General features: G+C 43.5%; 2 protein-coding genes and 1 pseudogene across 2 annotated transcripts; 2 read left to right on the top strand and 1 right to left on the bottom strand.

The window, feature by feature from the left end:
- The first annotated feature begins 31,222 nt into the window (after positions 1 to 31,222).
- On the top strand, positions 31,223 to 41,652 carry DYNLRB2 (dynein light chain roadblock-type 2). The gene is made up of 4 exons (XM_061134074.1): positions 31,223 to 31,335; positions 33,632 to 33,707; positions 39,902 to 40,069; positions 41,390 to 41,652. The coding sequence occupies exons 1-4, from the start codon at positions 31,333 to 31,335 to the stop codon at positions 41,431 to 41,433; spliced, it is 291 nt and encodes a 96-aa protein (XP_060990057.1). The 5' UTR covers positions 31,223 to 31,332; the 3' UTR covers positions 41,434 to 41,652.
- Positions 41,653 to 79,732: 38,080 nt separating this feature from the next.
- On the bottom strand, positions 79,733 to 238,183 carry CDYL2 (chromodomain Y like 2). The gene is made up of 7 exons (XM_061138084.1): positions 237,930 to 238,183; positions 135,327 to 135,915; positions 105,804 to 106,021; positions 96,926 to 97,098; positions 90,913 to 91,123; positions 88,991 to 89,134; positions 79,733 to 86,397 (listed from the first exon to the last, which is right to left on the bottom strand). The coding sequence occupies exons 1-7, from the start codon at positions 237,951 to 237,953 to the stop codon at positions 86,239 to 86,241; spliced, it is 1,518 nt and encodes a 505-aa protein (XP_060994067.1). The 5' UTR covers positions 237,954 to 238,183; the 3' UTR covers positions 79,733 to 86,238.
- Positions 208,638 to 209,462, top strand: LOC133049997 (EEF1A lysine methyltransferase 2-like; annotated as a pseudogene).
- Positions 238,184 to 288,358: the final 50,175 nt, after the last annotated feature.

The following is a 288,358-nucleotide window of genomic DNA, read 5'->3' on the forward strand; positions in this document are numbered from 1 at the left end:
TCAGTTGTTCTAGATCCAATAAACGAGCAGTTTTTATCTCTGAAAATGAGGCTCTTGGAATTGTTCAGGTAATTCGCCATGTAGTTAGAATAGGCTTTTGTCCAGCTTCTTGTGCCTTTGCAAACCCATCCCCCAGGAGCCATTATGGACCATGGTCTTCATTCTGCAGCTGAGCTCACAGTTTCTGAGGAGGAGTCTCTGGGAACTGAACGAAAGAACGCTGGGAATCTGGACCTGATCTAACTCGACCTCCGGGTCTATCAAGCTGAGGGGCCCGGGATAGAACCTGTCTCTTTTCAAAGACTCCGTTTCCTCTTGTGTAGCCCTGGGGAGGTTGGAGCAGATTGGTGCTTCCAAAAATTCTACTTTCATGATCTTAGTCATATCTAGGTACTACCCGTCAGTACCTGCAGTTCATATACATGGAGAACAATAAGTTTCTAAGATACCATATGACTCAACCTCATCCTTGACAGTAATGTTTATGAATTCACGTAGTTTAATGTAACAATTACATAAATTTTTCTAATAGATTAAAATAAATACACAACAACTAAAATTACATGAAATGCTTAGCCAACATCACCATGTATACCCATCCAGCGTTATGTATCCCATTTGGAGAATATTAACCTCCCTGACTTCTGAGATCCCTTTCAGCTCCAAGGGTTTGCAAGTCTATGAAAAAGAATGTTGCCATTTGACTCAGGTGAACAAATGCGCGCGTGCGCACACACACACACACACACACACACACAAAGACTACCTACAGGGCTTGTCTGATTCAGAGCAAAGAGGGTTGTGGCTGTTGAGAGAGAAGTGATCAGAAACTAAATTTGGGGAGCTATACATTTTATTTTAGAAGAAAGAAAAGGCATCCAGTAATTTAGCAAATTCATGACAAACTGTTCAATCCAGCCAAATGCAGAGGAGAGAGAGATAAATCTTGTAGGAAGGAAGAACTGAGGCAAGAAGAAAAAATGCACAGACCTGTTAAAGGATGTGCAATCTTTTACCCACACTACAATAGAGAAACCTGGACACAGAAGGAAACTGACCACAGCTGTTTAGGCCTGAATGGAGATGTCACTAGGTACACTCCACATGGGGTCATCCTGGCTCAAGAATGTCTCTTGAGGTGATAAAATTATGAGCAAACTATATGCAAATGAGGTAAGGAATGACTGGAGAAGCATGCGTACATGACCTAGTTGGGTCCACCTCATGGGGAGACCTGGGGAGGAACAAGGAGATTATGCTGTCAAGGATGAGGTCATTAAGGGAAGAATGTGAGATTTATATAAAAGGACTGACATAAGAGTGAGGTTTGTTTTTTTTTTTTCATTTATTAGTTGGAGGCTAATTACTTTACAATATTGTAGTGGTTTTTGCCATACATTGACATATATCAGCCATGGATTTACATGTGTTCCCCATCCCAATTCCCCCTCCCGCCTCCCTCCCCATCCCATCCCTCTGAGTCTTCCCAGTGCACCAGCCCTGAGCACTTGTCTCATGCATCCAACCTGGGCTGGTGATCTGTTTCACCCTTGATAGTATACTTGTTTTTAGGGGAATTCAGAGAATGAGGCCATAGCTGTTCCTGGTAACACTAAGTCAGTGTTGTGATAATCGGGCAACTGGCGATCCACTGTGAGTCTCAGTAAGGAAAACGTTCATGGCCACGGAGGCCCACGTGAGTTGGTACAGAGCAGAGGAGCTGGTTGCTGAGATGCTCTTCCTGTCTTAACAACATCCAAGTGGAGACAGAGCCAGGACAGACGGTCAGCACTAACCTGTGAGAGAGACTGAATATATAAACAACCAATGGCCAGACCAGCTATACCACTTGAACATCCAGCCTGGGAGGCCAAACCACAAACTTGTTAGCAATCAATCCAAACCAGGCAGGACTTGGTCAATGATGCCAGCTTCTCTCATTTTTGCCTTCTCTTCCAACTCAGGACCAACGAGAGAAAGCCAAATATGCTCCCAAACCAAGCCCCTAGGATGTCCAGCTCCTAGCTGGTCTGCCCCCAGCCTCCCCAGGAGGACAGCCTTCAATCAGAACACACTGAAGCCTTCCCTTTTCTCACTATAAAACTTTCCCTCTCCCCTGCCTGCCCCTGAGTCTTTGCCAAACACCAGGGATGGTGGTTGACTTCCCTGCTGTAACAGGCTTTTTAATAAAAGGCCTCTGTTTGTTCTTACTGGGGTAGTCATTGCTTACTTCTGCTCCCATCTCCCCAAAGTCCACTGGCTTAACGAGGAGATAGATTATGCGCCTCTGAGCTGTGCCCACTGATCCATATGAGAGTCTTAACATTGCCCTTTTGCTCATGACACAGAACACAACACGCATGCTTATGTCCACGCACACACTACTGGAACAAGCTTGAATCATTTATGGATTCACTTGAATTATTTATGTCCTCATTTCAAGTGTGCTGAAGGCTTCCACCAAAGTCTTCTCTGGTGTGCATTAAGCCTGTGTGGGGCAATTGCTTCAACTTGTATGATACCCAAGGCAGAAACCAAGTGGCGATAGGTCCCTGCCAGAAAGAGTTAATGAGGACACTGCTGCTGTTGCCTGCTGCTACCCAGGAATTCAGTAACTGTGCTTATGCTGGAGTCAATATATAAACCATTCTCTGATAAGTCTGAGGTTAAGGCTGAGGGTCAGTGAACTATAACTGGAGATTTGGCCCACTGTTTTGTAAATAAAGTTTTAATGACACACAGCTATACCCATTCATCTCCTTATTATCTACGCCAGCTTTGACCCTACAATGGCAGAAAGAGTAGTTGTGACAAAGATGGTATGACTCAACCCAAGACCCATGTTTTTGTGTCATGTTCTGTCCCTGGGAGCCCCAGCAGACTGCTTCCCAGGTTCCCTCACCTGCTAGCAACCAAATGGGTTTGACCCTGGGAAATACCTGCAGGGAACCAGAGCGAGAGACGGGAGAGAGGCCAGAGCCTCTTCCCTGCTTCCCCGCATCTATGATGGTATCTGTTTTTCCAGGATCACAGCTCCTGTGAGCTTTTGGGTTGCCCTAATGCTAGGTACACCTGAGGGGTTCACACAGCTTCTTATGGCTAGTGTCTAGGGACCTCATTCACAACCCCTTGTCCCTACTTTGTAACCCTGCTCATACTTCAGTCCTTTTGTCTATTCATTTGACTTATCTGGGAGCAGCCCTGCTCATACCTTGGTCAATAAAGTCCCTCCATTTGAAACTCCATTTGAACCATCTGTTTCTTGCTGGGACCTCGACCAATACAGCACTTGTCTTTCTTTCAATGACTCAATTAACCAACTGGCCTAACCCACTCACTCAGGACAAAAGGTCGAAACACATTTACCCAATGCATGCATGAACACACGGCACTATATCAGAGGACAGGCATTTCAAAGTTGACGTTTACATTCATAAAAACATCTTTTAATCAGCCTTGCCCATAGCATACTTTAAGGATAAGAAGCTCTTTTCCACGAGCAGTCAGAGTTTATGTAAGGCCATCCATCCACACGAGATCAACATCATTATAAGCTCGCTCATGAGACTGCAATGTTCCCAAACATTATTGCCACAGTCAACAGTTCTAACGAGTCAGGAGCTCACTGCTTACCAATAAGCAGGACTAGCCTTTTTGTTCTCTTCTGAGTCAATCTCTTTATTGTTTCACTCCTTTGGTAGAGACTGTTTTAATATACCCCATTTCTGAGCAAATTCTCTCAGCTCATCTTCAAAATTCTGAAATTCCACTTGAGTTCCCACTGGGCTGTGTTTGTTTATAAGGTCACAAAAGGTTTCTTTAAGCTAAATCAAGCTGGGTAGCATTTCTGTGCCTGAAGTTTTCTATAAGCAGTGTCTGTAGGGAGACAGAGGGGGCTTTAAACCATTTGTAAGAGATTGAGTTCCTTGTCCAGGCCGACCCTAAGGACATTTCTTGCTTGTTTTATTTTAATTTTTTTTATATTGGATGACATAATGGATGTGAACATTCTTTGTGAACCATAAAGACCTTTCTAATGTAGGGGATTAGGACGATGATCTCAGAGTTTGGGAACATCCTGTCTCCTCGGGTTTATTTTATTCCTCATTTTTCAGGGGTCATCAGATTCTAAAGGAGACCAGAACATTTTTCCAAGATCTCCTTTTACATTTGCAGTAGAATAGAACCTAATTTATAATACAGTGATTCATTCATTTATTTACAAAATACTTATTGGATACCTTTTATGTGTCAAGCATGAGGCTGGGGTACTCAGTGTAAGTAACACAATTTCTGTCCCCCAGTAGTTTAAAATTTATTTGGTTCTCCCTCTGTGCCAGGCACAGCACTAAATATACTTCACACACATTATCTCAATTCATCTTTACAACTATACTAAGTTAATTATATTATCCATATTGTACAGATAAGATGTAATAACAAAAACAATGGTGTCAATGATCTGAACATCTAGTTGAGGGCTTACCATTGACTTCAATGCTTTATAAGCATCTCAGTTTATCCTCAAAAACATCCCCAAAAGTATTATACTGTCCCTATTTTTCAACTAATAACTGACATTTATTGGCCACTTAATATCGGTAATATGGCCCTAAGCACTCCATATGCATTATCTCATTTAATTTTTTTCAAGAACACCATGAAAGAGACTATTATCCAAGTGCTTAAGGAACACACCCTAGTTCATATGGCTAGAATTAGTAGAACTGATCTTCTAACTCAGTTCTTTATAAAAGCCCATGATCTTACTAACAATGACACTAGACTACCTCTTGAGGACATATTTTATTCCCAGAATAACTGACTTTCCAAGAAAAATAACAAAAACAAAAAGATGTCAGTGTCCACATTGCAGCCAACATTGAAGAAGGACAGTTGAGAAATACATTTGAAAGCATATACCTTCTCTACTCACCTTACAGGATTTCCAGATGGCTCAGTGGTAAAGAATCTGCTGCCAATGCAGGAGACTCAGGAAACACGAGTTCGATCCCTAGGTTGGAAAGATCATCTGGAGGAGGAAATGGCAACCCACTCTAGTACCTATGCAGGGAAAATCCTATGGACAGAAGAGCCTGATAGGCTACAGTCCTAGGGTTACAGAGAGTTGGACATGACTGAGCACACCCACACACACACTCACTTTATGGTTCTTTTTGTAATTTGGGGTCTTCCACCTTTTAAACTTTTAAATATAGACTGAAATTCATCTTAATTTACCACAGGATTTGCATTGCTAATAAACATGATCACCTACAGATAACTAGAAAAGAAACATACGGGACTTAACACCTTGAATTCTCCTTAACTCACTGCAAGTACCAATGCTCTCTAGGTAAACTTTGTGCATGCATGCTTAGTTGCTCAGTCGTGTCTGACTCTTTGAAAACCCATGGACTATAGCCCATCAGGCTCTTCTGTTCATGGGATTCTTGAAGCAAGAACACTGGACCGGGTCGCCATTGCCTTCTCCAGGGATCTTCCAGACCCAGGAATGGAATCTTCATGTCTCCTGCATTGGCAGGCATATTCTTTACCACTACACCACGTGGGAAGCACAGGTGAATCTTTACTTTGTAATATTTCAAATTCACTTAAGACTGCCTCCTGAAAATTCTTATAGGTGCAAGAAATATGGAATTTTTGTCTACTATAATGATATCCTGAAAACTACCCTTCAAAACACGTGTACATACATACACATACACACACACACACACACACACACAGCCTTAGTAACATCTAATAAAATCCCTTGCATTAGGCAAGAACTCATTCTACACAGCTGTAAAATGGAATGGAATGTGATGGAGTGGGAAGAGATGAGATGGAATAGAATGAACCAGAATAACATAGAATAAAAAGTCCCAAGTTCAAATGGAATGAGACCGCACAGACTAGAATGTCTAGTAATTAAATATAACAGCATAGAATGGAGTGGAAGAGAACAGAAGAGAGGAGAATGGAATAGAACAGAAGCGTGACATCTGACTTGTTTCAATGTTCTTCTTTCTTTATACTTGTGGCCTCCAAGAGGCAGAACTTGTGTGACTAGCTGGTTCCTGAGAGTCATAGAAGCTCATGCTGGGCTTTGTAGATCAAAATAGGGCCACTCAACAGAGGAGAGTCCATTCCATCCTGAAGACCCTCAGTTCAGAGCATCCAACACCAGGAAGCTTCTTTTACTTCCAGGTAGGAGAGAAGCTGGGAAATCCTAAACTGCACATTGTCCCCTTTTAAGCTTTGCCTTCCTTGGAGCTAGAGACCTCCATGCTCAAGGCTGCTGCTGCTGCTGGACATAAAAAAAAAAATATGTCCAGAACAAAGTGCTTTTGATGTAAAATCACAGAGTTCTGGGTTTGGGTAGTCTGCCTACAGCCTTCAGAAACACTACATTGAAGGACCTGGATATTGCTAAGAGGTTACGAAAACCCATCTGACTCTTAGTTGTCTCAGATCTTCAGAGATGGCACAGGAACTTCCAGAGAGCACTGTTCTAACAGCTCCCTTGGGTCAGCTTTGAAGCCAGGACTGTCATCCTCCTGAGAGTGACTTTATCCTGCATCATCACGACATCCTTGGGGACTGTATCCTTAAACAGTAGGCTGTGAGCCTGGAAATCAAGAAGGAAGACTGAGTCCAAGAAAGCTGATCTATTTAAAGGCGCTGGTGGGAATGGGGAAGTCTCTGGTGAATTAAAAAAGTCAAAGAGTCTCCATGACAAGACCACAGTCATCTTACCAGCTTCCCTCAAACATGTAGGTACATATTGGTTCTGTTTCTCTGGAGAAGCCTGGCTAATACACCATTGTTTTGCCCTTTCCCCCGTTAATTATGTAATACATGAATGTTTCCCCTATTAATTTACAAACATGTATAGATTTGGGCTTCCCTGTTGGCTCAGATAGAAAAGAATCTGCCTGCAATGCAGGAAACCTGGGTTCAATCCCTGGGTTGGGAAGATCCCCTGGAAGAGGGCATGGCAACCCACTCCAGTATTCTTGCCTGGAGAATCCCCATGTGATAAAGGAGCCTGGCGGGCTATTCTCCATGGGGTCGCAGAGTCAGACTCAACTGACCAACTAAGCACAGTAGAACACACACAGTATAGACATAGACATATGCTATTGTTGTTGTTCAGTCGCTAAGTTGTGTCTGACTCTTTGCAACCCCATGAACTGCAGCATGCCAAGCTCCTCTGTCCCCCACTATCTCCTGGAGTTAGCTTAAATTCATGCCCATTGAGGTGGTAATGCTATCTAACCATCTCATCTTCTGTCACCCCTTCTCCTCCTGCCTTCAATATTTCCCAGCATCAGGGTCTTTTCCAGTGATTCAGCTCTTCACATCGGGTGGTCAAAGTATTGGAGCTTCAACTTCAGCAACAGTCCTTGCAATGACTATTCAGGTTGATTTCCTTTGGGATTGACTAGTTTGTTCTCCCTGCAATCCAAGAGACTCTAAAGAGTCTCCTCCAGCACCACAATTTGAAAGCATCAATTCTTCAGCATCAATCTTTTTTATGATCCTACTCTCTCATCCATACATGACTAGTGGAAAAACCACTGCTTTGACTATATGGACCTTTGCTGGCAAAGTGATGACTCTGCTATTTTATTATAAGGAATTGGCTCATGCAGTTATGAAGGCTCACAAGTCCCAAGATGCACAGTTAGCAAGTTGGAGACCCAAGAGAGCCGATAGTACAGCTCCAGTCCAAATGCGGGCAGGCTCAAGACTCAGGAAGAGTGTTTTAGTTTGAGTTTAGAGGCAGGAAAAAATACTGATGTCTCATACTGAATGCAATCAGACTGGAGGAAATTCTCCCTTCCCGGGAGAGGATCAACCCTTTGTTCTATTCAGACCTTCAATGGATTAGATGAGGCCCACCCCACATGAGGGAGGGCAATCTGCTTTACTCTAATTATTTAAATGTTAAACTCCTCCAAAAACACCCTCACCCCAAAATAATGTTTGGCAAATATCTAAGCATCCCATGGTCCTGTCAAGGTGACACATAAAATTAGCTTCCCAAATGGGTTCATTCATGCAAAACAATATCATACAGCCATTTTTTAATGCAACAGATGTACATATTTTGACATAGGAGAATGTTCATGATCTGATGTTAAATTGCAGAAGAGTATGTATACTATGGTCCCACAAGCATAAAAGATAAATTAAATATACAAAAATGCATATACATAGGCATTTTTTAAGTTTGTGCAAACACAGAAAAAGTTTTGGAAAGATATACAGCAGACACAATGGTTTCCTCCCTGCCCCCATTCCATTCCTCCCCAGAAAGTAGGGCAAGAATGTACAGTGTGACAGAGGAATTTGCTTTGTCTTGTTTTTTATAATAATCACTAAGATATGTTAGTGAGTTAAAGTCGTTTAGTTGTGTCCAACTCTTTGCAAACCCATGGACTATACAGTCCATGGAATTCCCCAGACCAGAATACTGGAGTGGGTAGCTGTTCCCTTCTCCAAGAAATCTTCCCAATGCAGGGATCAAACCCAAATCTCTCACATTGTAGGTGGATTCTTTATCATCTGAGTCACCAGGGAAGACCAAGACTACTGGAGTGGGTAGTCTATCCGTTCTCCAGTGGATATTCCTGAGCCAGGAATTGAACCAGGGTCTCTTGCATTGCAGGCAGATTCTTTACCAGCTGAGCTACCAGAGAAGATATGCGAAGAGCTTGCTAAGTGCTCGGAACCATGCTAGTGTGTTACACACACATAATGCCAGTTAATATGCATAACAGCCCTATAAATATGCCCACTTCTGTTTATGGGGGTGGGAGCTAAGGCTGAGGAAGAGTAAATAACTACCCCAAGTTCAGAAGACTGGAAGGCTACAAGGGCTGCAATTCAACCCCGGGTGTCTGACCCAAGACAGTTCTGCCTACAATATACTTTACCCACAAAGAGATGCAAAAATTAAAGATACACATACACATTTGTACATATACTTTATATATATATATATATATATATAAGGAGAGAAAGAATATTTTTAATGTATCTATATAACTTCTACATTTTTTTTTAAAGAATAGACTGTATTACTTACTCCAAAACAAAAGAAATGGAGAAGAACAGCAAGATGGTAATACAGAAATGCAATGGGGAAAAAAAATTTTTTCACAGAATGTTTCATTTTGTGTTCCCCAAAAGCAGAGCCTGAGACAAGGATTTGGGTGCACGACCCTGGTTAAGAGGAACGTGCTAAGGAAGAGAAAAAGCCAACATAAGGAAGTATTTGGGGTCATTGATGTGGATAGTATGCTTGAATCTTCCAGGATTTCTGAGAAGCAGATAAAATGCCTCTCAGAACTTCCCTCCCACAGGAGGAGGAGCTCGGTCATTTTTCACTGGCTTCTGACCCCCTAAATGGAAGGCTGTCCTCAGGGGTGTTAACTCCCTCCAGGGAGAGAGTGCTAGAGGTGGTTTGTCTTAAATCAGGCTTAAACAGATAGGTAAGGAGATTTGACATGAGACACCAAAGGAATCTGTTACAAACACCAAGTGGAAATTACCCAAAAAGGGGATCTTCAGATCATTTTTGCTTTTCAAGCAGTCTTTTTCTGAGGAAAAAAAATATGGAAAGTAGCACAGACTATTCATTTTGGCCAACTTTAACTGGTAATCTACAGGCGTACAGTTCTGAATGGAACAGCAAGGAAAGACAGGACATCCCGCCAACAAAGGTGAAGGGGAAAGGCAATCCACAAAAGAGTGTGGCGTCCCTTCGAGAGGCCTTTCAGACACTTGTGATGAACCCCACAAGCTCCACTGCTCTGAAGTGATGCTCAAAGAAAGGAATAAACGGCAGGGAGAGTTTAAAATCAAATTGCATCTGAACTTTCAACTACGTTCCTCCTAACAGCTGCTTTGGGGAAGAATCCTGGCAAGTGCTTTTAGATTTTTATTCATGTGCAGACAGGAGAGGAGGTGAGGAAACAATTCTGAGATGAAGAACTCCAAATTATGAGAAGAATGCCAACTGTCAATAATCAAAATAATTCTTCTCTGCATAATCAACACCACGTCGGCACAGCTGCTGACAAAGAAACAATAAACACCAAGTAAAAATAAAAATCTCTCTCTTTTTTTTCATGCTACCTTACAAGGAAAATCTGTATTGGAGCAAGGCTTTGTGAAATAGTTCCTGAAGCATGCAATCAACATTTTCTTGAAATTACAGCTGGCATCTTGCATCTAGCAAACTTCTTTCTTTCCATGTTGTTATTTATTTATACCTTGTAGAGATGGTTTAATTCTCAATTGCTAGGGCCATCTGCTTAACAATTGACTGCATTCTGCTTGATGGTACACCTCACACTGGAATGTGGAGATTATATATTTACAGGTATGTCTAAGTTGCATGTGATGAGGATCATGTGATATTTGGGCAGTGCTGCAGAGCAGCAGTACTCAGCCTTGCTGTGTTTCATTGTATGGCATCAAATGTTTTGTGGAAGGGGACAGTCTCAGCTTTCTTGAATTAAACATCAGAGTAAACCAAAGTCATTAGGGTGTCAAGTGTTGGCTCTGGAGTCAGACAGCTTGGGTTTAAACTGACTCCATCATTTACTATCATGTGACCTTGAGACTGTCAGTCAAACTCCTTGAGGCCTCGATGTTCTTATCTGCTGAATGCAAATAAGAATACTCCCTCAGATGTTTCTGATGGGAATAAAGTATAATAATTCATGTGACATACTCTGTACAATGCATGGCCCATATTAAGGGTATGGTCAAAGTCTGCTGTTAGAACTGCTCTGCAATTAAGGAATATTTCAGCCCTCAATTCTGTTTCCTCTCAGAAAATGGCAATGGCTTATACTCCCTTTGTCCTAGAAAGATTTCTAATTTCCCCCTAGTTATTATATGATTCAGGTATTCATTTGGTCATCAGTGGCCTAAACAGAGGTTACAGTCTGGTTCCTTTGGGGCTTATGCACAGACACAAGAGGTCAGGAGGACCCAAGAGAAATGTGCTGGCTGGTTGACTAATGCCCCCCTTTCTGAACACATTCCCTCCATCCCCCTGACATTTGATGGAGGTGACTATAGTGCTGTGTGGAGCTGAGCTGACACTTGGAGATGATGGAGAAATATTCCCTGGGAAAGAGGGGTTCTTGAACTCCCTTGGCTTCTGACTTTGATCCCATCTCCCCAAAAGAAGTAAGAAGAATCCTAATAAACTGTAAGGCTGATCTCAGTGTTCCCATTCTCAAAAACGTATTAATGGCATCCCACTGCCCACAGATAAAGTCTGAGGTCCTAAATATGAACCAATCTCTACAACATGCAGGTGAGGGATATACAGTCCTCAAACAGGTGGAATCAAACAAGAGTGGATTCAAGTGTGAACTGCAAAATTAACTGAAAATCTCCTCCCTGTTAAAACAATTCTGCACAATTCCAAGAGAAGCAGGCCACTCAGTCGTGTCCAATTCTTTGTGATGCCCTGGGCACACAGTGGTAAAGAATCTGCCTACCAATTGAGGAGATGCAAGAGACATGGGTTCAATCCCTGAGTCAGCAAGATCCCCTCAAGTAGGAAATGGCTACCCATTCCAGTATTCTTGCCTGGACAATTCCATGGACAGAGGAGACGTGGGCTACAGTCCACGGCATCACCAAGAGTCAGACACGACTGAGAGACTGAGCACACACACACACAACAGTATTACTTACTAGTGATAATTCATATATTTATTAGCATATGCTAGAAAATGATAAAATCATATTACCTAGTAAGAACAAAGCTCAGGCATCAAGCACAGCAAAAGGGACTGAGATGAGGGAGGTAGACGAGGGGTAATGAAGTTCAAGGATTGATGCTTAAATACTTTATTCTTAGGCAAGCACCTCAGCCTCTCAATCACAGCCTATTTGTTCTCATAGTACATGTTATTCTAACAGGCTTAATTATCTGGCTTCCAGTTCCAGAACAAATTAGAGGCAGCTAAATTGATGGGAGCAGAGAACTGTTACAAATAGACCTACCGTCATCCCTGAGACATGTAAGACACTCTATTCCTGCCCACCAGCCCTCTATTTCTCATGGGCTTACACCGCCTTTCCCTCCAATATTCCTCATATAATATGATTTCAATTCTCTTTGTCACCTTAGGTCTCTCCTTTAAACCTACTCCATTTTTTAATATCCCCTTAAAGCAAAATTATACACAATGTTGCATGTGTGGCTTGGCCAAAAATTATTGGAGCCCAAGTTTTATGAAGAGGTCACAAACTCAACCACTTCTAGAGACAATGGAATACAGTAAATGAACGAAGAAATCAAGTACAAGACAATAACAAATGGTGTCTCTTATGGTGAATAAATGAAGAGGGAATGCCCAAAGGCATTCTTGCATCTGATACAAGAATATCTAATAGTCTGACCCAGATGATTTGTGTAAGCCAACTGGGACATGGCATTTGGCCCAATAAGACTGAAAGAAAGAACGAATATTCCAAGTCTGGGGGAGAAGTGTCCTCACCCTCTTTTGGACACAAACAAGGAAGTGTGAGCCACCATCGTGCTCCTGGATGCCATCTTACAATCTTGAGAGGATTGCCCACCAGAGGAAGTCAGGACAGGAAGATGGAAAGAACCCATGTCCTGGATGACATCACAAACTGCCGAACTGACCAATCCCAGGGCACACTCAAACTCTTGACTTAAGAGAATAAATGTTCTCATTGTTTAAGGCAGTTTGCATTGGGGATTTTCAACTTGCCCTCAACAGCATCTTAGAAAATACAGAATTCAAGTTGTAACATTTAAGCTCTGTGATAACCAAGTAAGACTGAGCTGGTAGTGGTACAGAATCTTCAAACACTTGGAATGTGAGACATGCTCTAAGTGTAAAATACTCACAGAATTTGAAATAAGACAGTATTAGAGGTATAAAAAATACCTCAAGATAGTTTTCATATGGATCACACCTTGAAAAAATATTTTGGGATATGCTGGGTTAAATAAAATATATTCATAAAGTTAATTTCATCTGTTTCTTTTTACCTTTTTTTTTAATGTGGCTATTATAAATTTTTCAAAATTTTATTTATTTTTGGCTGCACTGGGTCCTCACAGATGCATGAGGGCTTTCTCTAGTTGCAGCGAGTGGGGGCTACTCTTTGTTATGGAGCACAGGCTTCTCATTGCAGTGGCTTTTCTTGTCGTGGAGCAAAACTTGAGACTATATATGTACTCATATTATATTTCTACCAAACAGCATTGGTCTAGTTATCGTGCTCTCTCAAGCAGCCTAAGGCCATTAGGTCACATGGAACTATTTACTCATCTTTCCACTTACTGTCAACAAACATTTCTGCACTTTTCTTATCCCTTCTTTGGGAAAGTCATTTTTCTCCATTGTGTTTTCCATACAGTAATTTTTCTCAGCCTAACTGAATAACTTACATTGATTTTAATTATTCTAAGTCCACTGGAATAGACCAAAAGGCGTGTTGGAAATCTGGGGGGAGGCAATTTGGGCTGTCACATGAGGAGAGGCTCTACTGTTATTGAGTGGACAGGGCCTTGCATGTCCCACAGAGGATAACAGAAGTCACTTCCCCCATGTCATTCCTAGAGATGAAAAAATATGCTTACACATACCTGGACAAAATAAAATTCTCCTTCAGTTATAAATATGGTTATTTAGGGGTTTTTTGTTGTTGTTGTTTTTCCATGAGTTTAATGTAAGTTACTTTTCTAGGAATGCAGCTACTGTGAAATCAAGGGAGAGATATGCTTTGTTTGGTCAGAACTTTAGAATTTACTCATCATTTTAGAAAAATCACATCATTTGCAACAATGGCAACACTGGTACCTGAGTAACCAGCACAGTTCAACAGCATTTGAGCTGCTATAGTAAGACAATTCTATGCATTATGTGCTAATATATTTATTTCATCCTGATTTCAAAAAGTCCAACAGAAAAAGTGCCAATACTATTCAATTGAAGATTGTCTTACATCTATTAAATCCAAACTAATTCATTGTATCAGAGGCAAGAATCTGGCTGGTTCTGACAAAACACAATGTATGCATTCCTAAAAAGTCACCTCACTACAGCAAACCGCCTGATAAAATCACAGGGCCTCCAGGGAAAGTGGATTGAGGGCCGCAATGCTCAGAAATTTCAACAGCAACACATTAAAAAAAAAAAAAAAAAGAACCTAATAAAAATGGCGGCGCAGTTTTACACGTGTTAAATGGCCAAGGAATACTTAAGTAACTATAGGCATGTCATCTTGGAAGAGGTCTGAGGTTTGCTCGTCCAAGTCTGAGCAGTGGAAGGGCTGCAGCCTGTGTTATTGTGGAGGAGGGTGGGCTGACCAGATGGCAAGGCAAGTTGTAACATCAGATTTGGGTCAATGTGGCTTCCAACTCAGGGCTTCCCCAGTGGCCTGGTGATGCAGAAGACACAGGAGGCCCAGGTTCAATCCTTGGGTGGGGAAGAGCCCCTGGAGGATAGCCCAGCAACCCACTCCAGTATTCTTAGCTGGAGAATCCCATGGACAGAGGAGACTGGCAGGCTACAGTCCATAGTGTCGCAAAGTCAGACACAACTAAAGCAACTAAGCAGGCAGGCACACTTCCAATTCGAGGTGAACCGAGGTGGCTGGTCGATATCTGGCTGATGCACACACTCGTTTTGTGTATTCCATGGGCTGAATTCACTTGGGTGTGGTTTTCTGCGTTCCCTTTGTGTGGATAAAACCGCACATAAGCAAACACAAGTGCTCAAATCATCCCCTCATATTGCAGTCACATCGAAACAAATTCATGTTTTCAAAACAAGTATGATGGCAGAACTGAATGTACTACATATGTCTCCTAGCATCATTTTATTCTAAAATTGCTTCGCCTTTATTTCTCTTGATATTACATTCATGACATTACAGTGATATTTGGAAATTACATATATAATGAATAGATTGTTATCTATGACATTCCTTTCACAATAACAAAAGTGGGATAACAAAATATTTTCTATTTTTGAGGGCACTGGGCCTGAGAGGACTGAGAATATTGGTTCTAACCTACTGGGCGGTTGTTAAAGAACTGTTGTTCTATACAATTGCTATTCCTCTTTAGTTGTGTCAATAGATCTGATAAGTGTGTCTCCCATTGTGCCATTCAAACTGCTGAAACATTTTTTCTAGGAAACAATTTTTCCCAGGACAGAATTAAAGAAAGAGTTCAGGTCATGCCACTAAAAATCACCAACACTTCCATCAACCAGCACCCTAAACCTTCACTTCAGTGCCCAAACCACCTAACTTTTCATATCTGTCCATCGTTTTCAGAGGTTAGCAAAAGAAACCCTGCCTGGGGCTCCCCTGGTGTTGAGCCAGACCACACTGTCCACCACATTCACAGGATCCTGCAGTCTAAAATTCTTACCCACATCTATTCTGGTTTTTGTTTTTATAAATGGAGACCTTTGTAAAAGAAAAGGAAAGTGATTCTTGGGCTGGAGTGATAGTTCACAAATTCAGTCACTCAAGAAGCATTTTAAAATGCATATTCCCAGGTCCTACTCCATACCTGGAGATAGATTCTGGAAATTGGTATTAAGAGTGATTTTTACAGGAGTTTCTGATGTGGAGCAGTTACGCTTAGAAGCAAACATCTCAATCATCATCTATTTCTTCAGGTGAAGAAATGGTGAATAAATGGTGAATGCCAGTAAATATGAGTACTAAGTTAGAGGCTGGGTTTCAGAGCCAGGGTTTTCTAACTCATAAGAGATACACAGTATAATACAAAGTAATGACTGTCACAGAAGAAGTGAGTGTTATAATAAAGCAGTTTCTCAACCTTTTTCCATGATCTCTCCACCCTAAAGTCAAGCTTTCTTTTTTTTTTTTTTTGCTGTGCCTCATAGTACCTTAGTTCCCAGAACAGGGATTGACCTGTGCACACCTCTCCCTACCCTCCTACAAACACACACATACACACACACACACACACACACACGCAAGCAGTGGAAAATCAGAGTCCTAACCACTAAGCCACCAGGGAAGTCCCAAATCAACCATTTTTGGATACTGTTTTCCTAATTTCCTCCCACCATGAAATTTTATATACAGTATATTTTATGTATTATATGTATATCTGTGTTTTAGACATTAAAATAATATATTTTGTCCCCCAAGAATGAATTTTTGCTCCCTTGGGGCAATACTTGCCCAACTGAGAAGACATGTGATTAAGGTATATAAAAAAGATGCTGGGAGAGCAGAGAAAGGGGTGACTCACTGCCTGGGACCATCAGGAGGACAGAGGAGGAAGTGACATTTGAACCAGGTTTTGCAGGATGAGTAAGATTTGCCATCTGGGAAAGGAAGGGAAGTGGTTCTAGAAGGAAAAGCTCCCAGGCATGTGTGTTAAATGTTTGCATAGTACTGTGTGCTCTGAGGTCTACACATCTACAGAAAGACTGGGGACTTTAAAAATACAAATTTTAGTACAACTTTAGATACAAACTGACTCTTAGGAGGTATCAAGGGGAGGTATCACCCCTTTTGGGGGTGAGGGGTACATACGGAGCAGAAGCTGTGAAGAATGTTGAGTTATTAAAGGTAGGTATTTGGTTCCTTTAATTTCAGCCTATGTCTCAGATGGAAAGACTCCTGAGTAATAAATAATAGAGCACACTTTGGGCATATTTCATTCACCACACTCCCAGACACACTTCGAATACCATTCAAAGCGAGTCGTGAAATCTCTGATTAATATACAACACAGAGCTCTCTCTATACACTCTCAAGGGTAAAAATACTGCTGAAAAGCCAGTTCTTTTAAAAGCTGAGCATCTAACACCACCTTGTGAATGATAATAAATGGCAGGCTAAGCCAGAAGGTAGACTGGCCTTCTGCCTGGGTCTGAAAGTATTATATACAGAAACACATGCCAATTCTTCAACCAAGAGTACAGGATGGTCTTCCAGTGAGAGAAGATCTCCTATGAGACTCTTGGTATTTCCCAATTTCAGCTTGGTCAGAAATAGCAACCCTAACTCTCATGGATTGTTTTCCCATTCTGTTTTTTTCCCTCCACACTTCCCATTCAGGCTGCACTAGGAATGTGCATCTATTTGTTAGTAAAATTATATGGCAATTATTTTCCCTAAGGTCAAAGAAGTTTAGGACTTTTCACCAACCCCAGGTCCCTCCCTGGCTTCATGGAGTTAGTCATCCACTGAAAGAGATGAGCATTGCACACAAAACTATAGGGCTAACTTCAAACATGATCATGACAAGGAAAAATTAAACAGCATTAGACAAATGAAACAAACATAACTTAGAACCCACAACTACACATGCACATCAGGATGCGTCACACTGTGCAGGACACCACGACAAAGACAAATTTATATTATGCGTAAGGACCAAGAAGAGAAAGCCAATCTTCCTAAAAGAATTATGACTATGTTTGCCCACTCTAATTATTATAATTAGAACTCCATCCACTTGAATGAGTACTGTCCAGCATCAGATTTATTTCTTAATGGTCACCATGGGCCCAAAGAGAACTATGCAAGGATACTGCATACAGCATTGTTCGCAGAAGGAAAAGTAATGACCCAAGTGCCCACAGAAAGGGGATTAATTACATGCAAAGAGTCCATCTATGCAGTATTCAAAAGAATGTGCTAGGGCTATAGATACTAATATGAAACTACATCCAAAACACTTTGTTGGATTAAAATAAATAAAATGTAGCATTCTATCCATTTACATGTAGAGTGTGCTTCCCTTTGTGTGACATTTAAGTAGAGGAATACAGGTTCAAGTAAACTTGCACATACACAGAACACCTCTGGAAGAATACAGGAAAAGTGATAACAGCGATTGCCTCTGGAGGCAAGAACTGGGTATATGAACTCAGGAGTGGTAAACAGACATCTTGTCCATAATATTTACTTTACTATTATTGGAAGCTTGCCGTATCTGGTTAAAGAAAAATTATCTCAAACATCATATATGGAGAACAGAAGTGTTAACCAGTAACAGAAACCATTCATTTTTCAATCTGCTTCCCATCCCAAGTCTGTCTGCTTAACAGCAGTCTCTAAATGTTTAGAAATGAGGTCGGTGAAACTGGATGGGTGGAGAGCAAGGTTCAGATACTATTGGGAGGAAGCCGGGAAGTAAAGGAAGGGGGGTGGGGGGTGAGGGAGCAGTAAAGGCTTGTGTGCCCAGCAGACAAAGCTTCATGGGCTGTTGATCATAAAGATGGGAGGATGCACCTCTGGTGGGGAACATGATTTTAAGTGGTATACAGACACTTTGCTGGACAAAACTGATTCACATAATGAAAAAATTCATTCCCTTTTCAAATCTTTTTTATTCCTTGGATACAATAAAAGAGGAAGTCTCAGTTTGGTACAAGTATGTCTTTATGGCCTCTGGGTACTCTCCTGGAGTTAAAATTCGATAACAGTGTTTTGACTTAACTATATTTCTTTTCACTCATATCCTTCTTAGCACAAGTAACTTTGGCTTCCATTTGTGGTCGTGACATAAAGTTTCCTTCTAAAATAGATGTAGTTGATTTCAGTTTTTAAAAATGAACCATTTTCAGTGAAAATATTAAGTAACACAAGAGGTACAGGGAGATGGCAAAAACTGTGCATGTGATACACGAATGACTGTTGTTTGGGAAGCCGTGAGTTGAAAGAAAAATTATCCTCAGCCTGAGAAGTTGAGAATTACCCAGAGCTGAGAAGTTGCACAGTTACGTAGTTGTGACTATTGTTGGTTTTTCATTTTCATCCCACTGAACGAGCACTAAATAAAAATGAGGGAGGTTCTTATTACAGAACTGAACTGAAGCTGCAGCTCAGTTTTCTTTGTCGATGGTATTTAACAAGAATATCTTTAGTTTCCTAGAGCCGATTCTTTGGATAGCTAAGAACACTTAGAACCAAGAGTTCAGGCCGAACGCTGAAGGCCTAATTAAAAGTATGATTCTTGCCCTAATGTGTCACACTAGCCCTTTTGTTGGCCTCCCAGGAGAGAAGAAACACTTCCACTGAAATCACATTTTCCAACTTTCTCCTTCTCCAGTGCAACCACTTTTTCATTAGCTAATCCCAATTAGAACATTTTTTTACTAAAGCCATAAATCTCTGCCACTCTCAATAAGCATAAATTATATAGTAACTAACCATATTCTGTGTCTGTCCAAAAAAATAAGAACCTCTTTTTTTTTTTTTTTCCAGTTCATGAGACTCAGAGTTGCTAAGTCAACACTCAGGCCTTTTGATTTGGGTTCCCACCCCCACCCACCTCTCATCTATCAGTCGTCTTAAATGCAACATTTCTCTTAGGTAGAAAATGATCACCAATGAACTTTTCTAAAATTAGCCACAATCAAATTATTCTCTTTCTTCCTCCTTGTGAGCAATTTAACAAAGTGGGAAGAGCTGGATCATTGTGCTAAAACCTACCTCTGCCATTTACTGGCTGAATGACCTGGGACACCCCTCAGCTGGCTCAACTGAGAAGACAGACCTTATAAGATTTTGTTTCAAAATAAAAGGAGAAGATAAATATACAAGGTTTAGCACAGTGCCTGGCATGGAGTATGTGCGCATTCATATTAGCTGTCCATACTGTAGAAATAAAAGTGGTAAATTTTGTTGTTGTTCCTTTTGTGGTCAGCAATTGTTTAACCCAACATTTCATAGGTTAAACTAATTAAAAGAAACATAGCTTATTCTGTGATTGATTTTCAGGCTCATTTATTACCCATTTCTCTATGGTTTAGTTTAATTAAATTGAGCAGCATATCAAATATTGATTTTAATAAAATCTTGATTAATAGTCGAGCAATCATCAAACATGATTTTTCATGCCATTCCTGCATTTCAATGAAACCAACCTAAAAACTAATTTGCTTTTAAATAAAGAAGTGATTTATATATATATATACATGTGTGTGTATATATATATATATATATAAAATATATACACCTCAGGCTATTTTCAGTAATAAAGAAAAAACGGCCCCCCAGTCTTTTTATTAGCATTAGCAAAGATAAGGCGCAATGTCTGACCAGCACTGCAAAAGCTTAATCCAGGCAGTCATGTCATTTCCAATCAGTAGTGAAAGGGGAAAAACAAAATAGAATCAGTTTCTTTGATAAATGTTTATTTAGCACCTACTTTGTACAAGGCACTGTCCTACACCATCCAACACAAGTTAAGGTTGAAAGAGCTAATCCTGCAGCCAGTTTTAACATGTGTGGAAGACTTCAGCCACACAGGAAGTCCATTAAATTATGCAATAACCAGAGAAGTACATGTATTTCAACTCTTGAAATTACTTTGTTGTGGAACTTATGTGTATAGGTTCACTCTTAGGAGAATAAGATGTAAATGTGATGGTATAAATTATCAGTAGGATCATATTAGCAATTACCATGAATATAAGACGTTCAGTAAGTTTTGGTTTGATAAGTGCTTAAAAATTTTCTAGCCAATATGTATTGCAGCAGCGCCACCTAGAGGATTCTTAAAAACATCACAGGGTCATTTCCCCGGACTCAGCCATTCTTCCTATTTAAGCAGAAAGAAAAGTACCTACCGCATTCTGGGTCTTCTGTCATTTACAGCAATTCTATCCATCTATTTGGCACCTTCTTAAATCTTTAGATTTCTATAAAATAGCTAAATAAAATTGAATATGCTGAAAATCACAACACATTTGTGCAGAGGATTCCAATTTCCCCCCTGGAAGAAGGGTAATTGAGTGTGTCCTGGGACATTATGACATGCACCACAGCGGTCCCCCTCCCTGGGGCACAAACCCTCCTTATTCTGTCCTAAATCCCAGACAGGTGAGCACTTAACATAGACTGGCTATTTGGTAACAGGTCAAAGTCTTATTCCAACATTTATTTAGAAGAGTTGAGAAGTTAACTTTCTATTGTTTACACCAGCAGATCCAGTCCTTTTTTTTTTTTTTTTTTTTTTGGTAATTTTTTTCAACAAGGTAACTGCTTTGGAGGCAAATTAAAAGGATTAATGTTTAGATAGTAAGTGAGTTCTTCATAAGAACTAGCATTCTCCTTGTGTTATTTGGTTTCAGAATTTCAGCCAATTCTTCACTCAGCTGACTGCAACCTCAGAAGGGAATGGCAAAAATGCACCTTCAGGAAGGCAGGTAGAGCGCTCATCTTCGCTACCACTTGAGGGTGCTGTCTGCCTCAGAACGAACAGGTTCACACCTTGCCACGCAAGACAAAATGTAGAAATCTGAGTTAGCCATACCTTCTTGCCTGTGTATAGGAAGTCAGTGTTCCTACCTAAACACACTAGTAAACAGTAGGGAGCCGGTGGGGGAACAGTCATGGCGATTCTCTAAATTTCAAGTTAAGCACTTCGACCTAGTTTTTCGAAGTAAGACTAGGTTTTACCTAGAGAACTCTTTTACTCTTTTCCCCGTTCTGTGAGGAAAAGTCACAGCTAAAGTCACACCAAACTGCAATAATCTTAGTTCTGCGAAACATCTTCCATTTTCTTGCCCACTCTTTCCCTTCTATTCAACCTTCACATCTGTTCACCTAATGAGTGTCTGATTCTTTATGACTCACCCTGTGCTATGTGAAAGTCACTCAGTCGTATCTGACTCTTTGTGACCCAATGGACTATAGTGTCCATGGAATTCTCCAGGCCAGAATACTGGAGTGGGTAGCCTTTCCCTTCTCCAGGGGATCTTTCCAACCCAGGGATCAAACCCAGGTCTCCTGCATTGCAGATGGATTCTTTACCAACTGAGCTATCAGAGAAGCCCCAAATGCTATGAAAGCAGGGCTATTCCTATTTTATTCACTGCATTCCCATGTATTCCCATGGTTCGTGTGCAAACACTCCATCAATATTTTTGAAGGAACAATTCCCCTATGTAAGTATGATTCACCTCAAGAAGGACTCTGAGGCTTCATACATTATCTCCATCGCTTTGCCTTCCAAACATGTGCCTCAGTTGTGCTTCCTCGCTTACCTTGTCCTCTTAATCCCTAAAGCGGTCAGAAGAAAAGTCCAAGATTCCACAATATAAGCTGCTTCTTGCTAGTCAAGGCTTACAGCAATTCCACTTGGCAGCCTGGTCACAATCTCCAGACTAGGATCTATTTTAGGATCTGCAGACTACCCATCTCAGTTACTGAGTCACTGCAAGAGAAGTGTTCAATCAAAATATTATATTTGCCAGACGGCTCTTTCTGGAATGTCTGGTGTTCTCTTAGGAAGCAGCAGTCAACTGGGAGGAAGATGAGAACCCTCCCTCTTTACAAGTAGATAACAAAGTCTTCTCTCTTGTATGCAGTTGGCATACAAGGAAGGAAGATATCTTTGTTTCTGACTGGACCACTTATTGTATCCATGGAAGGACTATGACATTTTGGAACTAGGTAAGTGGAAGAGTGTAAAACAGGCACTCAAATACAGACTCAGAGCCACCCTGGGAAATTTCAGAGTGATATGAAATGGGATTTATCACTCTGGACTCTTATTCTGTCATCTGGCTTCTTTGCCTCAGAGACTGTATCTACAAGCTTGACAGGCTCAAGGAGTCGCTGTGAGGGCAACTGAGGCAGGGTATATCAAAGTGCTTGGAAAACTATGCCCAGCTTACAAAAAATGATAGAGAAGAAATTGTTAACAGAAGGACCACAGACTTCCCCAGTATCAATTATATTTAGTTTTTAGGGGTCTGGAGAGAATATTTCACTGCTTACATCCTCACATAGGTTTAATTAAGAAGTAAAACTTACAGAAAAATTAGCCAAGCATATCCTAAATGATAATCAGTAGATTCTGCGAGTAAGAACTGGGTAGAGATCATATAGGGTACAATAAAGGGGAAACACCATGTATAGTTGTGCCATTTTGTTTCCATATTTATAACTGTATGGATGGAAATATACATGCAGAGTATGATGAGTAAACATTTTTCAGTCAGTCACCTTAGACAAAGCTATAGTTTTTATTCATTCATAAAAAATGTTTTTATTGTAATTACTGAAAACTTGAAAAACAGAATAAGAATTTCCTGAAATGAAGAAAAGATATCAAGCCACAGTTTCAAGAGGCACGACAAATGTCTAGCATTTTGTTTGTTTTGCTTTTAGTTTGTTTCTTTTGTTTATGGATGTTCAATTTCTCTAGCACCATTTATTGAAAAAGCCATGTTTCCTTCACCGAATGCTTCTTCACCTTTGACAAAAATCAGTTGGGAATATTTATATAGGATTATTTCGAGGTTCTCTGTTCTGCTGCATTGATCTATGTATTTAACCCTCCACCAACATAACCTAGTCTTGATTATTGTAGTTATATATCTTGAAATTTAGTACAGTGGTTTCTCCAACTTTATTTTTCCTTTTTTCCAGAATTGTTTTTGCTCTTATATTTTGTTTTTCAATACAAATATTAGAATGATCTTCTCTGTATCTTCAAAAAATTTTGCTGGGATTTTGGCAGGAATTAATCCTGTACATCGATTTGGAGAGAACTGGCATCCCCACATTTATTTTGATCTTCATTTTCTTCAGCAGTTCATAGTATTAGGCATACAAATCCTATGAAAGTTTTGTTATATTTACACCTGAAGATTTCATTTCTACAAGTTGTTTTCATAGATTCCATAGCATTTCCTACATATTCAATAATCTCCAAATAGGGATAGTTTTATCTCTTGATTTTCAATCTTTTGAAAACCGTTTGCCTTTTGGGTCCTTTTCTTGCTTTACTGCACTGGCTAACTGGTCCATCACTGTGTTAAAGAGTAGTAACAGAGGACATCCTTTTTCCCAATTTTTGGAGAAAAGCATTTGTCTTTCAACATGAAGTACATTAACTGTAGCTTTTTACAGATGCTCTTTATAAAGCTAAAGTCCATGGGGTTGCAAAGAGTCAGATATGACTAAGTAACTAACACTTTAGAAAGTTATAGAAATTCCCTTTCATTCCAAGTTTGCTGAGTGTTTTTTTTTTAATCATGAATTGGTATTGAATTCTATCAAATTTCTCTTTTTGCATCAATTATTAATCATGTGATTATTTTTTCTTCCTTAGTCTGTTAACATAGTGTATTAACTACTGACTGACTTTTGAATGATGAACCAACCTTGCATTCCCTGGGATAAACTCCAGTTGGTAATGGCTTATAATTCTTTATAATTGCTATTTCTATTAGCTAGTATCTTGTTAAGGGTTTTACATGTACCTTCATGAAAGATACTGGTCTACAGTTTCCTACTCTTCCTTTTTTAATACTGTCTTTTGTTTTTATAATAAGATAATGCTAACTTCATAAAATGAATTGGGATGTCTTCCCCCTTCTACTTTTAGAATGATTGTGTATAAATGATATTAATTAGTCTTTAAACATTTTGCAGATTTCTTTGGTGAATCTCCAGTGGAAATTTCCTTTGGGGAATTCTCAAATTATAAATTCAACGTCTTAAATAGGTACTGAGCTATTTAAATTATCTATTTCAAACTGGATTTTTGTGGCAGGTGATTGTAAGGAATTGGTCCATTTCATCTAAATTGTAAACTGTGTGCATGCAAAGTTGTGCATACTACTCCCTAACTTTTTAAGTCTCTGCAAAGTATGCAGTTGACATTCCATGTTTCATTCTGATACTGCTAATGTGTGCTTTCTCCCATTTTTGTCTCTATCTTTCTGAAGTTTGTTAATTTTATTGATCTTTTACAAGTACCAACTCTGATCTTCTCTATTGTCTTCCTGTTTTAAACGTTTGATTTCTGCTCTTATGTTTATGATTTACACTCTTCTGCTTCCTTTGGTTTTTTTGTAGATTCTCAATATGAGAGCTCACTTTAAAATGTTTTACCTTTTCTAATGTAATAATTTAATGGCTATAAATTTCCCTCTCATCATTGCTTTAGTTATATCCCACAATTTTGATATGTTGTATTTTTATTTCCATTCAGTTCACTGTATTTATTTCTATTCTCTTAAGATCTCTGTGATTCATGCATTATTCAGAAGTATGTTGTTTATTGTCCAAGTGTTTGGAGATTTTAATATTATCTGTTATTGATTTCTAACCTGACTCCACTGCCCCTGGAAACATACTCTGTTTTACTTCATTTAAATTTGTTGAGGTTTGTGTTATTGCCCAGGATAGTATATGCTCTGTGGGTACATGAAAAGAACATATATTCTGCTGATGTTGGTTACAGTGTTCTATAAATGTCAAGTAGATTGTATTGATTGATAATGCCAAGTTCTTTATCGCTGGTAGTTTTTCTGTTATTCTTCTATCAATTGTTGAGAAAGGGGTCTTGAAATCTTCAATTGTCATTGAAGATGTGTCTACTTCTTTTAATTCTGTCACTTTCGATAGTTTGCAGCTCTGTTGTTTGATGCATACCTTTTCAGATTTGCTGTATCTTCTTTATGAATTGATCATTTTATCCTTAAATAATTTTCCTTTTATATGTGGTAATTTTCTTTGCTGTGAAGTCTACTTATCTGATATTAACATTCTTTCTTATTTGGATTAATGTTTACATGATATTTCTGGTTCCTTAGTGGAAGTGACTAGAGAGCTAATAAACACAGCTGGAGCATCTCTCCACAGGGTTTGCCTGTCCACATGAAGGTGGTTGGCTGCTAGTAATTGGCTAGAGTACAGTGGTTAGTTTCAAAGTGTCCCTTCCTGGTCTTTGGATTTAAGAGTAGGCTTTTGGGTTTTTTTTTTTTTTTCATTTCTGTGCCTATCAGCATTTCTGCATTAACCACTTCTTCAGTTCCTAGTCTGGGATATAGGAGGCAAAAAAGAAACCCAGGTAACTTACAATCAGGTCATACCTTGGGTCCCAAGGTCCCTAGGCAATCTGCCTGATTTACTCCACCTGTCAAAGTCTTCTTGGGTTTGTACACATAATTTGCAGGACTTTTAGTTATACTCCATGAGAAGAATAGAGAAACATACATCTACTCCATCTTTCCAAAAAAAAGAAATCACTGGTCATTTTTTAAAGAATTCTGACAATCTCTCCTTCAACTGGTGTGCTTAGTCTGTATCCATTTAATGTAACTGTTGATAAATCAGAATTTAATTCTACAATTATATCATTTTTTTTCTGATTGTTCCATTTGTTTTCCATCCCACTGTTTGTCTTTCTCTTTTAGGTTATTTGAACAATTTTTAGTACTCCAATTTTTCTATTATGCTATCCTATTGTATTTGTATAAATTTTTTATTGGATCCTCTGTGGATTACACACCTCACTTCAGAGTCTAGTTAGAATTAATACTTGAACACGTCAAGTAGAATGTCAGGATACATCCCTTTAGCCTCCCTACTCTGTTATGACTATTTTACACATTGCATTTACATACTTTTAACAATGTTTTGTTTTCAACCACCAAACATATTTAGAAGACTCAAGAGGGGGGAAAAGATGTCTATTACAGAGGTTACCAAGTTTTTCAGTGAAGATCCAGACAGTAAATATTTTAGGCTCTTCAGACCATACAATGTGAAGGTAATGATTGGAAATGACCATGTGGAAGCTTCTGGAATGTGGGCAATGCTCTATTTCCTGACCTGGTTGGGGGTTACATAGGAGTTCACTTTGTGGTAACTCAATGACTGTGTATTTTCTTTTAGGCATGCGGCCTATGTTAGTAACTCACCAATCAACTTTTGTGCACCAAATTGTTTTGTGTGTTATACCTAACAATGAAAGCAATTCTGAACTAAATAGACTAGAGACCTTTTGACTGTATTATCAGGAAAAAAGAAGGGGTATATAAAGTGCATGGTTCTCTTATTGCTCCCTTCAGTCCTTTCTTCTTTGAACAAAATTAATAGATCAGGAAACAGTAACAATTTTCCCTCACCCCTAAGATACTCAGACTATCTACTGAGTGCAGTGCACAAAGATGGAAACCCCTTGCTGGAGAGAGAAATTTAAAAATGGGAATTGTGAAAAAATGAGATGAGAGGTAGATGAATTACATTAGATGAACATTTTAAGTGACTAACTGGAGAAGAGGAGTAAGAGAACAATGGGAAAGATGTTCTTTAGTAAGAAAGTCTGTAATACAAATTCTAGATTTTTTTCATAGGGAGGGCAAGAAGGAAAAGGAGGTTGAAGAGAAAGTAGTCAAGAAGGAAGAGAGGACAGAAATAGGGGAGGGAAGTAAGGAGGGAAAGGCTAGAGAAAGAGAGAAAGAAGGGAGTAAAGGAATGGAGGAAATTAGGAAGGACACTAAAAAAAAGGAAATGACACAGAAAGTAATGCGGTTAAATGATCCATAATGGGCACCTGACACAAGCCAAGTAGTTTACCCACATAATATCTTGGACACCTCACATAAACCCTGTAAGTGAGATACTGTCTTTCCTATTTCATAAATGAGGAAACAGAAGCTCTTATAACTTACTTTACTCACAGAAACACACCTAGAAACATCAACCCTAGTTGCATCTAACTCCAAATTCTGTGCTCTAGGAAACCATTTAATTACAACAGAAAAGATTCCCTTACAGGAAGTAAATGCTTGTGTTACACTTGAGTCCTGAAAAGAATTACCCTAGAGGTCGCCTTTGTCCTAATATAAAGTAGAAAATGGCTGATTTTCTGAAACTCTAAATCTATCATTCCAAAATGGTACTGGGTCAATTATAATACTTACTAATGTCACTGACATCCCCTAATTCTGCTTCAGTATTAAGGGCAATTTTCAAGCAAACTGTTGTTGCTGCTGCCGTTTAGTCGTAAGTTATGCCCAACTCTTTTACAACCCCATGGATTGTAGCAGGCCAGGCTCCTCTGTCCATGGGATTTCCTAGGTAAGAATACCAGAGCGTGTTGCCATTTCCTTCTCCAGGGGATCTTCCCAATCCAGGGAGTGAACCTGGAAAGAAAGCTGAGTGCCAAAGAATTGATGCTTTTGAACTGTGGTGTTGGAGAAGACTCATGAGAGTCCCTTGGACTGCAAGGAGATCCAACCAGTCCATCCTAAAGGAAATCAGTCCTGAATATTCACTGGAAGGACTGATGTTGAACCTGAAACTCCAATACTTTGACTACCTGATGCGAAGAGCTGACTCATTTGAAAAGACCTGATGTTGGGAAAGATTGAGGGCATGAGGAGAAGGGGATGACAGAAGATAAGATGGTTGGATGGCATCACCGACTCAATGGACATGGGTTTGCGTGGACTCCAGGAGTTGGTGATGGACAGGGAGGCCTGGCATGCTGCAGTTCATGAGGTTGCAAAGAGTCGGACACAACTGAGCGACAGAACTGAACTGAGCCATCAGGGAAATCAAAGAACCTAGTGTACACTTTTTTGAGCAAAATCACTAGAGTACTAGGAGAAGTTGTGTTTAAACTGACAAATAATGCCTTATCTTATGAGAAAATAGGCAAAAAGTATACTCCTTGGCTCATTATTTAGTATTTGCCAACTGGTAGGAATGCCAGTTTCTATACAGGATGGTACTGAAAATACCAAGAGAAAACTCGAGCTCATGAAGTTACCTGGATTTCTTCAGATTAAATAGAGAGTAGAAACAAATTATTAGAGAGATCCCAGCATAAAATTATCTCACTTTGACAAGATTACATGTGAAGAACAGTAGACTTTATCTTTGCATGTAGAAGATAAAGTATCTTCTACTGTATCTTCATACAACTTTGGTGGTCACTTCAAGAGTACTTGCAAAAAGTATTATTCATTAATTCTTTCATGTTAGTTAAAAGTTATTGAACTATAGTTAGCATTTACTGTGGGTCAAAAGAAGTGGTGAGGGGATGAACAGAAGAGAAAAAGAGAAAGAGGGGTTCCCATATACTAAGCACGGGTATAGGGAACGTGATAGATGCTGCCAAGATACTTTATACAGCACAGCTCTGGATAGTCACTATACAGTCCCTCAAAAAGCATAAAAATTAAACCATGCTACCTCCAAGGAATAATTAGAAGTGAAAATCGATACGGAGAAAATGGCTCATATTCTCCTCATTGATTTTCTGTGCACACTGAGTCAAACTTGACTGTTGGTTGGAAGTCAGCTTGGCTACTTCTTATTACTTTTTTCAGCAGTTGGATACTCCTGTCAGTGCCTTTCATGGCGCAGTCTCTCTTTGCGCTAATCACAGCTGTCAGCTATTGAATGAGTTTGACACCCTGACTTCAGAAAGGAGGGGATTCACAGACCATGCATATGCAGTCAGTTCCTTCATTAATGCTGACTGACATCAACGATAACATGGTGCACTGCCACTGATTTTTAGAAGCAAAACAAATGGCTGCACAACCAAGTAGGAATCTCCTGGATCCAAAACACCCAGAGAGCCTAAGAATCAGTGTTTATACAATTCATCCAGTATTGCACTATATGCCTACACTTTTATCACTGAAAAGCATACAAGCAATCAGTGCAGAACTAGATCTGCAAACACACACACCAGCTCCTCCCCCAGAATCTCAGTTGCCCATTCCAAACGACCTTGGCTGGAGGGTCAAGTGTGGAGTGACAAGGGGGCATGAGTTAGCCATTGTGACTTGGCTTTTTGAGAAGCAGTAAGTGTCTCAAAGGGGGAAAAAAAAAAACTGAAGCAGAACTAGAGATTCAGCAAGTATTTTTGTACATAACACAGTACTATAAAAGGGTAAGACTCCAAGCTGAAATGGATCATCTAGTCCCAAGCCAAGTTCAAAACTTTTCCAGGGCATCCCTGACCAGGAAGACGACCTATTCAGATTCTAGATGACTTCCCTAGCAATAACCATGCCTTGTTTGGTGTGACGCACTTAATGGAAACAAAAGCACAAACTGAGCCAGTATTACAGGGAGCCGCTATGTCGGGGTCCCTATGGAAATGCAGTCCCAACTTGACCACTTATATTTAGTGCATGCACGCTCACTAAGTCATATCCAACTCTCTTTCGATCCCATAGACCAGGCTCCTCTGTCCATGGGGTTTTCTAAGCAAGAATAATGGAGTAGGTTACCAATTCCTTCTCCAGGGCATCTTCCCCACCCAGGGATGGAACCCATGTCTCCTGCTTGGCAGGCAGATTCTTTACCACTGAGCCACTAGGGAAGACCTGTCTAGAGTTCAGTCATTCAAGTTCTCTTCAAAGCCCAGGAGGAGATGCCAACCCAACCACAAAATTTTCCCACTGTGCCTCACATACACTCTGTGTCTTCCTCCCAGACTACCAAGATATTATCAATGCCCCTCGGAAGACCAAGAGACTTGTAACCATCCCTAGTTGACCTTTAACTTGTTTCGTCCCTCAGTTCCCCAAAGACCCAATGGACTGCTCTTCTACGGAGATTTGCAGAATCTCAGCACTAACCTGCCATTTTTCAGCAACTCAGAAATGTGGGCAAATGACTTTGTAAAAAATAAAATACAGTCCTACTGGGTTAAGTATAAGTACTGGGAAGCAGCAGCTCTACAACTGAGGGAGGAGCAGCTTGGGGGTGCTACAACCACAGAAGAACCTAAGACGTTATGATGACACTTCACCTACGGCGTTGGGGGTGGGGAGATGTAATTTAATAAATATATATTTACTATATACTGCGATATATACACTTATTATACACACACACACACACATATATATGTCTTCAATTAAAAAGAAATGTCCTTGGTTGGGGGGAGGGGTAACAAACCTGTCAGCCCTGCACGCGGTAGCGCCTCAGGAACTACTCCGCGGGTCACAGGGCAGCTGAGTCTATACCAAATATCACCCCAGGGTCAGACGGAACCACCCCGGTTTATTTGCTCCAGGACACATATCACACTTGGGACAGTACTGCTTCGTTTGTCGCGCACTTTGTCTGTCTCCCGTTCTAGAATGTACCACAGGCCCAGAGAACGGGACATGGTAAGTGGTCAATAAATCGTTCTTGAATGGAGAACTGGCGGTTACCGAACGCGTACCTCAAGGAATGACTGACTGAAACTTCGAACGAACGACTCGAAGCCTGGCCTAAGTACCTCAGTTCTCAGCTCAGGTGAGTGCTCGGGGCAACGGTCCCCAGCCCCGGGCTACGGCGGCCGGGAGGGTCAAGTCAGTTCCGGGCGGAAGTGCAAGCCCCGCAGGGCCCGCCCTGCGCGCACGCAGGCGCGGGTGCCCACGCTTCCGGGAGCTCACTTCCTCCACTGTCTCCTAGCAACGGCTGGAAGCGTTGTTGACATCCCGGGCAGCGGTGGCGCAGGTCTGAGCCCAGAGTCTCGCCGCCCATAAGATGGTAAATCCAGGGTCTCTGTCAACAACCCGCCCGCCAAGGGTGCCGACAGGCAGGGTCCCTTCGCTGCCCAGTTCTCGGGGCCGTGAGGAAGGCTGAGAGCTCCAGAAGCTTCTTGGAGGGGCGACACGGAGACGCTGGAGGGACCAGAGGGGGGCGACCGTGGAGGAAGGGAAGATGTGTAGGTGGGGGAAGCTTTCTTGGGGAATAGATATCTAGGGCTGTCTTCTGGGGGTAATACTTGAGGAGGAAGAATATCGAGAAAGAGATATGGAAGGGATGAAAGATCCTGAGGGGAATGACAAATCTCCTCGACAGCGAGGGAAGTTTGAAAGGGGAAGAGGCACCATGGAGGAGAGAAAAATCACCCTGAGAGGAAAGAAAGACATGGGACAGGGAGCTCAAGGGAATGGAGAGGTGGGAGAAGGAGGAGCTATTGAGAGAGAAGAAAGAAAATTAAAGAGAAAAGAGGAAGTAGGGATGGGAGAAGAGAGGCGAAGAAAAGGAAAATGGAGAAGGAGGAAAGGTCGAAAAAGAACAAACCGAAAGCGTTTTTTGGTGTGTGTGTGTGTGTGTGTGTGTGTGTGTGTGTGTGTGTGTGTGTGTGTGTGTGTGTGTGTGTGTGTGTGTGTTTTGTTTTATTTTTAAGGAATGAAAAGGTATTGGCGATGGGAATTAAGAGACTGTATTAGGAGGGCTCAGAAATCACGAAAGGATAAAACACCTGGAAAATAGAGGGACAGGGTGGGACAAGCAGGGAGAGAAGAGTAAAACAGAAAATGATAAAGAGGTCAGCGGATGTAAGGAGTTGTGGACGCTGTCCTATAGATGGCACAAAAAAAGTAGTTATTTAATCCCCTGGTCAGGTATTATGCTTTAGAGTTGCTGCTGCTGCTAAGTCGCTTCAGTCGTGTCCGCCTCTGATGCTTTCGTGCAGTGTTTCCCAAAGAGAGATGCAAACATGAGTTGCTACTTTAAAGTGGCTCAGAAATACCAAAAACCACAGTGTGAATCACATCAGAAAAAGTTATTCCTCTTTCATTTTTTTCAGTCTCCAGGAGAGACTTTCTGGCACTTTTAGGTCCTTTTAATGCCACTATCATCTATCCTCAAGTAGTTTTGATTTTTCACCTGAAGTGCAAACCTCAGGCTCATAATTTTCATTGGAGTAGAATTTAATAATATGTTCTCTCTTTTTTTATGGTTATTTCTGCCTGTGACAAATGATACAGGCTTTGCATTTGTGGTAGTGATGTATAGTTTCCTTTTAAAATGCATTCATTTAAACTTTTAGCAGTGAGATAATTCTAAAAATGTGCTGGGTGAATAATATAGATGGTATTTATAATGGCAGAAATTGAAAACCTGGTACACGAAATGCCTGAAATTTAGAAAACACCTGCTATAGTGGTGGAAAGAGGGAAAAAGTGCTCCTGCCTACATTAGGGTCAAAAGAAAACTGAGTCAAAGTAACATAATGTTCACCCATACAATGTTGGAAAGAAAATTATTTTATAAACCCTCATCAAAAGACTCTGCAGAATACTGTTTGAATTCAGAATATCCAGGGATTACTCTGTTATGAAAAATATGCAGGCTAGAAAATATTATTCTTAATTTTAGTGTTTGTAGAAGGAAAGAAACTTTTACAATATAGTCTATGCATAAGATTCAGAAAGCTAAATTTAAAATCCAATAATGGGATTATAACATTCATGGTTGAACATTCAGCTTGCCCTGAGATCCAGGCTGTAGTTACCAATAGAATCTTGGGATACATTGTTTTCACAGAATATTTTTAATTTAATCATCTGAACTCCCAGTTAGATGACATTTACAACTGAGAATATGATTTCTTATTAAATGATGCTTTTAGAAGGAAGGAGGTAGTAATATAGCTCTATAAATATTTTTTAATCTATAATGTAGAAATGGAATTTTTCATATGAATACAGAAAGATCAATGAATGAAAGATGACCAGGAGCAGATTTCTATTCAACATAATACTTTTCCAGTGAATAGAGACAGATAAAAATGAAGTGAGCTCTTGTGAGGCAAGATTTCTGTCTCAGCAAAAGTCCAGGGCAAGATATTTTTCAGGGTTATATGTAGAGAGTCTTATGTAAGTTTGCCTATGGGTCTTGACAGTTTCAAAGCTCTCTTCCAAAAGCTGAGATTTAGCATCCAATACCTTAGTTTAAGAAGACAAAGGAGTAGGGATCTTTCTAAACATTACTCTCTTTAGGACTGGGGTCACCATGAAGACTCTGGTTAATTTTTTTTCCTGATCTCTTCCAGGCAGAGGTGGAGGAAACCCTAAAGAGGATCCAGAGCCACAAAGGGGTTATAGGAACGATGGTTGTAAATGCAGAAGGTAAATACATCATAGGCTGCCTTCTTGACACGCAGAAGCAGACCAAGAGCATTTTTGTTGTATGAAGTCTTAGGCAAACATCTTGGAATTTTTTTTTTTAAACATCTTGGAATTTTAAATCAAAAGTATATTTTACATATTTTAGCTGTATCATTTACTTATCAAACATATATTGAGTGTCTATTAATTACATGCCAAACACTCTGCTAAGAGGTAGGGAAATAAAATTTTTAATGTATATTTATTCCTAAGAAGTGCTGTACATTGCCTAATTTTTAAAGCTTTGGTAAACTCTCTTCTAACATTTCAGGAGGAGCTATAAAACTATTACAATGAAGATAAGAATACCATTGTTGGCAGTTTGCTTTCATTTTGAAACTGTAAAGCGTACACATTCTTCATTTGAAAAGAAATTGTTCCTTTGCCATAGTTCATGAAATCTTTGAGAATTGATTTTAATGTAATTTATAGTATAGTCTTCATGGTTATAGTTTCAGAAGGGCCAATACGTTTCCACCTATGAAATCTGTAGACTTATACCAGAAGCTTGCCTATTAACAGTCTGCAGAGCCTTCTCTCAGGCACATTGCTCCATGCTCAGCCATGGTGGCAGCCTCCTAAAGGCTTCTGCTGGCTTCATTGCTGATTCAGGCATCTGTAAGGGCGAGAGGTGCCACAGATCCCAGAGCGTTAGTTGAAACAAGAGTAGCTACTTCACATAATTCATGGTATAACCATGGAATTGGCACACTGCCAGCTCAGTGCTTGGCAACGGACTCTCACAGCTAATCATTATTATGGAGCAAATCCATCAATAAATATTTATTGAGCAACTACCCACTGAAAGTCTGTTTAAGCTCTGAACTTCAATCCCTTATTATTAAAAACGGAAAATAACCTACTTTACTGATGATTGTGACAACTAAGTGAAATAATAATTGTCAAGGGCCTGGCACAATATCCAGTACTTAACAGAATCGTAATGAAGTAGTTCTGTGAATGTGGAAATTTTTAATTTATTTGTACAGATAAAATATTTGATGTGTTTTACAAAATAATAAAATTTAAAAATGCCCAGTGTCAAGCGAATGTCAAGTAACAAATTGACCCAGTTTGAGCGATCAGGAGGGAGAGGTTTTCACATCAGCCTACAGGTAAATCAAGATCTTTGCCTAATATTTCCAGGAGGCAGTCCAGTCTGAGTGCATTGTTCTGGTTGAACTGATTTTAGTCCCAGGCATTTGCATATGCTCCGTCACAGGACCTAAGATGGATTATTTGGAGGACTTCACAGAGAGGCTGTATTTGTTTTCTTTGGCTGCCGTAACAAAACACCACATACTTAGTGGCTTTAAAAGATTAGACGTTTATTTTCTCTCAGTTCTGGAAGGCTAGAAGTTGAAATCAAGGTGTCAGTGGTCCAGGCTTTCTTCAAAGAAGCATCCTTCCTTGCCTCTCTCCCAGCTTCTGGTGAGTTCCAGCAATCCTTGCTGTGTTTGCCTGAGGACGCATCACTCCCACCTCTGCCTCCATCATCGTGTGCGTTTTCCTCTTTGTGCTGTTTTCTCTTCTTATAAGGACCCCAGTCATTGGGTTAGGTCCCACACTGATCTAGTATGACCTCACATCTTCAAAGACCCTATTTACATATAAGATCACATTCTAAGGTTTAGGGGAGGCTTGAATTTTGGAGCGGACTCTATTCAACCCACCTGGTGGCTCAGACAGTAAAGAATCTGCCTGTGACGCAGAGGACCTGGGTTCGATCCCTGGTTCAGGAAAATCCCCTGGAGAAGGGAATGGCCACCTACTCCAGTATTCTTGCCTGGAAAATTCCATTGACAGAGGAGCCTAGTGGGCTACAATCCATGGGGTCGCAAAGAGTCAGATACAACTTAGCGACTAACTCCAGTACGTTCATTCACCAATCCTGACACCCAGGACAATGTGTCTAATGGCAGACTTAGTCTAAAGTTCATAATCCTGGCAATATGCTTTAAATGTCTGAAAAATATCCTACCTTTTCATCTGTAATTCCACTCCTGGGACTTTATTTAATGAGTAATGAAGAACAGATTTAGGTGCAAGGGATCTCACAGAGGCATCATGTATAAGAGCCATAAAGTGAAAGTCACTCAGTCGTGTCCAACTCTTTGCAACCCCATGGACTATACAGTCCATGGAATTCTCTAGGCCAGAATACTGGAGTGGGTACCCTTCCCCTTCTCCAGCAGATCTTCCCAGCCCAGGGATCAAACCCAGTTCTCCCGCCATAAATACACAGACAAATAAGTAAATAAATCTCTCCCAACAGTGGGGAAATTTTTGAATTAATTATGTAATATTTACTCAATGAACCATTACTCTATTTAAAATGTTGAAGAATATTTAGAGTCATGAAAAACTACTCACAATATTAGATGGAAAAAAAGCAGGAAATGAAGCAGTAACCAGTATTTTTAAATCCTGAATACAACCAGGCACACATACACACTGAAATATGGAAGAAAAGGCAGGGATGTGTTACAGTGATTATCTCTTGAGCAGTTGAATTAAAAATGACTTTTATTTTCCTGAGGTCTCTCAATTAACACTTTTCTCATCCAGGAGTAACACAATATTATTTTTCATACTCATTAACTTCTAATTAACCTCTACTAGGAAAAGGTTGTGTTAAGGTTCAGGGCACTTTTCTGAAAGCCAAATTAACCTTTTCCAAAAAAATATAAATGAGGGGCTTATTTTTATGGTCAGATTATTAACAACTAGAGTGTATGACAAGGATGTTTATTAATAGCATATAGTATAAGTTGTGTGACTAGAATGAAATGAAATACTCCATCTCAACAGGCTTCTCAGGTTTAAATGAATGTGCCATTTATTACAATGTAGCTTTGCAGCATTCAGAAGTCCCATGAAATTTAACACTGTAAATATTTAACTAAACTGCTGTTTGTGTGTTCTTATTCTCTACCAATGGTTTTAGTTGATTAATTCCAGGCAAATCATTTTAACAGTTTTTTAGGTTTTTAATTGTGGTGAGGTAAGCCTTCTACCATGTTTTTACATTTAAATCTCATCCTCTGCCACGTTCAGTAGAGTCCTTTGGTTTCACTATTTGAAACATAGACTTATCCATGACAATGAAGTGAGCTTATCAGTTTAACCCAGTGCTGAGGGGTGTAGGTTTTTGTTAGATTCTTTGTTAACATTGGTTTCCCATTTATAAAATAATTCATTGTTTACAATATTACAGTCCTGATCACTGAACTAGATACTGGTGAACATGCATATTTGTTTCCCAGACAGTCATATCCGTTGTATATTCTTATGTATATAAGCCTGATTTCTGCAGGCTCTTAATTTTGAATATTCTTGACATTTCTAACAACCCATCATTTGAGTTTCATTAGATTTTATCCAGCCATCCAGCCATTTCCTTTTATTTTTGAAATATAATCTAGCAACCAAAATACAAGTGTACAGTTGAAAAGTACCACCTTAGTGGGATCATAAAGAGTCATATTTTTAAAGCAGTATCATAAATTCAGGAATATTGAATTTATAGTCTTTGTTCTAGAAGTTACATTTTAGGAATTTATCCTACACACATGTGTATACGGATGTGAAATGGCATCCACACAGACATATTCTGTCGCCTTGTTCATAAAAGGCAAAGATTGGGAACAGCCCAAATGCTTGTCAGGAAGATATATTAGTTACGTTCATGACAAAGCATCCATTCAACAGTCGCATTATACAGCCATTAACAGGAATGCCCTAGCCTTATGTGGACTGAATGCAACAACTTCCCAAGTGTATCAAATGGAAGAAGTTAAGGTACAGACTAGAGAATGATACAGTTAAAGAATACAAGCATGAACATACTTGAATAGACTTGGACTATCTCTGCAAGGATACCAAAGAAACTCAGAGTAGTGGTTACCTCTCAGAAGGAGAAGTGGGTGCATTTTATACCATGTGCTAAAATTACTTCCTAATAAATTGTTTTTTAATTACCTCACACAGTCCCAAACAAGAACTCAATAAACATTTGTTGATTGATTTTTTTTCCCCAAGGGTCCACAGCGATATGAAGAACTCCAAGAGTTTCCACGGTGCACACTTATTATTCAGGAACGCTAGGTCTATTATTTATTGACTTGAATCATGAATAGACTGACTAAGTAGGCCCGAGCATCTGATTCATAATCTTGTCATCTGTACTTTAAATAATTTATTCTGCTTGTATTTCTTTTTTGACACTGAGCAATGCAGACTTTGTAGGTAGTCACTCTTCATGATGCAAAATAAAACTGTTTGGTCAAAAAGCGCTCTTCAAAGGTTGAGTGCTTGCTCCACTTCCAGCTTCCTGCTTGGTGAAGACACACACGGTTGTGATGGTTCCCCGGGTGTGAAAGACAGAACTTCTCCAGACTTCCGGAGAGAAAGTGGCCAGCAAACAATAATACAGAAATTAACAAGTTTTCTATGGAGCCTTATTTACTGGAAAAGTTTTCCTTATAAATATCCTCCTCCTCATCTTTTTTGGCAAGACCTACTCTGGAGAGAATGGATTTCTTAAAGGGAAAGGAAATTAGTCTGTTTCAAAGTCAGAGTCGAGGTTCTCAAAGATTTTCTTGAAACATACACAAAGTCCCAAGTTAGAAGCACTCGGACCAGTTTCTGAAGCTACATTCTCTGAGGGAAAAAAGCCAAGAGAGCCACGTTAGCCATTTTTATTGATGGGCCTTCATTCGGGTTCCTGAGGAACTTGACAGCGATCCCAGATTCACCTTCATATGTCCCCCGAAATTCAAGGCACATTTGCAAATCAAATCCCTGGAACTCTCTGGCTTATCTGGTAGTTTTCAAAATAATATGAAGGTTGGCTCTGATTAGATACAATATATGTAAAATACCCAGCACAGCACCTGTTCCATAATAAGCATGGAGTGACCTGAGTAGAGGCTGGATTGATTTGGACGGAATTAAATTACACTCGCATATTCGTCTGGCTAGGTTTTTTTCAGCTAAATTAATAGCTTCTGTTTTACACTCATAATGAAACAATAGAGCACACAAGTAGCCAAATTTAATCACGCTTAAACCAAGAATAAGTGCAAACCAGGGAATCCCCTGCCAAACTACAGCATCTTTGTTGCTGTGTTTTCTAGCATAAAAATTAAGGTTTGCAAAACACTGTATGAAGAAGTTATGAAAACCCCTTTTGATATACTCTCTAGCATGTGCAGATACCCCCCTTCTATCTCTGGTCTCGGGAAACTAGCACCATGTCACAAGTGGACTTTTCACAGCTTTTCACAGTGAACTCACTGTAGACAGGGTGCTTCAGTTCAGTTCAGTTCAGTCACTCAGTTGTGTCCGACTCTTTGCGACCCCATGAATCGCAGCACGCCAGGCCTCCCTGTCCATCACCAACTCCCGGAGTCTACCCAAACCCATGCCCATTGAGTTGGTGATGCCATCCAGCCATCTCATCCTCTGTCATCCCCTTCTCCTCCTGCCCCCAATCCCTCCCAGCATCAGGGTCTTTTCCAATGAGTCAACTTTGCGCATGAGGTGGCCAAAGTATTGGAGTTTCAGCTTCAGCATCAGTCCTTCCAGTGAACACCCAGGACTGATCTCCTTTAGGATGGACTGGTTGGATCTTCTTGCAGTCCAAGGGACACTCAAGAGTCGCTTAGGAGAATGCATTTCATATAGAAACATGTTAAGTTACTACTGAAATAATCAATTAACAACTTCCAAAAGATTTGTGTACAGAAGTGTTCATCACCATTAGGTATGAAAACAAAAACACACAACCTAACAATCCAATAGTAGGAGGTTGATTATATTATGATATATCCAAAGAATAGTAAAGTCTACAGCCACTAAAAATAATGTCGATGGCACCATCAACAAGGGAAACTTGTATGCTGCCCTTTGAGTGAAGAAAAAAGCAACAGTCAAATCTACTATTATCATTTGATCCAACTAAATTTTAAAACCCATGTGGAGGCAGAAAGATTGGAAGGAAATAAAGTAAAATTGTTCCAGTGAGTAATATGAGTCATCATTTTTTTCTTCCTTTTTAAAATTACCAGTATTTTCCAGTAGTTCTATGATGCACATATAACTTTTATAAAATGAAAAAAAAATGTTTAACCCATAATTAAATCTCACACTAGGCATCCCCATCCGAACGACCTTGGACAACTCAACAACAGTTCAGTACGCAGGTCTCCTTCATCAGCTGACCATGAAAGCCAAGAGCACCGTCCGTGACATTGACCCTCAGAACGACCTAACTTTTCTTAGGATCAGATCCAAGAAACATGAAATCATGGTGGCTCCAGGTAATCTGGCACATTTCATTTCACACTTCAGGCATCTTTCTACTTTAATGGATAAAGTCTTTCTGTCTCAAAGGATGGTGATTGTGGGTTTTAGAATGCAATATGACCCATCATGTTCCTCAGTTATAAAATGAAGAAGTTTGAATCTGAAAATTCCTTGAAATTAGGAAGTTGGATTTTGCCCATTTGTACCTGTTAGTCAAATGTTTAGGAGGTGTAGGTTTCCTGTTATGTGAACTTAGCACACGGACTTCCTGAAGAGTGGGAGAAATGTCTCCTGTCCAGGGAATAAAGCAGAGGGTGGTCTTTCGGGTCTCAAACCTTCCCTGGGGTGGAGCCCATTCACGGGGGCCACCAAAAGCCAGCTGTCACAGAAATACTTCTTTCCTCGAAGGAGGTGCATTCACGATGTTAGTGGATGTTAGTGTAAAACAGGACTCAATGTTCCTAAATCTAATCTAGAGTAAACTTCTCTATAATGCAGCTGTAAAATCAGAGTCACCCACAAACTAAAGCTTTACCTGCACCTGTGTTCTCACACAACCGCACATTAGAATCACTTGGAGAACTTTTTAAAAATTTTTACCAATACCTGGAACTCCACCTGAAACCAATAGAATCTCTGGGGCTGGGCCCCAGGTAATGGTATTTTTTCTTTTTTTTTTTTTTTTTTTTTTTAAGCTCAACAGGTGATTTTGTTGTGCAGCCAGGCTGGCAAGCCACTGGTCTACACAAGGTCCAAGCAATGTGCTGAAGAGAAAAGCAGATGAGCTGAAGCATTCATTTATTAAATTTAATTTTTAGGGTAGCCTACTCTTGCCTGGAAAATTCCATGGATGGAGGAGCCTGGTAGGCTACAGTCCATGGGGTCGCAAAGAGCTGGACACAGCTGAGTGACTTCACTTTCTTTCTTTCTATAGTTCCTTTCAGAGAAGGAAATGGAAACCCACTCCAGTACTCTTGCCTGGAGAGTCCCATGGATGGAGGGGCCTGGTGGGCTACAGTCTATGTAGAGTCTATGTAGAGTCGGACACGCCTAAGCAACTAACACACACACAACACAGAAGGTGGGCTCCCCTGGTGGCTCAGTGTAAAGAATACCCCTGCCAGTGCAGGAGACGTAGGTTTGATCCCTGGGCCAGGAGGATGCCTTGGAGGAGGAAATGGCAACCCACTCCAGCATTCTTGCCTGGGAAAACCCATGGACAGAGGAGACTGGTGGGTTACAGCCCATGGGGTTACAGAGAGTCAAACACGACTTAGTGACTAAACAACAACAAGTTTTTAGGGTTGATTAACCTTGTCCATCTCTCTCCACAGATAAGGAATATCTTCTGATCGTCATTCAGAATCCGTGTGAATAGACCTGCAACAGCCAACATCTTCTGTCCTGTGACGCTGGGTGGAAAACACTTCACTCTTTAAAGATTCCTGAGATTATAATCCAATCTAAGTGTTCCTTTGGACAGTCCTTTCTATTTTTACATTTAAACTCTTTACGTGTCTCATTTAGTCCCTTTTGAATGTATTGTAAATATGTGATTTAACTATATAATAAATCAGTTTCTGAAAGAAACAGTAGTAAAGCTTAATAAAACTAACAGCTGGTTCTTTGAGAAGATAAACAAAATTGATAAACCTTTAGCCAGACTCATCAACAAAAAAAGAGAGAAGAATCAAATCAACAAAATTAGAAATGAAAAAGGAGAGGTTACAACAGACAATGTAAAAATACAAAGGATTATAAGAGACTATCATGAACAACTATATGGCAATAAAATGGATAACCTGGAAGAAATGGACATATTCTTAGGAAAGTTCAATATTCCAAGACTGAACCAGGAAGAAATAGAAATTATGAGCAATCCAATTACAAGCACTGAAATTGAAGCTGTGATCAAAAATCTCCCAAAAAACAAAAGCCCAGGACCAGATGGCTTCACAGGAGAATTCTATCAAACGTTTAGAGAAGAGCTAATGCCTATCCTTCTAAAACTCTTCAAAAAATTTTAAAGGAACACTTCCAAGTTGATTCTATGAGGCCACCATCACCCTGATACCAAAACCAGTCAAAGACAACATACAAAAAAAGAAAACTACAGGCCAATATCACTGATGAACATAGATGCAAACCTCCTCAACAAAATTTTAGCAAACAGAATTCAGCAACACATCAAAAATCTCACACCATGATCAAGTTGGGTGTTTATTCCAGGGATGCAAGTATTCTTCAATATATGCAAATCAATCATTATGATACACCATATTAACAAGTTGAAAGATAAAAACCATATGATAATCTCAATAGCTGCCGAAAGAGACTTTGACAAAATTCAGCACCCATTTATGATTAAAACTCTAAAAAATAGGCATAGAAGGAGTCTACCTCAACATAGTAAAGGCCATATATGATAAGCCTATAGCAAACATTATTCTCAATGGTGAAAAACTGAAAGCATTCCCCCTAAGACTGGGAAAAAGACAAGGGTGTCCACTTTCACCACTGTTATTCAACATAGTTTTGGGAGTCATAGCTATGGCAATCAGAGAAGAAAAAGAAAAGTAATCCAGATCAGAAAAGAAGTAAAGCTCTCACTGTTTGCAGATGACATGATACTGTACATAGAAAACCCTAAAGATAGTATCAGAAAATTACTAGAGCACTCCAGTGTTCTTGCCTGGGAAAACCCATGGACAGAGGAGACTGGTGGGTTACAGCCCATGGGGTTACAGAGAGTCAACACGACTTAGTAACTAAACAACAACAAGTTTTTAGGGTGGATTAACCTTGTCCATCTCTCTCCACAGATAAGGAATATCTTCTGATCGTCATTCAGAATCCGTGTGAATAGACCTGCAACAGCCAAATTCTGTCCTGTGACGCTGGGTGGAAAACACTTCACTCTTTAAAGATGCCTGAGATTATAATCCAATCTAAGTGTTCCTTTGGACAGTCCTTTCTATTTTTACATTTAAACTCTTTACATGTCTCATTTAGTCCCTTTTGAATGTATTGTAAATTTGTGATTTAACTATGTAGTAAATCAGTTCTGGTAGTTATGTCACCTTTTTTTTTTCTTTTATTGAATTGGCAAAGATGTTTGTTCAGGGTTTTCCGAAAGATGTCATGGAAAAACCGAATGAACTTTCTGGCCATACCCAAAACTGAAGCATTCTGGTGACAAGCAGACGTCCTTGTGACCGTTCTTTTAGTCTAGAAGCAAATATTCAACCACCTGAATATTCTTCGGAAGGACTGATGTTGAAGCTGAAGCTCCAATACTTTGGCCACCTGATGCAAAGACCTGACTCATTTGAAAAGACCCTGATGCTGGGAAAGATTGAGGGCAGGAGGAGAAGGGGACAACAGAGGATGAGATGGTTGGATGGCATCACCGACTCAATGGACATGAGCTTGAGTAAGCTCCAGGAGTTGGTAATGGACAGGGAGGCCTGGTGTGCTGCAGTCCATGGAGGTCGCAAAGAGTCAGACACGACTGAGCGACTGAACTGAACTGAACGGCCAGCAAGCATCAAAATAGAAGTGTGATTTTGCCCATTTCGCGGACATGCCCAGGAGATTCAGCAGAGTCCCATGGGTTGGGGGGGACGCAGGGTGTCCCAGCTCTGAAGGAGGGTTAAGTGCCTTCCCAGGTTAACAAGGTAAGAGGTCAGGAGCATGGTCCTCAGCTGGATCAGCACCACCACCTGCAACACTCCTCAGGCTTGTCCCTCCATCACACGAGCCTGAGCAGACCAGAAGCTGGTTCTGAGCAAGGACACCCAAGTCTAAGGCTGCCTGGATAGCTCTGGAAGGGTCTTTCGGGGGTTGTTTTGGTTTTTTTTTTTTTTTTTTTGACAATTTTTAAAGTATTGAATTTGTCACAGTGTTGCTTCTGTTTTATGGTTTTGTATTGTGGCCCTGAGGCATGTCAGATCTTAGCTCCTCAACCAGGAATCAAACCTGCACCCCCTGCACTGGGAGGCGAAGTCTTAACCACTGGGCCACCAGGGAAGCCCCAGGAAGCCTTATTTCTACTGAGTACTTCAAACACTCAGAAAACAACAACGATGATAGAAAAAAAAAAAAAAAACAGATTTTCCATGACCCACAGAGCATAGATGTTAACCTTTTTTGTCACATTTGCCGTATATCCTTTTCTTCCGTAATAGTTGTTTTATTTTGAGATCACTAAGGGTTCACATGAAATTGTAAGAAATAACATAGATCCTAACGTAGAATTCTACCCAGTTTCCACCATGGCAACATCTTTCAAAACTATAGTGCAATACCATAACCAGGAAGTGGACCCCAATTCAGCCTAGCCATGGAGCATTTCCATAAACACCAGAGTGCCTCATGGTACCCTTTTGCAGTAAGCCCCCAAACCACTGACACCCACCAATCTGTCCTTTTCTGTAATTCTGTCATGTCCAGAAGCTTGTTCAATAGATGGAATGACACAGGACATAGCCTCTTGAGATTGACTTTTTTTTTTCACTCAGCATAGTTTTGTTGAGATTCATCCAAAAAATAAAGATTTCTGATTATTCACTTGAATTAAAAAGATTAAAACACAATGTATATATAATGTTATGGAGAGAAAGGAGTTGCTTTAAATAGGATTGTATTCCTTGCTGGCATGTTTCTTCCTCTTTTAAATAATATATGTACTGATCTGAATCCCTAAAAAATATTAACTGTTAAAATTTTAAAAACTAAATAGCATCATGGGTACAACTGCAGCCCGTCTCCCCTCAAGGCCTCGGTTCTCTCCTTTCCCCAATGATTGCTTTTTTGTCTGTCTGTCAGCTTTTAAGACGTATCTAATTACTTATTTCGGCCCTCCTGGCCTGGCTGCTGCACACGCGGGCCTTCTCTAGCTGTGGATGAGGGCTTCTCTCCACTGGTGGTGTGTGGATTTCTCACCACAGGACTTCTCTCGAGAGAAGGTTCAGTAGGTGTGGCACATGGGCTTAGTTGCCTCCAGGCGTGTGAAATCTTCCCAGAGCGGGGACTGAATCTGTTTCCCCCGCATTGGCAGGCAAATTCGTAACCACCGAACCACCAAGGAAGCCCACCCAGAGGAGTCTTGTCGGATGCTCAAGTTACCTTGTACAGGGGTCCACAGGCACTTGCCCACAACTCCTCCAAGGCACGCCAAGGGTGAGGGACAGCGCAGGACAAGTCTAGTTCCACCCTGCCACAGCGCCAGCTGGCATCCTGGGGGCTACCATGGCCCCACTCAAGCAGAGTGTTAGTCGCTCAGTCGTGCCCGACTCTTTGCAACCCCATGGACTGCAACCCACCAGGCTCCTACGTCCATGGGATTTTCCAGGCAAGAGTACTGGAGTGGGTTGCCATTTCCTTCTCCAGGGGATCTTCCCAACCCAGGGATCAAACCTGGGTCTCCTGAACTGCAGGCAGATTCTTTACCATCTGAGCTATGAGGGAAGCCCCCACTCAAGCAGACCATAGTGTAATCTGAGCAGAAAGCAAGGGCTAAGGCAAAGCCCTCAGATGAAAGGGGTTTACTCAGCATGTGATGACTGGAGAGGAGGCAGGTCAAGGCTGAGAGAGACCATGGTGGCTGAAGTCAAACAGTTAAGTCTATCCGCACAACAGGAGTCTGCACCCCACTGCAGATCTCAGTGCCCCTGGAAAGCAAGACCAACATGCATATACTCTGAAAATGCTCTCCAGATATTTGCAGTGTGGCTCTAGGCTGAGAGCCGCTGCTGTTACTCAACAGTGGGTCCTACTAGGGTGGTGAGGAGAGGAACCCAAGACAACAGATAAATATTATACCGGTTCCAGCCTGAGAACAGCCCTGCAGTTCCCCCGCATCGTCCAGCCCACTGAGCCCTAGATTTACAAAGGGGTTGCTGACTCTGTCTCTGGAGAGAACAGAACAAATGAAGAAATGAGCTTAAATTACAGCAAAAGTGAGTTCTAACTAAAAGGGGGATGAATAAACACAGAAGAGACAGATTCCAGAATAGAGAACCTGTATACTATAGCAGATATTTGACTTTCAAGCATTTCCCCCAACACTTTTTATTTTAAAAAATTTCAACATTGCAGAAGAAGAATCAACACCCACATAACTTTCACCACATTTACCCACTCAATATTTTACATTTCCTCATATCTCTCTTCATATAGTTCATATATAGACTATATGGGTATATTATATACCCATAGCCTTAATATCACATTTAAGAAATGTATTAATTGATATAACAATATTATCTAGTACATGGTCATATTCAAATTTCCCCAGTGGTCCCCTCATGTCCTTTATAGCTAATTTTTTAATCCTGCATTCTATCAAGGGTAGCATGTTACATTGGGTGGTCATGTCTCTAGCTTTTCAGCTGTTTTCAGAACCCTGTTTTCTATTCTCCACTTCAAGGTGGTATCAAATTTGTACTTGTTCTCCCTTGAGTCCCCATGCCATCTGCTCCCCATCCCCCTTGAGCCCCTCCTGATTGGACCCAGGGGCTGCGTGTAAGAATAGACGAAATTCAGGCCTAGAGCAGGTCTTCATCACAGGTGACTGCTTCCCCTTCCTTCTGTCATGACTCAGAGACCAGACATACTACCATGGACCCAACCTCACCCTCCAACCCAAAGAGGTCTGGGTACCATAATAATAATAATAATACCCAGTGGTCCAGGGGACACCTCTACCTGTGCTGACCATCTCCACCATAAAGAACATCTCGTGAGAAGCCGAGCAGCAAGGAGATGCGCTACTGACGGACAGGATCATTGACATCATCTGTCTGAGTCCTTGGTATTACAGGTGAAGGTTACACCTGAGCCAGCTATGCAATGTCTTTCAGGAATCGAATATCTGAGTTTGTACTGAACTGGTCATGCTATGGGCTTCCCTGGTGGCTCAGACGGTAAAGAATCTGCCTGCAGTGTGAGAGATTGGGGTTCGATCCCTGGGTCGGGAAGATCTGGAGAAGGGAATGGCTACCCACTCCAGTATTCCTGCCTGGAGAATCCCATGAACAGAGGAGCCTAGTGGGCTACAGTCCATGGGGCCACAAGGAGTCAGACACGACTAAGCGACTAACACTTTCACTTCACTTTTCACTTTTTTGGAATTGGGGCTCATGATCTCATCAGAGGGTTCATGCTCTTGTGAGACGCCCTCCATACCCTCCAGAAAAAAATTGTTTTGAGGAGGTAGAGATTATCTCACTGTTATACAATGTACCAGAGGTAACGTTTGATTGCAATTCCCAAATCTGTCCTCTCCCCATCGTTTCCCAGCCCACCCAGAACTCAACAGCAGATGCACAGCTGAGTGGAAAAGCCACTTCCTCCCTCCGGGCCAGGCCAGAAATTTCAAGCCCCATTTGAGATGCAGCAGTGGGAAACCTCTGGCAGGGGCAGGTGCCACCGCTTTCAGGGCCAGGACTCAGTGTGGGCTCTTCTTAGCAAGAACCTCCCTCCATTCCACCAGGCAGGGAACTCTGCTGCGGTCCCACCTGCACTTTTGCATCCAAGGGAAACTGTCACCCTTTGCTGGAGGCAGAGACTGTGGTAGAGAACTTGCCGAACCCAGTGACCGTGGAGAAGGGTGTGATATTAGGAAATCTGTACCATGTCTCTGCCTCAGCAGAGAGAAACTCACATTCCCCTTGGATTCCTAACAACAGAGTAAATTAGCTCATTAAAAAAATATTACAAGACATCTGTATCTATAGACTCAAGGTCCACACCCGTACAAAACCACGGATAGAGTTTTCATTTCCTGTGAGAAGTACAAGCCTGGACTCACTGGGGCCTCCCTTTAGTCCAACTTGCTATAAATTTTATCTGAACAATAGGAGAGCTATTCACAGACTCTCTGGAGGAACATATCCCAGCCATCAATATTAATGAGAATGAACCTGAGCAGACCAGCTTAATAAAATAGCTAAAATGCATTTACACATCATTAGCATGACGAGCTCCCAAATTTTCATCTCTGAACAGCCAGCCCATTTCAGAAGAGGATGGCCAGGAACCTGCCCAAAGATCCAGCGAGTGCCTGCCTCTCAAAGCCACTTTCCTGTGTATACTCTGGCTTTTGAGCTAGGTCACCTCTTCAAAGGGTTAGATCTGGTGGCTCAGATGGTAAAGAATCTGCCTGCAGTGTAGGAGACCCAGGTTCGATGCCTGGGTCAGAAAGATCCCCTAGAGAAGGGCATGGCAACCTGCTTCAGTATTCTTGCCTGGAGAATCCCACGGACAGAGGAGCCTGGTAGGCCACAGTCCATAGGGTCGCAAAGAGTCAAATATGACTGAGCAAAATTTCACATTTTTTTTTACTTCTTCAAAAGCAAAAATTGCCATAGATTAAGACTTGGATTCTTCCCCACTCCTTTCTTGGCCTTCAATAAATCACAATCCCCAATATGTCTTTGACATGGGGGGAAATACCTTTATTCTTCTGCATTTAGAAAGTGTATAATAATATATGCCTTTGAATAATACAGCAATAGGTAGTCAATCAACCAATATTTGGTCTTACAGTTCCTGTTTTAAGAAAAAGTAGATCATGTTTTGGGCCACAGCAGAACTTTCAGAGTGATGGTAACACCTCCAATCAGGAGTCTTACAAAAGACAAACCAGTATTTCAAATCCCTGGGTATCGTGGGTCTGGACTGCCCCCCTAATACGAAACCATCTCTAATAATGGACACTCTGACATCCCCAGGGAAGCCTGGATTATTTTAGGATCTTGAATATTTTAGGTTAGTATTAATAACACTTTGCTCTATATTTCTTCGGCAAGATTTAACCTAGAGGGTTAGATTGGCCATGTGCTCAGGCATGTCTTGGACACAGAAAAAAAGACTTCCTCCTGGGTTCTGACTTTGGAAACCTCCGCTCCTTCTTCCCCTCGCCATACACGACCTCAGGACTGCCTCTCTTGATGCCCTCAACCACGAACATTCCTGCTATAGGCAGAAATGACTTTCAAAGTCTCTTTCTCTGGTCAGCTTAACCCCATGAGATATAAATATGGTGCAGTTGAAAGATCATAAGACCGACCGTCTGACTCTACTACTTACTTATTAGCAGGATCCTCAGCTTCTCTGAACCTGAGCTGGTTGTTGTTGTTTAGATTCTAAGTCGTGCCCGACTCTTTGTGACCCCATGGACTGTAGCCTGTCAGGCTTCTCTGTCCATGGGACTCTCCAGGCAAGAATACTGGAGGTGGTTGCCAGGCCCTCCTCCAGGAGATCTTTCCGTCCAAGGGGTCGAACCTGGGTCTCCTGCACCGGAGTGGTCTCCTGCGTTGCAGGCAGGTGCTTCACTGTGTGAGCCAGCGAGGAAGCCCGAGCCTCAGCATCCTTACCTGAAAATACATAGAGGCCAGAATTCCTACAATGCAGGTTGTCAGGAGAAAAGAAGAAAATACATAACACCCTTGATACTGAGGGGATGTTCAACAAAGGGGAGCTGCTATGATCATCAGTACTCTCTAGAGAAGCAGCAAGTGCCGGGAGATGACCATCACAGCAATTATATCATCATTAGAGATATGATCAGTGTCACAATGTCGACATTTGACAGTATTCTGTGGGGTTCATCACGTAGAACAATTACTGCCAATCCTTTCATCAGACTCCAGCAATCAACCATCTATCTGGGTCTCCAGGATGTCAAACCACCACTCCATTCATGCAATGTCATTGTATCACAGACTGCTCTTAGGACCAATCTCCCCATCGGGGGATGCATTTGAGTCAGTTCTAGTGAGGTGGAGGAACCGAGAGCCTGTTATACAGAGTGAAGTAAGTCGGAAAGAGAAGAACAAATTTTGTATATTAACGCATACATATGGAATCTAGAAAAATGGTACTAATGAACCTATTTTCAGGGCAGGAATAGAGACGCAGACACAGAGAACAGACTTTGGACACAGCGGCGGTGGAGGGGGGGGCAGGTGGGGCTAACTGAGAGAGTAGCAGGGACACGTACCACTACATGTGTAAAACACACCGCTAGTGGGAGGCTGCTACAGGGGCGCAGGGAGCTCAGCCTGGCGCTCTGTGACAGCCTAGAGGGGCGGGGGCAGCTTCAGGAGGCAGGGGACACGCGTGTACTTGTGGCTGATCCACGACGTCGTGTGGCAGAGTCAACACAATATTATAAAGCAATAACCCTCCAATCAAAAATAAAGAAAAAATGTTTAATATGCTGACCAAGCCTACGTTTTACCCCTCCCAGTAAGTCTACAATAAAACCAATCCGTACTATGCTTAATCCCCCTCCCATACCATCCTCACGTGTAACCTGTTTGAACTGTTCTTTCCTTCCCTCTCGCTACCCTGTGGACGCACATCACCAGCTTTCTTATTCAGTCTGGATTGATGGATCAGTTCAATCCATCAGACCGATTTTCTGATCCATATTAACTGGCTGCATTGCCTCAACAATCCAATCAAGAGATATGGTGCATTTGGCAGTCTATGAGGCTTAAGGATGCAGACTCTGCGTTGTCCTTACCCCTACCCCAGCGCCTGGCCAAAACTCTGGCACAGGATGGGTACTCAGTCCTTAGGGTAAATAGTGAAGATCTCTATTCCCACCCAGGCCCTGTTTTAGAAACACTGTTCCCTGGATCATGGGACTGGTTGAAAAAGGGCTCACCAAGTTATTGAACACCTCTGAAGTGCACATCCTTATCCTTCAAGAATACTCAAGACAGGATTCTGACCAATTAGAAGATTTGCGCTTGCATGCTAAGTCACTTCAGTCATGTCTAACTCTTTGTGACCCTATGGACTTGTAGCCCGGGGACTCCTCTGTCTTTGGGGATGCTCCAGGCAAGAATACTGGAGTGGGTTGCCATGTCCTCCTCCAGGGCATCTTCCCAACCCAGGGTTTGAACGAGTGTCTCTTACATCTCCTGCTTTGGCAGGCAGGTTCTTTACCACTAGTGCCGATTAGAAGCTTTAGAACATCTCAATTCAGATTACAGAATGAATTAAAGCAGCTCATCGAGTGCCACAGGCCTCCTTATGCATCTGTTCCTGCACAACTTCCTGCTTCCTGAATGGCTCCCAGGAAATACTGGGGCCTCCCCGCCAATGCCAGGAGAGCAGAAGGCCCAGCTTCTCAGCATAGGTCCAGTATTCGCAGCTGCACCCTCTGTGAAGCGTGGATGGGAGGCCTGTGTCAGCAAGTCCCAGACCTCCCAGGAATGGGCTGGCGCCAGCCTCATCAGATTAAAATGCCCTGAACGGTGCTGTCAGCCAGATCCTTTATCCAACACGAACTTTAAGTTGTTCACAAACCCTGAACCTTTCGGCTGGGTATTTGATCATATCTCAGGGAAAGAGGGGGAACATGAACATCTAGTGTCTCCAGGAAAGGAAAAAAAAAAAAAAAAAGCACAACACAACACTGTCTGTGATGTCAGGAGGACGGGAAAGAGGATGTTATCTAAACGTGTTTACCTGCTCCTGCCCAAGCCAGGTAATTTCCGGGAGATGCAGGCAGAGATGAATAACCGTTTATGAAATTGCAAATGAATAAAAAACACCGGCTCCATCTGAGAACTGAAAGGCAGTGTGCTTCTTAGTCAGGGAACCAGGACCCAGGTGGTGCCCCATTCAGCATGGAAACCGGAACAGGCTGCCCAGCGGGGGACAGGAGTGACGTCATCCCCGCCCTCAAGGAGCTCTGGGTGTAGAAAGGAGAGAGGTGTGCAAAGAATGCACTTTCGACACAGTGAGATGATAGCGACAAAAGAAGTATGCGTGAGGGCCGGTGCCAACGCCAAACAGATAAAGGACTGACCAAGGCTTGGTGTTTGAGGAAAGCGGCTTGCAAGCAAATATCCCTGAGCTGGAGGCTGAAGTTTACAAAGTTTACAAAGTTAGGGGGAGATAAAGAGCAACCTGGGCAAAGGATGTGTAAAGTGAGGCACATTCTAGGTGAGCAGTCTTTCGATCCCCCTTTAGGAACAGACCTTCATTCATGCATAGCGATGAGTAAAGCTGCTCGCTCTCCACAAATTTGGGGGGGCAGGGGGCTTCTATTCTGTCCTCCCTTGCTATTCGCCACCCCCACCACACTTACACACAACGGTCCTTCAGGGGCCCCACCCCAGACCTGCTGAATCAGCTTCTGGGTTTAGAAAGACTCCCAGGGACCTGTGTTCTTCCCGCTGAAGTTGGATGAGGAAACCTATGTTTCCCCCAACAAGTGTCCCCAGGAGAGGGGTTAGGATGGGAGTGTATGAACACTGTCAGCCCACCCTTGCTCTCGTCTTGAAATCTCCCTCCACTGCCAACCTTAGGCCACCCAAAGCCTGGGCTCATAGTAAGAGCAAGAGAGAGAAGGAAAAGGATGCCATATAGCAGTCAACTTATGCCCCAGTCCTGACCGCCCCCCCCCCCCGCCCCAGAAAAAGAGGAAGGAGATGACCTGGAAAATCGAGGCAAAGCTGATTCCCCAGCCAGGTTTCACACACAGGCATTGGGGGGTCCCTGGGGCACCTCAGCTGCCCGTGAATCAGGCCAGCAGTTTTAAAGCGGCATCTTCATGACCTTCCCCTTCACTGCTCCAACCTCCTTGGTGCTCCTGCCAGAGCCACAGGGCTCCGAACATCACAGATAACCTCTGGGGACCACTCCCTCATCTGTCACCACCATCCCTTCCCATGCTGGGTACAACTGCCTCCCGTGAGGAAGGAAACGCCCCACTCCCCCTATTGCCTGGGCTCCTTATGAAGCCCATCTTTCAGTTTTTCACACAGGGACCTTTCCCAGGTCCAGACTCCATTCTATACTCAGATGATCCTTCCACTCAGAGAATCGAGGATTCCGCAGCACCCGGTGCAAACAGGTTTCTGGCAGCGCCAGCCCACAGGGGCCCTCAGCCAGTGGGTGCTGGGGATGGGGTGTAGAATCAGCTTCCCCTGAACCCAGGAGAGGTACAGGGTACCATTCAGAGGCCCCTGTGGGAGCAGCCTACAGCTGCCTTGCATGGGTCTCGGCCTGAAATCACAGCTCCGCTGGCCTCTGTCCTCTGCCCTGCCCTGCTCCTGAACTAGTCCCATGCCCAGGAATCCTCGGGCAGGGCCCACTTCTAAGGAAACTGCCCTCAGAGAAGGGTCGTGGGTAACTGTCGCATAAACTACCCAGCACCCGGGAGGTACACGCACCTGTTAAATTTGTTCCCGTGTCTGCAGTCAGGATGGCCCTCCTGCGGGGCACAAGCCTTGAATCATGAGATCCCCAGGGTTAGAAGGAACAGTAATCATCTTGGAGTCCTGAACTCCTGAAATACCTTGAATCATGCCCATATCTCCCTGAAGGGGATTACAGTAGCCTTTGAATGAAATAAGCAGGAACCGCCGAGCCACCCCCTCCGTCACTCCAACTTTATTGTGTCACAATCAACAGCCGTCTCAAGAGGAGATGAAGCCATGGAGAGCGGATATTAAAGCCACCCGCTGCGCCCAGCTTCCCCAGATCGGAGGCCAGATTGCCCACCAGCCGTTCTGAGCCACCTTTGCACCGCTCAACCCTGCCTGGCTGGTGGGGAGGAGGGCTCTGTCCTTGGGCCACAGCCCCCCCCCCGCCCCGACATGTTAGCACCCACCCTTCCTAAAAAACGGGGTCTTCCTGCAAATAAGCTCAGAAGTATGAAAACATACTAAAAAGATGGTGCAGGCTGGGGAACACATAGCATGCACGGAGTTATCCTCTCTTTTGAAAAGAAAATTCATTGTTTGTGAATAATCCGTGGCATTGATCTGTATTCGAAGAGCAGGCTTTGACATCATCCACTCAACATGAAGAGATCATAGGGGTCTCAGAATGACAAGGAGCACTTGGGTAACATTAGTTGTTGCCACTTACGTGCCAGGTACTATGTTCAACGTTTAACAGTCTTTTTTTTTTTTTTTTTTGGCATGCAGGATCTTAGTTCTCCAACCAGGGATTGAGCCCACGCCCCCTGCACTGGGAGACTGGACTGCCACGGAAGTCCCAGTGTTTAACAGTCTCTGAAAGAGGTCCATTCATCTTTGATTCACAGGTGAGGAAACGGAGACTCCAAGAAAGTGAATGATTGATCTCAACCCACACGTCCTGGCAGTGATGAATTAAGCCCACGCCCGGTTCCACCTGCCTCGAGGGCTGGATTCTCAAGCCGAGCTTTTGCCAGGGATTTGGGTTCAAACTGTGGTTTAACTTTCTGTTGTTCAGTCACTAAGTCGTGTGTGACTCTGCAACACTATAGACTGCAGCCCACCAGTCTCCTCTGTCCACGGGATTTTCCAGGCAAGAGTACTGCAGTGGGTTGCCATGCCCTTCTCCAGGGGATCTTCCCGACCCAGGGATCGAACCTGGGTCTCCCGCACTGCAGGTGGATTCTTTACTGTCTGAGCCACCAAGGAAGCCCATTATCCAATAAGCTCCCATTCTTATACTGTGGGGTTAGTACTTCAGTGTATCTTTGGGGGAAACTCAGTTCAACCTGTAACAGAGAACAAGCAGCCAGAACCAGAAACTCAATTTCTAAACGAGATTCAGAGAGGATGAGGAGAGACCTGGCCTCCTCCCCGACTGAGGGACCCCCAGGTGAACACTTAACACCTTTGATCTTGAGTCTCGATCTCCATCTCTGCTCATTGCTACTAAGGGGATGGGCCCAAAGGAAGCCTGCTCACCACTGCACTGCAGCAGGAACAAGAAAGAACACGGAAGGAGGGAGGGCCAGTCTTTAAAACGTGGCACCCTCCAAATGCAGTGTTCTGGGGGAAAACCTCTACAAAGCTAGTTGGTTATGACTTTAGTCTTATAAAACGTGTCTCATTAAACTGAGATAGGGTTCTCAGTTGCAAGCATGGAAACAAACTCGAGATGGTTTTAGCTGAAAGGGAATCTATTTTAAAGAGAGGGTCTAGTTGACATAGGAGCCAGGAAGGCTGCAGGATCCGGCTGAAACAATGGCCATGAATGGGGAGTCTGACAGCCAGAACCACAGTCAGAACCCCAACCAGCCCAGTGGGGACACTAGTGCAGCTGAGCACGGCCCACGGCCACGGCCCTGTCGCCACAGCTGCCAACAGGCCTTGGACACGACCACTGGGGCCAGCACAGCTACCAGAAGAGACTCCCCACTGCCCCTGACTTCTGGGGGCCACTGACTCCAGACTGGTTAAGATTAACTGGTTGATCATTGAATCATCGGTTAATGATTGGCTAAAATCATTGGCTAAGCCTCCCACATGAGGGATCCAGCGGCAAGGGTATCTGGGAAAGCATACATTCAGCTTTTTTTAAAGCTTTAATAGAGAGAGGGCAGGGCTTTCCTGGTGTCCAGTGGTTGAGAATTTGCCTGACAATGTAAGGGAACCTAAAGAGCCTCTTGATGAAAGTGAAAGAAGAGAGTGAAAAAGCTGGCTTAAAACTCACCATTCAAAAAACTAAGGTCACGGCAACTGGTCCCATCGCTTCATGGCAAATGGATGGGGAAACAATGGAAACAGTGAGAGACTTTACTTTGGGGGCTCCAAAATCACTGCAGCATGAAATTTAAAAGACGCTTACTCCTTGGAAGAAAAGTTATGACCAACCTAGATAGCATATTAAAAAGCAGAGACATTACTTTGCCAACAAAGGTCTGTCCAGTCAAAGATATGGTTTTTCCAGTAGTCATGTAAGAATGTGAGAGTTGGACTATAAAGAAAGCTGAGCGCCAAAGAATTGATGCTTTCAAACTATGGTGCTGGAGAAGACTCTTGAGGGTCCCTTGGACTGCAAGGAGATCCAACCAGTCCATCCTAAAGGAAATCGATCCTGAGTGTTCATTGGAAGGACTGATACTGAAGCTAAAACTCCAATACTTTGGCCACCTGATGCAAAGAACTGACTGATTGGAAAAGACCCTGATGCTGGGAAAGATTAAAGGCAGGAGGAGAAGGGGACGACAGAGGATGAGATGGTTGGATGGCATCACCGACTCAGTGGACATGAATTTGGGCAAGCTCTGGGAGTTGGTGATGGACAGGGGAGCCTGGTGTGCTGCAGTCCATGGAGTCACAAAGAGTTGGACATGACTGAGTGACTGAACTGAATGTAAGGGACACGGGTTCGATCCCTGGTCCAGGAAGATCCCACAAGTCATAGAGCGACTAAACCCGTGTGCCACAACTACTGAGCCAGCGCTCTAGAGTCTGAGCACCTAAAGCCTGTGCTCTGCCGTAAGAAAACCACCACAATGAAAAGCCCATGCACTGCAACAGAGAGTAGCCCCTGTTTGCTGGAAGGAAAGAAAGTCCACGAGCTGCAATGAAGACCCAGTGCAGCCAAAAATAAATAAATCTTAAAAGAAAAAAAAAATAGAAGGCTTCTGACAATAAGCCTATGGAATTTCACACATATGGGAAGGAGGTTCAAATGTTGAGCAAATAATGAAAAATAGCTCTAAGGGAAGATTAAACCTGCTTATCCAGGAGCAAAGGTAAGACAGAGATGGCAGAAAGTAGATTAGGGATTGACACAGATCGGGGGAGAGGTGAGGTGATGGTACTCAAGGGTGCAGGGTCTCTTTTTTGAAGTGAGGATAGTGTTCTGGAACTAGTGATGATGGCTGCACAACTGAATTATAGAGGGTGACTTGTATGTAAATGTGAACTATGTGTGAGTGCGTGTTTAGTCACTTTAGCCGTGTCTGACTCTTTGCAACCCCACGGACTGTAGTCCACCAGTTTCCTCTGTCTGTGGGATGTCCCAGACAAGAATACTGGGGTAGGCTGCCATTTCCTCCTCCAGGGGATCTTCCTGACCCGGGGAAGAAACCCAAGTCTCTTATGTCTCCTGCATTGGCAGGCAGCTTCTTTACCACTGAGCCCCCTGAGAAGTCCTGTACCTCAACGAAAACAGAAGTCTCAGAGAGGCATCCAGGCTCCTCTTATTAGCAGGCAGTGTTGGGAAAGCTGGCCAGCCATGTGCAAACCACGTGGGCGTTAAGCTGTCTGAAGGTCCACAGCTGGGACTCAGAACCAAGCAGAGGGGACTTGGAAGCCCAGCACTCTCTGTTCCCTCCCTGGGCCTGGGAAGAGGGTGGCCAGGGCATGATGCATAAGTGGCCCCTCACCCTCCTGCCCTCCAGGATCAGGGCTGTGGGATGTGTGGGGGAGCATTCTCAGGGGCCAGGCCAAGCCAGGCCTCCCTGGCAATGCACACCGTCTGCAGACAAAGTCTTACATCAAACCAATTAAAGGCCTCTCATCTCTGCAGCCCTATTCCTGCCTCGCAGCCAGGGACGGACGGCTGATGCTGGGGCCACGGGGACTTGGACTTATCAGCAGGGGCCGGCAGCACTGAATCCTGGGGCAGATCAGACAGGGAAGGAGGGATAGGGGGGAGCCCCGAGCTCTCAGCCAGCAGGGGTCTGGACTGAGCTGGACCCGGAGTCGTGGGGGACTCATGTGGCCTTCCCTTCCCCTCAGCCCTGGACATTCCTGCCATGGAGGCTCAGGGCATACACCTGGGCCTCTGGCCCCCAGTTTACAACACTGCATTATGAGAAAGCATGAGGTGCTCAGAGGGTGAGGGACGGTCTCTCCTGTGACTCATTTACGGGGATCCAGGCTCAGCGGGAGAGAGGGGATGGAGGGGGAACCCCCAAACCTCCCAGAGCAGCATTCTCGAAACCTGTTTGGCCAGACTGGCCACATCACACCCTGGTAGATCCAAATATAAAACAGAACACATCTGCATGAAGTAATCCTCACCCTTACCACCTGCAGCACTCTGCCTGTGCTGGACTTTATTCCATTCCATTCCTTTTCCACACACACACACACACATATATATATGTATATATATAAATATATATTTTTTTACAAATGCTGGTTGTGACCCACAAAAATAACGTCACGCATCCGTGAGGGGGACACCTGCGCTCAGAATGACTTGCCACATGGGTGCTGTGCTGTTGAACTGGGTCTGAACCAGCTGGCGCAGAATCCAGCCAAGTGACTTAGCGTCTGGCACCTGGCCACATTTTCTAACTGCTAATACCTTGATCCCTTGTCCCTGGCCTCCGTTCTGGAGTGGGGCGCAACTTGCTGACTGGTCTCCCCAAGATGCACCCTGGAACTCCCTCTTTGCACATTCCGTGCACAGCCCATGGCAAATTTGTGAGTGTGGGCGTGCCAGCCCTTGCTCAACACCTCCACACTTTCCCTTTGATCTCTGGATGAAGACAAAGCTTCTGCCCCGGGCTGATGGGCCCAGAAGCCAGAGTGGTGTGGCCCCGGCCCCTCTGACCCCCTGCCCCACCCCTCCTCACCTTGAGCCCACCCCCCTACCTGAAGTCTCTTCCCCCTTTCTCCTCCCCTGCTACCCCTCCTCCCAACTCCAGACCCACCCCTTCTTCCGAGTGCCTGGTCAGTGTCCTTACCTCATTCCTGCTTGCCGCAGGGACTTTGCACACCCTTTCCCCTCACCTCTTTACCTCGTTCACGCCTACCATCTGCTCTTCCGAACTCAACCCAAAGTCACCTCATCTGGGAAGCCTTTCTCGACTTCCTGAGCCAAGTCCAACCTCCCAAATAACCCCTCTGGACTGCACTTCTCACCCCCAGAGCGCTTCAGGGCCGCAGTTCTGTGTTACTTAGAGAGTTACTGGGTTAATCCATGCGACTTCCAGACCAGGACTTCCCAGTGCCCCCCCCGGGAGTTAGAACCAACTAGAGACATTTCCAAAACTGCAGAAGGCTGACTCCCCGCCACTCGACCATAACCCCCACCTCCCACCTATTCCAATTCCGTTCCTCCGGGATTGTGGCTTCCCAAGGGGAAGGAGAATCACTGGGCTGGGCCCTCAGCTTCAGGATGGCAGCGATGAGGTCAGCTTCCTGCCCCACTGTGTGCCCCAGTGCCTAAGGGAGGGGAGGAGGGGAGATAAGGAGAAAGAGGAGGGAGGGAGAGAGGGAGGAGGGGGAGGAGGGAAGGAAGTAAAGGAAGGGAGGGCAAGGAGTCTTTTTAAGGAGGGTACCCCTTTCACCATGAAGAATCGTTGGCTTTGCCCTTCTCAGTTCCAGCCCTTGGAAGACGCTAATAGCCTGGAGGCACGAAGCGGGCTGGAAGCCTGGGGACCTGGGCTCTCAGGGCCCCAGCTCATGGGGGTGCCTCCACTGACCCTGCAGCCACCCCCAAAGCCGAGAAGGTGCCCCCACAGCTGGGGTGGGGTGGGGAAGCGTTCTGCTTAGCTGGAGGAGAAGATGGGATTTTGCCTCCGTCTGCCTCCGACCTCACACAATGGAGCACAACCACACTGACTCTTATCCAAGCTCCTTCGGGTCTGCATGACAGCGCCCTGAGCCTATGAGGGCATCAGGGCCACAGCCAGCCCCCCATCTAGGGCGTCAATGGGAAAAAGCCTCAACAAGATGACAGCCCCCAGTCTCCCAGCGGCTTGTGGTATGGAAGGTAAGAACTAGGTCGAATACATAACCCACTCAACTAAAGCCTCACTGCTGCACAACATGCTGCTGGGGTTGGGTGGGGAGGTATTAGGAGCAGTGGCTTTGGAGTCACGCAGACCTGGGTCCCCAACCCAACTCCCACCCATGGAGTCTTGATCAGGTGGCCCCACTTTTCAGCCTCAGTTTTCCTAACTGTAAAATGGGGACAATGAGATGCCCTCATCAGGCTGTTTGTGGGGCAGAAATGGAGTAATCAGTCCAAAGTAAGAATGAACTTTCTGGCCAACCCAATACTTAAACTCAAATTTTGTGGCCAAAGACATTCTTTGACTTCTGGCCCCTGCCAGTCTCGCCAACCACCTCCTCCCTCTCCTGACTCTAGCCTCCTGGGACACCTTTCTGCTCCATGAGTAATTACAGCTTGTTGCCACCTCAAGGCATTTGTTCTGCTGTTTCTATTCCAAGAACACTCCCATCATTTGTCATCAAGGGCCTGGCCCGAGGTCTCCTCTGATGACCCCGTGCTGTTCAAGAGGCCCCTCTCGCCTTAGCAAATTTCTGCCCTCTTCCTCAGTTTTACTTCCTTTTGAGCATTTATCAGTAACTGAAATAATCCTGTTCATTTATTTTTTGCTTACAACAGTATGATTGCATGGGAGGAGGAGCTTCTAACTCCCTTCCACCTTCCCCGAATTGTCAGCTCCACGGGAGCTAACTGCCTATATGATTAGTTCTCGCTGCTCTGGCATTATAATGATGCCTGGGGATAGTGGCACTCAAAACGTGTCTGTTTCAATGTCTGTGTGAATGAATGAGTGAGTGAATGAATGAAGGAATGGACAGTGCTGTGGTTGGTACACAGTCAGTGCTCGGAAAAGGCTGTTTATTTAATATCCTCATTGCGACGATCACCGTGAGAAAGCTTGTCGCTAATATAACGGAGCCCTGCACATGTATGGCATCCTCATTACTTCATTAGTTCCCCTCCAGGGGAATAACCAGCTGGGTTAGCTTTGGGGCTCAGTATCACCCCCAGGAGTCAAACTGGAAGCCACGGGGGCCTGTGATGGGTTCAGGAAGTCCAGACTGGCAGAGGCCCAGTCTGGTGGCCAAATATGAGGGCAGAAGCTTCCTTCGGGGAGGTATTAGTGTTAATATAAGTGCTAACTCAGATGGGCAACAAACACCCGCTCTTGGTGCATGGACACACACACATACACACACACACTTCCCACCTCACTCCCACCAGGGCCCTGCCAGGCAGATCCAGCAAACGAGAAACCTCTGGAGGACAGATCTTCAGGCACCTCCCTGGGCACCGTCTGGAGCGACCCTCCCATCATTAATACCCCCTGCAGCTGAGCACATGCATTTTATGGGGATGAGTATAAATAAACAGCAACAGGAGCCTTCAAAGAAATGACCCCCAGAGGAAACCTGATCTACAGGCAATTAGAACACTTCTGTTCGGATAATTGCCGGCTGAAAAAGTGAGCCTGGTGCCAATTCTCAAAAGGCGCCAGCACCGGCCACCCCAGGCTGATCGCAGCCTCCCGTCTGGCGTGGCACGGGGAGATGGTGCTCCAGCGGGTGTCCCCGAGGTTGTGAGAGGGGATTCTGCCCCTCCAGGGACAGTTTTAGCAAAGCCTTTTTGGTTGTCCCAACTGGCACTTAGCAGGTAGAGGCAAAGGATGCTGTTAAACATCCTATAACATGGACGGCCTCCACACCAAAGAATTGTCAGCTCAGAGGGTCAGGAGCACTGAGGGTGAGAAACTCTCATCCAGGGCGGGCAGAAGCCTGCAAGGGCAGAAGCTTCTAATGTGCTCTAAACACCCACTGCAGGTCAAACATTTTGTCAAACACAGTTCGCGATCCCTGAATCCTCAAAACAGCACTATGAGGTTTAATCACCATCCTCATTTTACAGTTAGGGAAACTGAAACTTAAAGTGGTGTTTATTAATAAAAGGGGGCAGCTTGGCCACGATTGTCTTGGCAGTCAACACAGAGCCAGATCTCAAAGCTGAACTGGTGCCACAAAGCCTGAGCTCTCCCCTCCAAGCTGGACCGTCGTGGTTTTAAAACTCTATGCCGGTCACTCTTACATAAGCATCTTCTTGACCCCATGGGAAATGTGAAATGGTGGGAATAGCAGGGACTTCAGCTTCCTGTGGACCTGAATTCAATGCCCTGCTCTGCCATTTTTCACCTGCCATGCAACAGGTTATGGGTGTGCTAGTGAAACTCTCGGGACCTCAGTTTCCTCATCTGTAAAATGGGCTGATACGAGTAGGGGGAACTGAAGGTGGCAGGTGAGAGGGGAGGTGCATTGAGTGGGTGAAGGGAGTCATTCCTGGGGCTGCCAGAACTCTTTACTAAGTCCCCCGTGCAAGGCTTCCTTTGGGGAAAGCCTTGTATTTTATTTACTAGTGATGGTAGCAAAAGGTAACAATTGTCTGTCTCACCAAATGCCCAAATACATAACATTCCAAGCAGGACTAAGCAGGTCTAGAGAAGCAGGCTGAGGTGAGGGCAGGGGAACTTCCCTGCACTTTGTGAAGTCACCTGGCTTTGAACCTCGCCCACCCTGGCCTTCTCTCTGATGGAGGGGAAGAGAACGAACACTTCATAACTTGTTGTGTGCAAGTGCTTTTGACATAGCTCTTCCAGGTTTCCCAAAAGTCCCTATGAAGTCGTGGCATACACATTTCACGGTTGGGGAAACTGAGGTCCAGGGAGGTTTATTAATTTTCTCAAAGTTGCACAGCTGAAAAATGGAGATCTGAGCCCTGACTCCAATGCCGGTGACTTTGACCGCCTCACCTTAAGCCCAGCGAGCGTAGGCAAGACGGCAGCAAGACAGACAAATTCACCAGGAGCCTCTCTGGCTCCTCTCCCCATCCCGCTGCTGTGTGTTGGCCACCGTGAGCACAGGCTCCAAGCCTGAGACCAGCCTCCTTATCTGAAAAGATTCATGTAGTCAGAGGGCACATGGGGACTGAGAACCAGGACCTTCTAGGACAGCACTAAGAGAACTTTTAGCAATGAGACACTAAACGGTCGATGCCTGTATATCCAATATGGTAGCCACCAGCCACAAGTGATGAAATGTGACTAGCATAACTATGGAACTCAATTTTCCATTTTATTTTATTTTAAATAATTGGCTTTTAAAATTCAGTCGCCAGTGGCTTCCATATTGGTTGGACAGCGCAGGGAAAACAGAGAATCCTCAGCCTCTGCGTGTTTTTGCCAACAATGTGCTTCTCAGAGCTCCCTTCCACAGGAATTTCAGGTTTAAGATGCACTAGTCCTCAATGGCTCTGGACACATGGATGAGAAACCTCTTGAATGAGCTGAGCTCATGAAGGGTAATCTCATTCATGTTTCCAATCCACAGACATGTGCTGAGATCCTACTGCTCATGTGGGTACCATCCCCATCCAGGAGGAGCTCCAGAGCTGACAGACACAGTTAGGAATGATAACCATGACATCATCATAGAGATGCTGATGAGGAGTGTGATGATGACAGTGGTGATGGTGACGATGGTGGTGATATGTTGATGACAGTGATAATGTGTGATGGTGATGATGGCGGTGAGGATATTGACAATGGTGATGACGGTGATGGAGAATGATAGTGATGGTGAATGACAACGATGGTGATGATAAATGATGATGCTGATGATGCCAAAGCAGTATATATGAGGCAAGAATGTGGACTCGGAGTCTCTCTGGATTCAAATCCACACTCTACCATTTACTAGCTATGAGACCATGGGCAGGTCATTTGGCCTCTTTAACTCTCAGATCTTTTGAAAACTGAGGTTAATAAAGTGTGTCTTCCTAAGATGGTTCAGAGCACTAAATAAAAAAATATAATGTGCACAGAATAGCCTGACACATAGGGAGGACCAACTGAATTAACATTTTATTATTGTTACTATTATTCATTATCACAGATTCAGGGCCCACTCTTTCCCAAGTTGTTTTACACAGTCTCAGTTGGTCCTCACACTGACTCTACTCTCCTTCCCATTTGACAGGTAAGAAAACTGAGGCTCAGATAAGTGTAAAGAATTTGTGGACTCTTAGAGCAAGTGGCAGTGCTGTGATTTGAGCCTGGGTCTACCCGTCTTTGGGCTTCCCAGCTGGTGCAGCAGTAAAGAATCCGCCCACAATGCAGGAGATGGGAGTTCAATCCCTAGATCGGGAAGATCCCCTGGAGGAGGAAATGTCAACCCACTCCAGTGTTCTTGCCTGGAGAATCCCACGGACAGAGGAGCCTGGCGGGCTATAGTCCAATGGGTCACAAACAGTCGGACATGACTGAGCATGTACACACACACACATACTACACTGTGTCTTCAAAATGTTTTAAGTTGCTTAATTGCCCAGGATGCTATTAAATACAAATGAGAGATGATAGGGGTTCTCAACATGGCGCTTGTGGAAAGAAAGAAAGCAAAGTATGACTTGGGTCAGTCCTGTTACTTCTCAGATTCTCAGGTGCCTCAGCCATGAAACACTGTACAGATGTTAAAGGATCACATGGGTGAATAAATAAGACAGTCCGCATAAAAACAGCTGCATGGAGCTTTCACACATAGAACACTCATTATCAGCTCATGTTTTCAACCAGCATTAAATCACCGGGCATAAGTCTGGCACACAGTCTACACACACTCCCGGCCCAACCGTGTCTTCACGCCCCCACCCCTATAAAGACACAGCAGTAACCTCCAAACGGTTTTATCTGAATGGGACAAAGGAAAGTGTTATTCCCCACAAGGCTTTTGACTGCCTGGCAAGGCCCAGGGAGGAGGGAGGCAGCTCCAGGACGCATCCGCCGGAGCCTCTGCCGCAGACCCTCCCCAGGGCTGGGGGTGACCCACCACCCTGGAGTCTCATCCCAGCGAAGTGAAGCGCAGAGGCTCCGTGAGAAACCCTGAAATCACTGACAATCGGGCGGGGTCAGAACTGCCAGGGAAGGGAGAGGGTATTTATAAAGCTGGCACCGGTGCCTGAGCCCTCAGGAACCTGAGAGGGCGGCAGCTTCCCCACCCCGCGGGGAAACCGAAGAGGAAAAACACCAACACGCTCCGAGCTTGGGCACCAGTCAAGAGCCACAGAGGGCCATCCAAGTCCCCTTCTAAATTTAGAACATTCAGCCAAACCCATTCCCCTGCTCACCCCGCATCTCTGCCCTGGGCTGGACCACGGCTTTCTTCTGAGAGCCAGCCACATGGATGGGAGCCCAGATCCCAACCCGCTTTGTCTCCATGCTTGTCCCCGTCAGCACGGACAGCCAGGACCCCCGGGGTTCTCACACCTGAGACAGCAGTGTGGGAGGAAGGGATCTGAAGTCAGAGATGGGAGTTCCCATGCTTCTGCTGGCTGCTGACTCCGACCAGTTGGGGATGTTAGACAAGTATCTCCAGCCTCCTACTGTTTACTCCGAGAGTCTCATATTCATCTGGACCACGACCAAACCTAACCCAGCAGTGAAGGGTGGGCACCCAACCCCTGCGGCTGAACCAAGATGGAAATTGGAGCCTGAAAGTCCCTGTTCTGAGTCTCTCTCTCTCCTTCTCTTTGACTGAGTTCAACACATTTATTTCAATATTAACCATGAGTTCCAGACTCCATTTTTAGCCCAGGGATTAAAAACAGGCATCATGGTAATTGTAATCAAAATGTATTTTTCTATCTTTGACCCCCATCTACCACCGAGTGGCATCTAGCCCATCTTAAAAGTCCTCCTGCTATTCTAGTACCATCATCTCCATTGATAATCATAATAATAAAAATAACAATAGCAACTAGCAGCTACTGAGCACTTAACTACATACAAACATTGGTAATTTATATAATTTAATTAAATTATTAATAGTACATTGTTGTTCAGTCACTAAGTTTTGTCTGACCCTTTGCAACCCCATAGACTGCAGCACACCAGCCTTCCCTGTCCTTCACTATCTCCCGTAGTTTGCTCAGACTCATATCCATTGAGTCAGTGATGCCATCTGACCATCTCATCCTCTGTCGTCCCCTTTTTCTCCTGCCCTCAGTCTTTGCCAGCATCAGGGTCTTTTCCAATGAGTTAGCTCTTCACATCAGGTGGCCATAGTACTGGAGTTTCAGCTTCAGCATCAGTCCTTCCAATGAATGTTCAGGGTTGATTTCTTTTAGGATGGACTGGTTTGATCTCCTTGATGTTCGGGAACTCTCAAGACACCACAGTTTGAAAGCATCAATTCTTTGGTTCTCAGCCTTCTTTACGGCCCAACTCTATGGGCTTCTCAGTGGTAAAGAATCCACCTGCCAATGCAGAAGACTCGAGAGTTGCAGGTTCGATCCCTGAGTTGGGAAGATTTCCCTGGAGTAGGAAATGGCAACCCACTCCAGTATTCTTGCCTGGAAAATTCCATGGACAAAAGGAGTCTGGCAGGCTACAGTTCATGGGGTCGCAAAGAGTTGGACACGACTGAGCCCACATGCATGCATGTATGTGTGTGTGTATGTGTGTTAGTCACTCAGTCATGCCCAACTCTTGTGACCCCATGGATTGAAGCCCACCAGGTTCCTCTGTCCATATATATATATATCTCAGAACCAAGGTTTATTTGACATAACAATTAAAATTATGAAACAGCAATAACAATACCAATGCTTTTCTTATTCTCTCATTTAATTCTCACGTTGGCCCCATGACACATGCCACGCTAACTCAGTTCCTTGCGTGAGTACACAGGGGGTGCCATATATAATCTCAAGAACACGCGTCTCTTGGCTATCCCATGTAATCTGTCTGTCTGGTATCCCTCCTGGCCAGCTCTGGCTCCATCTCTCTACGGGAGGGTCACTGCTGTCCTCAGAGCCCCGCTGCCTGGCATGAAACCCTCTAGCAGGACCTCATTCCGCGTTCCAACAGCCACCTCAACTGTGAAAGTACCCATCCCCATTTGTGCTGTATCCTCTTTCCCACACCACAGCCGTGGGCTCTTCACGCCTCTCCAAGTTTGGATGGGTAGCAGGCTTCTGATTTTATGCTCAGGCTTTATGGCAGGTCCTCACATGCCCCTGTTCTTGGTCAGAAGTCTATCTTCCCTCAGAACATTTCTTTCCAGAAGCCTTGGGCCAATAACCCCACAAGACCACCCCACCATCCTTTAGACTTGCTGGACTTTGCTGCCTCCCGAGTGAACACAAGAGTTTGTGCTGTCCGGCTGGGACTTCCACTCAGAAGATGGAGCTGCCGAACAACCATGTCTTTCAATTATCTTCTCAGTCCTGGGTTGGTTTCATCCTGACTCATCCGCAGTCTCTCTCTGCTGTTGTAAGAAACCCTGTGCATTGTTGAGATAACCGCTTAGCAGTACGAGTGGGAAGTACTCAGTGATTTGGGCTAAATCTTCTTCCTCTTTCCTTGCATTCATCTCATCAGGGAGGTAAAGAGTTCATGGGAGGTCAGACTCATCACTTCACCTCTTCAAGTCCACATCCCGACCCCATGGGCTAATTGTAAGGAAGATGAGGTTCTGAGCTGTCAACCGGAAACTCCAAAGCAAGATGCGCTCGCTGACCTCCGAGCACGTTTGGAATGAAGAAGCACCCCCCTGCCGATGTGGAAGGACCACCATCCACCCTGAGGACAGCCCCGCCCGCATGGTAGTGCCAAGGAGGCAGCAGGCTTACAAAACACTCTTGAAGAAACAGCCCCGGCCCCTTGGCTCCCAGCCTGTGAGTCAGCAGCCTCGGCTGCCACTTGCTACTCACCATGAAACTGTGTGTGTCTGCAAAGTTGATGACATCTGGAGTTTCGGTCTCAATCAGACTGCTTTTGGCAACTACCTTTCCTGGCACGGAGCTGACTCTGGGTATTTTTCAAACTTGTATCTAGGGACTTCCACGGAAAAAACCCTAAACTGCATCCTGCAAAAGCCACAGCTTGAAATTCCTTGCCTGCCACATTTGTCACAGTGGTGTGATGTGTGTCCACACCGAGAAAGGCTGATGGGAGACCGTAAAGGTACGGCAACGAGCTGTACCTAGACAGACTCGCCTGTGTCTCCTGCCCTCAGCACCAGCTCTGCCCTGTCCCAGGTGTGAAGCTGACAAATAGCTTCCAGGGATTCCTCTAACTTTGTCTAAAAAAATAAAATGGAGGAAGTGATGTAAGTAAAGCACTTAGAAGTTAACTACACGTGTTTTAAGTGGAAGAACATTTTAAAAACAATTTATTTATTATCGATGTTGGCTGCGCTCAGCGGACTTTGTGAGGGCTTTTCTCTGGCTGCAGCGAGCTGGGGCTACTCTCGGGTTGCAGGGCCCAGGCTCCTCATCGGGGTGGCTTCTGTTGTTTCAGAGCAGAAGCTCTAAGGCAGGCAGGCTTCGGTACTTGCAGCTCCTGGGCTCAGTAGTTGTGGCTCCTGAGCTCTAGAGCGCAGGCTCCCCAGCTTTAGTGCACAGGTTTAGTTGCTCCGCAGCATGTGGGATCTTCCTGGATCAGGGATCGAACCTGTGTCTCCTGCATTGGCATGTGGATTCTTTACCACTGAACCACCAAGGAAGTCCAGAAGAACACGTTTAAAAAAGGCTAACTACAGTGTCACTAGCCTATCAAAAAACTACCAGAAATTCCTTAATATTATTCACCATACACATATGCACAGTGTTTTGGTTCAAATCAAGATCTGACACAATCTACATATGATGTTTGGTACATACGTCTGTCCTAGGTTCCCTCCTCCCATTGATATTTTCTCCTTTGAAAGTCATCTGGTAAAGGAACCAAATGCTGAAATAGTTTTTTTTTTTTTCTGCACTTTTCTGCATTCTAGATTTGACTAATTGCGCTGATAGAGTTTTGCTTAACATATTCTCTTGCATATAGTTCCTGGACATTGCAAACCCAATTTAGAGACAGGTGGTATTATGTCTCTCCACGAGGAGAAAAATAATGTTCAGTTGACTCCCTTTTGGTGAAATTACTAGGAATGGCAATCATTAATTACCTAAATGTAATAACTCATGAGGGGCTGTAGCCCAATCACTTTTAAGAGAAAGAGAGGTGCCTAAGACCAAGAAGGAGGGCCTTCAGCACAGAGTAAAGGTCCTAAAGCTTAAAACAAGACCACTCCACATTCCAAATCCAGCAGTTCCCATTTGCTAGTTGGGACTAATTGTGACTTGGAAAAGTGACTTAATGACTTTGAGGCTCATTTTCTTCATCTGTAAAAAAGAAGATCATAATATTACCCAACCAACTGGTTTGTTGTAAGGGTTAAACAAAAGATATAAAAGGCAGTATATGAGAAGTTGAGGAAACACATGCCCTGAGTTCAGACTAAACTACAAAGCTACAATAATGAAACAGTATGGTACTGGCCAAAAATAGAAACATAAATCAATGGAAAAAGATAGGGAGCCCAGAATTAAGCTCACACACTTATGGTCAATTAATCTATAACACGAGAGGCAAAAGTATACAATAGAGAAAAGACAGTCTCTTCAACAAGTAGTGCTGGTAAAACCAGAGAACTATATGGAAAAGAATAACATTATATTCTATACTACCATATACAAAAATAAATTCAAAATGGATTAAACACTTAAATGTAAGACTATATATTATAAAACTCCTAGGAGAAAACATAGACAAAACACTCTTTGACATAAATCACAGCAATGTTTTCAGATCCATCTCCTAAACTAAATAAAAGCAAAAATAAGCAACAGGGGCTAATTAAACTTACAAGGTTTTGTACAGCAAAGGAAACCACTGACAAAATGAAAAGACTGAATGGGAAAAAATATTTATTTGCAAATGATATGACTGATAAGGGGTTAAAATCCAACATAAGTAAGCAACTCATACAAACATCAGAAAAACAAACAACTCTACTTAAGAATGGGCAGAAGAACTGAACAGACACTTTTTCAAAATGGAAATGCAGATGATCAACAGGCACATGAAAAGATGTCAACATCATTAATCATTAGGGAAATGCTGATCAAAACCACAGTGAGATATCACCTCATACCTGTCAGAATGCCTACTATAAAAAAGAACACAAATAGCAAATGTTTGCGAGGATGTGGAGAAAACAGAACCCTCATATACTAGTTCAAGCTAGTTTTAGAAAAGGCAGAGATCAAATTGCCAACATCCGCTGGATCATCGAAAAAGCAAGAGTTCCAGGAAAACATCTATTTCTGCTTTATTGACTAGGCCAAAGCTTTTGACTGTGTGGATCACAATAAACTGTGGAAGATTCTGAAAGAGATGGGAATACCAGACCCCCTGACCTGCCTCTTGAGAAACCTATATGCAGGTCAGGAAGCAACAGTTAGAACTGGACATGGAACAACAGACTGGTTCCAAGTAGGAAAAGGAGTATGTCAAGGCTGTATATTTGTCACCCTGCTTATTTAACTTATATTCAGAGTACATCATGAGAGACGCTGGGCTGGAGGAAGCACAAGCTGGAATCAAGATTGCTAAGAGAAATATCAATAACCTCAGATACGCAGATGATACCACCCTCATGGCAGAAAGTGAAGAAGAACTAAAGAGCCTCTTGATGAAAGTGAAAGAGGAGAGTGAAAAAGTTGGCTTAAAACTCAACGTTTAGAAAACAAAGATCATGGCATCCGGTCCCATCACTTCATGGCAAATAGATGTGAAACAGTGGCTGACTTTATTTTTCTGGGCTCCAAAATCACTGCAGATGGTGATTATAGCAATGAAATTAAAAGACGCTTACTCCTTGGAAGGAAAGTTATGACCAACCTAGACAGCATATTAAAAAGCAGAGACATTACTTTGCCAACAAAGGTCCGTCTAGTCAAGGTTATGGTTTTTCCAGTGGTCATGTATGGATGTGAGAGTTGGACTATAAAGAAAGCTGAGCGCCGAAGAATTGATGCTTTTGATCTGTGGTGTTGGAGAAGACTCTTGAGAGTCCCTTGGACTGCAAGGAGATCCAACCAGTCCATCCTAAAGGAGATCAGTCCTGGGTGTTCATTGGAGGGACTGATACTGAAGCTGAAACTCCAATACTTTGGCCACCTGATGCGAAGTGCTGACTCACTGGAAAAGACCCTGATGCTGGGAGAGATTGGGGGCAGGAGGAGAAGGGGATGACAGAGGATGAGATGGTTGGATGGCATCACCGACTCAATGGACATGGGTTTGGGTGGACTCCAGGAGTTGGTGATGGACAGGGAGGCCTGGCGTGCTGCGGTTCATGGGGTCGCAAAGAGTCGGACACGACTGAGCGACTGAACTGAACTGAATCACTGTTGGTGGAAATGTAAATTTGTACAGCCAGTGTGAAACTATATGGAGTTTCCTCAAGAACCTAAAAATAGAGCAGCTATATGACTCAGCAATGCCACTCCTGGATATACATCCAAAACAACCCAAAACTACTCATTTGAAAAGATACACACACCCCAATGTTCATAGCAGCATTATTTACTTTAGTCAAGATGGAAGCAGCCTAACCGTCCATCAAGAGATGAATGCATAAAGATGTGGTATACATATATACAATGGGATGTTACTCAGTCACCAAAAAGAATGAATTTTTGCCATTTGCAGCAACATGGATGGACTTGGAGGCAATTATGTTAAGTGAAGTGAGTCAGACAGAGAAAGGCAAATACTGTATGATATCACTTATATGTGGAAACTAAAAAAAATATGACAAACTAGTGAATACAACAAGAAAGAAGCAGACGCATAGATACAGAGAATAAACTAGTGGTTATCAGTCGAAGGAGAGGGTAAAAAGGAGGGGGTTACAACTACTGGGTATAAGGATTTATTGTACAAAATGGGGAATATAGCCAATATTTTGTAAGTGGAAAGTAACCTTTAAAATTGTATTTAAGAAAAAATTTTAAGGCAATGTAAGGTACCCGGTATATGGAAAGTAATCAATAATTATCTCCCTCCCTTGCTAACAACCTAATCTACAAGCTAATAGGGAAATGCATTCTGAGTGAGACCCAAGGAAAATGGCAGACTAAAGAGAGACAAAGAAACCACCCTCACCTCTTCCAAGATGCAGGAACCAGCCCACGCCATGACCACCAGAAGAAATAATGTGGGTTTATGACTCAACCAGAGCTAGGTTCAAAGTATGATTCTGCCATTTCCTGGCCATGTGACCTCTTAGAGCCTCAAGTCAATTCAGCAATAATTAAAAAAGAAAAATTCAGCTGTCAAGTCACAAAGAAGACATGGAGGAAACTTAAGTGAAATTAGCCCATTTGCAAAAGCTACATACTGCATAACTCCAATAGAAAAGGCCAAACTATAGCTGTGCAACAATGTACCACAAACTTAGCCTCTTACAACAACACAAATGCCTCATCTCAGTTCCCATGGGTCTGGGAGTTGGGGCACAGTGTAGCCGAGTTCTTCGCTCAAGGTCTCATGAGGCAAAATTAAGGTGTTGGTGGGTTTGGGTCCCATCTGAGGCTTCACTTCCAATCTCACTCGGGGTGTTGGTAGAATTCAGTGCCTTGTGTTCGTGGACTGAGGTCCCTGTTTTCTTGCGACAAGCCGCTGACCGGTGGCTGATCCCAGCTCCTAGAACCCTCCTGCCATTCGCTACCATGTGACTCTCTCCCTTTGGTCTCTCAAGTCTGAATCTCTGAATCCTCCATCTCTGACCTCTAGTCTCCTGATGGTTCAACTGATTAGAGCAGGCCCACCTCACTCAAGAACAGTGGATTATATCAGTTGGCAATCTTGAAGCCATCTCAGTATTCTGCCTACCACACGCCCAAATCACTAACCAGCTTTCCTAAACTAAACAGTTATGGTCTCCATCTGTGGAAACACCACAAACAACCAAAGATAAGAAAATTATTTTTACACACCCAGAACCAAAGCAAAAACACCTTTGTTTATAAGAAAGAAAGAACTGTGGATAAACTTAAATATTTTTCATTTTTTAACATACAAAATAGACATTTTCCCCTTCTTCTTGTAAGTCAGGAAATATCCAGCAGGAAGTGTTAGTTTCATTCACTCAAATTTAACTGAGTGCCCACAGTTTGTAGGCAAGGTAGGAAGTAAAGCGACATAGAAGGCGTATATTCCTGCCCGCAACCTGAACTGAGAATCCCATTCACTCATATGTTCATGATTTTATTTTCATTTGACAAACAGCATCTTGGCTTTCTCTCTGTGCAAGGAACGAAAGCGCCAAAGATTCAAAATTGGTTTTTGCCCTCAAGCAAACTCACAGTATAAAAGCAACATCTTGAGTTGCAGTATCATTTAATATCATTTTCAACTGCTTTAACGGCAGGATCAGTCCTGACAGCTTGAGTACAGTATATAGAAATCAGATTGTTGGTAGCATGGTACAGTCAAAAGAAAAGAAGCCTTGGAATCTAAACCCAAATGATCAAGTTGACATCATCAGTAAGGGAACAAACGGCCATGATGCGATGCACTCAGAGAGACAAGACACGGCTTCTGTGATCCTCCTCCCAAAAAGCATAACCTGAATTTAATAACAGGGAAAGATGAGACAAACCCAAAACTGCAAAATGTAACTAGCTTCTTATATTCTCTTCCAACTGTCAAGGTCAAGAACATCTCAGAAAGGTGAAGGAACTGCTCCAGATTAAAGAGGAATAAGGAGAACTAAACGTGATGCATCACCTTGGATTGGATTCAGGACCAGAAAAAGGACAATCAGTAAAGTCTAAATAATTAGATCATAATATTGTTGTTAATGTTAATTTCCTATTTTTAAAACCGAGCCGTGTTTATGCAAGAGGTTATCATTTGGGGGATCTGGGTGAAGGGTAAGTGTAATTTGGGGGTGTACAATTTTTGCAACTTTCTTGTAAGTCAAATTATCTCAGAATGAAAAGACAAAAAGACACTCTGGAATTCCCACTCATTGCTTACAACTGTGTGTCCTTGAGCAAGTCATTTCACCTCTCTGAGCCCCAGTTTTTCTCTCCTATTAGACTGAAGCAGGCAAAGAAGCTGGGTATAAAATGAGTACACATTTTTCAGTTGTATGTCTGCATATGGACTTCCCTGGTGGCTCAGATGGTAAAGCGTCTGCCTACAATATTTCCTAATTCTTAAAACACACGAACAAAACCTAGAAGAGGTACAGAAGGCAAAAGGAGCTGAGTCATCACATGACATCACACCAGGATGGAGGGAGAATTTGAACTCAGCTCCATTTGATGCCAAACGTCAGGCTCTTCCTGCTTCCTCTCAGCTGTTGCTATGATGATAATACTACAACCAATGCAAGAGGCAGGGAGGAGGAGAAGGGGAGGAAAAGACTCCGCAATCAAACAGGAAATGTGGCCAAGAGGAGATACAATCTTAAAGACACAACCGCAAGACTTCTTTAAAAAAAAAAAAAAAATGTCAACCACAGATCTCCTCTGCCAGGAACTGGCCCACAACGTCTGAGTTTTCTCTTCTTTTGTCAGTGACTGCTTGTTACCGTCCAAACGGCTGTGAGAGCAGCCTGCGGGCCCCTCTTTGGAAGTGAAAGTGTAAACAAGTGTGTCTGCTGGAGACAAGGTGGCGTCTTGGGACACCGAGTGTGGCATGAAGCTAGAACCCGTCGGGTCCCCTGTCACCTCGAGACAGCTCATTTGCCATCTGTCCTGGGAGAGCCCAGGGCTCCATGTTCGACAATAGATGTAAACTCCCAAGGACCTGCCTCCCCCACCCCCGCCCCCCCAGGCAAGTCCACAAGTGCTCGATTAGCATGTGCATGAGTGTGTTCTGCCCGTGGTGGCTAAGCCCGCGGACCCCAACTGTCCTACAGCCACAAATCATTTTTAAGGCCCTTAATCCAGGAGGTTAAGTTACACCCCACAAGTCACCATCTGGCTGGGGGTTCCCACATGGGAGGGGTCTCCTGGCACTTCTCGAATTACACCAGCTTGAATGTCAGTCCCTGATGACTGACTTGCGGAGACCCTTGCTGCCTCCGAGTTTGCATCGTCCGCTCCTCCCCTTGCTCCAGGCAGGTTTCCACTGCTTTAAAGACGGGGAAGGGGAGGAGGTAGGTATCAGGCAATCACCATGTATAGGACACCTACTATGTGTCAGCTCTACTTCGGGCACTTTCTGCCTCCAGCTTGCACGAGCATCGTAATAACCTGTAGTAAGAGTTACTGTGCCCATTGCACAGATTAGGAAATGAAGATTGCCATTCAATGAAGTCAGATCAGAGACTTAAGTGCAAGGTTTTCTGACATAACAGTCATATACACCATGCTCTTTCCATTAACATCGTTGCCTTTGATCTCTTCAGTCACTTCTCAGCAAGATCTCTCCACATTTCTTACAAACTGACAGGCTTGGAGGAGGAATTTTCACTGATTTACAAACACACACTGGCCCTTCCTGCCTGCCTGCTGCCCTGGACATTCTCCTTCCGATCCCTGGACAAAACGGCAGTTGCCCTATAAAGTGTCCCCGTCCCACACTCTACTCTGAACCTCCCAGTCACTCCAGATTGGTGCCCCGATGAAGCCTGTCGGCTCCTGGACACTGATTTATCAACTTGCCTTGCCAAAGGGCTCTTGTCCTCACCCCCAGCTTAGAAAGGCTCCTGAACCATCGCTGGTCCCAAGCCTCTGCATCTGCATTTCCAGGAAGGGGTTTGGAGGGTGGAGAAGTACAGACCTCACTGGAAACCTCAGAAGCCAAGAGCTTCTGATGGGGCCGCCTTAGAGAATCCCCAAGGGAAAGGGCATCAGGCCTCACACACATTCTCATCGAATCCTCACAATAACCTTAAAAGAGGCAGCGTGAGCCCCACGTGTAGGAGGACACAGAGGCCAGTGAGGAAAAGGGTGTGCCATGGTGTCACAGCCAAGGGCCTTCTCTGGGGAGAAGCGTTCATTCAGCCACCAGCAGAGAATAGTTCTCACCTGGGAGAGCAGAGGGACGTTACATTTCCTACCCAACTTCTGCCTGAGCCCAGACCTGTGTTTGCTCCCATCTAACAGACATACCCGAGTCCCCGACTGATGTAACCCAGTCTCTTGCCCCAGCCTTCACCAGCATAAGGACTGATAAGTCTACCCTTGATTCAGTAGCAATGCTTTGCCAACAATGGTCCTAAAGATGAGAGATGAGTGTGTGTTTGTATATGTATGTAGGTAGGTACCTGCTTAATCTCACATTTTAAATAAATCTTATATATATATATATAATCTCATGTATAGTGTAAAGTTCATTTCATCACTAAAGAGTGGCTACGCACATAGACAAGACGTGGAAACAAAATATCCATCAGTAGATGAATGGGTATAGAAGAAGGAATATTACTCAGCCAAAAAAGGACAAAATAAGGCCATATGCAGCAACATGGATGCAACTACAGATCATCATCCTAAGTGAAGTAAGTCAGAAAGAGAAAGACAAATACCATATGATATCACTCATATGTGGGATCTAAAATATGACAAAAAGGAACTTACCTCTGAAACAGAAACAGAATCAGGGACATGGAGAACAGACCGGTGATTGCCAAGCAGGAGGGGCAATAGGGAGGAATGGATTGGGAATCTGGGATTAGCAGATGCAAGCTATTATATATGGAAGGCATAAACAATAGAGGGAACTACATTCAATATCCTGTGATAATGGAAAAGAATATTAAAGAAGGATGTATATGTATAACGGAGTCACTTTGCTGTACAACATTAATTAACACAACATTGTAAATCAACTACATTCCAATTTTAAAAAGTGACCATGTGCCAACAGCTGTTCTAAACATTTTGTACATAGATAAAACCTCATTTACATATGTATGTATGTGTGTATGTTAGCCACTCAGTCATGCCTGACTCTTTGCAACTCCATGGACTGTAGCCCTCCAGGCTGCTCTGTCCATGGAATCCTCCAGGCAAGAATACTGGAGTGGGTTGCAATTCGGATCTTCCCAACCAGGGATCAAACACAGGTCTCCCACATTGCAGGCGGATTCTTTACTATCTGAGCCCACATATAATGATAATTATATATAATCTCTAAAATTTATATATGATACTTATATATAAAATCTCATTTATATAAATTTTGCACATATAAGAAAATCTCACTTAACCATTAAATACGGAATATGTTAGCAGCTGTTCTAGAGACTCTATATAATTATGCAAATCTCATTTAATCGTTAAAAAAGACTTCATGCCAACTCTTATAAATATACATAATCTAATTTTATATATTAATGTCCTTTGCATATTTAAATAGATCTCATATATATAAACTCTCATATATTCAGTCACATATATACATATGTTTTTATAAATCTCATTTAATCATTTAAAAACTCCCTAGAAGGCAAGCACAGTTGTAATCCCCGAAGGCTAAGCAAGTTCAAGCACCCTGTGCATGTGATACCAGGACTCAGCTGAACTCCAAGCACCCCAATGCAGATCTGCCCCCCCAAACCCCAAAGCTGTCCCTGCCTCAGTTAGGGGGCAACCCCAAATCCCAGGGCCAAACGTGACTCGTTCTCTCAGTCTGCCTTCAAAATACACTCAGGATGTCACTCCTTCCTATTACCTCAACTGCCCCATCCCCAATTCAAGCCTTCATCGAGGGCAGGCAGGCAACTACCAGAGTCTCCTTTGGGTCCCCTTGCCCTCAGCTCCCTTTTGCCCAAAACTGCAGCAAATCTGCTAAAAGCACAAGTCAGTCCTGGCTCCTCCTTCCTAAGCCCTCCCACCTCCCTTAGAGTAGAAACCTGAATCCTCAGCACAACCCACAAGGCCGTACAGCACGTGTCTCCCATACGAAAACCTGCCAGCATGTTGAAACCACCCCTCGCAAGACCCTGAATAGCTTTGGGATGTGATGTATGAAGCTAACATCTATTAAGGAGGGTTTGTAAGAATTTCTTTGGTGAGAACTATGCTACCTACCACCCCTTCACGCACACACACACCCAGAAGTGAGTGAGGAGGCCTCCCCTTTCATCCGAAGTCAAAGGAAATGAGGCTTTAGCAATTTATATGTATCCCCTAAAACTTAGGGAACACAGTAGATTGGCATCTGACTCGTGCCTGAGAAATTCAGTGAACGAGAGGCCAACTAGCTGACTAGTCAGTCCCCCAGGGAGGCGGTCGCTGCTGTTTGGGATTCAGCCTGCGGTCCCTGATCTGTGTGAACAGAGGGTGCGTGAGTGCTCCCCTGAGCCGCATGGGGTCGAGGCACGTGGGATCATCACCCTATAGGGACAAACAGGCCTCCACTGAAGACGCTGGCAGTGGACCCCCAGACTCCTAGGGACTGAGGAGGGAGTGATTGCTGATGATACACAGTTTACTGGGCAACTGTAAGAGTGGGCCACCATCACCTGAAGAATCACCAAGAAACCCATGTGGTTCCCTGGAAGAGTCAGCATAAGCATCTATGGGGCCCAGAGAAGGAAAGCCCCCATGAGACAACAGCGCCACTCGGTCCTTATGGAGTCTCTCGCGCTCTCCCTAATCCAACCGGGAAAGGAAATGAGAGTCTGTAAGAATGAGTGAAGTCTTGACAGCGAATGAAATTGGAAGCATTGATGCTTATGGAACATAACCATCTTTGACTACTGAACTGACACTGTGTTAGTGACGTTGTATTGTTTACTGAAAGACTGAAGGCAGGAGGAGAAGGAGACAACAGAGGATGAGACGGTTGGATGGCATCACCGACCAGATGGACACTGAGTTTGAGCAAGCTCTGGGAGTTGGTGATGGACAGGGAGGCCTGGCGTGCTGCAGTTCATGGGGTCGCAGAGTCGGACACAACTGAGCGACAGAACTGAACTGACAGCCTACCTGTGTTTTTATCTAGGAGATGATTATTCAGTTAACCCAACTTAAAGAAACAGTGAAAGACAAAATTTGGGGATTACACCCCATTACTGTTCATCCAACACACTGGTGGTGCATTTAATTGTTGCTGTGTCTGACACATGAGACCCTCAGCTCAGTTCTCAATACCGGATGAGGGCTTCTTTCAGTATCACATCACATCAAAGGTAGCCTGGGAGAGACAGTCAGAAGAAGGGCTAGTCTTACAGACGCCTCACCCTGAAACATCTGAAAGGCTTCGTCCAGTCTTCGAGAAGGACCAGACGCAGTCAAGAGCAAAGGCGTTTCCAGGTCTGACCTTGACCACTCAGGTTGGAGTCAGGGCCTCAGAGAAAGGGCAGTGAGGCACACAAGACAACGCTGATGACACCAAGAACAAGAAAAAGGAGAGGGAACCATCAGCGGGACGATCCTGGGCTCCAGCCTAGGCTGGCTGGTCCACACCGATGGATGGTGATTTGATGGAAAACTAACACCACCACACCATCTTCTAGATTCTGAGGGTGTTGGAGATTATGTAAGCTCTTCCTTCCAGTACCACATTGTGGACAGTCTGAGAATTATGGCAGGATGACATGTCTTTCTCACTCTCCTGGACCCCAAGATTCTGTATGACACGGACTGTCTGAGTAATCTGTGCCTGTCAGCACTGGTGCGGCCTCAAGGCAGAGCTGGGGGCTCAATACTGCCGCTGGATGGATGGGCAGGTAGACGTGACCTGTGAAGTCCCTTCCACAGAATTCCCTGCTGCCTCGAGCCCCTGACAGACTTCTTCTTCCTCTTTCCTGTGGCCTCCACGTTGTCTCTGGAGCCAAGCATCCTCAGCAGTGTGCTTCTCCTGAGAGCCACGATGTGATGACCAAGGTGAAGAGAACAGACTTCGTATAATTCCATAGTGACAAATATGGTCATGAGACATGTGTACATCTGGGATTGTATAAAACCAAGCTCTGTAGAGGTTTATCTCCAGTGAGGAAGGATCACTATGCAAAGAAACATTCTGGATGGACCAGAGAAGGGGTGGATGCTCCTACCAATTTCTGACAAATCCTACCTGCACCCCTCCCCATTTCCAGGTCCTCTGTTACCAACCCATTGCCCCCCAGCAATCTACCAGCCTGAATTACTGAAGCTCAAGGCAGATGTGGGCGGGAGGTACCTTTGCTCCCCAGGAACCCAGACACAACCTAGAAGCCTCAGCTGCTGCAACCCCCTGGAGACCTTAGAAACTTCTCTGTTTAAAAACCACAGAACTCGTCTGTGAACTTCACCTGCCAGGCTGCCAAAAGGACGACACGAGTGAATGCAGACCAAGTTTCAACCTTTTTATTCAAAGCAGCTTCTCACAATGTATAAATACTGCATATTAGCACACATGAAAAATACAACTTCTAAGGCACCCAGAAATGTGTTCATACACGTTACAGGACCATTCACAAAGAGAGTGTACAATTTGCTCTAGACAGTCAGCATTTGATAAATCAGAAGATTATTATCCCTCAGTACTGCACCCAGTCTCAGGTAATATTTACAGCGTGGTGAGAAAGGGGCCATGTACCTGCTTTATAAGTCTATGAAGTACTCATACTTACAGATATTCAGAACTAGTTAAAGACTTTCCCATGATAACCTGGTGAAAGAAAATGAGTAGCCTAATTTGCAAAGGTCTCCTTGGATTTTGGTGTGTGTGCTAGATCCATGATCAAATCTGAACACTCCCAGGGTGGGCCGGATACGTTTTTTGGTAGCCTGCTTCATTATCAGAGGTTTGGTAATAAGCCTTACCACTAGAATCCCACTTCTTCAGTATCAGATCATTTCTCAGCCAGCCGATGGTTGAATGGTTTCACTGTGGATGAGCATGGGGCATCTACCTAGCGTGAGAAGTGAAGAGATTTCTTCCAGGGCTAAATAGGAAGTGGAATGGGTTGATGGAGAACAAAAAGGAGGTGGAAATTTGGCAACTGTAGGATCTGGCTGCTCAGTCTAGACACATCTGAAGAACGCGTGCTGGAGGCGTCTACACAGATGGACAAATCATACACTGGTCAGGGACCCAGAAGAAGGCCACTCCACTCTCTATGGTACTGACATGGATAAAGGCTGGGACTACACAGCAGGAACACCCGCCTGGGACTGTGCATTTCAATCCGAGAAACTCATCTTTCAGAGCCTGCACGAGGGGACGACAGATCCCTCTGTAGGGCCAGCCAGGGGAAGCATGAGGTTGGTGGATGGGGGCAGCTTCTCTGTGCCATGAAGTATGCACACCTCTGCCTAATGTGCCCACAATCTATGGAACTCGTGCTTTGCTGGAATAATGGAATTCTTTGGTCCTTGGTTTTATGAAAGGCAATATTTTCACAATCCTGTCAACATGGGCATCAGCAAATGACTTCAGGCTGGGACTAATGGCACAGGGACATATTAAATACTAGATGGAAACTTCCACACCCTCCAAACTGCCCAGAGTCACCTTAATGAGCTCCAGAGTGAGGCCAGGTGTCGGGCCAACGAGGCAGGGTCAACCCACAGAGAGGTCAGAGCAAAGGCTAAAAACTAGACGTCAGTTTTCTGAGTGACACACACACACTGCAAATATTTGAAGCCAGTCTCCATCCTAGTGGAAGATAGGTTGGCTTTATGAGCACGAATTTTGGGATGAACCGAATAACTTGACTTTAGCCATTCTATGGCCCTGGTCTCAAGATCATCTTTGAAACCTTGATAAGGAGAACCAGGAGGTAACTACAGGAGCAGGGCCAATGAGAAAGAATCATTTTTTTAAATTTAAGTTTCAAATTTTACTTGGTTTTATCAGATCCTGGTGGACGCCCGCCCAGTGTGCTCCACGACTTATGCACCACTCAGACAGCCCAGAGTGGACTGTGACCGGCTCAGGTGGCGTGCGTATTGTGCAGCTAGCTTGCCTCTGCCCTGCTACACCCAGATTCAGCATGGCTTAACACACCTAGTTCACTGACAAGACACTCAGGACATGTGGGAATGCGGATGATACAACTGAAATCAACTTCAGATTGTCTACACAGTAAGACTCACATGTAAACTTTGTTAACATCTCTCAAGGAGTGCTGACCGCAGCCAGACTGGACGCTCCCAGGTCACCTGCAAGGAACCTGGGGTCAACCGCCAAGGTCAGGAGCAGGAAATGCCGTTGGTTCAAAACAAATGATGGACCAGCGGCCCTCCCTGTGACCGTGTCTACACCACATGAACAGTATGAAGGGGGCTCCAGAACCGGGGCCCCTTCGTATGGCCAAAGACAATCACCCAGGTGTCTAACTGGTCCCTGCTGCCGTCAATTCAGCCGCACTCTCCAGATCAGCCATGGCATACAGACTGCACAGAGTCCATCCACATGGCTTACGCTGCTTAAAAAAAACAACCCGTATTACCATTTTTTTTTTTTTGCAACAAGCTTAAGGCTCTGTTCACAAACTCCATCAACTGCCACACAGTGAGAATTTATGGGGAGATCCTCAACTACATATGTAGTTGCAAAGGTTGGAAAATTTTACTGATCCTAATGGTAAGGCTTATTCACAAATTCAATACATTTTCTCAAATTATACTTCAAACTCAATTACTTTGAGAAAAAGAAAATTAACCAGCTCTCTAACAATTTAGGAGCACGCGATTCTAATGGAAAACAATAAAAAAACAGAAAACCATTGGCACCAAACCAGAATGCTATTTCTTGAAAGAACAAGTGATATTAATGGAAAAGATTGCCTAAAACGCAGATCCTAACTTACCACAGAAATATAAAAGTTTATATTCTGAAAATATATATACTGTATTAAAGTCTGTAAGCATTTCAACCAAAATTTGCAGAAATAACTAAGCAACACTTATCTACAACAAAAATATACATGCAAGACAACCCCCAAATGGTTTCCCTTAAATATCTACAAAAGCAAAGTGTAGATTTTTAAAGATCATACAAAACCATTTACAGAGAATAAAATAAAATACTTAAGAAATCTCATTTAGAGTCTTAAATACTGTGTATATTAGTGAGGATGTCTAAACTAATATATACAACAGATCTCAGTATCTGAATACAGAAACATAGAAGAGAAGCAATTCTGCATTTTAAATATTCATTTGAGAAGATCTGAAGGTGTTTCTATATTTCTCTTTGTTAAAAAAATTTCCACGGAAACTGGCTTGGAAAATTACATGAATGTGACTAAATTTCAAATTAAAAAAGTGTACAAAAATTTTTTAAACCAACAGTTAATCATGGGAAATGCAATTCAGCATCCAGTGAAGGCTATTTTTCAACATGGTTATCTGGAAATAGAGTTGCATTGGTCAAAGTCTACTGTGATTATCATTTTTCCATCCTCATACTAAACTCCACATGGGAAAAACATATTTTCATGCTTCAGAGAGAACACTTCCCAGTTTACTTTATACCAAACAAGAATAACATTTTAAATCAATTCTCTACTAGCTTCTTAGAGTTATCCAATTTCATTTCCTAGAGGGTCATTTTTGATGGTTTTCAACCCACAGACATTATTTCAGAGCAGGAAGGGATATATGGGTATATCAGCCTTAGGCCGAGCCATTCAAATGGTGAGGAGCTCTGACCATCTTCGCATAGTTCTCCAAAAAGCCGTCCTGAACCATGCTGTTAACTCAGATGCTTCCACTGCAAGACCCTGGCCGCTAATCACCAGGGGCTGGAGGAGAGGGGAGTCCTAACGCGGGCCTCATGGGACGGCACAGACTGCACTGGCAGAAGACTCCTTGACTAAAGAAGTGCCCTCATCTGCCCCAAAGGCAGTCCCAGGATGCGGCCGCCGAGACCAAGTGCAATTCCTCTAAGACCTGCCCAGGCTCTGGGATGTGACAGAGCCTGTCACAGGGTGAGGAGGGGCCGAGACGGCGTAGAGAGAGGGGAGAAAGGGTCGTGTTGGATGGAGAGAAGGTTCTGGGGTAGAAGAGAAGAAGTGAAAACCTGGGCCCCATCTCAAGAAAGCTACGGAGGACAAACATTGGCACAGCCACAGGTGTGGCGAATCTCAGCCCATGTTTGTTGGCCATAAGTTCCCTGGATCTCATCTCTGCATTATCAAAGCAACTATTCAGAAAGTGAAAAACTCAGTGGTTTGGTCTACCCTGTAACCAACAGATTAAACTGACTTTTGCCCAATTTGTGGAACATCCTTCTTGAACTGACTGTATGGAAACAGCCCAAACACAGACTGTCGGGTAAAACATCTCCTGTTATATGTGGAACCTGCCCCTTAGCCCCAGGTATTCCACCTGAGTGATGGTTTCACGTTCCTACCTTATCATCAGAGATCCTGGAGGTGTTTAGAAGTTTGGATTTGATGATCCAAAGCTACGTTTTAGTCCAAAGCTAAAACACTTCTGGTTTTTCTGGCAGGGGACAAAGATGGGCATTGAGCCAAAGAAATTTCCAAACATTGCCTTCCATCTCCAAAGGGAATCCTAACTCTGCTGCTAGAGACAATGAAGTGGTTGCCCCTAGAAGGCAAACAGAAAGCAAGGTGCTCTTTCCGTAGACGACTTAGTAATGGGTGAGAAATTACCTGCCAAGAAGGAGGCTGTCTAGGGGCTCTGACAGAGCACACATTGGCTTTCTCAAAGGAGGAGACAAAACCAAATAGAGATGTGACCACAGGCATTTGGGCAAAGGAGGGTGTTTCCCTATAGTAACAGTTCCTACAGGATCCCACGTGGACCACGCTGGCGGGCAGGGGGTGGGGGTGGTGTACACAGGACTTCAACCCATCTTCCTGTGGATGGATTTAGCCAAGGCAGTTGTCTCCCTGCCGAAGGGAGAAGCAAGTGAGACGTGTGCTCTTCCCTGATTCTCTTGAGGTTACAGGAAAAGGAATGGGGCTTCCTGCAGAGGGAGCCAAGACCATCTGAAGGATGGAGAACCCAGGTTAAGTCTCTAGTTCAAGTGCAGAGACTCCACCTGTCCTCCAAAATGCAAAGCTCAGCACCATGAGTCCTCTCCACCTGCCCGGCCCAGGGTGTCCAGCTGCCTCCAGAGGAGGGAAGAGGACCAGAGAGGGAGGGGGAACTGCAGCAATGACCCTCCCTCAGCTCCCCTCCCCTTCCTCAGCTGTGCCCCTCCACTCTCTCCAAGGAAGGGTCGGGAGGGGCTGCTGACTGACAGAGGGCGGAGGGAACAGGCAAGCAGAGGTCCTTGAGAACAGTCGGGGGCTGGGGTGGAAATGGAAAGATCCTGCCACTCTGAGAACCAAACCTTCTCTGGTGTGTGACCCCCACACAGAAGAACATGGCCCTCTAACTTCTCTGCTTGAACCCCGATGTTGACCCTCTCCTCTGCAACCAAAACCAAGGCCCCAGACCAAAACCCCTCCTCCCCCATGGCCAATCTGGGGACTTTGGGCTGACAGCCTCAACACAAACACTGGGTCCCCTCTGCGGCCCATGGGCAGAGGCCTAATCCCTGGTTACTGCTCGCTCATGGGAGCAAAGAGCCTGAAAACAGGACTTCTGGAGGCAGAAAGACTTAGACCTGCTGCTGACAGCTCCATAGAGTAGGGACTCTCCCCTACCTCTCTGGAAGGCCACAACCAGACACCACTGCCCTGGGAGAGAAGGGACTCTGAAAGTCAAGCCCCAAAGGAAGAAGTGTCCCTCAATAGTATGCAACCCCCAGGGGGCCCAGTCCCCACCTGTTCCTGACATCTGGGAAATTAGGGACTGGCTGTGTTTCAGGGCCATTCAGGCAGGAGGCCCCTTTATCTCCTTAAAGGCAACAGGGCAAAGAGAAGACCTTTCCATGATTTCTCCTAAGAACAAGTATTCAGTGATCACAGAACTGCTTTATACGTAGAGAATCTGGCGCAGAGCTGTTCTTTTGAATCCTAGAAATTCTGTTTCTATCTCTCTGAATTTTACTTCAATGTGGTTCATTGCTATAACGCACCAAACAGCTCGAACCCTGTGTGGGATTTGGTCCAGGGCAGTATGAAAATAGTATCTGTGTGAACAACAGATATCGTAACGTATAAACAAAAATAAATAAATTAAATAAGTCTGATTAAAGGGAAAAAGAAAACCACTTTCCTAGTAGTTTATGTGTTTTGCAAAACTAGCTTTACATATAATACACATAAATTATCAGAATTTCCACTTACATCATTTTAAAAAATATATATTTAACAAAACGCTCCTAAATGTACAATATCTGGGTTTTGTAAATCACTCGGTTGGGTTGTTAAGACCAAGCCCTAAAAGTCACACAGACGTGCGTCAGAGAGGAGACTGAGGCCAGCTCCACACAAGCGTTCTTTCTGCTCACTGCTCTGGAAAATCCCCTAAGACTGGTCGCCCCCCAGTCGCTGGATCTGCCCTTAACCAGAGAGAGCCAAGGCAGCTGAGTCTCCACGTCAGAGGCACTGTGTAGACACAGCCTGAGTCAGAAGGGTTGGTGGGGCGGGGGGACCGGTCTTCCTTCCTGGACCAGGATGGTGCATCTCAGCAAGTGGGGCAAGACAAGGGCGCCTGGCAAAGGCCTGGGAAGAGATAGCCCTCGAGGGCCCTCCAGCCAGCTGGGGGTTGGGGTGGGGCCCCGGGGCGGGAGGCCGAGTACACTGCGTTTCCCATCATCACACAAACCAAACCAATGAGGGGCGAGCAAAGGACACGAGGAGAGGGACACACCCTAGGGACAGAGGGACGCCGGACAGACTCCTCGGCCGGGCACACACGGGGCTCCGATCTCCGCGACGCGGGCGGAGCTGGAAGGCAGGGGCCCTGCAGGGCCGGGCCCTCAGACTTCGTAAATTTTGTCCTGCAGGTAGCTGAAGAGGGAATCCAGGCCTTTGGAGGAGCTCCAGAGTTGCTTGAGCATGACGCATTCTTTCTCATTCACATCCTCAAGCACCGACTTCAGGAAGCTCCGCACGAGGCATTTTGACTCCTCCAGCACCTGCAGGGGAACACACAAGCCTCGTGAGCCAGGCGCCAGGGACTCTGGCTCCCGAGGGACGTACTTGACCTGGGTAACCTGATGTCCACAGCCAGAGGCGGCGCCTCCTGTGGTCCCGGGCTCCCCAGGCCCTGCCCCTTGGCGACACCAGGAACAGGTTGCATGTGTGCCCAGATATCAAGCCCTCAGTCCCGGGGATGGCTGAGGGGGCCTGTGTTAACCCTGACTGCAAGGCCTTGGTCTTTTACCCAAGGGTGGCAGATACTCAGTATCACTTTCTATGGATGTCAGGAAAAAAACCGGGACAAACACTGCTTTAACCTCCGTGTGCTACCTAACTCGAGAATGGCTGGGATCACAGAGTAAGATAATGAAGTGAGCTAACGGGTTGCCAAAGTACCCACAGGACCCGCCTCGACAGCAGTGGCCCTTGCTCAGGCTTAGCAGTGACAGCAGTAGGAATAAAAGGAGCAATCCTTGCCACGGCGAGTAATAACAACGGCAATAAACGGCAGTAGTGAGCAATGGCTAGTCGTGAGAACAGTAATGTGAGTGGTGGTGATGATGGTAACAGCGGTAACAGAGCCATAGTATCACAGTAATGCCAGTGACAGCAATAATACCATAGTATTACATTACAGCAGTATTAACAACTGGAGTATCAGGGATACAGTAGCCATTGTGGTAAAAATAGCAATAATAATCATGATCACGAGTAAGAACAACTGTAGCAATCACAGCGACAGCAAAGCCACCACCACCATTAGCCTGTCGGCTCTATGACAGGCACTCTCCACGGGTTCGTGTATTTCCACCTCAAGCTAACTCCACAGAGAGGCAGTATGTTTATCTCCGCATTACAGATGAAGGACCCGAGCTCAAGGAAGGGAAGTTGCCCGCGGCTGCCTAGTGGACATGCCCTGCAAACCCCTGGCTGATTCCGTAGGCCCCCCGGCTGCCTCAGTCTGGCAGAGGCACAGCTGGTAGCAAAGTGTCCAAGCATCCTTCTACTCACCTACCCATTCTCTGCAGACATGGGGACTTCAGTTCTCAGTCTCACCAAGCGCTTTCAAACAGAAAAAAAGCAAGACAAGAGCTCCCTTGCTCAAGCAGGCTGGAAATGGGCAGTGACCACATCCTTCAGCTTGGGCTGGAGGCTCACGGGTGGTAAGAAAAGGCCGGCTGACGAAGGAGGATCTTCCCTCCCCAAATTTCTCCAAAGACCACCATCTCCGGGAGCTATGGGGGACATTCCTGTCTCAGGTGAATCACCCCAAAGCTCCTGAACTCCTATCTGAAAATTGACAGTTAAAACCCGGTGCCTCCACGGAGGTGTCATTCACTAACTTCCTTGCAGGATTTCTCCAAAAGCCGGTTTTGTCTGAGCACCCCCAGAGGTCACACTCCTCAGGGTAGCTTTGGGGTCTTTGTCCTCCTGCCTTTTCAGCCTCATGGCCCCCCAATACCCTATGCGTCAGCTCACACCACCAGGAGCTGCTGCCTGAACCCCACGTGCCCTCACTCACACCATTTACCCCACTGAGAACATCTACCCACCCCTGCAGGCAGCGACCCCTATGGCCCAACCACCTCTGTCTGCCCAGGCTCATGCAGTTTCCTGGGACTTGAGATCTTCGGGGCTAAAACCACAAGAGAGAGAGTCCTGGGCAAAGAGTTGGCCACCAGAGTCATCGGGAAGATTAAGAGAATCCACATGAAGAGCTGAGTGAAGGGCTCAGCCCATGACAAATGACCACCAAGAAGGCAGGGCTGTCCCCACCCCGCCACCAGCCCTGGGACCACAGGCTCCCTGGGGGCAGCGCCGACACAGTGGGTGTCTGTAAAGGCTGGCGGAGGCCATCAGGAGGTGAGTGACCGCGGGTAGGGACTCAGGGTAGATGGGGAGAAGGGGCGGGTGGCCACTTGGCCCCCACAGTCCAGCCCAGCTCCCCATGACGCTGGAGCACAGACAGTGTCCAGACCTTCTGCTCTCAGAGCGCCTTTTCTCCTGCCCTGCTCTTTCCCCCCTGCCACGGGGTATTTCCACACAGCGCTCAGAGCGACTTTTATGAGAGAAAATTGACAGTTAAAACCCGGTGCCTCCACGGAGGTGTCATTCACTTAACTAGTTTCCAAGGGGTCTTCAAAGTCGAACTGTGGACTTTAAATGCGCTGCGCGCTGGGCGGGCAGGAGAAATGAGGGACCAGGGCGGTAGAACTACTGTTTCTCGTCTCTCAGCGGGCTCGTGCCCTGCCCTTACTTGCTTTTGCTTCCCATTTCTTTGAAAACCATAGATGATTTGTGTTTCCGTGCAAGTTTAGGAACTTTAAGGCATCACTTCCACCCCAGGGTATAAATCTCTTCTGAGGTCTCCGCACCGGAGCTGACGTGGGCACAGCTAACAGTGGGTGACTGTCTCCCTCTGGATTTAAGCTCTCAGCACCGGGACTCGGCCTCTGTTAAATCACACAGGGCCTCTCCACGTACTCCCTGCGTGACCTCTGGCAAGTCGGCCACTCCCTTCTAGTCTTGCTGCCCCCTCTGTGAAATGGGTCTGCTGCGAGAACAGCGCACAGAGACGCGGGAACTCACCACCGCGCTGCAGGAGGCCATCTCCTTGACCCGCAGCATGACCTCCTGGCTGAACGTGGTCGGCCAGAAGACCTGGGACACCAGGCCCCTGCTGCACGCCTCCTGGGCGGTGAGCTTCCGCCCACAGAACAGCATCTCGTTGGCCTGAAAAAGCAAAAGCAGGAGAAGGCTGAGAGCCCGTACACCTCCGAGTCTGTTAACGAGTGAGCGTGCTGTGGGTGATGGTCCCAGCTCTCAGAGGCGGCATCCTTAACTGGGGACCAAAGATGCCGCGGAAACTATTTGCCAACACTTGTGTCTGTATGCGTCTTTCTGAGCAGAGGGCCCCCAGCTTCCGTTAAATTCCCAAAAGAAGCCACGTACCTACAGGAGCTTCGTCTGCCCAATACCCTTCCCCACATCTGATGGCAGACCTCCCACGAGGGACTGGGGACAGTTCAGAGTTGACACCCCGTCCTTGACGGCTGATGTGGGAATGAGCAGAAGAGCCACCCTAGACATTAAAGCTCTCTGTGAGGTCTCCAAGCTGCAGAGGATGGGGAAGAATCTTCCTCCTTCTCTGGCGGCTTAAGGTGCTCAGCCCAGGGCTACCCGCTGCTGTGTCTGTCCCTGCTCCGTGGAGAGGAGGAGCCGCAAGGACAGGACGGATGGAGAACAAGAGCCCTGCTGGCGCTGGGGTTCCGGGGCCTGGCACCCCCAACAGGGGCTCTACTGCTGGACCTGCCAGTTACGGGAACCACTGAACTCTCTGTTCCCCTCACACCTCCCTTTAAGCCACTTCAGGTGTCTCCTTCACCGACTGCCCAAAAGGTCCTGAGTTAACAACAAGATCCTGACACAGAGAATGCATCCTTTCCAGGGGCCGGGGGCTGGACGCAGACACCGGCCAGCAGCCAAGAGCAGAAGCCCCTCCTGCCTTCCGCAGAGCCCCCCGCGCTCTGCTCCCTGAAGGACTTCTCTCAGCTGAGAAGTGTGCCACTGTGATTCATGTTCCGGGAGGAGCTGCGTGGATGAGGTCCGAGGCAGAGGCGGGGCACAGTGCCCAGCCCCTGACACCAATGCCTGGCCCTCCCACTGACAACCAGGGCGGGACGGCCGTGGGCCCTCCCTCCTTCAGGACAGGTCCCCCCGCCTCCTTCCCACAGCGGAACAACCAACGCCCTCCCCGACTGCCGTCCACTGGCTTCCCCTCCCGTCCCCTTCCTGGCCCTGCACGCTTTAGCTGCTCTGAGGCAGATGTTGAAATGCCAAGCTCTCCCAGCCTCTGGATCTGTGCACACGCTTCCCCTCTGGGGGGTCACGATGACCCAAAGGACAACCTTTCATGCCCGAGGAGTGAAATTTGTCAGGTGGTTGGTAACAAGCCAGTGGATGCATCTAGTTGGAGGTTTGAAGACAAACACACGCTGTACGTATTTAGAGACAAGAGACACCGTCTCAGGAAGGAGGAATGCGAGGAAGGAGAAGAAGCCAAACGGGACGTGGTCAGCTGGCAAGAACAGGTCTCAGTCGGGAACATTCTTGGAGTTTCAGAAATGATTGAAATGAAAGAAAGAGATAAGGCTCTGCAGTGTTAATATGTTTGTGACCACCAAGGCCGGGAGGAACGGGGCAGAGCACAGAGGCCAAGATCACAGGGAGAGTGCCTGCCTCATCTGCCCGCCACTGCTGCGGCTGTGAGCTGCAGAAAGCGGCCCCGGCTCCTGAGTCCAAACCACCTTGCAATCCACCTGCTGGGCAGGCTGTGTAGACACCGGCGGGCAGCAACCCCGGGAGGCAGAAGCAGCTGAGATGACCTGCAGACTGCACGGGGAGGGAGCAGCCCTGGGACTCCACCCACGGGAAGGGCCACGTCCTACACAGCAGGACAGAGGAGGGGTGCTCTGGGGCCCCAAGTGTGCCGCAGGGACAAGCAGGCTTACCAGGGCGACGCCCAGGATCTGGGGGAAGGTGTAGGAGGAGCAGCCGGCGGGCGTGAGGCGGATGGTGGCGTACGGGGTCTGGAACCAGGCCTTCTCGCTGGCCCACACAATGTCACAGAGGGGCAGGATGGAGGCGCCCAGGCCCAGAGCGGGCCCGTTGATCGCCACCACGATGGGCTTCTTGAACTGGATAAAGGCCTTCACAAAGTCCCTGGGGGAAAGAGAGGACCCTGTTCAGCAGGTGAGCGGACTTACAGACACGCTTGATTCTGTCGAGGTGGGAACAAGCCCGCCCAGGTGCTGAGAAGCACCCACAGGTCATCAGGAGAGCTCGCAGGGGAGCCCGGAGCCACGGGCACAGGCATGGCACAGAGCTTGGCGTCAGATTTTCAGGGGAAAACTCATGGGGTGACCACAGTTTGCCCAGAGGGTCCCAGGTCAAGCCCGTGGTCCCAGCACCGCACCTGGCTACCTGCCCTTCCACCTCCAAGATAGTAATGAAGAGCAAATATCCTTAAAGAAGACACCCTGAACGTTAGCGCTCACAACGGAACTAAAAGGAGGGTGTGATAAGGAGGGGTATTTGAACTCAAGGAGAGAAGGAATATTCCAAGGGCAGTGGTAAGGGTGGAGTGGGCGCCTCTGGCAGCATGAACCCCTCCTTACTGGAGGTACCCCAAGTTTGGTCTGATGATCACCCTGAGTGATGCTGTAAAGGGAATTCAAGCTTTAGCCCATGGGCACAGGTGGGGACTGATGACCTTTAAAGAGTTCTTTCAGTCTCAGGACTGTCTGATTCTGAATTACCTACAGGCATGCCAGACTCATTGAGTGTGGTTCTAGAATGTTGATGAGGGTCTGTGTGTTTGTGTGGCTTCGGCCAAAATTGGGGAAGGATGCTGGGCTCCCCTGGGGGCATGAGGCGTCTGGCTCCATGGCTACAGATCAGGCAGTGTCGCCTCCCTGTCCTCCTGCACCGAGCAAGGTTATAGCATGCATCTTGAATATTAGACAGGGACGCCTACAACAACCTCTGGTCCTCTGGCTTAGGACACTCTTCACCCTTCCCCTAGCTGCTTTATAAGGTCCATAAAACATTAATGTTCATCTGGACATGGAGGAAAAACCCAGGATATCTAGTAAAGCCTGCATCCCTCATTCTTTTCAGGTGGAAGATTGGAGACTAACAGGAACTTGCAAGAATAAAATCCAGACTCCAGGTCGTGACCTTGGTCTGCCTCCACTTCCCCCTCCAGCGCCATCTCCTGTCTCTCTCACCTCTCTCTCACCCAGGGGCTTCCTGGGCCTTCTGAGAGTTCCTGGAAAACTCCATGATCGGGATTTGCAATTATCCCAATTATTTGCTGCTTGCTTGAATGCTCCTCCTCTTCCAGTTCCTTAAGGAAACTCACAGGTCTGCCTCATGCACTGCTTGGTCTCCAAGCACATAGAGATGAACACTTGGTAAGTCATCTCCCAGAAAGAGAGCAAGGATGGTGGATGTGTGGTAGGGATGCACTGGCTGGTCCTCAGACCTGTTTTCCCTTCCCTCTTCCTCCTGGGGTTACTGTTGGGACACGGCCCCGAGTCTCCCTGGCAGCTGGCTATGCCCAAGTAACCAGGTGCCGGCCGATGGAACGTGAGTAGAAACCAGATACACATTTCTGGGCCTAGTACAAGAAAATCTCCCACCACACAGCCCTCCCGGCCCTCTCAGCTTGACAAGCTCAGCAATCTTGGAACACATTTGTTGAATCATAAAATGGCAGGTGTTTGGTTCCTGACTCACCCCTTGGAGGACAGCCATGGGTTGATCAGTAATATCTATTCTCCACTCACATACGCAAGAAGTAAACTTCTTTCACAGCTAAACCATTATGTATGTTGGGGGTTCATTTGTTACAGCAGCAAATACTTAACTTACACAAACATCAAGCTGATTTCTCTCTTCTCAATTGATACTATTCCCCCAAATTCTTCTCAAAAGATCTGGGTATCACAGTGGTATGCCAGGATTGGACTGAACTGTGAGAAGATGGCTTAACACTCCTGAAGTGGGGGTTATCTTAGGACCCATGTGTTGTCGCAAAAGCATGCACCCAGGCTTCAGCCGTTGGATTTCCTGACTTCTGTGTGACGCTGTGAGTAGACTCTTTGTGACGCATCTCAGCCCCTGCTGCCCCAGTGCAGCTGACCCCAGAAGGACACTGCCGCACAGAGGGAAATGTGGCCCCATGGCCTTCTGAGTCCTGGTTTTCCAGTGGCCTGTTTCCAAGCTTCACTTCCTAACTTCATGGCCCCAGGCACTGGTTTTAACAGGTGCTTTTTGCCAAATGCAATTTGGAATCTGCAGGGGGATGTGGGGCTTCTTTGCAGGGTCCTTGGAACCACGGGGTTTGGGTTTGGGATTTTCAGCAGATGTCCCATTCCTAAACCCCCTGGTACAACTCCAGGATCCTGGATCTCACAGTTGGGAAGGACGTTAAGAGAGGCAAATCTTCCACTTGGCCTAGAATCACCTCCTGAGGATGCATCACAGCCTCTGTAGCACACTCTCAGTAAAGGGGGCCCATCCCTATCAGGACGCCCCCCCTGCTGCAGTCCCTCTGATACTCCTGTTCCCTCTGCTTCACCATCCACACGACAGTCCTTCCAGAAAGTCACTTGGGCCCTCATGACTCTCCAGGAGCTGCCTCTTCCGGACTTTGACACTGCTGTTTCCAACCTGAGCCCTGTGCGCAGGCACCAAAGACCCCCGAGGAGGGCAGGGCGTGCTCAGCTCCGACCTTCTGACCCTTCAACCCCACCCTCCCGTTTCAGTCCAGCATGCTCACTGCTGTTGCTTCGGTTATGTCCGACTCTTTGCGACCCCATGGACTGCAGCCCGCCAGGCTCCTCTGTCCCTGGGACTTTCCAGGCAAGAATTCTGGAGTGGGTTGCCATTCCCTTCTCCATTCAGTCCAGCAGACTTGCAAATTCATTTCCTTGATATAAAAACGCGATGAGCAGACCACACTCCCCTTCCTTTTCATCTCACCTCGAGCAGGAGATCTCTATCGCAAGGGTGTGCTGGACGTGGAAGCCAGACAGCAAACAGGATATTGCATTACAGATGCTGCCGCTCAGATATCTGATCCTGGCCTGAGTGGCAGGGCAGCGCTGGGGAGATGCCTGGCGTCTCCCCCTGTGTCAGAGTCCCTCGGGCTCATGCCAGCCCTCATCGCTGCCTCCACTCAACCTGAGCCCGTGCCAGGAGCTGCAGGCTGGGCCGACATGGCAGGAGGATCAGGAACTTTGGGGGTTGGAGGACTTGGCCTCCAGCCTCAACACTGCCCCTAACGAGTGGGGAGACCTGGGACAAGTCGCCTAGTCTCTGGAGCCTCATTTGGCTTCTTGTAAAACGAGAAAGCCAGTGGTGTGTTCCGAGATGAGAGCAGAGACTGCAATGTGAGGGTCCACCCAGCACCAGCTCAGTGCCTGGCACGTGGGTCTCAGTCACGGTCAGCGCATCGGCCGGTGAGGGCAGACACAGCTTTCACTCTGTTCCCCGTGGTCCGTGATCTCCTCTCCTGGCCCGCAGGAGACTCAGAGCCAAATCCTGCAGCGGGGGTGTCCAGAGTCTACCCGGAGCACTTGGCAACTGTGACCCTGCTACCTGTTCCCTCTAAAGGGAGCCCTGGGGTGCAGAGCCAAGTCGGCCGAGACGGGGGGGCATGTGGGCACCAGGCGCACATGTGACAGCCACCCTGGCCCCCTGCCCCCCGACGCCCGCTCCATCGTCAGATCCAGGGTTTCAGCTAGACCTCATGGCTGGAAGTAATGGGAAGAACAGTGAAAGTCACTCTTTACACCAGCTCTAAGTACTCACTATGGGCCAGGGATGGACCAAATACTGCACTCAGGTTATCTGACTCCTTCTCGTCCCAGCATCCAGCCAGCAGGCCATGGTCTCCGCTGTGAGGGGTTCAGGTGAGGCCGGCCTCTCTGCCAGGATGGAGCACACAGCTTTGTTTGGGTCCCGGAATGAGGCTTCTGCGGAGTGAGTCATCCGAACTCTTCCCACATCTGCTAGTTCATTCAGCGAACATCTGCAGAGGGCAGGCGGCTTCCCGGGCCAGGTGCAGGCATGTTTTCTTTAGGAAACTATCAGAATGGGAAGGGACCATGGCTCAGGTGCCACGGCCGCGTGTCTGGCCCGGATCCTGGGCTCAGCCCAGCCGAGATTGTGCGTGAGAACTGCAAGGGACGCCAGCAGCGTACGAGGTTCTGTGGCCAAAATACGTTATCAGCCTTGCTAGATTTTGAAAGAAGTTCTTTCACAAGAGACCTCTCAGACTGTAAATTTGTTTACATGCCTGGAAAATCCACAGGAGAGGGGACAGACCTCATTTATCAGCAGGGCTCCTCATTCACGATGCTTCTCTGGAAAGCTGCAGAAAGTTTTCTGGGAAATGCTTCTCCACACTGTGGCCCCAAAACTTCTGGTGCATGTGTGTTAAGCCTCTTTCAGCCGTGTCTGACTCTTTGCACCGTATGGACTACAGGCCACCAGGCTCCTCTGTCCATGGGATCCTCCAAGCAAGAATAACGGAGTGGGCTGCCGTGCCCTCGTCCAGGGGTCTTTCCGATTTCTGGTGCGCTCAGTCAATGTGAAGAAGCCTCTTCGTTGGCACAGGGCAGGGGTTCCTGCTCTTGCTTTCATATTAGAATCACCAAAGAAATTTTGAAACCCAAGACATGCTCCCCCAGTGCTCCCCCCACTCATCAAGTCCAAAGTTCCTGGAGATGGGGCCAAGCCTCTGGATTTTGGGAAAGCTCCCTGGGCTGAGAACCAGTGGTCCAGGGGACATGTGGTCCCCAGACAAGTCATGGTTCGGTGGTGCCACCTGGTCCCTGGAGAAGGAGCACTTGGTCCACGTAAGGTGTGGCAGCGGGTGTGTGCCCTTCCCAGGGTGGAGGACCAGTGACAGCCTTGCTGGAAGTCACACTCACTTGCTTCTGACAGATCTGTAAAGAATGAGGTTGTAACCACCCTTTGCTGTCCCAAAGGAGATACTGATCTATGGGAGTGGATGTCCTCCCCAGGATCCCAGCTTGTGCCACAACATCAATGCAAGAGAGGGGAATGCTCCCCACCCAAGGGTCTGCGTATACAGAGCTGTCCACGTCCATCCTCCTCCTCATGGCTGAGCCGTGGCAGCTCCATGAGGCTGAGATGCCCAGGAAAGCAAAGATTTCACCATCAGGCAGAGGGTGGGATTAGTGTGTATAACACTTGGGCATTATCAGAAGCTGGGTTTAACATGAGGAAATAAAATCTCTTTTTGATCAAAAAAATAAAGTGGGATATAACCTAGAGTGTAAAAGCATCTCTAATTTTGGCAGGAAAATAGTGGATGTACAATTAAACTCTGACTTTCAGATAAACATAAAACAATTTTCCAATAGTCACATACAGATATGAGAATTGGACCATAAAGAAGGCTGAGCACCAAAGAACTGATGCTTTTGAATTGTGGTGCTGGAGAAGACTCTTGAGAGACCCTTTGTACTGCTAGGAGATCAAGCCAGTCAATCCTAAAGGAAATCAATTCTGAATATTCATTGGAAGGACTGATGATGAAGCTGAAGCTCCAATACTTTGGCCACGTGATGCGAAGAGCTGACTCACTGGAAAAGACCCTGATGCTGGGAAAGATTGAAGAGGAAAGGAGAAGAGGGTGGCAGAGGATGAGATGGTTGGAAGGCATCACTGACTCAGTGGACACGAATTTGAGCAAGCTCCAGGAGACAGAGGAGGACAGAGGAGCCTGGCGTGCTGCAGTCCATGGGGTCACAAAGAGTCGGACACGACTGAGCGACTGAACGATTTTTTAGTTTAAGTGTATACCAAATGCTGCATGGGATGGGATATACTTATGCTTTTAAAAATGCTTCCTTGTTTGAAATTCAAATTTAACTAAGCTAAACCTAGGCATGTCCCCCGACATGTCCAAACTCCGGCAGGGTTCACCTGATGGCCTCCGCGATCCGGGAGCTCTCCTTCCTCCGGTCGCTGGACAACCTGCCGATCAGGTAGGAGTAATCCAGGCCGCTGCAGAACACGCTGCCCACAGCGCTGAGGAGCAGCAGTTTGCTGTCGTCCGTGGCTGCGTTGCAGAGCGCACGCCGCACTTCCTTCATAATCTGCAGGCAGAGACGGATTTGTGGGAATGGTGAGTGGTCCCTCTAAAAGCAGAGCACCGTCAGACCTGCAGATCCCTGGGTGCAGAGGAGAGTGAATCTGCTCTGCAGGTGCAGGGAGCCTCCCCTGCATACACACCACACCCAGACCAAACAAAGAAACCCAAACCCGACTCCCTGCGCCCTCCCCAAAGCAGCACAGAGCACCACGCCGGTGCCAGAGGGGTCAGTGGCTGCAGGCTTGGAGGCCGGGTGTGGAGCCGTCTAAGTCTGCCGAATCTCAGCATGTCCTCCACCAGCATTGTTTATTTGGCCCTTTCCAAGGTATGGGAAGATACTCCAATGCACAGCCCAGGTGAGGTATGTCAGCCGTCACCAGAAGGCCCGGTTTAACTATGCTCCTGCTTCTTCTTTTTTTTTTTTTCACAGCAGCAGTCATTTATTTGAGTATATACATATCAGTGCTGTTGAGGATACAAAGTGCTAACACCATAGCATATACCCAAAACCAACACTCATTTATATAAGCATTGCTACCTAGGATCAGGTTGTATCTTTTGGTCTCAAGATGGAATACTGTCCATCACAGTTCTCTTCTCCAATTTAATATGTAATTAATTGAGCAGTTCCGTATATCTGGTTATAACAATGTTCTCTTGCTTATCCTTAATTCCACTAAGATGCTTATGTGGCTCACAGGTCGAAGTGGGCTTTGGCACCAGAGCGACCTGTGTAACATTTTCCAGGTGCCAAGGAAAATAACCATTAAACACAAATTCTATATCCAGCTAAACCATAATTCAGAGGCAAGGGTAAAGATCAGGCTTTTCAAGCAGGGAAGGATGGGGAGAAGGGATGGTTAGGGAGTTCGGGATGGACATGTACACACTCCTGTACTTAAAATGGATAATTAACAAGGACCTACTGTGTACCACAGGGGACTCTGCTCAATGTTATGTGGGAGCCTGGGTGGGAGGGGAGTCTGGGGGAGAATGGATACATGTGTATGTATGGCCGAGTCCCTTCACTGTTCATCTGAAACTATCACAACACTGTTAATCAGCTATGCTCCAATTTAAACTAAAAATGTTAGAAAAATAAATAAGATTGAGAATTTTCAGTAAAAGAATGCTTACTAGCCTTAGGCCCTCACTGGAAGAACTAAAAAAGGATGCACTTCAAGAAAGAGAAAACTATATTCAGGAAGAAAAACTGACTTGCAAGGAAAAGCAGCCTGCAAAGAAAGTAGAAAATGTGTCAGTAACTCAACGTAAGAATTGACTACAAAATCATCATCGTACTGATAGAGGCTGACTAAAGGCTGGGGTTTGCACAAGGCAGAACTATAGTTTTAGGCAATAATACAGGGTGAGAAGGGCAGAGGCGGGGCGTGCCGAGGCTGTGTGTCTGGGAATGGTGCAGAGGTGACTATCACATTTAGGCTTCACTATGTGTACATAATGGGCTTCCCTGAGAACTCAGATGGTGAAGAATCCACCTGCAATATAGGAGCCCCGGGTTCAACCCCTGGGTCGGGGAGATCTCATGGAGAAGGGAATAGGCTACCCACTCTAGTGTTCTTGCCTGGAGAATTCCATGGATAGAGGAGCCTGGTGGGGTTGCAGAGAGTCAGATATCACTGACCAACTAACACTCTAACTTTTTCCCTTTCATGTGGACACAACTTAAGGGAAACGTCTTAAAAGTACATGAGTTACAAAGAATGGATGGGGGTGGGTGTAAAATAAAAAAAGCTCACTCAATCCAACAGAAGTTAGGGAAGCAGGAAAAATAAGTGCAGAAAGTGCATGAAAAGAAAAAACAAGGCACGTACTTGCCTGAGTGGAGCTGAGAGCCCAATAGGGGAGACAGGAAAGGAATAGGCTTTTGAACAATTGTTATTAAATATTCAAAAGGCAGAATCGTAGGGTACAGTGGGGACACTTTACGAGACCACTGTTTTTTAGATTGTACTTTAAGTGACCATGCCCTTTTATTAAGCATAGCGGTGCGAGGATTGCATCCATGAATTTCCACATAATATTTTACCTGAAACAAAACTTCAGTGAGGGCGGGTATGGTATCTCAATCTTGTAGATGAAGCAAGGAAGACTCAGAAAAACAAAGTCAGGGGTTCAAGGTCACCAGCAAGAGGCAGAACCAGGATACAAATCTCACCTCCCTTCTCGTCCACTACTGCACACTGTAGGGTGACTTAAATAAATGGGTGAATCGTGGGGGGAAAAACACACGCCGAGACATCAGTCTGAATCAGAACTCCTGGGGCTTGAGCTCCATGAGAAGGACGGGAGAAGTGCTTTCCATTCTAACGGGGATAAGCCACAGGCATTCATTTACAACATCAGAAAAGCTAACAGGCCACTATCGTGCGGGTCCTTTAATCCATCTGCCTCCAGAAATAGACACGCTCTCACCTATAGATGAGCTCTGCTTCTCCGAGAGGCAAAGAAAAGGAAACCCTGTTCTGGGGACGTGAGTTGTAATTCTTCACGTGACTCCCCACCTGAGGGCCCGCACACTTGTCAGCTAGTGGAAACAAAATCAGACAAAATGGCCACCTCCTCTATGAGTTACATGGAAAGCAGGTTTGTGTTTTGTTCACGCGATGAAAGAACAAACTACCTTTTTAATTTTTAAAGTGTACATATCTTGGGGACTTCCCTGGTGGTCTAGTAGTTAAGACTCTGCACTTTCAATGCAGGAGGTGCAGGTTCAATCCCAGATCAGGGAAACTAAGCTCCCACCTGCCTTGAGGTGTAGCCCAAAAAATAAATAAAAATGAAAACATATATATCTAGTTAGTGTGCTTTGCCTTGGCCTTTCTCGTGTTGATAATCCAATTTGGATGGAAGGCTGAGCTTCCTCCTTCCTGAAGGACCCCTTGCCAGTAATACAATGTAACTGAAGCGTGGTTCTAAAATTCTTACATGCCCCTATGCCTTCTAAAACAGAGTACACCACACGCACGTCACCACCTCTCCACGTCGCGTGCTAGCCTGTGATGCAGCAGGCCCCTCAGAGGCTCCCGGGCACACCTCTGCTAACGAACGGTGCCGGACCACTGTGCATGGGGAAGTCCTGGGTCCCTTCTTGATACCAACTGCCCTGCTCTCCACGTGACGGCCACCGCCTGCTCCTGTGGGAAAACACACCCCTCCTCTTCTGCCTCTACCTTCTGAGCTGCCAAGGGCTGAAACCAGATAACCAAATCCATGAAAAGCGGGTATTCAAAGGGAGTAGACCAGGGTCCCTCACTCGCCTTCATCTCTACCTGCTGAATCCAGTCGCCCAGGGCCCGTATCTACTGAGACCACCCTCGTGAAGGCCTTCTCAAATGTTCCCGACAAAATGCCACCTCCTCCTCCTGACACCCCAAGTGCTTTAAACCCCTCCTGTGACACTTCTACCAACTCCCTGGCAGAGTGTGTGCATCCTTCCTTTATCCTGCCCTCTCCTTGACTTAAATCCCTGGGACAGGCAGCCTCTAAGGTAGATGGTATTCACACCTGCACGCAGTCCCTAGTGACTCACTTCTAAGAGAATTTGGTAAAGTCATGGGCTGTTCCTTTCAAGAGGTGATTAAGATACAGGATGACTAAACTGTCTCAGCCATCCTCTTCTTTTTTTTTCCTGGCCACAATCCAAGGCTTTCAGTATCTTAGTTCCCCAACCAGGGATCGAACCTGGGCCCTGGTAGTGAAAGCACTGGGTCCCTAAGCCAGGAAATCCCCTCAGTCGTCCTCTTTTGCTCTCTCTCTCTCTTTCTTGGAGCTCTCAGTCTGGGGGAAAGCAAGCTGCCACACTGTGAGCAGCCCTAGGGAGATGCTATGCCATAGTCCACGGTGGGAAGCCAATGGCAAGAAACAGATGCCTTTGGCCACTGGGGACCTAGGACCTGCCAACAGTCATGAGGAGGAGCGTGGAAGTGCAGCTTCCCCAGCCAAGTCTTCAGGTAAGACTGGAGGAGCCACTGATATGTTTGAAGTATGTAAGAGTATGTGTGTGTGAGGGGTGACATGATCATATTTGCATTTCCAGCAGATCACTCTGCCTTCTGAAGAACAGATAACAGGGCAGGAAACACGAAAGCGGGCAGCCTTGTTGGTAGGTTATTACTGATACAATCGCGCAGACAACATGGCTAGTAGTCTGGACACTCAGAGTTATGATGGAAATAGAAAGAAACATATGACTGGCTTGAGGATGGTGTGGACATGGTAGATACACCCCAGAGGTGTATCTGGGTGCCCCCATGGAGGGTGGTGGTCCATGGACTGAGACTGGGAGCTACAAAGAAAACCTCAGAAACACAGTGAGGACCTGAGGTCCTCTTCTAAGGAGAAAGTGGATGAGTTTTTAATCCCCAAGACTTTGGACCATCTATTTTGCCGACTCTTTCCTGCAGGGGCATTTCCATTATTTTCCTGGCTCTTTGCTATATTCCAGACAAGCAGAAATATGACAACACACCTGCTAACCTCAGAATCCAGTTAATACACCCAGTAATGTATGAATTTCTGCCCATGGGGCCAATCCCGCCAACGTCACATACACAACTAGAAAAAGAATTCAGTTGTGACCCTGAAAGTGGCCTCCTTCCAGTCTCTCCCTGAACAAGCAGGGCTGGGTCTGCTGGTGGCCACTGTAACACTTCTGTTTCATCTTAACAACAATAGGAACATTCACTGAACGCTTCCTAGGTGTCAGGGACTCTGAGAGCCTCTTTTGCAGACATTATCTCTAAATCCCACAGGGAATACACTGTATGATTCCTATAAATGAGAACGCTCAGAGACACAGAGTAATCCCAAGGCAGCAGAAGAGGAAAAGTGGTGGAGGCTGGATCTGATTCCAGTTCTGCCAGGAGGGGCAAGGCTCCTGTGCTAACTCTGTGCGTGCTAAGTTGCTCAGTTGTGTCTGACCTACTGTGACCCCATGGACCATAGCTCACCAGGCTCCTCTAACCATGGGATTTTCCAGGCAAGAATACTGGAGGGGGTTGCCATGCCCTCCTCCAAGGCACCTTCCCAACCCAGGAATCGAACACCTGGATCTTACATCTCCTACATTGGCAGGTGGGTTCTTCACCACGAGCGCCGCCAGGGGAGCTGTATTCCTTCGCTAACACCATGTCACATCCTTTCACACTACTCTACCCAGTTAGCCAATTTATCCACGGCGTCAATCCACTCTGGTTGCCGGGAGAGCTGAAAACACCAGATCAATAATTGTTTCTCCATCTTCCTCCTGTTCTGTTACCGACAGACACCAATTAGGAGTAAACCTCGCTTATCAACCAAACCCGAGTCTCCGGAGGTGAGAACCCGGGAGCCCTAAGTCAGTCGGGTGCCACACGCTTCTGTGATGAGAAGGCAACAGTTAATACCCAGAGCGGCTGCGAAGGGACAGGATGAACTGGGAGGCTCCACATCTATTTGGTTTATCAAAGGAAAACGCCGTGCCTTTTTCAAGCACTCTTTTTAAAAGTAGTGAAGTAGAAAAAATCTGAGAAGAATTGGTCTCTTGCGAATGTTTTGTGAGGAGCTTAAAATAACAAGGTTTCCAGGTGTATCAACACGTGAATGGCGGCCTTTGGGGTCAACCACAGGCCCTGGACTCTGAGATCTCTGCAGAGGTCTACACAGCCGAGAGCCTAGAGGTGGTTCTGCTGAAGGTGGAGGAGGGGGCGCCCCCAAACACCCGTGCCTAGAAGAGGGGCGATGGGTCACCAGCAGCCCCCTAACTCCGCAGGCCCTGGCCACTCCCTTCCCTCACAGGCTGACAAACATTCCTGCCCGTCTTCCCCACGGTCCCCAAAAAGAACCACAGTTCTGTATAAATCACAGTGACAAGGGAAAAAATGTAATACAGAAAAAAAGATAAATTGGACTTCAAAGAATTTTGAATTGAATATCAAAGAGTGCTATCTAGAAAAGAAAAAGACAACCCACAGAACGGCAGTATTTTCAAATCAGAGCTCTGACAAGGGCCTGGGATCCAGAGCACACAGGGAACACTTGTGATTATAGGAAGTTCAAGGACACAGAATTCCCATTCCACCCACGCCCGGGCCCCCTGAGAGCACTGGACACGCCGGGCAGTGCCAGGCCATCTGCAGCTCCCGTCTGGGCGGGTCACCAGCGACACAGCCGCTCCCTGACTGTGTCCCCCCACCCCAAAGCCGTCCCGTGGCTCACCCTCCAGGTCTGCATTGCTGCTGCGGACACGGGAGTGCAGGTACCGTGGGAATGGGAAAGGGGGGTCTGCAGTGAGCTGTCCGCAACGGCCAGGCGCTGGGCTGACGGCCCTGCCCTCTGAAGCTGTGCGACCCCAGCCCTGTTCCGCTCTCCAGGCCTACGCTGTCTCATCTGGAAGACGTGAACTGTAACAGCCCTACACCAGAAAGCGGGATGAAATGGGGTAAGTAGGACACAGGAAGTGTGCACAGCCCTGCGAGCTGCACCGTGGCCGTCTTGGTCACCTGCCACTCTATGCCCTGCCCGGGTCGGTCCCGCAGGAGAAGACTGCTCGGATGCGAGTCTTCTCACACTGGCACTGTCTACAATCTCTTCCCTGCCATCTGCTACGTGCCCCCTGTTATGAATGGTGTTGTCTATGTAAATGCATTATGTATTCACTGCTTCACTGTTCCATTCATCTCGATGTAAGCAGAATTAACATTTCAAAAAGTAATAGAGAGGGAATTCCCTGGCAATCCAGGGGTTAGGGCTTGGTGCTCAATCCCTGCTTGGGGAACTAGGATCCCACAAGCCATGAGCCACAGTCAGAAAGAAAAAAAGAAAGTCACAGAGAAAAAAGATAAACTGGACGTCAAAAACTTTTGAATTGCAATGTCAAAGAATGCTATCTAGAAAGGAAAAAGACAACTCAGAATGGCAGTATTTTCAAAACATAGCTCTGACAACGGTCTGATATTCAGAACACATAGACAATGCTTAAAACTCAACTATAAAAAATTCCCAGTTTTAAAAATAGGCAAAGGATTTGGACAGACACCTCTCTGAAGAAGATAGACAAATGGCCAACAGGCACCAGAGAAGATGCCCAACATTGTCCATCATTAGGAAAATGCAGACCAGAACCACAGTGAGACAGCGCCTCAAGCCCACTAAAATGGCTGGAATAAGAAAAAGACAATAACAAGTGCTGGCGAGGAAGCAGAAGAATGGGGACCACCATATAACACTGTTGGGGATGTAAAATGGTGCAGCCACTGGGGAAAATAGTTTGGCAGTTCCTCATAAGGTCAAATATGCAGCTACCGTTGTTACTGTTGCTCAGTCACTCAGCTGTGTCTGACTCTTTGTGACCCCATGGCCTGCAGCACACCAGGCTTCCCTGTCCTTCACTGTCTCCCAGAATTTCCTCAAACTCACGTCCATTGAGTCGGTGATGCCATCCAACCATCTCATCCTCTGCCATCCCCTTCTCCTTCTGCCTTCAATCTTTCCCAGTAAGAGGGTCTGTTCCAATGAATTGGCTCTTTATGACCCAGTAATTCCATAATTAGGAATGAAACCAAGAAAACCTTATGTTCACACAAAAACATATACACAAATGTTCATAGCAATATTATGCAAGATAGTCAAAAGTGGAAAGTGCAAGTGTTAGTCGCTCAGGTGTGTCCAACTCTTTGGGACCCTGTGGGGTGTAGCCCCCAGGCTCCTCTGTCCATGGGATTCTCCAGGCAAGAATGCTGGAGTGGGTTGCCATTTCCTGCTCCAGAGGACCTTCCCGACCCAGGGATCGAACCCAGGTCTCCTCCATTGCAGGCAGATTCTTTACCACTGAGCCACCAGGGAAGTCTTCGCCAAAAGTGGAGCCAACCCAAATGTCCCTCAACTGGAGAACTAATAGACAAAGTGTGGCCTACCCGCACACAGAAGAGGGATGAGGCACTGATCATGCTACCACAGGGACAAACCCCTCAAACACTGTGCTGAGTAAAATAAACCAGCCATGGAAGGCCATGTATTGCACAATTTCTGCATCTATGAAATACCCAGAAGAGGCAAATCCATAGAGACAGGAAGGAGGTTAGTGGTTGCCAGGGACGTGGGAAGAGAGAATGGGGTGACTGCTAAAGGGCACAGGGTTTCCTTTAGGGGTGATGGAAATGTTCTGGAATTAGCGCTGATCGTCACAGAACTTTGTGAATACACTAAATACCACTGAACTGTACATTTTAAAAGGATAAAGTTTATGGTATGTGGATTATATCTCAGTTTAAAAAAACTGTAAGTGAGCTGAGTGACTATAATTCCATCTGTATCAGACATGCGGACTACCATGCAGTTTTGCTGGAGAAGCCCAAGATGTGATGTTTGGTTTCTGGGGCTAATACTGATTAATTCTGTGACCACGATCAGTTTATTGAATCTCTCTGTTTCCCAGGGTCTTCATCTTCAAAATGGGATACTGTAGTCACGGACCATAAAGATCAGACAGATGACATACGTGGTGAGATCAGCAAATCAGGTCCCCGGGTCCAGTCTGCCTGGGTGTGGAGGGCCCAGAGAGCCAGCACCGCCCCCCGTCCCGCCCCTCTCACTTCGGGGGTCAGAGTGTTGTTGTCCGAGGGCCCAGAGAGCCAGCCCCACCCCCCGCCCCGCCCCTCTCGCCTGGGGGTCAGCGCGCTGCACCCACCCCCGCCCCGCCCCGCTCACCTCGGGGGTCAGTGCGTTGTTGTCCGAGGTCTGGCTGGACAGCAGGATGTGCGTGAAGCCCTCTTCCTTCCGCACGACGATGTCCCGAAACCGACAGTTGCTCTCGTTCTGGCGGACGCTGTACCTGAGCCTCTTGTCGAAGACATAGTCCTTCTCGGCTTCCAGCTTCCGCTTCACCGGGCTGTGCAGGCCGAGGCCCCCGTTGGTCAGAGCAGAGCCTTCCAAAATCAAACACACAGGGTGAGAGGCTGACCTCGGGACAGTCACACCGCAGCGAGGCGGGAGAGCTCTCAGACTCCACGCGAAGGCTGGGATGCGGCTGGGGCCTCCGGGCAGCCTCTGCTCCGGGTGGTGAAAGGCTACAGCTCCCAACACGGAAGAGCACAAAGAGGGCTCTCTGTGAAGGACCCTGAGCGATCCTTGATTCCCTCTCCCACACATCCACCTGTGAGTGCCCGGGTTCTGCCTGGATGCCTTCAGCAATGACAGATCCAGGAATGGTCCCCAAATAAGACAAACTGCAAGCCAAAAATACTGCAGCTTTACTCATAATCAAAAATTGGGAAGCAACCAATATGCCCTTGGGCTTCCCTTGTGGCTCAGCTGGTAAAGAATCCGCCCGCAATGTGGAAGACCTAGGTTCGATCCCTGGGTTGGGAAGATGCCCTGGAGAAGGAAAAGGCTACCCACTCCAGTATTCTGGCCTGGAGAACTCCATGGACTGTATAGCCCATGGGGTCACAAAGAGTCAAACAGGACTGAACGACTTTCACTTTCAATATGCCCTTTACTAGGTGAATGGATAAACAAACTCTGGTTCATTCACACAGTAGAATATTATTTGGCATAAAAAGAAGTCCACTATCAAGCCACAAAAATGCATGAATGACTCTTAAATGCACATCACTAAGTGAAACAAGCCAGTCTGAAAAGGTGAGACACGTTGTATGATTCCAATTACATGACATCTCAGAAAAGGCAAAAGCATAGAAAAAGTAAAAAGATCGTTGGTGGCCAGGGGTTCAGGTGGAGTGAGAGGAGGGCTCAACTGGTGAAATGTAGGGACTTTTTTAGGACAGTGAAACCACTCTGCAAGATATCATGATGGCGAACATGAGACCACGAACATGTGCTGAAACCTGAGGAACTTTACAGCATAGACACCTTTGTGGTCGTTCTTCGGTCGCTAAGTCGTGTCCAACTCTTTGCGACCCCATGAACTGCAGCACGCCAGGCTTCCCTGTCCTTCAGTAACTCCTGGAGTGTGCTCAGATTCATGTCCATCCAAGGATGGGACGCAGAATGTGATAAAAAGAATCTAACTGTATGACAAGTGTATGAAACCACCTCCCTGAAGGGGGATGGGGGAAAGGTCCTGACCAAAGTAATTTTAGGAATGAGTGGAGTCTGTCAAACTAAAAATAACCTGCATGGAAGCACTGTAGTCCAGTTGATAAAGTTGATTCCTACAGAGGTAAATTGTTGTTGTTGCTTAGTCACTAGGTCATGTCTGACTCTTTGCCACCCTGTGAACTGTAGCCCACAGGCTCCTCTGTCCATAGGACTTTCCAGGCAAGAATACTGGAGTGGGTTGCCACCTCCTTCTTCAGGGGATCTTCCTGACCTAGGGATCGAACCTGCAACCTTCTGCCCTGCAGGCAGATTTCTTACCACTGACCCACTGGGCTTCCCTGGTGGCTCAGATGGAGTGGAGGAGACCTGGGTTCAATCCCTGAGTTGGGAAGATCCCCTGAGGAGGGAATGGCAACCCACTCCAGCATTCTAGCCTGGAGAATCCCATGGACGGAGGGGCCTGTGGGCTACAGTCCACGGGGTCGCAAAGAGCTGGACACGACTGAGCGACTTCACTTTCACTTTTACCCGAGAAGCCCGTGGAGGTAAGTGGAGGTAAGTAGGAGCTCAGAATTCTGACATCAGGCATGGATGCTGGAGCTGAACAATTATGTAAATAGATGGCAAGTGGGAGTGGAAGGTTTCTCTGTTTGAGTGGGAGTTTGCAGAGAAGCAAAGGGAAGGAGCCAGAATGATCCATGTGGTGATGGATGAGCCCTGAAGACATCAGTATGAACCTAACACAGGTACAAATGGTTACATACAGAAATATTCCTAGATAAGCATGTCTATGCAGGTTAGTATACACACATGTATTTCTTCGCTCTGTTGGCTGAGAAGGCCCAGAGTCTGGCATCCCAATAGCAGTGGGCACCCCAGGAGCCCAGGTCTTGGTTTCTGATGACCATTCTCAATAAAAGGAACAGGGGCTCTCTGGACAAATAGGTGATTCCAGGACTGGGGCAGGAAACATGCAAGATAAGCTTGCAGAGACTGAAAGGAAGAGAGTAGTAAAACCAAAACCAAAACAAATAACAATCTTCACAATGATAACACCTGTCAAAAGGACATAGGAGTCGACTGAAAGAGGTCTCAATGGCCAAAGATGCAAGAATTTGAGCAATTAAAGTATTAAAAGTACATACTGTGTTATAATTGAAAGTAAAAAATAAATATCCATGAGTCTAGACTGATATAATCAAATGACTGGATAAACGGGAGATAAGAGACATGAATCTGAGCAAACTTCAGGAGATAGTGAAGGACAGGGAAGCCTGGTGTGCTGCAGTCCATGAGGCTGCAAAGAGTCAGACACAACTTAGTGACAGAACAACAAGAACAAGAAATAAATCTTCCATGGAGAAGAATTCCCAATAGTTAATGCAGATGCTCTGCTCTCAAGGAGGCAGAACATAGCTTCTTTAAGGGTGAGCTTCACACCTTGCAAACGGTGTAGAAAGTGGGGGAAGGGGCGTAGTCAGGGAAGAGGAACAGTGGAGAAACCTGGCTGGGGCAGATGGAGAAGCCAAAGCCCCGTCTGCCACGTGATCAAGACCAACACGACAGGGGTAAGTCAGGGCGTGGCGTGCACTCCTGACATAATGTGAGGGAGAAGGCGCTGGACCTCTGGGGGCTTCCTCTCAGAAACCTACAACCCCAGTCTAATCATGAGAAACACACAGACAAATCCCAGTTGACGGGCATTCTATAAAATACCTAATCATTGTACTGCAAGACTGTGAAGGTCATCAAAACCCAAGAAAATCGGAGAAACTGTCTTAGGGCAGAGGATCCTAAGGAGACATGACAACTAAATGCGATGTGGGATCCTGGATGGGATCGTGGGATAGATAGTAGGATAAGGTATGGATTTTAGTTGATAATACTATATGGATTAGCAGTTCATTGACTGTAACACATGGACCATGCTAGTTTAAGATGTCATAAAAACAGGAGAGGCTGAGTACAGGGTACACATAGGAACTCTCTGTATTTTCTTTCCAAATTTCCTGGAAATCTAAAACTATTTAGAAAATAAAGTTTCCTTTAAAGAACACATTAAAATTAACTTTGTTTGTTTGTTTCTGGGTAAACCTACTTTTTTATTTATTTATTTTCATTTATTTTTATTAGTTGGAGGCTAATTACTTTACAATATTGTAGTGGTTTTTGCCATACATTGGCATGAATCAGCCATGGATTTACATGTGTTCCCCATCCCGATCCCCCTTCCTGCCTCCCTCCCCATCCCATCCCTCTGGGTCTTTTAAAAAAAGAAAACTATACCCCAGGTGATTCTGACATTCAGGCGGGTTTTTGAGTCCCTAGACCAGTGGTTCTTACACTTGAGCAGACCCCTGGATCACCTGGAGAAGGTTCAACCAGCCGGCTGGGCGCACCCCAGGCTGTGGCCCCTGCCCGAGGGACCGGACTGTGAGAACCAGGCTCAGGACAACTGTCAAGGTGGACTCAGATTCTCAGTGAGCACGGGGGTGGGGGTGGGCCTTGGAATCACAAGAAGCAAGCCAAAGGCAGAGACCAGGAAATGCTGTGCTGGACCCCTCTCCTACCCCACCGAGATGAGCGCCCAGCCCTAAAACGGCACAGAAGCACCAGCCCCCATGTCATCAGACAGCCTCTGAGAAGCCTCCTCATCTTGTCCCTTTCCATTACCCAAAGTGACAGGGCTTTGTCAAACACCACGATGCAGGTAAACGATTCAATGAACTCCGGAAAGCAAGCGTGAGCATTTAATTAAAAGGCTCATGGAAAGGCAGCTGTTTCTTCAGGGTCAACCTCAAAACCTCCAGCTCCTGAGAAAGCCTTCCTAATTGGAGCCGGCAGATGCGTGCCGGGGACCTGCTGGCGGAGGTTAGCGCATCACGGGCGCTGCTCTCAGCGGCGGCCACCCAGCTCGCCCGTGAGAAGCCAGAGGCTCAGGACTCCGCAATGGCAGTGTGTTCCCTGGGGCTGGCAGAGGTCTGACTTCACCTCTCCTGCCCTGCAACCAAGTCAAGGTGCTGGTTTCCTTTACATCAAGGAGGAGCACCTGAGGGTTACCTTTTCTGAGCAGCTCTATAAGCTGCCTGTAAATTGCTCAGCAGTCCTACAAATCTGCCCTTCTTAGTCCATTTTGCAGATGAGGAGAAGTGAGGCGCTTGCGGGAAGCCACAAAGGTTTTAAATGGCAGAGCCAGGATTAGAGGCAACTGCCCCTCCTTTTCTTCATTCATTCAGAATCTAATGAGTTATCACCTCCTATGGGTCAGCCGTCACACTAGATGTTGGAGGTCCAACAAAAATCAGAGAAATAAGGCCCATGCCCTCCCAGAGCGTGCTTCATGCCCTCCCAGAGGGTGGGAGATAGAAAGGGAACAAATAGAGCAATCATTAAAATAATGATAAACGGGAAAAGAGAGGGTGATGTGATAAAGAATACTGGGGGTTCTCGGTGAAGGAGCCCATGGTCTTTCTGTTAAAGCATAAGGGGAAGCGGCCCCTAAGGGACCGTCTGACCAAATAATCCTTAAAACTATATAAGAAAACAGACCCATATATCTATTATCTACCAGGACACAGGGCTTGCATCACGAATGCTAACTTGGAGGACACACCATCTCTGGGTCAAGGAAGGCAGGAAGCCTCCGTGAGGGCCTGGATTCACTCACATACAGTAGCATTAAGTCACCTTTCTGAGCCCCACTCCGCCCTCCCACAGAGCTGCTCTCAAAGCTGCTACCCTTCTGGGGCACCATGCCTCCAGAGAGACAGGGGAGGCTGGCGGGGAAAGTACCCCAGGGAACAGAATACGCCGGAAGCAGGGAAGTTCGGGGCTTTGCAGCCAGACAGCATGGGAATCCCAGCACTGTGTCTGCTCATCGGGAGAAGCTTGAAGCCCATGAGCTCTCCCAGTGGTGTCTCCTTCGTTATAAGCTGGGGTCAGTGGTACCTGTTTTTGAGGGTTGTTTTCGTGTTAATTTAATTAAGGAACCAACATGGGATTAGCAAGTGTGTGGCTCATTCCAGGCACTTTCAGAAACGTTAGCTGAAGGACGCCAAGTCACTCCAAAACTGAGTCCGTGTAGCCCCAGGTCTCCTGCTCCCAGCCCCACACGCTGCCTCCAAGCCCAGGACATGGGTCCAGGAGAGATGGGGCGTTCCAAGGCAAGAGGGGCTGACCACCTGATGAGGCCCAAAGCCAGAGTGAAACCCAGCAATGGACCAGCCTTCAAAGCCCACACCCCTCCTCTCAGGCTGCAAGGCTGGGGGTTCACTATTCCCGCTGCACCTCCACTTTCCACACATGGAACGGGAGATGCCATCCCTGCCTCTCAGGATGATCAGGCTGGGTTCTTTCCTTCCACTCCCTTCAAGCCTTCTCATGTTCCTTCCTTCCAAGTACAAAGGAGTATTTCCCACTAAGAAGGCCCCACAGAATCTCCCTCTCACACAGCCCCTCTGCTCCAGACATGCAGAAGTGATGGATACAACACTGGGCTCACAAACAAGATAATCATCTCTGTGTGAGAGGCAGAGACCAACACAAAGCTCGCCGTGGGGGTGGGCGCCGGGAGAGACGGGCAGGAAGGGGACGTAGGGGCAGCAGGACTCACGTCTCCCACATGAGGTGGGAGGATGCACCCGGGTGTTGGAAACCAGGGGACGGCGTGATGTCCTCCACGAAAGACAGAACAGCGACAACAAAGCCACATGCTGCCCCCAGCCAAGGCTTTATTGGGACCTCTGGGCCAGGTAGAGGGAGAGAGAGGAAGCAAAGAAAGACAAAACCAACTTCCCTCTTGAAATGAGCCTGTTTGCCAAAATTTTAAAACAGGAAGATATCTAATGCTTAGGATTCTGTCTGATAAAATCAACGCTGGTGACACAAACAGCTCCAAATCAAATCAAACAAATATTATGAGACAATATGACACGGACTTTAAAATAGGAATGCGTAGAATGCTCCAAGTGATAGATGTGAGGGAAACAGTCATTTAAAATAAATAAATTCTCAGATAAAAGCAGACAGAAAGGAAAAGAGCACAGGGGTAAGGTAAAGAACTAATTAAAAAGTAAATGACAAAGAGGAAAGAAATTGCATGTCACGGATAAAAGATCCCCAGACTAAAGAAAATTTAAACACTGAGGACAAAAAGACCAAAATTCCTCCAGGGGGAAAAAACAGACAGAAGATATGGACAGATAATCCACAAATATCACATAAAAATAGCTCTTATGGGTAAGAAAAGAATTCAACTTCGTTCAAAAGAATAATGCAAACTAAAATTCAGAATGAAAGAAATGAACATTAAAACTACACTGAGAAACCACTTCTTACCCATTCACTTGGCAAAAGTTTAGAATCTTGACAATACACTCTTCTAGAGAAGATGTGGGGAGTCAGGCATTCCTTATTGGTGGGTGGAATGCAAATGGTAGAACTGCTATGGAAGAGAATTTGGCAATCTGTGAGAAAACTGTTCATGCACTTACTCTCAACACAGCAATCCCACTTCTAGAAACATGATGTAAAATATATACCTATAAACATACATATATATGTATATATAAGATGATTCCTTACAGCATTATTCATAACTGCAAAACACTATAACTACCTGAACATCCAAGCACAGATTGGGGAGATTAAACTATGGTGCTTCCACACAATGGAATACTATGCAACTGTAAAAAGAATGAAAACTATTTCTAGGAACTAATGAGTGATTTCCAAAATGTACCTTCAAGTGAAGACAGGCAAGGTGCAAAAGCATTTTACCTTTAGTGTAAGAAAGAAGGGGAAATAGACAAATTTGCTTACTTTTGCAAAAAGAAAACAGAGGAAGGGTTAACTAGAAAATGATTAAATTGGTTACCCACAATGGTTGGCAGAGAGAACAGAATAGAAGGCGGGGAGAAGGAGTGTATATAAATAACTGAATCACTTTACACCTAAAACTAATACAACATTGTAAATTAACTATACTTCAATAAAAACAAACAAAACCCACAGAAAATATTACTGGGTAAAGAGGCATGATGTATGCAATCTACACTTACATGGTTCAGAAAAAGAAAAATGATTTGTATATAATCTGTATAATCACTTGTACATAAGTTCTAAGTGTGTATATATGTGTGAGTCTATATAATTACCTATACATGTACATACACACAGATATATACACAAAGAAAGAGAGAGCAAACACGGTAAAATGTTCAGTTCAGTTCAGTTCAGTCACTCAGTTGTGATCAACTCTTCATGACCCCATGAACCACAGCATGCCAGGCCTCCCTGTCTATCACCAACTCCTGGAATTCACCCAAACCCATGTCTGTTGAGTCGGTGATGCCATCCAACCATCTCATCCTCAGTTGTCCACTTCTCCTCCTGCCCCCAATCCCTCTAAGCATCAGGGTCTTTTCCAGTGAGTCAGCTCTTCGCATCAGGTGGCCAAAGTATTGAAGTTTCAGCTTCAACATCAGTCCTTCCAGTGAACACCCAGGACTGATCTCCTTTAGGATGGACTGGTTGGATCTGCCTGCAGTCCAAGGGACTCTCAAGAGTCTTCTCCAACACCACAGTTCAAAAGCATCAATTCTTCGGTGCTCAGCCTTCTTTATAGTCCAACTCTCTCATCCATACATGACCACTGGAAAAACCATAGCCTTGACTAGACAGACATCTCTGCTTTTCAATATGCTATCTAGGTTGGTCATAACTTACTGGTAAATCCAAAAAGGGGTTCTTTTACAATGTTTGCTGTAAGTATGAAATTATTTGAAAACTAAAGGTTATATATGCTAAATATATATATATATATGTGTGTGTGTGTGTTCTGAAAATAAGAATCAAATTAAAATTCCATACAAGGAATACCTCTAGGGAAGAAATATTTGAAGAAATAATGGTTGAATGTTTTTAAGAACTTAAAAAAAAGACAAATTCTTAGTTTGAAAGAGCACTCTGAGTATGAAATAGGATAAACAGACAAATAATAATGAAACTGCAGAATGCCCCAGACAAAGGAAAAATCTTAAAATATAGCATGGAGAGAAAAAAATACATTCTCAAAAAGGAATATCAGATTGATAGCAAAATCAGTTAACAGAGGCCTGAAAAAAAAAGAACTTCCATCAAAATGCTGACAGAGAATAACTCTCAGCCAAGAATTTTATACCCAGCTAAAACCACATTTAAAGGACCAGTTAAAGGGGCATTTTTAGATATCCCAAAACTAAAAGAGTTATCACAGACTCTAAAATAATTATAAATAGAAACTTCAGCAAATCAAAAAGTTAATTTGTAGGAAGACAAGAGATACAAGAAACACAGCTGATGGTTTTCAATTTAGTAAATGCAATTCCTGGCTGCAAAAATAACGAAAACAATTTTTGCTGTTTAACAACACTGAGTGAGTGAACAAAACAAAAACATGAGGCTCCTTGAGAAGTCAAAACCAAGTAAGGTTCTCCCTGCTGCATCAATAGGAGGACAGCACATCTGTTAGAAAAAATGTGTAGTTGAATATGTATGCTAAAATTTAAGAGCACAAATATAACCTATGGCTAGCATCCAAATCAGCCCAGAGAGGAAATATATAAAATGCATCAACTCAATTAGAAAGTACAAAAAGGGCCAAGGAAAGGGATGAGAGAAGGAGCAAAGAGACAGAATTACAAAGTGAAATGCAAAATAAAATAGGAGAAAAGACATAAATGATGTTAATAGTCACATTAGTTTGTGAGCAGGTTAGGCTCATATATTAGAAGACAGAGATGACCTGGCTGGAGAAAAGAATCCACAATGCAGATGTGAGGAAGACTCCCTAAGGACAGACTCTTAAAGACGGATAAAAGCATCTCAACTCAGCTAGTGGGAGAAGGAAACCTGTCCGGTCAAAATAGTGGAAATACTCAAAAAGTGTCAAGAAATGGTGCATAGTTGTCAGTGTGCAGCAGGAAGAGGTGTGTCAGGAAATGCATTGCACTTTGTAAGTTACACAAAGGCAAACAGAAAGCTGGTATGTGAAAGATAAGGGAGCAGCTGCCCTGAGACGAGTGAGGGGTGAGTTTTCCGGGAGGACAGAGGGTAAAGGTCTAGGGGAAGCCACAGAGGACTGGATGGATGAGGGACAGACTGCAGGACATGGCATCCATGTCCGCATTCTCCACCAGGAACATGGCAAACTCTAGCCCTGGAGAGCACCAAGCTCCCTCCAGAGAGCAAGCAGGGAAGGAGTTCAGACAGGACACCAGAGGATGCCATTCCCAGGTAAGGGGTGCATCTTCTGTGCTGGCTTCACACTTAACTCTCACTTAGGATCTAGGGCAGCTCTAGAGAGTCCCTTGACAGCAAGAAGATCAAACCAGTCAATCCCAAAGAAGATCAACCCTGAATAGTCATTGGAACGACTGAGGCTGAAGCTGAAGCTCCAATATTTGCCCACCTGATGCAAAGAGTCAACTCATTGGAAAAGACCCTGATGCTGGGAATGATTGAAGGTAGGAAGAGAAGGGGACGACAGAGGACAAGATGGTTGGATGGCATCCAACTCAATGGACATGAGTTTGAGCAAACTCCGAGAGATAGAAAAGGACAGGGAAGTCATGTCCCTCGCTGTAGTCCATGGGATCAGAGTCGGACACAGCTTAGTGACTGAACAAGAATAAGGGCAGTTCTTTGATTATCATGGGCAACTGGGCTCAGAGCCAGCTACATCTGCCTGCCCGGAACAGTCTGAGAGGGCTCCTTCCATGATCAGTCCAGCATCATCCTCAAAGTCCTTTCTCTCGATTGCCCACTGTTAACACAGTCATCCTATTTTGTTGAACGCTTATTATGTAATCCACAGAGCTTATGTTGCCTGATCCTGTAAGGCATTGTTTCATCCACATTTCACAGGTGAGAAAAGCAAAACCCAAGGTCATGCCCCTGGGAAGGGCCAGGATACAGTTCAAACTCCAAACATCCTGATTTCAAACGTGATGCCTGACTCAAGCAACAAGACTCGGAAGCCTAAAACTGGTCTTGGGCCCTCCTGCTCTGAGGGACCTTCTGCATTTTGTTACCCCGAGAGACCACTGAACAACATCAGAAAGAAAATCTGGGTGCTGCAGCTGGCTCCAGTGTCCCGTGGAGCTGCTTCCAAGCTGAGCTCATTTCGCTGCATCCTCGTCATCTCTGCACCCACCTGATGCCTCCACCTGACAGCAGGCTCTTCAGAGACAAGCCTGAGAGCCACTCGCTCTGTGTCTGCAGGAAGGAGCACAGTGCCTGGAAGGCAGCCGTGGTCATCAAGCAAATGGAGGAGTGAAAAACAAATCGCGGAGACCAACCAGAGCAGCCTCCTGGCAGCACAGGCCAACCTCGTATTCAATGCTCTCAGTTTTGAGACACCTTCCACGTTCATTTCTCAACACATTGGTCATACTTCCGAACCTTGGTATGAGTCTCATGCATGGAGAAGATAATGGTTTCCTGAAACCAGGCTGCTCTCACACCTTGATGACTAACTTGTACCTACATCACACTTGGCCCTTCTGCTTCCTAACAGCCGGGCGAGACCTTCACCTCTCAGAGACGCCCAAGGAAAAGAATACGGTGTGAGTGCTATGAAGTTTCCTCCCCTTGTGAAGAAAATAGTAGCACCTGCTTGGGGCGCAAGCCATCAGGACGCAGAAGGAAGGTGTCTCCAGACCAGAGACACTGTTTCCCAGAACGCCTTTCGCCCTGGTAAAGGTCTCATCCTTCTCAATGCGGCCTTTCTGGGACCTGCTCTCTAATTCTTCCAGAGCAGTTCATCCCTCGTCTAGAGGCTGCTGGCATATCGTTTTCCTTTTTTTTTTTTTTTAACAGTCTTTACTGTCCCTCCCTTCATTCATTCAGCGTGCAATTAATAAATGCCCAGGACAAACCTGGCTCCTGGGATACACTGATGGGCAGAAACAGAGATGGAGTCTGCACTTAAGAACTTACAGTCTGGGGACTTCCCCGGTGGCCTAGTGGCTAAGACTCTGCACTCCCAATGAGGGGGGGAACTAGATGAGGTCAGGGAACTAGATCCCACATGGCACAACTAAGACTTCTCATGCTGCAACTAAAGATCCCTCATCCCAAGGCATAGCCAAATAAATAAACATATATTAAACAAGAACTTACAGTCCAATTTAACACTGTCCAAGAGAAACCCCTGCAGTGCTGGAAATGTTTGCTATCTGCACAGCCACATAGGGCTACTGAAAGTTTAAAAAACTTGTCTGATTTTGATGAACTGAAGTCTAACGTTAGCCACGTGAGGCTGGTGGTGCCACGTTGGGCAGTGTAGGTGATCACGCTGCAGGAGAATTACCCCACGTGCCTTGCAAACCCTGACACGGCACAGGCGCGTCTGGCCCCCTCTTAACACATACACAGATTCTTAAAGACAAGGCCGTGTCAGCCACTCCTGTGTCTTTACATGGCAGTGGTAAAGAATCCGCCTGCCAGTGGAGGAGATGCAAGAGGTGAGGGTTCGATCCCTGAGTTGGGAGGATCCCCTCGAGGAGGAAATGGCAACCTGCTCCAGTATGCTTGCCTGGAAAACCCCATGGACAGAGGAGCCTGGCGGGGCTACAGTCCATGGGGTCGCAAAGAGTCGGACACAACTGAGCTTTGAAACCAGCGCAGCCGGCAGGCAGAAGTGGCTCAGTCATGCTGAACAAATGAATGAGTGCATGCCACACACAGCAGAGGGCCTAGAGAAGTTTCTGCCTCCTGACCCAAACCAGGAGAGCGAGAGGCTGGAGAGCAGGAGGAGGACACAGTGAGGGATCTGCCCGGGTCCCCCACCCACAACCCCCACACGAAGGTGCGAGTGTGAGGCCTTTCCCCTGGCTCCTTTTCTCCAAGCATCCCGCTCACAATCACCATCTGCGGGAAGCAGACACCACTCACAGAGGCGAGGGAGGTCTGCGAGCAGCCGCCACCCCAGAGCGCCGAGGCCTGCAAGCTGTGGAGCGGGCTGGGCGAAGGGGAGGCTTAAAATAGACAAGAGAGGACTCATCAGTTCCGCAGTTGAGGGAAACCGTCCTTTGTTGACGGCGGGGTGAGGGCTTTCCAGCTGCAGTTCTTAGAAGAGAAAGTGATAGTTCTTACACTTGAGAACTGTTTCCTGGTCTGTGGTTGACGCACCAAAGATCCCTAAAGCGTGGCCAGGTCTCAGGGTGCAGAGCTAACACGCCCGGTCCTCTTCTGTCTCAGCCAGGAGGAACGAGCTGCTGCCTGCAGACTCCGCAGATGGGGGCAGCAGCTTCTTTCTGCAGAAATGGGGCTGGGGTTCAGGTGTTTGGAGGTGGGCGGAGTATGGGGGTTGGCGGTGGTGCTGAAGTTGAAAACACCCTCCAATCACCCCACTCTCTCATGTCAAAGAGTTCAAAGAGCCCAACATACACTCAATACTTGTATAGTCATTTCACAGTTGGTCCTCGTCCCAGCCCCTAACCATCACCATGGACAGAATCCCTGATCTCAGGGCTGAATTCAACAGCAAAGCTCAAGTTTATAGGTATGTTCAAAAAAAAGAATCTTCCTTTAGGCAGTATGCTAAGTGACACAAGTCAAAGATAGATACTGTATGATATTGTTTATGCTGTGAAAACTAAAAAAACACAACAAAATAGTGAATAGAACAAACAAACAAAAAAAGCAGCAGACACACAGACCTAAGAGCAAATTAATGGTTACCAATGCGGAGGGGAGAGGCACTATGGGGAGGGGGTGAGAGAGGTATAAAATTATTGGGTGTAAGACAGGCTCTAGGATGTATGGTACAACATGGGGAATATAGCCAATATTCGGTAATAATTATAAATGGACCGTAATGTTTAAAATTGTATTAACAAATAAATAACCAAATTTAAAAAAAAAATCTTCTTTAGCCTCATTAGCCATCATCTGGCATGTTCTAATCAGGCCTGATAAAATCCATACACTAGGAATTTCAAGAAAGCTTAGGCTCCCAGGTTACTTCAAACCATTGAGAGTGATGGGCATACATCTTACGATGTCTGTTGTCAGTTCTAAATGTTTTTAACAGCAGAGCACGAATTCAAAACGCAGGATAACCTGATGAAAAGGAAATTTTTTCTAGAGGTGAAATCACATCTCCTGAGTTAAACACCCTATGGTCACAGTGACGCTCAAATATTTGACCAGAATCCTGGCACCCAGAGAAGGATACCCTATCCAGCCGTACCCAATAGCTGAATTTGCTACTGAATTCAGCCCTACGGTCTCCAAAGCAGAAAATGACTCTAGTGGAAAGCCGCTTTGTCATCTGTTCTTATCACTCCTCCACTCACAAACTCTGCCTTCTGGCCTCACTCTATTTTCCAACCTCAGTTCCCGCCCCCGCCCCTTAAACACCCCAACCTCCAGAACGATGTCAAGTTTCCTGCTTCCGGGCCATCTTCAGCAGTCCCCCTGGCCCCGAATGCCACTTCCGTCCACCTTCACACCTGGAGTCCTTGGGGCCACCTGAAATGCTTCCCTCCCAGGCAGCTGACTTCCTCCCAGGAACAGCCACTCCCTGGGGGCCCCCACGGCGGTCTGTCTAGGCCCTTCCCGAGCGCTTGGCACACTCGGCTTTGTGGCTGGCCACTTGGGAGCATCTGATTCCTTAATTAGTTTAATGAGTTCTTTGGAAGTCCGGGCTTGTCATCTCTAATCCCCAGTTCCCAGCACGCAGTGGCCACAAAATAAACATCTCTTTAACTGAATTGTAGAAAAAAATGATGGTATCAGAAGGCTAAGGGATGGGTTTTCGATAGAGAAGTATTCTCCTCTGTGCTTACGGACAACCCCACCCCTCAGGAAGTTGAAGAGCTGAAGTTAAGAACATAGGTCTAGAACAAGAAAAACTAAAATATAAAATTTTACAGTTTTTAAAATAAACAATAAAACAAAATAACAAAAAGTATAACAAAAAGCTGCCAAAATAACAAAAAGCAACAAAAAATAAATTTAAAAAATTAAAAACAAAAAAATAACATGGATCTGGAGCCCCACCCACTGGATCTGAATCTTGGAGCAGCCACCTTCTGATGGATCAGTTACTGCTCCACAAACCTCGGTTTCCTTATCTGTAAAGGACTGAACCACCAGGGAAGCCCTATCTGTAAAAGGAGGAGAGAAACAGATCACCCCCCCACCAGGATTAAATTAGTCACTACATATTATGCTGCTTAGAACCAGGCATGGTGCACAGCCTGGGCTCAACCAATAAATACTGGCTATTTCTGGCATGGTATGGAAACTGATCCTGATGCTGGGAAAGACTGAAGGCAAAAGGAGAACGGGGTGAGAAGGTTAGATAGCCTCACCGACTCAATAGGCATAAACTTGAGCAAACTCTGGGAGATAGTGGAGGACAGGAAAGCCTGTCGTGGCAAAGAGTCAGACACGAGTTAGCGACTGAACAACAACAGAAACTGCCAATTTGTCTTTTCCCCACCAGGTTGCTTTCTTCCCTCAACTGTGAGCACCGTATTCATCAATATACATGAAGAACAAGCCACCGAGCGACCCTCTTCTGGGTACACGATGAGGGTTCGTAGCAGTCACTAAATGTTGGATGAAGAAAGCATAGATGAAGTTGACTGATGATGTCGGAGGTCACTGTTACTTATTTCCTACAAATCTTCTCAATAAAATGCAGTTCTTACTTGTCCAGAACATTCTCCCTTCACCCCTCTGCCTGACTACACTCTACAGGTCCTTCGGGTCTCAGATTTTATGCTCTTCCACCCTCCTCTCATCTCCTAATCCCGATGGGCTCCTCACTCACTCAGAACGCCCCCACATCCTGGTGCGCTGGCAGGCTGACTGCTTCCTTCCCACGAGAACCTGAGCTGGGTGAAGACAGCAACCATCTCACATACAGCCGTGGCCTCGGCACCCGATTCCACACCTGGCACGCGCGGGTGCTCTGTTCACCTGTGGTCAGATGTTTCTGTCTCACCACCAAGTGAGGCTAGGAGATGGTGGTGGGAAGCCAGGCCGGTAGTAAAATGCCTTGCTTAGACTCTGGGGGCTCAGCATGGACCCACTTTCCTCCCATGTGGAGAAGCAGGAGAGGACAGAGAAAGAGGCAGAGGGTGCAAAAACCACAGGGCACTAGTGTGCTAGAGAAGGACAGACTTGGGATCACTGTCACCAAGACGCGGGCAGAAGAGCCGACTCTGACTACCACCGAGGACATGAGTGACAGGCCAGTCATCCCAGCACTCAGAAGTAGGGCCTCTTGAGTTTGCCTGCTGGTTGACATGAACAGAACAGCCACAAAGATCCTAGCGTCAGTGAGCGAGGAGCAGGGCTGTGGCGAGAGGGAGGAAAGCGTGCCTCTGGGTAGAGCAAGAAACCCAATCGTAGGCCACGCCGTCTGAGAAAGGGGAGAAGAGAAACGAACACCCACGGCACTGACCGTGCGGACCCATCCCCTAACCCTCTGCAGGGGGTTCTGTCATCGCCCGTGGACAGAGAGGAAGACCACCGAGGCTCCAAAGCTGCAAGCACCCGCCGAGAGTCACTGTCTCAACAAGAGGCAGTTTGCACTTGAACTCATGGACCCTGTGCCTCCAAAGCCCCTGCTCACTCATTCCAGTCTCTTCCTCACCACTGCTGCCTCCAGAATTCACAGCAAGTTTAAAGGAGAAATCCCAAAGTCCTTTCTGCAAACAGGACTTTGATTAAGAAGTCTGCTTGCGTTTTCTCTGCCACAGCGAAGGACTACACTAAACAGACACGTGACCCGAATGAAATGCGCTCTGCCATACAAGAACACGCAGAGCCCTTGACGAGGACCGGCAGGGTCTGAGCCCTGGGGCTTCAATAAGAGCTGGGCGCCCACGTGCATATTAAGGGCGGGGAACGAAGTGCAGCCAGTAGGGCTCTTGGCAGGTGGTGATGCGAACAACTGTTAGGCAAGATGCTGAAAAGGAACCCTTCAGCTGAGGAACAGAGCCTGACAAAACATCAGCGGTCCTCTGGGCCACACTGCGGGAGCGTGATGTTGAGAACCGTGAGACAGCCCAGGATGGAAGGTGCTGCTCAGATGAGGGATGCGGGCACCTGACAGGCATGTGAGGATTCACAGGGGCTCGGGGCCCACGGCTCCAAGCAGAAGAGGCTTCCTGCTTCTCTCTCTGCTCCGCTCATTCATTAACCCCCTCATTCGGCAGGTACTTCTGAAGCACCTCCTAGGTGCTGAGCAGTGCTAGGTGTTGGATCGACAAGTGGGAGCAAAACCAGAGACCATCCGTGCTCTCTGGAGCTGACAACCCAGGGAGGGAGGCAGAGGCTATCTGAGAAGTCAGGCTGTGGCCATGACAAGCCGAGGTCCGTGCCGTCAGTGAGCAAACGTGGGTCTAGCTGCAAGCCGACAGGAAGCCCACCTACCGGGGAGTCAGGGGGAGCTTCCGTGGGAGGACTGCTGTCAAGCGGAGCCATGAAGGATGAGCAGGTGGGTTAAACGCCCACCTGAGGGCTTGCGGGGAGGGGCCCACACGTACACGGCACATAGAGACCGCGTGGGGAAGGAGGCGAGGCGGGCCTGACCAGGGAGGCTTCGCAGGCCTGCGGAGTGTGGGCCGCACAAAGGGACGCTTCAGTTCCTTCCAGAGAGACTCCTAGCACCATCCCACTGGTAGGCTCCAAGCCACCTGGTTCTTAAGCCAACCCTGCAGCTTCAGCCTTCCCTGCAGGGTGGTCCAGAAAGCTCTTTGTGATGTGGTCTTGTGTACCCACACGCTGATCCTTGGCTTTATGCTTCTGGGGGTGCTGTCATCTTCTCCCACCAGCCCTGCCTTTTCCCTTGCTCACTCTGGCTCATTCTATCAGACTCAACTTGCGTGTCACCTCCTCCAAGAAGTTCTCTCCTAACTCCTTTCCCAAGCTGGCTTTGGCACCCCTACTTGTAACTCCCTCAATACTTTCTGCGTCTCTCTCCACCACGCTATGAGGGACTGCCACGAGACAGTTCCTGGTATACAGCAGTCACTCAATGAGTGAAGTTAACAAATATAACAAGGGATTAAAGTATACAATATATAAAATGCTCTAAAAAAAAAAAAAAAAGAAGAAGCTTCCCAGGTGGCTCAGTGGGTAAAGAATCCATCTGCAATGGGATGCAAGACACTTGGGTGTGATCCCTGGGTTGGGAAGATCCCCTGGAGGAAGGGCATGGCAATCCACTCCAGTATTCTGGCCTGAAGAATCCCACGGACAGAGGAGCCTGGAGGACTACAGCCCATGGGATTGCAAAGAGTTAAACACGACGAAGCGACTTAGCATGCACGCATGCAAGAGAAATGGGCAGAGGACTGAAATAATATAGCTAATATTTATCAAATGTCTACCACGTGCCACCTAATATTCTAAAGGCTTTCTGTGAATGAATTCACTTATTTTTTACCACAACCCCATGAGGCATGATTACATCTACATTTTATGAATGAAGCCTCTGGCCCAGAGAAGCTGAGCGATTTGCCTGAAGCCACGTGGCCAAATGCCTGGCCCACCCACCCTACTGAGAGTCATCCCCTGCCCTGCTTGGCATGACGAGGCTCAGGCCCCTCCCAGGGGAGGAAACACACGTGTTGGGAACATGAGAAGACGCTCACCCTCATTTGTAGACTAAAATCAGAACTGCAGAGCTTGGAAAAGTGTGACGAAGACTGGCAACAGCTAGGGCTGGCGAGGGTGTGTGTCTCTGGAAGGCGCCTGGACGCCCATCAGAGGGAGGCCAGCTAAGTCCCTGCAAGCCGTGAAAGCCCGGGCAGCCAAAAAGGGGAAGTACATCCACACCCCTGACACAGATGGAGTTTTAGATTTAAAACACAGTGTTCTCACCACCTCCAGTCTCTACCCAGATGCCACCTTTTCAGTGAGGCCCTGGTTTCTTACATGTGTGTACGCCCACACAGGTGGGACTATCCTTGTTCATCATCCCTTCAACAGATCTCTGAGCAAACAGAACATTTTTACACATGCGACATATAATGTGTAATAAATATAAATAAATATATATACAAGTTGCATAAGCTGAGAGAGTAGTTCAGAATGACCTATAGGGAAATGTGAACATCAGTCACCTCGAAATAGAATTCAGGCGGGAAAAAAAGAAGGAGGGAACTTGAATGTTTAAAAAGCTTACACTTTCCATAGTGTTTCAATTTTTTGAACTAAATTACTTTTTAACTTTAAGAAGAAAGGGAGGGAAGGAGGGAGGAAGGAAAGAAGTCAGCGGGGCGGAAAAGGGAGGGGACATTTTGGGGACCTGCAGTTAGACAGGCCTCCATCCCAGACCATTTCTCTCTCGTGAAAACCACCCTGAAACAGCAGTGAAGGAGTCAATTTTCTGAAAGGTATAAATACTCACAAGAAAAAGAGCAAGAAGGGACAAGAGTAGATACTGCTTTTCACCATGTGGACGGGAAACTGGACAAGGCAAGGCTGAGGTCATGCCCTAAAGTTTCCACCAAGTGCCTGAGAAGGTGTGGCCGAGACGGGGGCCACCCCACAAAGCCTTTACAGCTCAGGACTCCCAGGTGCCGAGGACTATGGAGAGTGGCCCGGCCCAGCTGTGGACGCCAGAGGCTGGGGGGAGCCCAGAACCGAGTCAGAACTGCAGGAGGCCACCTGAGACTGGGCATCTGGGCTGAGTGCACTGGGGCGGGTGCTGGGCTGGGCAGCCAGAAGTGGACACGTGACTGCAGCGGAGGGTGGTCAATTCCCTTCTTCACTTTTACTGCTGACATATAAGCCAGGAGGAGATTTTGCTATTTCGGTCTTTTCTGGCAGTTCATCCATAATACAGGATCAGAAAGTCATCAGGAAACCCTCAATCAGAAAAGTAGGATCAGTCCTTCCTTTCATGACCCCCCCACCCCCGGCCAAATCAACTGGTCCTGTAATTATAACTAGGGTTGGGTCCCCGAGCATCCCGGCATCTCCTGCCCTGGCTCCGCCAGCCTTCAGAAGTCTCCCTGAGTCTTCCCCTCAACACAAGCCCACCTCCTCCCCAGTCTACCACCCCTCTGTATGAGTCTACCTTCTCCCCAGGTTCAAAGACAAGAGCAGACAAGCCCAAAGACTCAATGAGCATGTGCAGAAAAGACTCGGCCTCAGTGATGAGGTAAGAAATGCAAATCAGAGAGACACTGAAGTTCCTCTTTTTTGTTCCCACAAATAATGCTGACAAGACAAGGGCAAAACTAAAAATCATTACCTCATTGGTTACTTTGTTTACTGGGGAGAGGGGCAAAATCACCAGTACAATCTTAGAATAAATGCCTCTGGGAATTCATTCTAAGAAAACAATTCAGAAATAAAGCAAGACAAAACCAAAGAAGTTTTCAGTTCAGTCGCTCAGTCATGTCTGACTCTTTGCGACTCCATGGAAGTTTAGACCCAACCTGTGTCTGACGACAGGACACTAGATCAGATGTACATTTTCTTATATATATAATAGCATGACTAAAATTATAAACATGAAGAACTGCCCCATATGGAAATAGGTATATGCTATGTTGAATAGAAAAATCAAGATGCAAATGTTGTCATACAAAATGTTTTCCATACACACAGACACAAATATATACACATGGATGTCTGCATGCGTGCACAGACAGACACATGAGCAGAACAGGCTTTTTTCCACTGTGTGATTAGGGCCTGGGAAGAAAGTTAGATATCACACAGCAAGACAGTGTGAGAAAGTAGTTTTAAAAAGCCCTGAATCTCAAAAGTAAAAAGCTGGGTCAGGGGACTTCCCTGTAGTCTAGTTACTAAGATCACACACTCCAATGCAGGGGTCCCTGGTTTAGTCCGCGGTCAGGGAACTAGATCCCACATGCTGTAACTAAGAATTCACAGGCCGCAATTAAAAGACTCCGTGCACTGCAACTAAAAAGCAAAGCAGCCAAGTAAATAAATGTTTAAAAAAAAAAAAGCAAAAAGCAGGGGTCAGAAATCTGACTCTGGCATGTTACCTTCTGGGGAGTCCTAACTTCCTAAAGGGTCAGTTTCCTCACCTGTAAACTAGAGATGAAAAAGACAACCTGCTTCACAGAGTTGTCAGGATTGGCTGAACTATCACATGGACAATCCTTAGCGCAACACCCAACCCACAGCAAGGACATCTTAAGTATCTGTTATTGATGCTGCTGCTGTTATCGTCATCACTAGTAAGGCTCCAGCCTTTGGAGGGCTTGAGTCAGCTCCTCTACAATAAACGCGGATGTGAGATGTGCCACATGGAGAGGCGTCGTGGAATTTGGAAAGCGCCTCCTTTCCTGTGGGAGCCGCAGCTGGCCTTCCATCTCTAAAATCAACAAGGAAACTTAAGCCAAGTCCAGTCCCCACCAGTTGTTCACAAGTCCACACCAGGCAGATAATTCCATTTATACGTATTGTCTAACCCAGAGGACAAAAGTCATACTTCCTTGTTACCAGCTGGCTTCTGCCCATACAGGAATATAAACCCACGTGTCTCGACTGTCTTCCCTCTAGACTCTCCTGTGTGTGAGTGGTCTGCTGGATAATGCACCCCCAAAGATGTCCCCATCCTCATGCCCAGAACCCCGGGATACGTGACCTGATGTCGCCAAAGGAACTTTGTCAGAGGAGACCGTCCTAGATCACACCGGACAGACCCGATATCACCACAAGGATCCTTATGAGAGAGAGGCGGGAGAGGCAGAGGAGATGTGACAGCGGAAGCAGAGGTCAGAGAGATGCGGGGCCATGAGCCAAGGAATGCGGGCAACCTCTGGAGACTGAAGAAGACAAGGAAACTGATCCTCCCTGAGAGCCCCCTAGGGACACAGCCCTGCCAACTCACTGTAGACTTCGGACGTCCAGGACTCCAAGAGTGTAAATGTGTGTTGCTTTAAAGCACCCAGAGTGTTACAGCAGCTGCAGGAAAATCACACGGGCTGTTGACCCACTAAGATCACCTGGATTTCACAGGTGGGATCCGGGGTCTGGGAGTCACACTGCGGCCGCACTGCAGCTCCACCTCCTGCTGCACTGGGACATGCCTGAGAGGCATGCTTTAGCCTCAGTTTCCTGGGGCGGGAAAGGGGGACGTGCCTGGAGACAGCACTCAGGGCTCCCAGGCACATGGTCAGCACTGGCCCTTTGCTATCATTTATATACTATAAAATTCACCCATCCAAAGTATACAATTTAGTGATTCCTAAGTTTACTTGCAGAGTTGCACAACCATCACTACAATTGAATTTGAGAACATGTGGATCACCCCCAAAAGAAGCCCTGTACCCATCAGCAGGCATTTCCCCTTCCTTTCATTCCCCCAACCTCTGGCAACCACGAATTTGCTTTCTGTCTCTATAGATTTGCCTGTTCTGGACCTATCAAATAGACAGTCCTACAGTAAGTGGTCTTCTGTGACCGGCTCCTTTCACTCAGCATCGTGTTCTCAAGAATCATCCACATTGTAGCCTGTGTCAGCGCTTCATTCCCTTTTATGACTGAGTAACATTTCACTGTCTGAATATAAAAAGTTTTGTTTACCCTTTCATCAGCTGATGGACACTGTTAACTTTCATTTTCTGCCAATTCTTCTGGCCCTGAAATGAACTTTGATAATTAAGGGAATTCCCTAGAAGAGCTGTGAGTATATATGCATGTGTGTGTTACTATAAAGAATAGAGGTTTAAAAAAAAAAAAGACATAAATGAACTTATTTATAAAACAGAAACAGACTTACAGAGTTCAAAGAAAAATTTACAGTTACCAAAGGGGAAATGTGGAGGGAAGGAATAAATCAGGAGCCTGGGATTAACGTACACACACTACTATATATAAAAGAGATAACCAACAAGAACCTATTCTATAGCACACAGAACTCTGTTCAATATTCGGTAACAACCTATGTGGGAAAAGGACATGAAAAAGAATGAATATGTGCATACGTATTACTGAATTACTTTGTTGTATACCTGATACTAACACAACATGGCAAATCAACCATACTCCAATAAGTTTTTAAAAAAAAAAATTAAGCCTAGCGGAAAATCCTTGTGTGGGACTGACAATTCCATCCCCCTGGAATGCTGAGCCAGCATCTTTGGAACCACTGATGATGTCTCGTAGGAAGGCCCAGGGATGCTGGCCAGAACACTGCCCTAGGACCCTGGAGAAGCTTGCTGGTTTGAACCTAAATCCCTGTAATGCCTTTTCGTAAAAACGGGTCACAGACCTCTGAGGGCTTCAGCATTGCCAGACGTGGCGCTAAGGCCCCACCCAGCCCCTCCCCCTGGCACTCCGGGCCTCCACCCCTCCGAGCCTCAGTTTCCCCATCTATAAGCAAGGCTGATCATAGCTAAGCTTGTTATGTTGCTATGTTGTCCAGTTGCTAAGTCAGGGAGCCAATGAGGGGATTAAATGACACTCATCAAACACAAACGGTGAGGCTTCTACTACTGCAGAGCCCTGCACTGCATCATCAGGATGGTCTTTGTAGGGCCAGTTGGGGGATGGGTGGAGCTGGAGCCCTGGTCCCTGGGGGTCCACCCAGTGGGGGAGGGGGGGGGGAACTAGCTTTTCACCAACATCTGCAAACCGAATTTTATCACCGTTTTGAGACCCTTTGCAGACAAGGTACCCCTCACAGCTTGTGCCTGGAGGAGCGGCGGGGGACTTCCACTCCCCACCCCACCCTCTTTGGTTCACCACTGGTAAATAGGACTTGGAAACAATTCCTAAGGACTTTTTTTTGAGGTGGTTGAGAGAGGAAAACAGTATCTGAGCTGGCAGTGAAAGTGATTAGTCGATTTCCAAGTCTTGACAGTGGTCAAGATTCCATCGGTCTCCTCTGGATGCCAAAATCAAATCCGGGATTGGGGAGCCAACCGGGAGAGTCAATTTCCCCCTTGGATCTGCCATGGGTCAAGCTGACAGTCAGATTTTCCATCACAGTCAGGCACTTTCCACTCAGAGGCAGTGGCCAAGTTGGACGGGTCTGCACACATTACCCATAAAAGGGTTTTAAGTTCATTCATTCGCACAAGTCGCTCACTTGCCACGCTTTGAAAGACAAAATGTAGGAACCCCTTAGGCTTTGGTGGCTGCTATACGTCTGGAAAATGACCCACTCTTGTGAAAACAACAAGGCTAGTCAAAGTCGAAGTCTGTTGGCCTGGGAGTGGATGTCTGTAGTGTGTTAAAGGAACAGCTGTGCCCAGGAAAATGGATACCTGCCTTCACAAGAGGCCCGTGTGTAGGACACCCTCTTCGGACTTCCTGTGATTCACTGAGATGGCTCGGGGCCACTGCCTCTGACACTCGGGACCTCTTCCGGGGACAAGCTGGGCACCTCCAGAAGCAGTGGTGATTCTAAAGGTCATGAACTGGGGTCGAGTTCAGGGCATGGAGTGAGGACTTTCTGGAACAGTCACAATTTTGAGGAAGTATGAGGGAACCGTACCAAGCCTAGGATGGGGGGCATTATTCAGGACTTTTATCATTATATCCTTAAGTGAAACTGGCCTCTAACTGTCCTTGTTCCTCCCTTCCTTGTCTGGTTTGGAAATCCAGGTTATGCCGGCCTCATCAAAAGAGCTGGAGTATTTCCTCTTCTTCTGTTTTCTCTGCAACCATTCGGGTATGAGAGAGATGCTTCTGTTCTAGAATATTGGGTAGGCTTGCCTGCAAAGCCACCCGAGTCCTGTGTGCCTTCTCTCTTTTTGTGAGGGACGTGGAACGACTGCTTTAATACTGGAATTTAAAAGTCATTGCCCTTATTCAGGTTTTCTAGTCATCTGTGAGCCTGTTTGCTTAAGCTGTATCTTTTTTAAGAAATTAACCACTTACTCCCGGGTTTGAAATGGAAAGTTGTTGCTGCTGTTGTCCTTTAGCCACTAAATCGTGTCTGATTCTTTGTGACCCCATGCACTGTAGCCCATCAGGCTCCTCTGTCTATGGCTTTCTCAGGCAAGAACACTGGGGTGGGTTGCCATTTCCTTCTCCAGCGGATCTTCCCAACTCAGCGATCAAACCCACGTCTCAGGTATTGGCCGGTGGACTCTTCACAGCTGAACTACCAGGGAAGCCCTTCTAATTGAATGGCACATAGTTAACCTCAGTTTCTTGGGCTTAGAAGGATTACATCCATCCATCAATAAGCAACAAGGATGAGTCCAAGTGGCTTCTGCCCTACCAACATTCCAGGGCCCCCCATTCAGGGAATATTTTTATCAGCCATCAGGAACTGCCTTGTACTGCCTGGGAGCCAGTTAAGCGATGATCTAGGGACTAGCTCTGGAGTCGGCCTGCTTGGATTTCTCTCCTAGTGCCAACCTGAGCACTTGTAACCTCAGTCTCCTCCTCTGAAAAACGGGTAGAATAACAACAGCTGCCGCTTAGGGCTGCTGTGAGGACCACAGAAAGGACTTCGTACACTCCAAGGCCTGACAGGGAAGTTCCCACACAATAAGCCTTTCGACTTAACAACTTTGTTTCACAAACTTTCACCTTATGAATTCTCATGAAGGCAAACTCAAGGTCCAGAGCAAAAGTGCTTCAGCTCTCCCCGGTACCACCAGCTGGCATTCCCAGCCATCTCTGTGCTTACCCACCCAGACCAGTGGTTCTGAAAGCAGGGTCCCTGAGCCAGCCGCGGCATCTGGGAACTTTCTAGAAATGCAGAGTCTCAGGCTGTCTGCCACAGCGGCTAAGGCAGTAGGGGTAGGCACCTTAATTGTGTTCTAACACACCCTTCAGTGGATTCTGATGCCGGCTCCACATCTGAGAACCCAAGGTTCTTGAAAGTCATCGGGCATTTCCCCTGTTCGTATTTCGTTCTGAAGTGCTTTTAAAGCACAGTTACTCCACGAGGATCAATAAAAGGAAAGACGATAATCATGGTGAGAGAGTGAGTAGGGACAGATAAACAAACATGATAGAAGTGAAAGCTGAGATAATTTTACAAGATCAATGGAGAAGAGACAGCAAATGTTGTGCGTTTGTGTGGGATGACTCATTCAGTGATGGGAAAGTTCTGAAAACACTGAATCAGGCAGCGTCTGGGATGCAGAGCCTGTGCTACAGAATAAGACAGTCATCCGGACGCGAGGACGGTGATCCCCAAAGTCAGAGGAACATGAACACGGGGCCACGGGGCAGCGTCGACAGCGGAAACTCATTGGCTTCACTGAAATTCGGGGAACACTGGGCATCTGTGTGTTGTGCTTGGGGCTCAGAGTTGGCTCTGAGTCAGGGACATGTCCACAGGTTAAAGGTTCATCTGAACCGGTCAAGTATTAATGCTTTGGGCTTCCCTGGTGGCTTAGGTGGTAAAGAATCTGCCTGCAATGCAGGAGACTGGGGTTCAATCCTGGGTCAGGAAGATCCCCTGGAGAAGGGGATTGCTACCCACTCCAGTATTCCTGCCTGGAAAAGCCTGGCAAGGAGGAGGAGCCTGGTAGGCTACAGTCCATGGGGTCTCAGAGAATCAGACACAATTGATGCTTTGGCTTATTTTGATGAAACTGTGCTAACCAATTCTGGACCAGACTACAGGGGGAGTTCACTAATCTAACAGCTTTTCTGTATGGATGAAATAGGTTTGTTTTAGGAAAAAAGAGAGAGAAAAAGAAAGAGAGAGATGCCTGGTAGAGAGTGTATGAGCAAGAAGGAGAAGTTATTTCAGGTTTTAAACCTTTAAAAAACTAAATCACATTCCTACTTACAAGCTTAAAATTCAAGGAGTAATTCTGGATCTACCAACAAAGGACGTGGACTATGAACCAGTCATCACTACAACCAAATGCTTCCATGAGAACTGCTGTATACACTATGGCTGTGGAAATTCAGCATTTAAAAGGCACAATCCACACTCCGCCCCCTGAGATTCATTGATGGGCATAGAGACCATTTTTAACAAGCTCCCGAAGGGACACTGAGGCAGATGGTATCTGAACCACAGAGCCATTTGTCATTACGGGAAAAGAACCAGAAGCAAAAGCTGTCCTGGGCCCCTGCATGTACTTCACAAACATTGCTGGGGAAAAACGCTGTCTGAGACCAAAGCACCACCCGCTGGAGCCCCAATTTAGCACTTGTTCCCACAGCTCAGATCGGGGAAGTCAGCAGTAAATGAGTAACGTGTTACATAAGTTGATTTTCTGTATGCAGAACCTTAATTCACCAAAGAGAAGTTGAAATCATATAAAAAGCAACAGCCCTCCCCCAAAACAAATGCTGAGAAAGCGTGGCCAGGATCTCCCCATCTTCTGCCAGGCAAATATGAGGCCCCTCTGTGCTGAAAACCCTGCTGCCTCCCCTTTGTGTCCCTGGGGTCCTGGGTCAGTGGTGGAGGTGGTCAGAGAAGGCGGGACTGGGGCAGAGGGGGCAGAAGAACATTCAGGGTCCACGTGGGCATCAACACTGGCTGCACCAAGGCATCCCTCCAGCTGAAAACGTAAGTGGGATCACGCTTTGCTTGACTATACTTCTGACCCCTGGCTGGAAAGTTCTGGAACCACACAGCCTCCTGTCTCGGGTCTTCTCCAAGAACTCCAAACCTCGCATTTTCTCTCTCTCTCTCTGGCAAGGATTCTCAGTCTTTTCCTCTCCCGAGTTACTCCAAGACCTGGATATGATGCTATCTCTAACTAGAGTGTTAAAGGCTGACCAGGGCTTGGGCATTTATCACCCCACTCACCACAGAAGATGTCAACCCAGGTACAGAAAGGCACACCATCCATGTAAGAAATGTGCTATTCCTACCAGTGCATCAGCCTTAGGAGTCTTCTCAACAACGACTTAGAGACATCCAGTTTCAACTTACTGGAGAGCAGGCTCTAAGTTTCAAAAGGCACAGTCCTCACCTATGTTTTTATTCCTTACCTCCAAGCACCTAGCATAGTGACCAACTCTTGCGAAGAACAGAAAAAAAGTACTGCATTGGTTTAAATTGACAGCTGATGTGAATCGTAACTGCCACCGCATTTTGCCACAGAGCAGGCCCCCAAAATGCAGGAGAGCCACCAGGAGGTGCTTGTTAAAGAACCACCTTCTGGGCTCCACCCCAGACTTAGGAAATCTGACTCTAAGGGACCTGCCTTTTAACAAAGTGCCAGGGAATCTTACACACATGAATTTGAGGACCACCGCCTTAGCCTTATGAAAACCTGAAGGACACCAATATAGGATGTGATTAAGCCAAAGGACCCTTTGGGAACACTCAGAACCAAACAAGAGAAAGGCAAGTGACTTCCTCCTCTCTGTGCAGGCGTGGGCCCGAGTGGAGTACAGAATGTTCAACACTGGGAATAAATAAGGCCAAGCAGAGATCAGAAACAAGAAAGGTCCGGAGAGGCACTCAGCATCAACAAGGCCACCAGTAAGGCCGGCAGGCCTGTCCTCCTCTGGCTCCCCCCGGTGGCGGGGTACCGGGCCCCATCCTGAATCAGGTGGTATCGACCAGACCCGAGGACGGAGTACACACCGCTGGCAGCCACGCCGCCTCTGGAAGGCGGTGCTGAAGGAGAAGGAAGCCTTCATCACAACCCCAACAGGCCTAGCTTCCCTCCACCCTGCGGTCTGGCGGCCGGAGTCAGCACACGGCCCTCCCTGACGCTGCCCCCCCAACCCCGCTCTCAGAGCTGCCCCTCCTGAGCAGGGCGGCGGGGGCGGGGGGTGCTGCTACCAGCCAGGGCGCCGGCAGCCACCGCCAAGCCCCTGGGCCTCCATCCGAGGAGCCGCCCAAGCTCCCCTGCCCGAGACGGGGAATCCCTCCGCTGCTGGCGACTGTCACGGGAACGTCAAACACCGGTGTTTGTGCCAGGCCTCGTTCACACGAGCCCACTCCTCCCGGAGAGATGGATTTTTTAAAACAAACAGCTTTTCCATATGCTAGCAGGCAGAGTCATGTCAGCATCAGGGATCCCCAGACGGAAACGTGAGTCAATCTGGGGCAGAGACTGCTAAATCAATCCTGTTTGGGTGAAATTCCTCTCTCTGGAGAAAAAGGGACCTCGGAAGCTGGGATTGCTCGGATTCCCCCCTCCCCGGGGAGAGTTCCCTGAGGATGCTCTCCCCAGCCGGGCACACCCTGAGCGCCCTGAACTCTGACATCACTATGCCCATCTCGTGCCTTGTCACCCCATCCTTCCGGGAACTCTCCCAGCCCGCCCCACCTGCCTCCTGACACCCTATGCCCACACGCACTCTGGTTCCACCCCGGGCATCGGAGGGCCCTACTGTGTTGGGCGCGGGTTGTCCACACCCGTGCAGGGATTTCCTGACGTCCCAAGGCTTGGAGTACTGGCGGCTAAAGAGAAAAATTCACCACATGGACACACGGGTATCTGAGAAAAGAAGGAAGGTAGGTAACAGGTGTAGACAGCTCACCTGGAAGACCTGGCCACTGAGGCCTCAGTCAGGAAACCATCTGACTACTGAGGGAATGTCAGACTCGAGAGCTTGAAATACCTGGGTCACCATCTCCTCTTTCCCCAATTGTGCCTGTGGGGCCTTGGTCAGAGGGAGGGGGGATTCCAGCGTCTCTCCTGGGCGACTTGTAAGAGGGGACAAGAAGGCACAAAGAAATAGAAGGAGCCGAGGGTGGGGTCCAGGCAGCCTCTGGGACCCAATGCAGATAGGGGGGCTGATCATGCATGTTAGCGAGAGTTGGGGGGCAGGAAGTTCCAGTGTAAGGGCCAGTTTGGGGAATCCCAAGTCCAAACTGGTTCTGAGAAGGAGACCCCGGCCCAGACACACCTCTCTGGGCTATGACGCTGGGTTCATGACAAGATTGAAAGCAAGGGCCCTGGAAGGTGTGTGAGCCCCAGAGAGACACTGGCCTCCGGGGACATGAATCTCAGGTTCTAGGGGTTAAGGACTCTGAGCTGCCCTCAGGGCAGGGCCTCCAGAGCGGTTACCGTGGCCTCGGGTATCCCCGAGGGCAGCCGGGGATGCTGGACCTGGGACCGGCCTTGATAAGAGCGTCAGTGGCTTGGCCTCCCCCACCTACATAGGCGTCGGAGACCAGTGTGGGCAAGGGATTGAGCCCGCAGGGCCCCAGGTGAGAGAGCCAGGGCAGGGGTCCTGTGTCTCCCCAGGCTGCCCGCAAAGCCCCATCTGAGAAAAGGAGCAGCCACGTACCCAGCCCATTTTCCGCCAGCGCCGCAGGGCTCCCATCACAGTCGCCCAGGTCCTGCTCGCCCACGTCGTTCAGATCCAGGTCAGGCTGGTGGGACCCGTCTCCAAAGGGCCTCTCGTCCTTCTCGGAGCTGGCGTCCCCATTCTCCATGCCGTTCTGCGCCTTTTTCAGCGGCATGATTTGCAGGCCACTGGGGGTAGTCCTGTAAGACACCGTCTTGGCGGCCCGGTCCCCGCCCGCGGGGGGCTTGGCCGAATAGCCCTTCTTGGGCTTGGACAGGGAAGGGTTGATCCGCTTCCGTTTGTGGGAAGTCCCTTTGCTCTTGCCAGCATCCGAGGGCCTGTGGGGGAGCTTCTCGACCGAGGGTCCTCGGCCGTCCCGCAGGAGCTTGCCGGCGCCGGACTGCTTCCCCGACTTGAGCCTCTTGTCCTTGGCCAGGTGCAGCCCGTTGAACTCATCGATGAACTCCTCACAGTGGAGCAGGTGGTGCTCGGGCTCCCAAGTGTCCTCCGTGCTCCCGTAGCCTTTCCACCTGATCAGGTACTCCCATTTCCCCTTTTTGTTCTTCCTCTTGTCTACAATCCTTTCGACCTGGGAAGTGGGAGGAGAATCAGGAAAGAGAGAGAGAAGGAAAAAAAAAAAAATCAAACCATCGCCAGGTCACAAGAACAACATAAGGATAGAGGTGTCCATCCTGGCTAGGGGCGCCAGGAGGCAGGACGCTAACCCTCCCAGGAGCCTTCAAGAAGGCTGGTTTATTTTAGGAGATCGCTGAAAGGAACCAAAGGCACAGAGCGGTTGTTTCCCATGACAATTGCATGACACCACGCCTGGCTGGTTGCTTCTACCTGTCCGTCCAAGGCTTACTCTTCTTCTTTTTTAAAAATTGGGTGTGGACCATTTAAAAAATTTTCATTGAATTTGTTACAATATTGCTTCTGTTTTATGTTTTGGGTTTTTTTGGCCCTGGGACATGTGGGATCTCAACTCCCAGGCAGGGATCGAACCTGCACCCCCTGAATTGGAAGGCAAAGTCTTAACCACTGGACCACCCGGGGAAGTCCCCAAGGCTTACCCTAGCTCAAAATTGTATTGTGAGCATTCACAGAAGGTCATTATTCTTTTCGTGACACAAAAGTGGAATCAGACTTTTAAAGACCGATTTGGTGTGAGTTTTCCACCCAGTCTGCTAATGTGTCCTTGCTTATCATAATACTAATGATTAGTAATGTTAGCTGGGCATGTGTGAGGCAGACGCTACTAACTGTTGGGCATGGGCGCTTTCATTTCATTTCTCCGGACAGTAACCCAATGTTGTAGGTATTCCTCCTATCCCCACTTTACAGAGAGGAAAATGGGGCTGAGAGATTAAGTCAGTCAACTAAGTTCCAAGCTGATAAGAGCAGAACTGGGACATGAACCACTCTCAGCCCAGATTTATTTTCTTATTCACTAGGCAATACCAAATCTCTCAACTATAAAAATCTTCCACATTGACCAAAACTGCCTGGAATCGGTGACGCTCAATGTCCCCCTAGTTGGCTCCCCGAGCTGCAAGATAACAGGTGCAACTGCCAAGCAGGGTGACATTATGTACCTGGCATAACCCCTCAGAATGTGCATTATGACTGCTCCATTTGATAGATGAGGAATTAAGTACGAGGCAACTGGCCTACAATGCAGGGCTAGGGATGGTGGAGGTAGGATGTGAACAGAGATCTGGTTTTCAAGCCATGTACTATCATCTACGTACCCTCCAAAGGTAAGAGAATCTCTCCTGTCTTCAAGTACTATCATGGGAAAACACACTTAGAAAATGCCAGTCCCAAGGCTAATAACTGGTGAATGAGGTGAAGGGTATACGAGGGTTTATTTATTATTCTCTCAACTTTACTATAGGTTTGAAACTTTTTAACTAAAAAAAAAAAGAAGAAAAGAAAATTTCCATTGCTCTACCAAAAAAGAGCTAAATTTCAAAGGAAAAGTAAACTATTACATTCAAATGTTTATTATATTTCAATGTCAACGTAATTTTCTAGAATGGAACTTCGACCCAATGAAAGTAATAAGTGAGGGATATGCTCTCGAAACTCATAGAAAAAAAACCCAACAATATGAGAGGGGAAAAGTGGTTACACTTAGAGCTGGTAACTGTTAAAGATGGGTAATAGGTAAATGTGGATTCATTTTCAACTGTTTTTGTTTGCATATTAGAACTTTTATGTTTTTTTCCATAATAAGAAGTGAACATTTCTGAAAAGTGAGATTGTCTTTCAATATCTGGGTATAACAGAAGCTATGCAAAATAATTAAACGACTTTCATTGCTTTGCATTTAATAAATATCTTAATAGCTAGACCATATTGCCTCTTTATAATACTGCTTCTTCATAGACAATTTAAATTGTTTCCTTAATTGATTCATCTCAAATCAAATTGGCCTATTTCTATTAAAATTTGTTTCCTTCTAAAATGCTTTGTGAACATCTGTTTTGAATTGATTATATAATTTTTAGAAGTATCACACAAACTCTATAATAGCTTGAAAAAGTAAAATCATGCCAAACTAATCAAACTTTCAATCTCTGAGTCAAGGAATGGGGCTAGCTGGGTAATCATTTGTGATAATGTTGCAGAAAGTTGGGAGTGTTTGTGGAGGAGCCTGAAGCTTTGCACATTTGTAGGACTTTGAAGGGGAAACCCTCTGCAAGTTTACAGAGGGAGGAAAGTGCACAAGCAGAATGGCACTGCGGGAAATAGCAGCATTCTGGAGAAGGCCAGACTAGGAGTGTCAGGAGGAAGCCCAGATATGTCTAAGGGCTATGAGTTAAGGCATTTGTGTGGGCATGGAGGTCTCCAGCTTCAGAAAGCATGTGCTTGGCCCCCAGGATAGAGAAACTTCTTCCCCAAGATGAAGCAGAAAAACCATGCTAGACAAACAACCAATACAAAGGTTGGTAGGTAGGTGGATGGGTGGATGGATAGATGGTTGAATGGATGAATGAACATATGGGTGGAAAATGGGATGGATGGATGGATAGATAAACAGATGGGCGAATAGTGAGATGGGTAGGTGATGGAAAGATATATAAATGGACAAATGACTAGACGGATGGGGGATGGGTGAAAGGGCAGGTAGAGAGATGAGTTCAGAAATAAATGGGTGAATGAATGGATGGCTCACACTCATCAAATGAGCTTAGTATAGTATTTAATGCAGGCTATGGAGCAAGACTATCTAGTTTAAATCTTCTAAGGAGTTGTGTGTTCTTGATCAAGTTACTAAATCTCTTTAGGCCTCAGATGACTTGCCTAGCAAGAGGGAAATAACAGCACCTACCACCTAGGGCAACTGTGGAGAATATACAAATAAGGTGTTTAGCATTCCAGGGTAAAGGTCACTTCACCTTGCATATCCTCCTGTGAATGCAAACCTGGGTAGTAGCTGAAGACAATGTGTCCCCACCCAGCAGAACAGACATCCTGAGGGCATTCAGCTCCTCCCTAGGAGAGTCCACCTACTTAGGTAAGTCCTTCTGAGTGGGGGAGATGCCGTGTGAGGAGGGCGGCTCAAGAAGCCTTTGGTCAGCAAGGGTGCGGTGTCTACACGGCTACTTGGGGCCACACTGAGAGAGCAGCTGGTTTTCTTCCCTCTTGGTTACTGGTTACTGGAGGATTCAGTCATAGTTGGCTTTATGGGTGACAGAAAGGCCACTGCTTCCACCTCTGGTCCTATCCAGAAAGCTACTGGGTGACTTGACAGTCATTTCTACTTAAATTAACCCAATACCAACAATGAGCAGTATTAACAGGATCATTACTAGCCTGACACACAGGAGAAAAACTACTGGCTCTTCCACTTTGTATAAACGTGACCCTGGGCAGGTCACCTAACCTCTCTGTGCCTCCCTGTCCCCATCCGTTAAACAGAGAGAGTAATAATAATAATAAGAGCTTCTCGCAAGGTTGTCGGGAGAATTAAAAGGAATGAGGTGTGATGAGAAAGTAAAGTGTCTTGAACATCAATCACAAAGCACTACAAGACGAGTGGAACCGCTCTGAGAAGTATAAAACTTCAGGTGACGAGAGTTCTTTTATATACATTTTTTTCTTCTACAGTTTACACACTTTGTAAAAAAAAAAACAAAAACAGTTTTTTTTTCAGGTTTAGAAAAGCAACTGCTTTTTCTGAAAGACCAAGACACCCATGAGGCACTCAGAGGAAATCTGGCCCCCAGACACCCCCTGAGACTTTGAATGTACCATATCCTGGGACCTAATCTCCTTCTTTACATCCCCATACAGGTTTTCTGACCCTTTTTTCCTCTTCTTCTCAGGAAAGCCTCAAATAGAACCAGAAAGCTAATCTGTTCTGTGGATAACAAAAGCTCACATTATTTAGGACTTGAGTGTTAAATGACTGCAACATTCTCTTTGGAAAATCTCTCTTTCCCTGAAGCTCCCCCAGCCTCCTCCACTGTCCCTGACTCCTTGCACCTGTTTTTTTTTTGTTGTTGTTGTTGTTGTTCATTAATCTTCTTTTTTCCCATTTATTTTTATTAGTTGGAGGCTAATTTACTTTACAATACTGTAGTGGTTTTTGGCATACATTGACATGAATCAGCCATGGATTTACATCTATTCCCCACGCCAATCCCCGCTTCTGCCTCCCTCCCCACCCGATCCCTCTGGGTCTTCCCAGTGCACCAGGCCTGAGCACTTGTCTCATGCATCCCACCTGGGCTGGTGATCTGTTTCACCCTTGATAGTATACGTGTTTCAGTGCTATTCTCTCATAACATCCCACCCTCGCCTTCTCCCACAGAGTCCAAAAGTCTGTTCTGTACATTTGTGTCTCTTTTTCTGTTTTGCATATAGGGTTATTGGTACCATCTTTCTAAATTCCATATATATGTGTTAGTGTACTGTATTGGTCTTTATCTTTCTGGCTTACTTCACTCTGTATAATGGGCTCCAGTTTCATCCATCTCATTAGAACTGATTCAAATAATTCTTTTTAATGGCTGAGTAATATTCCATGGTGTATATGTACCACAGCTTCCTTATCCATTCGTCTGCTGATTGATGGGCATCTAGGTTGCTTCCATGTCCTGGCTATTATAAACAGTGCTGCGATGAACATTGGGGTGCACGTGTTTCTTTCAGATCTGGTTTCCTCGGTGTGTATGCCCAGAAGTGGGATTGCTGGGTCATATGGCAGTTCTATTTCCAGTTTTTTAAGGAATCTCCACACTGTTCTCCATAGCGGATGTACTAGTTTGCATTCCCACCAACAGTGTAAGAGGGTTCCCTTTTCTCCACACCCTCTCCAGCATTTATTGCTTGTAGACTTTTGGATAGCAGCCATCCTGACTGGCGTGTAATGGTACCTCATTGTGGTTTTGATTTGCATTTCTCTGATAATGAGTGATGTTGAGCATCTTTTCATGTGTTTGTTAGCCATCTGTATGTCTTCTTTGGAGAAATGTCTGTTTAGTTCTTTGGCCCATTTTTTGATTGGGTCATTTATTTTTCTGGAATTGAGCTGCAGGAGTTACTTGCATCTGTTGAAAACAGAGACCTGGGCCCCCAGGTGATGGCAGCTCTGCTCCTGAATCCCCACCCTAACTGCACAGCCCTCCTGCACTACCTGAAGCTCACCTTCTAAACGGACACACAATTGTCAGTTCCCTTAACCAGTTACCTATGAATGCATGTGAAAGTCACTCAGTTGTATCCGACTCTTTGTGACCCCATGGACTATACAGTCCATGAAATTCTCCAGGCCAGAATACTGGAGTGAGTAGCCTTTCCCTTCTCCAGGGGATCTTCCTAATCCAGGCATCGAACCCAGGTCTCCCACATTGCAGGCAGATTCTTTATCAGCTGAGCCGCAGGGGAAGCCCTACCCACAAATGCACGAACGCTATTAAAAAAGTGCATGCCCACACACCTGCCACCCTCTCTTTTCAAAGGTAAACAATCTGAGGCCCTGAACGATTCCTTGGAGTTCAACCAAATCATTAATTAACATTGCCCCTCTGTGATCCCAGCTGATACAGATGGTATTCTACTGTGGGTGGGGGCAGGGAAATTTTGAGGCAGTTATTACCAGCGCTGCAATGACAAGTGGACGGCTGTGTCATTAGGAACAGGATGATGCCAGTCACCTTCAGTGGTACATGCTAAGTGAACATGCTGGGAACTGTACTTAGAACTTATAAGGCATTAGATTTCATCTTTCCACCCGAGCTTTCCCCTGAGGAGCATTCCCACCACTGACAGCCGAGGAGGCCGAGGCTCAAAGAAGGTAGATAACGTTCCCTCCATCACACAGTCAGCAGGCAGTCAGCCAAGACTGGAACAATAGCTCGTCTGACTCCTCGGCAGGAGTTCTTGGCCACTGGCTACACCAGTGGGAAGCCACTGGAACCAATCAAGCAAGTTGCCAACCATGTGGACCAGCAAAGCAAAGAAACAGGCGCTGAGGAGGAAGACAGCTTCATGATGTTCACCCGACACCCTAATGAGCCCACACACAAGGCACCGCAGGCCACGGTGAACCCGCAGATGCCAGGACGGTGCCCACAGGCCGCGGGAAACAAAGCGCTTCAGCAGGGCAGCACAGAGTCTCAGGGGGTGATAACTACGAAAAGTGCTCTGATGGTGAAGAGAAAGGGGCTGTGACAAAGAATGGCTACTTCAAACCGCATGGGCAGGGAGGTTCCTCTGAGAAGGAACGGGACCTTCAGAGACGGAGAAAATCTGGACACTGAGAGGCCTCTCCGGGCAGCAGGACAGCCTCCTCGGCTGCCCACTGGCAGGGGGACGAGATAACAGCAGCCTCACCTAACATTCACTCAGCACTGACCAAGCGCCAGCCACTGTCATACATGATCGCTGTACGGTAGGTTAACATTACATATATTAACTCATTTAATCTTCAAAATAGCCAAACGAGGTAGGTAACTTTATCCTCTTTCTTATAGAAGGCAAAGCTGAGGCACCCAGAGGTTAAAGACTTTGACCAATACCCCACCTCTGTCAAGCAGTGGACAGCTAAGACTTGGTCCAGAACATCTGAGCTCCAGACCCCATGCTTTCAACGAAGACACCATATCCACTCCCCAGCCTTACTCAGCGAGCCCAACCTGACTGAGGCTGATGGTGTATCTGTAGCTTCGGATGCTCCTCAACACCTGCCAGGTCCCAGAAAACTCACAGCATCTTTATAGGGCTTAAAAGTGGCCTTCGAAAGAGAACTCGAATTTGAAAAGATACAGGCACCACGTATTCATGGCTGCACTGTTTACAATAGCCAAGACATGGAAACAAATGCCCATCAACAGATGAATGGATAAAGCAGATGGAGACACACACACACAATGGAATATTACTCAGCCACAAAAAAAAAAGAAAGAATGCCATTTGCAGCAACCTGGATGGATGCTGAGATTATCACCCTAAGAGAAGAAAGTCACACCAAGACAAATACCATATGATATCAATTGTATGTGGAATCTAAAATTAATAATAAAAATTAACTTATTTACAAAACAAAAACAGACTCACAAACATAAAAAAAAACAAATTTATGGTTACCTAAGGGGAAAGGTGGGGAGGAGGGATAAATTCAGAGTTTGGAATTAGCAGATACACACTACTATAAATAAAACAGATGAACAACAAGGTCCTACTGTATAGCACAAGAAACTACATTTAATATCTCATAATAACCTACAATGGAAAAGAATCTGAAAGAGAATAGATATATACGTATGAGTGAATCAGCTTGCTGCATGCCTGAAACTAACAGAACAGTGTAAATCAACTGTACATCAATAAAGAACAGTGGCCTCCTGAGTTTGACTCACGCCGTGTGGAACTCCCTCCCTCCCTGCTCCCATGCTCCATCAGTTCAAAGGGAAACGGAACAATTATCAGTCATCTTCCCTCTCCCAGCTTCCCACCAAACCAAAAGACTACGTAAAATGACAACGGCTCAGGAATACAGGATCAGATTTTCCAGACTCCTAAAGGAATGCCCCTCACACCAGACGGGGCTGGATTAAGAAACTGTGGGTTACTAGTACATCTTAACCTCCAAATGCAAAGAGCCAGGCCAAAAAGGAATAAAGGAGGGTGATGTCCACTTGGGCTCTCTGCCCACATATGCACCAGAGCTGCCATCCCTGGACATTTCCAGAATCCTGGACCTCAGACCCCACAACCACGAGGGCCTGTCTACCTGCACCCTTTCAGCATCCTGGGACAACTTCCTTGGAGGTAGAACGGCACAGGCTCCCATCATCTGGCATAGGGGATGAAGTCCTCGGGTTTCCCTGGTGGACCAGCGGTAAAGAATCTGCCTGCAATGCAGGAGGCCCAGGTTTGATCCCTGGGTCAGAAAGATCCCCTGGAGAAGGGCATGGCAACCCACTCCAGTATTCATGCCTGGAGAATCCCACGGACAGAGGAGCCTGGTGGGCTACAGTCTACAGGGTCACAAAGAGCTGGTCATGGCTGAAGGGACTGAGCACGCAAGCACACACGGAGTCCTCAGGAAGAATTAAGATGGAGTGAGTTCTGGAAACAACTAGGTGTGACTGTGTCAGGCTTAGACGACTGTGGTTGCTTCAGATTGTCTCATCAGAGAATAAGGCAGGACGAACAGGCGGCATGTCCTGCAGCTGAACGACACTAAGGAAACGGAGGCAGAAATTCGGCTCAGAGCCACACAGTTCAAGCTGGCTTCTGGGTGAGGGTCAGAATGGGGGACTCAACAGCATCTAAGTGAGGGGAGGACCAAGAGGAATTCCCACACCCACTCTGTTGGAAAACACTAAACCAGGGACTCCTCTGTGATCGAGAGCACACAGACAAAACCGGTAACGTATTTATGCATGCATGCATGCTAAGTCACTTCAGTCGTGTCCGACTCTGTGTGGCCTATGGACAGCAGCCCACCAGGCTCCTCTGGCCACAGGATTCTCCAGGTAAGAATACTGGAGTGAGTTGCCATTTCCTTCTCCATTTCTAAGCTATAAGAGGGTTGTATGACCAGTTTATGTTTGATAAGTAAGGAACTATCCCTTAGCAACGATGGTGAACTGAAATTCCTGTTGACTTTCAATCAGCTGTTAAACAGATGTTCTGACAGAACAGTAGACTTAGTAACTCCTTTATCCCACAGAAAACTATTATAAACATCACGACTAATGACAAAAATCAGTGAGTTGGGGCTCTCCTAGCATTCAAGGAACACAAGACTATAAACTTCCAAGTGACGGTTTTTTAAGTTTTAAGACATTTTATAAAATCTTTTTCTTTTAGTCGCTTTTCGTAGCACATAGTAGACAGTTCAAAGCATATATAATCATGTTCTCTTTAAATGCTGCATGACAGGTTTCCTTTCTCAAAGACCTTCCTTCCCTCAAAAATCTATGAATGTCCTCCTTGACCATTATTTCCTAATAATGTATTTATAAAAACTTCTAAAACATACCAGAACACGATCATAACTAAAAATTCTCAGTCAGGTTTCCTTTCTCAAAGACCTTCCTTCGCTTAAAATCTATGAATGTCCTCCTTGACCATTATTTCCTAATAATGTATTTATAAAAACTTCTAAAACATACCAGAACATGATCATAACTAAAAATTCTCAGTAACATTTCACTAGAAGTACTACTGTATATTTTTGGATAGCATTTGTGTTATGATTTCAAAGACTAGAAAATATGACCTCCTTTTTGAGTGAGGAAACAGGAAAAAAGATAAATGATGATGATGAAATCAATAGGTTGAGAAGGGAATTGAATTGAAAGAAGACTCATTTACATAAGAAAGAATGTAAGGAAGCCAAAGGAAAAAAATGCCAGCAAAGAAATAAAATTCCCACTGGAACCAGGAAAGGACAGAGCCAACAAGCAGAAAATCAAATCAGTGATGTAGACAACATACTTGAAACACTCTCCAAGAATGCAGAAGAAAAGGACACAGAGGTTTTTAAAGAAAACATTGAGGAAAATGAGAGTAGACACATAGGAGGGTTAACAGAGATCCAAGAAATGTAAGCCTGGCAAAGAGAAAATCAAAATAAGACAAGAACACGACGAAGGAATAACAAGAGAGATCTCTGTATCTTGACTCTGCATGTAAAAAAAAAGATCTCTTTGGGGGGAAGCAAAGGTTGAGAATAAATCAACTTAATTTCTATTCTTGCCAACTTTCCTGATTTCAAAAAATTAAACTCCCCACCTCACACCCCAGCCTTCCCCCATCCAAATTGGTACATAAGTTGAAAACATAAATAATGTGAACTTAAGAAGTCTAACACCAGTCAAGTGGACCTTCAGCTGAAAAGGAAGGAAGAAGACATTTTGTTCTTTAGGGCACAAAATAAAAAATAAACCATTTTTTAAAAAAAGAGGCTGGAGGATCTGGTAATGCCAGAAAATACGATAGTGTTTAATCAATCAATAAACCCCAATTGATGAGGAAATGCCAAAGAAGCCAACTGAAAATGAAAGAGTGCCCAGTGGCTGGAACAATCTGAGAAAAGCAAATAGTGGTAGCACTACATTCATAACCTAAAAGAACAAAATAAATATCCATGAGGTCACCTGATATAGATAAATGAATCAATTATCAGAATTGGTCTGCAGGCCAAATCTGGTTCAGGGTCTGTTTCTAAGAATAAAGATTCATTAGGACATATCACACCCACTCACTTAGGTACTAACTATGGCTGCTTCATGCTACATGAGCAGTTAGTTGTGTGACAGAAACTGCATGGCCCACAAAGACTAAAATCATTGCTCTCTGGGCCACTGCACAAAGTGTTTGCGGATTCTGAAACAAACAGATGTAGGATAAGAGACAAATATTCCTCATAGAACAATTTGACATAATAAATGTAAAAAGAATAAGGGAAATGGAAAAATCACCATTACAGCACCACAGTAATAATTGCTACAAACAAGATCCACAGATGGATGATAAAATTAGTGGGTAAAATCTTAAAGAGAAACAGGATATCTGCATAGCCTGAAAAGATTTCCCCCAACTACCACAGCAGTTTTAACAGATGCCCTCCAATTAAAACCCCTCCCTTTAGGAGGTGAAGTTTAATTCCTCTCCCCTTGAGTAACTGAACTTAAAGATCCCTTTCTAAAAAAAAAAAAAGTATGCAAAGAAAAAAAGAGTAACTATACAGTGCAGAAACCTGGCCCATATCAGTGACCAAGGTTATATCACCTGTGATAAATCGTGTTGCAGTCATATGCAGTCTGATCTGATTCACTGAGAAGGGCACTTTATGCTCTGTGGTATAATCCCCCAAAACCCATACCCTATTGATTAAACATCCAACCTGACAAATCCAACCTGAAGGAACTAACTCTACAACATACTTGAGCAGCACCCTGGAAAAGTGTCAAGGTTACAGAATACAAAAAGACCAAAGCATGGCCATAGACCGGAGGTGACTGAGGAAGAGGAGCGGCGAGTGCAGTGCGGTGTCCCGGACTGGGTCCTGAAGCAGAAAAAGGCACTCGGGGAAAACACCGCTGAGCTGCGCTTGGTCGCTGTCACGTCCGACTCTGCGACCCCACGGACTGCAGCCCTCCTGGCTCTTCTGCCCATGGGGACTCTCCAGGAAAGAGTACTGGAGTGGGTAGCCATTCCCTTCTCCAGGGGATCTTCCCAACCCAGGGATCCAACCCAGGTCTCCCGCATTGCAGGTGGATTCTTTGCCGTCTGAGCCACCAGTGAAGCCCAAGAATACTGGAGTGGGTAGCCTATCCCTAAACTAGTGAAATCCTAATAATTTCAAGTACTCATTATATACACTAATTCACTTACAGATAAAAGTTAAAAGAAATAAAAATATATCAGGCAAGATCAAATTTTGTAAAGAATATCAAAAGTAAAATGTGAGGAGCAAAAATGCATTAAATAGGAAGGAAGATTTTTTTAATTAAAAAATAATAAATACATAATAGTCATGAATTTTTCTGTGTCAAATAGCAGATCCAAAAGTAACTTTTAAAAATAAATGGCTTCAACATTTAAAAAATAAAAATAAAAAAAAAAAACTGAACTGAATACACGTTGAAAAAAAAAAAATTCAACAGAAAACTGGTAGAAATAATTTGAACTGAAAAACTTAACACTTTCAGGCTGCAGATGAAAAATATGGACATAAAGAATCTGATGTATAAATATGATGGTTGATCAAGTAAATATTGCATGTATTTGAATGAACACAAACTTTGCGTAATTTCTAAACAAAATAAACTTGACAAAATTTCAAGAAAATCATCCTTAGAACACATCAAAATCAATTAAATACTAAAATATCAGAGGAAAAATCCTCTAATGAAGGTCAAAAAAGAAGGTATTTTATGAACTATGATCTCTAAATACACAAAATGCTAATATACTAGATAACACATTTTAAAAATAAGTCCCAACCACTTATAAATGAAATAATGGCCCTAAGTAACCATCAAATAAAGAACTAAGAAAATAACTACAGTTACAATTAAAAAAAAAATTTGAGGACGCACATAATCAACAGTTGGGCAGCAGAAAGGAGTTGAACATCCACACTGAGTAATCAGTGGAAGAAAACAAACTCTCCTGGGAAGAAAGAGAAAGGAATAAATATCAAAGTAGAAATTAATAAACCAGAAAATGTACAAAAGCTGCACTCATTGACATTCAGAAACTGATTCTTAAAATAAAGAGCAAAAAATGGAAGAGGAGGCAGCCCTGAGGGCTTGTTTCTCCACAGAAACACTGAAAAATCAAGCAAACCATCAGAATCAGTCTTTTTAGAATTCTGGAAAACAAGGTTTGTAACAACCAAACTGAATGCTGAATCAAGAAAAACCCAACTCAAAAATAGTAGGAAAGTTTTTTTTGTCATTTTTTCACTTACCCTTGCCCCACCCATTCCCCAGCTCAGCAGCAGTCTTGAATAAAGCAGCGCACATTCCCAATATAGAACCATGGTCCTTGGTTCCGGAAGGAGCAGAGCAAACATTTTCTTCAGAGAGTTGTGTTTGTTCTAACCTGTCTAGGGGCTACGTGAAGAACTGACATAAGCACTTGTTTTTATTTTGCTTGAAACTTACTCAGGTTGGTAAAACATTTATGCAGACTAATTCTTTCAAAACAACGTAAACAACTGCATAATCTGCTACCAACTGGGGCAAAAGAGTACAGTTGAGAAAAACAACAAAGTACAAAATCCTGGGAAGAAAAGATGGAGAGTTTTCTTGGGGAGTTAAGGCACTCAGAAAACCCTGACTGTACCAAGAAATTTAGAAAGCTACACACATTCCCAAGGCAGGATGCATGCTCAGAAAAGACCGCGGATGGCCCTCAAACTTTCACCTCTGGCTAATCTCTAGGTTTCATGCATGCAGGAAGTGAAGACTAAGGCAGAGTTGTAAGTGGCCTGGCTAAGCATTGAAAATATGTCCCAATACAGAGCCAATCTGAAGCTTCCTTTCTTCCTTCTTCCCTCCCTCCCTCCCTCAATTCCTCTCTTCTTCTTTTATTTCTATTATTTATTTACTTCTCCTGGCAACCAAGGATATCTGTCACAACTAGCTTAACACATGCTAAAGGAACAGAGATTTCATAGATCATCCATGACGAAGAATACAGACTTTATAAAAACTGTTTAGAAAAGCCTCTAAACAAATAGCAATAGTCCACAATGAGCAACAAAACAAATCCTTAGAAGTGAGGAAAGCCTAATTTCCAGAGTTACCACATTATAATACTCAAACTGTCTATTCTTCAACAAAAATTATGAAACATTCAAAGAAACAAGAAATATGACCATTCACAAACTAAATTAACAGAAATTTTCCCTAAGGAAGGAAAGATATTGGAATCACCAGACAAAGACTTTGCATCAACAGTCTTAAGTAGGCTCAAAGAGGTAGAGAAAACTATGGACAAAGAGTTAAACTAAGCCAGGACAGCAATGGCTCAACAAATAGAAAAATAAAAAAAGACACAAAACTTATAAAAAAAAAACAACCTAAGAAATCTGGGAGACAAAAAGCACAATAACATTAATGAAAAATTCATTAGAGAGTTTCAGTAGAGAATGTGTACAAGCAGAAGAAATAGTTGGCAAATTTAAAGATAATTTAATTTAAACTGTCCAGGTTGAGCACAAATGAAAAAAAATAAAGGAAAATAAACACAGCCCAAGAAGCCTGTGGAACATAATTAAGAGTAACAACATGCATACATAATGGGAGTTCCATAAGGAAATTCCAGCTCACTGCTTTTCAACAAGAAGAACAACAAAAATCCAGACAAACCCATGTTCATAACTTGCCTAGAACTCACCACAGAACAGATATTGAGGGAAAAACAACTTAGCCCCAAATCTCAGGTGTTTGTAGAAAGAGACTGAATTTGATTCACCTCAAGTGATGCCACTAGACACCAGCTCTAATGGAAAAGATGAACAATGCAAGATCAGAGAAAAAAACTCAGTGGAGAGAAGGAAATTACAAGACATAATCAAGCAAAGTGCTAGAAATCAACAAAATAATAAGAGATCAGATAGACTGATCAATAGATTTAACATAGCTGAGGGAGGAAAGCAGAAAACTTGAAGGTGGGTCAATAGAAATTAACCAAATTAGAACACAAAGGAAAAAAGTAGGGGAAAAAACAGGGCATCTAAGAGCTATGAAAGTAAAAGTGAAAGTGAAGTCGCTCAGTCGTGTCTGACTCTTTGCGACCCTGTGGACTGTAGCCCACCAGGCTCCTCCATCCATGGGACTCTCCAGCCAAGTATACTGGAGGGAGTGCTATAGATGATATAAAATAGTCTGACACACATGTCAGGAGAATCCCAGAGGAAAAGGAAGGGTAAATAGGCAGAAGAAATATTTGAAAAATGAAGAGCCAAAGTTTTTCAAACTTGATGAGAGTATCAAACCACTAATCCAACAGTTCAGAAAACACTGAGCGCCATAAATACTACCCCCTCCATACCCAAAAGAAAACAATATAATACAAGGCAATATGCCAACTTGTATCATATTGAAACTGCAAAAAAAATGCAATCAGAAAGTCTTGCAATCAGTACAAAAGAGACATATTTCATACCAAGGAACAAAAATAAGCATTACAGTAAAGAAAAGTAAAAGTTAAGTATGTCCGACTCTTTGTGACCCCATGGACTGTAGCCCACCAGGCTCCTTTGTCCCTGGGACTTTCCAGAATACTGGACTAGGTTGCATTTCCTTCTCCAGGAAATCTTCCCAACCCAGGATCAAACCTGGGTCTCCTGCATTGCAGGCAAATTCTTTACCATCTGAGCCATTTCAGACTTCTTATCAAAAACCATGCATGACAGCACAGTAAAATAACATCTTAAAGGTGATGAAAGAAAAAAGACAGTCAATCAAGAACTTGATACCCAGCCAAAGTATCTTTCAAAGATGAAAAAGGAAGAATTTATCCAGAAAAAAACTAAGGGAATTAATCTCCAGCAGACCTATTCTACAAAAAATGTTAAAGGAATTTCTCAGATAGAAGGAATATAATAACTAGACAGAAACTTGGATCTACATAAAGGAATACAGAGCCCTGGAAATAGGATACATGAAAATAAATTCCTTACCTTGAATTGCTCTAAAGTTAAATGACTATCTCAAGTAAAAAGAGCAGCAATGCATTGTGTGTTCATGGCATATGTACAAGTAATATGTATGACAACGATAGGACAAAGGTAGAAGGAAATTAAGAATATCTTAATGATTGCAGTCATTAAAGTGCAATGAAGCAGTATAAGTTATATAAAAGTAAACTGAGTAAAGACATGTAATGCAAACTTTAATGCAATTAGTTTTATAAATAAACAAAATATGAATAATTGCCAAAGAATTGATGCTTTTGAACTGTGGTGTGGGAGAAGACTCTTGAGAGTCCCTTGGACTGCAATTCATCCTAAAGGAAATCAGTCCTGAATATTCATTGGAAGGACTGATGCTGAAGCTGAAACTCCAATACTTTGGCCACCTGATGCAAAGAACTAACTCATTGGAAAAGACCTTGATGCTGGGAAAGATTGAAGGCAGGAGAAAAAGGGGATGACAGAGGATGAGATGGTTACATGGCATCACCAACTCAATGGACATGAGTTTGAGTAAACTCCTGGAGCTGGTGATGGACAGGGAGGCCTAGCGTGTTGCAGTCCATGGGGTCGCAAAGAGTAGGACACAACTGAGTGACTGAACTTAACTGATAAATAATTACAGAGATAAAAAGAATCATGACAAATGCTAAAACTTTTTTGAAAATTTTAACCCAAAAGAAGGCAGAAAAGTGAAACAATGGATTAGGTGAACATAAAATAACAATATTTTAATAGTTATATAAGTAATGACATCAATGCAAAGGGCATAAACATCAAATTAAAAGACAATATTGAATTTGATTTTAAAAAGTGAGACTCCACTATATGTTGTTTCTAAGTAATCTACTTTTAATCTATGTCTTTAGATTAAAAGATGATAAGATATATATTGATAAGAATGATAAGAATGTATGAAAATGATAAGAATATATATTATGAATTAACAAGGCTTGAGAGTTATATAATATCAAACAAGTAGAGTTCCAAACAAAGAATATTACTAGAGACAAACAGGAACATCACATAAGAGTCAATTCTCCAAGAATATACAACAATACAAAAGATTTATACACTTAACAACAGTTACAAATATGCAAAGCAAAAAACAGAAAACTGGAAGAATTAGACAAATACACTATTATAGTTGGAGACTTCAATACTGCTCTCAGTAATTAACAGAATAAGAAAAGATGAAATCAATATGGATACCAAATTCCTTAAAAACACTATGAATCACTTTGACTTAACTGACATTTATTAAAAAAAAACTCACACAAAATATACATTTCTTTCAAGGGCACGTGGAACATTTACCATACTTTAGGCCATAAAGCAAACCTTAAAAAGTTCAAAAGAATGAAAACCATGCAAACTATGTCCTCATAACAAAATTAAACCACAAATTAACTAAAATATATCTGGAAAATCTCACCCCTAATATTTGGAAATTAAAGCACCCACTTCTAAATTATTTCATGGGTTAAATAAGTCTCAAGAGAAGTTATAAAATATTGCAAATTAAATAAACATGAAATTAATGCAACGTATCAAAATTTGTAGGAAGCAGGTAAAATAGTGTTCAAAAGGCAATTTATACCATCACAAGCTGTTATAAGCAGAAAACAAAGACCTAAAATAAATAACCTAAGCTTACACCTTAAGAAACTAGAAAGAAGAGCAAATTAAACTCAAAGCTAACATAAGGAAAAGTAATAATAATAAAGGTAGGAATACAAATAAAGGAAATTAAAAACAGTAACATCACAGACAGTATCAATAAAATCAAAAGCTCATTCTTTTAGAGAATGATAAAATTGATAAACTTCTAGCCAGACATAACAGCAAAAAAAAGTAACCTACAATAGGAATGAAAGAGTGGACACACAGAGACCCTCAGATAAACATTTAGAGCTGCCTGATGGCTCAGATGGTAAAGAATCTGCCAACAATCCCGGAGGTCCCAGGTTCGATCCCCAGGTCAGGAAGATACCCTGGAGGAGGGTACCCACTCCAGTATTTTTGCATGGAGAAGTCCATGGACAGAGGAGCCTGGCAGACTACATATCCCCAACATTTAAGGACTTCCCTGGTGGCTCAGATGGTAAGGAATCTCCCTGCGAAGCAGGAGACCCAGGTTCAATCTCTGAGTTGGAAAGATCCCCTGGAGAAGGGAATGGCTACCCACTCCAGGATTCTGGCCTGGAGAACCCCATGGACAGAGGAGCCTGGTGGGCTACAGTCCATGGGGTCGCAAAGAGTTGGACACAATTGAGCAATGAACACTTTCACTACTTAGGTGATGATCCATGGTCACCAAGGGTTGGGGAGGGAAAAATGAACAGGTGGCACACAGAGAACTTTTAGGGCAGTGAAACGACTCTGTATGATGATGGATATATGTCATTATACTTGTCTTCAAACTCACAGAATGTACAACTCCAAAATGTAAGCAATGTGACAACGACATATTATTTTAGGTTCATCAATTTAAAAAAAAAAGACAAATGACAGAATGACAAAATAGTGACATTGATGACAAAAGTGTTAATGTCCAAATCCTTTTCTAAAATGTTGAAACCAACAACAAAAAAATTTAAAACAATAAAAATGGGTAAAGAATCAGAATAAAACATTCAAAGAAATAAAAATGGATATAGCATGCAAAAACATGATCAATCTCATCACTAATCAGGGAAAGTAGCAATGGAACAATGAAGAAAACTGACAGAAATAAGATTGGTGATATTCATTAGCAAGAGTCTGGGGAAATGAACAGCCACATATGCCTTTCATCAGAGTGTAAGACCCTTTGTGGTTAGTTTCTAAGTGGAGTTCCACTCTTTTGTGACCCCATGGACGTAGCGCACCTGGCTCCTCTGTCCATGGGATTTCCCAGGCAATTTCCTTCTCCAGGGGATCTTCCCAACCCAGTGATTGAACCCGCATCTCCAGAATTGGCAGGTGGATTCTTTACCACTGGGCCACCAGGGAAGTTTTTGTAATACCCTTAAGAGTAATTTAATAGATAGCTATAAAAAGTTTAAAAGCACAGATAACAGATATCTTAAAATTTATTAACTGAACACACACAGAGTATTTATATTTAGGGTCGTATATACTAGCTCAGGCCAATGAACCATGAGCAGAAGAACTGTGTGTCCCCTCTGAACAAAAACATTTCATTTCCTGCTTTGTCTACTCCATGCTAGTAACCATGGAAGTATCAAATGTTTTTGGTACAGCTAGGATAGTTAAGACTCCATCATCAGCCTGGGTCCCCATGGGACTGGGTGGAGCCGATCCCCCCACCAACCGCCCTGCTCTTGAAGCATGAATGAGAAATAACCCTTTGTTGCATCAAACCACTGGGAATAAAAACTGCACAAACCCTTGACCCAGCAATTTGGCTTCTGGGTACCCATCCTGACTATACAACAATGATCAAATAAATTAAAATAGAGCTATATGCTTTGATATAATAGTATGATTCCATTCATGTTAAAATATACCTATGCAAATGAAGACAGGGCCAGAATATTTCACTATTAACCACACTTGGCTCTCAGGCTGGGAGTGGGATCAGGGAAAAGGCACTAAGGGGTTCTTTCCCTTTTATTCAATAGTCTCCTGCACTGCCTAACTCTTTTTGACGCAAGTTATTTATATAGTATCTGTGCCACTGTTAAATCAATAAAAATATTTTTAAATTAATGCATTTCCTATACAATCTAAATGACCAGTTAGAAGATATAATGGGAAAACGGCCCATTCCAAAAAGCGACCAGAAAGATTAAATAGCAGAGGTTAACTTTTACAAGAAATACTGAGAAACCGTAAGAGGAAAAACCACAAAATTCTGCTGAGATATTTTAAAGGGCTCAAATGAATGGAGCTGTGTGTACAATGTTTCTGGATGGAAAGTCTTAATATATTAAAGATGTCAGATCACGACAAACTGATCGATAAAAATAATGCGGTTACAATCTAAATCCCAATAGGTCCATTTACAGAACTGTTCAAAAGGATTCTCAAGTATCTCTGGGAGAATTAAACAAAAATAGTCAAGAGATTTTGAAAAAGAAGAATAATGAGGAGGTTCTTTCCACAATTATAAAATAAAACCCAATATAAAGTCACAATCATTATGAGCCTAGTATTCGGGCAAGAAAAAAAAAATCAAGTGAATAAGAGAGGAAGCCCAGAAACAATCCTTAGTAAATTAGGAAATAGAATCTGAAGGGGGGGAAAGTTGCATCAGAAATTAACGCCAAAGGAGGAACTTCCCCTAGTGGTCCAGTGGCTAAGACTCCCCACTTGCAATGCAAGAAGCTCACGTTGGACCCCTGGCCAGGGAACTGGATCCCACATGCCATGACTAAGAGTTCGCGTGTCATACCAAGACGGAAGATCCTGCATACTGCAACTAAGACCCAGCACAGTCAAATAGATAAATGAATAAAATGAGTGCCAGAAAGAATTCTTGGATAAGTGGGACGATTAAATGGAAATGAGGTGAGAAACAGATCCTCACTTCACAACAGAGGCATCAGAGTTTGGTGTTTCTTTAAAAACTAATTCCAAGAGGTTCCAAGAGTCAGAAAGCTGAAAGACACACACACACCACATACCCAACTGGAAACCTAGAATAAAACGGAGGTGGAGAGCCGTCTGAGTTTTAGTTGAAAGACACTCTATATTTTAAAAGAATAATTTTTTACTCTGAAAAAAACTATATATAAAAATAGAAAAAAAAATCAAAAGGTACACAGTAAAATGGAAAAAAATCAAGAGACATGCAAGAAACATGTCAGACGAAAGCTTAAATAATTACCACATGAAAATCTCAGGAACATCATTAAGAAAGACACATAAATAAGCAAAGGGCATGAAGAAACTATTCACGGATGGTATATACAAATGGCTATTAAGTATGTAAAAACACTTTAATGAATGAGCAAAAAATGTAAACAAAAACAAGAGTGAGATTCTGGTTTTTAATCCATCAAATTAAAGCTTTTTTCTGAAAATCAATAATGCTTAATGCTGACAAGGGGATGGACCCCTTGATGTATTGTTGTGAAGTGGTACAACTTTCAGAAGAGATTTTTACAATATGTATTAAGAGCCTTAAAGCACTCATACTCTTTGACCCAGTCATGCCTCTTCAAGGACTCCAAAAACTTGGCAAAGCATCACTCATGGAAGTATACACGGAGGCAGACTAAAATCTAAACCTCTAACAAGCAGGTTAAAATGAAAGATGGACTCTCTAAAAAAAAAAACTGCATCTACAAGTAGGTTTTAATGATGTGGGAAAGTGATGAACTATTAAATGGAAAACAATGATTTTTCATAGCTTCAGGGAATCCTAGATTGTTCCAGTTATGGCCCCTAATAAATAACATCTTTCTGTTTCCACCCCACTCTGCAATGGGATTTCACCCCTCTTCTTACCAAAGGGTGGAGTGTATTTTCCAGCCCTGAAATCCAGAATAGGCTTGTGACTTGCTTTAACCATCAGAATGTGATAGAAGCAATGTCATTCAACTCCAAACTCTAAATAAACCTTAAGAGACACTGGAGCATCTAATTTCACCTCCTTGGTCCACTGCCCTGAGACCACCAGGTCCAGCCTACACAGAATGAAAAGAGTTGGATACGACTGAGTGACTTTCACTATCACATGCCAGGCACTGTGGTAGACATCAAAGGTTCAGTAGTGAGTAAAGTCAAATGTGGTCCTTTCTCTTAAGCTTACAGTCTAGTGGGAGGCAGATACTAGTCAACAGCATCACCAATCAACATATAATGACATACAGGTAAGTGCACTAAATGTTTGGAAAGAACTCACTGCTGAGCCTAGCTTCCAGAAAACAATTAGCTATCACTGAATTATCAACCTGGAAGCATGGGACAGCCCCACAGGAAACCATCCCCATCCCACAAGTAATTAGCATGGGTGACAAGAAAGCTTTGGGTTACAGAAAATATGGAGAAGAATGAGGTTGAGGTCTACAGTGTAGACAGGGACCACCTGAAAAAAGGAAGAGGAGGAATCAAGGGCTGGGGCTGTAGGGAGGAAAACACGTTCAGTCGTGTCCAACTCTTTGCAACCCCATGGACTATAGCCCACCAGACTCCTCTGTCCATGGAATTCTCCAGGCAAGAACACTGGAGTGGGTAGCCATTCCCTTCTCAGGGGGCCTTCCCGACCCAGAGATGGAACCCAGGTCTCCCGCATTGCAGGCAGATTCTTTACCATCTGAATCACCAGGGAAGCCCCCTTAGTTCCCTGACCAGGGATCAAACCCAGAACCCCTGCATTAGGAGGTGGATTCTTAACCACTGGACCACCAGGGAAGTCCCCCTGTTTCTATGATTTTAAATGCTCTACCAGAGAAGTAGTCTCAGAGGCCAGAACACAGTTTCCCCAGGTTAGCTTCACCAAACTGCAGGCCAGTGTCATTCTAATGCCTAAACCTACACTGAAGTCATAATCCTTTCCTTGTTTTTATCAGCTTTTGTGTTTGTACAAAAGAACCCATTTGCAACAGAACGGCCACACCTAGCCCTCCAGAGAGATAGCCCTGTTAAGTTACAGGGTGCAGTTCCTCTGAACCCTGGCACAGGTCAAGGGCTGGTACTTCAAGGGGGCTGTCACACATGGCACAGTTGTTTCCTTGCCATTCACTGGGGAAATTCCCGTGAGAGACCACTGATGTCTCTTTCACCACAAGTGTTTTCTATTCCAGTACAGTGTCAGGGTGCTGTGAGTGTCTAGGTCACCTTGCAATTATCCAGAAGGCAAGGCCAGTGGTTCCTCATCCTGCAGAAGGGCTCAGAAGACCAAATTCCTCATTGGTGGGCAATGACGGAGCCTCTCCCTCCCCCATGTTCCTTAGGAAGGTTGTAAGGGATGTTAGGTCATTGGAAAAACCAACATGGGATGGAAGGATGGGGGGAAACGCTCCTTCATCCAATAGGAAATGGAAAAGACACACCTCTTATCTTGGCACAGCCTCATCACTCCCTTATGAGGACCCCAACACCATCCCATTTTGAGGATGAGGCTCAGAGAAGATACGCATCAAGAAGAAAACTCAACCCGTCCCTTGAGAACACAAAGGGCATCACTGCACCCAGGAGGCAATCAATAAATATTAGCTGCTAGTCAGACCTCCTCTTAAAAATGAACAAAAAATAAGAGGCATGGTCCTTTCTTCCAAACTTAAAAATGGAAAATACAAGACACTCATTTTGTAATTCAAATTGTTCCCAGCTCCAAAGTATGCAGACAGAGCAGAGAAGAATCTGGTAATGATGGGATCTGTATTATAAAGTAAAATTGATGCAATCCTTATTTATTATAAAACAAAATGAGGCAATTACCTATCTACATTCCTATTTTTAAATACAAAGATAAAAACTCTCTTCAGGAAACACAGCGCCTGTTTGCAAATTGAACAGAGGCACAAGACACCAGCCCAACAACAGGAAATACAAATAGAAAAAAGCACAGTGAGCTCTGCTTATAACTTGTTTTGAAAACACAAATTTGTTCCAATGTGATTGATTTGAAGATACAGTTTGAACAGAATACAAATTTTATGTTCGCGTGTGCACAATCTTTATCCATTAGAAACCCCCTAGACGAATGCAGAATCCCACATAAAATGTGTATATATGTGCGTGCGTGCGCGTGCACACACACACACACGCACACACCCCCCTCAGGCATCTCCCAGCAGCCTCAGCTCACCGTGTGTGTTATGAGCCACAGCGATCTTCAAGCTTCCTCCATTCAGATGACCTCCTTCCAAATGCACAACCACTCTCCAGCTGCAGACCCTCTCAAACCCACTTCGGCAGGCCAACTTCCAATCACATGTACCGTCGAAGGTACGAGTTTCTCAGGGCTCTCCAGGTGGCACAGTGGTAAAGAATCTGCCTGCCAACGCAGGAGCCACAGGGTACACGGGTTGGATCCCGGGATTGGGAAGATCCCCTGGAGGGGAAAATAGCAACCCACCCCAATGCTCTCGCCTGGAGAATCCCATGGACAGAGAAGCCTGGTGGGCTGCAGTCCATGGGGCTGCAAAGAGTCAGACAGGACTGAGCGACGGAGCGCGCATGCACCCATGTGTTTCTTAACCACGTAACACGTGCAGAGCTGTGCTGCCTTCTTTTTCTGACTGTGTCACTGACAAAGTTTTTGAGTTTTGTGCCTGCTTCTATAAACCCTGTGAGTTTTTTATTGTGTGATTCCGGATAGCACGGTGATTTTTAGGGACACCAAAGTCACACTCTAACGGAACTTGCTGTACATGGAAAACTGTTCTTCCATGGTTGATTTAACTTTTAAAGGAAATACACAGCATTATACTAATAAACTGGCACAGCCCTTCTTGTGGTCACCTGGCAATATATACTAAGTTATGCCCATGTCTTTTGACCAAGTAATCTCATTAGAGGAAACACTAAGCACGTTCAACAGGAATTACAGACATAATTTAAGAGGAAAAAGGAAACAAAAAGTATGCATTTAAGATGTTCATTGTGAAAGCAACGTGTGTGTATGTGTGTGCACACGTGTGTGAATGCAAAGCCCTGGAACATCAGAATTACAGACAGTATGTAACCAAATATTAATAGTAAACGACTTTAATATATTGTTCATTAAGTGAGAAAGGAAAACAAATGTATGTAAACTGATTAACAGGATCAAAACAAAGGCTGGGAAAACAATAATATTTGTTTACACAAGTATACACACAGGCACACAGAGTTGTGTGTTACATTTTTAAAAAGCTAAGTCACCAAGAAGGGTTTTCAATAGGCTAATTTTCAGTTTTGCTAAAAAATCAGAAATAGTTCTTCACTGCATATCACATACCCAGCACCCTATTTACTTCAAGACATGAGGGAAGTAATTTGAAATTTCAGTTTTGTGAATACGTATTTTTGTACGAGCACCAGTCTGAATCCTGACCTACAGCTGGTTATCTTCAGTCCGTCACTAAAACTAATTTGCAGCCTGCTGCTTGCTGTAAATACGGAAACAATGGTCCCTTCGAAACATGCAAACACGTAGGGCAAAACATACCAACAGAAAGGAAAGGTTTTGTTGAAAGGCTGGCCAGTTGTACAAGGCTTTCACGCCGACTGTGTTAATGGGAGAAGAAGAGGCGGGAGGGTTTGGTCAAGCAGGGCCATTACCAAGAAGACAACTTTCTGGACACAGCAGATGGCACAACAGGAAGTGAAGGTTTTTCATGTTTAGCACAGAAGGAACCACTCAATGGGTTCCGCAAACGATAGAGTCTGTATCTTGAACCATTCATGTCGGAATCTCTAAATCAGTAAAAATTCTCATACTGGCAACCAGACACGGGCGACGTGGAGGCAGGTGGGTCAACACGCCTGTGGGCACACCTGGGAGGGGCGGAGATGGGAAAACTTTGCGTGTTTAACAGAAAGTTCAGTTTTTATTAACATTTTGTGAGTTGGCTTTCCCATGCCCAAAAAGCTCTCTCCTTCTCTGAACACCTGGGAGGCAGAGTAGAAGACAGTGCTCAAGCTTTGGATCCTAAGAGCTCTGGGGTTTAATTCAATCTGCTTGTTGTGTGACCCTCAGCAAACTGCTTGACTTCTCTGAGCCTCCCTTTCCTCTTCAGAAATGTAGGGATAACAGTATCTCTCTCAAATGTTTGTTCTGAGGATTGAATGTTTTATAAAGCAACACCCCCTGGCTCTGACAGGGCTTCTCAGGTGGCTTGGTGGTAAAGAATCCGACTGCCAATGCAGGAGATTCATGTTTGAGCCCTTTGGTCAAGAAGAAGGAACTGGCAGATGGAGAAGGAAATGGCAACCCACTCTTGCCTGTTCTTGCCTGGGAAATCCACGGACAGAGGAGCCTGGTGGGCTACGGTCCATGGGGTCACAAAGAGTTGGATGTGACTGAGCAACGGAGCACACATTGGCACGCTGGCCCTAAGAGGAACTTAGCCAATAGTCATTAAACCTGAAACCTGATATTTCAAGAGACATTCAGACTGCCTCTACTCTTCAACTTGACCCCATGCCTGAGGTCCCCAGAAAGAACAAAATGCTCTGGCTGACCGCATTCAATATGGCATCGAGGGATGGACATCACAACAGGATCTTGAATTATCATTCATCCAACCAACACCAGATTAGATCAGCCAGCTTCACTCACTCGATCGCCCAAGTCATGTGTGTGGGGGATGATGAGGCTGGGAGGTTAAGGGGAGACTGAGTGCAAAGAATTATTCTTCACACTTGAAAAAAAAAAAGAAAGAAAATATCCAAACCACTGTGATTCAACTGCATGCAATTACATTTGTGTCTGTTTTAAAATAATGCCTCCAGAATTCTTCCAAAACAACCCCTTGGTCACCCGGCGACTGTGCACAAAACCACTGGTGTGAGCGATCACTGCCTGGTGTCCTCTGTCTGCCCTTGAAATTCTCTCTGATTCATTCATCAGCATCACTGCGATGCAGGTTGCTGGCTCCTCTACGTGTCAGCTAGCCCCTCACGTGTCCCGATGCCTCACCACAGGGGCAAGAAACTGAACACTCCTGGACGCGAATGCGGGGAAAACAATCCCATCCTGAGCAGCAGCGGCCCGGGGCAGCCGTGTCTCCCCCCCACCGCATGGGAGAAGGTGGGCGGCCAGGAGGAACGGGGGAGGAGGACTCCTGAAGCCTGAGCAGGTGCTTGGAGTGAAAAATCCTAATGCATAATACCCTCCTTGAAAGGTGCGTATGGTAAGGCAGCCCTGAGCCACCGTGCCCAGCTCTGGGAGCAAAGGGAAACGGGCAGTGAAAAGAAAAGGCAGTTGCTACCAGACACATCTGTTGCCCTTCAGCTGATTTATGTGGGATGCACAGCTGGCTTTGTCAGTTTGCTACCCACTGGGTGCCACAAGCTCAGTGACGTCCAGCCCAGGGGGCACTGGCCTCCTTGGTAGAAAACATGGACTTTCTGCCAATACCTAGCCAAGGGACGAGCGCGGGAGGCCACTGGATACTGGAAGCCGAGGGCACTGAGGTCCGGTGGGTGTGCCAGCATTAATAAACAGCTCAGCTACAGGCTAGAACCTCTATGCAGCCCCCAGCAGCCCTACTCACTACTGCGAGACTACCTCTTCCAGGCAGCTGCTCCTTGAAGGTGCGGCCAGTGATCTACTAGACTCTGTCTTCTTTTCTTCTTGTCCTCCGGCAGCTCGTAATGCCCTGTGCAATTAACAGCACACAGTAGATGCTTAATAAGTGCTAGGAGGATGGGAGATGGTGCAAGGGTGGGCAGAAATGTGGATGGAAACATGGGTGGGTGGGGAGCTGCCGGGCGGAGCTCAGTCGCTTCAGTTGCGTTTGCCTCTTGGCAACACCACGAACTGTGGCCCGCCAGACTCCTCTGTCCATCAGCTTTTTCAGGCAAGAATACTGGAGTGGGTTGCCATGCCCTCCTCCAGAGGATCTTCCTGACTCAAGGATTGAACCCAAGTCTCCTGTGTCTCCTGCATGGCAGGTAGATTCTTCTACTGCTGAGCCACCGGGGACAGACGAGGATTTTAGGAGAAGCCAGGAGGGGCTGTGAGTATACCACACTGGGAAGGAAATTCTGAAATTGTTCAGGTGACTCAATCAGATTGTCATCTGGAAACATCCAAGAGATGGGCAGCATTTTTAATTAAATCAAATGGCCATTCAGATGTCCTGCAGCAGTCGCCATGGGTCACTATTTAAGATGTGCCATTTGAACCATATCGAGGTTTAACCCAGAGCTCAAAAGATCCCTCTAAACCTCTGATTAACTTCAGTCAGACAGTCAGTGGAGGATGACCAAGACCTTGACATTTGCTCCACCACCCTGCCTCTATCAATAAAATTTATGGAAGTGACCCTTCTACGCCTAGACCACAGAAGTGTCATTCATCTCCACCGTGCTCTGCTGGGACTCGCATTCTTGAAACCCAGCAGCCATGCTGTCAGGAAGCCCAAGAGGGGCCATATGGAGAGACCACACATGGGTGTTCCAGGTGACATCACAGCTCAGGTCCCAGCCAACCAGACATGCAAGCAAAGACGTTTCCAGATGATTCCAGTCCCTGGCCATCAAGTCCCCCAAACCCTCAGGTCTTCCCAGTGGAGGCCCCAGACACTGTGGAGAGTTGTGGAGAGGAGACAAGCCATTCCTAGTTTCCCTGTTTGAATTTCTGACTGCAGAATCCATGAGCATTTTTTAAATGCTCTACACCATGAATTTATGGGGTGGTTTGTTTTACAGCCATGTTAATTGGAACACTGGAGCTGAAATATTATCCCCAAACCCAGACCACTTAGCTCAAGCCTTGACACTGAACCTCTATCCTGTGAGCTCCTAAACTGCAAGGGGGCGGGGGGGCTCTTTCCTCCTGTGGTGTTAGATACTCTTAGCGGTCTTACTACTTATAATCAGTAAAATAAATAAGTCAAGAGACTGCTGCCCGTCTGGTTTGTCACCCACCATGTATACATCTGTTCTGTAGCTCAGGCATTAGATCTGACTTCCTTGGACCTGCCATGGTTCTGGCTGCTTTAGTAAAGTCTGTTACCCTATCTCTGACCCCAGCTCTCTCTGTTCACCCCACTGTTCTGCTTCATAAATCCCAGCGTACCTCACACACACGCCAACCTGGGAACCCCAAAAAGAAATACCATCTCGATTTCCACATTCAAGCAACTAACCCTGAGGCTCACCCGGGGTTGCCCAGGGAAAGGTAAATTAGCCAAAAGTAGGTTACCACTGTATTTGCTCTAAGCTTCAGAGATGAGATGAAAGGTGAGCTTTGTGACGCTCCTTCAGTGGACAGACAGATTCCACAGAGCAGCATGGATGTGGCATATCAATCAATCCCGCCAGGTAGAAGGTAGCCAGAAGCTCAGAGCAGGCTCTGAGTCCCTGAAGGCACTTGGGAGCAGAGACAAAACCCTGAGACAGAAACATCAGCAGACGCAGAGTGGGTGGTTAAGCTCACGAAACGAGTGGTTACATCTGACTCACCGAGAGGACCAGCAGAGGTGAGGCCAGAGTGAGCGTAACTGAAGCATAGCACACAGACCCAACCGGGGCTTGGTTCACGCCATGGGGCACCGTGGCGGCAAAGAGCAGGCAGCAGAGAGGAGGAAGTGCTGTGTCTGACCCAGGCCCTGAGCAAGGAGGGACTCACACACACCACATCCCTACATCTTGGCACTGGCCTGAGAACACAGGAATCCTTGCGGGACCCCAAGTCACGACCTCTGCATAATTACCAGGGACCCATGACTCGGCAAGACCACAACCACCCTCAACACCCCAACTAAGCAGCTACCTAAGAGGAGTAGCTATTATAACAATCAGAGCATCCACCATGGTCAGGGAAGCGACAAGTATTCAAGAGACCCACTGGGGACATGGAACAGTGAAGTGGACAGACAAGGCCCCTGATCTTGGGGGTTAGCCAGGACACACAGAAGACAGACAGCAGAAAAGTATTTAAAATAAATGATTGATTGCAAGTGAGCAAAGAATAGGACATGCAAGTATATTTGGTGGTGGGGGGTGGCGGGCGTGCAGTACAGGGCGGGGTGAATCTCTATCATACACTCAAAATTCCCGGGCATGCAAAACACGACATGGCTCTTGGAACAGTGTTTCCATGTGATTTGTGGAGACAAACGAGGCCTGTGCTGAGCAGATCTATTCCTAATAAGCTTCTCACTGAAAAGGTCAGCAGTGCAGTGTGGGACCCATAGAGATGCACACGGTACCTAGCTCTCTGCACAAACAAAAGCATCTGCTGGGTGGCTCCTGCTGGGTGCCTTCCCCACCTCTGCTGCTAAATCACTCAGACAAACCCACAACAGGTGATTGTCCCCATTTCACAGATGCAGCAACTGAGGCTCAGAGGGGTGCGATGAGTTGGTCACAAAGCTGACACAAGAATGAATCCCAAGTCAGTCTCACTGCTTTACTGGCCACGTGGAGAGTGAGTAGTGGGCTTTGCTTTGTCTTTGCATAAAATTAAGGGACCTAATTTAAAATAAAATGTGAATATATAAGAGTCATTGTTAATATGATCTGCAAGGAAAACTCACAACTTGTTTAAAGATAGATGGTAAACTCACATAACAGATACAACAGTGATAACCTGGGGCTACCATGACACTAATCACTGCATACACATGATTCCATTTAATTCTCACATCACCCCCTGGGAGAGACCATCGCACCTGATTTACAGATGTGGAAACTGAGGCTTTCAGAGTTACAGTGCTCGCTCAAGGGTCGAGAGTTGAACCTGAGCCTATCCTCTCCAGGGCCTAATATCACCTGGCCATCTTGACCAGCACTGACTTACTGCTCCCAGGCAAGCCGGCCAGGACGGTGGCCAGACCCGGGAACAGGACTGGTCACTATGGGGAAAGGACCCAGCAGAAGGAGCTGGACATCCAGTCTGGCCAACATGACCTGACGCCCCAGGCTCCAGTAGCAGGTTGGGGCAGGGGGGCGGTCACAGGATGGAAAATCCAGAACAGGGGACTGGCAGGGGCCTCAGGAAAGCCTGCTCAGGCCTTGGTGGGAGACAGAAGCCTGGTCCCTAAGAAAGGAACTGACCAGAGGCAGAGAAGGCCTGGGACCTAGACAAACACGGAAGGATGAAGGACTTAGGGCCAGGGAACAAGGCAGCAGTACAGGGACAGAACCAGAAGCCAAGCACACTGCTCCTGGCAACAAGACCAGAGTTGTCAGAGCTGGGGCGTGAGCGCTGGCCGTGACGACGCGATGCTCCCAGGAAGCTGGGCGGGAGTCCCTGGGCTCCCAAGGGACTGCTTTGAAGAGAACAACACTCATCCATCCTGCTGATAAGTACTGATGGAGCACGTGATATGTCTCTGGCCCAGGCCAAGCCCTGAAAATGGGGCCTTGAACAAGACAAACACAGCCCTTGCCTCTTGTGAACTTGAAGTCTAGGCAGTGTTTCTCAAACTAGAGTCTGGGGAGCCTCTGGGGTCCTTGGTTTAAAAAAAAATGCAGGTTCCTGGGTCCTGCCCCAGAAGGAGGTTAGAAGCAGGAGCCTGTGTGGCCTTGAGTAAGCCATCTAACTTCTTAGAGTCTCAGTTTCCCCATTTGTAACTGGGGAATAAGACTGGCTCACGGGTTGCTCTATAAACGTACTCGGCATACAGTAGGGATTTAACACAGGCCAGGATCACCGGGCAGTACTCTTGCCTGGAAAATCCCATGGAGGAGCCTGGTAGGCTGCAGTCCATGGGGTCACTAAAAGTCGGACACGACTGATCGACTTCAGTTTCACTTTTCACTTTTGAGTTTCATGTGTTGGAAAAGGAAATGGCAACCCACTCCTGTGTTCTTTCCTGGAGAATCCCAGGGACGGCAGAGCCTGGTGGGCTGCCGTCTATGGGGTCGAACAGAGTCGGACACGACTGAAGCGACTTAGCAGCAGCAGCAGCAGGATTACCGGGACCATCACTGACATCTTCGGCATCACCATCTCAGAATACAGTCTATGAGACTTCATCTGAACAAGACCACTAGTCATGGGCATGCACTAAATCTCAAGAATTTCTGCATTGTTTTTAGCTCTGCAGGCAGTTCCTGCTTTTCCAACACGGGGACCAGCCAACAACCCAAAATTGAGAAAAACAAGTGTCTGCACTGGAGACCACCTGGAGGAAAACAAGGTCACCTGGGGACCCCAGCTCTGAGCCCCTGCGTGCTGCTGTCTCTCCCAGGAGCCCAGACACAGCGACAGGAAGCCAGGGAGGCCATCACCAGCCAGCTTCACGCTGCGCAGTCACGGGGACAGGAAGCACCTTGCTCTCAGCTTGCGTCTGTCTGCGCAGAGACGATGACTCGGCCCAGGGGGAAACCCAGGAATCTCTGAGTCTGCTCTGGCCACCTCTTTCTGGCCCTAGCCCTCCCCACCTGGTATCACTGCGGTGAAGCCCCGTGAATTCAGGAGGCGTTTCAAGAGCTGTGCTGGGTCATCTCCCAACAGTGTCCCTGTTGCCCACACCCTGACATTCTAAAGCTATTAAAGAGCAAAACAACACACGGGCAGAAACAGGCATGTCACGAATGAGGGTGTAAAGAAAGGGGAATTCAGGTTTTCTCCAAGGGCTCTGAAACTATGCCACATTCCCACCAACTGAGGAGATATTTGCCCTGGAATATCTCCCCGCCCCCCACTCCCGCTCCACTTCCACTTGCTGCTTCCCCTCCCTGTGGACATATCGGATTCCATGTTGGACCCTGAAAACCACGGAGTCACCTGAACTCTTAATGCCAGAAACCAAAGGAAGCAAGGAGACAGAAACAAGGAACTAGGCTTGCCCATGCAGAGGTGATGCTAATTCCCACCACGTTTATGAAAGACCCCACTGAGTGCCCAATGACAAGGCAGTGCAAATTTCACCCGTGCACAAACACCCCCGATGAACCTTGTCATTTTCACTGATCCCAACAACAGGAAGTACCCTGGCAATGTGTGCACACTCTTCTGACAAAGCAAGGAGCACGATGCTCTGCTGGCAGTCTTGAGACTCTGAGGAACTTTGCTTGGTGGAGACTCGACTCTCTACCCAAGCCTTCAACCTGGCTTTGGAAAGAGTTGTTGCTGCGGGGAACATACTTCTAGTGTTTCCACCTGAGACTCAGGATGCATTTTCCTCTGGGACCAATGCATTCTACAGATGTGGGAGGCCGACACGCTGCTGATGACTAGAGTAACCCTGGAGCTGTAGCTGGGGGCAGACTTCGGTGGGCTGGCCTGGGAATCCAACTTGTGATATGGTTTCTGGTTTAAAATTAAACCCCGAGAGCCCAACCACTTCAGAAATTGAGTGTGTGTGGTTGCTTAAAGGCTTTCTTTAGAGTCACCGGTGGGGTAACTCATCTTAAATAAGAGAATAGACTAAAATAGCCAGAGAGAACCCACATCACATGGTTACGGGGAAGTGGCTACAGAGATGATGCTTCAGCCTGAAGAGACTCTAAACACGGTGAGCACACTTCCTCTGAGAACCCCCGGGAAATGTCACCTCCTCCCAGGCGGTCTGGGGCTTCCTCTAAAGCCCACGCAGTGTCCCCCACGCGTGGCCAAGACAAGGAGGACGGTACATCAACACGAGAAGAAGCCCCCAGGACAAGAGCACCAGGACGACCATCACTGCTATTCTCGACTGTCCCACGTGCCTGCTGGGCCCCTGAGAAACACTGCACCTGTGATATTGTATCAACTCCTCATTGTTCCCGTTTGACAGGTGAGGCTCAGAAAATGCAAGGCATCTGCCCAAAGTCGTAGAGCTAACACTTGCTGGAGCCTGGATTTGAACCCAAAACTATCTGGGAAGCCTGAGCTCCTTCCCAAGACCCTGAGCAAGTCTGAGTGGAGAAACATTGCCCTGCAGGAGAGGCCTTCTGTCAGGGCTGCCGGGGTAGGTGGTGGTGAGGATTGTCCACACGGCTCCTACTGCTATGAGCTCTTCCTTGTCCATGAGGCTCACACTTAGCCTGCACATTTGTGGCCCCCTTCTGCGAGGCAGGTTTATCATCTAACATACAATACACTTGGAGGAGGACACAGCAACCCACTCCAGTATTCTTGCCTGGAGAATCCCACGGACAGAGGAGCCTGGTGGGCTACAGTCCATGGGGTCACAGAGAGTCAGACATGACTGAGCAGCTAAGCACATACAACCCACTATATTTCACTGAGTCTAAAACACACACAATTTTCCATGCTATGGTTTCTGCAACCAGGATTAAAATCAAGGGTGCCGTGACCCCATCCTGCAGCAGGGCGAGGACCTCTGACCCGCCAAGGTCAGCAGGAGCACTGTATATCCATCCTCTGGCCCTGTGCGTCATGGTACCCGTTTCAGGCACCTGCTTAGACTTTCTGTCTGCCTCAGCGCATTTAGGTGTGTGGCACGGATCCAGGAATTCCTAGAGAGCGGAAAAGCAGCCTGGAGAGCCATCTCAGGCCATCTCCTCTTAAGAGCTGTTTCTCTCTGCACAAAGGCTGCATTCCCTGCGCATGGCCGGACAGCAGGGAACTCTGCCCAGAAGGGTTGTATTAATTAATCCCTGGCCTGGTGTCAAGTCCAGCTTTGGCCTCACAGCCCCAAGGAACTAAGCCGAACATCCAGTTTATAGTTTGCATTCTGTGTGGCTGACTCTGAGGCTGGGAGATGAGACCTTAATTCCAACTGCTTCTGCAACCCAGACTCCCCACACGCAAACCCTGAGTGTAAGAATACACTGTGGTCCCAGCGGAACTTCCTCAGAAGGGCCACCACGCCCCAGCTGCTCTGATCCCCCTGGAGGACCATGTGGGACAAGTATCATCCCCCACCCTGACTTTATCTCAACAAATCCTCCTTCCTCACAAATCCCACAAGTTATTCCCCTCCCTTCCTCGGGACAGGGGTCAGCAAGCCACAGCCTGCCAATCTGGCCCACTATTTGTTTTTGTAAATAAAGTTTTATTGATAACACCACCACATCCATTTTTTACATATTGTCTTCCTGCGGCTACTTGCCAGTCTCGAGAGTGAACCTGAGTAGTGGACAGAGATAAAGTGGTCCAAAAAGCCAGAAATACTTTTCCTCTGGCCCTTTTTCCAACTCCTACCAAAACGAAAAAGAAGAAAAGGAGGAGGAAACTTAAAGAAATTATTTATGTGCTCCTGTCATAAGACCCTTCTCTTGATTGTTATTTTCTATTATTATTAGGGTTATTTCTCTCAAAGAACAAAGCTGTTTTAAAACCATGGAGAACTTAAAAAAATAGAAACAAAAAACCTTGGTGATATCCCACTTCCTACTGGATGAAGATCCAGATTTATGAGTATGGCCCATAGAGCCCCATAACACCCTCTCTCTGCCTATTTCAAACATACACCTCCCCCCACCATGAAACATTACAGTGTGCCTTACCTATAGTAAAGACGTTGTTTTATGCAGCTCTTGTTCACATGTATATACATACACATGTCTGTGAATTCACTCTCAGATCTACCCACTTCTCTGCATCACCAGGGCACAAACACTCACCTAGACCTGTGCTGCAGACACCTGCTCCTCCTGCTTTCAGTCCTCACCCTCACCATGCATTCTGCACGTGGTGGTCAGCACTGAAAGGCCCCTTCCTGAAACCCTAATGTGGCTTCCCACTGCCTTAGGAATAAAACCCAGGCTTCTCACCACAGCCCATAGACAAGCCCAGTCTGTGGCCAGCCTGCCCCTCTCCTGTACCCACCTCCAGTCTCCCTGCCTTCTATGGGGTCCTTGGCCAGCTTCAGCTCTTTATCATTGGAGCGTCTCTTTGTGGATATTATCCCCTTGGATACTGGGGTTGAATTAGCCTTAGTTAAGTAAATGTTTTACCTTGAATATTCCTAATTCCCATACACTCACCTTTAACACACATGCATGTGTGCACATACACACACACATACACACACATGCCTTGCCTCACCTAGTTTAATAAGACTTCCTCAGAACATCTTCCCTGATAACCCAGACAAAATCAGGGATGTATACTCTTAACATTCTTTTCCATCCTTTGCAACACATCACAATGTCATTGGTGATTTGTGAGATTCATGGTGACTGTCCCCTTATACTCCAAGATGGCAAGCCCCATGTAGCAGGGTCTATACATGTCCCACCCACCACTGTGTTCCCAGCACAACCTCTGGCCCACAGCAGGTACTCAGGAAACGTTTGTTGAATGGCTGAGTCAACAAATCTCCTTCTACACTCTGCAGATCTCAACCCACAAATTTCAAATTCTCATGAATTTGAAACGTCTAGGAATTACACTCAGTCACTGGAGCCTAAACTAGATCTGAAGTTCTAGTAGTCCACAAGAAATTCTGGCAACGGGTATGTTGGACTGACCTGAGAAACCTGAACTCGGGCTGAACTGCAAAATGCTTGGCATATTTTGTTCCCAAAAGCCTGTCACCCCCAGTGTGAGTGGCGTGCTTTTGTGACAAGCACGTGCACTGCTATTTAAGAAGAGTGAGATCTGAGTTCTAGATGAGTGAACCTTCATTTGTTCAAATTCTCACTTGTCCTGAACATTCTTGGTGTCACTCTACCCACAGGCTCCTAAGCTCCTTTATCTTCTAAAGTGGGATGACAATTAGTTACTCACTGGCTCTTAAAAGGCCAACTGTGAAATGTTCTTTAGCATATACTCAAGTTTCTTCCATTATATATCTGTGAGTCACAAAGAAGCAGTGGTACCTATTTCAAGTTCAAAATTATTGCTAATCCAAAAAAAAAGGTCAAGTTCAGATGAATTAAGATTGGCCATGAGTTCCAATTATTGAGGCTGACTGATGGGTCCTTGGAAGTTTAGGATATTGTTCTCTGTATTATCATGTGTGTTTGAAATTTTCCACATGAACACTGAAAAATTATTTGATGAGCATTTAGTGACTCAAATAAATATTCATCCATATATTTGCTCCCAATAATAAACACTTGTTTTTAAAACTGGCAATGGAATGAAGACATTTGTAAAATAAAGAGACTGATTTTAGCACAACAAATAATTATATTATGACCCTATCTCTAATTTAATTATAACTCTTTACTAAAATAACAACAAATTATGAATGAATTTCCAATTAGTATGTGTAAAAATTGGTGAAATTCTATTTAAAGCAAGTTTTAAATAACTAAAAACATGACCACAAGTACAGAACTTGACATTCATTATGTATTTACTCAATAAAAGACCAGCTGAGGCATCTTTCTCAAAGAGTAACTATATTTAGATTAAGCACAAAAAGGATTAAAGAATGACTAGGGTTCAGATCTTGGTTCCAATATCATTTTCCAATAAAATGTACAAGTACTCCTTGAAGAAATGGCTGATACTAGGGTTAGGACAGGGAATATATAAAATAAGTCTGGAGCATCTTGTGCTCCCAGAAAGTAAGGAAGTGATAAAAAAAAAAAAAATAGAGCTATGTCAAAGCCATATCATGAGCCAACCTGAAAGAGCTTCCAATGGCTGAAACTGGAATGACTGAAGTAAACAAAATAAGTAATGTAGTAGTGGATTATATCCCAAATTACAAAATACATATTCACAAGTCCAATCATGTAAATTAGTACTTAAGTAATTAGACAAATTAGGGAGAAGAGACAGATCTACCACATAGAAGAACTCCAAATAATTCATGTGGATACACTCCCCTCAAGAAGATGACACTTAACTCCCTACCCTTAAGTATGGGCTGAGTTTAATGATTTGCTTCCAAAGAACAGAGGGTAACAAGAGGAAGGGGTACCTTTACAGTGGAAAAACCAGACAACCTCAGTCCCAAGATCAAGGCCAGCATCAGCAGTGATAAGTCATGTTGATGGCATGCATCCTTGATAGGATGAGAAAAGAATGGTACTTTCTCTCTAGGATCTTCCTGGTAAAAACCCATAACCCAAACTAATCATGAGAAAAACATCAAACAAACCCAAACTGAAGGACATTCAACAAAATACTTACCTGGTATTCCTCAAACCAATCAAGGGCATTAGAAATGAGAAGAACCTGAGAAACTGTCACAGATCAGAGGAGGCCAAGAAGACATGACAATTAAATGCCATGTGTTATCCTAGATAGGATCCTGTGTTATATAAAGAAACCACAGAGAATTAGTTCAGCCTAGTCATTAAATACATAAATAAAGACCAAATATAAACAACAACAGGTGGTTGGGAGTGGAGGGAGAGAATCAGTATCTGGGTTTGCTACAATATATGATCTAAAATGCCTACTTTTCAACAACAACAACAAAAAATTATGAGGCTTGTGGAGAAATGTGAGAGTGGGATGAATAACAGGGCAGAAAAGCAGACAACAGAATCAGTCTCTGAAGGGGCCCAGATATTGAACATAGCAGACAAAGACTTTGAAACAGCTGCTACAACAGTGTTCAAAGAATTAAAGGAAACCATGTTTAAAGGAACATTTGATGACTATTACACATCAAATAGAAAATATCAATTAAGAGATGAAAATCATTTCTCTAAAAAGAACCAAATTGAATTCTTTAAGTTGAAAAGTAAGATAACCAAATGAAGACTGAGTCATTAACAAGGCTCAAAAACAGATTTGCATTAGTAGAAGAAAGAGTCCATGAACTTCAAGATACATCAGTAGAGATTATGCAAACTGAAAACAGAAAGAAAAAAAAAAAAATAAAGAAAAATGACCAGAACTTTAGAAAAGTATAAAATACCACTAAAAACAGATATATGCATAATGGAAGTAGAAGGAAAGGATAAGAAAATATTATTAAAATAAATTATAGCTGAAAATATCTCAAATTTGATGAGGAACACTAGCCTACAAATCCAAGAAGCTTAAAAAAAACTCCAAGTAGAATAAGAACAAAGATATCACACCCGATTCAAATACTGAAAGCTGAAGACAAGGAGAAAGTCTTTAAGGCAGTAAGAAAAAATGACTCATCACATGCAAAGGAATTATAAAAAGATTAACAGCAAACTTCTCATCAGAAACAATGGAGATCAGAGGGCAGTGGGGTAACATATTCAAAGTGCTAAAAGAAAAAACTGTCAACCAAGAATACAATATCTAGAAAAGATAACTTTAAAAAATAAAGGCAGAGTAAAGACATTCCAACACAAACAGAAACTGAAAATATATGTTGTAAAGATAAATAACTAAAATAAGAAAACATATATAAGATATATAGCTAATATTCCAATAAAAGAGATTTTAATTTTTAATCATTCAATTAATACAAATGAAGGTGGAAGAAAGGAACAATGTACAAATACAACAAATAGAAAACAAACATTAAGGTGATAGAAGTAAGCCTACTCATACCATTAACAACATTTCGTATAAATGGTCTAAATACCCCAAGTAAAAGAGATCATAAAATTGGATTAAAAAAACAAGAACTAACTACATGCTGACTACATGGAACATTTTAGTTTTAATAGAGACACACCAGGAAAAAAATCATTCCATAATGATAAAAAAGAGTCACTTCTTCAAAAGCACATACACTTAGCATTCAAACTTCAAATCACAAAAAATAAAAAATGGATAGAAGTGGAAGGACACATATCCACAGTTACTGTCGAAAGCTTAAACAGACTTCTCTTAAAACTTAATGGAACAAGTACACAGTAAATCAGTACATATAGAAAATCAGAATTTAGAAAAATCTAAACACTACTATCAATCAATCTGACCCAGCTGACACTCCATCATTACTTGTGACTCCTGACTAGTACACTCAGCCCTATAACACCATAATAAACATTCTTTCCAAATGCATACAGAACACTTGCCAATATGGCCCACAGACTGGGCCATAAAACAAGTCTCAAGTTAATAACACTAAAGTCACACAAAGAATGATCTCTAACCAAAGTGGAATTAAATTATAAATTAATAACAGAAGGATCTCTGGAAAAATCTCTAAATATTTTTAAATTAAGAAATATACTTCTAAATAATACATAGGTCAAGGAAGAAATCCAAAGGAAATTAGCATTTTAAACTAAATAAAAATTAAAACAAAACATATCAAATTTGTGGTATGATGCTAAGGACTCTATTGGTAAAGACATAAGGTCTCAAGTTAACCTCATGTCCTTCCTCTAAAAATTAAAACAGAGAACAAATTAAACCAAAAGAAGCAAAACAAAGCAAAGAAGGAATGAAATTAATGAAAGAAAACAGAAAAATAAGAGAAAAATCAATGAAACCAAAAGATGGTTCAATGTGGAAAAAAATTGATAAGCCTCTATCCAGACTGATCAGGAAAAAAAAAAAAAGAGGAGATACAAATTCATAATATCCATAATAAGGGAGGTGACATACTATAGATTCTGCAAAGACAAAACTCTTACACTTCTCAGATAACCTAATAGCTCTATGTCTACTAAATAAATTGATTTTGTAGCTTAAGATCTTTTCAAAACAGAAACTCCAGTTTTACCAATCATTACTCCCACTAGCAGTAGTACTTCGGTACAAACTCTCCAGAAACTGAAGAGGACAGAATAATTCCCATCTTGTTCTATCAGGGCAACCTTATCCTGCCACCAAAACTACACAAAGATATTACAAGAAAAGAGAAAACTAAAATCAGTATCCACTATGCACATAAATGCAAAAGTTCAACAATTTTAGTAAATACATTCCAACAATTATATATCATGACTGAATGAAATTTTATCCTCAGGATGCAAGTTGATTTAGCATTCAAATAAATCAACGTAAGTCACCATATTTCCAAATAAAACAAACAAAAACCATACAAACAATTCAATGATCCAGAAAAAAAATTTGAAAAAGTCTAATATCCACTCTTGAATTTTAAATTTCAGCACATTAAGGACAGAAGATTTCCTTAACTTGATGAAGTGCATCTACAAACAAACAAACAAAAACAAAAACAAAAAAGCCTACATTTAGGTAGCATTACACCTAATAGTGAAAAAAATGAATGCTTGCCCCCTTACATCATGAACAAACAAGACAAAGATGTCTTCTCTCACTACTTCCACTCAGCATTTACTGGAGGTTCTATTCAAGAAAAAAAAAAATAAATGTCATCCAGGTGGGAAACAAAGAAGCAAAACTGGTTTTATTCTCAGGTGACACGATTATCTAGGAGATAACTGAATTGAGTCATCCAAAAAAGCTACTAGAACAAGTGAATTTATCAAAGCTGCATGACATAAGATGAATGTACAAACATCAATCATATTTCTATATGCTAGCAATGAACAATCAGAAATTTAATCTTTTTGAAAAATACTATTCACAATAGCATCAAAATATATGAAATACTTAGGAATCAATCTGATAAAAGATTGTTAGACTTATACACTAGAAACTGCATTATAGAGAAAAATTTAAGAGGACTCTCTTTTAAGTCTTCTTAAGAGTCCAGAAATAGACCCACATACATATATCAACAGCTGACTTTTGACAAAGTAGCATAATCAACTGAGTAGAGAAATATATATATACATATATATATGTGTGTGTGTGTGTGTATGTATAGTCTTTTCAACATATAGCACTGAAACAATTGGAGAGCCATATGATGGCTCACAGCTTCCCTGGTAGTTCAGCTGGTTAAGAATTCGCCTGCAATATAGGAGACCCCGGTTCAATCCCTAGGTCAGGAATGTCCCCTGCAGAAGGGACAGGCTACCCACTCCAGTCTTCTTGGACTTCCCTGGTGGCTGAGAAGGTAAAGAATCCACCTGCAATACGGGAGACCTGGGTTAGACCCCTGGGTTGGGAAGATCCCCTGGAGGAGGGCATGGCAACCCACTCTGGTATTCTTGCCTAGAGAATCCTCCTGGACTGGTGGGCTACAGTCCATGGGGTCGCAGAGAGTCGGCCACAACTGAGTAAGTAAGCATGGACCAGCACAGGGGGCTCAATCAGTAAAGAGCCCACCTGCAACACAGGAGACCCAGCTTCTGTCCCTGGGTCAGGAAGATCCCCTGGAGCAGGAAATGCCAACCTGCTCCAATACTCTTGTCTGGGAAATCTTACGGACAGAGGAGCCTGGCAAGCTACAGTCCACTGGGTCCCAAGAGTCGGACATGACTTAACAACAAAACCACCATCAGTACAAAAAAGAACTTCAAATCACACTTCACACTACATACAGAAATTAACTCAAAATAGATCACAGACCTAAATGTAAAACCTAGAACTATAAAACTTCCAGGAGAAAATCTCTGTGACCTTAGATTAGACAAAGATTTTGGTGTTCTTAAATAGAACACCAAAAGCAGAGTCCATAAAAGGGAAAAAAGGAAAACACTGGACTTTATTAAAGTTAAAACTTTTGCTCTTTGAGAGAAACCATTAAGAGATTGCAAAGACAAGTTATGGACTGAGAAAAAATATTTTGAAACATGTATCTGATAAAGGATTTTTGTCCAGAATAAAAAAACTCATAAATATCAATAACAACAAAACAGTCCAATTTTTTTAATGGGTAAAAGATTTGAGTCAACACATCATCAAAAAAAAAAAGTATGCAGATGGCAAATAAGCACATAAGACTCAACATCATTAGTCATTAAGAAAATGCAAATTATAACCATAATGAAACACCATTACACATTCAAAAATGGCTAAAATATTTAGCATATCAAGTGTTAAATATGGAGAAACTAGAACTCTCGTATATTGCTGGTGGGACTATAAAGTGGTAAAACCACTTTGGAAAAAAGTTTGGCAGTTTCTCAAAAACTTAAACATACATCTTCCATATGATTCCTCTATTCCACTCCTATGCATTTAACCAAAAGAAATAAAAGCATACATCTTTAAAAGTCTTGTGCATGAATATTCATAGCAGCTTTATTTGCAATAGCCAAAACCTGAAAGCAATCCCCATGTCCAGCAATAACTGAATGGATGAATAAACTGTAGTGTATCTATGCAATGGGATATTACTTAGAAATAAAGGGAGTGAACCATCAGTACACTCAAGAACTTGGATGAATCTCAAAATAATTATGAAATGAAAGAAGCCAGACAAAAGATAATACATACTGTATGATTCCCTTTATATAAAATTGTGGAAAGGAAAATACTCTGTAGTGACAGGAAATAGAGCAGTAGCTGAGCGGGGTGGGGAGACAGTGAAAGAGGTAGGAGAAATTACAAGGAGGCAAGAGGAAACATCTGGAAGGAATAGATATATTCATTAGATGGACTGAGGTGACAGTTTCACAGGTACCTACTGTGTCAAAATTTACAAAATTTTGCACTTTAAATATAAGACCTAGAGCAACCAAAAATAAATAAAATTTTTAAAAATATTTAGAAGTCTAAGAATCCAGGCCTCAGGGGTGATGAAACTGACTCCGAACTTCCAGACAGTGGTATAAGGACTTCCTTTGGTTCCATTTGTTCTGGTCTGTGCACTTCCTCTGGACCTGTGAATAGTCCTTCCTAAACAAGAGTCAAGTTGGGACCTTTGAGGAATGGGAAACACATACACATATACACCCTAATTCTGTTGCCTGCATCAAGGTATTCGGTCTACGAAGAGACGTGACCAACACAGGCTCAGAGGCACCTGCAGGAAAGGGTGAAGGTTGCAGCCAAACCAATGTATCCCAAATCTCTACATTCCCACAATCACCCCCAAAGCACTTGGCCTCTTGTCTGGGGGTGCAGGTAGCTTACGGGGAGGAGAATAGAGTTAGGAGGAAACTGAGGAAGTAGGATTCATAAAAACCAGTTATCCAAAAAGAAAATTATTCTAGAATCTGCTGCATATTGTTTAAGATACCCTGAGAACCTCAAAAGGGCCACTGTTGCATCCTGGTTGGAGAATGGGCAGGGGTGGAACAGGTAGGAAACCCATTTCTCTATCTGCTGGAAGCACAGTAAATAGTTTCATAATACCATCTTGGCTATGCGGTGGCCTTACCCTATTCCAAGATTCTGAAAATGTTGAAAATTCTGGACCTTCTCCAAGCCTCCCTGAACAGGTTGACTGCGGCTTCCTGGAAGGCATCTGTGACCTCGCTTCACAGCCAGGATGGCAGTGTCTAAACTCCCATCGCTCTGGGGACATCACCACTGTGCCAAGATGGAGAAGCACCTGTCCAACAGCAAGCAGAGGATCTTGGAGCTGCCTTTTCCCCAGTGCAGTGTGAAGTGAAGCCATCCTCACTACAAAGGAAATGGCCCTGGGGATGCAGTGATGCAACAGTGAGCCCATCAAGGATTTTAGACGCTTGCATAACAGATCACGTGCACAACGACCACCTTGGATCAGAACTATTCAGTGGCTCCTAACTGATTTCTGCCTCAGACTCCTTCCTCCAGTCTCCACGTAAGACACCAATTTGAGCTTTCTAATAAATAAATCTTACTGCCTTGTGTGTGCGTGTGTGTGTGTGTGTGTGCGCTCAGGTGCTTCAGTCACGTCCAACTCTTTGCAACCTCATGGACTATATAGGCCACGAGGCTCCTCTGTCCATGGGATTTTTCTGGGCAAGAATACTAGAGTGGGTTGCCACTTCCTCCTCCAGGGGATCTTCCTGACCCAAAGGCTGAACCTGTGTCTCCTGCATTGCAGGCGGATTCTTTGCCCCTTGAGCCATCAGAGAAGCCCCTTCCTGCCTTATCTCTGTCTTAAAAACATGAATGGCTTCCCAATAGGACTAAGTCCCATTCTGAAGGTAAAAGATACATGAAGTTCCCAAAATTAGAAAGGGAGGCTGGCTTTACTAACTTGAAGTTAGTAAAAGTTAGTAGAAGGTCCATTTTAGTAAAAAGTTGGTAAGAAAGTCCATTTTATTCTTATTATCAAGAATGAAAGATAAACTAGGATATACAAAAGGTTAGGCTCAATGAACTTAATAGCAAGCCACCATACCTCATACAGATACCTGAGTGACACTGTTAACACAGCTATGTTCTCATAGACTATATTAGGAAATACCATCACTCAAAGTTTGGTATTATAAGAGTGTAACTTTGAGACTTTACTTGGCCAATGTGTAAATCTTGCTGAATCTACTGGGGGTGGAAAAAAGCTTCTAAGTTAGACCGACAGTAGCCAGGCCACGCAGAGGAAAACTCTGGCGGACCCCTTATGTGGTTGTACCATGGAGCTTTAGAGGGATACGCTAACTGGGTATGATGCTGAGATGCTTGGGATGTGGTCATGAAAACAAGAGGATGCTGGAGGTGCCCTGGGTAGGGGCAAGGGGTGAAGGAACAGTTGGAAGGCAGATGCGCTGTGGATCTAGAGGAACTGAGGCAAGACACTCAGGTAGAAAGCAAGTGGACGGAAACTCAGAAAAGGAAATTAGGCTTGGGAAGGAGAAGCGAGGAAGGCCTTTTCATAAGAAGTCGATCTATTTGGCAATTAGAAGCATGGGGTTTGGACCTACTCATTTGATGAGGTTTATTGCATCAGCACTCACAATGTGAAAGACGCTGTGTTGGGCCCTGGGGGTACAGATGTACCCCTTTAAGTTTAAGGATGTATTCTGGGAAATGGGGGTGTTGAGTGACTCACTGCCATCTGCACATTCCCTACAGAGCTTGTCCTCAATTTTGCAACCCAGAACTATTGTTTCTTCAATTGAAGGTGACAGAGGTGATGAAGGATCTCCCACCACAATGTTCTAACTACTGACAGTTACTGGAATTCCCAGGCTCTGGCGATACTGTTGATGTCCCCCTCCGCCGCCCCGCTCACAGCCTTCCCAGGGATCCTCAAGCTTACTCTGTACCCTTTGCCCACTTGGCAAGGTGTGCCAGCCTCAAGTCACCACAAAACGAGCACTTACCACCCAGTTCAACCTTCTTTCTTGGAACTTGGTTGGCTCTTCCAGCCACGCACCTGGCTTGCCTACGCTCCACCATCAGAAGCAAGAACTCTTCAAAAGAGGATGAGATGATCACAGAAAAAGAGCCCCAGTGAAGTCAACAGACTGAGGTGTACCTCACAAGCAAGGGACGTGCTAGAACCTGCCAGCCAGGAAGATAAATGGTGCTCAAGCTGCTGAACTTGCCAGTAAGCCACAAAGAAGATGTATATATTAACTGTACTCTTCTATATTATAATGGATCTATACACAGATTGAGCTTCCCTCATAGCTCAATCGGTAAAGAGTCTGCCTGCAATGCAGAAGACCTGGGTTCAATTCCTGGGCTGGGAAGATCCCCTGGAGGAGGAAATGGCAGTCCACTCCAGTATTCTTGCCTGGAAATACCCATGGACAGAGGAACCTGGCGGGCTATACAGTCCACGGGGTCGCAAGAGTCAGACACGACTTAGCAACTAAATCACCACCATACACAGATTATAAAGATACATGAGAGGAAGCGGTGCTGCTTAGAGCAGTTCTAAAACAAAGCACAGTCTGATCACATCTTTACAGGCTCCAGCAAGTTTCCCCTAGCCTGTGCATCCGTGTTCTCCTCTGTAAAATGGGGTTGATGATGACCACCTCACGATCAGAAAGAAACCAGCGAGCTCATGTCAGCACCTAGTTCTGTGTCTGCCCGGAAGAGGCACTCATTGAATGGCAGTGATCACCATGCCTGATGTGACAGGTGCCAAGGGGTTCTCAGAGGCAGCCAGACCCCCAGAGGACTGCCCCCCACACTCCAACTAGAGGCTTAGAAGAGCACTCTGGAAATTTTGCTCCTGGACATTTTTCTCACAGTCCTCCTGGAAATAATCACTGGACTCCCTGCAGAATGCTCTTCGAGCCATGGTGCTGCCTTCAGACCACACTGTTCACATGCACTGTCTCCAAAAGAATCCTAAGTCAGTCAAGGAGCTTTGATCAGCTCTGACTTTCAGACATTTGTCGTCTGCCAGCCTCAGATGTGGCCTGTCCATAAGAGAGGCTAGAGAGCCATGATACAGGAGGGACTTTGGGATCACCCAAAGTCTGGATCAGCACTTGCTGGCTCAGGCGTCTCGAGCAGGTAGGTCAACAACCATTCCCGACCTCAGTCAGCTCCAGCCTCTGGGCTAAGGGTCAGCTAGCTAGCTTGCCCTCAGTCACCGGCCCTTTATGGCATGGGCCGGTGACCTTGAGATGGTGGAACACCCAGCCAGTAAACTTGAGACTGTGGAAAACCCAGCTGTGACAGCTGGAACAAGCCCAGGGCAGCCTGTGCAAAATCTCCATCTTGCAGGCCGTTCACCAGCTCCTCAATCTAGTTGCAAATGGCGACAAAGCCCCACCATCCGTGCATTCATAATTCACATTGCTTCAGAGCCCCTTTAACGGATATGTCTCATTCACCTGTTCTCATTTCTAATGGCAAAACATGACATGTAACTGTCACACACAGAACAGTGATATACCAACAACCCCTTGTGTAAGTTTAGCGTGCAAAACTGTCCAACACACAGCATTCAGGACTCTAAGCGCTTATATTTAAACAGCTGACTTTGAATTTACTAAGCACTCACCATGTGCCACCACAGCCGTGGACAAGTTTGAAGCTAAATCTCCACCTTGTTATGTGAGGAGCTGGGGACACACAGCAGGTAAACGGGAACTTGAGTCTCTAATACATGCTATAACTGTAGCCTTGAAAACACTGGACCAAGGGAAAGAAGCCAGTCCCCAAAAGCCACAGACTACATGACCCCATCTGCAGGAAATGCCCACAACAGGCACATCCATACAGAAGGAAAGCGGATCTGTAGTTGCCAGGGGCCAGGGGGCACGGGGATGTGACAGTGATTGCTAATAGGTACGGGTTGCCTTTCTGAGCTGACAAAAACGTTCTAAAAGCAACTGTGGTCATGGCTGCACAGAGTGTGATGAATGCGCTAAAAACCATTGGCCTGCATCTTTAAGTGGGGGAGCTCTAAGGTAGGTGAGTTATATCTCAATAAAGCTGTTCTTTTTCTTTTTTGGCTGCCCTGGGTCACCTTTGGGCACTCGGGCTTTCTCTATTGGCAGAGCACAGGCTCTAGAGTGTTTGGGCTTGGGTCCCCCAAGGCATGTGAGGTCTTAGCTCCCCAAACAGAGATGGAATCCATGCCCCCCTCCCCAACATTGGAAGGTGGATCCTTAAACACTGGATCACCAGGGAAGTCCAAATAAAGCTGTATCAAAACAAAGTAAATTGGGGGAAACCAGGAGCTTCACCAAGCTTCCATTTCTTCATCTACAGAATGGAGATGATAATAGAGGCAAACTTCAAATAACTGTGAAAATTCAGAAGGAAAACACTGTAAAAAGCACTCCGTTTGACCCATATTATTATCAGCTATAATCAGAGGATCAGTCACACTAGGCAGAAGGTGGAAGCAACCCAAGTGTCTGTCAATAGATGAATGGATAAGCAAAATGAGGTATACACATACACACATGAGATGCTTAGAGGAGAGTCTGATTCACAGAGACAGAAAGTAGAAGGTAGTTATCAACAGAAGGGGGGAGCAGGGCTGGGAAGTTAGTATTTAATGAGACAAGTCACACAATTCAGCCTTACAAGATGAAAAGTGCTCTGGAGATGGGAGAGTGGTGATGGTCCTACAACCATGTGAATGTACTTAATGCCACAGAACTGTACGCTTAAAGATGGCTAAGACAATAAATCTTATGTGTATTTGACTATAACTTTAAAAAATTCAAAATGGTGGGATATAAGAGCTGGAGAAAAGAACACTGTGGGGAGGAGGGGAGAAATTTGGAGAAGACCTCATAGGACTAAAGACCTGGGAGCTAAGGCGTCATCAGGGCAGACTGAAGGAGCATCTCGGTGCCAGCAGCCCCAGCACCAGTCAGATGCTGGTGCTGCCTCCTGGGAGGGATCCGACTGCCTCCTGCTCTGCCATCCGCTCTGCCACCCAGCACTGGCCCACGGAGCACAAAGTGCCAGCCCAGAGATCCGGGCGAGGGAGCAGGAGTGAGTCACGGGCTCTGGTTTCAGTCAGACAGACTCACTCCCTGCCAGTCAAGGAGGCTCTGCAGAAAGAGAAGACCCACGCCCGGGACCTCCCATCCAAACACAGAACCTATAGTCTAATGACCCTGAAGTGCTGATCTGATTATCCCAATAAAGCAGCCTAAGTCTGTCGGGGGTGAAGCTGAGTCATGCTGATGGACAGGAAGAAAGGACTCAGGAACCATCTCAAGGTTCTCCTCTGTTGTTTTCCCCCAGGTGACTGGAGCAGGGAGGGATGAGGGCCAAGGAGAAATTATACAACACAGGAGAGTTTCTTATAGGTCTCTAAGTCAGAAAAACAAAAAGAGAGAGGGACTCAATTAGGCAGGGTTGACATCCACACGACAAGCTTGTCTCTTTAGTGTCCTTTCTCAAGCCTGGTGCAGCCTGTGGGATAAGCAAGTCCGGGAAGATGCAGCAAAAACCAGGGTGCCTGAAATTTGTTACTTATATTCTCTACTGCAACCCTCATCCTTCCAAGGCCCAAGATCCTACAGGTATACTTTTTTCTCTGTAAAGTTTAAGTCTAAAGTGGTAGAGGCTGGGGGAAAGAAGGACTACAGAAACAGACAAATGTAAGCATGAGCGTAAGTATCTGGAAAGCCTGATCCAGAGGTACAGCTGTGACACCCACTCTCGGGAGCTTTGTAATGCATAAATCTGCACCATTAAAAGTGAAGCCTTGATTCCTAAAATCATTGTTTTAAATATTGTTTTAGAACTTCCAGCCAATGCAATAAGGTAGGAAACAAAAAGAGAGGTAATCTATAGGAAAGAATCTAAAGAAACATCATTTGCATAAATCATCATATATCTAAATAGCTCAAGAGAGATAAACTGAAAGAATTCAGAATAAGAAAATTCAGAAAGATGTCTGATTACAAAATAAAGATCTAATTAACATTCAGCAATAACTGGTTAGGAACTATAGTAAGAAAAAAAAAAAACCCACACCATATTTATGGAGGCAGCAAAAATATAAAATGCCTAGAAATAAACTTAGCAAAAATGTGCAGGATTAAATGAATAAATCCACAAAACAACTGTGATACATCAAAAAAAAATGATTTTACCAAATGAAGACACTTCTATATTTGTGGATGGGAAGTTTCATTACTATAAAAATGTCAATTTTCTCAAGATTAACTTTAAATCTAAAGCAATTTCAATCAAAATCCCATCTGGATTTTTTAAACCTGAAAAATTTATTTCAAGTAAATAAGAAGCAGGAATAGCCTAGAAATTTTTGAAACAAGAAGAAAAATGAATTCAGGACTTGCACTACCATTTATTAAAACACAAAGCTATAACAAAGAAGCAACTGATGTAAGCAGAGATAAAAATTTAAATTGCATAAAAAGCTCAAAAAATGGACCTGTATATATATATATATATGTATACATATTTATTACAATTTTATATACAATAAAAATGTCATTTTAGATTCTAAATTCAGTAAAGAAAGTGGGTTTGTATAGCTGGTTTAAAGAAAAAATTATGAGATATCTACCTCCAAACAACCAACATGAATACAGTTTAATTCAGTCACAGGTATAAATAAATACTACACACACATATGTGATTTAGGGATATAGAAGGTCTTTTTTAAAAAAAAAAAAAAAGAAGGTCTTTTTAAGTTTACAGGAAATTTTTAAAGCTTTAATTACATAAACATTTTAAAATTCTTATATCAAAGAGTGTCACAATCTAAATTTGAAAAAATATTGTGAGGCAAAGACTCTTGACATAAATAGTAGATAAACGTTTATTATTTTTATCACTATTATTTTTATCGAAATGATTCAATAAGAAACAGATGAGCACATCAATGGAAAAGGTGAGGGGGAAAAGGTGTAGAAGGAAAAAAAAAAAGTGAAATGACCAGGAAATAAATAAAAGATATTTAAACTCATCAGAAATATAAGCTTAAAAAATAAAACAATGAATTGACATTTTTCACAACACTGGCAAGAGTTAAAACAACTGACCATCGCTGGCAGGTGTTCAGGTAAATGGGCACTCTTATATACTGCTGGCTAACTTACAACATTCCGGGAGGGCCATTTGGCAGTGCGCATGAAAAATGTTTGTGAAATGGTCACAGCTTTTGATCAGTAATTCTACTTCCAGAAAATGGCCTAAGGGAATAACCAGAACTATGCACACAGTTTCAACATCATCATATGTTACGGGCACCATATGTACTTACTTACTAGACACAGTTCTGTGCTTTAAATGGACTGTGTAACTTAATCCTCAGAAAGGTACTATCTAGATTCTGATAAGATCTCCACCTTTACAGAGGAGGAAACTGATGCAGAGAGACACCAAGGAAGTCAATCAACATCATACAACTAGTATGTAACAGAGCCTGGATTCAAACCCAGGCAAGTGTGACTGCCTTGACCAGACTAGAAGCCATCAAGGGAGCATCAATACCAATAGCGGAATTCGACTGTTACCTAATGTCCAACAAAAGGGACTGATGGAAGTACCTTCTAGCACATGCACATAACAGAATTAATGGGTAGATGGATGGGTGGAGAGATGAGGGGTGGGTGGGCGGATGGGTGGGTGAATGAACGAATGGCTGAAATCACAAAGCATCTGTTTGGAATCTTTGCTTTTATTTCCACTCACATGTATTGAACGTCAACTTCATGTCAGGCAAGTTTTCAGGTACCATTTTAGCCCTCACCAAAACAGGCATGCAACAATTAAACAAGACTTCTGCTCCCAGGAGTAAATGGTGAACAAAGAGAGTGTGAGGCTGCCCCCAAACCCGAAGATGTTCTCTTCCCAAAGTTCTTAAAAACTTCTTTGTTTCATAAAAGAGAGAGAGGTCAAAAGAATTTGAAAACTATGAAAGTCTTTCATTAAAATGTGGGTCTCCAAGAACTATAGACAACAGACCTGACAATTTCTGCACTGATACAGTAGCTCTGATAGAAAGAGGCAGCACCCCAATGTGCACTGGGATATCTGGGATAGAGGATTACCAAGGATGCTGTGAAAGTGAGGATGAGAGGAGTCTGAACAAGTCATGAGAGATGCTCCCTACACGGCTATGCAGGGAGTGGGTCTCACCTCCATCCGGTGAGAAGGGATTGGCAATGAGCCCCAAAACCATGACATCTGAGCCTTGTGTTCCATTATTTGCTATTATCTTTAGCCAAGTAAGATTATTTCCTATAATAAACACATTCATTGGAAATTTTTAAAAAAATTTTTAACATTCAACCTCTTCTTATACAGTTAAGGATGAAGACAAGTGACAACAGAAAGCAACCGACCTGGGAGAAGGATAAACAGAATAAACCAAAAGAAAGATGAGGTCTCTGAACACAGGAGTGGCATCTACCACGTGCTTACGACATCAGAAGAAGTGGCTGGGGTGGTGGTGGATTACACTGTTGATACTGGCTCTGCTGGCCCCTAAATGAAAAGGGTACATCTGGGGTGACTGTGTCATATAGATACTTTACACCTGTGCGTGCCCAGTCATGTCTGACTTTGTGACCCCATGGACTGTAGCCTGCCAGGCCCCTCTGTCCATGGGATTCTCCAGGCAAGAATACTGGAGTGGGTTGCCATTTCTTCTGCTAGGGGATCTTCCTGACCCAGGGATCAAACCCAGGTCTCTTGTGTCTCCTGCATTGGCAGGCGGGTTCTTTACCACTAGCGCCACCCAGATCTACAGTCAAAGTCCACGTGGGGATCTAGAGCAAGCGAAGCTTTGACAGCATGCATCGACCCAGCCAAGGGACGTCTAGTTAACTGAGGTCCGGCAGGCTCTCTTCTTGGTGGACAGGGTAGCAAAGCATTGTGACAACAAGCAGCGCATTCACGCATGATCAGAAAGCTGACAATCTTGGGCCATGCCCCTCCTACTGTGAGTTACACAAGCTCAGCACGGAGCGATCCAGCAGCGCCGAGCCAGCCGCCTCCTCTGCTCTCAGGAAAGCTCTGCACCCGAGAGGCCTTTGGGTGCCACAGACGTGCAAAAGCCCTGGCCTCCAGGGTGAGTGACAGACATGGAGCAATAAAAATGTCATTGCTGGAGACCCTCTGGCAGACGAAGTACATTCACAACACTTGTTTCCTTCTCCTGCACAAGCATCTCTAAGCGCCAGGTACTACAGGCATCCTGCCCGTTGAAACAACCAAGGTAAGAAGTTCAAACAACCTGCCCACGGGTCCTGTGGCTAGGATGGGGTCTGGGATTTTTAACCGAGACTCTCTAATTCCAATTCCCCTGACCTGTGTCCAACACCAGGCAACCTCTTTTGCATGAACTGAACATCTGGAAAGCCAGATGTCCGCTCCCGAGGACATTAGTGACCCTGAAACCAGAAGCCCAAATGAAACCCTGTCACAGCTACTCAAAGACCCCAAGGCAAAAGGCAGTCAGGATGGAATAAAGAGCACCTGGCAACATAATCCCAGCCCGACCACTTACTAGCTGGGTGACCTTGGGAAAGCCACCTAGCCTCTCTGTGCTTCTCATCAGCAGAAGGAGGAGAACGGTGCCCACCTCTTAGCACAGTATGAAGATTAAGTGGGTTCATATCTATAAAACACTTCAGATGATGTCTGCTACTGTAAGGATGCAAAAAATCGATACACTTTAGCAACTACTATTATTAGTATTACTAATGTTACAAAGAGATGACAGCGTACAGGTTTCCAGCTTGTAACAGGAGGTGCTTTTGCTCCTAGATTTGACTTTGAGGAGTAAAACTGTAACATCACTCTCTGATGCCCCTGGGGAATTTGAAAACAACCCTACACAGGACCAGAGTTTTTAAACCAAATATTAGGCTGTCCTTACTCATTTGGAAGGGTCTGGGCGCTGACCTTCCCTTCTTGTTACACCCCCCTGCCTCAGGATGGCAGAAGGCAGGGAGGACCGATGATACCACTGCTCACCTAGAACAAGCTACACGTCACCACCACCTGATTCAGCTGCCCTGTGGTCCTAAGCACACCCCTTCCTCCTGCTGATCAGCGCACCTCCACTGACCTGCCCTGTCGGCATCACCGCAACCAACTCCTTGGAATTTGAAGAGGGAAGTGGAAATGGAATGAAACTCACAAAGACCAGACGTAACACCTAGACCCACCTTCCATCCTGGTCTCTGGGGATGAGGCACCTCCCACCAGGTACCAGAGCAGGGTCCTGGGCTGCCCCCCGGGTGAAGCTAGGGGCTATTATTCCCCACCCCCATGAAGACCCGCAGGTGACAAGAGGCTGAATTCCACTTGGTCTATCTGAGCCAAAGCATGGGCTGGGCGCATGATAAAATGACAGGGAGTGAGCGGACCCCGTGGACCAGGGAGGGCTGACTTTATAATCCCGAGCACTAGGAAGAAAAGAGCTTCTTTAAACGTGCTTGAAATGTTCCATTTGGCCATGACTCCAATCATGACCTCGTGCTTCCTTCTTATAGCCAGAGCTTTTTGAAGTGCGGATTCTAAGCAATTTTCCGTGCATTCTCTCAAATGTTCTGGAATCTTCTGAGTGCTCTGAATTGGTGTTGAGGACAGGAAAAGTAACCCGAAGAATGGAGGGCACAGGAAGTCGAGCATTCGGAACAGACTGAGAACGATTCCCAGCTCACACAGAATCTTCCCTCGGCCACCAGACAGGCCAGGAAAGAGCTACGCTGTGTGAGTCAGCAGGGTCCCTCCTGGGGCGTGAGGACACCGGCGAGCTTAAGGGAGGGTCTCTGGCAGCATGGTGCACAGAGAGACCACTCCCCAAGAGACTGCTCTCCCCACAACCCTATTATTGTTGGCTCAGCGTCATTTAAAAACTGAGCTGATATTTATAAACTGGTAGACTTAGGGCTTCCCCGGTGGCTCAATGGTAAAGAATCTGCCTCCAGTGCAAAAGACGCAAGAGATGAGGGTTCAATGCCTGGATTAGGAAGATTCCCCTCAAAGAGGAAATGGCAACCCACTGCAGTATTCTTGCCTGGAGAAGCCCATGGACAGAGGAGCCTGGTGGGCCACAGTCCACAGGGAGGCAAAGAGTGAGCAACTGAGCACACACACACACAAAGACTTCACTTAAAATCCAGATTATGAGGGACTCTTGTGGTTTTCACTATTTATACTTTTATCTTCCAAATTTTCTCCAGTAATCCCATTTTATCTCCTGATTTAAAAAACTAAAACTCTATTGAGTGCATCACAGTGTTTTACTTAAGGCAAGTAATCCATTAAAAAAAAATGTTGAAAAAGCAAATAAATTATTGAAAATTTATAAGGCAAATTAGTGCTTTGACCACAGTAGTCTAAGTTTTTTTTTTGCAAAAAACAAAAGCAAAACACAGTCATTTAAAATGTCCCTGAAACATTTACAAAAAATTGAACAAGTATTAGTCTTGTATTATTAGAAATAATTCATCAAGTATTATTAGAAATAATAAATGTCAATAGCCAGAAATTTATGGACTATTTTCTCTGTCTGTAAAATAATGAAAAGCAAAATCAATAGCTAAAGGACAAACAAAACCTTGAAGCATCCCAATAATCAAGTCTTAGCTAACGAAGGTAATCCAAACAAACCATGGGCTACAAATAATGGTAAGAGCTCCAATACATATCAAAATTTGTAAAACTGAGTCAAAGCTGGGCTTGGGTGGGGAAAATTATCCTTACATATAAACCCTGAGGGCTTCCCTGGTGGGGCTCAGTGGTAAAGAATCCACCTGCCAGTGCAGAAGACACAGGTTCAATCCCGGGGTCAGGAAGATCCCCTAGAGAAGGGAATGGCTACCCACTCCAGTATTCTTGCCTGGAGAATCCCAAGGACTAGCCTGGCAGTCCATGGAGTCACAGACAGCTGGACACGACTGAGTGAATAACACTTTCACTTTCACTTAATAAGCAAAAGAGAACCACACATACATATGGTTGATCAATACACTTGAAAGGGAACATAGACGTAGGGGAAAAAATGGTCCTTTCAAGAAACAGAAGATTCCCAACTTTAAAAATAAAAAGAATCTAAAAAAGAACATATATATAACCAAATCACATTTTCTATTATAGGATATTACAAGATATTGAATATAGTTCCTTGTGCTACACAGTAGGTTGATATTATCCTATATATTATATACATATAGTGCTAGCTATTAACCCCAAATTCCTAACTTAAATTAGAATTTTTAAAGCATTTTTATATTAATTTCAAAATATCAACTTAAATACTACATGTGGTGCTATGCTGTGCTTACCACCCCATGGACTGCAGTCTGCCAGGCTCCTCTGTCCATGGGATTCTCCAGGCGAGAATACTGGAGTGGGTTGCCAGGCCCTCCTCCAGGGGATTTTCCCCAACCCAGGGATCGAACCCAGGTCTCCCACATTGCAGGCAGATGCTTTATCATCTGAGGCACCAGAGAAGCCCAAGAATACTGGAGTGGGTAGCCTATCCCTTCTCCAGTGGATCTCCAACCCAGGAATTGAACCAGGGTCTCCTGCATTGCAAATGGATTTTTTTACCAGCTGAGCTACCAGGGAAGCCCCACTACATGTGGCATGATATGCCTATTAGAACATCCTCTATAGTAACATTACAAACTGTCATCTATTCCCAAAAAGCATTTGCATGCTTTATTTTTATTCTATGAGCCTCTTGCCACTATTTACCTATTTATTTTGGGGATACTGACTGTTTAGTTACTATTAGAACAAAACACTGTTCTTCCATCACTCATGTCTTCACGTATTTCCCTACTAATAGAATATTTGAAGTAAAGCCTCCAACACTTAAGAAAATAAATTAATTAAATTAAAAATAAAAAGAATCTTGACACCCTACCCTGAACCTCACACCATGTATAACAAAATCAACTCCAAAAGACCACCCGTCTAAATGCAACAGGTCAAACAATGAATATTCTATAAATAACAAAGGAGAATATCTTCATGACCTTCAGGCAGAAAGTTTCTTGAAGAAAAGAAAGTGAAGTCGCTTAGTCGTGTCCAACTCTTTGTGACCCCATGGACTATAGCCCACTAGGCTCCTCCATCCATGGAATTTTCCAGGCAAGAATACAGGAGTGGGTTGCCATTTCCTTCTCCAAGGGATCTTCCTGACCCAGGGATCAAACCAGGGTCTCCCGCATTGCAGGCAGATGCTTTACCATCTGAGCCACCAGGGAAGCCCCAAGTTTCTTAAACTAAGACCCCAAGTTTCTTAAACAGGACTTCCTTAAAATTATAGAACTTGTGCTTATCAAAAGACACAATTAAGAAAATAAAAAGATAAGCCATAGAAGACATGAAGAATACATACATATTTCTGACAAAGAGTTTATTTCTAAAATACTCTGCTTTGTCAACACCCAAGGTATGTAATCAGGTTTCTGGGAGGAAAAGATGCAGGAAACACAGGGAGTTGAATTATAACTGGACACTGATGAGGGAAGCATGCCTTATGCCACATCTTATTTGATCTTCACAGTAATCCTTTGAGGCAGGTGCAGTTTTTAATCCCTATCAGACAGGCTCAGCACAACCTTAGACTCCAACATGCTCCCAAGAGCCACCCCCAAGCATGGCCAAGGGGACGGAGACGCTTGGTTAGACACAAACTGTAATCAATCTCTGCCAATCTGGGAAGCACCAGCAGGAGGTGGATGTATACGAAGTCCCTAGTAGGAGGGGCTGCAACCAATACATGGGCAGATCCACTGTGAAACAGACGATATCGCTTTCTGAACAAGCATCCCCATTCGGGAAAAAATGGAGATTAAGTCGGGAGCAAAGGCCACCCCAATATCAGAAGTTAGGAGATGTTGCCATTGGAGAATGTTTTTGCAGAGAACTTTATGCAGTTTGGAAAATACACCAGAATCTGAGGGCCATCATATCCATCATGATCCACAAAGTGTGGCCTCACGTGGCCAGGAAGAATCCTGTAGAGAAGGGCAGTCCAGCGTCAGCCCACATGGCTCTTGGACAAGTCACTGAGCCTTTCTACTGAGACGCACCTCCCTTACCGCACACGGGAGAGGACAAGAGCCCTCCAGCAGGGAGACCGAGCATGATAAATTACACTGGTGAGATTGTAGAGTTCATTTGGGAGTGTGACGGGGTTTGGCCCTCTTTCTCCCAAATGCTGATCAACTGGGGAATCAACAGGCCCCCAGAAGACCCTCCTGCAGCAGGGCAGAACAGGGTCTCAGATGAGAAGGTGGACACTTCTGGGTGGGTGAGAAGCCCATGTGACTTCCCAAGAGAAGAATCCTCAGAACTTGGCTCCTGAACGTGGGCAGTGGCCCAGCAACACAACATGCATGCCTGGTGAGTGGAGGGGTTGGTAAGGGGCTCAGGCTTCTGCCCTCACTTCTCAAGAGTCTTGGTTCCCTCACCTGTACTCTATTTAATGCACAGAGGGATTTTAAGATGGCAAAATACGCAAAAGCCCTGACATTTCCTGGTTGCTCAGAGAGCATCAGTACACTCTGTGTGTTAGCTGGGATGCGTGGAGATGCCTTGCATTGACAGAACTGTGAATTCTCACCCCTTAATCTACCAAGGAGTCTGGGCATCTCTGATCTGTGTGAGGATGGACAGGAAGGGCTTCCTGGCTCCCTCAACATAGGAAGAGAAGATATCACTGGGGGTGCGGAGTCCACATGCAACACTTCACTGTCTACAGACAGCCAGCATCTGTGGAGGATGACTTTTGATACCTACAACCCAGAAAAGGCAGAGCTGCCCTCGGTGGACAAAAGGGCCAGAAAAGAACCTGGCCATATCTATCAAAAGCCTAGAAAATAAGTTTACTTTTGACCCGATAATCCTGCTTCTGTAAACCTATCCTATAATTTGAGATACAGAGAAATACAAAATATTCATCACAGAGTTATAAAAAAATTACAAACATATAAGCAAAAACCTCAGTCATTTGGAAAAAAAACTTTTAAATAATTATTGGGTAAGGCAATAAAATTACAAATTAGTTCAAAATAGCAACGATAATAATACTACATAGACTACTCTAGAAGAGATATGGCCAAAACTATAATCATAAGAAAATTATTACAATTTTTATTATTAAATAAGAAAGTATAAAGTTTAACACACCAACAATCCAAGAAGTTAGGGGAAAAAAACAACAAAATAAAACTGAAGAAAAATAGAATCAAGGCATTAATAACATGAAAAGCAGAAATAAAGTCATTAAAAACTAAACAGCAGTAAAATTCAAGAGCTAGTTCTCTAAAAAGCACGACTGTAAACAAAAACTGCCACCAACAGACAAACCGCTATACAGTCTAATTAAAGAAAATAACTAGAAAACAAAAATAGACACAATATAGAATGAAAAGGGTAAAAACATGGCAGCATTTCAAAAATGACAAGAAATTATTTGACTTAATAAATTTGAAAATTCTCAAGGAAATAGAAGGTTGTCTGGAAAAAATTAAAATGAACACAACTGACTTAATAAGAATTAAGAACATCAAATTAAGCAAAAGCTATAGATGATTTTGAAAATGTTACTAAAGAATACTCTCTGAAGCTTTATAAAATGCTCCAGATGCAATAGAAAAGGAACATTTCCTCACTCATTTTATGACATTTAATGAGCTTGACAGAAAAATCTAACACACACACACACACTAAAACTACAGCCAGTATTACTTCAGAATATACATTAAAAAATTCTAAATAAAATATTTTTGAACTTCACAAATAAAATAAAATAAAATATACCTCTACCAGCAAGAACCTGTCCCCCCCAAAATATAAATACACTAATATAATCATATCAATTAGTGGGAAAAATTCACATGATCTCAATAATTTTTAACATTGGCCTAATACATCATTTCCTGTTTTTAAAATACAGCAAAAATAGAACATTCCTAGTCTTAAACAACCAGCCAACATCAAACACAAAGTGAAGTAATACGAGCATTCCCATTAAAATCATGGATCAGGCTCCTATCACAACTAGTATTTAACACTGGTGAACAAAGCAAGTAAAAGAAATAAGAGCTTCTATTATCAGGAAGGAGAGAAATTGACCATTACTTGCTCAAGATAAAACTGAACTCAAAAAACTTAAAAGAATTAAGCAGGAGACCATAATAACTAATAGAGAGTCAAAAACATGAGCAGGTTATACAATAAGTATTCAAAAACCAATCATTTTACTCTATAAAATTAACAACAAAAAATACATTAGAGAATGATGTACTCGCAATAATAACAAAAACAAAACTGAACAGAACATATCTAAGAGAAAAATGTACCAAGAAATATGTAAAATTCACACAAAGAAAAAAAATTACTGAATGATACAAATTAAACCTACACCAGTTAGAAAGATAAGCCAATTGGCCTGTAAATAAGAAAGTCCTCCCAAGCTCAGTAATGAATTAAATACCATTCCACTCCAAACTACTAAGATTTTATTTGACTTGAAAATTGATTCTGTAAATTCATATGTAAAATAACTGGGCTAGTATAGTCAATAAAATTTTGAAATGCAAGAATAAAAGCATTATATAATTAAGTATGAATAAATAATGTTTATATATTTGATCACATATAATTAAATAACATAATATATAAATAATATATAATTGAATATCATATGATATAATTAAATAGTACAATAAATATTAAAAATCACTAAGGAAGCAAAGCAAGTTTAGTCCTAAATAATGTGATTTTCTGTGATTTTTTTCAAGCCCTTCAATATGAACTGGCCTCAAATGTGTACTCACAGATTAACTGAATGTCTTTAATTGTTTAGAGTTATGATCCATATACAAATTGAGTACAACCTCATTTTAAAATAACATGCTAAAAGGATGGCCAGGAAAAAAACAATAAATCATTAATCATTACAAATAGTGGCATACTTCTGTGATGATAGTTATGAGCAAAGAAATCAAATTACTCTAGTTTTTGGACAGTGTTTGCTGCTTGTGGGGACAGGAAGAGGGAGCTACAACCTGCCCTCCTCTTGAAGGTGGCAAAACAGGCCACACACCTGAGTGTGAGATGGTTCTCAGAAGCAAATGATAACCAGAAAGATGCAGCCACACCAGAGTAATTGCACTGAGGAAGAAAATAAACACATTTAAAATGACAACAAGTTCAGGAACTACCCAAAGCACTTCAAGTCTAACCACACTTGCAAAAGTTTCCTTAAGACCAGGAAACTATCAGGGGAATTCTAAGATTCCCTGCAACATGTGGAAAAATCTTGTACTCTTTTTTTTTTCCTTTGAAGTCCTGTCATAAATTCTACGAGAAATGACTCAGATGATTTGGAAATTACTAGAGTTACTAGAATTACTAGAAATTACTGTCTTCGGGTAAGTTGACCGGAGCGGCGCAAAGACTGTTTAGAGATTTAGTGGTCCACCGTGAAGGCATATTTCGTGTTAAAGAAAAGGTGAAAATCCGGAATTGTAAATTGGGTGTCACTGTTCACTTTACAAGGACTGCTAGCTATAGGGTTCCTTTAAAAATAGCAGGCTGCTCTTGCGCAATTACGTTATTATCCAACCCGGGAATGCGTTCATCTATTGTACAGGCAAGGCACACACCTCAGCGAGGCAAGAAAGAGGAAATGCATTGCCTCTAGTATGTTAAAAAAAAAAAAAAAGTGTTAAAATAGTTGTATTCCTTGCAAGCATCTTCTCACCTAGGCTCTATTATTGGTGGAAGGATAAAAATCATACAAGCTGCACAGATCACAAACCACAACCCTGGGTACGTCATCTATTAACAGATGCGGGAAGAATGACAGATGAGCAAGAAGACTCAGAGCGGACCAGTTATCTAAAGCCAGATTCTCAAAATCATAGAAACAAAGGGCTGGACTCAATCCGATGACAAATTCTCTCTCAAAGGGTTAAAAGACTCATTGAGAACAAGTGCTTCTGTGGACTCAATGCACAGTGTGACAAAGCAAATTAACTTGGCAGGTGAAAGGAATGGGAGCCAAACAGACCATGCCATGTGGATTTGTTTCTCTTGTATTAAAGGTTATACTCCGTTTATAGTTATTGTAAAATATTGGCTATATTCCCCAGTATTGCACAGAGTATCAATGTAGCTTGCTTCACACCTGAGAGATTTTAAAATTGAGATTGTTTAAAATTGAGACAGAAAATCAGTCATGTCTGACTCTTTGCGACCCCATGGACTGCAGCCCAACAGGCTTCCCTGTCCTTCACCATCTCCCAAAGTTTGTTCCAACTCATGTAAAATTGAGGTGGCTCAGTCCAAAAAAAAAGAGAACTCCCAGATGTTCAAGCTGGATTTAGAAAAGGCAGAGGAAACAGAGATCAAATTGTCAACATCCGTTGGATCATCAAAAAAGCAAGGAAATTCCAGAAAAACATCTACTTCTGCTTTATTGACTACGCTAAAGCCTTTGACTGTGTGGATCAAAACAAACTGTGGAAAATTCTTTAAAAGATGGGAATACCAGACCACCTTCCCTGCCTCCTGAGAAACCTGTATGCAGGTCAAGAAGCAACAGTTAGAACCGGACATGGAACAACGGACTGGTTCAAAATTGGGAAAGGAGTATTTCAAAGCTGTATATTGTCACCCTGCTTATTTAACTTATATGCAGAGTACCTCATGAGAAACGCTGGGCTGGATGAAGCACAAGCTGGAATCAAGATTGCCGGGAGAAATATCAATAACCTCAGATGTGCAGATGACACCACCCTTATGGCAGAAAGTGATGAGGAACTAAAGAGCCTCTTGACAAAGGTGAAAGAGGAGAGTGAAAAGCTGGCTTAAAGCTCAACATTCAATAAACAAAGATCATGGCATCTGGTCCCATCACTCCATGGCAAATAGATGGGAAAACAATGGATACAGTAACAGATTTTATCTTCTTGGGCTCCAAAATCACTGCAGATGGTGACTGCAGTCATGAAATTAAAAGGTGCTTGCTCCTTGCAAGAAAAGCTATGACAAACCTAGACAGTCTATTAAAAAGCAGAGACATTACTTTGCCAACAAAGGTCCATCTAGTCAAAGCTACGGTTTTTCCAGTAGCCATGTAAGGATGTAAAAGTTGTACCATAACTAAGGCTGAGCACCGAAGAACTGATGCTTTTGAACTGTGGTGTTGGAGAAGACTCTTGAGAGTCCCTTGGATTGCAAGGAGATCCAACCGGTCCATCCTAAAGGAAATCAGTCCTGAATATTCACTGGAAGGACTGATGCTGAAGCTAAAGCTCCAATACTTTGGCCACCTGATGTGAAGAGCCAACTTGTTAGAAAAGACCCTGGTGCTGGGAAAGATTGAAGGCAGAGGATGAGATGGTTGGACAGCATCACTGACTCAATGGACATGAGTTTTAGCAAGCTCCGGGTGATGGTGGTGTCCCTAATAGCTCAGTTGGTAAAGAATCTGCCTGCAATGCAGGAGACCTTGGTTCTATTTCTGGGTTGGGAAGATCCCCTACAGAAGGGATAGGCTACCCACTCCAGTATTCTTGGGCTGCCCTGGTGCCTCAGACAGTAAAGAATCCACCTGCAATGTGGGAGACCTGGGTTCAATCCCTGGGTTGGGAAGATCCCCTGGAAAAGGGAAAGGCTACCCACTCCAGTATTCTGGCCTGAAGAATTCCATGGACTCAGTAGTCCATGGGGTCACTGGGAAATGGTAAAGGACAGGGAAGCCTGGCAAGCTGCAGTCCATGGGGTGCATGGTGGGGGGCAAAGAGTGGGACACAACTGAGCACCTGAACAACAAAAAAAAAAAAAAAAAAAGGAAGGAAGGATATCACTGATATCAGTATCACTATGGAGCTTGTTAGAAATGCAGACCCTCCAGGCCCCACTCCAAATCTACAGAATCAGAAATTCAGAGGGTGGGTCTTGTAATCTGCCTTAACAAGCCCCTCCAGGCAATTCCTGCATAAAATCCAGGTTGAACCCCTCCTGATTAAGTAGCCATTGAGTTCCAATTCTTTGCCTAGGAGCTAAGACTCTGGAGAGTCACTTGACCACTGTGAACGTCTGTCTTCTCATTCATATTTGGGGTTTATCACAGTATGTTCTGGGCTTCCCTGGTAGCTCAGCTGGTAAAGAATCTGCTCGCAAAGCAGGAAACCTGGGTTCAATCCCTGGGTTGGCAAGGTCCCCTGGAGGAGGGCATGGCAACCCACTCCAGTATTCTTGCCTGGAGTATCCCCATGGACAGAGGAGCCTGGCAGGCTACAGTCCATGGGGTCGCGGAGAGTCAGACAAGGCTGAGCTAAGCACAGCACAGAATATGTTCTGGAGAACGGGGTGACAGAGGATAAGATGGTTGGATGGCATCACCAACTCAACTGACAGGACTTTGGGCACACTCCGGGAGATGGTGAAGGACAGTGCGGCCTGGCGTGCTGCAGTCCGTGGACTTGCCAGCAGTCAGACGTGACTCAGCGACTGAGCAACAACATAGTACGTTGTTGTTATTTAGTCACTGAGTCATGTCTGACTTTTTCGACCCCGTGGGCCATAGCCCATCAGGCTCTTCTGTCTGTGGGATTTCTCAGTTAAGAACACTGGAGTGGGCTGCTGAATGTTTTGTGACAGCTTGGATGGGAGGGGAGAATAGATACATGCATATGTATAGCTGAGTCCCTTCGCAGTTCACCTGAAAATATCACAACATTGTTTGTTAACTGGCTATACCCCAGTACAAAATTAAAAGCGAAAAAAAAAAAAAAAAGAGAGAGAGAGAGAAAGAATATTGAGTGGCTTGTCCTTTCTTTCGCCAGGGGATCTTCCTGATCCAGGGATTGAACCTGCGACCCCTGCCTTGGCCGGCAGATTCTTTACCACTGAGCCACCAGGGAAGTCCTCATCATGGTATACATCTATGTCAAAGAGATGTAAGATTAAAACACAAGAGTCTAATAAGGAGCCTCATGCTTATGGTTGTGGTTTTGATGGTTATCATTTCTAGCTGTTGTCCTCCTCACCAGAGCTCCCTCACCTACACAAATCTGACTCACCTCCGGAACTTCTGCCCTTTGCCACTGCTGACTCACAGGGCAAGGCTGGGGGGACCTGAGTTTATAGCACACCCATCCACCCCCAGGTCATGTAGGTGTCTGCCTCCATTTCAGAACTTCAGGAAAGTAGATTTAAAACATTTTGGAAAAAAAAATGAAAAAAAAAATTTTGAGTTTCAAAGGCTGCATCTGTGGTCCAGGGATGCTAAGAAGAAGGGCTGCTCAAATAAACTTCAAAAGAGTCCCCAGAGTGAAATTCTGAGTATGCAGGGGCAGAGGATCCCAGGAAAGAGAAAGAATTTAGTTCTTAAGGAAGAATGTGACCTCAGGGAGAGCCTCAACATCACAGGGACCTGAAGCGAAGGCAGAAGCAGCAGAAGGTCACTACGGTCCAAAATGCCGGGTGATGCTAAGACCCAGAGCTCACAACTGCAGAGCTGCTGGCCACGGTCACGTCATTCAGACCAAAACCCGACTCAGGAGGGATGTTCCACCATTTAGAAAAGATGTTATAGCCATACCACATGAAAATACACTGGATCCTCATTGTTCACTGATCCCATATTTGTGAATTCTGTTCACTAAAATTTATTTCCAACCCCCCAAGTCAGTGCTCAGGAGACTTTGTGGCCATTCAAGAACATGCACAGAGCAGGGTCAGTTGGGTCATCTGACTAGCATGACCCCAGCTGAGACGGAACAAGAGGACACTCTCCTTTTCTGTCTCAGCTCCCATGGTGCAAACAAGTGTGCCTTTCAAGGTCTATTTAGTGCCACACTTTTGCATTTCTGTGCTTTCCGTTGGTGATTTTGCTGTTTAAAATAGCCCCAAGCTTAGTGCTGGAAGGCTGCCTAGCGGCCCTACGCTGAGAAGGTTGTGCTGGGCCTCGTGCAGAAAATACATGTGTTACATGAGCTTCCTTCCGGCGTGAGTTTATAGTGCTGCTAGTTGTGCAATTCAACATTACTGCATCAATAATATGTATTAAATAAGGTGCCTTTGAACAGAACACATAAAACGAGGCTATGTACTGATCAGTTGACAAAAATGTGACAAGAGCCTCACAAGCTAAACCCTACATTTCCCCTAGGGTAATGGTTCAGTACAGACCTCCCCTGATAACCTGGGTTGCAGGGCGGAGTCGGTTCCATGACCCCTGAAGATAACAAAATCTGTTGGTGCTCAAGTGTCCCTTATATAAGACGGCAGAGTATCTGCGTGTAACCTGGGCACATCCTCCTGAATACCTGGTCATCTCTGTCAGTCAGTCAATTCGGCCGCTCAGTCATGTCCGACCCTTTGCGACCCCATGAATCGCAGCACGCCAGGCCTCCCTGTCTATCACCAACTCCCGGAGTTTACTCAAACTCATGTCCAGCGAGTCGGTGATGCCATCCAGCCATCTCATCCTCTGTCGTCCCCTTCTCCTCCTGCCCCCAATCCCTCCCAGCATCAGGGTCTTTTCCAATGAGTCAACTCTTCGCATGAGGTGGCCAAAGTACTGGAGTTTCAGCTTCAGCATCAGTCCTTCCAATGAACACCCAGGACTGATCTCCTTTAGGATGGACTGGTTGGATCTCCTTGCAGTCCAAGTGACTCTCAAGAGTCTTCTCCAACACCACAGTTCAAGAGCATCTCTAGGTTACCTCTAAAACCTAATACACGGTAAGTGCAATGTAAAGAGTTGTAAATATGATGTAAACTCTATGTGAATAGTTGCTGGTACCTGGCAAACTCAAGTTTTGCTTTCTGAAACTTGCTGGAATTTCCCCCACCCCTGCCAATATTTTCCATCCACAGTCGGAATCTGTGGATGCAGAACCCACAGATATGGAGGGCCCAAGGGTACTGGCAAATCCTGTGTTCACAGGGACTTTGGAAAGAACATAACTGGTGACTAACAACTGTGACAAATCATGAGAATCAATTGTAGCTATTCAGAAACTAATTTGTTTCCATGATCTCCAACAAAGAAAAGGTAAAACAGAGAATGGAAGCCGAGACACCAAAAGTTTCACATCTCTGAACTCAAATTAGCTATAATCTGGAGTCCCAAAATAATGAAAGTTCATTCATACAACAAATATTTGGGGACTCATATGCCCTTCCTACAGATACACTGGTAAAGATGAACAAAAATCCCTGTCCTCAGGGAGCTTATATCCTACAGGGAAATCATGAATAAGTTGTTTTTCTTTAAAGGAAATATATAGTATGCCAAAGAGTGTTAAGAACTAGGAGGAAAGACAAAATAGAGAAGGAGGTATAAAATACAAGGTGCTTTGAAAATGAAATAGGGTACCCCGGAAAAGTAGTGGGGAAATCAGAGATGTAAAACACAATGAGAGCTATAAATATTGAAAAGAACAAGACAAAAAAAAATCTTTTTAAATATGGAATGATTTAACATGCTTAAAAGAAAAGAATCATGTGAAAGACAAGCATTTAATAAAGTGGCTAGGTATAAGATGAGTAAATAAAAATCACTTTTCTATATTCCAGCAATAACTATTAACAGTATAAAATGTGATTTTAAACATTCTGTACATGGTGGCCTCAAAAGCTATATAATACTTAAAAACGGCCTTAAGAAATACACATGACCTGTATAAAGACAGGACTCCCCAGGTGGCTCAGTGTTAAAGAAGCTGCCTGCCGATGCAGGGGACACAGGAGATTCGGGTTCCATCCCTGGGTGGAGAAGATCCCCTGGAGAGGGAACCGGTAACTCGCTCCAGCATTCTTGCCTGGAGAATTTCATGGACAGAGGAGCCTGGTGGGCCGCATTCCGTACAGTCGCAGAGTTGGACGCAACTGAGTGGACTGAGCACAAATGCATATATAAAGACAATTGCAAAACTGTTCTGAGAGACTTAAAAAGAGATCTGGAACAATGGAGCTAAGAGCTTTATTCCAGAGAGGAACACCAAAGAGATTCAAGTGCAAAAATCTCCCCAAATGAAATTTAAGACTGATACAATTCCAATTCCTATTCCTATTCCAATGGGAGAAAAGGAAATAAAATCTTTTACTATGAGTAATTAAAACAGACCAGCACTGTCGACACTGAAATATTTATAATGAATAAAAGGTCATGTCACTGGAACAAGAACAGACAGATCTATGGAAGAGAATATAGAGATTAAAAAATCTTGCCTGGAGAATCCCAGGGACGGGGGAGCCTGGTGGGCTGCCGTCTATGGGGTCGCACAGAGTCAGACACGACTGAAGTGACTTAGCAGCAGCAGTAGTATATACTTACGTACTATGGGGAGGTACCAGCAAAAATGGGCTTCTTTTTTTAAGTAAAATTGGTTCAACTAAATATAACATTAGTTTCAGGTGTACAACATTATAATTCAGTATTTGAACACACTAAAAAGTGATCATCACATTAAATCTAATTTTTAGCCACCATCATACAACTTATCCCTTGTCCACCCTTCTCACCCACCAGCCCCCTTCCCCTCTGATATTTACCAATCTCTTCTCTGTTATATATGACTTGGTTTTTATTTTTTTATCTAATTCTTTAGATCTCACATATATGTAGAATCATATGGTATTTGTCCTTGTTCTCTGTCTGACTTATTTCAGTTAGCATAATACCCTCTAGATCCATCACATTGTTGCAAATGGCAGGATTTTATTCATTTTGAAGGCTGAATAATATTCCATTACAAACACACACACATATATCACATCCTCTTTACCCATTCATCCATCAATGGACATTCAGGTTGTTTCTATATCTTGGCTCCTGTAAATAATGATGCAATGACCATGGAGGGGCATATGTACGTCTGAATTAATGTTTTCATTTTCTTCCAATAAATATCCAGAAGCTGGACAGCTAGATCACATAGTAGTTCTATTTTTAATTGTTTTGAAGAAACTTCATAATGCTTCCCATAGTAATTGCACTAATTTACATTCCCACCAACAGTGTATGAGATTTCTCTTTTCTCCACAACCTCTCCAACACTTGCTATTTCTTGTCTTTTTGATAATATGCATTCTGACAGGTGCGAGATGATACCTCGCTGTGGTTTTGATTTGCATTTCCCTGATATTTAGAGGTCCTGAGCACCTTTTTACGTGACTGTTGGCCATCAGTATATCTTCTTTGGGAAAAAGTCTTTTCAGATCCCCTGTCCATTTTTCAATCAAATTGTGTTTTTTTGTTATTGAATTGTATGAGTTATTTTTATATTTTAGATATCAGCCCCCTATCAAACATATGGGGCTTCCCTGATGGCTCAGTGGTAAAGAATCCACTTGCAATGTAGAAGATGCAGGAGATGCAGGTTTGATCCCTGGGTCAGGAAGGTACCCTGGAGAAGAAAATGGCAACCCACTCCAGAATTCTTGCCTGGAGAATCCCACGGACAGCAGAGCCTGGGGGGCTACAGTCCAAAGGGTCGCAGAGTCAGACACGACTGAGCACACACATATACACATCAGATGCATGATGTGCAAACATTTTTTCCCAGTCATAGGTTGTTTTATTTTGTTGATGGTTTTTCATTCACTGTGCAACAGCTTTTTAGTTTGATATAGTACCTTGTGTTTATTTTTGTTTTCTTTACCATTACCTTTGAAGTCAGATCCAAAAAATAAAGAAAAAACCAATGCCAAGAGCGATGTCAAGGAAGTTACACCCATGCTTTCATCTGGAAGTTTTATGGTTTCTGGTCATACATTCAAGCCTTTAATGTACTGACAGTTAACTCTTGTGTATGGGGTGATATGTGGTCCAGTTTCATTCTTTTGCATGTGGCACCATAAATGGGCTCTGATACGTACTGTAGGAGTCATCTCCATCAGTGGGGAAAGAAGTTTAGTAAATAAATGGGGTTATGTCAACTTGTTATAAACATGAAGTAGGATGAATTTAGATCCTCAAAAAATGTGTCCAGATTAATTCCATGGTTATATGCCAATAAAAACTAAATCAATATTGCATAAATGATTTCTTATAATTTTCCTGGTTTTTATCTCACTGCAGGGGGGGACCAAAAGGGCAGATTCAGTCTGGTAACAGAATTGAGCACAAACTACTGTTACTGTTCTTTCCTCTTAGAAATAGAAAAATGAAAATAAAAACAAAGCATGCTGTCTACCTTTATAATGTTTTCATTTAAATGTACAATGAAGCAGAGATAATTCTGTCATAGTCACAAGGACATTTTGACCCCCCTAGAAACAAAATAAAGAAGTGGGATCAACATTCTATGCTGACTTCAGTTCTCTAGACTCACTCTGGGAAGTGAGGCAATGAGAAGCCAGCCCTGGATTCAGATGGAAGAGGGTGGGGTATATGCCAGATGCTTCTAGGTAGAAGGTACACATGGGGGTCAGGACAGTGAGGGTAGCGGAAGGTACTATCGAGAAAATAAATGCCCTGCCAGGAATGGGGGTGGTCTTAGCACCCACCATGTTTGAGGGATACTCTGGGGACCAACTCTGACTGGGACAGAACTCTGATGACTTCTCCCAACAAAACAAAACAAGCAAGTGCAAAGGAGATTCAGGGGTAAGAGCCGTGTCCAGCCGCTTCCATCCTGAGGGAGTATATCTGGCCTGTGCTGAGTATCGGGGAGTGGGGTGTGGAATGGGCAGTGGGTACCACTTCTACATCCTTGGAGGAGGAAATGGCAACCTACTCCATGAAAAGGAAAGAATGGTTTAAGAATAAAATAATTGCAGAAGTATTTTTTAAAGTGTTTCTGACCCAATCAAAAAATGGGGAAAAGAACTAAACAGACATTTCTCTAAAGACGCCATACAGATGGTTAACAAACACATGAAAAGATGCTCAACATCACTCATTATCAGAGAAATGCAAATCAAAACTACAATGGGGTACCACTTCACGCCGGTCAGAATGGCTGCTATCAAAAAATCTACAAACAATAAATGCTGGAGAGGGTATGGAAAAAAGGGGACCCTCTTACACTGTTGGTGGGAATGCAAACTAGTACAGCCACTATGGAGAACAGTGTGGAGATTCCTTAAAAAACTGGAAATAGAACTGCCATACGACCCAGCAATCCCACTGCTGGGCATACACACTGAGGAAACCAGATCTGAAAGAGACACGTGCACCCCAATGTTCATCGCAGCACTGTTTATAATAGCCAGGACATGGAAGCAACCTAGATGTCCATCAGCAGACGAATGGATAAGGAAGCTGTGGTATATATACACCATGGAATATTACTCAGCTATTCAAAAGATTTCATTTGAATCAGTTCTAATGAGGTGGATGAAACTGAAGCCTATTATACAGAGTGAAGTAAGTCTAAAATAAAAACACCAATACAGTATACTTGTGAAGTAATTAGCCTCCAACTAATAAAAATAAATAAATAAATAAAAATAAAATATAATAAAAACACCAATACAGTATACTAACGCATATATATGGAATTTAGAAAGATGGTAACGATGACCCTATATGCGAGACAGCAAAGAGACCCAGATGTAAAGAACAGACTTTTGGACTCTGTGGGAGAAGGTGAGGGTGGGATGACCTGAGAGAACAGCATCAAAACATGTATATTACCATATGTGAGACAGATTGCCAGTCCAGGTTCGATGCATAAGACAGGGCGCTCAGGCCAGTGCACTGGGATGACTCAAGTGATGGGATGGGGAGGAAGGCGGGAGGGGGTTCAGGATTGGGGGCACGTGTACACCGTGGCTGATTTGTGTCGATATATGGCGAAAGCCCCTACAATATTGTAAACTAATTAGCCTCCAATTAAAATAAATAAATACATTTTTTAAATAGAAAAAAAAAGTGTTTCTGAATTGTTTATATAATAAAGTACCAGGGTTTATTAAAAAAAAGGAAACTATCTTGCAAAACAAATGGAGTTAGTAATGGTTAGCAGAAAACAATAAGTGAATTAGAAGTCTAGCTTAAAAGTTCTCTGAAAATTAGGAAGAACAAATGATGAGAAAAAGACAGAAATATTGAGTGTATACTCAAAAACATACAATATATTAACCAATATAACCTAAGGAAGAAACTAGTAACCAATAACATAACTTTGAAGGCCTCCACTATTGATCAAAAGATGTGGCACCAGCCTATATTAATGAAAACTGAACACTAGATATATATTTACTTCTAAAATGTATTCATTTAAAAGATAAAGAACAAATCTTATAAGAACCAGAAACAAAAGGTAATAAGTTTTTAATCATCTTAGCATCAGACTTCTCCTCCACACCATGATTTTCAAAAAAAACAGTGTGCAATAAAATCTTTACAACCAGTCAAGCTATCTTTCATGCAGACAGAATTAAGAAAAAAAAAACACATTTTCCATGTTCAGCTATACAAGAGACCAGAAAGTATATCACCCATACATATGTTCTTCCTGAGCAAAAACAAAAAGAAGTATACCACTGACCAAAAAGTGTATCAAAATGATAAATTTATAAATGAGGCAGATGTGCCATCAAATAATTCATGACAAAGTATAAAAGATAAAAGCAAAATGTAGATTTGATCTCTAATTTTTAACAATCAACTATATAAAAGCTATTCATCTTTCCTTAAATAGGACACAATATTTAAAAACCTACAAAAACAAATATAAATTCCTTAATTATTCCAACAAAAACTAGGGGAAAGCTTTACACACTAGACACCACTAAAAATTCTGTTTCCTTTTTGACAAAGCAAAAATAGAGGAACAAGAGAACTGAAAAGGTACTGACCAATTACCCAGACAAGAACTGGGAGTATTGGAAAGTCAAGGAATTAATCTACAATAGGAGCTATGGGAGGATAATTCCTAACCCAGAAGAGTCAGTTGAGAGGATCACAAAGGTTGGACCTACTGGGAATTCATACTGGAACCCTGAAATTCTAATGAAAAAATTAAAATAATAGAACATAAAGGCTTCCCTGGTGGCTCAGTGGTAAAGAATCCGCCTCCCAACGCAAGAGACATGAGTTTGATCCCCAAGTCAGAAAGATCCCCTGGAGAAGGAAATGACAACCTATTTCAGTATTCTTACCTGGAAAATTCCACAGACAGAGGAGCATCGGACACAACTTAGCAACTAAACGACAAACCAAATATAAAACCAGGAACCTTACACTACATTAGATGTCAAGGAAGACTTTTTATAGAAAGAAACACTGAAAAAAAAGAGTCAGAAAATGAATATGAATTAATAGCAGGACGGCATTCCAAGCAAAAAAACAGAAGAATATTTTGAATAGTTCATAAAATGAAACATGGTACAAAGTCAGTAGGAAGGCCAGAATGGACAAAGCACAAAAAAAATAAAGGTAAGAGTCAGTTGTTAGATAGGCAGGGGCCACAATAGGAAGAATAAGAGGCACAGCAGCTGGCTGAATTGATCAGAAAAAAAAAATATATATGTATATATCATCAGCAAGGACTTATTCCAAAATTTGGAGGGTTAACATTAAGAAATTTGTAAAGAAATTTATAAAACTGTATCAAGTGATCAAAAAAGAAAGATTTTAAAAAAAAAACTTTATTAGAAAATCATAACATATCAAGGAATCAGTTTTCTAAGTATAGTCCTTATCTGAATGAGCTACTTGAGGATATACTCCAGCATCACAGAACACAGTCCAAGAAAATTGTGGAATATATAAAAGTGCAACAAATTATGGCGTAAGTAAATTTACATTTAAATCTAAATAACTGCTGACAATTCATTACACTTTGGGAAAGAAATGTTAAAATTCAAGGCCTAATAAAGTAGGTTTGGTATAAATACAACCGTAACAAAAGTCTGTATATAAAATTTAAATAATTAAATTAAAAAACAGGAGAGGTGGCCAGGAGAGAGAAAATAAAGAGCAGCTAAGTTGCTTCCCATGTTCAAGAGAGAAGCTCTAAGGCATTAGCAGAAAGAATAGTTTCAAATATTCTATTAAGAAGTTAAGGACAACCCATTACAAAAAAAAAAAAAAGAAGCATATATATAACTTCCAGGGAGGAAAAAAAGTCACAAAATAAAATAATCAATCCCAAGAAAAGGAAAACAAGAACACATGATAAACGGGAGCAGATGAAGAAGATGGGGCCACATGGCACCAAGGTGTGTTCCCAAGGGGGCAGTCCTGGAGGGTGTGGCTTCGCTGGATCTGCGCTGGGAACTCCAGACCACTGAGATGCTATGAAATATCTATGACAGAGAACTGAAAACTTTCCAAGAATATGGAGATACAGGAGAAATCTGGTTTGGAGAGGTGAACATGACTCAACTAATAAGGTGGATGCAGAAACACAAGATCCCACTGGATGCTTCAGTGCTTGATATTGGAACTGGAAATGGTGTTTTCCTGGTTGAACTTGGCAAAATTTGGTTTCTCTGATATTATTGGAATTGATTACTCTCCTTATGCAGTACAGCTTTCTGGAAGTATTACAGAGAAAAGGTTTATCTAACATTAAGTTGAAGGGAGAATACTTCTTGAATCCTTCCATAAAGCTGTCTGGATTTTATATTTGTATTGATAAAGGAACTTCTGATGCCATAAGCTTTAATCCTGATAACGCAATTGAGAAGAGGAAGCAGTATGTGAAATCTCTCTCCAGGGTGTTGAAGAAAGGCTTTTTTCTAATAACCCTATGTGATTGGACCAAAGAAGAACAAATGAATTCAGTGAAGGATTTGAACTCTTCCAAGAGCTGCCAACACCCAAGTTCAGCTCTGGAGGTGGATCTGGAAACAGTGTAGCAGCATTGGTTTTCAAAAAAACATGAGACTTTTCACTGGACAGATTCAGTTAGTTTTTTTAAGAAGCTCTACATCAAAGTAAACCTGACACAGAAAAGGCAAGTGCAAATAAACATTTAGCAAGTACAAAGATGCACATGTTGAATAGATATAACAGGCTGGTAAAAACAAAAAAGAAAAGAAAATCATGAGCATGTAAGTAGTTGGGTCTTAGAGATCAATCAAGAATGATTTAAAATCTTCTTTTGTATTTGAGATGCAAACATTTTTCTTTCTGATTTAAAAAAAAATCCTGTAACTGCTGAACAGTTAAAACTTTAAAGCAGTAAATGAATTTACAGAAAGGATGTATTCTTCAGTTTTGTGCCTTGGTAAAGGTGAATTGAATATAGCTATTTATGAAAATTTGATCAAGTTATTCCAGGGTCAGAATAATAAGCCAGAAGACTTTCTTAATGTTTGATTAGACTATCACAAAACATAGTAAGTATGAGGATTTAAAAATAAATGATTTAATACCTGAGAAAATCCCCCAGCCCTTATGTATATAATTAAACAAAATCAGATAAATGTATCAGTTGATCAAAAGGAAGCACGATAAACAGAAAATATAACATATGATTTCATAAATAATTTCAAACATACTAATATTCATAATAAATATTATCTGTACACATTGACATGGAAATCTATCCAATACATCTACAAGAAGACCCTGTGACTTCAAACTAGCTCTCACTTTATGAAAAACAGTAAGGATCTAAGGAATTTACTTGATATAATTAGTCAGCTTTATTTAATACGTGTATGTCCTAATTGTCAATATATATTTACTCATATAATATAGATACTACATCTGTGTTCTCTAGAGACGATTCAGTCTTCAAATAATAAAATATTGATCACACATTAAATCACAAAAAATTCAGTAACACTGCAAAAAAGAGTTAAGTATACACTTTGATCTCTGGCCACAGTGCATAAAAACTTGAAGTTAGAAACAATTTAAAAAAGAATAAAAATAATATTAACTTAATTATTTTAAAATAAAATTTTTTATTTAAATTAGAAGGCTCCATAATAAAACTGTAGATAAACCATGCTCTGAAACAATAACTATAAATCTTTTCCTTTTTATTTTCAAATATCAAACGTGAAATAAGTATTCAGCTCAAGAAACTGGAAAATTAAGAGTTAATTAAGCCTAAAGAGCCATAAATATTTTGGAAATAATTTGAGTAAATTGGTATGATCTACTGCAGTTGAATATATGAGTATACAACAATACAGGAATTCCACATCTAAGTATTTAACGTGGATAGTCTTTGGCATGGATGTACCAGTAGATAGGTATGAAAGATATTCATAGCTACACTGTTTGTAATAGCAAAGCATGAAAATAAAATAAGAAACTGAAATAATTCCAAATGTCCACCCACAATAGAACAGATTAATAAATTCCATAATTAGCAAATCCTATTATTTGTAATTATATACTGTAATTTCAACATTTTGTATATTTATATATGTAAATACTATACTCTTACAAAGAAATAGTATACTCCAGTAAAAACAGTATATTCCAGTATACATTAACATGGATAAATCTCAAAAGCATAATACTGAGCACAAAGCAAGACTGAAGAAGAATTCATACAATTCAATTCCATTTCTTTAAATTTCAAACCCAGGAAAAATCAAGCAACATGAACTTTAGGAACCCATAAGTGAAATTATACAGAAAGTGAAGGAAATGATTAACCAGAAATTCAGAACAGTAACCTCTCGGAAAGAGGGATGGCTACGCTTAGACTGAGACAGGTGCTCAAGAGGGCTAAAAACATGTTCTATTGTTTAAATTATGTGGTGAGTGCACTTATTATTGTTACTATTAAATGTACATTTTTGCATTTCATATTTCATAATTTAAATTTAAATAGTAAATAGATGAAGTAAAAAGTGCATCAATAAAGAAATGAATAATGACAAACCAGGAACTTATTAATACAGAGAAGAAAACAGTGAAATGGGAAAATAAAACTAAGAACTGATTTTATGAAAAAAACTCAATATAAGAGACAAACTGCTAGCAACCTGAAAAACAGGTAAAAGAGGGAAATCACAAAGTTACCAATTTACAGAAGACAAGAAGAGCATCATCAAATACAGAAAAGGGATATTTTGAAAATATAGGAGGAAACTATTTGTACCTCTTCAAACAAATTTTAAAACAGGCATAATAGGAATGTTGTTCTTACTACATATAAATTACCAATAATTACTTCAGAAGATAAAACATGAAAAAATCAACAGTCGTTAAAAATGCTATCAAAAGTATCTCAAAAAATATTCTAGATGCAGAAAATATCACAACCAACTTCTTTCAAAAAACATTCAAGAGAAAGCTTAACTGACATGTTACACAAACTTTTCCTAAAAACAGGGGGGAAAATAAAAGGTTAATCAATTACTTTCATGAAATCAACACTATTCTGACATTAAAATTTTTACTGAATTAGTACAGAAGAAAACTGAAGACCAACAATATTTATGAATATCAATACAAAAATTCTAAACACACAGAGCAGTTGGCTGAACCTAGCAGAATATTAAAATAAAAATTCATCATTGCCAAGTGTGCTTATTTCACAATATAATTTAGCCTTAAGAAATCAGTTACTAAATTATACCCAAGTTTATAATAAGGAGGAAGATTATATGATCATCTCAGGAACTCTCAAAGAAGCACCTAATAAAATACAACAGCATTCCTTATTAAAAACAAAAAGGAAAACTACAGATAAAGGAACTCTAATTAACAGGGAAAATCATCTGCCTTTTACCCATAGCCCTGCCTTAATTAATGATGAAATCAGAAGTAAGACATGACAAGACATGACTCCTGGCTGTCATGCTATTAGTGAGTGCTTTCTGAAAATCATGGCAAATAAAATAAGAGTAGAAAAATATATGTGTATAACTAAGAGAAAGGACAGGGAAGATAATATAATTTGAGGATGATGTTACCACCTAAAATTCCAAAAAGAACTGAACAAAATATATTTGATAAGAATTCAGAAAGTGAAGCATTGAAAACAAATATCAAAAATTATTCTTCTAATAAAACAGTAATAAATTATAAATAAAACCCTATTTACAAAAGAAACAAAAATTTAAACTGCCCAGTAACAAACTCAGAATCTGTATCAAGAAAGCTAGATAGCTTTACTAACACACATGAAAGGAAGTTTTAATAAATGTAGAGAAACATGTTCTTGAACGAGAAGACTCAAAATCACAAAGATGCCAACTTTCCACAAAGTGATTTGTAAAAAGTGCAATTAAAAAAAGAATCTCATATGGATTTTATTTTGGAACTTCATCAACAGAAATAATCAAAAACATTTTGAGGAAAGAATTAGGAAGGTAAACTCAAGTTATCAAACAATAATATGTTTTCTAAAAGTACAATAACTAATGATGAATTATGGACACTCTTGAGAGTCCCTTGGACTGCAAGGAGATTCAACCAGTCCATCTTAAAGGAAATCAGTCCTGAATATTTATTGGAAGGACTGATGCTGAAGCTGAAACTCCAATACTTTGGCCACCTGATGTGAAGAGCTGACTCATCTGAAAAGGCCCTGATGCTGGGAAAGATTGACAGCAGGAGGAGAAGGGGACGACAGAGGATGAGATGGTTGGATGGCATCACCGACTCAATGGACATGGGTTTAGGTGAACTCCGCAAGTTGGTGATGGACAGGGAGGCCTGGTGTGCTGCAGTTCACGGGGTTGCAAAGAGTCAGACACGACTGAACTGACTGAACAATAACTAAAACTGCAGAAGAGAGTAGAATGCTTGTAAACAAACTCACGTCACTGTATGTAATAATTTCACCAATGGTAAATCTGAAATTTCAAATCAGAGGGCAAATAATGAATTATTCAATAAATTGTGTTAAAACAACAGATTAACAGTGCCAGTGACCATATCCCTACTTCATACTATACAGTAAAATAAATTACAGCTATATTAAATGTGCATGTAAATGTGCATAAATTTTGCCATAAAAACAGAAGAGACTAAAGATCAATGGTTATAAACTTCAGCACAAGGAAGGCTTTCTCCCTACTCCAAGGAAGGAAAGTAGGAAGAAAAGGAGGGAAGCAGAAAGGATAGAGAGATGAGAAGGAATCACAAATATGTTCGGTTCAGATGCTCCGTCGTATCCGACTCTTTGCGACCCCATGGACTGCAGCGTGCCAGGCCTCCCTGTCCATCACCAACTCCAGGAGCTTGCTCAAACTCATGTCCAACAAGTCGGTGATGCCACCCAACCATCTCACCCTCTGTCATCCCCTTCTCCTCCTGTCTTCAATCTTTCCCAGCATCAGGGTCCTTTCTAATCAGTCAGTTCTTCACATCAAGTGGCCAAAGTACTGGAGTTTCAGCTTCAGCATCAGTTCTTCCAATCAATATTCAGGACTGATTTCTTTAGGATGGACTGGTTGGATCTCCTTGTAGTCCAAAAGACTCTCGAGTCGGATTCTCCAACACCACAGTTCAGAAGTATTACAAACATGTAATCTAGGATAAAAGTTACTCTCCTTATAAAAAAAATTACAACAGGCGAAATTTAAAACTAACCAGAAAGAAAAATAAATATTTGGGTTAATGTATGTGATTAGACAAGGATTGTTGTTGTTCATTGTTCAGTTGCTAGGTCATGTCCAACTCTTTGCGACCCCATGGACTGCAGCACACCAGGCTTCCCTGTCCTTCACTATCTCCCGGGGTTTGCTCAGATTCACGTCCACTGAGTCAGTGATGCTATCCAACCATCTCATCCTCTGTTGCCCCCTGCTCCTACTCTCAATATTTCCCAGTATCAGGGTCTTTTCCAATGAGTCAGCTCTTTGCATCAGGTGGCCAAAGTACTGGAGCTTAAGCTTCAGCTTCAGTCCTTACAGTGATATTCAGGGTTGATTTCCTTTAAGATTGACTGGTTTGATCTCCTTGCTATCCAAGGGACTCTCAAGAGTCTTCTCCAACACCACAGTTCAAAATCATCAATTCTTTGGCACTCAGCCTTCTTTACGGTCCAACTCTCACATCCATATGTGACTACTGAAAAAACCATAGCTTTTGACTATTTGGATCTTTGTCAGCAATGTGATGTCTCTGCTTTTTAATATGCTGTCTAGGTGTGTCATAGCTTTCCTTCCAAGGAGCAAATGTCTTTTAATTTCCTGGCTGCAGTCACCATCTGCAGTGATTTTGGAGCCCAAGAAAATAAAGTCTGTCACTGTTTCCACTTTTTCCCCATCTATTTGCCATGAAGTGATGGGACCTGATGCCATGATCTTAATTTTTTTAATGTTGAGTTTCAAGCCAGCTTTTTCACTCTCCTCTTTCACCCTCATCAAGAGGCTCTTTATATTCTCTTTCCCTTCTGCCATTAGAGTGGAATCATTTGCATATCTGAGGTTGTTGATATTTCTCCTGGCAATCTTGATTCCAGCTTGTGATTCATCTAGACAAGGATTAAGGTCATTAACAGTTTCTTTTTAATCTTTATATATAATATCAATAAGAAATTGAAGACACCTCAAAAAACAGCTTGCACTTTTTAACAGTTATACAAGTAGTGCTGAGAGTCCAGTGAAATAAATAAACAAGCTAGTTACTGCTGGCAGTATCTTTTCTGGATGGCAAGCACATCCTTTCTGGAGAGCAATCTGACAGCATTAGCAACAGTCTTTATAAAAGGTATATTCATTGAACTTCCATATCTAGAAATTTATCTTGAGGAAACATCACCAACATATACAAAGATTTCTGAAGAAAGTTTAGTTATATCACTATTTAAAACACTAAAATTTTTATTTTGCCGTTTGCAACAGTATGGATGAACTTGGAATCCATTACCCCTAGTGGAATAAATCAGACAAAGACAGATACTGTATGATATTACTTATGTGTGAAATCTAAAAAATAAAACAAACAAGTGACTATAATGAATAAGAAACAGACCCACAGATATACAGAACAAACTAGTGGTTGGCAGTGAGGAAAAGGCAGGGGGCAAGGTAGCAGTAGTGATTAAGTGGTACAAACTACTGTGTAGAAAATAAATAAGCTACAAGGTATATTGTACAGCACAGGAAATATAGCCAATATTTTGTCATTGTAAGTGGAGCATAAAAATACTAGCAAACCAAATCCAGAAACTTATTAAAAAGATCACACATCGTGATCAGCGGGTTTATCCCCGTAATGCAAGGGTGATTCGACATATAAAAATCAATAAGTGTACTACATTAATAGAATGAAAAAAACTACATGATCATCTCAACTGACACAGAAAAGGCACTGACAATATCCCACACCCTTCCATAATAAAAAAGTCAGAAAACCAGGACCAGGAAATTTATCCACAGCCAAAATCATATTCAGTGGTGAAACACTGAAACCTAGTCTGCAAAGATTAGGAATAAGACAACAATGCCCACTTTCTCCACTCATTTTCAACATAGTACTGCAGTTCTACCCCAAATATGAGACCAAAACCACAGGCAACCAAAGGCGAAATAGATACTTCATTAAAATTATAACTTTTGTGCATCAAAGGACACTGACAAGAGAGGGAAAGACAACTCAAAGCGAGAAAATATTTTCAAATTATATATCTGGTAAGGTTTTGATAATCAGAATTTAAAAGAACTCCTACCACTCAACCAACAAAAAGACAAACAATCCAATTCAAAAATGGGCAAAGGACTCAAATAGATAGTTCTCCAAAGTAGATAAATAAACGCCACTAGGCACACAAAAAGATGTTCAACATCATTAGTCATTTAAGGAAATACAAATCCAAACCACAGTGAGATAATATTTCTTAACTACAAAGATGGCTACATTTTTTTTAAGTAAAGTAACAAGGATAAGTAAAGATGCAGAGAAACTTTAACCCTCAATACACTGCTGGTGAGAATATAAGGTGGTATATAGGTAGTGGACAATAGTTTGGCAGTTTCTCAAGAAGTTAAACAAAGAATTATAGCCTAACCCAGCAATTCCACTCTTGAGTATACACCCAGAAGGACTGAAAAAAGAACTCAAGGTACTTGTAAGCCAAGCTCATAGCAGCATTATTCACAATAGCCAAAAGACAAAAGGTGTCCGTAAACAGATGAATGAGTAAACACAACATGGTATACATGAAATACTACAGAATGTTATTCAGCCATAAAAAAAAAAGGAATGAACCTGGAAAACACTACAGTAAGAAACAGAAAAACTCCAGATAGAAAAGGCCATGTACTACTCAATTCCATTTACATGAAATATCCAAAATAGGCAAATCCATAAAGACAACAGATTATTAAGTTGCCACTGACTGGGGAAACGGAATGACTACTTAATGGGTAAAGGGCTTCCTCTTTGGGTAATAAAAAAGAAATACGTTCTGGAATAAGACAGTGGTGATAGGTGCACAGCAATGTGAAAATGCTAAAAGCCAATGTACACTTAAAAATCATTAAAATGGCAAATTTTACAGGTGATTATTGAACATAGGTTTAAACTGCACATGTCTACTTATACACAGATCTTCTTCAATGGCTCGAACCCAGGTCCCCTCACTGCAGGCAGATTCGTCACCATCTGACCACCAGGGAAGCCCAGCAAATACTATAGTACCACACAATCTAAGGTTGGTTGGACCCATAGATGGGCAATTACAACATGGAGGAAGAGGAGCATGGAGACAGAGGGCCAACTTTAAGTTACACATGGATTTTCAATTGCATGGAGGGTCTGTGCCTCTAACCCTAGCATCATTCAAGCGTCAACTATGTATATTTTACCACAATTAAAAATTAGTTATATGTGTTTGTATATGTGTATATATATAACATATAACTTTTACATCCAAAAAAAGCTAGTACAACCTTCAGTACACTTTTTATACTATTTTTCTCTTTTCTACTTTATTAAATTTATGTCTTTATTTACACTTATTCCTCTTTAAGACTTCCTTTCATTCATTTTGCTGTCTTTTTTTAACTTCTTGAGATGAATGCTGAGTTCATTCTCTTTTGTTTTTAAGGTTATAAATGTTCCTCTAAGTACCAGTTCACCCACTGCACAGAAGTTCTGTGACTTAGTATTTTCATTTACGCTATTTTGAAATTTTTTCTTTAAAAACAGTTGACAACAACAAAATACAATCTTAGAAAATAAAAAGAGCAGGAAGAAAAGACAGAGGTGCTCACTCTGGAGGAGAAAACAGCCCTAACTTCCAGTAGCCCAGACCTTTCTGGAATACTGGGGAGACTTCCACAAGCTCCTCTCACGCTCTGGGTGCTGAAGATACATCACTGAACCAGATGTGACCCTGCCTCCAAGAAGACAGTCCTTACAGAAATAAGTACAAAAATAAAGACCGCTTCCAAGGACCAGCACTGTGGAAGAGAACCACAGGATGTGCAGAAAATACCTAACAGGGAGGTCTACCCGGGTCTGAGGGTCAGAGAAGGCGTTTCTGGTGAATTGACTTTAGAGCTGCAAGGGGCGGAAAAGGAGACGGGGCAGGATCAGGGGCTCCCCGGGCACAAGCCACAGCATGTGCAAAGGTCCTGAGGCAAAAGACATTCAGATGCCTGCAAAGAGGCTGCAAGTGCAGCACCCAGAGAGCAAACGGGAGAGGAGTCTCAGCTGAGCCTGGAAAAGCAGGCAGGTCCAGATCCCGTGGAGTAGTTCAAACTTCTGTCCAAGAGCAACTGAAGATATCGGGAACAAAGTGTGGACAGAGGGTGGCAAAGCGGAAATGTTGGGAGTCCAGTTAAGAGGCTCTGAGTGAGGGATGGCGTGCACTAGGATGCCAGGAGGGCATCCAAGGAAATAGGGCTACCTCGGAAATGAAACTGAAAGCTTCCTGGTGACTGAATGCATGACTCTTACCAACAGGTAGGAGCTGCACAAGAAGGGAGACCTTGGCTCACTGTAACAAGGCCTTTTCCAGCAGTTAGCACACGACGCCAAAACGGAAGAGGCTGCCCTTTAAGACAGCATGCTTCTTTCCTTTGAAAGCTTCCTAGAAGAAACGGGGTGATCATATATGAACGGTGTATATGCTGGTTGAGGAATCAGATTAGGTAACAGGTAAGACACCCCAGCCTCTAAGACTCTTTGCTTTATTTTTTTGGCTGGACTGCTGGCTACATGGGACCTTACTTCCCCAACCAGGGGTCGAACCTGGGCTCCTCCAGTGGAAGTCCTAACCACTGGACTGCCAGGAGTTCCCTAAGACTCTTCGCTAAAGTCAACAGACATGTCAAGCCATCTGGACAACCCCATGTAAAACTCTTAGGAAAGATACAAATCATGTATTTGTGTATGTGTGTGTACCATCTCATATCTCAGTTTTCCTATCTACTCAAGCTGAGTTTTCTCATAGAAAAGTACATGGGTAAATGACTGTCAGAACTTTACAGCTTGTCACATAGACGGTGAAAAACAGTACCACATCTCTCTTCCTGGTTCTTTGTATTCAAGTACTGATAGAAAGCCTCAACTTACTTGTACATGTTTTCATAATTTTAATTAAGATTAGAAACATGTGGAAAACAAAGTATGATTACCAAAGGGGGAAGGGGAGGGCAGGATAAATACATTTTGTAATAACCTATGAGAAAAAAGAATCTGAAAAAATTATAGATATACATACATATATAATTATATATACATGAATCTCTTTACTGTATACTTGAAACTAACACATTATAAGTCAACTATACTTCAATAAAAAATAACAATTTTTTGAAGTGTATGCTGTTAATTCTTTTCTGAGCCAAGTGTACGGACCCGTCTGCTAGAATCTGGGATTATGTGCCTCACCTATGAGAAGCCTGCCTCTCTGGAGCACAGATCCATACATACAATCAAGGCAACACTGCCCACCAGGCACCAAAACTCTAAGTACAGAACGTGGCAGTAAAGTGAGAGTTTCAAACACAGCATCCTGCCAATTCCAATCATGACGGGGTGCAAACACCACGCCAAGAGAAATAAAACTGAAACAACAAAGAAAAAAGAACGTGGAAAAATGCACTGAGGCTCATAAATATGCTGAAAGAAAGGACACTGACCAAAAAATGTTACCAATTGCCCTCAAAACCAGTCTTCTCCTCGATGCTAAAGCTGAGTAGAGGCCACCCAGCTGAAGGCCACTGAAAACGGCCCCTCCATCATAATTACTAGGTGAGCAGAGGCATCGCAATTTCTGAAGCAGCAGGACTTAAAACAGTGTTGAAAAACATCTACTCAGACAAACTCAAAAGGAAGATTTCCCTTCCCGATTAACTCACTTCTCAGGACTCCTTCACAGACCAACACAGGAGCTAGCCGCCATCATCCCCCTCTTGAACAGTACAACAATAACACACACAACCACGTTTTCATGCTATAAGCATGAAGAAGCAGAAAGGTTCTCTTGTTCCTTTTCTCGGTTTTCGTGCAACATCTACTGACCTATCCCGTCTGGGATTCTGTTTAAAGAGAGTGCTACAGCAGAATACCACTGAGGAACAAAAGGAAGGAGGCGAGCAGGAATACTACAGGCATTTTATCATTTATCAAAGAGATGACCACCTCAGATGACCTCATGTGAATCTTGGTTTTAACCATTTGGTAGCTGATGAGCCTCAGCTTCTGAATCATAAAGTGGGGATAATCCAAGTATGAATCCCATTGCTAATGTTCAGTCACTAAGTCGTGTCCGACTCTCGGTGACCCCATGGACTGCAGCATGCCAGGCTCCTCTGTCCTCCACCACCTCCTGGAGTTTGCTCAAATTCATGTCCATTAAGTTGCTGATGCTATCTATTCATCTCATCCTCTGTTGCCCCCTTCTCCTCCTGCCCTCAATCTTTCCTAGAATCAAGATTTTTTCCAATGAGTCAGCTCTTCGCAACACGCGGCCAAAGTACTGAAGCTTCAGCTTCAGCAACAGTCCTTCCAATGAATATTCAGGACTGGTTTGAACTCCTGCTGTCCAAGGGACTCTTGAGACTCTTCTCTAGTGCTACAATTCAAAACCTTCAATTCTTCAGCACTCAGTCTTCTTCATGGTCCAACTCTCACATCCACACTACTGGAAAAACCATAGCTTTGGCTATTCGGACCTTTGTCAGCAAAGTGATGTCTCTGCTTTTTAATACACTGCCTAGGTTTGTTCATACATTTCCTGCCAAGGAGTAAGTGTTTGTTTTTGTTGTTGTTGTTGTTGTTTAATTTCATGGATACAATCACTGTCCACAGTGATTTTGGAGCCCAAGAAAATAAAATCTGTTACTGCTTCCACTTTTTCCCTTTCTATTTGCCATGAAGTGATGGGACCAGATGCCAAGATCTTAGTTTTTTGAGTGTTACGTTTCAAGTCAGTTTTTTCACTCTCCTCTTTCACCCTCATCAAGAGGCTATTTAGTTCCTCTTCACTTTCTGCCATTAGAGAGGTATCATCTGTACCTGAGGTTGTTGCTATTTCTCCTGGCAATCTTGATTCCAGCTTGTGATTCACCCAGCTTGGCATTTAGCATGATGTACTCTCCATATGTTAAAAAAGCAGGGTGACAATATACAGCCTTGACATACTCCTTTCCCAATTTGGAACCGTCTGTTGTTCTATGTCCAGTTCTAACTATCGCTTCTTGACCTGCATACAGGTAAGGTAGTCTGGTATTCCCATTTCTTAAAAATTTTCCAGTTTGTTGTGATCCACAAAGGCTTTAATATAGTCAATGAAGCAGAAGTAGATGTTTTTCTGGAATTCCCTTGCTTTCTCCATGATCCAGTGAATGTTAGCATTTTGATCTCTGGTTCTATTATCTCTTTGAAATCGAGATATACATCTGAAAGTTCTCAGTTCATGTACTGTTGAAGCCTAGCTTGAAGGATTGTGAGCATAACCTTGCTGGCATATTAAATGAGTGCAATTATACAGTAGACTGAACATTCACTGGCATTGCCCTTCTTTGGATTTGGAATGAAAACTGACTTTTTCCAGTCTTGTGGCCACTGTCCAAATTTGCTGACATATTGACTGCAGCTCTTCAACGGCACCATCTTTTAGGATTTTAAATAGCTCGGTTGGAACTGTGTCACCTCCACTAGCTTTGTTTGTAATAATGCTTCCTAAGTCCCACTTGACTTCACACTCCAGGATGTCTGGCTCTAGGTGAGTGACCATACCCTTGTGGTTCCTGGGAACATTAAGACCTTTTTTGCACAATTCTTCTGTGTATTCTTGCCACCTCTTCTTAATCTCTTTTGCTTCTGCTAGGTCCTTACTGTTTCTGTCTTTTATCATGTCCATCCTTGCACGAAATGTTCCCTTGATATCTCCCATTTTCTTGAAGAGATCTCTAGTCTTTCCCCTTCCATTGTTTCCCTCTATTTCTTTGCATTGTTCATTTAAGAAAGCCTTCTTCCGTCTCCTTGCTTTTCTCTGGGTTATACACCCAACTGCATTCAGTTGGATATATCTTTCCCTTTCTCCCTTGCCTTTCACTTCTCTTCCTTCCTCTGCTATGTGTAAAGCCTCCTCAGACAACCACTTTGCCTTCTTGCGTTTCTTTTTCTTTGGGATGGCTTTGGTCACCACCTCCTGTACAATGTTAGGAACTTTCATCCATAATTCTTCAGGCATTCTGTTTACTAGATCTAATGTCTTGAATCTATTCATCAGCTCCACTGTATAATCATAAGGAATTTGATTTAGGTCATACCTAAATGGCCTAGTGGTTTTCCCTATTTTCTTCAATTTAAGCCTAAATTTTGCAATAAGGAGTTCATATCTGAGCCACAGTCAGCTCCAGGAAGGACCAAATGAGAGAATGCATATGAAAATTTACACAATGTCTGGTATACAGTAACACTCATTAAACACTATTATTACTATTTTTAAAAGACTATTTTATACAAGAATCACAGGAAGTTACGATTCTAAAACCTCTCTGTACTTCAACCAGGATCAAAGATTAGATTTCTTCAAAATATATATCAGTTCATGAAGTCAAAAGTGAATATACCAGCTTCCCAAAAAGTCAATACCATAGACATAGCCACAGAAGAATGGGAGAGTGGAGGGTAATAAAATATAAAAAAGTCTCAAGATATCAAAGAGTTTGGAATCACTGCCATGTTTGATAAACAGACAAGAAAACAATCTATGACAATCCTTTGTTGTTGTTGTTGTTTAGTCACTAAGTCGTGTCTGACTCTTGCAACCCCATGGACTGTAGCCTGCCAGGCTCTTCTGTCCACCACTTTCTTCTCCAGGGGATCTTCCCAACCCAGGGATTGAACCCTCGTCTTCTGCATTGGCAGGCAGATTCTTTACCATTGAGCCCTTGACAATCCTACATGTACTAAAATATACATCACTTTGGAAAGAAAATTAGGTCTATAATTTGGAGAAAGTCCATATGTTTTTACATCCCAAAGGCAGCCATGGTGTGGTTCCCTTCCTCTTTCTGTTAATATTTAACTACAAGATGCTTACCAAAGTCTATTTCACAAACCACCCTGTGTACCATATTTTTCTAAGTGAACATGGTTTTAAGGCAACACAAATACAGCAATGTAAATATCAGGACACTAAAATGCTTTCCATTCACTTTTTAAAGCAACAGGAGCTTTGGATTCCATGAGTCAATCTGACTTCCAACAGTTCATCATCGCATCTGGATTTCCAGGAAAAGTTTAGATGTCAAGTGCCTGCCATAATGTCAAGGCCTGTGATGTCAGTTGCTGAGGCACATCTTAACCCCATTCTTCATCAACAAGAGAATTAAACAAGACCTGGGGCTGGGCTGAGCCTCACTGGCCTCCTTTACTAAGTCTTGTGCAAGAAAGCAATAATGACGTCAAGATTTCCAAGGCAACTCTCCATAAGAGTCTAGGAAGATACCATCTCTGCCTTGTGGATGACACATTCAGACTTAGTGAAGGCAAACAGCCAGTTTTGACATCTCAAGCATTCCTCTCTTCTTCAGTAAAGTAAAAGAGTCCCTCACTTTTGTTCACTTGTTGGAGACGTTAGTGAAAGACTGAGCAGAGGACTTCAAAACTCCCATCCACTCCAAGATTAAATAATCCCTTGAATATAAGACTGTATTAACTTTACTTATAACACAAAGTTGAATGCTGTCAGTGAGGTTAACTTATAAGAAACAAAAATTATTATTAATTGACCAATAAAGACATAGAAAATAGACTCAAAACTTATATGCCCTCAGGAAAACTGAAAGATTAAAAATGCCTTCAAGCTTCCTACAAAACAGACTGTACAAACATCTGAGACAATTTCAACTTTCATGTAAATGAAAGACCTAAATAAATTAATTCTTTCACTAGAGTGTTTTCTGAATCTTGCACTGTGTGAGGTGCTAAAGATGCAACAAGTCAGAGGGAATCTCTGCTCTCTCAAAACTTACAACCCAGTGGGAGATTTAGAAAATAAGATAATAAATTACAACATATTAATTTTGAGTGCTGTGATGAAAGACAAACAGGGTTCTACAGGAGCCCGAAGAAAACTCTTGATGAGCCGGGGAAGTTTTCCCAAGAATGACGTCTCAGCTGAGACTTAAAGGATGAACAGGAATTAAGGAAGCAAAGATGTGGCAGGGATGATAATGAAGAGTGCCCTGTCACTTAGGAGGGTGTGATTAAAGGAGAGCACATGGAATGTCCAAGAACTGAGAACAGATTTCTCTGGATGGAATATGTGCTGTGAGTGGAGAGCTAGTAAAAGATGAGAAGGGTCAAAACCCAAGGGCATCACTTAAAGATACTTCATCGGGAGAGACATAGAAAAATGGGGATTTTTAGAAAGACCTTTGTGAGCCCAGTATGGAAAAAAAAAAAATTGAACTAGATTCGGAGATACCAGCTGAGATGTCAGGGTGACTGAAACAGTGAGAGTTGTCTCTTGAATTAAAGTGGTGAGAGTGAGTATGGAGAGAAAAGGCCAGGTTCAAGAAATATTCAGAAGGCAGATTCATCAGATACATGGGGTCTGGGCAAAATAAAGGAGGACATATTTCTAGCTACAGAGCAGGTGGATGCAGATACTATTGAGGCTAGGAGCCCAGAAGGAAAAGCAAGTCTCATATATGTTAAACATAAGTTCACCTTTGGATGTTCTGAGTTTAAAGAGCCCAAGAGAGTTAGATGGCTAGCTCTGGAGCTCAAGGGGGGAAAAAAACAAACAAGAAAGTGTCAGAGACTCGGAAATCACCCTTCTGGTCACTGTAGCACAATGAGAGAAGAGAAGAACCCCAGGTTAAAACTATAAGGAGCCTCAAAGTTTAAGGAATAAACAGCAGAAGATGAGGACACAGAGGCATTTTAAGAGTGGGAGAGCCAGTGGAAGAAACCATCTCAAGTAGAAGGGACAGAGACCCAAAGGAAATGTCAGCTTCTTTCACACCTCCCCACACGTGGATCTGTGCTGTGCGTGGTATGGACAGATGAGGAATCACAAGCATGATCCCAGCCCATGGCCAGTGCGTCAGTACTCAAGACCTGGGCTGCTCCCAAGAAGCTGTCAAATGATAAATGATGTCTTTGAGAGGAACCAGTAACCTAAAGGGTGAGGACAGAGGACGAGACGGCTGGATGGCATCACTGACTCAATGGACATGAGTTTGGGCAAACTCCAGGAGATAATGAAGGACAGGGAAGCTTGGCATGCTGCATTCCATGGGGTCACAAAGAGTTGGACAGGACTTAGCAACTGAACAACAACAATAACCTAAAATACAAGTGAGGTGACAGATGCTCATCATGGAGGACCTAGAGCAGACAGCCTACCAATCAGTGAAGAGCAAGAGCTGATGACGTGGTGGATAATGTGATACCCCACCCAGGTCCCCTTTTCCAGATCCATGTGCCCATCCTCTCTTCTAGGAATATCTGTGCTGCTAAGGACTCATGATGTGCACCTCAAAGGGAACTGCCTTCCACCACAGGGAGCTGCCCTGCCCAAGAATAATTCTCCCCCCCCTCAAGGGCAGCCTACCAGCAATGGCTGGCTGATGCAGGGCTATGAGGGGTCTGGGCCCCTGGCCTCAAGTTGGGACATTTCTGAAGGGTCATTCCAGCTCCCAAGCCTTCCTCGGGATCCACTGAGACCTCAGTTGGAAACTCACTGCACGTCTGCTGCACCACCCAATCCTGCCTCACTTCCTTACAGGTCAAGCACCCAGGGGAATCCTTCAGTAAACCCGCTGGATACAATTCTCCAGTTCTATGCAGCTCGACCTAAAATGGATGGTGCATACCAAACTGGGCCAAGACACTGAGGCTTAAGTAGAGAAAAACAGCAGCTGCAAACCACACGGTGGTCTTTGTGTGTATAGATGTGCAAGGGGCTCTGTCTCATGCAGCGCTTAACAGAGAATGTTGTTGGTGTTATTGTTCAGTTGCCCAGCCATGTCCGACTCTTTGTGACCCCATCGACTGCAGCACGCCAGCCCTCCCTGCCCCTCACCATCTCCCAGAGTCTGCCCAAGTTCATATTCATCTCACCGGTGATGTCGTCCAGCCATCTTATCCTCTGATGCCCTCTTCTCCTAGAATAGCTGCTCTCAATCCAGTTGTCACCCATAATGAAGGACAATGATTTGGATGTTTGAATTCACCATAAGGGACTTTTGTTACCTAGTAAGTCTATACAAGATCCAGTGGAAGGCAAAATGGAAACTTGAATTTCTAGGACAATCTGAAGGAATCTTCTTAGAAAGGGTAAAAAGTAATACTATATAGGGGAAAAATAAAGGACACTCACTCAAGAGAAACCCAAGGTAGCCTAGAAGCACAGGCTTTGAACATTTTCAATGACTCATTCAACAAATATTTATTGAAAGGTTACAGTGTGCGCAGCAAAGTGCCATGAGTCGAGAATACACTCATGGAAAATACAATAGACACGGCCTGTGATCTCATAGAGCTTAGAATCCAGCAGAAAATTCTGGAGTTCAGCAATGGAACCCTCTTCCCCCACCAGAATGGTTCCAGGAAACCTAACACATAAAATCAGATACATGTGATAACTTCCCAGTGGAGCTGTCTGGTTTAACTATAACTTACAGACAATTCCTTATCCCTGCGCTACCTCGTAAGAGCAATAAAGCCTATCGTGATTAAGAGCAAGGTTTTTAAATAGGTCTGAAGAAGTTACTCTTCCTATAACAGCCATGGCAATTTATCTCCACATTTGGTTTGCTTATCCATAAGAAAACAACCCCCGATTTGCAACGAAAAGTAGCTGTGAGTGCTAACCAGGCTTGGTTGGTTTCATCAGCTTGTCTTGCAATTTTAGGGTGTCCTTCACTCTAACTGAAGTCTGACGCCTGTTTCATAGTTGAACCTTTAACATACGAGAGCTCACACTCTCTCTCCTAAAGATAAAAGTCAGGGTAGAAGGACCCAGAACTCTAAATAAACATCCACACTACCTTTTATATATGGTAAAGGCTGTGGTTTTTCCAGTGGTCATGTATGGATGTGAGAGTTGGACTGTGAGGAGAGCTGAGCGCCAAAAGATTGATGCTTTTGAACTATGGTGTTAGAGAAGACTCTTGAGAGTCCCTTGAACTGCAAGGAGATCCAACCAGTCCATCCTAAAGGAGATCAGTCCTGGGTGTTCATTGGAAGGACTGATGCTGAAGCTGAAACTCCAATACTTTGGCCACCTCATGCGAGGAGTTGACTCATTGGAAAAGACCCTGATGCTGGGAGGGATTGGGGGCAGGAGGAGAAGGGGACGACAGAGGATGAGATGGTTGGATGGCATCACCGACTCGATGGCATGAGTTTGAGTAAACTCCGGGAGTTGGTGATGGACAGGGAGGCCTGGCGTGCTGCGATTCATGGGGTCTCAAAGAGTCGGACACAACTGAGCGACTGAACTGAACTGAACTGAACCTTTTATACAATATAAGGAGACAAAGTGTTAGACATTCAGTTACTACCAGACACTGATTATTACACCAGGCCTAGAACATTCATCACCACACCACCTGAACCTTGAGTGGTATTTAATGGACTAGGGTGCATTGTGCTATAAAGTGTGTTTACTTGTACACTTTCATGTAAGTAGCTATGAACAGGCCTCAAATTTTTAAAGAATGTTGCAGACTTCTAACGATGCTAAAACAGTGCATTTACTGGAAGTTCACTTACACATCCAGAGACGGCAGGAAAAGCTGTATTCTGAGGTCTGCTCACAGAAGGGGTTGACCTGATTGCCCCTTTTAACATACTCAAAACACTCCAATGTGTTAAAAATGTGGTATACAACCATATGTGGGCGTGAGGTTTTCTTCACGATCACATTCTGCACAGCAGTTTAAAAGACATTCATGGCTGCAGCCCCAGCACTTAGCATAATTCTAGGCACATAGTTAACATACAATAAATATTTGATTGATGAATAACTGAACAAAAGTAACAATTTTTAAATACAATTCACATCCAGGATATATGATCCACGGTTTATTAGCAACTGCCCTTGAGATACAAGTTTTAGAACACTGAACTCAAAGACAAGGAAATGAAAATCAAAGAGGAAAATTCCCTGATCAAGAATCTGAGAATAGGGTGGAGGCCCCTCGGCAGGGGAATTCCTGGTATGGCAGAATGTGGCCTGGGGCCCCAGTCCCACACTTGTGTCCCTCCAGTCTCCACACCGATGCTCCTATAAGTCATTTAGAAAGCAGTGTGGTGACAGAACAACGCTGGGGGGATTCCGGGAGAGATGGGATGACTGGAGCAGAGAAAGAACAATTTTTTTTTAACATTTAATGTCTTATTGATTAAAATATTTAGGATTATAAATTGCAATTCAGTTTTCTGTTATCAAACACACAATTAAGAGAAAACAGGACATAAAATGACAAACTGATGGCCCTCCCAGGCTTCCCAGGAACAGGCCACAGCTTTCTACAGGTTTGGTCAACTGATGGGCCTCTCATTGGAGTAACAAGAACTTTGGAGGCAGCAGCTTCCACCGAGTGACTCAGCCTCACTGGGCAATGTCAGAAGAGACATTTTGCTGAAAGAAGGGACAAGAAGGAGTGACTCAGGACCAAGAAAAACTACTTCACCATCCCCATCATTCACTCAACTACAAGAGCAGAGGCTGACTCAAGGCAGGCATGAATTTCAGACCCAGCTGAGAGGCCTGGCCCAGGGGTCCAGTACCACCTCTAACCTGCCGTCCCAAACATGGCTCCAGGGAACAGCTCCAGTGTAATTAACAGAAGACCAAAAAACGGCAGCATTCTTGGAGCTCAAGGCTTGCCTCTCTTCACACGCAAGATGATGACAGCTACAAAGAAGTAAGGTGTTCATGTGAAAAAGCAACAAGACTCAATCAGGAGGAGGAGTTTTAAAAAGAGAAGAGCTCTCATTTTACAGCAGAAGCCATCAAGGTTCAAAAAGACTGAAAGACATGTCTAGCTTCACAGTGTTACCAACTGGTGGTGTGCGGATGGGAATGCTGAAACTATCAATCAGGGTTCAGCCAGAGAAGGTGAACCACTAGATACACCGATATATACTACAAGATTTAACAAAGAACAGCTTATGTGGTTGTGGACCTGGCTAGGGAGGTCTGGAGTCCATAAGTCAGATCATTAGGAAGGGGAAGCTGGAAATCTTCCAGGCTGAGGCTGCTATCCACAGATGGCATTTCTTCTTCTTCAGGAAAGCCCCCATTCTATTCTTAAGGCTTTTCAACAGACTGATATCAGGTTCACCCAGATTACCTAGAATAATCTCTCTTATTTAAAGTCAACTGATTATGGACCTTAATCACATCTACAAAATAACCTCACAGCAACACCTGTTTTAGTGTTTGATTGAATAACTGACACATAAAACACCATCACATTCATTTATCAATAGCACCCCAGTGATCTGATCTCTCAGAGAACTGCTGGTACAACAAACCCATTAATGAAGAACTTTATCTCCTTGTCCTCAATACAGCAAGATCTTTTCCCTGACCAAATTTTATTCAGAAAGGTTCTGGGTGACTACATTAAACATGTTCTACCTTTTTTCTCCAGCTAAAATTACTGAAGATGTTGGACCCCACTGTCACCGCTCAGCAGGAGAGGAGTTTGTAGGGTTCATGGAAAATCACTTCTTGGGTCCAATAAACCAAAGTCGGTATCACAATTTTTTGTTATCCACCAAAGTAGCAGAACATGTACAGAACTAGGGGAATGGAGAATAGGCTGATCTATTCTCCCACTTCACCCTGGATATCACATTCACTCTCTCCTCACTATCAGTGTTTTTTTTTTTAATTGAAGTATAGTTGACTTACAATGTTGTGTTAGTTTCTGATATATAGCAAAGTGATATATTCTTTTGCAGATTCTTTTCCATTATAGTTTATTATAAGATACTGTACAAAGTTCCCTGTGCTATACAGTAGGACCCTGTTGTTTACCTATTTTATATAATAGTGTATGTGTCTAATGCCAAGCTACTAATTTATCTCTCCCCTCTTTTCCTCTTTGGTAGGAGATCCAACCAGTCCATCCTAAAGGAGATCAGTCCTGCGTGTTCATTGGAAGGACTGACGCTGAAGCTGAAACTCCAATCCTTTGGCCACTTCATGCGAAGAGTTGACTCATTGGAAAAGACCCTGATGCTGGGAGGGATTGGGGGCAGGAGGAGAAGGGGATGACAGAGGATGAGATGGCTGGATGGCATCACCGAATCGATGGACATGTGTTTGAGTAAACTCTGGGAGTTGGTGATGGACAGGGAGGCCTGGCATGCTGCGATTCATGGGGTCGCAAAGAGTCGGACACGACTGAGTGACTGAATTGAACTGAACGAACCATAAGTTTGTGTGGTTTTTTTTGTCTGTGAGTCTGTTTCCATTTTGTGAAAATGTTCATTTGTATTATTTTTTTATATTCCACATATAAGTGATAACATATGACATTTGCTTTGCCTAACTTACTTTACTTAATGTGATAATCTCTAGGTCTATCCAAGTTGTTGCAAATAGCATTATTTCATTCTTTTTTCTATGGCTGTCTCACTCAAGCTTCTCAAGACTGTTACCCATATGTCTTTACATCCACATTCCCCACATCCCCCTGCATGCATCATCACACTGCAATCAAGCCTTCCCACCAACACACTCTATAGAAAACATGCCTCTTAAGGTTTCCAACGACTTACTGTTTATTACAGCCAAAGGACTCTGTTGACCACACCTTTCATGAAATACAATTTTCCATTACCTTCCATAACAGCAAAGTCTCTTGTTTTGCCTCCTACCTCTCTTGCTACTCCTTGTAAATCGGATCTTCTGTCTCTTCTTCTATGCTGTAAATGTCCACTTTCTCCAGTCCTCCTCCCCTGGACACCCTTCCTATTTACACACGGTCCTTTGCCTTTCATTCTAATCTATATGCCAATGATTCCCAATCTCGATCTCCATGACAGATCACGCTTTTGAGTCCCATGCTCACATGACCTACTGCTATGAATATCTATACCTAGGTGTCCCACAATCACTCTGAACTCATTGTCCTTTCCACTGCCCCCACTTCCTCCAACCAATGCTTCTTCCTCAGTTCTCTATCTCCACTAATGGTTCTACCACCCACCTAATGGACCAAAACAGAAACCACCAAGTCATGCATCAACTCCTGCCTTTCCCTCAATCCCTACATAATGTCAGTCAAGTCTTACTTGAGAGGGAATGAAGAGAGTATAACTGAAAATCACATTTTCTAGCCTCCTTTGCAGCTAGCTGTGACCATATAATTATTCAGGCCAGTAAGAGGAAAGCAAGATGGCGTGGAACTTTCAGCAGCTGTTTATAGAAGATGACTCAACTTTTGCATCTCCTTTTCTGCCTATTTCTCCCATCCTCTTACACAAAAGATGGCTAGAGCTTGGTGGCCACCTTGGGTCCAGCAGTGACCTTAACAGTAGAAGCCACAGCTGAAGGTGAAAGAGACAAGCAGAAGCCTGATGTCCTGAGAACTGCAGAGAGCATCACACCAATCTTAGACTGCCTAACTCCAAGTTTATTTCATGGAAGAAAAGAAACCTTGTTTAGGCCACTGTTATTGTACATTTTATATTATAAGCAGCCAGACATAATCTTGACTGGTGTACCAAATTATGTTGATTCCTTTTTAATGTTTCAAATTCCATCCATTTGTCTTCATCTATATTACCACTCCTTTGGTTCAAGGCACCAGTTGACACTCATTTCAATTACCGAAAGAGTATATTAACTGGTCACCATGGCTTCCAGTCTTTCTCCAAACTAATCCACTGTCCATTTCTGAGGGGCAATCTGAGATTATGTAACAAAAGTGTTAAAAATGTTAGCATTCTTCAACCTAGAAATTTCACTTCTCAGAATTTATCTTGAGGATAATAATAAGACAGGAATACAAATAATTATGTTCATGGAGGCTAAAAGCAATATTTAAAATGTTTATAAATGGAAGAAATCTAGATATCCAACAATAGGGGATCAGTTAGACACAAAATAGTGTATCAATTCAAGTGAAAATTAACCTGTCATTAAAAATCATGATATAGAATAGTATTTTAAGATATATAAGGAAATAATCATTATATATATGCATATATAAGAAAAATAAAATATGTATCCTATGTTCCAATTTGATTTATTAATTATACAGATACATATAGAAAATACTTTCACTCATATTTGTACCTATACCAAGAAAGCTAACATTTTAACTAATTCATATATCACATCAGTATTTAATAAACATCAACTATACGCTAAAAGTATATATATATATAATATTTATCTTAGATATATTAGATATATATATCTACATATAGATATAATTCTATGCTTTTATTTTTCCAAGATGCAACAATAAACATAAATTGTTTTTAAAAATAAAAAAGATAAATATTCTCAATAAGTCCTGCAAACCTGATCATGCTCATTTCCTAGTTCAAACATCTCCACAGTCATCATGTTCTCTGGAAAGCTTTCACTCATTCCCCCACGGTAGATCCCCCTCATGATCGTAGAGAAGCCCATTTTCCCTGTACTAATACTTTTCCTCCTGCGCTGTAAACTGCCTATTTTCTTAACTATATCTCACACTAGACCATAAGCTCAGGCTGTACAATCTCATCAATCCCCTAGAGTAGTGCTTGGCATATATTTGGTGTTCTCTTAATGTGAGATGAGCAAATGAATGATGGTATTATGAACTTAGCCACATCTACAACTCTTTTCACCATCCAAGAGATGTAGAGGGGCTCACATCTTTGCAATCTAAATGTGTGTCTCCAGTACTTAAGATCTTTGATAATTACCATGTCTGAACCATTCCTTAGCAATTGTTTAGGTGCAAGACGCTGTATAAACTCATTTCAAGGATAGTTTAAGCCCTTGAGGAAATGATCTTATGTGATGAGGAATGACTTCACATAAAAGTCTATACTACTTGAAAATAAGCTGCTATCTATCCACAAGGAATAATTTAAAATAACTTCCAAAAGCTGGGAGAATCATATACCCAGTCGATATTCTTCAGGTGTCTACCATGTGCCAAAAAATCAATTCAGCTCATCCAGTGAATTCTCTTTGACAATATTTGCCTCTTCAAATACTGGTACTGATACTCAAGAAGTTTTATCACTGACTGTTCGTTCTGGAACTACACATGTTTCGCCTTGGGTACAAGTGGTACATAAAGGAATATGTTGTGTTGGTTCTTACATGACTTTCATAGTTTGTTAATGTTTTGAAGCAATCGCAGGAAAGAGCTCTGACAAGGAAAGAGAAAGACTTAACAATGCTTGAAGATCAAGAACAAAGCTGGAAACGCATTCAAGTGCCTTCCTTTAATCTGAGTAGGCCCACGGTGGCTTCAAGAATTAATACCTTTCCACTAATGCTAACATGACTGGCAAAGCTGCAAATTACAGATGAAGAAGGTACAAAATATTTCTTTCCATACAGATGAATGCAGAGGGCTATGCTCTAGGTTAGATTTCATTTCAATGAAAACAGTCTCCATTAGAAGTGAATGATCTCTGCGAGCTACAGAGAGAAGAAAGAAGTACCAGCCCAATTTGAAGGCTGTAAGGATGGACTGACCTGGCAAGAGCAAACATCAGCCAGGTGGAGATTTAACTGACGGGTATTTTTATTAGATTTGGTTTTGTTTTTGTTCACGAAGTTCCAATGTTTCTGCAGTCGGCCTCAATCCAGTTTTTCCCATAAACCCTGTTATTTTCAGTGCATAATTTTGCAGGACACAAGATGCCTATGTAGCGCTATAGCGGAAAGGCCCACGTTCATCACTGTAGCAGCATCAATTTTTAACTACAGTAAATTTCTTTCAACAAAACAAAAATCCTATTATTATTTATTTTATTTGGAACAAAACAATAGCAGTAGTTTATGTATATACATATACATATAATCGTATACATATTTTATCAGATATGGATGCATGAATACATAAGATAGAACTATCTTATAGGAAGATACCCAGGAACTGTAAGTAAACCAAACACTGACAAATGTCAGGAACTGCCACTGTTAAAAACGCCTCAATAAATTTCAACTTGGCCGCTACTAACCTTCTGTGTAGACATACAGCATTCTCTTTGAATATTTTTGCCAACTGAGGGGAGCCCTCCTCCATACTGTCAGCTAATCACAAGGGAGAGGGTGTAAAACACCACCCAACAGCCACTTGGAAAGCCATGCAGTTGAAGCTTAAATGCATTCAATCCTTTTAGTGAATAACACAGTCTGGCTCTCTGGAAGGGGACTCAGCCACACGTCCTTCCAGACAGAACTGGAAGGGACTCTCCTAAACATGGTGTTACCACCACGGAGAGACCACAAGTCAAAGGAGAAAGGAGAACAGAGGGCAGCGCTCCACACAAGTATAACAAAGGTCAGCCAAGGTACTTTATCTATACTTAAGTCAGTCTTCTGTTCACTGATTCAGTCAACAAGTATTTGAACGTTCGAGGACACAGAGATGGACAAGGCAACCGGGCTCCTTACTCCACTGGTTACATCTTCCTGATATCCAAACATGTTAGCAAATGGTTGACTACCATCTGGGGGCTGCAAACTCTAATGCCTACTGGAGCCTGATAAGTAAAGTGAGAGTGAAGCAGAAAGGATTTCTGGTAAGAGGGCGCACTGGGACAATTATAAACAAGTATCACATGGCCCATCTAAAGGTATTCAAGTCCATTTTTCTTATCTACCATCCAGGCAAGGCAAAAAACATAAAGAGACTAGACCTGGCTCACAGACTACCATTTTATGACTCTTCTGTTTAGCAGAATGTTGACGAGAGCATCTGGATAAGAAATTTCATTTTGCATCTAGATACATGATTTTCAAAGGCTCAGCCTATATTTATGATCACCTTCCTAAAGTGGATGGCTATAATACACCAGTTGGTGATGAGAACTCTGCTATAGGAGAAACTGTCTACCAAGAGCCAAAATTTTGGTAACTGAGCTTGACTCCATATTTCTTCACTATGACTGAAGAGTGCCGTTAGATAAACAAAGTTTTTCTCTAAAATTAGCACCTATTCCTTGAAAGATGCTATTCAGAGAAGGCTTACTTTTTACAATTTAGTTGTCTAAAGCACCAAAGAGAAGTTGAAGACTCTCTAGACTCCAAATCACATCTTTACCACAGAGGGTCAAGGAAAATGTCAGCAGACACACAGGTGAAATAAACCAATTACAAACATATTCAATAATAGTTCTTGTCCAGTCAAAATGTGGTTTCTTGGTCAGAGGTTACAAGAAGCCATCTTACATACCCTTGGGTATAGTATTTAATTAACGTAATATTTAAATTGAGAATGGCATCAGTTTTCTTCTCTTTTTTACCTTTAAAGATCAATAAGTGTACTGGATAATCCAAGATGTGTCCTTAAATCAACATCCAGCTTTTTACACGCCCAATTTTACAGTTCAAAATGTACAGTTAGCACTTCTTAACTGTTTTTAAAACTAAATTTGAATAAATTAAATTTCTCAGTATGTGTTATGTAATGTAGACACTGGCTATAAAAATGCTGACATTGGTTATATTCTCATAATGCAATTTAGCCCTTTTTAGTAATGACTATGCAAATAATCAGCCACGGGATAACTATTTTACATCTAGTACAATTACCTACTATCACAGAAGTAATTATTATTATTGTCTTGTTTACTGAACTTCAAGGAGAACTCGAGAGATGCTAAGACACTTCCAAGGCCAGTGTGAAAACTCCCCTTTTAACAGACTCATCTGGCAACTATAATTACCAATGTTAAGGAGGGCATTTCAGATGATCATTAAACAAGAAATTATCCCCAGAAGGTTCATAAGTTCCAAACTTTAAAAGAAGAAATACTGACAGCTCCTAACATGTCCTCTTAATGCCTTCTCAATGCAACTCTTCTCCCAGGGAAAGGCGGAAGCTCTGAGTGACTCACTGTCAATGGGTAGAAAAATCCATACTCCCAAGGAGCCGAGCTTTGCCTCTGAACAATGTCTACTTTTTTGCTGGTTATACTTTGGGAAACTAAATCAAACATCCCATTTGACTGTGCTTCAACTCTTTTGGTTTCAGAAATTGTTCCACCATCTTGAAATAGACAAAAGTGCTTGGTGACCTATTGGACACAATCTTCCAAAGTTCTTCACCAGGTCTACCCAACTTCATCTTCTCTATCAATGCAGGGATGAGGAAGGCAGTAGGCTAGAGAAGAGGTCAAACTGCAACATTCTTTCAAGAAAAACAAACATTTTAGCTGGATGGTTCTGCCCCAGAACATATGGTGTTTCAGTCAACATGTTTGTTGGGGCTGTGGTCTTCTGAATGCTCCACTGGGGCTGGAGTTTCTGTTTGCCAGGTGGCTCACACACAAGCTTACTGAAGCTAGGTCTGGTTGCTGGCAGGAGGTCTCAACACTGACCTCTCCATAGGACTGCAGTGTCCTCTCAAGCCATGGCACCTGAGCCCACTGGTGGTTCATGACTGAGCCTCACCAGGTCCAGAATGATCCAAAAGACCCTGGTCGCACAGGAGGCTAAGATGCTACCTTGCCTGTTCTCCACACTCTTCTTCTCTCACACTGGCCAGCAAATCCACCAACTGAAAAAGCTACATCCTTCCAGAAGACCCAGAGGAAAAAGCTCATTGTGGGTGAATCACCCCTGTAGTCTCCTACCAAAAATTCCACCCCTTGGGGTGTTCATCTCAATTTAGTCGAAAGTCTTGAGAACCAGGGCTAGTGGTAATCGATTTCTGTGGCAGGGAGTCCTGCACCACGCCAAGCTCTGATTCTGGTTTCCTGGAGGATCAGCAGGCCTTCAGGTTGAAGATGGGGCATCTTTTAGCTTCCCTAATCCTGAACCTTCTCTTGGGACCAACAGTTCTTTGGGGGCATTCTCCCTAGGGAAAGGGAGTTGCTTCTTGTTTTGTCCACTTGTCCCAAATCCAAAAGCAGGAACTGTTCTGTTCAGAGCTAGTAAAACCCAGGTCCCAGAGGCCATGGCTATTTCTCCATTGTTTCAAATGTGCCACACTAATGTCTTCCTTGACCATTTTTTGAGACGTTCTCAAAACATCCGATGCTGGTCACTACCTGTTGTGGACCTGGAGACAGGCATCCACTGAGGTCAGTGCCGTAGAGCGCTGGGAGCCAGGCTTCCATCCCCAGTCCTCTAGCAACGTGTTACCACCCACCTCCGCCTTCCATGTGCTCCCGCTTCCACCGGAGGCCCTCTGCAGCGCCCCCTCTCGCCCCGAGTGAGCGCGACACCCGCAAGGACCGCCCCCACGCCCCGGCCCCGAGTCGGCGGCGGGGGCAGCAGGTGGGGGGAGGGGGGCGGGTGGCCCGGTGGCCCCGGGGAGCGGTTTGGCGGGGGTCTCCCGAACCCCCCATCCGGCCGCCCCCTTTCAAGGCCGCCTTCCCCCAGGATCCCGCCTCGCCCCGGCCCGGCTCCGCTCCATCGCGGCCCGCCCCCCACCCCAGGTTCCCCTCCCGCGCCCCCGGCCCGGCCCCGGGGCAGTGCACCCCCGGCCCCTCACCCGCGCCGGCCGCCCCGCGGCCTCCCGCATTCCCCGCACGTCCGGCGCCGACTTTTACCTGTACTTTCTGCACTCGAGGCGGCTCGTCGGGCGAGAAACACCTCCCCGGGACCGCTACCTCCCCCGCCCCGGCTCCGCCCGGCTTCCTCCTTCCCCTCCAAGGCCGCAAAGTAGATGGAGTAAGAGAGTGTGTGCGCGAGAGAAAGAGAAAGAGGGAGCGGGCGCGGGCGCCGCGGGAGGGCGGGCGGCGGGCGGGAGGCGCGCCCGGCCCCCGCCACCCTCCGGCCGCCGCCGCCGCCGCCGCCGCCACGGGCTCGGCAACTCCGGCTCGCGCCCGGCCCCGGCCCCGGCCCGGCCCCCGCCGCCCGCCGCCCGCCCGCCGCCCGCCCGCGGGCTGGGGCCGGCCCGCGCCCCCGCGTCCCCGTACCTCGTAAAGGTCCCCAGAAGCCATGCCAGGCTGCGGAACTTGGCTCGCCGGCTGTGCGCGTCTGCTCGCTCGCGCCCTCCGTGCGTGTGCGCGAGGGGGGCCAGTGTGCGCGTGTGTGTGCGCGCGCGTGTGTGTGTGTGTGTGTGGTGTGTTGAGTAAACTGTGTTTTTGCAGAATGACAGGCTTGGGGGCTGCCTATGCGCAGAATCAGAGCGGGCGGCGGCGGCGGCGGCGGGGCTGGCGTAACCGGCAGCGGCGGCGGCGGCGGCGGCACGAGCGCGGGCAGCAGCGACGGCCGCGCAGCGCGCCCGGGAGGCACCGACGCGGCCCGAGCGCCGCGGCCCCCGCGACCCGGCGACCCGGCGGCGGTGTGGCTGCGGCGGGCAACGGCTCGCCCCGGCGCCGCCTGCAGGAAGCCGCCCCGCGCCCGCCGCCGGCCCGGACGCTGCTGCCACTGGGCGAGTCCCCGCCCCCCGGGAGCCCGGCCCGGCCCCCCGGGCGGGCGGGCGGGGGGGGAACGGGGGCGGCTGCCCGGCCGCGCCCCGGGGGACCGGTCCCGGAGCCGGGGAGCGCCCAGGCCCGCCCCACCGCCCCGGGCCGGCCCCGGAGGAGACCGGCGGGGCTCCCCGGGGGGTGGCGGGCCAGGTGCCCGCCGGGCGCACCCGGCCCGGGGCTGCGAAGGGGCGGCCGGGAAGCAGGTAGAGGGCTGTGGGGCCCGGCGGGGAAGGGGCCCCCGGGCGGGCTCGGCCGGCCCCCGGGGGCCTCATCTCTTGCCCCGCACCCCCGAGAGGGAGTGGGCGCCGCCCCCGGGAGACCTAGCCCCTGGGGACCGCGCGGCCCCTCCCCGGCCCCATAGCGCCTCCCTCCAGCCTGGGTGCTGAGATGTGGAGGCCACAGGAAGAGGGACGAAAGGACCCCTCCAGAGGCTCCAAGAGAGCCAGGACAGCACCCCGGCAAACCCTGGAAAGTCTTTGGAGCCGGGTGTGGCCTTCCCCCAACCCTCCCAGCCCCCATTTACCCACTCATCCATTATTCAACAAGCATCTTCCAAAGTCTACCCGACTACACAGTGTCCCCGGGTAGGAGCGACTGGGACCCTGCCCTCAAGGGACTTTGACTCCAAGAGGAGAGAGGAACCACACGCACGGCAGGAGGATTCAGTCGCTCAGCCAGAAGGCGCTCCTACTATGTGCCAGGCTCCAGAGCCGGAGGGACTCTGAAACCCAAACTCGTTCTTAAGTCATCTCTTCCTGCTTCATCGTGGACACCAATTCTGTTTAAAGATAGTGAACTCAGGACCTGGGAAGGCAGGCTATTCAATTTGGAAGAAAGGTCTTCCTCATTCTAGCCCCAGAAATGCCCAGTTGGTCACTTTCTCTAGCTGTGGTGTGGACTTAACTCATATCCTCCCTCCGCCTTTTCCTATTTGAGAGACTTTGGACAAGTCACTTTACCTCATGAGGCTTGCCTTCTCCATCTCTAAACTGGAGATAGTAAGACACACCTAAGGTGATGTGAGAATCGAATGGAGGATCTCTGTATACACAAAGTGGCCTATTCCAGCAGAATTCCTTAAAGTTACTTGTGTCTGAATTTGGACCCTGAACTGCCCTTGTGGAGAGGGAGATGGCAAAGGAGAATTATAACAAACAGAAAGCTTTGATCCATAGATTATCAAAATGTTTTAAAGTCATCACATCTTTCTATTAAAAAAAAAATCCCACAGAATCTGGAACACAGGGTTTTCATGTCTGGCTCATTCTAGGAATACATGAGCTTTTACATGCTGTCCCCTGTGCCTAGAATGTCCTTCCACACTTAATCCATCTGGAAAGCTCCTCCTGCCGAGGCTTGTTCAATTTTGTATCACAAGCATGGCAATGTGATCATTATCCCTATTGCTGGCAGAGAGTGGGTACACAATGACTGTCAGACTATACCAATACAACAGATTTTATACCAAGTCTAGTTAAAATCCCACATTAAAATGATGAAGGGGGAAAGGGGTGAGGGGGTGGAAATAAACAAGAAAGTGTATTTGGTTTAGAAACTGAAAATTGCTATAGCAGTTTTCTTCCCTCTTCATACTGATATTTTCCCCATGGTCATGGTTTTAAATAAGAATATTAATAATAGGCAGTTCTCTATCTGTAGGTCAGAAAACAAATTTTAATGATCCTTAATTTGTACTTGGGAATAAATGCACCACGATAGCATGAGGATGTAATTTGGAAGTAGAAGACAAGAAAGAAACTGGGTTTGGAAATAATATGCTCAGCCAAATTTGAATATATAATCAGTAGTTTTACAAAAACACCAAAAACTTCACTTGTGCTGGCCAAGTACTCCCTGGGAATGTGAGCACAATTTGAAGGAAAAAAAAAAAAACCTTAGTCTAGACAACAATTGTTTACAGAGTTCACAGAAGGAGATATTCACTGTGGATTGGCATGCTCAGGGAATATTTTATGGATGAGATAGTATTGTAATGGATCTTGAAGACTCATAGAAAAGGAGGGACTTTGGAGAAAAAGACAAGGGTAGATGGTAGGCAGTGCTTCAATGAGACGGGCGTGAGAAGACCAGAAGATTGATTTGTGGAAGTCACAGGACATTGGATAATGAACGTGGGTCTGTTCATGGAGAGTCTTGAACACCAAGCTAAGAAGCTTGCAATTTAGCCAGTCAGCGGGGGGAAAACTGGGTGAAGACTTTTGAATCCATCAAAAGCATGTGGCAATCAAAAGTGTGTTAGAAGACAAATTCTATAAGAAATATGAAGAACAGACTCCAGGGGTTGAAGTTAGAGGTAGGGAGACCAGTCACAGTGGTCCAGTGTGGTTGAGGTAGAAATGAAGAAGAAAAACTGGATTTGCAAGATGTTCAGAAGGAAGAACCTGGTGGCCAGACTTTCATTATGGTTACTCCATCTACTTCCACAAAGTATTTGATCCACATCAACAGGACTTGATGACTAACAGGATGTGTGTGTGTGTGTGTGTGTGTGTGTGTGTGTGTGTGTGTGTGCATAATTGAGGGAGGGGGTGAGCATCTAAGGAAAGAAAGGATACAGAGATGACTAAAGTTTTAAACTGAGTGACTGAACTCCCCATCCGTCATAGCACCATTTTGTTTTGAGCTTGCCCCCAGACCATCATTGGCTTCCAGAAAGGCCAGGTGCTTCCTAAAGGATGAAAAGGAAGTCCTTCACCCCCGAGGAAAGGCCAACCAATGGAGAGAACTGCTCCAGGTTCTTCGGATGACTCAGAACCACTGATGCTCATGGAGAATGGAAGATACCTACCATCGTCCGCAAAATGGGACAGACTCTTCATACTAGCCATGATGAAGGGCAACTGATAGAAACTCAAACTAATTTAAAACATAGCTTATTGACTCACATAGAGTAAAAAAGGATGGAGTTGCTCTCCGGGTTGGCTGGATTCAAGGTCTCTAAGGATGTGAGGTATCCTCGCTCTATGCTAGACTTTCTGTTGGAGATAGACTTCCCCCAGGCAGTTAAGAATATGGCACCTGGCAGCTCACATCATCTGAGCTTAGAGATCTCACTGAGTATTTCGAAATCCTAGGGAATGTTTCTGCTTGGCCAGTGTACATCATGCGCTGGTATGTTGGACAGATTACTGTAGCCAGTCACTAATGATGCTCTATGATTGGCCAGTTTAAGTCACATCTCCATCTGTCCCAGCAGGAAGAGTTCAGTGATTGACTGCTTTGCCAGAATTACCTGATCCCAATTGAGAATGAGCAGAAGCCCAAAGAAATGGGGGAATAAAAGGATGCTGGGAAGACAGATGTTCACTATATGCTAAAAGAAGCTTGTGGCAGAAAGGGAACTTAGAAACAAGGGAAGTGGCTGCCTAAAACATGCCCTTGTGATAGAGCAAGAATGGACAGTTTAATATCCAAGGATAGACTGTATCCTCCACCCTGACAGTGGCATTAGAAAGCCACAGTCTTCTCCTTCTGGCATTGCTTGAGACCTTATCTTAACTTCCTATATAGCATGGTTGAACATTTGGGTTCTAGATTCACATTGCCTGGGTTCCAATTCTTGTATCATCACTGCTAGGTGTATGCTATGAGGCTGTTTACTTAACCTCTCTGTTCTTTCATTCCCCAAAATATTTACTGTTACATAGTAAATTATCCCCAAAACTTAGTAGCTTAAAACAAAAGGCATTTCTTATCTCACCATTTCTGTGCTTTAGGGCTCTGGAAGCTGCTAAGCTGAGTCCACACTCAAGGAGAGATGAATTAGCCTCCACCATCTAAAGAAAGGACCATCAAAGAATTTGTGGACATATTTAAAAACCACCACACCACATTTGTAAATTGAGGTGATAGACAACCCCATAGAATTGTTTGGAGAATTAGATAAGATGATCCATGCAAGGCACCTGCCACTAACAATGGCTGAATAATGGTATCTGTTATAATTAATATTACAGCTGCTACTACTGGTTTTAAACTTGCGTGTGTCATTAATATCTTTGAATGTCCAAGATCCTATTGAAAGGCATTAAATAAAACCTTCAAACAATATTCTTCTCATGCCATATAGAAACCCTTGTTGCTAATTAAACCTTATTTTTAGCATTAATTTTAAAACACATTTTATTTCAATGATGATGATGATGATGATGATGGTAATACAGTAGTAATTGAAGTAAATCATACTTATTCAGTGTCTACAGCATGTCAGTTACCATTCTCACTGAACAAAACAAAAAATTCCCTGCCCTTGAGAAGCTTACAGTACAGTGGAAGAGACAGTGAATCAAACAAGAAAACAACATACATATGTGATATTATTTCATGGACTGATAAGAACTACAAAGAAAAATGAAACCAGGTAAAGAGGAAAAAAAAGAAAAAAAGAAAAACTGAGATGGGTGTATGCTTGGGAGAGAGTGCTGGTTTAGGTAAAGATAAGACCTCAGTGAAATTGTGACTTTTGAGCTGAAACCCCAAAGAAAGTGAGAGAACATAAATCCAATCAGAAGGCAGAGAATGTCAGAGACCAAAAACAGCCAAGGCAAAGCCCTGGGTCTGAAGAAACTTTGTGTGTTCAAGGTCCAGCAGTGAAGCAAAGTGGCTAAAGCTGAGTGAGCGAGAAAGAGCACCGGTGGAGGTCAGCCTGGGACCTGACCAAGGGCCAGGTATATGGAGGACCTCGGAGGCCAGGTAAAGAATTGAGATTCCATGCTCAGTGATGTGAGAGGTCACTGGGGAAGCTTTGAACAGGGGCTGATATGATTGGGTCACTTGGCTCCTGGGTAGAGACTGCAATGAAGGGACACAGAGGGCTGCTGGATACCATCCTGGAAGTCCAGGTGTGAGATCCTCGTGGTGTGGACTGAGGGAGAAGGTGTCAAGACAAAGAGAAGTGGTTGGATGGGAGGTGTCTACGGGGATACGTGGGCTGTGATAACATAGAAGAATCCTACATATTTTAAAGTCTATATTTTATTTTGTGTTGATTTTATTTATTTATTTTGGCTGCACCGTCGGGCATGCATGATCTTAGTTCCCCAACCAGGGCACAAAACCATATCCCCTGCATTGGAAGCATGAGTCTTAACCACTGGACAGCCAGGGAAGTCCAAGAATCCTAAGTTTTTGGTCTGAATGTCTGGGAGAATGGAGATGCCATTTACTGAGATGTAGAAACCTGGGGAGAAGTGTATCTGGTAGGTTATTTGTATTTGTATTAGGTCCGGGTGAGAGGAAATCAATAATTCCATTTTAGAGCATGCTAATTTTAAGGTAAGTTTAGACATCCAAGTGGAGATAAGGGAAGAGTCAATATGTGAGTCAGAAACCCAGGGAGGCAACTTCCCTGGTGGTCCAGTGGCTAAGACTCCGAACTCCTAGTGCATGGAGCCTGGGTTCGATCCCCCTTCAGGAAACTAGATCCCACATGCTGCAACTGAGTTCAGTGATGTGCCGAAACTAAGACCCAGCATGACCAAATAAAAATTATGTTAAAAAAGGAAAAGGAACCCAGGCTGAACACAGCGGCAGTGGTCAGCACACAGCTGGTCAAGACTAGGCATAGACCTGGTGGGAAAGAGGGTGTCAGATGGAGCCCTAGAGTGGTTTAGTAGTTAGAGGTCAGGAAGACGGTGAGGAGTCAGCAAAGGTGTCTGAGAAGGGGTGATGGAAATAGGAAGGGAGGAAGAGGGTATGGTGTCCCAAAGCCAAGTTAGAGACAAAGGACTGCTCATTAAACTTCAGGGGGAGAATGGGTGAGAAGGGGACCGATCACAGGATCCAGCAACATGGAGAGTTTTGGTGACCCTGACAAGACCCATTTTGGTGGAGCAGTAAAGTTGAAAGCTAGACTGATGTGAGTTCGAGAGACTTGGGCAGAAAGGAAGTACAGATGGTGAGCACAGGTGACTCATTCGAGGCCCTTTGCTATAAAACAGCAGAGAAGTGGGTCGGTAGATGGAGGCAGGCATCGGATGCAGGAAGAGTTTTTAATACAGATAATATGATGACATGTCTGAACAATGATAGGAATGACACAGTCATGAGGAGGAAATAGTCATGCAGGGAAGAGAAGAAAGAATTGCAGGAACAGAGTCTTTGAAAAGGTCACTGGCGAGGGGATGCAGAAGGCCAAGGCGGAGGGCGCAGCCTTAGGAACACAGAGTGTCTGCAACAGGTTGAATAGTGCCCCCTAAAATTCGTGTCCACCTGGAACCCCAGAACGTGACCTTATTTGCAGATGTAATTAGTTAAGATGAGGTCATACAGGATTCAGGTTGGCCCTGAACCAATAACTAGTGTCCTTAAAATAGAGACAGACAGGGAGAGCGCCATGTGACAATGGAAACAGTGATGGGAGAAATGTGTGTAGAAGCCAAAGAATGCCAAGGATTGATCGTAATCACCAGAGGCCAGGAGGGAAGAATTCTTCCCCAGAGCCATCGGAGGTAATGTGGTCCTGCTGACACCTTGATTCCAGGCCTCTTGTCCCTAGGTCTGTGAGAGAATAGATTGTTGCTGCTTTCAGCCATCAGGTTCCTGGTGAGCTCTTATAGCAGCCACAGGAAACTAATACCCCATTCTCTGCACACACAGAGGCAGGCCACGTGTGTGGTGCAGATGAAGTCACTGGCAGGTTTGGAGCTCTCTTCTGGTATTTCTATATTCCCCATGAAATGAGCCATGAAATCATCAAGTGAAAGTGAGGGGAAAGGTATCAGATAGGAGAACCTGATTTACCTGGAACAATGCTTCTCCCAAAACTAATAACACCCCCCTTTTTCACTGTTCAGGCTATCTAGATGTAAAACGAACAAGTGTAGTTCTTCCAGTGTTTGAAGACAGACTTTAAAGTATGCAAAAGTGACTTGGGTGAATTCCCTGGCAGTCCAGTGGTTAGAATTCTTTGCCTCTACTGCAGAGGTCACAGGTTCCAACCCTGCTCAGGGAACTAAGATTCTGGGCCAAGGAACTAAAATCTCTGGTTGAGGAACTAAGATCAGGTATGCCGTGCAGCGAAATGGGGGGAAAAAAGGTTAACTTGGGGAAAAGAGGAAACTGACTAGGAAAATAGGGTGGTGTTGCTGGGAGATACTGAAGGCCCACTGGATATGTGGTCATAATTTAATCAGACCCGTAGGCATGGTTTTTCTTTATCCAATCACATTCCATTTTTCAGGGGCAAGCTGGGCATTGGGTTTAACCAAGGGTGAGATTCACCGTGTGAGTTCAGTGGAAGGAGAGAGAGGAAATGGAGTTGAGAATATATATAAGGAAGTAACTGTAAGGAAAGAATGACGGTGACTGAACCTAAGCTAGATAAGGAGGTCTATGATATCATGTGGGCTGGGCAGAGGTGATATAAACAAAATTGTTGGTCAGTGAGTTGGAACAAAGATTGTTCAAGTGAGAAGGACTACACCAATTAACAGGGCTCTTGAAATGGTGCAGTCAGTGTTGGCAGTGACCACTGTTGAACAACTACCTTTGTTGAACAACAAAGCATGTTGCATGCTTTCCTGTTGTTTTTTTCCCTTTGGCCACACCGCTGGGCTTGTGGGATTAGTTCCCCAACCGGGGATCAAACCCGTGCCCCCTGCAGTGGAAGCTCGAGGTCCTAACCACTGGAACACCAGGGAAGGCCCCGCATACTTTCCATGTATGACCATCTTTTGTTTCCTTTGCCTCTTTGTTGCTTCCCCTATTCACAGTGAAAGACCTTGTTGTTGTCCCAGCAAGACAGAGGCAGGATCCATGTTCAGAACCTTGATGACCTTAAGAACAAAGGGTGACTTCAAGGTAAGATCTGAGGGGCAGAAAAGACCACAGATATTGGGGCTGGAAGAGGGGCTGAGAAATGAGAGAAGGAGAATGAGAACAAAAGACCTTCTAGGATCTCAACCGAGGTAGTCTTTGAATTACCTTAATTGAAAGGAAAAGTGAAGAAATGGGTTGAACTGTTTATGGAGTCCAGTGATTTTTGGTGGAGTGAGTCTGCCTTTTCTTTTAGGCATAGTGTACATAACTCAACTATTACATGCAAGTTGTATCATTTTAATCATTTCAACAAAATAAGAATCATTAGCCCCATTTTATAAATGTAAGAATCATGACCCTGATCATATGCTCCAGAAAGGGCAGATAGACCTTCTGTTGCCTGAAGTAGGATCAGACTCCCTGTGGGCTATATTCATGAGAAAATGTTATTCTTGTAGAGACCATGAGGCAAGAAAGAAAACCCAAGTGTTTGGCTTTAAGCCCTGACGAAGAACTGATCCTCTGACTTCGAAATCCTGCGGTAAGAGAGGCGTGAATACTGGGAAGCAAACAATATCAGTTTTTAGGGGTGTCTGTGTGTGTTGTAAGAAGAATGAACTTGGACTTAAATTTGTTAGCCCAACACTACTTTGTTGGGACTTCCCCGGTGATCCAGAGGTTAAGGCTCTGAGCTCCCAATGCAGAGGAAAGTGACAAGTGAAAGTGAAGTCGCTCAGCCGTGTCCAACTCTTTGAGACCCCATGGACTGTAGCCCACCAGGCTCCTCCCTCCATGGGATTTTCCAGGCAAGAATACTGGAGTGGGTTGCCATTTCCTTCTCCAAGAGATCTTCCCAACCCAGGGACTGGACCCCAGTCTCCCACATTGTAGGCAGACACTTTACCGTCTGAGCCACCAGGGAAGTCCAATGCAGAGGGCCTGCGTTCAATCCCTGGTCAGGGAACTAAGATCCCTCGTGCAGCAACTAAGACCCGACACAGCCAAATAAATATTTTTTTAAAAAACACTGCTTTGTCTAAGAAGATCAAAATGCAATTTTTTGTATGTTGTAAATCAGTGACATTACTGTGATACAGATATGTCTCTCAGTGTAGTTTCAAGTGACTAAACTCTATCACAGGCTCTCAACTTTGGGTCTCAGGATCTACTGGCACTCTTCAACAAGATTGGAAATGCCAAAAGGGCTTGTGCTCATGTGGATTATAGCTACTGTTACTTGCTGTATTGGAAACTGAGTTGAAAAAATTTTTAGAACAGGAATTCACACACATAAAAATAAGACACCAGCACACACTCCATTAGCCTCCAGAGGAACACAGTTATCTAGAATCATGAAACTTCCAGAGAAGTACTGCATACACTCGTGACAGGATGAGAGTGAAAAAGGCGAAAGTTTCCTGGTGTTATTTTGAAGATAGTTTTGACCATGGGAATCCCTGAAATGATTTCAGAGACCCTGAGAGACCTGGACCACTCTTTGAGAATTGCAGTTCTACAGAATCGGGTAAAAGGCTGTATCTGTTGTGGAGAAGGTCGCATCTTCAAAGGTTATATGGAAATGTTTCTTTTCTAAATAGACCTAGATGGCCGGCTTTCTACATCTTAGGATGTGAGCATGCGTGTTCTCACTCACTCTTCTCCCCCTTTTCCTCCTCCTTCTCTCCTCCTTCTTCTCTTTTTAATCTTTTTTTTAATGAAAAATTCCAAGCTTACACAAAAGTAGAGAGAAAAATGCAGTAAGCCTGCATAGACATACCCAGTACAAGGTACTAGGCCCACCAGCCTGAGCTCACTCTTATTTCATCTCTCCTGTCTCATTCCCTCATGCAATACACTAGATTATTTTCAAGCAAGTCTAAGGAATTACAGCACTTTATCTGAAATCGTGTCAATACATGTCTCTAACATAGGACTGGTATCATGTAACTGCATCTCCACCATCGCACGTGGTTGTTATGGTTGTTATTTAGTCGCTAAGTCGGGTCTGACTCTTTGTGACCCCAATAGACTGCAGCCCACCAGTCACCTCTGTCCGTGGGATTTTTCAGGCAAGCACCTAGATTAACACTACTTCTTTTTTTTTAATTGGAGTATAATTGCTTTACGATGTTGCGTTAGTTTCTGATGTACAACGAAGTGAAGCAGTTCTACATATACCTGTATCTCCTCTCTCGGACCTCCGTCCCACCCACCCCCATCTCATGCCTCTGGGTCATCACAGAGTACCGAGCCGAGTTCCCTGTCCTACACAACAGATTCCCCACTAGCTATCTGTTTGACATAGGGTAGTATACACATGTCAGTCTTAATCTCACTAATTCTTTGATGTTATCAAATGTTCAGTTGAGGTCCAAATTTCCCCAGTTGTCTCATAAATACTTAGTCACAGTTGGTTTGTGTAGATCATGGTCCCTGCCTTTTTTTCTTGCAATGTGTTTGTTGGAGGAACTAGATAATTGGCAGCGGTGTTCTTCAGCATGTGCTTCTGTACCCAGTAGCTCCTCTGTGCTAGTCATTAGATATAGATTTGAGTTTGTTTGGGGGGAAAGAATACTTCATAGCTGGTGTGCACTCCCACTAGAAGGCACATAGTGTCTGCTTGTCCTTTTCTGATTTTAGCAGCCACAGAGATACTGATTTCTGCCTAGATCCATATCATTAGGGGTTACAAAATGAAGATGATCTATCACTTCTTCGTTATGTATCAGCTGGATGCTTCTATGAAATCTTCCCTGATCAACTGTTTGATTGCCCTAAGGCATATCTGTACAGGAAATGCTGGCTAAATGCTTTGTTTTTCCTTTTATTTTTGTTTTCCAAATCATGAGTTGGTTCTCCAACAGCCTCCAAAAGATCATTAGGTATTTGTTTTAGTGTCATGTTGAACTCATGAATTTTAACATATTTAATATATCTCACCCCCTTATTATTATTCCTCTTCTTATTGCTCAAATGGCCCCTGTTTTTGGCCAGCAGGAGCCTCTTGCCGTTGGTTCCTGAATCTTTCAATGCATCCTCAATTTCTGGTATAAAAAGATACTCAGGTGTCATGACCACTTCCTGCACCAGATCTTGAATCCATCATTTCACCATTGATCCCTGGTTCTTCTCACTGAGAAATGTCATCAGGATGCCATAAAATGAACACCAACTTGTAGCTGCGGGTTGGTCATCACTTCTAGACCTTTTCAATGAATAAAGCCAGAAATTTTTTACAGTTCTTTTAGTTCTTAGGGTATATCCCACAAAGGATGTCCAGTCACATTTCTTTGTTTCAAAATCATTTGGAATAAGTTCTCCATGATTGGTTAAGTCAACAACTCACTACACGTTTAGAGTCATTTGTTTTTGTCTTGATTTTGATGTTTAGAAATTACATTTTTACATCATTCCAAAGTTAAATCTGTAAACAAATTATATTTATGGAAACCTGCTGTTGTTCAGTCACTAAGTCATATCCGACTCTCTGCAACCCCACAGACTGCAGCACGCCAGGCTTCCCTGTCCTTCACTATCTCCTAGAGTTTGTTCAAACTCATGTCCATTGAGTTGATGATGCCATCCAACCAAATCATCGTCTGTTGCTCTCTTCTCCTCCTGCCCTCAATCTTTCCCGGCAGCAGGGTCTTTTCTAGTGAGTTGGCTCTAAAAGTCTAGCTTCTATCATTTTCCCTCCAGTCTGTTCCCTCCCTCCACTTGCAGGTAACCATTTTATTTTATGGTTTATGGTTGAATTTTTTAACACAAATAAAGATGCACATACATTCATATTTCTTAGATAAGTGCTGGAATACTATGCACACTTTTCTCCACCTTGCTTTTCTCATTAAACATCATATCTCAGTCTTTCGCATTATCTACAATTACTATTCTTACAGCTGCATAATACTCCATGATGTGGTAGTGACATTGTCAGTCAGCCCCCTTTTGACAGCCTTTTGCAGTTACAAATAGTACTGTAATGATTAGCTTTATGCCCGTATCCTTTTTGAATGTCTGCTTGCCTATAGCAGGATTTCAGTTTTTTGAAACTTGACTTCAGAAAATGTACTGACCATTATAATCTGTTGGGAGAGAGGGTGCCCAAAAGCAAGCCCCACCCCTGTGAGCAGGGCGCTAGGTTTATTTTTACTTCTGAGAAGGGTAAATGTCGACACTGCAAATGTCGATCATTTTGGCAGGGAACTAACCTGGAGGTAACACATGGGCACCTACAATGGGGAGGGAACCCGAGGCTCCATGGAAGAGCAGGACAGTAGAAGAAGCCATTGGAGGAAAGGTGAGATGAGGTGGGTCTCTACCAGAATCACTCAGTCTAGGGAGCGGCCCGGCAGTGCCAGCTGGGCACTCACGGGGAGGAACCTGGATCTGTGGTCTCTGAGGATAGCAGAATAATGAGTTGGAACTTTCTCTGTGTTCAGTGTCTCTTCTTTTATCTCAAAGTCTGCAGTTCTGTGAAATGTTGCAGCGCTATCTTAGTTATGCTATGGGAAATTTAGAGTCAAGCCTGTATGTATGATTGGAATGCACTGATAAAGCAGAAAGTAGTCATCTCTCCTCATCCCCTGCCCCCAAGGCAGCAGCGTGGCAGCAACGCAGCTCAAGGGAACACAGTGGCCCATAATTCTGGAAAGTCAGTTCACGCTAACCCTGTAGAAATCCTTGCGGCGCCGAGAGCGGGGTCATGGAATTAAGAGACGGTCCCGGTTTGGGTCCTCATCAACCTGCTGAGTGCAGTCAGACTTCCTGGTGAAGGATGGCCACAGAAGAGACACCCAGATGGACAGACACTCATGCCCAAGGAGTCTTCTCTTTTGAGCAAAATAAGACCATTGTGTGTTGACTGAGGAATGAGGAAATATTAATGATAGAGCCTTAAGTGACTAACAAGCAATCTACAAAACAAAGTGTCTAGGGTACCATTTTTCTAATTAACCATTTTTAAAATGTAAAATATTGACTTTCAGTGTGTAGACACATCAAAAGGGAAATGATAGCAATGGATTTAGAAGGGGTGATGAGATCATGGGTAATTATTTTCTTTGTTTTTAAAATTTTTTTATACTAAAATGTTATTTCAAAATAATAAAAAATAAAAATACCTAACCAAAAAAAAAAATGGACAAGGCAAGGGAATTAGTGGGCCGTATAGAAATGAAGAAATGTGAATGGCCAATTAACTTAGGAAAAGACTATTCAAACATACTTCTTATGAAAGAAAGTCAATGAAAGTGCATGCTGGCACTTTAATTCATCAACTGATAATTTTTTAAAATTAGTCCAATAGTTAGAATTGCTTAGCATGTAGAAGAAATGGTTTACATACAATATAGGTAGGAAGCTATTAATAAATTGTTGCTATCTTTTCTGGAAAGAAATTAGACATTGTTTATCATTCTCCTTAAAATGGTCATACCCTAAGTAATTTAACTTCCACAAATTAATCTAAATTAAAAAACAGATATTTGAATAATGACATGTTTAGGAGTGTTTATTATAGTCATTTATAATACCAAAAATAATTAAACTGTAAATATCTAAAAGGACAATATTCTTTAGGTAATTAAAATCATGATCTTTAAGAATAGTTATGAACATGGGAAAAAGTTGACTGGAAAAGGCAGATTACAAAATAGTATATCTAGTATGATTACACTTTTATTCATAAAATTGTGTGTGTAAATGTGCAACAGTGTGTGTATGTGGTAAAATGTTAATAGTGACTGAATATGGATGGATATTTGGGTTTTCTTCCATAGACATTGTTGGATTTTTGAATGTTCTACAATGAGCAAAAATACATATATGCGTAAACAGACACATTTATAGAATCAGGATATTTTGCTTAAGGAAATGTTATTTTAAAAGTAAAGTAAGGTTCAAACTATTATATATAGAATGGATAAATAATAAGATCCTACTGTATAGCACAGGGAACTATAGTCAACATCTTGTAACAAACCACAATAGAGAATAATAATGAAAAAGAATATATATGTATGTATAACTGAATCACTTTGCTGTATACCAGAAATTAATACAATATTGTTAATCAACTATCCTTAGATAAAATAATTTTTTTAAAAAACTAAAGCAAGTTTTGGGAGTGGGAGTTTACAGAGAAATATAGGAGGAAGCTAGAGTTATTGATATGGTAATGGGTTGGAGGTGGAGTCATCAGTATGGACTCACGTTTAGCTTAATCTAGATACAAGTAGTTCCATATATAAATACTTACACACACACATTACTATACACACACATATACCTGCTTGCTCTGTCAGCTGAGAGGGCAAGGAAGTAAGGTGCACTGAACACATCTAATGCCCAGATCTTGGTCTCTAATACCATTCTACAGTAAAAAGAACCAGAGTTTCCTAGAGAAATGGCTGACTCTAGAACTAAGGCAGAAAGTATACAAAATGAACCTAGAATATCTTATAGTACCAGAAAATAAAAAAGTACTCAAAATGAATACACAAACCCACAAAGATGAGAGTATGTCAAAGAAGCCAAGTGAAAAAGCTTTCAAGAGTCAAAGCTGGAACAATTTGAGCGACAAAATAAATTTAGTAGTATTGGATTATATCCAAAGTATGAAATAAATATTCATGAGTCAAATACTAATATAAATGAATGACTAAATAAATAAATGGGTTAGAAGAGACACATTTTCCTGTGCAGAAGAATTCCAAATGATTTATGCAGATATTCCACACTCAAAGAGTTGAGGCATAACTCCCTACTGTAGTGAGTTCTTTCTAAGAGTGTGGAAGGCAGGGGAGAGGGGACAGGGGGGCGGGGAGAGTAATTTTAGAGTGGAGACACCTGACAAACACGTCCTCAGCCAGGATCAAGACCAAGGTCAAATAGTGACAAGTCAAGCTGATAGTAGGCACCCTTGATATGATGCAGTAAGAATGGCACTCTACTGCTATGGTCTTCTTCTCAAAAACTGAAGATCCCATTTTAATCAGGAGAAGATTATCAGACAAACCCTCACTGAGGGACATTCTATAAAATATCCAACCAGTACTCCTCCACGTGCATGCAACATGTGGGCGTGCAGAGTCATGTCTGACACTTTGCAACCCTACGGACTGTTGCCCACCAGGCACCTCTGTTCATGGAGTTTTCCAGAAACGGGTTGCCATTTCCTCCTCCAGGAAATGGCATCCTCCTAGGTGGATTCCCCACCTAGGGATCAAACCCACCTCTCCTGCATCTCCTGAATTGACAAGTGGATTTCTCAAGACTGAGCCACCTGGGAAGCCCCAGTACTTCTCAAAAGCATATCAAAAACAAGGGAAGTCTAAGAAACTATCACAATGAAGAAAAGTGTAAGGAAGTATGATGATTAAAAGATGATTAAATGTAATGTGGGAACTTGGATGGGATCTTAGAACAGGAGAAAAAATGACATTGGGTAAAAATTAAGGCCATGTAAGTAAAGTATGGCCTTTAGTTAATAGTAATGTATCAGTGAAAAGTGAAAGTGTTAGTCACTCAGTCACATCCAACTCTTTGTGACCCAATGGACTGTAGCCCGCCAGGCTCCTCTGTCCATGGGATTCTCCAGGCAAGAACACTGGAGTGGGTTGCCATTCCCTTCTCCAGGGGATTGTCCCAAGCCAGGGACTGAACCTAGATCTCCAGCGTTGCTGGCAGATTCTTTACTGTCTGAGCCACCATGGAAGCCCTATTAGTTGCTAATTGTGACAAATGCACCATAATGTAAAGTGCTAATAATTACATTAGCTACTGTTACTAAAATGTTAATAATAGGAGAAACTAGTGAATATATAAGAAATCTTTGTACTATCTCTACAATTTTTCTGTAAATGTAAAACTATTCTAAGAAAGGTTTCTTTTCTTTTTTTTTTTTTAAGCAAAGTCCTGTAACAGAATACAATAAAGCATTTTCAGAAATTATCTATTCAGGGCTCTGAAGGAGGCCATTAAAGACAAGGTTTTTTTCTGGAGAAAAACTTTATTATATTGATTTCAATTAACAGTTTTGCTTAAGAAAAGAGAGAAAGAAAATACTCCTCCTCTTAGTGGAGGAGGAGTATTTTTCTTTTCATTGAAGAGTGAAATATTAAATTTCCCCAAACATACAAATGTCCATAAGGTTATAATTTCACAAAGTGAAAGAGAAAATAGTGGATGCATCTGAGAAAAAGTCACATCTAAACAACAAGAAACCTGGAAAGAGGAAGAATCCAGGAAAGAACTTGCCTCTGAAGATGAGCTGCTCCTAAACTGAGAAGAAAACTGGAGGTTTTCTAATTAGGATTCTCAAAGGGCAAAAAATAATAAGTTCTATAAATAATGATCAGAGTGTCCTAAGAAAAGATAAAGACTAATAAGCAAAAGAAAAAAATTAAAAGAGAGATGAGTTACACAAAAGATTTCAAGGAAATTTAAAATGTTGTAGATGAATCAAAGTCAACATCACAGACAATAAATGACAGCATGGAATATGGACAGCAAACTTGAGAATAGTTCTCAGAATTAGAATAGAAGGACAGAGCGTGAGATGAAGAGAGAAAACATGATAGTCATGGGAGATGGAGAAAATAGGTGATTTTTTCAAGTGCCACTAAACAAGAGAAAAAACACAAAAGAAGCAAGATCTGAAGCTATGATAGAAGAAAGCATCATACCAAAAGACTTACCACTTTAAAGTAACTTTAAATGTTAACGACTTTATACTAAGAAAGTAGTCATTTTTATGTAAAGACAACACAATAACATTCTAATATGAACATGAACTCAGAAAATATATTTCTGTTGAAAAAAAAATACCTAATTATATATTCCAATCCAAAAAATAAAAAAAGCCTCAGGAATGGACCTATCTAAAGAGACCAGCAATAAAGCACTGAAACTTATCAAAATAGTGAGGTCTAAGTGTGTTTTCAATCTATTTTTAATACTGAAAGTGAATGTAAAAGTAACAGTGTAATAATATCGGGGACTAAAATGTGTGACCAAGGAGGAAGTGAATACTTTTTCTTGAATGGGAGATGGTAGGTTGGAAAGCCCAGATACCCCTTTGCTCCTGACCCTGCAATTAGAAAAAAAAAAAAAATCAGATGGCAAATCTGAAACAGTAAAGATAACCTCTACTAGAATTTACATGATGCACTAGCTTCCAAAATACAAATATAAAAGCAAAGTTAATATAGTCCACAAACCACAAGATAGAATATAGAGATAGCAAGGAAGTATAAAAAATAGGAAACATAAGTGAAGATGACAGGGGTAATATTTATAATAGTGACAGAAGTAAATGGGATAAATGCCCCCAAAGAGAGGCAAAGACTCTTAAATTAGGCTGCAAAAGCGTGTTAGGCCAAAAACTACAGATGAGCCTTGAACAAACAATGTGTAAGTTAGGGGTGCCCACCCTCTGCATGCAGTGGAAAAATCTCCCATTGGCTTAAAGTTGGATCTTTATATCCATCATTTCTCTGAATCCGAGATTCCTCCACATCTGAGACGCTGCACCCTTGAATTCAAACAACAAAGGATTCTCTAGTACCATATAGTTTTCACCACTGAAAAAAAAAAATCTGCCTGTAAGTATATCCCACAGTTTAAACATGCATTTCTCAAGGGTCAACTGTATTTTTTTCACATATAAATATAAAATATAAATGATATAACGTGTTTAAAAAACAAAGGACTACAAGAAAACGTGGACTTCCCACGTGGTGCTAGAGGTAAAGAATCCACCTGCCAATGCAGGAGAAGCAGGAGATGCAGGTTCAATCCCTGGGGTGGGAAGATCGCCGAGGATAGGAAATGACAACCCACTCCAGTATTCTTGCCTGGAAAATCCCATAAACAGAAGAGCCTGGTGGACTACAAGTTCACGGGGTCACAAAAAGTTGGACACAACTGAGTGACTGAACACACATACATGAGAAGACATGGTATAAATGAGAAATTAATATTAGATGAAAGAGAAATCTAGGGACTTCCCTGGTGGTACAGTGGGTAAGACTCCACATTCTCAATGCAGGGCGCCAGGGTTCAATCTCTGGTCCGGGAACAACTTGCTGCAACAACGCATGCCACAAGGACTGAAGATCCTGTGGACCACAACTGAGACCCAGCACAATCAAATAAATAAATAATAATAATTTTAAAAGAAATCTAGGAAAAAACACTAAATGTAAAAAAAGTGGACATTATATAGTAACAAGGAACATAATTTGAAATGAAGATATGGTGCATTGTTCAGCTAATATTTAACAATTCCCACAGGAACAAAAAATGCATGAAACATTTAATGTTAGCTTCTACTACAATTTAAAATATGTGTAGGGTTCAGGATGGGGAACACATGTAAATCCATGGCTGATTCATGTCAATGTATGGCAAAAACCACTACAATATTGTTAAGTAATTAGCCTCCAACTAATAAAAATAAATGGAAAAAAAATTTAAAAAAATAAAATATGTGTAAAACTTTCTTGAGTTGTTCTGTTGTGTACATTTCATTTAAATACATTAAGAAAAAAACAATGCATTAGAAATACAAAAAAAACCTGACAGAACCACTGTAATTTTATGAAAGGCCAACATAACATTATTGCTTTTGGAAGGTAAATTAGACAAAAAAAATCAACAAAAACAAAGGATTTAAGTCATAAAATTAGTAAGCTTAATTTTTAAAATGGGATGAGGAGAGAGTATATTTTCCTGACAATTACAGAAAATTTACAAACATAAAGCACATAATAATAAAATTCACTAATAACAATATTATACTATATATAAAATATATATTTTATATATTGAATAACAATAATTCAATAATAAACACATAATACATAAAATTCAAAAATGCAATACAATTACACATTGATCACAGACATTCCTTGAGGATATCTGATCCTGAGAATAACCCTTTCAAAGTAAATCCCCTTAAAAGGAAGTTCAAATTTTCACAACTAGCATTGAAGAAAAGTTCATTTGTCTTGAAAAACGAAACAAAAAGTTAACAACGTAAGTTTATTTTAGTACACATTTAATGAAATCAAAGAACAAAAAATATTGATTTTGGCATATTCTCACAAATCTATGATCTCATGATACAACACCCTTTATGTTTGAATAATATTAATAGAAAGAATAATTTTGCTGGGAAAACAATCAAAACTTTTGTCAGTTTCCCAAGGATCTTTTCAATGCTTTTGTATTTAGATATCTGTTCCTCCTGGTGGCTCCTATGGTAAAGAATCTGCCTGCAATGCAGGAGATCTGGGTTTGATCCCTGGGTCAGGAAAATCCCTTGGAGAAGGGAATGGCTACCCACTCCAGTATTCTGGTCTGGAGAATTCCATGGACTGAGGAGTCTGGCAGGCTACAGATCGTGAGGTCGCAAAGTCGGAAATGACTGGGTCACTAACACTTTTTCTTTCCTCTGATACTACACACCATCATCTTGAAATTTTCCTCTTCTTTCACTTAAATTTGGGTGATTCTAACAGTTGTCCAACATCACCTTCAACCTTATAAAATCTTCAGGCTCTCTTTTTCATCAAGTATAACATGCCTGCTTTGTTTTGTCAGGAAAATATCTAGTAATCGACTAAAGGAAAATGATCAACTGGAAGGCCAGGTAATGACCCTTGTATTCCCAATGAAAGGACCTTTAAGACGAGATTGATTTTATAAATGATTAATGCATCAGTAAATATTTCATGTGAATACAGTTTTGCTCCCCTATACAACTTCATGGCAGGTTCCCTGATGGCTCAGTGGTGGAGTATCTGCCAGCCAATGCAGGAGACGCAGGAGATGTGGGTTTGATCCCTTGGTTGGGAAGGGGCCCTGGAGAAGGAAAGGACAACCTACTCCAGTATTTTTGCTAGGGAAACCCCTGGACAGAGGAGCCTGGTGGGCTACAGTCCATCAGGTTGCAAACAGTGAGTGAATGAGTACGCACACACGCATGTGTTAATACAACTTCATAACTGCAGGGAGTTAGACTTTGAAGTCTCCTCTGTTTGAATGTAAAACAAGCTATCCTGCATAAGTATGCATAAGATGTCAAAATTGTAATGACAACTTATTTAGAAGTTAACTGCAATGAAAATAGATAATATCAGAACTAATTGATCATGTTGAGGTTTCACAGAAAACAACAAAATTCTGTAAAGCAATTACCTTTCAATTAAAAAATAAATAAATTTTAAAAAAGCTAATTGAATACAGTCCAGGTATCAAGCAGAGGTGGAATTTACAGAGTTAAAGGCTTCCATTATTAAGTAATATTGGAAATAAATAAACTAAGCTTTTAACTTTAAAAAAATGGAAAAAGATATGGAATCTAAACATAAGGAATTAAAGATATAAATTCATCTAAACTCTGATTCATTGAAACGAACAAGGCATTCCAAGGCGGCGCTAATGGTAAAGAACCCGCCTGCCAATGCAGACGTAAGAGAGATACAGATCTATGCAGGTTGACCCCGGGGTCGAGAAGATCTCCTAGAGTAGGAAATGGCAACCCACTCCAGTATTCTTGTCTGGAAGATTCTATGGACAGAAGAGCCCGGCAGGCAGAGCAGTCTGGCGGGCTACCGTCCATGGGGTCGCCAAGAGTGGGACAAGACTGAGCACAAAGGAGGAAGGAAGGGAGAGAGGGAGGGAGGGAGGGAAAGAGAAGGAGAAAGAAATGAAATGAGAAAGAAATAAGGGGAGCAGAGGAAAAATAGAATAAACAGGGCACAATTATATAATGCTAGGAATGGTAAAAAGGTCTCCTTCAGTAGAGCTTAGGTTCTGGAAGACTGTCCAAGTCCATTTGTTCTTAAAGTGAAATTAACAATACCAAGTGACTGCTATCGCCACCTGTTGGTGGCAGACAGAGTTGACATCCTTGCTCACCTTTGTTTCCATCTAGGAAATCTTGTAAATCAACGTTTCCAAGCTGTTTTAAATTTACAGCTTCTGAAATATTTTAAATGGAACAAGATACCTTAGATGCTATGACAGTTAATTTTTTTCATTTCTAATGATATTCATTGTTTTATTTCTAATATTGCAAACAATACATGTTCATTGAAGACAATTAAAAATACATAAAGGCAAAAATTAAGAATTAGCAATCACTCATAATCCCCACCCCCAGAGATAACCATCATTATCATTTTGATTCACTGCCTCTCAATGTCTAAATATTTTTTAATTGGGGTATAATTGGTCTACTTCACTATATTGGTTCCAGGTATACAACATAGTGATTCAATATTCCTATACATTATAAAATGATCACCATGATAAGTCTAGCTACCATCTGGCATCATACAAAGCTATTACAATATCATTGGCTATATTCCCCAAGCTGTACATGTCAGCCTTGTGACTCCAGTACTCAGAGGTACTGGAGATTTTTACCTCTAAATCCTCTTCACCTATTTCACACATTCTCCCCAACTCCATTCCCTCTGGTTCAGTTCAGTTGCTCAGTCATGTCCGACTCTTTGGGACCCCAGGGACTGCAGCACCCCAGGCCTCCCTGTCCATCACCACCTCTCAGAGTTTATTCAAACTCATGTCCATTGAGCCAGTGATGCCATCCAACCATCTTGTCCTCTGTTGTCCCCTTCTCCACCCACCCTCAATCTTTCCCAGCATAAGGGTTTTTCCAATGACTCAGCTCTTCGCATCAGGTGGCCAAGTACTGGAGTTTCAGCTTCAACATCAGTCCTTCCAATGGATGTTCAGGACTGATTTCCTTTAAGATGGACTGGTTTGACCTCCTTGCAGTCCAAGGGACTCTCAAGAGTCTTCTCCAAAACCGCAGTTCAAAAGCATCAATTCTTCAGTGCTCAGCTTTCTTCACAGTCCAACTCTCACATCCATACATGACTACTGGAAAAACCATAGCCTTGACTAGACAGGTAACCACATTTATTCTCTGTATCCAAGGGCCTGTTCAGTTATATTTGTTTATTTGTTTTGTTTTTTCAGCTTCCACATATAAGTGAAATCATATGGTGTTTCTCTTTCTCTAAGTTATTTCACTGAGCATGATAATGCTCCAGGTCCATCCATATTGTTGCAAATGGCAGAATTTCATTCTTTTTATGGCTGAACAACATTCCATTGTGTATATACACCACACTTATTGATGGACTTTGGTTGCTTCCATTATCTTGGCTACTGTAAATAAGGCTGCAATGTTTTCTTTGGGAAAACACCCAGAAGTCAGATTACTGGATCATATAGTAATTCTATTTTTTAATTTTTTAAGGACTCTTCATACTGCTTTCCATGTGGCTGCACCAATTACACTACCATGAACTATGTGCTAGGGTTCCCTTTTTTCTGCATCCTTGCCAAATCTTGTTATTCACTGTCTTTTTGACAATAGCTTTTCTGACAGGTGTGAGGTGTCATTGTGGCTTTGATTTGTATTTCTTTGATGATCGGTGATTTGGGACATCTTTTGATGTTTCTGTGGGCCCATATGTATGTCTTCTTTTGAAAAATTTCTCTTCTAGTCCTTTGCCCATTTTATAATTGGATTGTTATTGTTTTTAATGTTGAATTGTATGATTTCTTTGTAAATTTTAGTATTAACTCCCCAAGAGACCTAGAGTTTGCAAAGACCTTCTACCATTCCGTGAATGGCCTTTTCATTTTGCTGGCAGTTGTATAATCTATCTCAATTAATCTTAAAATCTTAATGGAAAAATGAAAATGTGTTTGAAATTATAAACACTAAAATTGACTTGAGAAGTAGTGAAGTCAAAAACAGAAATGACTATGCAAGATATTTAAAAAAAAAAAAACAAAAACAAAGCTTTCCTCAACATATTTTAGGACCAGAGATAACAGGTGAAATTCTTTTAAGAAAGTACCTATACTCTTGAAACTGTTCCAAAATGTAGAAAAAGAGGGAGACTAATTAATTTATTAATCTCTAATTAATTAATCAACATAACTACAACACCATTAAAAACTGACAAAAATACCCCCATAAAGAAAATTTAGAGATAAATTACAATATTTAATATGAAAGCGAAAGTCAGCTTAAAAATTATGACAAGATAAATAAAATTACATAGCCAAGAATATCACACTGTGTCCAGTGAGCATTAGTTCCAGATGTACAGGATATTTCAATATATGAAATCATCAATCTGATTCACCATGGTGATAAATCCAAAGAGAAAAACTCTATGATGATCTTTAAGTATAAAAAGAAAACACTTTGAAAAGTCCAACTCCATGTATAATTAAACAATCCTAACAGTAGAGTTGGAAAAATAATTCATAAACATCAGTAAGATTTTCTCTCCTGAAATAGCAGTAAGAAAATTATTCCTGAAATAACCACTATTATTCAGCATTGTTTTGGAGCTTTCGGTGAGTATAATTAAGTTAGAAAAAAGACCGAATATATAAACTGCAAAAACATATGTAACTATTTGGTTCAAAAAAAAGAGAATTAATTAAAAACTATTAAGTAAATTAGTTTAGAGTTCTAATTTTATTAGAAAATAAGTATAAACCAAAACAATGGCTTTCCCATATACTAGTTACAATCATTTGTAAAATATCATGGGGAGAATTATTTTATAAAAGTATCAAAAACTATGAAATTTCTTGAAACAAATATAAAGTTTAAGACACACTTTGTCAAATCTACGAAACTCTAAGAAAACTTAAAACATAGCTTGGACAAATAAAATTAACAGACTATGTTCATGGATGAGAAGATTTAACATTGCAAACAAACAAGTTCCCCAAATAAATCCAAACATATAACACAACTCAACCATTATTTCAATAGGATTTCCTTTTGAAAATAAATGGTGCAGGTTTTCAAAAATTCAACTAAAATAATGACCACAGAGAATACTCAAGACATTTATTAAATAAAGGAAATAAAAGTGAGCCCTTCCCTAGTTAATTCTAAAAGCACAACTGGTCCTTGGGCAGGAAGGGAAAAATAGATCAATGTCTATTGAATGTCCAACAGAATGTCCAGGAACTAAAAGAAGGATATAAAAAGAAAGTAGCTTGTGATAAAATTAGCATCACAGAGCAGCATGGAAAATAAGACTACTAATACATGGTATTGAAACAACTGGCTAAGTAAAATTAAAAGTTAGACCCTCCAATAAACAAGTGGTATGTTATACTTAGTTTTGAATTGTCAGCGGCCCTTCCTACGAGTCTATAGTTCCGTGCACCACGATAGAGACTTAGCCATATGACTTGATGTGGCCAGAGACTATGCCACATTCTGGTTCCATGAGCCGTTGCATGGTTCCACCATGGCCCTTTGTCCCTCTGGCAGCAGACAGAGATAGAGGCTGCTTGTTCAGGTGGGCTCGCAGAATGAGGCATATCTGGACCAGAACCTGAGCAAGCCTGTAGCCAATCCACAGAGTGAGAAATAAACAAGTGTGATCAGAAGTCATTAATAATTTCGGGATCATTCATTCCCATGAACAATCTAACGAAAATCTGGGTGACAGAGAAATAGAAAGATGAGATGTAAAAAAGAAATTATGAAGTCTCTAGAGGAAAATATGGATGAATGTTTATATAATCTTATGTCTATTTAAATATAACACAGAGGAACAATATTTAAATGAAACACAATTTAAAGCTTTGGCTACATAACAGGTAAAATTTCTACAAAATATTCAGCCAACAACACACTGGGAAAATTTATGTACAACACATATGTCAAAGGATTCATATGAAAAAGTGCTTACAAGTGAAAAAAGTAATGTTTTAAGGGGCCAAGGATATTAATAAATGTTGATTCTCAAAAGAAAGGATATGAATAATTAAAATATATGTAACAGCAGAATCACCAAATAAATGCTAACAAATATTAAGGCTCTTTTTTTTTCTTTTTTGAAGATTTTTTTTTTATGTGGACCATTTTTAAAGTCTTTATTGAATTTGTTACAATATTGCTTCTGTTTGATGTTTTGGTTTTTTGGCTATGAGGCATGATGGAGCTTAGCTCCTTGACAAGGGATTGAACCCAGACTCCCTGCATTGGAAGGGGAAGTCTTAACCACTGGACCACCAGGGAAGTCCTTTGAGGTTCCTTTTTTAGCAGTCTTATTAACAGAGATAAACAAAAAATATATGATCTGTACCCAATGTTGGCAAATGAATAGAGAGAGAAACACTTTCTTATACTGCTCTTAAGAGTGTAAAATTTTTGGAAAGTAATTGGGTAAAATATTAGAAGACTTAAAAAGTGACTCAGAAAGTCTACTTCTTGTAGCTTGTCCTTAAAACTAATTGGATAAATGGGCAAAAATATAGATATATATCATTTTCATTTATAATAAAAAATATCTTTTTAAATCTTAAATGTTTAAATTTATGATACATTTATACAATGGAATTCCATATAATCATTGAGGATGATTATGTAGACATATGTAATTTAAAAAGGCAAAATACAATTTACAAATGTTTGGTTATAACCAATTATTTTATTCTAAGAATATATGGTATAAAAAAATATGCATATATGTATATTTCAGTTGTGTGTGCATATTTATATCCATGCTTAATTTTTAATATCTAAAGCTGGAGAAATAGCCAAATATGTAGTTTTGGTATATTTTTTTCTTTCATTCATATGCATTTTCTAAAACTTCATATTATTTATGTATTAGGTAATAAATTCTTCAAGGTATTCTAAAAAGCTGTGTTGCTTAAACCCCATTAGGGTGACAGATTTCTGGGACTATAGGAAAAGTTATTGATTGGCTGACCTTGAAAATGCACAGGTCCAGAGAGATACAGAATTTTGTATGGATTTCTAGTGACTTTCATTCCTCTTGAATATAAGTCCATGGACACCTAGATGAAGAACCCTTGAATAATAAGTATTGTACACCTGCTTTCTGTCTACTTCAGATTTCATAAGTTGGGTCCACTTAGTCCAGGTATCTATAATGAACAAGTTCCAGCATTGTTTAACTTGGTGTTCTCTTAAGTTGACAAAACATGTTTTGAGAATGAATGATTGCAAAGTTTGTCATGAGAATGGCATCATTAATGCTCTGTCATTAGAAACATATAGCAAGTATATTCATCTGAAGGACTGAGGCTGAAGCTGAAGCTCTAATACTTTGGCCACTGGACGTGAAGAGCTGACTCATTGGAAAAGACCCTGATATTGGGAAAGATTGAAGGCAAGAGAAGGGGGCAAGAGAGGATGAGATGGTTGGATGGTATCATGGACTCAATGGACATGAGTTTGAGCCAACTCTGGGAGATAGTGAAGGACAAGGAAACCTGGTGTGCTGCGGTCCGTAGGGTGCAGAGGCGGACATGACTGAGTGACTGAACAACACTAGGAAGTGTATCCAGGGTCCCGATTTGACTGCCTGTCTTTCCAAAGCAATGTGTGAATTCTCTTAACCAGGACAACCAAGAGGAGTAAAGGAACACAGACTGCTCTGGTCTGGTCTTCTTCCTGAGTTTGAGGTTCCGCATTTCCTATGCGAAGGTCTCTGTGTCTTTATCCAGGCTACGTGATGCTTCAGCTTTCTCACCACAACTTTGTTCTCTATCTGTGTCTGCCTTGCCTGCTCTGTTCTCTCACTCTCTTATTCTCCTTAATGATGGGGTGAAGGAGAGTCTATGTTCCTCTCCTTAACCAAAGGGCACAAGGGCTTGAGACCTAAACTGAAAACCCACCACCTCCTTCCATGCCAAGACTATAGCACCCTTGACCCTGGGGGACCCTTATCTAGCCAGTTCATGCTTTGTAACATGGGACTCTGAGAGTGTGCCTTTTTCTCTCATGGACAAGACATTCTGAACATCCCTGAGATCACTCACTAAACCAGAACTCGTGTCACTTGAATTCTTCTAAGTGTGACACAAACTCTGAAGGGCTGAAAGATTAAATGAAATTATAACACCCAACAGCTTCTACATGTGAAGATAAGTCAAATCAATAGACCTTTATCACCTGTCTCTCATGGTTTATCGCTGTAGGAAGTGTGAGCAGACATACATTAAGAATTTAGGATGATAATCTCTAAAAAACCTGTGACATGTCTAGGCAACAAGATAACATGTATACCCGGATATTTAAAGTGAAATGTGTCAGATATGAGAAGCTTACTGTTTTCAAGGGAAAGTTTGTTTTTTTCTTTTTTTAATGGGAATCTTTCAGAAGAAGCTAAAACATTTTCCTGCCTTGGGCAGAATATATGGAACATAGATTAACCTCTTCTATATGTCTCTGGATAATTAGGAATGTCAGCTTTCGTACTGTGCTGTGATATAGAGATCCCCTGGGGATTTTCAAGTGTACAGGCTGCCTGCAGCTATATGAAATGACTTAGAGCTATTACAATGCTCACTTCATACTTTTTATAGTTTTTTGGGTCTCCTCCTATGTTATCACCAATTTTTTTTGTTTTGAGCAGGCTCCCAACCATTTAGCCAAGTTTTGAAACAAACTGAATCCAAAATAAAAGTATACAAACTTATAAGTAAGATAAGAGGTTCTCTGCTTAGATTCTGCTTTTAGATAAATACTACCTTTAGAATAGGAAAAGGAGTACGTCAAGGCTGTATATTGTCACCCTGCTTATTTAACTTACATGCAGAGTACATCATGAGAAACGCTGGGTTGGAAGAAGCACAAGCTGGAATCAAGATTGCCGGGAGAAATATCAATAACCTCAGATGTGCAGATGACACCACCATGATGGCAGAAAGTGAAGAGGAACTAAAAAGCCTCTCGATGAAAGTGAAAGAGGAGAGTGAAAAAGTTGGCTTAAAGCTCAACATTCAGAAAACTAAGATCATGGCATCTGGTCCCATCACCTCATGGGAAATCAATGGGGAGACAGTGGAAACAGTGTTAGACTTTACTTTTTGGGGGCTCCAAAATCACTGCAGATGGTGACTGCAGCCATGAAATTAAAAGACGCTTACTCCTTGGAAGGAAAGTTATAACTAACCTAGATAGCATATTAAAAAGCAGAGACATTATTTTGCAAAGGTCTGTCTAGTCAAGGCTGTGGTTTTTCCAGTGGTCATGTATGGATGTGAAAGTTGGACTGTGAAGAAAGCTAAGCACTGAAAAATTGATGCTTTTGAACTGTGGTGTTGGAGAAGACTCTTGAGAGTCCCTTGGACTGCAAGGAGATCCAACCAGTCCATCCTAAAGGAGATCAGTCCTGGGTGTTCATTGGAAGGACTGTTGCTGAAGCTGAAACTCCAATACTTTGGCCACCTCATGTGAAGAGTTGACTCATTGGAAAAGACCCTGATGCTGGGAGGGATTGGGGGCAGGAGGAGAAAGGGACGACAGAGGATGAGATGGCTGGATGGCATCACCGACTCGATGGACATGAGTTTGAGTAAACTCCGGGAGTTGGTGATGGACAGGGAGGCCGGGCGTGCTGCGATTCATGGGGTCGCAAAGAGTCAGACACGACTGAGCGACTGAACTGAACTGAACCTTTAGAAAATGAGGTTTTTCACATCTAATTTTTTGCACAATCGCCACTAATTTTTCTCCCCCACCACCCCCCGCCGGATTCTCGACTATGTTGAAGAAAGATAGGTTTGGTTGATAGGTGACATTCAGTCAAATAAGATATTATGGAATAAAATTAAATATGTAATGAACGTACGAGCAAAAGAAAGAAGTGGGGTCCTTGGGAAACAATACAGAAAATGCACAACTTAAACCAAACCAGAAGAGAAGAGTGAAGGGTAAGTTCTTGACATATATTGACACTCACTATTGCCAAGTACTGGGATGAGAACATACTGTTTCACATTTAAGATTACATTAAAGATTGCAGTTAGGATTTCATTCATCTGCAATATAAAACAGAATTTATTTAACTTTTCTAACAAAAAAGCCTAGGAGTTAGTGGTTGCTACCTGTGGTTTTGTTTCTCAATGATACTGTCAGAGATCTGGGCTCTTTCTGGTTCTATTCTGCCATTGTTCACAAATTGCCTATATCTTAGTGGTTACAAGATGGCTGCTGCAGCCCCAGACATCACATCCAATGTTCAAAGCAAAAGGAAGATGAAGGGACAAAGATTTTATCCCTGTGAGGCTTTGTTTTTTATTTGGAAGATTGTCCTTCTTTGGCAAACTTCCCCTTTCATCTCCTTATCCAGATGTAGGTCATAGGTCCCCTAGGCTGAGATGGGTTCTATTTTTTTCTTTTTGGCTGTGCCACATGGTTTGCCAGATCTTAGTTCCCCTACCAGAGATTGAATCTGGGCCATAGCAGTGAAAGCACAGAGTCCTAACCATTGGACCACCAAGGAATTCCCTGAGATAGGGTTCTATTATCCTGAAATAAATTGGGATGCTGTTAGCAAGTGGGAAAAAAGTATAGAAAAAGTATGGGTGGGAAAGGCTACTGAGTCATCCACAGACAATGTACACCAGGCAGGTATTTCCTCATTTAACCCAACAGTAACTTGCTTTATTGTAATAGGGAAACTGAGCCTCTACTATGTGACTTGTCCACAGGCACACAAGGCTAAATTTGAAACTGCTCTTCTTCCTCTCTCCACGATCACACAATGGCAGTAGAAACACCACGCATATTTAGAAGATACATGCCAGCAGGAAGAATAAAGCTATTGGCCAGATTTGTTGTTGTTCAGCCACTCAGTTGTGTCCAACTCTTTGTGACCCCATGGACTGCAGCACGCCAGGCTTCCCTGTCCTTCAGTATCTCCCAGAGCTTGCTCAAACTCATGTCCATTGACCACCACAGTTTGAAAGCATCATTTCTTCAATACATAAAGAATATTTCAAGAAGCATTATCTTCATCTTTATCCAAATTTGTAAAGATGGAGTGGCCACTGCCATTGAGCTGGAGGAGGCAAGAGCGCCTCTCAGTGTGCTGCCCTATCTCCATGCCTCCAGGGTAGCACCACTCTCCTGCCTCTTGCCAGAACTGCTTGGTCATGGCCTCCAACTTCATCAGGCATCTGTCTCACCCCAGGAATTGCATTTTCAGCAGCAACCTCACCTTTGGCCCCAGAAATCACAAAATTAAACTCCTCCACCCGCATCTCCCTCACCTCTCTATCTGATTCTAGTGAATTGAGACAAAATAGCATTTACTCCAGGGTGTTCTTCCTCTTCACAATGGTATCATCATTTTTGAGCAAGCTGCAGAAATTAAAATCATTGCTCCTTTTTGTCTAATAAAAATCCTGCTTTGGGACACATGATAAGCAACCTTACTGATTTTCTTTTGTATTTAAAAATTTCCAGAAGAAAAGAATGAAGTATTTTGCAAACGTGTGAAAAGGGAAGTGATTGCACTCTGAGTCTTTCATATTTAAAATCTCCTTGGTTCCTTCTCATCTCCATGTTGCTTCTGTGACTCCTATTCTAAAACTCAGACCCAGCTGAGTTAATGGTGCATGTGCATGCTCAATCTTGTCCAACTCTTTGCAACCCTTTGGACTGGAGCCCGCCAAACTCTGCTGTCCATGGGATTTTCCAGGCAAGAATACTGGAGTGGGTTGCCATTTTCTCCTTCAAGGGATCTTCCCAACCCAGGGATTGAACCTGCATGTCTTGCACTGGCAGGAGGATTCTTTACCCCAAGCCACCTGGGAAGCACCAGTTGGATTAATGGTACCCCATTTTCTAGAGGAAGAGTGCTTAACCTTGAGACCTATGGTTGAGCTCCAGCACATCCATTTAAGTGATAGTAAAATTGTACTTGTGTGTACATACGTATCTTTTTATGGAGAAAAGATCCATAGATTTCATAAAATTCTCTAGAAGACTGGATTAGTTTTCTAAAACAGTCAAAACCAATGACTAAAACCTTGCTGGCTTAAAACAACAGAAATTGTGCTCTCACAGTCTGGAGGCCAGAAGTCTAAGATCAAGATGTTCCTGGGACCACATTCTCTTCAAAGGCTCTAGGGGAGGGTCTGCCCTTGCTGCTTCCAGCTTCTGGGGACTCCTAGTGTTCTTTGCTTATGGTCACATCATTCGAATCTCTGTCTCCATCTTCATAGGGCCTTCTTCCCTGGGTCCTTTTCTGTCTCTTATAGAGACACTTGGAGCTGGGCCTCACCCTAATCCGGCATGACTTCATCTTGATCCTGACCTTTACTATATTGGCAAAGACTCTTGTGAGCACATGCTCAGTCGCATCAGTCATGTCCGACTCTTTGAGACCCCATGGACTGTAGCCCACCAGGCTCCTCTGTCCATGGGATTCTCCAGGCAAGAACACTGGAGTGGGTTGCTGTGCTCACCTTCAGGGGATCTTCCCAACTCAGGGATCGAACCTGTGTCTCCTGCGTTGCAGACAGATTCTTTACCACTGAGGCACTGGGAAATCTGAAAAGACACTTCCTTTCATACATAATCACATTCTGAGGTTTGGGGTGGACATAGATTTTTGGAGGACACTATTCAATCCACTCAGGGATCTGTGATCCTCAATAGGTAAGGACAAAGGATGTCCCAGACTCCAGGGATGACATTCCAGGACCTCCAGACTCTGCCCCCATTATATATCTCTGATCTCGTCTTCAGCCACCCCCACCTATCCCAGCTCCCCAAACCGCTACCCTGATCTGCTTCCCCTCCTCCTGATGCCTTCTCTTTGAGCCTTTCCCATCTCGCTGCGGACGCAACACACAACTTGGTCCTTGATCCTCCACATCCTTTCTTCACACTCTTCCCTCTAGAGAACTCACCTCCCTAGAGAACTCACCCACACCCGAGACCAACTTTTTATTTTCCTGAAAAACTGAAACCTGCAACCCTGACCCAATCCATGCTGTGTCTACAAGAGTTAACCTTCATTGAGACTTCCTTAATTCTCTGAACATGTGGCCCCACGTAGTTACCACATATGAGGTAGGTGCTATCATTACTTGCACTTTACAAATGAGAGAAATGAAGGTTAGACAAGGGGAAGAATTTGCTCAGCATCACACAGCCAGCAACAAGCAGAGCTGGGGTTCCAACCCATATGTAGCCGAGGCCAGAGCCCATACTCTTGACCATCAAGAGTAAGCTTAGCTTGTTCAAACAAAGAAAAGACAGTGTGATTGGAGCAAAGCAAAAAGTGGAAAGAGACTGAAAGGTCAGTAGACCAGCCCTGGATTAGGTAGGGCCTTGTAGGCATGGAAAGTTAAGAAGTAATTCTGAGTGTGGTAGGAAAACCAACAGAGACTTTGAAGAGAATGAGATCTGGGACAAGGCCATAAAGTAATTTGTCATAAAGAGTAGTTTCACTTATTCATTTGTCCATTTACCAGATAGTTACTGAGAACCTGCTATGTTCAGGACACAGTGTGAGTAATGTGAATACAATGGCAAACACGTTAGATGAGACCCTGGTCTTCACGGAGCTTGTATTCTGGTGTGTGCTCGGTCACTAGGTCGTATCTGACTCTTTGCAATCCCATGGACTATAGCCCTCCAGGCTCCTCTGTCCAGGGGATTCTCCAGGCAAGAATACTGCAGTGGGTTGCCACTTCCTCCTCCAGAGGATCTTCCCAACCCAGGGATCGAACCCACGTCTCCTGCATCTCCTGCATTGGCAGGAGGATTCTTTACCCCTGAGTCACATGAGAAGCCCTGCATTTTAGTAGGAGAAAGGCAATAACCAAGAAGAGACTAATCAAAGCAAGGCAGTTAGTGACAAGTACCATAAACAAACAAAACAAAAGCCGCATAAAACTACTAGAGAATGGCAGAGAGGCAGAGGAGCAACTCCAAACTGGGGGGTGGGGGAAGGGCAGTGAAGGTCTCTCCAAAGAGGTAACATCTGAAGGGACACAAGGGGGCATGAGGAACCGACCAAGCAAACATCAAGAAGCAAGCTTTAGTGAAAAGTTGAGACACACACACAGAAGATGAAAGTGCGTTAGGGCTGATTTAGTGAGCAAAACTCCAGAAAGAACTTTATGGGACCTAGACCACAGCAGTAACACGCAAACACTTTACACTTCCTACAGCTGCATTTAAACAGTCTCAGTAGGACTGGGAAAATGGTGAATTATTGTCATTTGGGCACCCTGACTACTCATTAGTATTCCTGATGAATGGAAGATGACAAATATTAGACAAGAAAAATGACTGCAGCAAATGCCTTGGCTCCTCTAACTTTTCACCTTTGGCAAACGACTTCTTCGACAGCCTCTTATGCTGCGTCTGGCAGCTGGGAACTCCCAGAACTGCAGGGAGACAAAGCAGACATGATCTTTGCGACGCCACAAAACCAAGACCTCTTGAGGGGATATGCTCCAAAAAACGACGTAAAATTCATCCATCTTCTGAAGCAAGTGATGATGACAGAAAGCCTGGGCTCCGACTCATGCAACCAACCCCAGGCTACACCATCTTACAACCATCTTCTCCTGTCTCATCTCCCTTCGGCTCCTTCATGTAGCCAGGTTGGGCAAAAAGGACTAGATTTCAGGCCCTTGGGAAAGCTGCATCTGTCACCCAAAGGCCTTGAGAAAGCCACGGATACAGAGATGTCTGTACAGGACACACATCTCCAGGGTGACTCGTGAAAAGACACCACGGATTGACAGACCCTCTCACTCACTCAGTTCTGTAAGCCAGATGCCTCCAGTACTATCTGGCTTGCTGAGGGCATGTCTCTTTAGATCATCTGATCGACACGGCCCACGGCCCCATCCTAGTCCACAAGAAGGCCTGTTTCTTTTCTGGTGTCTGAGAGGATGGGAACCGGGAGGAGTGAGTGGGGTGTTCTGCTTCCTCTGATCACCACTCATGTTCCTTCTTTCCCTCTCTCTCTCCACGCAACACTATCCAAGTCTGCTGTGTGTGGTTCACTTTCACTGAGGCTTTTAAGGACAACCAGTGTGGTTTCTGTGCAATCACTTCCTAACAACCAGAGAAACTCAACCCCTAATTTAAAACAGCGTTGTTTTTTCACAGGTCCCCATATTTCCTCCCCCACAGGAAATTTCCCACTGTCACGATTTGTCCGGAAATGCTGCCTGCTGCCACAGGACTGAGAGTTTCTTCTGACATGCTGGGTCCCTCAAACCTTCTTTCCTCGGCTGCCCGTCAACACTCAAAATCCTTACTTTCCTCGTGGAAGCAGTTGAGCTCTTTCATCCTCAAAAATCTAGGCTTTGCCTGTAAGTTGGCAAAAAAAAAAAAAAACAAGACAGAGGCTCACCTTTCCCAACCACACAGCCCCATCGAAGTATTTTATCCATCAAAGAGCCCTTCATCTCTGACACTCATGCTGTTCTTTCCCTAAATGACAGAAACTCGACACTCATTTTTCTTTCACTAAAGTGCATTTTTTTCTTTCTGCCACACTGCCTCATGATCCTATAAAGCTATATCAAGACAAATGCCATCAATGAACTCACTTCCTTCCATGTTTAATTTCCCTCCTGCTTTGATTGCTGGGTCAGTTTTGTTTTGCTTTAAAGCATCATGTCAAAGTACTATGAACCAGTAGCACCTCTCCACAACCGTGACAACCAAAACCACTCCACAACATTGACAAACATCCCCTGGGGGCAAAATGGCCCAGGTGGACAACCGCTGGCCTGCTGAACATGATTTTCACTTGTCATCTGGTTCTTTGAGCTCCTGGGGACCATGAAAAACCATTTCACAATAGTGTCAGATATCTGAAGAAACCAATGTGGATGAGGTGTTGGCTGCATCTCAGGACTCCTCTGATGGACTTGGGTGAAGACTGGCTGTCCTTGAAGTGTTCCATCAACAAACCCTGGAAGAAGATTGCCAAGCAGTTCAAACATAGAAATTGGCTTCGTCTGTCTGGCAGAAGCCAAAACATCTGCTTGAACATTAATTTATCCTGTTTTCAGTAAGCTAGCAAGTCCCAGTGATTGAATGAATTTTTTCAGCTTTCATTCTTTGGGGAGCTTCTAACACAGCCCAGTCCCTGGGGAACCCTTTGTGTCAAGAGGACACAGTTGAAGTGAGGCACAATTAGAAGGAACTAGACTGTTTAACCGGAGAAGGCAATGGCACCCCACTCCAATACTCTTGCCTGGAAAATCCCATGGATGGAGGAGCCTGGTAGGCTGCAGTCCATGGGGTCGCTAAGAGTTGGACATGACTGAGCGACTTCACTTTCATTTTTCACTTTCATGCATTGGAGAAGGAAATGGCAACCCACTCCAGTGTTCTTGCCTGGAGAATCCCAGGGATGGGGGAGCCTGGTGGGCTGCTGTCTATGGGGTCGCACAGAGTCGGACACGACTGAAGTGACTTAGCAGCAGCAGACTGTTTAACATCTACACTGAGTAGCTCTGCAGGTCACAAAATCTTATGAACTTCCCTATAAACTTGGTTCTAAAGGGGATATAGAAGGTCAAATTCTTTTTTCCAGGGTCATCTTTAAAATTTGATATCCCATTACAATGCCACTGCTCCTAGAAGGAGGGTCACACCTTGACAACATCAGTCAATTGATCCCACCCTTTGTTTAAAAAAAAAAAAAAAGAAGAAGAAGAGTGGCTAGAAAGGAAAATGGGAAGAATAATGCAGTCCAGCAAGTATTAGTAGAAAAGTGAAAGTGAAGTTGTTCAATCGTGTCTGACACTTTGCCACCCCATGGACTGTAGCACACCAGGCTCCTCCATCGATGGGATTTTCCAGGCAAGAGTACTGGAGTGGGTTGCCATTTCCTTCTCCAGGGGATCTTCCCAACCCAGAGATCGAACTCTGGTCTCCCACATTGCAGGCAGGCTATTTATCCTCTGAGTCACCAGGAAATTCTGTATTAGTAGGGGACATCCCTTCTAATAAGGGCAAGGAAAACATTGGCCTCTTTCCACCCTTGGTCAAGAGCAGCCCTGCTTCTGTCTAGTCAGTTTCCTGGGCTGCTCCTTTTAACTCTCCACACTCATTCATTCATCTATTTCAGAAAAGTAGGCCAAGGAGGTACTTTCCTTGTTGCCCAGTGGTTAAGACTTTGCCTTCCAATGCAGGGGTGTGAGTTCCAATGCAGGGGGTGCAAGTAGATATCACTTATATGTGTTATCTAAAAAATACAACAAACTAGTGAATATAACAAAAAGAAGCAGACTCAGGTGTACAGAACAAACCAAGTTACCAGTGGAGAGTGAGAAGGGGGAGGGACAGCACAGGGTTGGGGAATTAAGGGGTACAAACCATTAGGTATAAAATAAGCTACAAGAATATATTGTACAACATGGGGAATATAACCAATATTTTATAATAACTACAAATGGTTCATAACCTTTAAAAAATAGTGAATCACTATATTGTATACCTGTAACTTATGTAGTATTGGACAGCAACTATACTTCAATTCTTTAAAATATTTTTTAAAAGAAAGAAAGGTATGGGAATAAAAGAGCTCAGTGCTACATGAAGCCAGAAGGCTCAACTGCTACACTACAATTCTTGTTTCCACTCTACCTCTGCTTTAAGGTGGCCACACTTAAAAATGCTCACAACCCAAGAGTGCAAAACCAAGGATAAGAGCACAAGAGGCTATTCTGTCCCCAGCAACTAGTGCGTTGTATTTACATAGCTTTGAGTGTTTCAAGTGCTCCAAGATTCCATAAGGGAAGGATGAGGGTTTTATAGACCTTTCCCAGGTGGTGCTAATGGTAAAGAATCTGCTGCCAATGCAGGAGACGCAAGAGAGAGGGGTTCAGTCCCTGGGTTGGGAAGATCTCCTGGAGGAGAAAAATGGCAACCCACTCCTGTATTCTTGCCTGGAGAATTTCGTGGACAGAGAAGCCTGGCGGACTACAGCCCACGGGGTTGCAAAGAGTCGGACATGATCCGTGAGTGAGCACGCACATAGTTGGTGCTTTAAGGGTTCTTCGGTCTCCGCAAATCAGAAAAATGCGAAGCTACCATAAGAAGCCCAGTCCTTATGATTTAGATACATTTTATTCTCAAGGTGAAGAATTTACAAATATAGACTTTTATTTAGAGAGCAAAACTCAAGGCACCACAGCTGCTCAAGAAGAGAATGAGAAAATGGCACCTAAGTTACCACTAAAGTTGTCAGAACAAGGGGAAAGGTCAACAAGGAGATTGCGTAGCTATTTCCAGAGCATGAGTATCGCCTTGGGAAGAAATATTTTGCTCTTTTTTTTTTTTAAAAGCATCTGCTTTGAAGATTTTCCTGTTTTGGAATCCTATCAGTTCTAAAAATCAAGATATTTCCTTCAGCTTATTTATGTAAGAAGCTTCCTTATTGATATTTCTCTCACAAAGGCAGAGTCCCCAGTTGAGAAGTTACTCATAAGCAGCCTGCTTTGGCATATGCTTTGCTATTTGCCTTTTTATTTCAAGTCCTTGAAAATGAACTTTAACACCACGTTCTGATTGCCAGGGTACACAGTTAAGTTGTCAGTAGAAATGTAAAAGACTGCTTATGTTTTTTAACATCCTTAATATTTCTTGCATAATTATCAGTCATCATTTGGGAATTCTACCCCCAAACCAGCCATACACCCATCAGTCATTATTTGAGATTACAGTTAAGGTTTGTTTTTCCTTCTGCAGTGCTCCCACTTACATTAGCACATGCTCTTCCCGACACAGCATAAACTTTCATGAAGAGATTGCTTCATGGGGATGTTTAAAAACTTGTCCTCATTTCAAAGGGGTATGCTTAACATTAAAGATTTATACACACTGAGCTTCCTGCCTCTTTGATGAGAAAGAAGAAAATGCATCATGAAATGAGTTTTTTAAAACAAGTGACTAATTCTTCAACTGTTTCTGTTTTTGTTTTTCTTTAGCCTTAACTTGCCAAGTTATTTATGAGGCTGCAATCTTTCCCAGACACTATTATAAATGAGTTGTAAAATCTGGTGACATGTGAGGGGTCAAAGGTGTAAATGTCAATGAAATATGCTTTTGTCTCGGGGTGGGGGGGCAACCTCTTATTCCTCGAAGGAACAAGCCCCACTTGATGCACACCTGTAATCACCAGGCTCTTAAACCTTTTGTATTGATGTTATCTTCCATTCAACTAACACATAATGATGTCCTTTTATACCAAAGATACAGTGGTGAACAAAGCCAGTCACGCTCCCTCCCCTCATGGAGCTTACAGCGGGGGAAGAAAACTGCAAGTCAAAGAGAAACACGAGTAAGTCTGACATAGAAAGTACAGTCTGCTGGGGCTCCTGAGAGGGCTTCCTGGAGTGACCATCCAGGTCACAGAACAGACATGGTTGTCCAGGACAGACTCCACAATCTGCTCTCCTGCCAGCTTACACAACTACAAGCGCCTTCACCTCCAGAATCACGGGGGAAAGGAATGAATCACCTATCCTCAGTGAAGTCCATTCTAAAAGTAAGCACTCTCTAACGAAATAAAAAGTCCTTTACTTATTTTTTTTTTCTGTAAAGAAAACAGACTCCACCTACAGTTCATTCTCCCTTTTTCCCCTGTCTTCTTCTGAATCATTTAATTGTTTCACTTCATATATAACAACTTATAACCATGGTAGAATCTAATTCTCCAATGACACTGGGAGACTAATGACAGCTTAAAAATGTTAGTCAATGAAAACAGTATGCCATTAAACAATGTATATGTTAAATATATAAGATATGCACGTGCACACACTGGTTAACCGATGCTTGTAATGGAAAGATGAGGACTTTTCTGTGAGTTGTTTAGTCGCTCAGTCACGTCTGACTCTTTGAGACCCCATAGACTGCAGCACCCCAGGCCTCCCCGTCCATCACCAACTCCCAGAGCTTGCTCAAACTCATGTTCACTGAGTCAGTGATGCCATCCAACCATCTTGTCCTCTGTCGTCCCCTTCTCCTCCTGCCTTCAGTCTTTCTCAGCATCAGGGTCTTTTCTAATGCATCAGCTCTTCACATCAGGTGGCCAAAGTATTGGAACTTCAGTTTCAGCATAAACTGAATTCTTTCATTCTGAGGAATACTCAGGATTGAGTTCCTTTAGGATAGACTGGTTTGACCTCCTTGCAGTCCAAGGGACTCTTAAGAGTCTTCTCCAACACCACAGTTCCAAAGTAGCAATCCTGTGGTGCTCAGCCTTCTTTACAGTCCAACTCTCACATCCATACATGACTACTGGAAAAACCATAGCTTTGACTATTCAGACCTGTGACTGGGTACCCCTGAAAGCAGTGATGTACAGTGGAACTCTCTGTGATGCTGGAAATGTTCTATACCTGTCCTCATGCAGTTATCACCAGCCATAGGGCTACAGCTATAACTGTGTGTGGTATCAGCCACACAAGGCATAATTCCTGTATTATTTTTCCTGTAAAATCACACCACATGCCTCCTCTCTGATTTTCAGTTTTTGATTTCCTTAAAATGGAGTGAGAATTTAAAGAAAACTGTGACACATTCTGAGAGAAATATCCTTTTAGATTTTAATATTTTTCCTAATTTTTTTTACAGGTCTTTTGCTCACATCTAATCTGATAGTCATTTTCTGGAGTAGATTGAATGTTTCAGGTCTTTTGGAGTGTTCCACACCTGTCTTCCCTTTCCACTCCTGCCTGGTTCCTCTCTTGAGATTGTCAGCTTCTCACACAGACAGACTGGAGGTGGGAAGGAATGGGTTCCAATAGGCAGAGACTGTTGAGTTTCCTCCCTCTGAGCTGAGCAAAACCCAAGGGGCCAGCATCAGAGGACCTTGAGGCAGAGATTGTAAATGACAGGTCCCAGGAAGAATGAGATGTCTCCCTTGGGGTTGAGACATGCAGGGAGCAGAACACCATGGTGGGGAACAATATGCCTTTCTTGAGTAAAGAGTTGGAGTCTTATTTGCAAATCACAATATACAGATGTCATGTGAACACAGAAAAAGGGAAGACAGTGAGACAGAAAAGTTTGGTAAAATACTCAAATGAACAAGGGGGAAAAAACAAAATGAAAAATGGAATGAATAGCAATCTAATGAAATCAGCAAAAAAAAAAACAAAAAACACCAAAGTTAAAAAATTAATAATCAAAGTGAATGATTATAGAGTAATGACCATTTCCAGAACATGCCATGAAATTTACTCCTCCGTGTCTGTGCCAGTTTACCCTCCTTGCCTTCCTCTGTCCCACGAGGCTCAATGGCTTTTAGTTGGAGCATTGTGTGTCCATTGCCACAATCAACAAGAGAGCATGTTTTCACTGCTCCAAAGAGGAACCCTGCTCCCTCAGCCATCTCCCCCTTCTGGGAAGCAGGGCCCCAGTCATCTCAAAATCAGTTTTTAAAAACCGATTGGTCTCACAGTTCTTCATTTCCTGAAACATAACTCTACTTACAAAAGCCTTTAATCTTGCCTAGACTGCTTGGAGTTGGAGCAAATTTTATTAAACATTTGCTGTGCACCAGTAACAGTGAGACACACTCCACAAAGCCACTGTCAACCTCAGATACAGGAGACGGTCTCAACCAGCAACCACATCTCTGAGAGGATTAGGAACAATTCTAATTGCTACCCAACACCAGATATTGCTATGTGATATGCTACTGTACATTCAACAAGGAGTAGGCAGAAAATAAAAATCCACGTAGACTCAGATGGGTCGTGAGGATCCAAACTGAAAAACAGTACCTTACGAAGGAAGACATTTGTGTCTGGTTAAATATCACACTTGGAAAGTAGACTTTGTATGAGGTTCCATATACAGTGATGAAAATATGGGATTATTTAGAACATAATGTTGTGATGACTGAAAAAGAATTACTGAATCAGAGAAACATTGCAGTTGTTTCTTTTTTTTTTTTTTTTTTAATCAGGTCTCCATAACATAAACACTTTGAGACTGTGGACCAGATAAAGAGTGTAAGTGCAAACAGAAGACAGAGGTGGGGGAGACAGTGTGGTGCAAGTTGAGGGGAGTTTCTGTAGCTGACAGATGGTGATAAACTCCTTTTGGGATGGCTGAAAGGGATATATTGAGCCTATCTGCCTGACAGCATCTTCATATGGTTTCATCCTGCCGTCTCTTTCCGTCTTGATAATTCCAACTCTGCAAGCATGAAACCATCTATGTTGATCTGCCTCTCTTGCTTAAAAACTGTGCTGTGTGAAGAAAATATTGGATCTATAAGATGATGAAATTACTTGTCTGACAGTTGCAGAATGTTGACTAGTACTGCCAGCTATGGTGGCAGCCAGCAATCTCCCTGCTGCTACTTACACACTCTAAATGGTGAGTCCACCTGGAGATGCTATAAGAAATCAAGAAAGAGCAAAAGGTGCTCTGAAGTTCAAGAGAAAGGTGTAAAATTCTAAGTCAGGTTCAAAGAAGAGCTTCCTGTAAAAGACTTTTCCAGCGGAAGATCATTTCACCACAATGTCCAGGATTTGATCTCTTGCAGAACAATGTGGTATTTCCAGATTTCAGTATCTTAACTTCAAACAAGTACAAAGATTTTTTTATTTCATATTTTAAAAATTAATTAATTTATTTTAATTGGAAGCTGATTACTTTACAATATTGTGGTGGTTTTTGCCGTACATTGACATGAATCAGGCACGGGTGTACATGTGTCCCCATCCTGAACCCCCTCCCACCCCCCGCCCCCTCCCATCCCCCTGGGTGGTCCCAGAGCACCGGCTTTGAGTGCCCTGTCTCATGCACTGAACCTGGACTGGTCATCTGTTTCACATGTGGTAATACACATGTTTCAATGCTATTCTCTCAAATCATCCCACCCTCGCCTTCTCCCACAGAGTCCAGAAGTCTGTTCTTTGTATATGTCTTTGCATCTGTTCTTTGTATGCTGTCTCGCATATGGGGTTATCGTTACCAGCTTTCTAAATTCCATATATATGTGTTAATATACTGTATTGGTGTTTTTCTTTCTGACTTACTTCACTCTGTATAATAGGCTCCAGTTTCATCCACCTCATTAGAACTGACTCAAAGGCGTTCTTTTTAACGGCTGAGTAATATTCCATGGTGTATATGTACCACAGCTTCCTTATCCATTCATCTGCTGATGGGCATCTAGGTTGCTTCCATGTCCTGGCTATTGTAAACAGTGCTGTGATGAACACTGGGGTGCACGTGTCTCTTTCAGATCTGGTTTCCTCAGTGTGTATGCCCAGCAGTGGGGTTGCTGGGTCGTATGGCAGTTCTATTTCCAGTATTTTAAGGAATCTCCACACTGTTCTCCATTGTGGCTGTACTAGTTTGCATTCCCACCAACAGTGTAAGAGGGCTCCCTTTTCTCCACACCCTCTCCAGCATTTATTGCTTGTAGAGTTTTTGATAGCAGACATTCTGACTGGACAAAGATTTTTTTTAAAGGCATACTAGAATCTTATGTGGCACCTATGGCATAGAAAAAATAAATTATTTTTTAAGGTTTTATATATCCTAGGAGAGTATTATCTAATATAAATGTCTCATGCAAAATAACAGAAGAATACTAAACATGAAGCCATCATTTTGCACCCAAGAAAAACATCTGGATTAACTTGAAAATGGAAAAATAACGTATAACTAATATCTAATAATGGGAACACAGCAACCATATTTTACTTATCAATTCAAACACAAAGAGAGAATTTGCTTTACACTCATTTCCTTTAAAAAACGACAGACTTATAAAAATGATAAATTACTCTTTGAAATGAAGTTTTTATTTCCCAGGAAATCCTCCTTGATCTGAAGAGGAGGATGTGGCTGGAATCTCTTATCAACAGGGTTTGATGTCACAACAGCACAAAAACTGAGAATGGAACAGTGCCACAGCGCTGATGAAAAGATCCATCATTGCTTTTCCTTCCTCTGCTGTTCTTATTCAGATTTCTCTTTCAGCCTCTACATCTGAGCCATCTTTTGCTCAGGAATGATTTACATTTGTCCCACGAAATTTATGAGTTTTTCACAGCATAACATGGCATCAGATAAAGGAATTCTTCATCCACCCAATTTCAAATCTCACATTCACAGATCCAGCCCAGTAGAACTCAGCATTACCATGGATCATTCACTTCAGGAAATCATTCTTCAATTACTATAATAAATGTTTTTTTAAAGTGGGCAATGTTTTTTTCTTTAAAAAAAATAAGGATATAACAAGTATGTAATAATTCCATCATATATTCATGTTTAGACTCTTGGATAAATGATATTCTATTATACCAAACTTCGTGAAACAAAAGGATGATTCATTAAAAGATTCACCTCTTATGTTTAGTAGGATACAAGGGAAATATTTTCTATTAAACAAGAACAAAGTGATATAAACCAACTGATATAAGAAATTTTAATTAAAAGTACAGCTCTATTGGACATGGAAAACAAACAAACAAACAATGCTGCCCAAACTTGATTAAACGATGGATAGATCAAATTTGAGAAACACTAAACAGAATTTTTAAAAAATCAACTATTAAAGCAATATTGAATGAAAATGAAAATATTAGAGGAGTTGGCAGATAAATTGGACACATTACAAAGATTTCACTAATGAGGGGATCTTTTGCAGAAAAAGAGCAAATATAGCAAAGCAATACTCAAAGGTATAATAAGAGAAAATTTGTACAAGCTAAGCATCATTAAACTTTTGAGAATGAGATAAGCCTCAAATCTGGCCTCCTAGCAACCCACCTTGCATCCCATCTAAATTCATTCACCATTCTGCAACCAGAGAGATCTTCCTAAAATAGAAAAATGATCATGTTGCCTACATCAACACCTACAACTATTAAAACTTTTCACTTTGACTCTGCTTTTAGGAAAACATATCACCTCTCAAGTAATCTTATATAAACTATGATCTGCATACTTTAGGGAAGCATTCTCCCCTTTGCTTGATTCTCCTCCAGTCTTCCTCAGATGTGACACCTATTTCTTAATTCATGTTGTCATATAATTTTCCCTTTGTTTACAATTTTTTTCCTTCCTACTTCCTATATCTCAACCTATCCAACTCTGACTCATTATTCAAGCTTCTTCTTTTATGTCATCACTTTCTTAAGGAAGATTCTCTCTCCTCCTTAGTTGGGTTAAATTCTTTTAGCCAGAAAACAAATTTGTGTTCAGTCACTCAGTTGTATCCGACTCTTTGTGACCCCATGGACTGCAGCACGCCAGGCTTCCCTGTCCTTCACTATCTCCCTGAGTTTGCTCAAACTCATGTCCACTGAATCAGTGATGCCATCCAACCATCTCATCCTCTGTCATTGCCTTCTCCTCCTGCCTTCAATCTTTCCCAACATTAAGATCTTTGAGTCAAGATCCAATGAGTCAGCCCTTCGCATCAGGTGGCCAAAGTATTTGAGCTTCAGCTTCAGCATCAGTCCTTCCAATGAATATTCAGGAATGATTTCCTTTAAGATTGACTGGTTTGACTTCCTTGCTGTTCAAGGAACTCTAAAGAGTCTTGTCCAAAAAAAAAAAAAAAGCGTCTTCTCTAGCACCACAACTCAAAATCATTAACTCTTTGGCTCTCAGCCTTCTTCATGGTCCAACTCTCACATCCGCATATGACAACTGAAAAAAACCATAGCTTTGACCATATGGACGTTTGTTGGCAAAGTGATGTCTCTGCTTTTTAATATGCTGTCTAGGTTTGTCATAGCTTTCCTATCAAGGAGCAAGTGTCTTTTAATTTCATGACTGCAGTGACTGTCCACAGTGATTTTGGAGCCCAAGAAAATAAAATCTGTCATTGCTTCCACTTTTTCCTCTTCTATTTGCTATGAAGTGATGGGACCAGATGCCATTATCTTACTTTTTTGAATGCTGAGTTTCAAGCAAGTTTTTTCATTCTCCTCTTTCACCTTCATTAAGAGGCGCTTTAATTCCTCTTCACTTTCTGCCATTAGAGTGGTGTCATCTGCATATCTGAGGTTGTTGATATTTCTCCCAGCAATCTTGATTCCAGCTTGTGAGTCACTCAGGCCAGCATTTTGTGTTATGTACTCTGCATGTCAGTTAAATAAACAAGGTGACAATATATAGCCTTGCAATACTCCTAATTTTGAACCAGTCAGTTGTTCCATGTTCAGTTCTAACATTGCTTTTAACATAACATTTGCATACAGGTTTCCCAGAAGACAGGTAAGGTCATCTGGTATTCCCATCTCCTTAAGAATTTTCCATAGTTTGTTATGATCCACACAAAGACTTTAGTGTAGTCAATGAAGTAGACATTTTTCTGGAATTCCCTTGCTTTCTCTATGTTGGCAATTTGATCTCCAGTTTCTCTGCCTTTTTTAAGCCCAGTTGTACATCTGGAGGCTCTCAGTTCACATACTGTTGAAGTCTAGCTTGAAGGATTTTGAGCGTGGTCTTACTATAATAGCATGTGAAATGAATGCAGTTGTATGGTAGTTTGAACATTCTTTGGCATTGCCCTTCTTTGGGACTGGAATGAAAACTGACCTTTCCCAGTCCTGTGGTCACTGCTGAGATTTTCAAATTTGCTGGCATATTGAGTGCAGCACTTTTAACAGCAACATCTTTTAGGATTTCAAATAGCTCAGCTGGAATTCTATCACCTCCACTAGCTTTGTTGGTTGTAATGCTTCCTAAGGGCCACTTGACTTCACACTCCAGGATGTCCAACTCTACGTGAATAACCACACAAGCATAGTTATACAGGTCATTAAGACCTTTTTTGTATAGTTTTTTTGTGTGTTCTTGCCACCTCTTCTTAATCTCTTCTGCTTCTGTTAAATCCTTACCATTTCTGTCCTTTATTGTGCCCATCCTTGAATATATTCCATCCCTTGATATATTCCATTTTCTTAGAGATGTCTAATCTTTCCCATTCTATTCTTTTCCTCTATTTCTTTGCATTGTTCATTTAAGAAGGACTTCTTAGTTCTCCTTGTTCTTCTCTGGAACTCTGCATTCAATTGGGTGTATCTTTCCCTTTCTCCCTTGCTTTTCACTTCTTTTCTTTCCTCAGCTATTTGTAAAGCCTCCTCGGACAACCACTTTGGCTTCTTGAATTTCTCTTTCTTTGGGATGGTTTCAGTCACTGCCTCCTGTACAACATTATGAACCTCTGTCCGCAGTTCTTCAGGCACCCTGTCTACCAGATCTTGAACTTTAATTCAATTTAATCCCTTGAATATATTCATCACCTTCACTGTATAATCATAAGGGATCTGATTTAGGTCATATCTGAATGGCCTAGTGGTTTTCCCTACTTTCTTCAACTTAAGCTTGAATTTTGAAATGAGGAGCTCATGATCTGAGCCACAGTCAGCTCCAGGCCTTGTTTCAGCTGACTATATAGAGCTTTTCCATCTTTGGCTGCAAAGAAAATAATCAATCTGATTTCGGTATTGACTATTTTGTGATGTTCACGTGTATAACTGTCCCTTGGGTTGCTGGAAAATGGTGTTTGCTGTGACCAGCAGGCTCTCTTGACAAAACTTTGCTAATCTTTCCTCTGCTTCATTTTGTACTCCAAGGCCTAATTTGCCTGTTACTCCAGGTATCTCTTGACTTCCTACTTTTGCATTCCAACCTCCTATGATGAAAAGGACATCTTTTTTGGTGTTAGCTCTAGAAGGTCTTGTGGGTCTTCATAGAACTGATCAACTTCAGCTTCTTCAGCATTAGTAGTTGCAGCATAGACTTGGATTACTCTGATGTTGATTTGTTTGCCTTGGAAATGAACCAAAATCATTCTGTCGTTTTTGAGGTTATATCCAAATACTGCACTTCAGACTCTTTTGTTGACTATGAGGGCTACTCCATTTCTTCTAAGGGATTCTCACCCACAATAGTAGATATAATGGTCATTTGAATTAAAGTCACCCATTCCTGCCCATTTTAGTTCACTGATACTTAAGATGTCAATGTTCACTCTTGCTATCTCCTGCTCAACCACGTCCAATTTACCTCAATTCATGGAGGTTCCTATGCAATATTGTTCTTTACCGCACTGGATGTTACTTTCCCCGCCAGACACATCCACAATTGAGCATTATTTCTGCTTTGGCCCAGCCACTTCTTTCTTTCTGGAGTATTAGTAATTGTCCTCTGCTCTTTCCCAGTAGCATAGTGGGCACCTTCAAACCTGGGAGGCTCATCTTCCATTGTCATATCTTTTTGCCTTCTCATGAACCTTCCAAGGGGTTCTCTAGGCAAGAATACCAGAGTGCGTTGCTATTTCTTTCTCCAGTGGACCACAATTTTTCAGAACTCTTCACTGGGACCCAACCATCTTGGGTGGCCCTGCATGGTATGGCTCAGAGCTTCATTAATTTATGCAGGCCCTTTCACCATGACAAGGCTGTGATCCATTACATATATATGTGATGGAATATTACTCAGCCATAAAAAAGACTGAAATGTTGCCATTTGCAGCAACATTTATGGATCTAGAGATTATCATACTAAGTAAAGTGGGATAAAGATAAATATATGATATCACTTATATGTGTAACATAAAAAATAATACAAATGAACTTATTTACAAAACAGAAACAGACTCACAAGCACAGAAAACAAACTTATTGTTGCCAAAAGGAAAGAGGGGGAGGGACAAATTAGGAATTTAGGATTAACAGACACACACTACTATATATATAATAGATGGAAAGGAGTTACTGTATAGCACAGGGAACTATAGTCAATACCTTGTAAGAAAAAACCTATAATGGAAAATAATCTGAAAATAGGTATACATATATAACTGAATCACTTTGCTGTACACTTGAAACTATTGTAATATTGTAAATCAACTTATACTTCACTTTTTAAAAAAGCAAAGGGGAAGAAGGATACTTTTTGATAAAAAGAGATGGAAAGAATTTAGCACTAACAAACCCTCACTTCAAGAGTTACTGAAGGTTATAGTACTTTCAGGAAGTAGGAAGTTGAACTCAGAAGGAAGTAGAGTCATGCAAGAAACAGTAAGTAGAGAAACTGGTAAACACATCAATAAATCTGAGTAATAGCAATAATAATGACATTTGTGGAGGGAATAAAAACAAAACAGTGGTGATAACAGTAACCCGACTTAGCAATAAAAAGGAACAAAGTATTGATACACTCAACAACTTGGATAGATCTCAAGGACATTATGCTGTGTGAAAAGACCCAGTCTCAAAAGGTCACATACTGTACAATTCCATTTATATGACATTCCTGAAGTGATACTGTTATTGAGATGAAGCACAGATTAGTAATTGCCGGGGGTTGGAGGCAGTGGGAGGGCAAGAGAGGGTGAGACCATAAAAGAATATCACAGGGAGAGCTTTATGGTGGCTGATCAGTTCTGCATCTTGATTACAGTAGTCGTCATACAAACTTCCCCATGATAAAGTGACATAGAACTATAAATAAACATCGTGCCGATGTCAACTTCCTGGTTTTGACATTGCACTTTATTTGTCTAAGATGCAACTTTTTAAATAATTTTATTTATTTATTTATAGCTGTCCTGGGTCTTCTTGGCTGCTGCAACGGCTTTTATCTAGTTGCAGAGAGTGGCAGCTACTCTCTAGTTGTGGTGCACAGGCTTCTAATTGTGGTGGCTTCTCTTGTTACAGAGCACAGACTCCAGGGCACGCAGGCTTCCAGTAGTTGCAACACGTAGGCTCAGTAGTTGAGGCTCGCAGGCTCTAGAGCACAGGTTCAATAGTTGTGACGCGCAGACTTGGTTGCTCTGTGGCATGTGGGATCTCCCCTGATCAGAGATCGAACTCGTGTCTCCTGCATTGGCAGGTGAATTCTTTACCACTGAACCATCAGGGAAGCCCTAACTTTTAGAAGGTACTGGGTGGAATACAGAGACTGCTCTGAACTATCTCTGTAACTTCCTATGAATCTATAATTACTTCAAAAGAAAATGTTCTTTAAAAAAAGATGAAACCACTAAATAGTAACAAATATGGAAGATGGCAGGAAAGATCAAAGCTAAATCATTTTGAGGTCTTCCTATGTTTGAAGAGAGGACAAAGATATTGATTAAACCTCTGCCAACTATGTCATTAAAAATTTAAAGAAGGCAATAAAAGAATAGAAAAAATGTACAGTTTCTAAATCAGAGAAGGAGAGGGGAAACATAGTAAGGAAAAATTGATTAATTCAACAGAAGTGACAGAAGGAAAAAACAATAAAGTGGCTTGCTAAAACATATATATTCAAAAAGTCATAACTTTCCTACAACATCAGTAAGAATGAATTAGGAAAAAGTAATTCAATGCATAATAATAACAAAACAATTATAATGTCTATAAGAGATCTAGGGCTTCCCTGGTGGCTCAGATGGTAAAGAATCCACCTACAGTGTGGGAAACCTGGGTTCAATCTCTGGGTTGGCATGAGGGCATGGCAACCCACTCCAGTGTTCTTGCCTGGAGAATCCCCATGGACAGAGGAACCTGGCAGGCTACAGTTCATACGGTTGCAAAGAGTGGATGGGACACGACTGAGCAACTAAGCAGACTTAAAGATCTAAATGAAAACTCTGTGTGTGGCATGTGAAGAAAACTACAAATATTTGTGGAATAAGTTCTGTTTATACGTGGCTCTTTGGCCTTGAGAGATAAGTAAAGGAGAGTGAGTTTCGAATTTGTTCGTGAAAAGCATGCCCTTGATAAGAAAGCAAAAGTAACCACATTGCACTGGTCTGCAAGGACTGACTGCAAGAAAGCTACAGTTTCTAACATGTCAAACTTTGACCAGCTGAGTAACATAAAGACTATGAGTCCCTTCAGAATTCCTAATAAGGGGATGCCAGAAGTAAAACATCCGCACAAGTTAATCCCTGTTTCTGATGGAACAGCTTGCAGAGGACTGGGAAGCTGAGAGTTCCTGCATCTCTCTAGAGCAGGTGTGCCCCTCTGTGTTAATGTTGTCCCTTCTCGGCAACAGGCTGTTGGCAGTATCCAGGTCAAGCCTAGTCCACATCGCTACTGCAGCCAGCCACATCTCACCCCAGAAAGAACATCCTAACCAAAGAAGGTCTTGCCCCAGGGTTAAGACTTCTCTTATCAGGGAGAGGAATGGCTGAGGCTACTTCTATCCTCTTTATCAACCACATGCAATAAATGGGCCTTATCCTTTTAAGAGACTGGTGGGAAATACTGAGTTCAATGGTCTCATCTCGGGGTGGAGAGGGTGGTGGATGATCCAAATCCCCCTCCACCTGCATCTT

The sequence above is a fragment of the Dama dama genome, chromosome 4 (genome assembly GCF_033118175.1).
Source record: "Dama dama isolate Ldn47 chromosome 4, ASM3311817v1, whole genome shotgun sequence".
Lineage (NCBI taxonomy): Eukaryota > Metazoa > Chordata > Mammalia > Artiodactyla > Cervidae > Dama > Dama dama.

Coding starts and splice junctions, on each gene's coding strand:
- DYNLRB2 (XM_061134074.1), top strand. Junction 33,708..39,901: donor GATGGTTGTAAATGCAGAAG/GTAAATACATCA, acceptor ATCTCACACTAG/GCATCCCCATCCGAACGACC. Junction 40,070..41,389: donor TGAAATCATGGTGGCTCCAG/GTAATCTGGCAC, acceptor CTCTCTCCACAG/ATAAGGAATATCTTCTGATC.
- CDYL2 (XM_061138084.1), bottom strand. CDS start 237,953: ATGGCTTCTGGGGACCTTTACGAG. Junction 106,022..135,326: donor GCTGGCGGAAAATGGGCTGG/GTACGTGGCTGC, acceptor TGATTTTGGAAG/GCTCTGCTCTGACCAACGGG. Junction 89,135..90,912: donor AGATCCTGGGCGTCGCCCTG/GTAAGCCTGCTT, acceptor TTGCTTTTTCAG/GCCAACGAGATGCTGTTCTG.